This window comes from Barbus barbus, assembly GCF_936440315.1.
Source record: "Barbus barbus genome assembly, chromosome: 18".
NCBI lineage: Eukaryota > Metazoa > Chordata > Actinopteri > Cypriniformes > Cyprinidae > Barbus > Barbus barbus.
In genome coordinates, this window is record NC_136746.1 from 7,413,280 (window position 1) to 7,701,637 (window position 288,358).

Below are 288,358 nucleotides of genomic sequence, written 5' to 3' on the forward strand. Positions count from 1 at the left end.
TTGTATTTATACAGTACATTTATTTTTGTACAAATGCATTACATGTAAAGTAGTGTGAAGTGAGTGCTCTCTGTTACAGTAGTATTACCTGATGTAAACCATGCCAACAGTTTGGATGACAGTTATTGTACTGAAATGCAGAAGGCTGCACTTCTTATGTATGTCATATTTCCTTTCAAAAGTACAAATTTACACATTACTGTATATGGGATATTGATTGAAAAAGACTGTTTCAAAATGTTTGAATTATTGAGGATATAGTCCATCTCCCAATTTTTAGCTGCACCCTTCAGCCATTGTAATGCCATGATTGACAATATTATTTCATCTGATATGCACCTCTGTCCTTGGCCTCTTCTTCCTCTTCCTCTGTTTTGCCTCTGTACACTTCCATGCATCCTTACTCCTCTTCTTCCTCTCGGCTGTTGACCCTGATCATTTTCTGGATGTTCATCCATCGTCAGAATTTGTAACTTTTGTGTTGTCCTCTGTCTATATATGCTTTCCAATTGAAGGGTCATGAAATGCACCTTTGGGCTATTTCAGAGAATTGGTTCATAATTGGTTGATCTATATTCTCTTCATTAGTGAAAGTTAAGATTCACCTGCACAATCCATGGCAAATGTACAAAAAGACTAATAGAAATGTGTAGAAAATATGCTTGACAGTTTATGACAGTTCATTAATGACTTATAAGATGAACTAATGACTGGATGTTTTGAGGGGTAAGACTAGTGAAGTGAAGTGAAGTGACATTCAGCCAAGTATGGTGACCCATACTCGGAATTCGTGCTCTGCATTTAACCCATCCAACGTGCACACACACAGCAGTGAACACACACACACCGTGAACACACACCCGGAGCAGTGGGCAGCCATTTATGCTGCGGCACCCGGGGAGCAGTTGGGGGTTCGGTGCCTTGCTCAAGGGCACCTCAGTCGTGGTATTGAGGGTGGAGAGAGCGCTGGACATTCACTCCCCCCACCTACAATCCCTGCCGGCCCGAGACTCGAACCCGCAACCTTTGGATCACGAGTCCAACTCTCTAACCATTAGGCCATGACTATTGCATAGAGAACTATATAAGACATATTGAGTAACATGACATTAGCAACAGATAATGTAGGAAACCGCAGACAAATGTACATAATCAGCTGCATGAATGTACCAAAGCAATTGCAACTTGTTCAAAAGAATGAAAAACTGCTTTTATCATGTTCACAAGTGAATAGATGATGTGGAGGTTAAACAAGTAGTTTTGAGAATTTAATTTCTGATCTGAGAAATGCACCCAAGCGACTGAGAAAAACTGTAAGTGTTTATTTGTTAATTAAAATTAATAAATGCTGCAGAATATTGTTCATTCTTAGTTCATGTTAACTACACTAGTTAACTGATGTTAACTGATGAACCTTATTTTGAAGTGTTACCATTTATATAAATGTATCTGTATACAATAAAGCCACAATAGGAGGTTTCCTACTGATATAAACTCATTTAGCCTATGTCACAATGTAAGGTAAATCCGGCCCTGTACATGAAACTGATTTTTGTTGCCAAATTGGTTTGGAACAGTTGTTGAATAAACAATTAAACTGAATTATTATGTCTATCTATCTGCTTGACTGACAATTTTATTGATCTCTGTGAGAACATTGACTTGGTATGATGTTGGTTCAATATCATTTTTTTTTTTTTTTTAAATAGCTTGGATGTAGTAAACTACTTTTGCCATGTTGCTGTAGCTTAGCATTTGTGCATTTGTGTAATGTAGCTACATTTCCCAGGGCTGTAGCTTTAGTGTAGTGAAGCTTCATTTAATGAGGAGTAATTGTTAGCTTATCTCACTACATTTTCAAAGTAGCTTGCCCAACACTGGCTATTATATATTTGTGCAGCAGCAGTATGTCTTAAATACTCACAACAGCATGCCGGCATATGTACTGGCACTAGCAAGTTTCTGTAATTTCTTTGTAGCAGCAGCAAAATAACAGCAATAAACAACAGCAGCAGCAAACAGCAGGAGCAGCGTAGCAGTTCTATTCTGCCAAGACCATGATAGGTATTGTCATGATAGAAATTACTTAAAACGTTTCATAAAAGTGGCTAAGTTTAGGTTTGGGTGTAGGGTTAAGGGGTCTAAAATCGATCTATAAAATGGTCAAAATGTAACTGCAAAACAAGTTTATCAGTTGTAATATTTTGCATTTCTTTACCTGTAAATACATAATAATGTTTGTTTTAGATGTCAATATGTTCACATTGTATGTTTAAATATATATCCAAATGTACAAAAAATGTGTAAATGTTATGTAATAACACTAACATATAAAAATAAGACCAGAATGGCAGCTAAAGATTCAAAGTGATTCAAACAGCAATGATGGCCTTGTCCCAAATGCCACACTTCATGTGTTCTTGTGCTCTTGCACACTTACAATGGCTGCCGTATGCATGTCCACGTGATTGCAGGGTGTCCCATTTGTCCTTTTAGCTTTCAGTAGTGTGCTCGTGAGCACCCCCTTTGTGGCTGCCTTGTGCCCTTGATGCACACTTCAGTCAAATCAGCATTACACCTTGAAAGTGTGGACTCAGAGGAAGACTGCGAGGGTTCAGGGTGTCATTTCGAACATTTTTTCCTGCCTTAAACACAGCAAACCAATACAAAGGATTTTGAGCATCTGATTCACCATATAAGATGTTGGTTTGAGCATACGATTCATTCAAAGTGTTAGTTTGAGCATCTGATTCATCACTTCAGTTGTCATCATCAGGCTTCTGTCTATAATGCCTACTTGTGTATTGAACAAAATATATATTGTATGTATGTTTCTATACTGAAACTATCTATACTGAACTGTGCATCTTCTCACACACATTCAAAACAAAAACAAAGAATTGCATAAAAACACAAAGTTGACTCCTCAAATAATAGCATCTCCGTCCTCCTTCTGTCAGTGGCTATTATTAGGACTGAAATTCTGATCTCGGCGCAAGTGGCTGTCAGAGTGAGTTGTTCGTGCCAGTGTGAGGGCTCAGCGATCGATCAACACCAATCTGTGAAGAATTTGAGCACGGGGAAACATGCATAAACTCTTCCTCTCGGGCTGCCGCGTGGACGTGAATGAGAAGACGTGGACAGACAGGGTAAATGGGGATGAATGGATGGTGTGTGGCTGCTGTGGGCCTCTGCGGACATTACAGTTAAGTGTGCCACCGGTGACAGCGTCTCTGAGATAGAATGAGCTCAGGAAAAAAGTTACCTCATTCAGGACAGTCATTAAGCGCTGTCATAGAGATATATGAGGTAGGTGGAGAAAGGGAATGAAGAAGGGAAGCGATGGAGGGGAGGGGGAGGTTTGGAGGATGTTGACCGGGATACTAACAGCACCTCGATAAGCATTCTGTGTTCAGTCAAACTGTCTGAAATATAAAGTATTAAGCTTTACTTATTACTGCTTTTCTTGATTTGGAGTCAATAGAGTACATTAGTGTCCACCCAATTTTTCATTAGTCCTGGAAGTATTTTCTTCCATTAATTTTTCCCATAGGGATTTAAAAAAGATTTTCAAGTAAGATTTTCTGTAAGCCTTTAACCAAGCCAACTAGCTATGAGGAGAATCACAACATTACAAACTTATAATTTTTTGCTTATTTGAAGCAAAAAAGTAAATGAAAATCAAACAAACTGATTTGATTGACTTTTTGTACAGCATCGAGGGTATTGTAATTTTTCACCATGAATTCCACTATTAAACATGATTTGTTTAAAAAATAATAATAAGTTGGATTGATGTGAACATATGGATTCAACAAAAGCATAATCATGGCCAAAACGTTCGGCACCCTTGGCAAATATGATCAAAGGAGGCTGTGAAAATGAATCTGCATTGTTAATCCTTTTGATCTTTTATTTAAAAAATTCACAAAAATGTAACCTTTCATTGGATTATAAGAATTAAAAATGGGGAAATATCATTATGAAATAAATGTTTTTTCTCAAATACACGTTGGGCACAATTATTGGCACCCCTAGTAATTCTTATGAGTCAAATATCTCTGAAGTATATTCCCATTCATATTCACAATTTTGAGCACTCCAGGGTGATTATGAACATGAAATTATCCAGCCATGGCTTCCTTTTTCACAGAAAAAAAGCCCAAATTCCCTTAATCATCCATCACAATGAGACAAACCAAAGAATATATTTCTGATGTGCAGCAAACTATAATTGAGCTTCACAAATTAGTGAAGTGGCTTTAAGAAAAGAGCTAGAGCAGTGAAAATTCCCATTTCCACCATCAGGGCAACAATTAAGAATTTCCAATCAACAGAAAATGTTACGAAACTGCCTGGAAGAGGATGTGTGTCTATATCGTCCTAATGCACGGTGAGAAGGAGAGTTTGAGTGGCTAAAGACTCTCCAAGGACCACAGCTGGAGAATTGCAGAAAATAGTTGAGTCTTCTTTCACAAAGCCTTCTTTGATCATATTTACCAAGGGTGCTGATATTTTTGTCCATGACTGTATATAATTGATCAACAACCTTGGCACTCACAACAGGTCTTTCTTTAAAAGTTTATGAGTTTTTGTTAAAAGAGTTTTTGTTTCCCTATGGAGAAAATTCATGGACATTTTACTTCCGAAGCCTGACTGCAGTGTTCGTCTAATTGCACTTTGGCTGTTGTTCAAAGCAAACTTTTTATGTAGTGTGCTACTTCCATGCTTCTCTTCACAGTCACTTCATTTCACAGCCTTTTCATTCTCAGTATCATATTAGCAATCGTGCTGCTGGTCGAAATAGCAATAATGCTGTTATTGTACATTATATTATATTATTGTATTGTACATGCAAACAATGTTGAAGTATGAATGCAATTTGTGTTTATACAGATTAATACACAATTAGTTAAGTAACTTAGATTTTAGACACACTATTGCTAGTTGATCCTACAATGAAAATTATTTCATACAGTCAAAGAAAAATCAACCGTCTCCAAGCAACACACAGAAGTGTTTGGATCCTGAGAGAATCAGTGTTGATTAAACAAATGTTTAACAAATGAAACAAATGATTTACCCCTAAAGTCACTTACAGTGACCAATGCCACCTACTGGTGTAACAATGTAAATAACTTGTAGAAATACTCACTAAAAAATCACCATCAAATGGACTCTTCACAGACTGTGATGATGCATTGCATTTCAACAGATTTTTAACATTTTTACTGGCTTATGCTGTTGTGTAAGTGTTTTAATTCAACAGCTGAGCCCAGAGGAAACATCTATTGTTCAGTGGTTGCTCTTCCTAACCTCAGGAGACTCTGGGTCTCACATTTGTCTCCTCTAAACTCTGAATTTATGGATTTTTTTAAATTTTTTATTTAGTTTGAAATACTTGACTTGGTTCACAGTTTGTAAAATTGTTGAGATCCCTTATAAACTTGAGAAGAGACAAATGTGAGAGATCCATAGTCTCTAGATGTTATTGAGATCTTGTTTGAAACTTTGGAGAAGACAAATATGAGACCCCCTGAGTCTTTAGTTTAGTAAAAATCTGAACACAGTGTGTGATGTTGTTGAGATCTCTTCAAAACTTGAGAAGACAAATGTGAGAGATGCAGAGTTTGTAGCTGAGGAGAAAAGTGTGAGCACAGTGTATGGCAATTATGAGATATCTTCTAAACTTTAAATGAGACCATTGTAAAAGTGTAAGAGTTTTTGTCTCAGGAGACAAGTGGGAGAAGCATGAGACTCAAGCAAAAGTCTCCATTTGATGTTAAAGTAACCTCATTTCTGTCTAGGATAAATATTTGAGATGTTATAGAGATCTCATCTTTGATTTTTCTTTCCTCTGGGAGGGAGTGACTGTAAATTTGATGTTTCTCTTATCTGACCAATGTGATCAATCGCTCAATATTTTTTTTATCTTTTGGAATGGTATAAATTCACTATTATTACCCAGCTATGAAGACTTCCCTTCTGAGCACCCCTGAAATGTGAAAGGGTCCATGCACAAAATAATCCACAGTGGACCCTTTTCACGTTGCAGCACATTTCCACAGCAATTAATGTTGTAAATTTTATTTTATTTTATATTTTGATACTTTTATACAAGGACACATGCTTTACAAAATTAGAACATGCACAGATAAATAATTTATAATAAACAACATCCCATTAAAAAAATAAAATAAAAAAATGACTTGCTGTTGTATCAACTTGCTGTTCTAGCTTAAAATTTCTGTGAATGTAAAAGGCCAACTGTGTATTTAAGGGTTTCTCCAATTGTAATGACCTGCTTTCCCCCATTTTTTGTTTTCACTACAGTAGTTCACTTAAATGGTCCTGTGGTGTGACAAATGAAGTACAAAAATTTCATAGTCTCAATTAACATGAGCTCATATGCATAATCATTATAACAGAATTCAGTATTGAATGTAAAGTAAGAAGGACCCCCTTAATTGACACTCATACTGAATTCTGTTAGAATTATTTGTATTGTTCACTCCTTACCGATGGTAAAATCACAGTAATGCACAACCTTTTATTAACAAATGATTATTAATAAGAAACTATTAATAAGATCAAATTTACTCACGATAAATTGATTGTGTCCAATCATATTTTAGAAGCAAAACTATTTGTTACAAAACAATACATTGTATCCAAATGTCAAGAAAAAGCTTTCATACTTTGCAATTCTGAGCTTTGAAATCATTCAAAGACTCTGTGGATGCAAATGAGACTGTGCTTGGAATGGCATTTTCAGGATTAATCATAATACCCATTTATTAAGCTTATGCTTAAATACCTGCAACAATGTCTAGACAATAACAGTCAAGTCGAACATTAGGAAAGCTACAGGTCATTAGCGAGACTCCAAATTAATGAGGGGAAATCTCATTTCACTCTTATCCTAATCAAAGAGCCTGCCATGGGAACATACTAACCACACGCTCCATGTCTGCCTCTGAGGGCATTAGCATTACCCTCCACCGCTATGTCTCTCTCTCTTTTTATTTGCACTCATCCTTTTCCCCTTGCTTTCCTTCTCCCTTGTTCCAGCACAGCTCCCCAGTTCTAATTTAAGTAGTTAATTAACTGAAAAACACATTAACACCTTTCCAGGCCATTAGGAGATGTGAAAGAGTGTGTGTGAGGGAGCGTGCCGAAACATTCGCCCGAAGAGCATAATTTTCCGCTCCCTCTCTCTCTTCTGCTGTCTCATCCTCTCGCTGTCACCGTGGAGACCGTTGAAGGGATGGGGGGCGGCCACAGGTGTGCAGGTGTGAAGCTGAACTCAGTCACTCAGACGCTGTTAATTTGTTTTTGTCTCATCAATGCGGCTCAGAGTCTTGGGAGGACAGAAAAATACTTATTGTCCACAATAAAAAGAAGCATAATTTGAAATGTGTTTATGTGGCATTTAATGGCAGCCTTTGCAAAAATACAGATGTGGAATATATAATTTATCTCAGGAAATGATGGTACTAATACATCTCTGAGAGAATAAACAGCAACTGACTAAGCTAAAGAAATTTGGTGTTCGAAATCAAGAATTGGTTATCATCTATACAGTGTATGTGCACCCTGTGTTAGAGTACGCAGTTCCAGTTTGGCACAGTTCATTGACTACTGATCAAATTAATAGGTTGGAAAGTCTGCAGAAACGGGTCTGTAAAATCATACTGGGACAAAGGTATCAAGGATATTCCAACGCCCTCTCCCTTCTTGGATTGTGCACACTAGCAGAGAGACGAGTACCTGTACGTTTTTGGGTACCTGTAACAATGCTGAAAAGTCACTAAATTAATAAATATAAATATACATTTATATACATTCCCAACAAATGCTATTGAAAAAAACATGCCTTTACTTATTTCCAAAATGTAGATATACATATAATTCACTGCAGTTTTTAGTTAAAATAAACAGTGCTATTAAAACCTCAAATACCTTTATTCCTTTTCACACAAATTATGATTACATAGGCAGGTAATTGATTTGTAAAGGCTTATTTTCATGTAGTATCTTACACAATACCTCAATATGACCTAAAAATATTTTTACTTTAATACATGATTTGTAAACAAATATATTTTGATATTTACATTATATAACTAGCAAAACTTAGAAAACTAACTAACTTAGAAAACTTGCTCAGTAGCTCACCTGGTACAGCACTGCACTTACAATGTGGAGTGCTCAGATATGATTCCTGTGAAAGACAAGTCAACACAATAGATAAAAGAACTACAATTTGGCATCCTGGCCAAATTTCCCCATTGGCCTAATCATCCCCATACACTGATTGGCTTCATCACTCTGTCTCCTCTCCACCTGTAAGCTGGTGGGTGGTGGGCATTCTGGTGCAATATGGGTGCCGTCGCATCATCCAGGTGGATGCTGCACACTGGTGGTGGTTGAGGAGATTCCCCCCTTCTATGTAAAGCGCTTTGAGTACCCAGAAAAGCGCTATATAAATGTAACAAATTATTATTATTAATTAAAATCTGGTAGATTTAAGCTGAAATGACACTTTTGCTTTTGGTTACACTATCGATTAGGTTTAGCATAGAGTGTAGTGTTGGTGGGTAAGTTATTTTCAAATGCGATAGAGCATCAACCTTTTTACACCACTCACCAGATATTTCATTTCTGAACTGCCGCAATATGTACAACAACCAAAGTAGTAAAACATCACCAGATTTACCTGTTTCTGAGAAAATTTAACTTGTACTGCAAAACGAAGCAATGTATTATCATTTTGGAGAAATGTCGCTACAGGCACCTTTTTTACAAGGAATCTGAGTTGAACTTTCTCTTGATGAATTGTTTCTCTTTAGATAGCAGTTATTTCTCAGATATGTCTCTTCTAGAGCAAGAAGAGTCTTGAACTGTGTTCAGCTCAGTAAAGATCCCATAGTCTGCAAACAAAAGATCTCAGGATGATCACAAACATTTGGAAGTCTGTTTCCGCCACAGAAAAAAAAAAATTGCATAATTGCGACTTTTTCTCACGATTCAGATTTGTTCTCAGAATTTCATAACATAAACTCACAATTCTGACTTTTTTTTCTCTGAACTGCAAGATATAAATTTGCAGTTGCGAGTTATAAATCAGAATTGACCCTTCGCATGGAGTTTGATTGACAGGTGATTGGACTAATCATAACGCAGAATCTGCCATTTTTGTCCGACAAACAAACTAGACAGAAGAGTAAATTAACTTCGGTCGACTTGAACTTGAAAAATGGTGTGTATCTTTCCACATTGAAACAAGATACCTTCTGATGTTCATTCATGTTTATTTCATGTTTTAACTAGTAAAGAGAAAGAGATGTTCGGTTCATGTGCCACTTGAACTGAGGTGCTACATCGATCTGTCACGACGACACATTAAGAGCCACAAAACAGTATTTTATTGTTGGAATTTACTAAAAAATGACAAAATTTTAAAGCTGAGATTTTGTTTCTCTGTTTTGTCTGTCGGCGCGTTGTCAGTTGAAAGGTCAATTGCAAGATATAAGCTTGCAATTCTGAAAAAAAAAAAAAAAACAGAATTGTAAGTTAACTAGTCACCTCATAAATAAATAAATAAGCAATGGGCCTACCCAATATAAATATAACCCCACATATTTATTCGCTATGTCCTTTCTTTCATGGGATACAAGATGCAGAACATTCATGCTGCTTTTTTTTTAAAAAAAGAAAGAAACTGAATGGTGACCAGGCTGTCAAGCTCCTCATATGACAAACAGCACCATACAATTATCATAAAAATAGACTGTATTACTCATGCACTACATAGCTTTGTGTGAGGAGCAGACTGAGATTTAAGTCATTATTCACTGGTAATCTTCCCTTCACCACATATCTTAAATCTTATTCATGTTTCTGTATATTCATACAACCCAGGATTAATGTCAATGTTTGCTTCTCACGTCTCATAACCAGTCATGATGCACCATATACGAATATGCACATATTTAAATTGCACAAATGAAACTTTCTGTGAATACTTACATGTCTTTCCATGTCTCTGACTTCAAAAGACTTGTAATATAATGCATGAGTCATGTACACTACTATTATGGTTCTATTATGGTGTTTTTTTTAAGAGTTTGACAGCCTCTGGTTACCTTCCACCTTCACTATATGTAAAAGAGCTGTTTGAAACTCCTGCCAAACATGCTTGTGTTTTGAAGCAATAAAAATCATACAGCTTTGTAGTAACATAAAGGTGAATAAATGACAACAATAATTTTCATTTTTGGTCAACTAACTACTTAAAGCTTCGGTAGAATTAAATCGCAAACAAAATGTTCCTCTGGGAAGACCAGTGAGCCCTGCAGCTGCATGAAAGGAGGTAGGATCTTGACAGAGATAGAGACAGTTGCTGGTTGTCAGGATAGATAGAGGAAGCACACACACACACACACACACACATTCAGACCAAGAACTGTCAGCTACTGTTAATGGCAGAGATAAAGAAACAGATTCTCATCAGCCCGGCATCCATAAACGACTCTGTTGGACCGGGGCAGAGAGCACGGTAGCATTAGAATGCACTGCTTGTTTGGTGCACAGCCCAGTACCAGCTCACCAGTGGAACCGATGGGCAGTGACATCCTCACATCCACACACAGTCATTCACTTATCAACCCCCACCTCGTCCTCCCCTCAGCCTCGGCTTAAACAGACCAGCCTTTCTCACAACCTTCACACAATGGTCTGAGTGTACCAAACCCAGCGGAGAGACTCAGAGTGTGTGTGAAACAGAAAGACATAAATGCAGATTTGGGTGTGCGTCTTGCAAACAAAACAAAGAAAGGCCTTTCACTTCATTCCTGGCCTCTTTGAAATGCCTGGCATGATTCGGATGAGTCTTTTCTCATTTTAAGTGGCCAAATTCATATTGTAAACCTTTGCTCCTCCTTGTCGTGGGGGTATTCCGATAAGAATAATCAATAATAAGAATCATTTTCTCCTACACAGTAATGAGATTGAACTGAGAGCAACTGGAGACTCATTCTTCTCCACTTTTTTTTTTTTTTTTTAGAACCCAGTATAATTTCACGTTTCCCCAAGAATGGATCTCATTAAAGTAATATCACTAATTTTTGCCTGGATCCCAAAATTGTATCTGAAATACCCTATGTGGCAAAAAATACAAAATAAAAAATATAAATATATTATGAAATACATTTTAAATATATTTCAAAAATGCTAAAATCTTTTAAAATACATTTATGTAAATATTTCCAACAAAATATATTTGTACATTAAATAAATAAACACGGCTGGAAAAGAATTAACTAATGATTACATTTAACAAGGACAGGAAACAAACCAAATATGGACACAACAGGCAGGAACACATGACACACACGACAGAGGACTGACACATACATTTCAGTCCAAGAAAATATATTAACGTCACATTAGAATAATTTTTTTTTTTTTTGGCTATAGTTTGTATGAACATTTTAAGAAACAAATAATGAATAAAGCCTAAATGTAGGCTTACTATAAGCTTGCGTGTATTTTCTTGCTCCTGAAACACATTTTGAAAAATATTATGAAGGTAAAAAGTAAGTATATATTTAAATATATATTTTGGCCTAGAAATCCACATTCATTTTATGTTTATATAGTCATACTTTGTCAGCTGCCTGATTTGATTCTTTTTTATTTCTTCCAAAGATTTTAAGCAGAAACATCATTAAATGAAATATATACATTAAATATAACTGAGAACTCTAATAAGTTTTATAAAATAGCAGCCTCGGAGCAAAAGTTGTTTTTTTTCTTTCTGTCAGCTACAATATTAGAGCTCCTATTTCTCACATTTATTCTGAGATAAAAAAGTAATCTTAGGTATATCTCATGTAGCGTTTTATGAGAGATTTCAGCAATGTCTCAGACTTGCTTAGATTTGCTAGCCTTTGAATTAAAGGTAAGAGATTTCATACTCAAAGATATCTCATCAAATTATCCTTCCAAAAAAAAAAAAGAAGCTAATATCTGAGACTAAGCTGATACTTCTATTAATGGTACCTTTAGATGGACAGAATGATATCAGCTTTTTCAAAACAATTTGATTTACCGCTTTCTATGTCAGTCAACCAATTAGTCAGACCTTTACTTACTAAGTAGGCAGTTCTTTGCCACAATAGGCAACAAAGTGGACCAGACTGCATGCCGATAGTCAAAATTCACCTACCACATTCTTTAATACAATTTGAGCAAGTGTCCTCCCAGCAGGCACTTTGAGGGGTCAACATAGTCCTATCTATGTGAGGGGGACGGGGCACTAATGCAATGGTATCACCCACTACAGCGAGCACATGACTTTTATGCCGTGGGTCTCGTTGAGAGGGGTGGTCATTGTTCTCTTATTCATCGAACAATAGCGAATTTGCAGATTCCATACGTTCCCAAAGGAAGAGATCAGAACAGAGCTCGGACTGTGCTGCTGAATAAGCTGAGCAAGCTCATGAGACTAAACAATGTCGTAACAAAGAGCAGAGTGCTTCCTACCTCTTTTCCTCTTTTGTCTCCTGCTTTGTATTCCTCCCTTCCACTTCTGCATTCCAAAATCTGGATCAAAATGTGGATTTCCACAAGCCAGTTCCATAATGAGAATGATCTGTTTAATTTAGAGTCGTCCTATTTCATCTCCAGTTTCTCTCTCTCTGACATGATCGAACCCCCCCCCTCCTCAATTTTTCACTTTTAGGAGTCTAATCCCTCAGACACACAGCATGTGTAGCATCCCGATCGTTACACAAACCTTTAAAACGGTTACTCTGTGTTTTGCACAGCCGGGGCTTCAGGCCCATTTAAAGAAAACAGGGAAATCAATATTTCTTATTAGGATTCCCTGCTGATGTGCCTGAGGCGCTCTGTTCTGTCAACTTTTCCTTTCTATTTTCTATTCTCTTGCTCACATTATTTTCCCCAATGCTATTTTTCTCGTGTCAGTGATAGAAATATTTATGTATCTTTGCATAATTTCTATTTTAATGCTTCCCAAATATTGACATGGAAGTAGTTGTTCATGGATTCCAGTGTTATATTTGTGTGTGCCGACGCTATGGATATAGTGCCGTCAGTCTGTATTTGAAGCAATGTCACGTGGTTGAATACAAATCTTGCATTTAAATAAAAATCTGACTTGCTTTTCAGGTCTTCCTCATTTTGATTTCCATCATGTTAAGTGTGCATAATTAAGTCCTGAAAGCCGTAAGTCGGCCTGGATGGAATCTATAGTCTATTGTTCTTCATATCTTTAAATAAAATAAAATAAAATAAAATAAAATAAAAAGCCTGTCAAGCCAATTAAATATTTTAGAGCTGAGCAAAGCCAGATTTACAAACATTTTCATTTTCATGTTTTACAACATTTTTCTAGGCATGAAAATAACATCTTAAAAATCCTGATGTTTTGCTTGAACACAGCTACTTTATGAAAACAGGCCTGTTCATACCAAAGAATTCAAATTTAACAGTAACTATAACTATAAAATTTTAGTTATAATTGTAATTCCATGACAATTAAAAGTTCACACCATGGCTAAGGAAATCACTTCTCAGCTGATGAACAATAAAAACATTAACATTCAGCCAATTTGAATCCACATGACATTAAAAGCGTTTTTAAAGTGATAAAAGACAAATCTATACCACATACTTATAATAAACAGAACATTATTGTCTTTTGATGTGACCCTAATAAAGTCATCTTCACAGTTATACTTCTTGGTGCAAATAGGCTTTAAAGTTTTAATAATTTTTTGAAATTCAATGAGAATAAGTCCATGATACAGCTATAACGGTAATGACACATCAATGATATTGTTGCATTCACTTTTTTCCCCCAGTTGATAAAAAAATAAACACATTGACAGCCAATCAGAATAAAAAGTTCAAGCATACAAAATGTAATAAACAGAGTGTTACCATCAGTTGGTGTGGATGCTAATATAGTTATTGTTATATATTTTTTTATGTATTGTTGTGAATAGGACTTACAATAACAAGTCTTCTTATTCTCCTGTCATTATACTTGCACAGATTCAGTGATGGCCTGCATAAGCATTGACTTGTTAAATGTGAGCTCAGTGTGTTCTCAATAATGTTTGTCCTTGTTTTTCCATAATTTTATTGTATCTGTCTATTGCAACTGTCACATCTGACCTCAATGAGAAGCGGACATGACAATACCACAGTGGAGGCGCAGTGGGAAATCAAAGCCACAGGCACTCCAGCAGGAAGAATGGCTGTATTCACATTAAGTACCTTTAAAGGGGAAGCAGTTGTGACAGAGGCAGTGTCCATGCCAGTGATAATTGGCCTGTTTCTTTATTTCCCCACAGGTCTCTCTCTGTCCCTCCCTCTCTCTCTATGTACTTAGTAAAAGAAAACTGTTTACTGGCGACAGTGGAGGGGGCCAGTGGAAGACAATTTGGGGGGGTTCATTGTGATTGATTGAGAGGGCCATGGGAAAGGGCCATTGGGGTAATATGCAAGTTTCACGGCCATCCGTTTCAGTGCCTGCTTTTAAGGCCGAACTGATATAAAGGCTAGCCAGGAGTGGCCAGGCAAAGCCACTCAGGGCTACTACTTTGACAGAAGATGAAGCAATCACACATGATGAAAAAACGTCCATTGATCAACACCGTTATTGTATTATTTCAATTGCATATTATGCCCAGAATGTAACTGAAACCTGTGAAAGCTTTTAGTCTTCATAGGAACGTTTAATTAAAAATAAAATGTTTGAACCTTATTTACTCATTCCACACCATATTACTTTCTTTACTTCTCCATTAGGAGTAACACATTCAATTTCAGCCTGTTTTACTTCAAAAGACTAGGAATACTGAGCAGGAGCCATATGGACAGAATTTATTGCACTTTTCTGTCATTTATTGAAGTCGTCAGTATAAATTTCCACCTGCTTTCACTGTATGAAAAAAGAGCAGTGTTGACATTCTGCGTAATAACCCTTTTTGTGTTAAAGAGAGGGAGGAAAACAATGCAAGAGTATGTACAATATGAGAGTAAGTAATGCCTAAATTGTCATTTAATCCTATAATTTATTCCTTTAATCAAAAATATGCACTACTGTTCAATAATTTTGAGTCATTAAAATGTGTTCATATTATTGAGTCTCTTATGCATATCAAGGCTGCATTTAATTGATCAAAAATACAGTAAAAACAAAAATATTGTGAAATATTATTACAATTAAAAATAAAATAAAATAATAATTTTATTTAAAAAATTTAAAAAAACATATTTAAATAATAAAAAAAATATATTTTTTATTTAAAATAATTTTAAAATAACTGTTTACTATTTGAAAATATTTTAAAATATAATTTTTTCCTGTGATTTGAAGCAGAATTCTCAGCATCATTACTCCAGTCTTCAGTGTCACATGATTCTTCAGAAACCAACATAATATGCCAATCTGCTACTTAAGAAACAGTTATTATTGTTATCAATATTCAAAACAGTTGCGCTGCTTTTTTGTACATTTTTGTTTAGGTTTCTTTGATGAATATAAGGTTAAAAATAACCACATTTATTTGAAATGGAAATTTCACATTTGTAACATTATAAATATTATAAACTGTCACTTTTGATCAAATTTATCCTTGCTAAATAAAATGTAAAATAATAATAATAATAATAATAAAAACAATAATAATAAACTCTTTCGAATGGTAGTATGAACATGTCAAAATATGGACATTCTATGTTAAAAATTAAACATTACCATAAAGTTGTCTGTAGTATTCAAACATTATAAAAAAATAAAACCTGGTAAAATGTGAAAACTATTGTAATAGATTGGCATTAAAATCCCCGCCACCCCTGAGTTCTACACTGAGTGTAATACAAGATGGTAATTACTGATAGGCTCCCAGACCCCTGGGACAGAAGACACCTCATAAGATCAGTCACCAGCCCATCTTATCCTTCAGCTTCACTTCTCCACCTAATCCTTTCTTTCCTATCTCTACTCACCTCTCCTAAAGCAATTCTTTTCAATCTTCTCTTCATCTTTTAATCAATACGCTCATTTGCCGTTTCATATTTAACATGTTCAGAAGACTGAAGTATAACACACAAGTCATATGGTTAGTTTTATGAAACTTTGTCCAAGTCACGTTCATGAGTTTTATTTTAAAAGAATTATCCCTTTTGATCACATATTAGCGTCTTTAAATGAGATGTTGTTCCTTCAGAATCAACAATCAAGTCCTTCACCCTATTGATGGTACAATTCCACAGCATAAGAGATTGACAGGTCAAGGATGATTGATTATTGATCAGCAGTCAGGAAGATAGGCAGATCAATGAACCTATTGCTCTGAAGACAAGGTCATTAGGGATAAAAAGAAGAGGGGGTTTACGTGTGAATCAAAAGGATCTGATCTCTGTTATCATTCCCGCCGCTTGCACCTCAAGAGTGGCATCTGATTGTTGTGAATCCCCAGGATTTGAGAGGCTTTGAATGAGCTTCACCCACATCAAGCTGTACCTGCTGCAGGAAAAGACCTGGACCTTCTACTGAATTCACAGCTCTGCCACTCAAGCTGAGAGGAAAGCTTGCATGGGCTTGATTTAAAGGTCAGTCATTTTTTCCTCGTTAAAAAGTTTTACACATACAGAAATGAACCGAACTTCAGTAGCCTAAAATAAACTGTTTTATTCTGACTTTAAGAATTTGTTAAATTCTTCAACTTACTTGGAAAAAGTGCAACTGAACAAAACTTGAAGATGTAGGACTTGGAAACCCATGGGGCAATCTCTAGAACTATGGCTGTGTTGCAATGCTAGCATTGCATTTATACCATGCAGTTAGTTTGCTAGAAGTTTTATTTGTTGACACCTGAATGCACAGCTTTGTTTCCTGTTATATCAAGATCTGAATTTTGCATATTCTGATTTCAGATGCCATACATTTGTATTTTAGCTTATCGAAACACTTCACTGAGATCCATTCGTAACAAAACATTCATTTGTATCGGCACATATACCCATGTTAAGGTAATTGTGGGAGATTTTACATAATACTGCAAGAGTTTCATGAATTGAACGCATTTAATAGGCTTGGGAAATGTTTAGAGAACACTTTGACAAACTGACCTTCATATAATAAAGACATACTGTACTAAAAGCTTCAAAAGCTAAACCCATCAGCTAAGGAAGAAATGTTTTTCACAAGTCTTTAATGTAGTCAAATGCACCGTGATTGAATTGTTGGGGCATTCTGCAGCATAAATACCAAGAATGAAATATTACTGTCAGAACATTTTTTTTCCGCTCTCGATAAGCCACTCTGGTGCAGGCAGCCAGAGGCAATGTGATTGTTCAAAGGCAGAAAAGACGACTCGGAGGCCTCAGCCTGTCTCTAGAGAGAAGCATGACACAAAACCAGACGAGGTTTAACCGATAGATAGACAAATCATAATGCGAATCCATTTCAATTGCAGGTCACAGAAGATCAAAGTCAGGCCTGCTTCATTCAGCGTCTCTTTGAAAAATACAACAACAACACAAATGCATAGGGGTCGCCGAGTTTCGGCCCAATCAAAACGATGCTGGGCATGTGTGTGTGCATGCCTATTTTTCAGAAAGCACTGTGCTGCTGATGGAAAGGGCTATTAACTAGCCCTGGGGAAACATGTTTACCTGCTGTCAGTGCTGCGGTATACATAGATCATTGTCATTTAAATGAGAAGCAACAACAATCAAACAGAAAAGGTAATTACATTTTACCTTTCCGAGAGACAGAATTGATTCGGTTAGCCAGGGAACATCAGACGGAATCAGAGCGCCTGCTCAAGATTTGATGATGAAGATCGCTTTTAATGCGCTCTGAAAGCCGAAAGAATTGGGAGCCGTGCAATATGGCTGCAGCCTAAACGGAGACGGAAAACAAAAGTAAAAGGCCAAAACTTTTTAATCACAGTCGAGCTGATGACCTATACGCAATGACAAAAATGGCTCTTCATGCTGACAGCAGAACTGGAGAAGAATACCCAATATGAGCCCTGGAGACAGCGACGGCCGACGGATGCCAGATATTCTGTAGGTATGCTGCGCTTCTGCTGAAACTGTGCCAGGAAAATAGAGCAGCTGTGTGTAACATCGTAATCAATGCTTTGTGTTTAATAAGTGTTGTCTAGTAGTCCTTGGTTCTCATCTGGTTTTGCATTAAAAATCTGATTTTACAATGGACGTGAAGTGGCGACCCATCGCAGTACTAAAATTGTTAAAAAAAAAATCCTCAATACGAAAAAGTTCCTATTTAAATGACATATGTTGATAAGGAAATCTGACAATTTTGGGCCCTACTTACTGTGAAGGGCACTTGTATTTAGCGCTCTGAAGGGTGCAGGTTATTAGGGTGCATTTATTGAATCAGACATACAGTAAAAAAGTACTATTGTTAAATATTATTTCAATTTAAAAATAACTGATTTCTGTTTTAATATATTTTAAAATGCAATTAATTCTTGTGAAGTAAAGCTGGATTTTCAGCATCATTACTCCAGTTTTCAGTGTCACATGATTCTTTAAAAATCATTATTATATGCTGATTGGCTGCTTTAAGAAACATTTCTTATTATTATCAATGTTGAAAACAGTTGTGCTTCTTAATATTTTTGTGAAAACTGTGACACATTATTTTAAGATTCTATAAAGAATATGAAGTTGAAAACAACAGCACTTATTTCAAATAGATACATTTTTGGAACAACTTAAGATTCTTGCATCAAATATAGCCTATTTATGTCTTTTTTTTATTATAAGCGATTTTATTTGAATGAATTATTTTAACTTTTGCAGTCTCTCTGTGTGAATATTGGTAAATGCAAAAAACAAACAAACATAAAAATATTATATTTTCCGCTGACACTATTTTTTGGCTGTTCAGGAGAAACTGACGGTTTTATAATCCTACATAAGATCTCATTAGATTTTATTTTAGATTTCAATATAAACAGCAAGCATGGCCTTTGTGAAGGTCTCACTTTCGGTAGAAACTAGAAGCTTACTTTGAGTTTTTGTTTTTTAATCGATATTTAAGGAAAGAAAAATGCCATTTGGATTCAGCCCTTGTAAATTCAACACCAAAAGAAGTGTGGTTTATCCATAAACCCCTATTTTGGGTACTATTTTCCTTTACCTTGTGTTTTGTTTATTGTTTTTGTGGATGAGGGCATGTTACACAACCTGTCCATGCCAGCATCTTCCATTTGGCTTCTGCCAAGAGACTTTTGTAGTTTTGATTGGATGCATGACTTTTGACAGCAACAACAAAATATGGTAATAATTTCTTCTTTTCTCATAAAAGTCGACATGTTTATATTTATTTTGCTGTCCAAATGTACAGTTGTGTGGTGTGCTGCACTGATCTCAAAACAACCAATGTTTCACCAATGCAACCACTAATTTCAAATTGTGACCAATCCATAATATTGATCATGTGTAAATATGAAGTGATGCAAATGGGATAATTCTCTAGGAGTGGTTGAATTATGGCTGATCATTTTACATATATTTCCAGAGAAACAAAAGACTAGTTATTGTATCATTCTGGGGCATTACAGTCCTGAGCATTCATATACACAGGCTTCTTATGAGCAGCCAATTGTGCAGTGGACTTCTAAATGAGGCCGGTACTAAACTCAGCAAGCGAACCACACATTGGCATCCACCTCACGTAGAATGAAGGAACATTCAGGCTGGGCCAATCGGCAGCGGCTCTGAGTTTGGATGTTGGCCTTTCTTTCTTTGGTCTTTCTTTTCATGCATCCATCCGTCCATCCGTCCCCTTTTTTCGGACTGCCTCACACCCAGATGTGCTTTATGTTCAGGCCAAGGTCTTTGGGTTCATCCTGCCTGGGATAAGCACACAGAGAGCACTAGGGTGTGATGGGTTCTTTTACAAGGGCTTAGTTCCTTATAACAAAATCAAAAGAAAATAACAGGGGCGTGAGAGAAGCTTCAAATTATTACAAGTTAAGCCCCGTTTAACATAATCTTCGGCAATGGTAACGTGTTAAGGAGAAAATATATTGTCAACAGAGAATACTTGGCTTCAACATGCTGTGATATGTGAAGCAGTGCTAAAGCAGAGACGACTTTAAAAGTTACTTACTCAGTCATTTTTTCCTCATTAAAAAGTTTTACCCCTAAATAATTGGATATTACTTTTTAAAAAGACTTCATTCATATCAGTAGCCTAATGAAAAGAGTTTTATTTCACAAGGATTAGATTGTCTCAGGCCCTTCAGGTTGAGATCACATGACCAGTTGAATACTATTTCAGTAGCTCAACCATGGCTGACTGTGAATAGGGCATTTCTACAATGGCATCAATAAGTGAAATTTGCTCTTGCATGATGCTGCATTTATGTAACGACAATGAGCCAATATGATGTCACTGACGTGTAAACAAGGTTCAAGATTAATATCTGCCAAACTTACCTATGATGAGTGATTATTAATTAAATATGCCCTCTTACTGGTCATGATATAAGATAATATATAAGAATATATATTTAATAAGATTTAATGTTTTTGAAAGAATCTCTTATTCTCACCAAGTCTGCATTTATTCCAATTATTATTAGAATTTAAAATAAAAATGTTTAGTTCCACTTTATATTAAGTGGCCCTCATACCTGTGTACTTACATAGTAACTAGATGTGTATGTAGTATGTAACCACAGTGTAATTATGTATTGATACATAGTATCTACAGCTGTAATATTTCTGTAACTAAACACACGTAACAATCCTCAGAATGGTATATGTAAGGACAAATATGTAACAGGACATTGGTAACAACACTTTTGGTTCACTTCACTAAGTACTCGTGTAACAGGAATTATAGAACAACATATTGTAACAACAATTTGTATAAAAGTAATTGGAACGATTTGATCCAGGGGGTGGAGATGGGTAGGTTTAGGGGTGGAAATGGGATCCAGGGGGTGGAAATGGGTAGGTTTAGGGGTGGAAATGGGATCCAGGGGGTGGAAATGGGTAGGTTTAGGGATATATAAAGTGGGAGGAGTTGGATCTCGAGTTGGTGCACCACCGTAATACTAGTGTACTTACATGGTAACTCCTCAGGAACTGTCCACTTAATATAAAATGTTACGGTAACACTTTATTTTAAGGTGTCCATAATACAAATGACCTAGTTAAGTACTTAGTAGTAGCCATTGTACTTACATGAAACAAAATGTACTTACCATGTAACTAGGTTATAGAACAGCCTGTACTTACAGTTTGTATTTATGTAGATGTAATAGGCAGCTACTGTTACACATATGTAAAAAGACTGTTACACATATGTAACAGACCGAGCCTGTTACACAACTACTTATGTAACCAAAATATTGCTACATATGTGTTGCAGACTTTATACAACATAATTATAAATGTAAGTACACAGGCGTAAGCTACTTAAAATAAAGTGTATCAAGATTATACTTAAGTGTACCTCATGTGTATCTATATTGTACACCTTATCCAGCTGCACCTTAGTTTGATTTAACCCACCAGTACACAGCTTAAATACATGTAATACCTTTCTAATTACATTACAATTACAGAATATTACACAGGCATAAGCTACTTAAAAGAAAGTGTATCAAGATTGTACTTAAGTGTACAAGTAGCTGTGTAACAGACTCTGCCTGTTACACATGTGTAACAGTAGCTGCCTATTACATCTACATAGTTACAAACTGTAATTACAGGCTGTTCCATAACTTAGTTACATGGTAAGTACATTTTGTTTCATGTAACTACATACGGCTACTACTAAGCACTTAATTAAGTAATAACTCTGTATTATGACACCTTAAAATAAAGTGTTACCCACTTTCTTTACCAATAAGTGCTGTTAGTCCTGTTACACATTTGTACTTACACATACTATTCAGTGGGTTGTTACATATGGGTAGTTACACAAACATTAGAGCTGTAGATACTATGTACCAATGTATACTTACACTGTGGTTACATACTACATAAACATCTAGTTACTATGCAAGTACACCGGTATTAGGGCCACAATATAAAGTGGGACCCATTTGTTTTCTGTTTATTTAATGTAATTTACTCCTGTGATGGCAAAACTGAATTATCAGCATCATTACTCCAGTCTTCAGTGCCACATGATCATTCAGAAATCATTCTAAAGTTAAAAATATATTATTTAAAATACATTATAAAAATTCACTAATATATATATATATATATATATATGTGAACACTTGTACCTGCCAAGTGTTCATTACTCTGCATTTAAATGTAATTTTGTATTCATTTGTCTGAAATTAAAAAGCTACAGATTTCAGTACAAGCTGTTTGTGCAACTAAGTTTCAATAGATGCTCGTTTTGGATCAGGGCGGAAATTTTGAGTTCTGAAAGTAACACTATGTTTTCCTAATACAATGAACTCTTTTATCTCAAAAGATCAAGCAAAATGAGATTTTTCATAACATGACCCTTGTAAACATCGCTGTTTCACACAAGCTCCATTCTGTCCTCTGTTAGGCCAACGCTGAGAAGCCACAAACCCACATAGGAAGCCCACAAAAATGTGAATTCATAGAAATCACACACAAGCAGACATCTCTTGTAGGCCGGTCACATCACTCAATATTTCACTCTCTCTCCCCCAACACCATCTCACTATCTCTCTCTCTAGCCTCTGGGCTCAGCTGATTCCATACAGGCTGAGCCGATAGCATCTCCCGTGCGTGTTTTGACTGGCTGTGTGTGTTGTCTCTGTCTATTCTCTCCTTATCTCTGATGGCTTTCTGCGTACGGTGGCGAGGCCTGTGGAGAGACAGAGAGCTGTCGCAGTGCTGTCATTTACAGATGCAGCACCTGCATGTCAGACCTATTGCAATCTCCCCACGTGCTGACGGCATGCCAGCAGTAAAATCTACATTAGCTGATGGAAAAAGAGAAAAGGGTACGAGGGCATTAGAGGGAGAGGTGAAAAAAAAGAAATGGGCAGGGCTTTAGAAAGACAACCAGTTTTGCCGGTTTAAAGGAAAAGCAGCGTATTTGGACACAGATGGGAAGCTTCTTTAGGCATGTCAGACTTTCTCTCAGAGTTTATCAAGTCATTGGATGAAAAGGCTTTAATCCGCTCAGTATCTTATGTGAATGTTCAAAGATTTGCTTCAGTGATGCTGTTCTGTACTTCGCCCAATAACTTTTCTTATTTGTGAAACCTGACATGAGCCCTCTGGACCTAGTTTTTGCCATTTCATCAGTAGAAACTGCCATTTGTTTGATACTTGCTATAAAAACATGCACAGACAAAAAAATTTAATAAAAATTTTAATTGAAATTTTAGGTAATGCAAAGATTGTTGCAGTTTTACAAGAAAATTATATTTCTAGTCTTTCTACTTCAAAATTTAATGTTAAATTCAATGTCTTACTTTGCTTTTACGTTGCTTTGCATATTAATTTTTTTTTTTTTTTTACATTTACTAGCTATTTCTGAGTGAAAATCGAGTGCGAAAAAAAAGAAAATACCCTCTATATAAATTTTACCCTCTGCTTGAGCTCACAAATCTCGGCACCTGAATGGCATCTTTGCACCATTATATATATATATATATATATATATATATATATATATATACATATTATATTATTTATTTATTTTTATTTTTCTATTGATGTCAAGCACCATTGGTTCTCAAAATGTCACGAATTGTTTAAAAACAGTGCAAATGACTGCTATTTTGATCAAATGGCTTCAGATGACTTATAATATACTGTAGAGGCTTGATGTTTTTGTAGAGTTTTGCATAATTTTCATTAAAAAAAAACAACAACACAAAAACTCAGACGTTTTCCCCAAGATATCCATATGTTTCCTACAGAAATAAATGATTCCTACATAAAATGATGACAGAATGATCATTTTCATGTTAACTATTCCTTTAAAGTTTGCACGCATCTCCATATTTTTTCTTACTTTGAAAAAGGGAGCACGCGACATACCTCATCATCTGCACACATCACCATCGCTGCTGAAATACGTCATCCGTCTGCAAAATTGTGATCCCATCGCCACCATCTCTCATGCTGAGACAGCCGGGTTTGAGCTGAGAGGTTTTGTGTGGAGAGGAATGCAGAATGGCACGGTTCACAGGATGTGATAACGCAAAAAGGCACAGGATGGAGAATGCAAACACTGAGTCCTGGGGCGACTTTGACCTGCCTTCATGAATCAAGAGAGCAACACAGTGTTTAAAATTTATTTGAATGTGATCTTATTTTAAATGGTTTCCAGTCAAGAACTGTTCCACTCAGTGTCTTCAACATTAGTCAATTACTGAATAAAAAGCAACTGTTTTTAATGCACATTTTTGGTCTTATTGTGAACAGTTCATGGCACACAATACTCCATAGAAGAAAAAAAAACTAGCATAATCTTAAATCAAAAAAGAATACAAAATATAAAATTTGCTCTGCCTCTGAAACAACAACTGCCAGCTTATTTGAGCTGACATCATCATTACAGTGTGGGTGGGGTCCATTCTGGTATGTCACATTAGCGCAAGTTTGGCAGTTTCATACATATCAATCATCAATAGCACAGCGATATATGAAACACAGCTCACACAGAAGCCACCTGAAACACTTGAACATGAATGAAATCTGTGTTGGGAATATTTTCACCCTCATGCAAAACCCCAGACTGCACAGATTATGGGACGACCGATAGTGGATTTTACCGATATTCTTAGCTAGGTTGGACCAAGCTTGCCAATACCGATTAATCAACCGATAAAATGGATACTGAACGAAAAGTAAAATAGTACTTTACTACTTAAAAAACAGGACTAAACCTTTACTTTGCAAATAATACTTTACTTCAAGAATGAGCAAAGTGGCATAGATGACTTTGAAGTTTGGTGTTTAAAAAACAGCAAATGGCACAATCCATATTATAGCTCTCTAAATGCATCATACTTTATCAGAGCCACAGAAAGACAAACGTTTCGCAGAAAAATGCATAATACACTAGGGGTGTAACGGTACACAAACATGACAGTTCGGTACGTACCTCGGTTTTGACGTCACAGTTTGGTATGTTTCGGTATAGCAGGAAGAAAAACACTAAACATGTATATTTTTTAAATTAAACAATGGTTTACTGAACAAATAGTTTTTCTTTAATTAAATTAAATTACAATTAAAATTTTCTTTGGGATAAAAATCTACCTCAGCTTCCCATCTAAACTATAGGAAGCCCTTTTACATTACTATAAGGTTACAATTAACAACAGAGCCTAAACTTAAATTCAATTCAACTATATAATAATCAACACTCAAATAAAAATTTGTATGCAAACATGTAAATTAGACATAATGTTTTTAAATGAACTTCTAAATTATTTTATTATTATGTTTCTTGTTAAACTATAATAATTTACAGAGTTGCTGTCATAAAAGATTTATTTAAACATTAAATAATTAAGACCACTAACAGGTAAAGTAAAATATGAGTATATAATGTAATATTTCTAAAAATGCTCTTCTCTAGACTTAATTTCTCTTGCAAATAATGAGCTGTAGACACTGATAACTTTCCTGAATGATATTTTATTTACAAGGTGTTTAAATTACGTATTTCTGCAATTGAAACACTGATTGAGTGATTACAAGAGGCATGATTTGTTCATTCATGTTTATTTCGCATTAAAACTAGTAGTAAAGAAGAAGGGATAATCACACTCACCTGCACTCCGCACTGCCATTACAACTGAGGCGATCTGTCGCAGCACATTAAAGACCGCCAAAACAGCATTTATTGTTTGAAGTTCCTGAAAAAATGGAACGATTTGTTCGGTACACATGCGTACTGAACCAAAAGAGCCATACCGAACATTTTTGGTACAAATACATGTGCCATTACACCCCTATAATACACTATTTCGCAGCCTTGTGTGAAGTCAATATGTGATTTGGGAAAAATATAATGTAATTTAATGGAAAACAATTTGAATGGCTCTGTGATTTCTGTGAATTCTACCTCTAGAGGCCACTTTCGCACTGTATAATGACAGCGGACCCTTCTCAGCCGCTCCAGCAATGGACGCAACCCGGAAAAACTATCGGTATGGATTTTTGCCGACAGCAATAGTTCCAGCAATCAACTATCGGTGCCAATCAATCAGTCAGCAAAATCGATCGGTCGACCTCTAGCACCGATTGCTATAGAAATGACTGGATTTGGCCAAGCAACAGTAAATGTGCTGCACTCTAATGCTAGGTTCATACTGCACGATTTTAGCCCTGATTTTCACTCGCCGACAGTTATCTGGAAATTGCTGACAAATGAGGCAAATCGGTGCTCGTTCACATGTGTGACAATCGCGTTGTGTGTTATCAAATACACAATCTGAGAGAAGCACAGATGCGTCACCGATGCCCGTGAGTTTCTGGCATGCCAAATATCTGGACCAAGTGACAACCTTCCGGTCTCTCTCTTGATTCCAACATGGAAGTGACTTAAAGGGTTACTCCACCCCAAAATGAAAATTTTGTCATTAATCACTTTCCCCCATGCCATTCCAAACCCGTAAAAGCTTTGTTTGTCTTTGGAACACAATTTAAGATATTGACTGTCTATCTGCCACTGATGGCAGATAGACAATTTTGGCAATGTCTTTCATACTTTTCTGGGCCTTGACAGTGGTATTTATTTAGCAGTCAATGGGACAGTCACAATAGCACTCCCATTTTCGATTATCCGGGAGTGACGCACTGCCAAGATGGTAACGACTGGCTTTGCCCACTTTGGGCTTCTAAAATGCTTTCCAGAAACCTACGTGTGATGTCATGGACACTACATCCATGTTTTATACAGTCTATTATCTGGACCTGTCGGCGATTCACAGTCCTGCAATATGAAATGTGTTTTGACTGTAAATGACATTGGAAATGACCTACAGCCAATGAGAGAGCATGATACAGGGCAGGGTAAAGTTCAGTGGGAGGAGTCATAATAGATCTGCAATAGAACATCAGCAAGCAACCATTCTCTCCTTCATATTTTTCTTTCTTTACTCATTTATTTATTTTTCACTGTAAGTCAGTGTACAGACAACTTGAATTGTAAGCTTTTTGCAGGCTACTGTTTTTGACAGGAATATATCATTCTCATGCGAGAACGCCTGTCTCTTTTGTGATCTTATTTCCCGTATCAATTCTCGCGTATATTTGGTTGTGAAATGTAGTTTGTAGACAAGGTGATTTGTTGGTGATTCTTCCTACTGAAAAGTTGTGTAATGTGTAAAATTATAAAAAAGAAAATAAATCTGGCAGTGGCTGGCAAAAAAAGCTGGCAGGGAAAGCACTCGCTACCAGTTATGGGATAAAACAATCCTATGCTACATTTTTTTCTAGTTGAATATCCTGTTTCACTCACACATAAGTCGCATTACAAAAGTAACATAGCAAATGTATCCATTACAGTCAAAGAGACTATTTGTTTGCAGAGATACACCTGTAGATTGAAAAAGTGTCCCGTCAGGTCCTAAAGTCAGCCGTCAATCCATAAAATGTCTTCATGTAATAGAGACACTTTTGTATCATTGCTGTGTTCCACTTCAGAGGATAGACATAAAAGAAAAGGGGAAAAAAATTAATTGCTAGAGCTTCACTCAAGGCCAGGACGACTCTATGCTGGAGGAGGGACCTACTGTCCCCATTCCTGACCTTCTAGTTGGCACATATACGTCTATCCTCATGTGCCCTTTCATAGTTATTTCATAGACATTAGAGTAGAGAAGTGTAAACAGGGATTATTTTCAGTGGCTGATAGCCACCGACATAGCATATGCCTATTATAGCTTCACACCTCTATTTTTAATGTAACACAACAAATGATGTCTGCCAAACTACTGCTGCTACAGCCACATAATGTTCTTACATTATAACACTCATTTCCAACGTGTGACAGCTGAAAAACTATAATGCAGGACCCTCAATACCTTAGAGAAAAGAGAAATAATTCAAATGTGGCGTGGCTAAATATTTCCTCTGTGCTTTGTTCTACACTCTAAAGTCTCTTTTGGTCTTTTTTGAGTGAGTTATTTCATATATTTGACCAGGCTTGGCTCTATAGGGGGCCCGGGATGGGTCTAGCCTACCCGATCATGAACTCAGCAACCCTGGGCCCAACTAGAAGATGAGGAAATGCAAAATAATTTTGTTTTGTTCTAAACTGATATTTTTGTTTTTGTAAAAATCAGTAAAATAAATGAAGGAAAAATATGATACACCAGGCTCGTTTTTCATCTTTCAGTCATTGTATTGCATTGCATTGCATGTTTTACCCCACAATAAAAAAGAAAAACAACAACAAAAAAAGCCACAGAGATTTGATCATAAAACTAAGCATTTAAATATTATTTTTCTAAGACATATTATTGGGAGATATAGTGTGACAAAGGATATTTATATGGATTTTATGTAAGTAGTCCGCTATACAGTTATAAAGAGCTCATTGAGTTACAAGCTAACAAGCTATCAGAATTTCCTCTTTCTTGTTGGTCCTATAAATATCAGCAACAGCAAATGTCAGATTTTATGCTCAGTTTAGGCCTCTGTATAAAATTGAGGTGTTTTCCTCCTTGAGCATGAGCTCCATATTCTCCTATATATATATATATATATATATAGGAGAATATGGAGGTCATGCTTACGGAGGAAAACACCTCAATTGTATATATATTTTACTATATAAAGTCATACAAGAATGTATCAAATTAAATATGATACTCATCAATAACACATATGCAACTTTTTATGTATAGTATGAAAGACAAAAAAAAACAAACAATCTAATTGCTAACAAATCAGAGGCTGAAAATATTAAGAAAAACATTTTCTCCTCTGTACAGTAATGGCTCATTTATTACACCTGTAAATAATTTATAATTTCATATTAATTACTGTAAAAAATCTCATTACTTACATTTTGGGGAAGTCGTGGCCTAATGGTTAGAAAGTCGGACTTGTAATCTAAAGGTTGCAGGTTCGAGTCTCGGGCCGGCAGGGATTGTAGGTGGGGGGAGTGAATGTCCAGCGCTCTCTCCACCCTCAATACCACGACTGAGGTGCCCTTGAGCAAGGCACCGAACCCCCAACTGCTCCCCGGGCGCCGCAGCATAAATGGCTGCCCACTGCTCCGGGTGTGTGTTCACGGTGTGTGTGTGTTCACTGCTGTGTGTGTGCACGTTGGATGGGTTAAATGCAGAGCACGAATTCCGAGTATGGGTCACCATACTTGGCTGAATGTCACTTCACTTCACTTCACTTTACATCCAATGACAAATATTGTATTAATTAAAATGATTGTGTTCAATTTTTCCGTCGTGCTGTGTTTGATTGACAAGCGTGTGCACACTTTAAATGTGTGAAATGTATCAACAAATAAATCCAGGAACGGGCTGTTTTGCCAAACACTACTGATCATATTATAAAAACAGGGTAGACTGTAAAGTTTTTGCTGTACAGCACAAGTACTGACCAAAATAAACATGGGATTTTTTCTCATGAAATGACTTTATCTATCGATATACTGTGTGTGTGTGTGTGTGTGTGTGTATATATATATATAATAGATATATTACTTATGTAACCACACCTTTTCAGAAGATGAAAAACATACACCCCACAAAAGATTTTCCTCAGTTATGTGTATGTGGTAAATACAGTTCAAACTTGCATGAGAAGAGAAATATTCACCATATATACAGTGTGTGTGTGTGTGTGTATATATATATATATATATAATTTTTAGATAATACTTTGCTCTAATTTTATCATCTGCATACATTGTCTCATTTTCAGTGCAGTCAGCATGGGACCAAATATTATAACACAGTGTTACAACTGTCTCTTGCTAACCACCATGGCACTTCTCGTAAAGAGTAGGGGTGTAACCCCGGTGTCCTGGCCAAATTCCCTCCAATGGCCCTTGTCTATCATGGCCTCCTAGTAATCCCCATCCACTTGATTGGCTCTATCACACTCTCCTCTCCACCTGTAGCTGGTGTGTGGTGAGCGCACTGGCGCCGTTGTACTGTGGCTGCCGTCGCATCATCCAAGTGGATGCTGCACACTGGTGGTGGTTGAGGAGAGACCCCACATGATTGTAAAGCGCTTTGGATGTATGGCAATACACAATAAATGCGCTATATAAATGCATCATTCATTCATTCATTCACCTTGGATGTGTGCCTGAGTTTCTCAGTGACCCAAGCATTCTAGCATGTCCCAAAAATGTTCAAATCAATAATTACAACTGGCACAGTTTAATTTCAAATCAATAATTGCAACCAGCACAATTGGTTTTCCTGATCAGAGAGGAATAACAATCTAACCACAGGAAAAGAAGAGTAAAACTGCACATATTTATTGTTGTTCTGTGAAGATTAAATTTGTTTAGTTTTTCAGTAAAATTTGGTAATTTCAATCGGAATCCCCACTATAAGGGCGAAAAATTTTCCACATAGATTGCTAATGTGAATGTGCACACATGATAACTTCCATGAGAGGAAAAATATTCACCCTGTTACTAATTACTTTTAAAGTCTACTGCCTAAATATAAAATATGAGGGTAGGGGTGTGTCTCCTGATCAACAACTTAACTAGCTGCTTAACTACCATAGATGGAGCATTGGAGAAATTAATTAGGTAGTCTTTACCGTTTTCTGAATAATGTAGTAACATGGACTGCTGTTGCTGCGGCATATAGAGTAAGTGGCGATGTAATAACTTCTTCTAGTTAATCAATTCATGTTTGCAATTAATGTTAGAGAATTACAGCTCATTTACAAGAAACACTAGAAAGCCGTTCATTTTTTAATCAAGTTAACATGCGGTATGTAATTGTTGTACACTTTTATCCCGTAGGCTATAAATGCGGTTCATTCAGTCAGCAGCTTTCTCCAAATCCAAGTTTTTCTGAAATGCTGCTGTAACAAACATCTGAGGACTGCTTTACCTCTCCTCAATTTACCTCAATCCCCTTCGACTCCCTCTTATCGTTGACCTCTAGAAGATTTACCAAGTTGGGCACCAAGTTAAATGACTTGCCTTAAAGGAGACCTTGACATGCCTTGCTGAATTCAAGTCACATATAACAACAATGAAACATACTATGTAGTTTGTAACATTTGTTCTTTCATACACTTTTCACAGCAGACCCTATACAGAATATACTGTGCAGCAGTGCCCTATACACAAAGTACGCAAGTTGTGTAGGGCCACCGAAACACTGGCGGACCTCCTTGCTCTAAAAAAATGTTTTAATGATCGGCACCATTAGCTTCGCAGCACAACTGCACTCATGGCGACCCAAGTTTGAATCCAGTTTTGTGGTCCTTTGCCGATCCCGCTCCCCTCTCTCCACCCAATGCTTTCCTGTCTGATCTACACTGTTCTGTCTGAATAAATGCAATTGAATGCGATTTAATTAATAGTGAAAATGTGTTCCCTATTCTAAAGTGTACCCTAAAGTATTGCATAGGGCCCCCAGCAGTCTAGGACCGGCATTGCCCTGCAGTATATAGTCAGCAGTATGCCAACTAAATCATTCCAAAAGTGTAACTTTAGCTTAATCGAAACACATTTCCTAGATTACTTGAATAGAATTTGTCTCCTCCTATCTGTCACTTGTCTGACAAAAGCGAACACAACATTTTCCGACTCAGAGTGATTGAGACTCCTATTGTATGAAAGTCGTACGCCTCTTGAAAACATGAAATTGGACAGGATCTCGTTTGATGTCCTGTCTGTTATTGAATAGCTGACCCTGTGAAAGTGAAGGTGCCAACTTCCAAGGAATGTAGCAGGATGCCGTGTTTATTCAGATGAGGAGGCAGCTGTAATGAAAACTCTCCGCCGAGGATTGAAATAATTTGCGAGTGCTGAAAAGGTTTGACCTTCAAGCTTTCCCCTCCTGGGCCAGACGTGATTTACGAAGCGGACGGCTGCCCACCGCACCACGGTAACATGTCTTCTGCCAGGGATTCCCCGGTGTATCAGCAGGGATGCTTGGCTCGGAGGAAACTTCTGAAGGATTCCAGGTAATCTGATCTCCATCAGTGGAGACGTGACCCTGGGGAAGGTTGGGTCACTAGGACAGGAGGAATCGTTCAGGTTCGATGCGGGTAGAGACCCCCCTACGCGTCTGCATGTTTGTACACGCACACTGACTGTGTGAAACAGAGAAAATATACACTCACATGCTTATGATAACACACACACACATATTCACCTCAGGTGCTCGAGTGTCATCATCTGAAAGAAAATGTTTTGAAAAATTGATGTACGGCCATAGTTTCAGCATCAGACCCTTGACCTCCCATCATCATTGTTATTTTGAAGCTAGCAAGCATGCGCGCGACATGTCATTTTTTCCTGTCCTTGAAGCATCTTCACATTATATCTCGGCTGCAACATCAGAAGAAAATGAAGTGCACACCTGTACGTTCCTGCATTTGACATTGCACATGAAAGGTTTGTTATACAGTATTGATGCAATCGTGAGTCCCATTCCATGGAGAAGGCCTGTCTCACCTACAAAAGTTTGTTTGGTGTGGAAAGTTGCTGTTTCAGAGCTCTGGAGACTATACGGCGTTCTTAGTCAGAGTATCAAATTCTCAGATACTCCTCACAGAATTCAGTAAGAGACGTAAAATGGAAACAAATGAAACACCGACATACAGAAAGCGTCTAGAGATGTAAAATAAATATGCATAGCACAGCTCAGATGAGACATTTTTGACACTTTTGATTAAATAAAAAATAAATAATTCTCGATAGCAATAATTTATATACTAAACTGTTGGAGATGCTATGACAGACTCCTTGTGAGCCTGGGACAAGCAGCTTGGATGGAATTTATGTATTATCACAATCATAAGAATATTTAAAAACATGTATGTTTATACACATTCAGGACCCACTTTTTATTAGGTGGCCTTAACTACTGTGTACTTACATTTAAATGAATAATTTGATACAATGCACTTAGATGTACTTATATTTTAAAAAATGCCTGCATGCAATTACATCTGTAATGAATTTCTGTAATTACATTTAGAATTACACTGTTGACCCATCCCTTACACCTTAATATTTTAACAATATTAACATAACTGTTCTATAATACTTTTACAATATAAAATAACTGTTTTCTATTGTAATATATTTTAAAATGTAATTTATTCTTGTGTTTTCTATAGTTTTCACAAATATTTTTATATTTCCTATTTTATATGTTTGGTAAAACTTTAGTCTAGGGACCAATTCTCACTATTAACTAGTTGCTTATTAGCATGCCTATTATTAACATATTGGCTGTTTATTAGTACTTATAAAGCACATATTCTGCATGACCATATTCTACATCCCTAATCCTAAACTTAACAACTACCTTACTAACTATTAATAAGCAGAAAATTAGGAGTTTATTGAAGCAAAAGAAGTTTATTGAAGTTGTTAATGCAGAGAATTGGACATTAAAAAAGTGACCATTTTTTTTTATATAAAGTTTTAATATCTCTATATAGTTTTTATTAAGATTTATTTCAGTTTTAGTTATTTTAGTACATCAAGTTCAACTAAATAAAAATGAGAAATGTTGCTTTATTTTATTTCAGTTAACATAAATATTTTATTTCAAGTAATCACATTTGATTTATTTTTTATAGTTTTGCTTTAGTACTATAGACATTACCCCAATCTTCAGTGCCATATGATTCTTCAGGAATTATTCTAATATGCTGATTTGCGTGATGTCTTTACTGTCACCTTTGATCAATTTAATGCATCCTAGCTGAATGAAAGTATTAATTTCCTTCAAAAATATAAAACCAAAGCAATTAACCCAAACAGTAGTGTATTTTTTGTCAAATGAGTGTTTTCACTAACACTAATTCATGTGAAAGATTAAAGCACAAAACGTAAAATGACTGTTTACTGCTTTCTGTATCAGCTGTCACGGGTTACTATTGTCTGTCCTGAAAATTTCATATCGGTCTTTTTTTTTTTTTCTCTGTAATTTGCATTTTTTCCTTTGCAAAAGGCCATGCCATTCTAGCCTCTGTTCTCTTAGCGCTTGTGGATCTTAGTGGATCACAGCATGCTGGAGGCAGCAAAAGGAGACTTCACGCATGGACAACTACCGGATTGAGATGCTTTTCTCACAGGAGTGCATTCGTCATTGTAATTAGCCTTAATCATGGGTGGTGTGCTGCTTTCTGAAAGGGAGGGGAAAGGGGGGCGTGTGAGACTCCCAATGTGTCAACAGTCGATTCACTGGCCGCTTCCATTTGAATATGAATCAGTCACCAACCGAAAAACAAAGACTTCAGCGTTAAGATTCTGCTCGCTCATTCACTCCCCACCACGCCGCTGCAGAAGACTTGAATCCTCGTCCCCTGAATGACACATGGGAAACTTGGGGGCTCCATGTGGCACTGCCAAAAAGAAGGAGGCCTCCAATCTCTGCCTTTCTGGCTTACAAACATGCACAGTCCCCTACACCCAGAGGGGAACCTCTCACATTGAGCATCCACTCACAAAGAGCAATTCTACATGTTTTGTCTTCAAATGACAAGTTGATGACACGTTCGGAAGGAAAGCCTGTCACATGTGTGAGGATTCATCCATGCGCGCATCTTAAAATGCTGTTCTTCATTGTCTGGAGAGTATTCAACAGGTCCACTGGGCCTGTACAGGATATCGCTGCCGCTACACTGATCTCCGCTCTCACTGAGCGATTTGCCGGTGCGCATTCCGAATGATAATTATTCACTGTTGAAATGATTAGAGTGTCTTGACAGACTCTAGTTCAAGCCAACGGTGATTAATGGGAGAACCCTGGGAGCCCTTATTTTAATAATTAATAGGATAACGTGATGATTGCAGCAAACTTCTTAATGTTATTACACTTGCAAATGAGATTTTTGACGTGAAAGAAACCAAAGCCGTCATCGGTGTTTCTGTCCAAGTAAATCATGTTTTAAACGGTTATTGCATAATTCATAAAATCTGCGGAGAGAACACCTATGAATAATGGAAATTTTGCATATTAAAATTAGCATTTTTAAAGTAGAATTTTCCATCCCTTGGAGTGTCTTTTTTGGTTTCAAATTCTGGATTTTAGTGGCCCAAAATGACTTTAACCACAAAACATCAAATCTAATCTGAAGCTTTTGTGTAAAACATTACACATTAGATATACTGTTATAATAGATATACTGTTCGAAATGAAGGCAAAATTACTGGGACTCTTTCTGGAGGTCAAACACTGAATCCTTTTGACAGTTCAGGTGTGAACTTCACACATCCAGCTAAAATAATCACCAGCTGATTAAAAGTCAGGATAAAAATGTCTCAGAAAAGCGTAGTTAGTAAAAAAGCTAGAAGAAAAGATGTCAGTTAGATTAATATTTTGCATCTAATGCAGAGACTTCTATTTATAGTCCATCTTAAGTGTCTAAATACAGTTTACATGATCAAACATTGAATACACTCAATAACAAAGATATGCATTTAAAGTATTTGACTATTTAAATGACCACCACGACTCAGGCCACATGTTAGTGACCCCTTGGCAGCACCAGACTTAGGTCGCCATCTACTGGAGGGAGTGCTTTTGCACCCCAGTGGCCTGATTACTATCCCTGAGGCAAACCTCCTAAATGCTACGATTCCAAAAGTGGATACAAGACCATCAAGATAACCTTGTGACAGAGCTGCTGGTATATGTGAGATTTTCTTTGAAATAAAATGCTCGGTTCTCACAAAGAGCACAATATTTTAGTGAGAATCACTGTTATTTGGTGGTTAAAATTACATACTGCAAGACTATAGAAAAAAAAGCATGTGCTCTTTGAATGTTTATCATAATTGTGCCATTTGGGGCATCAGGAGAAAAAGAAAGACCGAAATGTGAAACCCACATTTGAAAATGCCTCTACAAAGAAGCAAAGAAACAATGATGATTGCAGATATCCAGTATATACTGTTTCAGACGGACACTATCAAAAACCTTTGAATAAAAATGAGTTTGTCACCTGAAAATGGTACTTTGATCATAATATGATATGATTTAACCAGGCCTAGATGAAATCATGGATTGTAACACAATAAATTGTGTTAAACTAAGCTAAGAACAATACGCGATAATTGGTAGCAGAAAGAATAATTTAATTAAAATTATCGCACCCAATTTATGTTAAGTGTCTTTAACTACAATGCACTAACAAGTAAATTAATAATTTTGTTGAACTTATGTGTAAATACATGTTTTTATATTATTATACTTAAGTACTGAGTAATATTAATTAACTACATGTACTTACTCTACGGTTAGGGTTTGGCTTAGGGTGACTTATAATTATGCATAATTTATTGTTATTATAATAGTAAGTACATGTAATCTATAACAAGGACACCTTAAAATAAAGTGCTACCTAAAATACCTGCATGTAAATACATAAGTACCTAACCATAAACATGATATCTGTCTCTAACCGTACCATATTTTGCAACACATTGTACTTATTATTTGTGTAGTTACAGATATCTAATATAAAATGGGACAAAATAGTTTAATAAATATGTATACATGTATATGAATAAAAATATAAGTAAATCTTGTGTTTTATATGTTAATCATAATAGCATGTGGGTGAAATCCTTGCATAACCCTGTTTGAGGCCAAAGGATTAGTGGAATAAAAATGCATAGTGTCATTTTAAAAGCTCATGCATTACTTTTATCAATAAAAACCTCACGCCTGTAAAAAATAAAGTCTATGTTATCTTCCTCCAGAATGTGGGAATTATACCGTATCCCAGAGAGCCTCGCATGCTCTATCTGTCTGTCTCTCTTTCCCTGAGATTATTCCCCTTTGGTATTATGATTTCACCTTTGCGCTGCCATTCAGCGATTATTGATGATGTCTCTGGCTATGCTGCGCATCCGGCCTTTGACCAGAGGACACATCTTGATTCATGCAGACAAATAAAAGCATCAAAGGCAACATATCGATTTTGTAGAGAGAGCCACCAGAACGGACACACCGGCAAGGCATTTATGCTTGTTTCCTTTTGCTTTTTCATGGACAAAAATAACAAATAGATGTCACCGAAACCAAGAAGAAGCATCTTGTTTTCATAGGAAAGAAAGCATGGCAAAGAAATGATTTATTAAATTATTAATTGGGCTGAAGTGAGATGTGATGGCTAGCCGGGCTGAATGAATCAATGTCTGGCTTCATGGTGACGTGTGGCATTTAGGTTTTGAGCAAGAGGCAGAATGATGATTCTGTGAGTGAATGCTGCATGTCCTCTCACACGCTTAAAGGTTAGTAAACATCGCCAGGATGATTCACACTTATTTAGGGTTTATATTAAAGGAACAGATCACCCAAAAATTTAAATTTCCTTTGAATTTACTCACCCTCAGACCATCCAAGACGTAGATGAGTTTGTTTCTTTATGAGAACAGATTTGTACTAATTTAGCATTGCATCACATGCTCACCAATGGATCCTCTGCAGTGAATGGGTGCCGTCAGAATGAGAGTCCAAACAGCTGATAAAAACATTAAGGCGTTTTGACTTTAAAACATGGGTTCTGGCCAATACAAGCCTCGATTCCTCCAGTAAAACAGACCACCCCCTGTTGCCCTCTCACATCAAAATCCACCAACATTTTTGTTTAGAACTGTTTTGGACAGTTTTTGCTTGTAACCGGTGCTTGATCTGTGCATATTTCTCTCCTGATTCAGACATGATGTCTTTTTCAATGGAGCAAGCAATATTATGAATAGAGGACTCGATTGAAGTTAAAAATGCCTAAATGATGGATATATTTATTACAAATATGCAACTTATATTTGGAGCTTTTACTAAATTGTTTGGGCTCTCATTCCGATGGCACCCATTCACTACCGTGGATCCGTTGAGCAAGTGGAATCTCCAAAATTTCTCCAAATCTGTTCCAAAGAAGAATCAAGGTCATCTACATCTTAAATTCTCTGCAAATTTTCAAATTTAATTGAACGATTTCTTTAGGGCAGGATCTACAAGACATACAAATTGACATGGCATGTTGAGTTAAAGGAGTAATTTCACCCAAAAGTGGAATTCAAACCCAAATGAAGTTTCTTTTCCCATGGAACACAAAATAAGTTATTTAGCTGCTTACAGCAGGTGCTTTCCATACAGTAAAAGTAAATAGTAACAGGGGCTGTCCAACTCCAAATAAAGTGCCATAAATATTGTTCATGACTCAAACACTCTATTCCAAGTCACTGAGGGGTCCTTCTTAATAATAATAAAAAAAAAAGAATACTGCAGAAAACTGCACTCTGTTTCATGTACCCTCTAGCATTATATTATCAACATAATTAATTTTATCTGTTGCAATGGTTCACTGCAGATGATCAATGCATATTGATAGAGACTTCAATTCAGTCTCATAGTTACAGTCAGTGCTGTGTCATACTCTATATTGGGCTTTTGGTTTACTGTGATAGGAAATGATCCCATTACATTTATTCAACTTATTTCACTTGTACCATCAAACGTTTGGGTTGATATACTCAATAAGGCTATATTTATTTGACCAAACTTACAGTAAAAACTGTAATAGTGTGAAATATTATTACCATATGACAGTTTAGTGCACAAGTCATCTCTTTAATTTTGACGCCATATATTGAGATTGAATGTACTGTGGCATTTGTGGCATGTAATCATGTCATCGTTTAAATTTTTGGATGAAGTATTCCTTTGAGTCTGTTTCAGAGAACAAATAAGAGGATCATCAGGTGAGATTTTGATAACCAGCAGGATGAAGTGGGTTAAAATGGTGCTTGTCTTTTAATTAAAACAGATAGTAAACAAAGAAAAACAGAAGAGAGGAAAGCTGAAGCTGGATACATGAGGCTCATGTGCTTCTGTGGATTAAGGTTGTGCTGATGGAGAAAGATGAGGTAAATGGTGAGTAAGGAACCCCTGCAGACAGAATTGCACTACAGCTTGAGTCAATCTCAGTCTGTTCACCAGGAATTATTTGAGCTTGAATGAAAGATCAACTCCCTCCAATACATACAATTTGCCTCAGAGAGATGGAAAAGCTATTACACGCTATAAAACACCATGAAACTTCACATTTTGAAACTCCAAAAAATAAAGTTCAGTTCATATTTACAAGTGATGCTGTATACTCTGAATATTTCAATGTTTGAATTTTAATCAACAATTCTCATGTTGCATTCTGTAGCAAAAGTAACAGCCTACGGGTTTGGAACAACATGGGAGTGAGGAAATTATGACAGAACTTCCATTAGATAAAAGAGCACTGATAAAAGAACTGGTCAGCATATCATCCATTTAAACAGACAACAGTTGATTGCAGCCTGGATGCTGAATTGGCAAATTACATTTTGCCGTCTTCTGCTGAACAGAGGAATGTTTCTTAATGCCAGCTTTAATCATCTGACATGTTACGACTACTTAAAGATGCAATTCAACATCAAATGTTTTATTGCTGACCTTCAAGATCTTTAATGCATTAATGAGAGTCAAAATGAAAAGATATGAAAATTTTATTTATAGAGTTTACACTGGAATAACATTTACATCACAGCTGCTCGGCAGTGAATACCAGGCTGCACTTGTAATATTTCTCTTCTGTTCTTTTCCCTTATTCCCTTGAGACCAGGTGAAAACATAGTCATCAAAATGCATCAGAAAGGCATTTTGACTTTGTGAGGTCACAGTCATCCCAGGCTCAGCTGACAGGAAATTACAGGACGAATGTTCAGTCAAGCAGAGAGATGCTTTAAAAAATGTGAATGTATATACTCCTCAACTCTCAGATGGTGGTTGACGGTAGGAAATTTGTTTTTCAGTTTCTTTTTGTTTGATGAATCATTATGCTTACATTGCATTTACATTACATGAATTGCATACATTGCATTGCATTACATTACATGCATTATTGCGTGTTGAAACACGTTTGAAATTAATGTACCAAAATAATGAGCATGTACAACCGAATTCCGGAAATGTTGGGACGTTTTTTTTAAATTTGAATAAAATGAAAACTATTAGCCAATATCTTATTCACAATAGAACATAAAAAAAAAATTTTAAACTGCGAAATTTTACAATTTTATGCACAAATTGAGCTCATTTCAAATGTTTGTTTACCATGGTGTAGCATCTCCTCTTCTTTTCAAAACAGTTTGAAGATGTCTGGGCATCAAGGTTATGAGTTTCTGGAGTTTTGGTGATGGAATTTGGTCCCATTCTTGCCTGATATAGGTTTCCAGTTGCTGAAGAGTTCGTGGTCATCTTTGACATATTTTTAGTTTAATGATGCACCAAATGTTCTCTATAGGTGAAAGACCTGGACTGCAGGCAGGCCAATTCAGCACCCGGACTCTTCTATTATGAAGCCATGCTGTTGTAATAGCTGCAGTATGTGGTTTTGCATTGTCCTACTGAAATACATAGGGCCTTCCCGGAAATAGACGTAGTCTGGAGGGGAGCATATGTTGCTCTAAAACCTTTATTTACCTTTCTGCATTCATAGTACCTTCCAAAACATGCAAGCTGCCCATACCGTATGCACTTATGCACCCCCATACCATTAGAGCCACTGACTTTTGAACTGAACGCTGATAAAATGCTGGAAGGACTCCCTCCTCTTTAGTCTGGAGAACATGGCGTCCGTGATTTCCAACAATAATGTCAAATTTGGACTCGTCTGACCATAGAACACTTTTCCACTTTGAAACAGTCCATTTTAAATGAGCCTTGGCCCACAGGACACGACGGCGCTTCTGGACCATGTTCACATATGGCTTCCTTTTTGCATGATAGAGCTTTAGTTGGCATCTGCAGATGGCACAGCGGATTGTGTTTCGCGACAGTGGTTTCTGGAAGTATTCCTGGGCCCATTTAGTAATGTCAAGGAAAGAATCATGCCGATGAGTGATGCAGTGTCGTCTGAGGCCCCGAAGACCACGGCATCCAACAAAGGTCTTCGGCCTTGTCCCTTACGCACAGAGATTTCTCCAGTTTCTCTGAATCTTTTGATGATGTTATGCACTGTAGATGATGAGATTTGCAAAGCCTTTGCAATTTGACGTTGAGGAACGTTGTTTTTAAAGTATTCCACAATCTTTTTCCACAATCTTTCACAGGTTGGAGAGCCTTGCTCATCTTTACTTCTGAGAGACTCTGCCTCTCTAAGACATCCCTTTTATAGCTAATCATGTTACAGACCTGATGTCAACTACATTTACATGTTGTTTCATCTTTGACATTGGCCTGGAAATTGTTTAAAAGCTTTGTGAAATGTTTGAAGGTCGAAACCCTTGTGGCCAGTGCTCCAATACATGGCAAGACTGCTCTTCGACCCGAGTTCTCCTCTCTGTGTCCCACTCTGCTTCTGGTCAACTCTCTCCTGTCTCTAGAGACGGACGGACGGACGGACGGACGGACGGACGGACGGACGGACGGACGGACGGACGGACGGACGGACGGACGGACAGACAGATAGACAGATAGACAGATAGATAGATAGATAGATAGATAGATAGATAGATAGATAGATAGATAGATAGATAGATGAGGTCTCTTTCAGTTCCGCTGAAAGCTAAGACTCAATCGATTCTCCATTCCTCTGTGTCACCTTGATTCAGATTGAGAGAGTGTAACAGTCAAGTTCTCTGCTCAACAGAAAATGAACAGTCAATGGCAACCTGCAAAACCAGTAACTAGATTTCTGTAATGCTAGCCTGTGAAAATCTTACTGCCACAATGATAGCATGTTCAAAATGTTTTGTATTTAATTGCTAATGTATTCTGCATGGTTGCTGGTAGTTGTTTACTGACCAAGTAAAAACAGCCAGTATCTTGGATACAGCCAAGATAGTGGCTGTATCCAAAAGATGAAAAATGATGCCTTTGCAGGCAGAGCTAGGAAGACAATAATGCATGTGCAAATCCAATGAACACAATGATCACATACTGTATCTTGTTTGCGGAGATACCATTATTTTTGAAGGCAACATATATGTAATCTTCGCTGCCTATGATATCCCACAATCCTGTGTGTTCGATTAAAAAAAATAAAGAGTTCTGTTTTATTGTAGATCATTAAACTATTATACTGCCTCAGAAGTACTCACAACACAAACACAAAAATGCACTGCAAGTAGCACAGGCCACAACGGGGGACCCGCACAATGCTTCTGAAAATGTAATCATGGTTTTGTTATAGTAAAAGTGTAGTAACCATGTATTGATGACCATTTGTACAACCAGAGTTGTACTAAACTATGTTTAGTTTGGTTAATTTACCATGGTTTAACTATAGTAAATAATTTATTTGTATTTATTTTTTCATATAATAATAAAAATACATATAATATATAGGCTATTTATTTATTTATTTATTTTAATAGTAAAACCTTGGTTAATTGTTTACATACATGTACATTTAGTCATTTAGCAGACACTTTTAGCCAAAGCGACTCACAAATGAGGACGATGGAAGCAATCAAAATCAATAAAAGAGCAATGATATGCAAGTGCTATAACAAGTCTCAGTTAGCTTAACGCAGTACACATAACATGGTTTGTTTGTTGTTAATTATATAATAAATAAAAAGTCAAAGTAAAAAAGTCAAAGTCGTGACGTATTGTCAAGTATGGTGACCCATACTCGAAATTGGTGCTCTGCGTTTAACCCATCCAACGTGCACACACACAGCAGTGAACACACACACACCGTGAACACACACCCGGAGCAGTGGGCAGCCATGCTGCGGCGCCCGGGGAGCAATTGGGGGTTCGGTGCCTTGCTCAAGGGCACCTCAGTCGTGGTATTGAGGGTGGAGAGAGCGCTGTACATTCACTCCCCCCACCTACAATCCCTGCCGGCCGGGGACTCGAACCCGCAACCTTTCGATTACGAGTCCGACTCTCTAACCATTAGGCCACGACTTTTTTTTCTTTTGCTAATTGTATAATAAATAAAAGAAAACAAATAGATAAAATACAAAAAGATTAGAAAAGCTAGTGCTAGGTTTTTTTTTTATTTTTATTTTTTTTAAATAGAATTAGAATAGAGAGAGCTAGAGTTAGAGGGTCAAATACAGATGGAAGAGATGTGTTTTTAGACGATTCTTGAATTCCTTGAATCCGATTCTAAGGTCATTCCACCAGGAGGAAACATTTAATTTAAAAGTCCCTGAAAGTTTAAGTTGTAAAATTAGCCAGCTTACATAACGTTTCAGTTACAGTAATAGAATTTTGTCAGCTTATTTAGGCTAATAATATAATTTTTTTTAAAAACCTAGAGAATCATATGATCAGGATGTTAAAAATAAACAAAATCGAGAGAAGAAATAAATATGCATGTCCCAGCCAGGTCCGTCACTTGTTGTGGTTCCCATAAACATTTCCGATGTAGTCTGTGCGTACTTGCAATACGTATCTATTTTTAGTTGTGTTGTGAGTATTTGCAGAACATGTGCTGTCAAACAAATGAAGATGTTTTCTTAATTTGCAGGTGTTTTTTTTTTTTCTATTTTGCATGTTGTTGTTGTTGTTTTTTTCATTTGCAGCGCGTTGAGCTCTCTCGGCCACCGTAGATAAAGCAGCAAGCAAGTCTAAGTGAGGCAACAACACTCCCTAAGCATTCAGACACCATTATCTCCAATCTGTCTGGAAGTTTAAATTAATCCTGAAAACCTTCATTAGCTGATTCAGATGTGTTCAATTAGAGTTGGACAAAAACTCTGCAGGCAGATGTCTCATGTTTCCCAAAAGTACAAGCATGTTACCAGCACTTATAATTTCAAGTAAGAACCCTACACACTATTGTTCTCGATTTCTTTCATAAGAGTCGAGTCAAGTTACCGCATATGCACATTACCACATGATTTTGCCAGTGTCAATTTTTTTTATATATTACTGAAGGATAATTGCTTTCATAGATGAACTTCACCTCTCTTATGACAAAAGACAACCACAGGAACAAATATGCTTCAGGGAGAAAGGAAACTGTCTTGCTTGATTTTGTCATGAAGTAGATGTAAGTGGAGTCTCATTTTCCACCTACAATGTATTCCTGAGGGCACATTACACAGGGGGCTGTAAGACCCTCAGGGAGTCAGGATTAATGTTCCACTTTAGAGAAAAGAAAAGGGGTACGGTGCTGGGTAATGGGACCCCTACTAGAGACTCCCTGCAATCTCACAGAAATCAATGGAGAAATATCACATTTCTCCCTTCAGGTGTGTATACAAGCAGCAACAAGCACAACTACGGTTAGTGGGTTTAGTGCAGATTATATTCAACAGTATATGTGCCTTGCCTTCAATGATGCTGTCACAACCATTACACTTGATGATAGGGATGATCGTACCTCTGTGTTTAGATTTAGCTTTTGCTGAAAAGAGCACTTTGCTTTCAGGTCAAAGAGTGCACGTTTAGTCTCATATTTTTCAGGTTTTTCTACAAGGCTTCCAACAGCAAATATGACTTAATGTTGGCCTTTCTCAGAAATGCTGTCCTTTTCAAAAGAAGAAGAATTTGAAAGTGCTTGAAAGATTGTCGATGTCTGGACACCTTCCATTTTAGCCAAAGAGCGTTTGGTGGTAAGTACAGAGACTTGCTACTGCCAATACATCCACAGACATGCTGCGGTTATCATGTAGGAAATATTGCTACTATTGCTCATATGGGTGCATCTCAAAAAATTTGAATATTGTAAAAAAGTTATTTTTTTGTAACTTATTTAAAAAAGTGAAACTTTCATATATTCTAGATTAATTACATGTAAAGTAAAACATTTCGGTAGCACTTTAGAATAGGGAACACTTATTCACTATTAACTATGGCTTTTTCCTCAAATTCCTAATTTGCTGCTTATTAATAGTGAGTAAGGTAGTTGTTAAATTTAGGTATTGGGTAGGATTAGGGATGTAGAATAAGGTCATGTAGAATAAGGCATTAATATGTGCTTAATTAAAACTAATAAATGGCTAATAAGCAACTAGTTAAGAGACCCTAAAATAAAGTGTTACCAACATTAAAAAAAATATTTTGTTTTAATTTTTTTATGATTAGAGCTTACAGCTCATGAAAGTCAAAAATCCAGTATCTAAAAATATTAGAATATTTACATTTGAGTTTCATTAAATGACCATCCCTACAGTATAAATTCTGGGTATCTCACCACAATAATGGGGAAGACTGCTGACATGGCAGTGGTCCAGAAGACAATCATTGACACCCTCCACAAAGAGGGAAAGTCACAGAAGGTCATTACTGAAAGCAGTGGCTGTTCACAGAGTGCTGTATCAAAGCATATTAAATGCAAAGTTGACTGGAAGGAAGAAATTGGTTAGAAAAAGGTGCACAAGCAACAGGGATGACAGCAAGTTTGAGAATACTGTCAAGCAAAGCTGATTCAAACACTTGGGAGAGATTCACAATGAGTGGACTGAAGCTGGAGTCGGTGCCTGATTTGGGGTGTGTGACGTCTGATGGTGTTGGTCCATTGTGTTTTATCAAGTCCAAAGTCAGTGCAGCACTTTATTCTTCCATCTGCTGACAAGCTTTATAGAGATTATGATTTCCTTTTCCAGCAGGACTTTAGCACCTGCCCACAGGGCCAAAACCACTTCCAAGTGGTTTGCTGACCATGATATTACTGCACTTGATTGGCCAGCCAAAATTCCTGACCTGAACCCCATATGCAATCTATGGGATATTTTCAAGAGAAAGATGAAAAACAGTCAATTCTACAATACAGTACATATGAGCTAAAGGCTCAATAGTGCCTCAGCAGTGCTACAGGCTGATCACTTCCACTTTTGAAAAGTTTTACTTTACATGTAAAATCTCTCTCTCTCTCTCTCTCTCAAATTCAAATTAGCTTTATTGGCATGACTTGCACAGTATTGCCAAAGCATTGTCCATTACATGAATAAGGAACAAACGATTATATAATGCATAAAACAAGAATAGATATGTGAAATAATTAAGTAAATAAGTACATGCATTCTTTCTTTTTTTTCCCCACAAACAAGAAAAATATTTAAGACATTGTTAAAACAAAAAAAAAACCTTTGTACAACATGCAAGAAAGGATCTTGCTTCAGTTTTGTCCACTGGCTGACCGTCTTAGTTTGTGGCAGGCTGATATATATCTTGCTGCTATTGTGATCATTTTTAAATTTTCCCCTAAAATGTGACTTAATTTTTCTGCATTATAAATTTTTCATAAAATTTGGTTTAATTTGTTGGAATTTGGGGAAATATGCAGCTCTAATGTTGTGATAGTAATCTCAGTGCAGTAAGAAATCTTCTTCTGTTTCCACCTCTTTCTGCGAGCACAGTGAACACAGTCTCTGTTCTCGTGGCTGCCATCTTTGTCTGTGCCGTCCTCTGTCTATAGCCAGACTCTCTCTCTCTCTCTTAAGTAGGATAGATTGATAAGACACAAGTGGATTCATTATGAATCTAGAAATGTTACAAAATAATAACTTTTTCACAATATTCAATTTTTTTTAGATGCCCCTGTATGTATAAAATAACCCTCATATATAACATACATGATATTAGCATTTAGCAGATCTATACAGGTGGAGCTGGGGAAGGTGGAGGATGCTGCAACTGCTACAGCAAACACTAGCCAAATATTTGAATGTTAAGCAGAAAGCTCATTGGCTGCTGCTGTGAAAATAATCCGCTGTGCCATGTAAGTAATGATGTGATTATTATTATCAGCCTGCACCATCTGAATTGTCATGAAATAACTTTGCATTTACGATTATGTCATGATATTTGGGGGTCTGTAGCATCAAAACATTTGAAAACCCCTGCTCTGATGGCTAATAGTTGCTCAGATTGTTAGAAGAATATTCTATAGCAATAATGGTTACATGGGTTTATTTTCTCTTACTCCATCTCAAGATTCCACCCAAGAAGACAAAAGTTGCTCTTTCAAGCTCAGGAGTTTCATTTAAGTATAAACTTGGAGTTAGATTTTTCGCTTAAACTTCCTTAAGTGAAAGACAAATGTTGACATGCATTATCAAACCTGAACACAGTTTGTTAGGTGAGGAGGAACCTCTTGAGGAAACACTTGTGAGTGTACGGTCTTAAAAGTAGGAGGCATCTTGTGGCAAAAGTCTCAGTTGTGGAAAAAGTCTCAATTACTGTATAAAAATCTCTCTCTCTTTCACTCTCTCTCTCTCTTTAGTATAGATAAGACACGAGTGGATTCATGTTGAACACAGAACTTGTTAACATAGTCAGTGTGTTCTGTCAAGATGACACAATTCCTAAAAATAGCTAGAGGAAGACAGCTAGCATTCCTCATGGATGTATTACTTATTAATTTCTTTAGTGCATTTAGGTAGGAATGTTGCTTTATTATTTACCACCATTCTGTACATTACAAATCTCCCACATCCCCTCAGCAAACATGTTTGTCCTGACAATCACCAAGAGGAAAAAAACCCTCAAAAAATGCAAGCTCCCCAGACCCCAGCACACACACATATGCAACAAAATAACTTTGAAATATAACCAGTCCCTCTTCTCTGATGCGCACAGTATATTTGTCAGTTGCAACTGCCCTGCTACAGTTTCCTGGATCTAAGGCGGATCTCTGACAGCTTGGAGTTGATCCTGGTACCAATCTGGCCCTTCCGTGCCAACGGGAAACAGGCCAGCATGGCATCTGCAGAGGGGGAAAGCGACATTACGACAACAGTTGGAGGCTCATGAGTGAGATAGAGAGACGGAGAGATTGACACAGAAGTTCCACAGCATTGCCAGAGCTGTCAGACCATTAAAAAGCCAAATGATGATGAATGAGAGAGATCAGCCTGTCGGAAAAAGCCCCCCTGGCTGTCATCATCCAGCTACCCCACTCTCAATCCTCATTCCACTTTTGAAGGGTTTTTCCTCTCAAATCATTCACATCCCAATGCATTCTGATTCCCGACACACCTCTGAGATACACGCTGATCGTGTTGATGATTTGGTGTCAGAAATTGAATTATTGCATATGGTGATAACAGTTACAGAAAAGAGTATTTCCGTGCCTCTATCTATAGGGACGTAAAATAGCAGAAAAGATACTGAATGAATAGAGTGGGCTTATGAAAGTAGATGGGAACTGTAAATCAAAGACAGTAAATGGATAAGAGCATCCACCTACGAGTGGAACTTCACAGCGGCAGGAGTCTAAGAGCAAGCTGAGAGTAAGTCATGATGAAAAGCTAAGAGAATTTGTTTAGCTGTTTTGAGTGGTGCCAAATCTAGCAGAGATATTTACTGTACATAACTCTGAGTTTGAAGGGATTCAGGGGAGCAAACTGGATGTGTTCCAAAACTTAGCAGCCTGCTTCACTGATTAAACAGGCAGCTGCCTTCAACAGTCACGAAAAGTCAGGAATGATTGATTTGAAGTGCATTACACAGGCACCAACTCCACAAGGGAGACTTGACTTGCAATGTTTTTAAGAGTATAACATTAGCATGTTGCTAAGCTAACAATGTAAAAACAAGCATACGACAATGATTTTATCTCATTTAAATTTATTGGATTGTGGAAACTCAGCTGATTAAATTGGTCATGTGCTGGTCCTGAGCAGGAGCTAGTTGCTAAGGTCCAGTTTAGGACTAGCTCATGACCAGCTAAGGACCAGCTCAAACCAGCACCTATGCTACAAAACACACCTAAACAGCATATACTGTTTTTTTTCAACAGGGATAAACTATCGACAAAAAGTGTTTTAAAGTGTTTGAAAAAAGTAAAAATACCCAAGCCAATTAGGTTTTTTTTATTTGAAAGGTGGGACATCCTTTCATATAGCCACAATGTCAAGCATTTCATTGCAATTTCAACCTGAAGCCTGTCTCTTACACGTCTCTGCTTTGATGCTCTGGCCTCCAGGCAAGAGCGCTCTGCACAGTAAACACCTGAGCCTAGATGTACCCCCACTTGATGAATTTAATAAATAATACAACACTACAAAACAGAATTGTTGAGTGACAAAGCATGGGAAAGTACCCACAGAAAGGGAACCAATACATGAAGAAAAGAAAGGAAGAAACACGTTGAGAAAACAAAACATTTGGAAAAGGTCAGGATCAGATAAGTGCAGTATAAAAGATACCAACGACGGAAAGGCCGAATGTGAGCCAGATGCTGGAAACACACAGGCAGTCATGGTGAGACAACCCCGACTGTGAGTGAGAGTTGCTTCGCCTGTGGAGACATCGATCCACATATTGACCGAATCCCCTCGCACCTGCCTTTATCTTACTACAGCTCAGCGAGGCTCCCAGAGGAAGAGTGACCGGCGAGAGGACAAAGAGCGTACGGCGGGAAGAACGGGTCTCTAGTTATTCATCACCTATCACAGGAGAACACAGACGATCCTGTTGACATTTAGTCTTTGACTCTACAAATAGATGACACCCGCTGCAAAAGATTATTCCTTTGTCATTTTCAGGTGAACAAATATGACTTTTGCGGTTTGAGCAGCATTATGCAAGATCTTTTTGCAGGTTTTCAATAGATTAAGCCAAACAGAGACGGCAATTCTAAAGGCTCTTTCACATGCCTCCTATCAGGGCTTTTGCTTTGACCTCCACAAGAAAAGCATTGCCGGTAGTATCATGGGTGGGCAATTTTATGAGTTTACTAATAGATAATAAACAGGGATTGTACACCATAAAAACTGTGTTTGAACTGGACATAGCTTTGATACACTGCAGAGAGAAAATTGAACATGAGTTGATGAAACGTTACTGACTCTGGATGCTCTTGGTGAATTTCAATTAGAACTCTGACACTGCTCTAAAACAGTGGTTGTCAACTGGACCCAGGACCTAGATTTTACATTGGACATTACTGTGAAAATAAATTGTTGACAACTTGTTGAGAAGGTAAAGAATCACCCATGAAAGGGTAATAATTCCGTTTCTATCGTTCTCTGAAGAGACCGAAGAACCTCATGTGAGCTTATGTCCTGTAGAAGTTCTAATCATTCTTTTCAGAGCTCAATCACAGATCAACACTTAATCTGGGTCAAACACATTTCCATTTCTTTCTCTATAGGCCTGGTGATATCACATTTCCATTGGGGCAGGTGCCAGAGCCAATGCCCATCCAGAGCTGGGGCTGCACTTTTCAACCACGAAAAAACCCTGGACCAGTGCCCAAATCTTGGTTCCGAACTAGTCCCCAAAACATTGGTCTGAGCTGGTCTTGCTGGAGGAACCTGTGACATTGGTGGGCAGAACTGAAATTACTCCTTGACCGATTGGGAAAAAGAGTCCAGGCTGCATCCAAAATCGCATACTTTCCTATTATAGAGTAGAGTTCAATTCACATGGGATTAGTATTATATGGGGACCTCGTGTGATCTAGAAATTACCCCCACATCTGAATTTTGTGTGACGCATTCGCACGGGATAAGCAAAGCCTGTGATTTTACTCAAATTTACTGACTTATCTCCCGCATAGAATGTCAAGGCTTTATGCAACATTATACTGTATATCATAAACACAAGATTGTTCCTTACTGCATGCTACTATACGTTATACTAAGCATTCTTTTTGTTTTCGCTCTTCTGATGGTTTTCAGATTTATCTCCCTGCAAATTGTATTGCTGTATGGTTAATAGCAAAAGATGGATAAAAAGGTGCACAGGAAACAAAAACCTTTAAAAAATTATATACGACCCCGCCAAATCACAAAGATGCCGATTCGCACAGGACTAATATTATGACAGGACCTCAGTTGTCAGCAAAATATGGCTTTTGCGGGGCAATTTTTACTGTACAAATTACAGACATGGCTGATTTGCACACAATTAAGATCACAGACAACCTCTACAATTATTACAAGTGACTACAGGTCACCAGGTAATAATGATCCCATGTGAATAGGGCTTAGGTAAAAAACAGCATGTGAAGAAGTACTACGTCCACTGAAAAACATGCAGCATGTGAAAAATAGTTATGTATGTCCAAGGTTTCAGTATTCATAAAACAGTAGGCAAAAAGTACCTGGATGACCTATGACTTCCAGCGAGAAGTCCACATCTGATACAACACAACTGACACTGGTAAGTCACATAAAAATAATAATTTAGCGAATATACTACACCTGGGTTAAACTAATACTACACACATTCACAATATATAGAACATACTTTTTGAACGATCACAAAGTAATTACTTATTCAAAAAAATAAACTGTTCAACCCAGATCTTGTTTTTTGACGTTGTAATTGCAGAGAATGACTAAAGAAAATTGTTACCCTGCTGCCAAAGTATGCCACAAAGTTGAGAAGAATTTGGTGTTCTTAGGTTTGCTAACAATGGAAAATAACTGATAGGGAATTTACAGGTTCCTCTTTGGATCCTTCACCAAAGGAGCAACTGTCATTGAGAAGAACCAGAATGCTCCTGGGTTTTTTCTCTAGGTATTATAAACTTCCTTGGTAAAAAGCATTAATAACAAACTGCAATCAGCAGATTACAATTTACGTCACTTTGGTCACTCAAATTATAATTCCTTACTGTAATTCCTTACATCACAAATGTGACTTTGAGCCATTGATTTTCTGCATCCTTCTCTCTTGTCAGTGCCTGAAACTGAAATATAAGGAACTGAAGCTGGTAGTGCTGTTAAATGAAAGCTTTGGCTTTATGGTCAGGTCCAGTCTCTAAAAGACACATGCAATAAGGAACATTTGATAGAATTCTCAAAAACCTACAATTCCTACCATAGATGCTTGGCTGCCACCCATCGGTGGGCTCCGGTGAATTGAGATCTTTCAAATCCTTGGTCAGGCATCTTACTGTATTCCTCAAGTCAGGTGAGAGTAGAAGTTTCTCCTAGATCATCTCATTTGGTCTCACTGAAAGAGGGGGCTCTATGTGAAAGTGCCATTACATTGTAAGTGAATCTTGATTAAAGGTCTTCCAGCACATGCTAGTGTGTATGTGGTGTGTAGTAGTGGTTCAATCCCTACAACGAGTGAGCCATGAGCCATCACCATTGTGCCCTTGAGAAAGGCACTTAACCCCAGGTTGCTCCGGGGGAATTGTCCCTGTAATAAGTTCATGTGCTGTTCTATGGTGACATTGCGTGAAAGTCACGGAAAACAAATTCTGCGGGCTCAAGCCGTGAAGCAATAAATAAAGATTCTAATCTGTTTTATATAGTAGTGTCACAGTGAAAACTGGAGCTAAACAAGCTGCTGGCACTTGTGAGAAATCATGAGTAAAGGAGCTACAAAAGAGAGCAATAAAGCAAATATATATATATAAATAAATAAATAAAAATCATCAGTTTAAAAACATGCACTTAAATGTTTCCGGCATTTTTACGTTGTATTCTTTCCTTACCGTAACTATGTAATTTTACAAATATTTGACATTTGACAATGCAAAACTACATCCTGCAGTCCTCATTTTGCAAATTTATGTTACCTTTTAAGTTGACAGACAGCTCTGAGAAGGGTGCTTTGTTCCCAGCAAAGCCAACATTTAGAAGAAAATGCCTCATATTTAAAAAAGGCTTAGTTAACACAGGAAACTGGAAAAATACTGCCTTCAATTTTTTTTCTGGGACGTTTCCTGGGAAGTTGCGGGTTCAGAAATCTCAATTATGTAGTGCTGTGCATTTCTCCGAAAAACAATTGATGGGCATTTTTCACTTTTTAAGCACTTTTTTTAAGCACTAGTAAAAAATGATTTAGGTGGGTAGTTTATTACCTCATTTAGTTGGGTAATTGATGCTATATCAATGCATTTTATAATTTTCTGTGCCAAACTTTATGAGAAACGTAGTTTAGTTGAGCAAACCTTACAAATCTCAGAAATTAGTTATATTTCCTTATAAGCTTTATTGTAAATAAAATTTGTACGCTAACATTTATAAACACAATTAATCGAACATGACTTCCCATACGATAGGCTACAAGCTGAAAAGATGCATGATTGTTTCCGTAGTACCTCTGAAATGCTACTGTTATCTCACATGGGACTTAAATGTTTACCTGATGAACACAAGATCAAATTAACTTCTATTGTTCTTTAAGTTATCTGTTTTTTCTTTAAAGCAATCCGCTATTCCTAGAAAAAGAAACATCTAAAAAGGAGTCTGTCCCTTGAGGGAAAAGGCAAAATATTATAATCTGTCATCTAGCTCATTAATATGCAAATTGAATCCTGTTTAGTCAGTCGTTTTACCATGCGAGTTAGGCTGTTATATGCCACATCATATTTGTAGGGATGTAGAAAACATAACATTAATGCCTTTTCAATTTGAATATTAATGAGGTTTAAATCATTTGCTGCTCTTCCAGATTTAACAGGTTCTTGCTGTTATTAAAGTGTACACAACAAACATCTCCGTAAGATAGATCTTCAAACAAGGCAAACAATTCTGAGTCAGATCAAATCCTATTTGGAAGAGTTAAATGGCTCTGTCTTTGAATGGAATAATGCATTGACAGCGCACATCAAAATATGCGCTGAACTTTAGAGTTCAAAGTCAAGTAAATGAAAGCCCACTCTAATGCTGATGATACACGGGGAAACTTTTTGAGCAATTTTTCCAGGCAACTTTTTTTGAGCAATGTTTTTTGGGCACTTTCACACTGAGAATGGGTAACACATTTCTATCTGGTTATTTTAGATCAGTTGTGGGTCCTATTTCTCACCTGGTTGCCCACTGATGACAATATTGCTCAAAAAGTTGCCCAGTGCATTATCAGTCTTAGAAGTTCAACAAAGACACAGCAATGTTACAATATGAGAAACTCAAAAGGCCAATACATAAATTCACAATTTTCATGAGAAACCCACTAATTGTTTTTTTTTTTTTTTTTGGTTTTGGTCCAAATAGGAGCTGTGTGTTGTAGGAGTTGTAGGAATGAAATATTCTCAACAACTTGTGATGGTGCAACAATTTGGCAGGGTTTTGCACCTAATTCAACATATACTGGCTTTATAATCTTACGTAAATTGTAAATGTCTCAAAAGTAATGCTACAAGATAACATGAAACTAGTGCATGGGAATGTTCTTCATAATTCAGTTAGCCATTAAAGCTATTCTGACCTACAAGCCTTTTTCACTGACTTTTAAGACTTAATTTATATAAAAAAATTGAGTACAGGTTAAAGGTGAACCCCCCCCAACAACAACAACAAACCAAAAACAGGATTACTTCCAGCGGCCTGTTTCATAAAACAAGTTTACCAAATAAGACAAGCTTATTTCAGTTAGTCTGACTTATTTTTAACTAAATCAACTGACAATAAGTCAGACTAACTGAAATAAGCCTGACTTATTTGGTAAACTTGTGTTATGAAACAGGCCCCTAGTCAGTCAAAGAACACACAGAAAAAGAACAGAAAAAAAAAAGAAAAAAAAAAACCTAGACCAGAAAAGCAAATTAGTTTTGAACATCCACGATCCATTACCATATCAGCTGTAGCCAACAATTAAAATCCTACAACAGAGTCATTCATCTGGTGAAATTATATTCAATTCAATACAGTAGTAGTAATAATAATAATAATAAATCCATGCTGCTTCATTATTAGCTTATTTTCTCTGACATTCTGCCTGCAACTCTTGCATGTTTTCCCCCATAAAAACAACAACAAAAAACTAATTTGTGTACCTTTTTCGATGGTAGTGGCTACTGCTCAGTGACTGACATTATAATTTAATAAAACAACATTGTTTACCTGACTTTATATGCACCTGATCTGATCATCAACATCAAACTGTGACCTCAGGAATAACCCGAATATCTTCATAAGGATTTCGCTGACACGTGATAATAATCCACGTGCAATTCCCCTCACCACAATAACTTCCTCTGACGTTTATCCAACCAGGAAATATAGTTTTTCTTCCCTCGCCTCTTTAGCACTGTTACCTATAAGTCTCATTTAAATTTTAACCATTCATGTTGTAGCTGAATTATTAAATTCAGATAAATTCAGAGAGCCTGTTATTTGTCATCTCCTAAATTAATTATTTTCGTACGCTGATGAAGAGTAGGTGCTGCTGAACTCCATTTCCCATGACCCCGTGCGGTTTTGGCGCACGCGACATGTCAACAAACACCAGTCATACAGGAGTGAATCCGAGCCTTAGCAGAAATCACAGTATGATCGGTAAGAAGTTATTATTAGCGACTGCCTAAGCTATACTACCCATGTCTTTATTTCCCGTTGGAGCTGATTTCATGCCGGTGATTTAGCGTCATTTGACATTGTGCCTTCACATCACAGCTGACTGCGGCTAGTCTTACAATGATAGCGTTATTGTGAGGCATGACCATATAAACATACAGTACAATGCATCTGAACAGCTGTCAACAAAAACGGAGCTCCAGGTTAAGATAAATTACGCGAATTGAAATATAAAGAGCGTGTTGACAAATAGTCTAGCATTTGAAACTTTTCACTCTTAGGTTTAATAATAATAATAATAATGAGGATAGTTGTCAGACTCTTTTATTCAGGTGGGTTTATATTTAAAAGTAATTTTATTTACAGAGAAAACAGAGTTATGAAACAAACAACAATTTATGAAACGGCAAAAAAATGTATATAATAATAGTAATAATAATAATAATAATAATAATAATAATAATAATAAAGGGGACTTGTTCAGAAATACTGTGAATAATTAATTGTATAAATGTATTTAAACATATAAAACAAATGCCCCTAAAAAAAGTGACAACTTATCTGATATTTTTATTGTCTTCACTTTCTTACCTAACTGCTACTAAAAATGATAAAAAATATTAATAAAAACAATAAAATATATATATATATATATATATATATATTTTGAATAATATTTACATAATGATGATTTAAGATATGATATAAAGACATGAAATTGCTTATATGAATGAATACAATAATACTCATTTTGAGGAAATCATATTTTTGCTGCATCTTCAGATAAAAGACCATCAGTCTCACCATTTGCTTGTTCCAGATTCATGTGATTGTTTTTCATTTATGCTTTTATGTTTTTTAGCAAACTTTATTATTTCACTTATTTAACATCATATTTTATCAATACTCTTTAATGCTAGATTAATAAAAAAATAAATTGTAAGCCACTATAAATAATCATATGGAGTATTGTACCATAGTTTCTGGCAAAACTTTCTCCCGTCTTTCAGCAGCATTTTCCCAAAGAATTTTTTTTTTTTTTTTCTTTTTTTTTTTTTTTTTTAGGTGTCTGGCATAATTTTCTGACCTGCCATATTCCACTTACTCATGCCTGCCTAGATTATCTGTGAAAAATTATATCAATATTGAATCTGAAATAAATCGTTAGAGCTTCTCAGCCTGAGTGTGCCTTTGGACTGCTGGGCTCTGAAGAAGACGTATTGATTGTGTCTTTTTGAGTGTCTCCAGCGCGTCAGAACGGGGCTCGCTGATCCCCGCGAGACAGGGATTTGGTTTGAGTGAACTGACTGGCGCTTGTCTGGCAGAATGAGTATGAATCAAGCAGCACGCCTCCACCCTCAGGCACAGCATCTCCTGCTATTGGAACAATATCTGTGCCAATAGTCATGTCACGTAAGCTTGTTTTTATATTGACTGAGCTGTGAGGAGAACTGACTCTTGTCTCACCAGGCTAGAGCATGTTCAGCCCCACAAAATCTGTCTCGCTTGCATGAATGAATCTGGATAGGTTTTATTTTATTTTGAAAAGATATAAAATGGCTTGAATTGGATGCAACAAGGTTACACTGAGCATTAAATATCATGCCGTGTGAGTGAGATGTCATTTTTAACGTTAAAATCTTGCATTCCATACCCATTTCTTCAATTCAGAATACAGAAAAGAACATCTATATGTTCTTCTGATCATCTGCAACATTATTAATTGCTAATTTGATGTTTTAGTTGATGCTTTTTTACTCAAGCAGTTCCTATAGTGCTAGGGTGTCTTTCTCAAAAGCACAGAGTTTATAGTTCATGGCTTCTCTTGATCATAAAGTTACTAAAGTTCATCCAAAAATGAAAACATTGCAATCATTAACTTAACACTGCTTCGTGACCGGAAGCCCTTTGGCGCGGTTACCGAAGCTAACAATGAGCTGTTCCGTGCGCCTGAAGGAGGCGGAACGCTCAAAGTAGATCCGTAGGGCTCTAACAGGGCATAACAAAATTAACTCCCGGTCCACCTCGGAGGGAGGAAGCGCGGAGAGTGTGATGACCTGAGCTCTGAACGGAGTGGAAAGTACCTTAGGTAGGCTGGTGAAAAATATTTTAGGTGGGGCAGTTTGTGCGGGGGGTCTGGGGGCTCCTCCCCCAGAAAAATTTTAATTTCATAGATGTGATTTCCTGCATTCTGGTGCATTTTAGGCCACCCATGTCCCTTGCTTATACCAATAAAATAACTCAAACCAGTCAATACCAATGGTCTAAAAAGACAATATTATTTGAACTGCCATGTAGAAATCAACAGTTTCACAGGTAATGATAATGAACAAGTTGCATGTTTATTATGCTCTGTGTCCAGATAGAAAAAGTGCAAACGCATAACGATAAATTATTATAGGAAATACAACAATCTAGTTCTTTAATCAATCCCCAGCTGTAGACTACATATCTTTAAAGTTCACTGTAGACAAATTGGATAATGGATAACAGTCTGTGTTGATACTAGAGAAAGAGAGAAGGCTCTCAAAGAAAGGGTGGGACAACATTCTTGAATAACACCAAGTATGAGAAGAAAAATTATTTTAACATTTTAACTAGTATGAAACACAGTAATCCAGCTCAGAACTTCGAAACAAGAAAGCAAAGCAAACAGTTACATTCCTATTGAGATCACTATTTTAATGGCAAATGTGTGTGAAACGTGGTGTGTGACTGTGAGTGAGAGAGAGAGACTGAGTGAGTAAGAGAATGACAGCATAAAAATGAATACGCTATATTCACTCAAAATAGTGGCAACAGATTACAAGCAATATTATTAAATACATTTAACAAATTAGAATTTAGTAATAATTAATCTAATTAATTCCTTAAAAGTTAACCATTTAAAATGAGTAAAATTTACAAAAAATGTTTTTAAACAAAAATATCTGAAATAAGAATTCTTTCTTTTTTTTATTTACATTAATGTTACTCGACGTCGCCGGCGCTGCCATACTGCACTCGCACTCCTCTGAGGTAAATGTCCAGCGCAGCAGGTTCACTGCTCTAATCTTGGTACTACGGGCGATATTTTCAGAGCCCCCAAACCATAAAATTCGACGACGATTATTGGCAAAATATTAACTTTTTTGCGTAGCAACAGGGGAACCATTGGCTTAAATTCCAGCACTGTAGGGCTGAGCGAACTGGAGCCCAGGGAAGACAGCCTATTGGCTACTACTACACCAACATGAAGTGAATGCAAATATAATTCTGCAGAGTTCTAAACACATTCTAAAGTAAAACCATTAATAGCATGTCATTAACACAGATAATTTTTCAAAATGAGAGATTATTAAAAACTTCTTATTATTAAATAAAAAAATAAATAAAAATAAAAAACTGGCAGGGAGGTTGGCGCCCCAGCGCCCTCTATGGGCGAGCCGCTGCTGTTAGGTACGTATCCATGCCTTGGTTTTAGGACGACCTTGGAGTCGTTTGGCCCAAATTCCAGGCAGGCAGGGCTCACAGAGAGCGCCTGCAGGTCTCCTACTCGCTTGAGTGACGCTAGTGCTAGTAGCAGAGCAGTCTTCAGCGACAGCGACCGAAGGTTCGTGGACTGGAGCGACTCAAAAGGAGGGCCCCTCAGGGCCCTCAGCACAGTGGGTAAGTCCCACGTAGGGACAGTAAGGGGCCGAGGCGGATTCAGCCTCTTGGCACCCCTCAGAAAGCGGGCGACAGCATTGTCCCTGCCCACTGATTGGCCCGCAATAGGGGCGTATATAGCTATAGCCGATACGAACACCCTGAGTGTGGAGGGAGAGCGTCCTTTATCCAGCAGTTCCTGCAGGAAGGACAGAATCACCGCCAACTCAGAAGCAGGGGGGTCCTCACCGCGGTTTAGACACCATTCGGAGAAAACTGCCCATTTAAGGGCATAGACGCATCTCGTAGACGGGGCTCTAGCCTCAGAAATGGTATTTAGCACTCGCTCTGGGAGGCTGGTAGGCTCCCGTTGAGCGGCCAGAGGTGAAGCGCCCACAGTTCGGGACGAGGGTGCCACAATAAACCGTTCGCCTGAGAGAGGAGGCCTCGTCTCAGGGGCACGGGCCAGGGGGCTGCAGTTAGCAGCTGGGTCAGCTCTGACATCCAAGGCTGGTTCTCCCACAGGGGGGCCACCAACAAGACCTTGTGTCGTTGATCCCTGATTCGCCTGATGACCTGAGGAATCAGAGCGATCGGAGGGAATGCATAAAGTAGGAGGTTGGGCCAGTCGTGGGCCAACGCGTCCTTGACCTTCGAATAATAGGCTGGGCAGTGAGAGTTGTCTTTGGAGGCGAAAAGGTCTACTTCGGCCTTGCCAAAGATTCTCCAGATCATTCGAACCGTCTGCGGATGGAGCATCCACTCTTCTGAGGGGACGTTGCTCCGTGATAACATATCCGCTCCTTGGTTCAATCTGCCCGGCAAATGTGCTGCTCTCAGCGAGCGCAAGTTGAGTTGAGCCCACTCCAGAAGTCGCTCTACCATAAGGAAGAGGCGCTTCGAGGAGAGACCTCCCTGGTGATTTACGTAGGACACCACTGACATGTTGTCTGAGCGGATCAGCACGTGTCGTTCCTTTAGCTCTGGCAGGAAAAACTGGCAGGCTCGACACACTGCTAGCATTTCTAAGCAGTTGATGTGGAGGTTCCGCTCCGCCTTCGACCAAAGGCCAAAGGTCGGTTTGCCTTCGCACAGCGCCCCCAACCCATGTTGGAGGCGTCTGTCGTGACAACTTTCCTGCTGCAGACCATCCCTATGGTCACACCCTTTCTGAACCATCGTGGGTTCTTCCAGGGGGCCAGGGCCGTTACACAGGCCTGGCTCACCCAGATGTGTAGGCGACCGTGTCGCCATGCGTGGGGCGGAACCCGTGGTTTCAAGCAGCGCTGAAGGGGCTGCATGCGAAGCAGGCCCAACTGTAGCACCGGCGATGCTGCTGCCATGAGGCCCAGCATCCTCTGAAACGCTTTGACGGGGCGAGCGGTGCCGCTCTGGAAGGAGGCTGCGAGCTTTTGAATGGCCAGAGCGCGTTCCGGCGCTAGCACAGCTCTCATCTGAGCTGAGTCCAAAACTGTTCCCAGAAACGACACCCGACGGCTGGGAAACAGCGCGCTCTTGGCAAAATTGACCCTGAGCCCCAGGCATTCTTGGTGGCTGAGGAGGAGGGCTCTGTGTGAGAGTAGTTCTACCTCTGACTGGGCCAGAATGTGCCAGTCGTCGAGGTAATTGAGAATGCGGATTCCCATCTGCCTGAGAGGGGAAAGAGCCGCGTCCATGCACTTCGTAAAAGTGCGTGGGGCCAGGGACAGTCCAAAAGGAAGGACCGTGTACTGATAAGCCACTCCCTCGAAGGCGAATCTCAAGAATCGCCTGTGATGGGGGGCTATCTGGACGTGAAAGTATGCGTCTTTCAGGTCCAAGGAACAGAACCAGTCCTCTGAGCGAATTTGCGCGAGGATCTGCTTCAGTGTGATCATCCTGAACGACCTCCTCATGAGGGCGCGATTCAGGCATCTGAGATCGAGAATGGGCCGGAGGCCGCCATCCTTCTTGGGAACGAGGAAGTAATGGCTGTAAAAGCCTGATTCGCTCTGAGCTGGAGGAACCATTTCTATGGCTCCTTTTTCCAGCAGCGTCATCACTTCTGAACGTAGAACGTGAGCGTTCTCTCAATGTAATGAGAGGCGTTAATCCAAATGCGCTGGCAGATCAAGCGCTGTATGCAGAGTGAAACACACGGGGCTATGCCGGCGCGAAAAATCACTCAAACCTGATTGCTCAGGCTCGCGAGCTGCTGTTCCTGTCTCCGAGGTGACTGGGAGAAGAGAAGCGGGGGAGGCGGGGCCTGCTACATAGAGGACCGCGAGCAAATCAGGGCAAAGCCCGGCTTTCGGTGAAAGCAGGCTGCCTGTGTGAGCGCCGTCTCAGTGACGCACACACATAGCTTTCCACTCCGGTCCGCCAAAGAGAATAGAGCCGCTCAATGAAGGACGAGCTCTGATTCTCACGTGTGAATACCGGCGGATCAGAGCGCTGCAGGAAGCTCCGTGGCTCTGATGTTTCATTTTCCGAGCTTTGCTGAGAGAGGAGAAACGGGAGAGCGGAGTTGCCTCCACAGAGGCGGACAGCGAGCGGGAGAGCGAGACTCATACTCGAACGAGCATTCCGTCTCGGTAAGCGCGCAGTCAGTGCGTGGGCGAGACCCAGACAGGCGGTGCGCGCTCATTGCTCTTCTGCATCGTGCAGGATTCCCTGCACGAGCCATACTCGCTGTTGCGGCATTTGCAACAACGCCGAAAATATGCATTTTTATAGCACTCACCGGATGGCGGCAGCGAACAGACCGGGGCTTCTGTGGGGCTGGAGCGCGGTGAAAGCGGCGTCTCAGCTGGCAGGAGGTCTCTGGCTCAGCTGCGAGGCGTGTCAACGGCGAGGCGGCTTCTTGGGATCAGCGAAGGCGAGATGTCGTCGCTGAAGGAGAAGAAATCTGAGGATCCTATGGCGAGACGGCCGATTATATAGCCAGATAACCCCGCCCATTCTGGCGGGATCTGGCGGGCTCCGTCGCCATAGGCTCGTGCAGCTCCGCTGCCGACACATTGGTTCGTTTTTAACACACTGCACGAACCAATGATCGTGCAGTTTCACTGCGTGATTGAATAAGGCTTCAGTAAAGGAGAAAAAAGGCTTTTTCCCATAGCGTCTTTAGCAAGACGCAGTACGAGTGGAGTATCGATAGGGAACTGATGGCATTTTGGCAGTGGCTTTTGTGGTGCCTTGGCTGTACAAATGTGTTTATGTGTCCTTATTGGTTCTTGGCAGCACAAACTAACCACATCTTATGTTGTGGTTCACAGAATAAAGTAAATATTATGTGGAAAAAGAAAGGTCATATGACGATTCTGATGGAGTAGAATTGTTAGCTTTTAAAATGGCATAGATTTTCTGAAACAGAATGATTTTGTATAACTGTATTTTGTTTATGGAAAACAACAACAACAAACAAACACAAATTTATATTATTAAACAAGACATAATAATAGAATTGGAATTACACTATAGAATTTTCATGACATGTTTTTCCCTACAAAATTCATTCTTAAATGCACCCCATATGTGAAAATAACATGGCTGTCTTAGTCCTGAGCGGTCAGAGAGCTTTGTGTAAGAATACTTTGTGCTTGCTCAGGATTCAGCAATGAAGTCCCTGAAGTGAAACAGTGACTTGTGTCAGAGCAGAGTCTTCTGTCAGGTCCTCTTCTGCTGTCCCTGAGAACAGAACAGGTGTTACAAGAAGTTAAAGGAGTCACATTGCCTGTGGTCTTATTCAAAATTCAGCCATATTTGAGACATTTCTCCACTAGCTGTCATTTTTAAAGCATGCGCATGTATAACACTTCCTTCTACAGATGTATAGTCATTTTGTCCTCTCTTGTCTTTCTGCTGTCCGCTTGACGTCAGTGTTGGAAGCTGAGAGACACTTTCTGGCCTGATTTGGCATAGCATCCTATGCTGCGGTAGAACGTTGTATTGCTATTTCTCTCCACATAGATGAAAGAACAGCTTTCATGTCTGAAATCTTTCATGTTTGTCACTCTGACAAAAAAAGGAAAATATAAAATGAAAAACTAGGTTTTAACATTTTCTGAAGGAATGTGAGTGGTGCTTGACCATTCAGAACTCACTGCCACAAAGCTGGAGCTATCATGAGTTGTTGCTGTGCAGCTGATTGGACTGTTGGACTGTAGGTGGTTACTTGGGTGTTGTTAGGGGATTTTGGGTGGTTCCTGGCTGAAATCAAAAGTCTTTGGATTGCCAATAACGATGTTACCTATCACTTGTGAAGGATAAACAATATTATGTAGCACTTGCATTTGTTTTGCAGATTTAAAATTATCTACTGAAAGCTTTTTAACACCTGGTGTGAAATGTGTAATGTAGGAATATATGCATTTATTTATGTTGCTTGATAAACTGGGTGCCGCGTGTTGTCATGCTGCATAATCTCAGTTGGCTTTGATTTCAAGTGTGCACTTTTTCTTGTAGGAATTTGAAAATTCAGATTTTCCGAGTTGAATGGAATGTGGTGAAGCTGATTGCCTTGCATTAGCAAATCCCACCAGTGATAGCGTGCTGCAGGTTTGATTCCTATAAAATGTAAAATGTGTTAGCATCATTCTGAAACCAATGGGTTTTTTGAATGGGTTATTGGTCAAATGCCTTAAATAAGATGGAGCCCTATGAAATCTTATTTGAAGTTTTATTTTTGTTTTTTCCCATTTTAATTTTTTTAATACGATGTTTTGAAGGTTTTAATTAAAATTAGTAATCAAAAAGCCTGACTAATGAATTATAATCATGAAATTTAATGGTCAACTACCGCTGTAGTACGGTGTAGTAACTGCTGCTCCATCTGAAAGCAGGTGATGGAGATTTACTACTAATCACAGAACCGGCTTTACTGACAAGATGTGCATGACCATCGCATTCAATCAACCGTGCAGCCCTATTTCCAAGTCTTCATTTGTCTTAAAAAATATTGCAATGATATTGTATCGTGGACTTCATATCGATATATTATTGTATCATAAGATTTTGATATCGTTACATCCCTAGTAGTAGTTGTAGTACTATCATTACATTAAGTATTATATTATATTGACCTACTTTTGATCCAAAATTTGTCAAATCTTGCATTATACAGTATATTCCATTTTTATTACTGGATTCCACGATTCTGTCCACGTTTTCCATATCGCAGAAATCATAGTACCCTAAGGTCTGTAGTTACACAAGTTCAAGATATTTTTACATTTTATACTATTACATATTAAAATACATCTTTAATATCACACTTGCGATTTTTTTCAAGTGGCTATAGGAGTACCTTTTTAATTACCTCGTATAATTTATTCAGAGATCACCATGAAAATAGCCTTGAAGCTGGCATGGCGTTAAAAGTGAATAAATAAAATAAATAAATGTAGATTTTAAAGGGATAATTCACCCAAAAATGAAAATTCTGTCATCATTTACTCACTCTGAAGTAGTTCCAAACCTGTATGCCTTTGTATGGAAGATATTCTGAAGAATGTGGGGAAACAGAGCAGTTCTGGGGCACCATTGACTTCCATAGTATTTTTTAGTCAGTGGTGCCCAAAAAACAGCCTGGTTACAAACTTTCTTCAAAATATCTTCCTTTGTGTTCGGCAGAACAAAGACATTCATACAGGTTTGGAACTACTTGAGGGTGAGTAAATGATGACAGAATTTTTCATTTTTGGGTGAACTATCCCTTTAATAAAGATTGAAAGAGTTGCTAGGAATAGTTGAAGTCATGCAACCACGTTGTAGTTTGTTTATGGCCTATGTTTAGCTTTTTCTTCTGGCAATTGTGTTTAGGCTTCAACATTAATAAAAGTGGTGTTCATTTTCTTAATTAAGAAAACATGTATGAATCAAACTATAGTTTGCCTATTTTCAGCATTAATCCAAGAGCCAGTGAAAAAATCAATTAGATTTTTGTCGATGGAACCATGGAGATGCTAACCTCCTGGGTTGACTTACAAAAATACTTCATCACTACAAATATGCAGAATATTTACAGTGAAGCTTGCCTTTGGTTGTGTGTTGATATCACCATTCATTTTCATTGCTTTTAGTGTTTTGAAAATTGTGATGGGATTTGGGGCTTAATTTAACTGAAAGATGGCCATTTATTAATTTCAGATTAATTTCAAAATTTTCTTTATTAAGTAAGTTATTTTGCTTACTTCAGTAATTTTTCTAATTTCTGCTCTCAGGTAGAGAGCGTTTTTAAATGTTTTGTGATGAAGGTGTGGGCTGCTCTCCTACTCTTCTTTGCTATTTACAGGGTCTAGGACTGTAATGGAGACCAACCACCACCTATTTCAATGATATCTGTGCAATATTCTAGCAAATATTGCTTGCTGCATTTTTAAAATGGGATAATACTGGGATAGTACTTCTCATAACAGTCATATTTCATTGTACAGTAAAAGCCATTTCAGCTTTGTAGTACCTTTCCCACAGCAGATTTTATCAGGGGAAAATCAACCCGACCCTGAGCAGAAAAATAGGTAAAGTAAATGTCGGATCAGGGTGGTCCATCAGATCCAAAACAAGGGGCATTTATATTGGGCTCTGTGCTAATGTTTTTCCTGTGCTGTCCTCTGGTGGAGACGGATAGAGCCAGATTGACAGTGGATATCTGCCCAAAGTGGAAGTGATCAGGGGGTCAGGAAGGTCTGCTTATAAACACAGTCAGAGAGAGAGAGAGAAATTTAGTGTCAAGGGGGAGAGGATGGAGAGAGAGAGAGAGAGAGAGAGAGAGCAAGAACGCCGTGTTGGTCCTCTCGGGACGGCAGTGCAAGGGGACAGGATTATTTACTCGCTGTGTTTGGAGTCCAAGGAGAGAATAAATTGCTATTGATTTTTGCAGTTAAGTGTCTTTCCTGCCTCCAGACTGACTGTGGGCAAAGAATAATTTGCTTTAATATGTATCCACATTCGTCTTACCTCTTTTTCTCTATGTCCAAAAGCGGAAGGTATCTTTGACGCAGCATTTTTGACACATTCTCGCTGTCAGCACTGTGTGTGTGTGTGTGTGTGTGAGGTGGATGAAAACTGGTTTTAAAGGATCCTGAATGCAGAACATGGGAATGAAGTCCAATGGACGAATGCTGCAGGCGTGAAATCATATACATTACATTACACTCAGATCTGTTGAGGCTGGTGCTCATTACTGAATTTGAATTTTAAATGTTAAAGTAGGCTTATATTAGGAACGCTATTTTAGGAAGTGAGGGCCACAGAACAGCAGAGGACTCCAGCTGCATGCGTCTTGATTTGCATGCTTTTATGTTATGCAAACTTTCAATGGTGAGTTGAAAGTACATGCATTGGAATATGTAGCAAGATATTACTGTGCCAGTAATAGAGTGGTGGTACAGTTTGTTTAGTTATACAGCATATGCTGTATATACACTGAATAGTTTATTGTTATTGTTAATAGTTAATGACTTGCAAGAGAGTCAAAAAATTAGGGGCACAGGGGAATTTGGGGTCGATAAGAAATTAATACTTGTACGTATTCAGCAAGAATGTATTAAATTGATCAAAATTAACATTAAAAACATTTATAATGTTACAAAAAAATCTGTTTTTAAAGTTGGATAACAATCAGAAATATTTCTTGAACAGCAAATCATATTGAATGATTTCTGAAATAATCATGCTGAAAATTCAGTTTTGCATCACAATAATAAATTATATTTTAAAATATAAGTCAATGTTTATAAATATAATGCTTATTTTAAATTCTGATAGCATTTCATCTTGAATAAATAAATGCAGGCCTGTTGAGCATCAAAGACTTTCATAAAAAAAAAAAAAAATACAGAAATATATAATATTGACAAACAGACACTTTTGCTGATAAATACTTTTTCAAGTTGAATATTTGCAGCTCTAAAGGATAAAATATAAGCTTCCTTTATACGAAAATACAGTATATTATTAATAAAATATTTTATAATAACATGAATTTATATATATATATATATATATATATATATATGTGTATATATATATATCAAGTAGTATATATCAAAATATTTTAATAATTTTTTGTGATCTTCATATCTAACTTTTTTCTATTTATTTTTTAATTTATTCTATTAAGTATTAAATAATGTATTTTTTAATGTACTATGAGGTGAACATAAACTACCTCACACATTTTTTAAATATATCTGTATGCTGGAATTTACAATTCCTGCTAAGGTGTCTGCTTTGCTCATGAATATTAATGACGTTACTTGACATTAAGTATCTTATTGGCTGACAGGGAGACATTGTTCACTAATCAGTTGTTGAATTAAGGAACCTGGTGAAATTGTGGCTCATTCATTTTTAATTATGTTATTTGACTGGACATGTCTGTTAGTTTCTGAGCATCTGCATGACCCAAGTTAAATGAATAGAAAGTTCCACTTGTCATAAAGCATAATTTGTCTAAGGTTAGCTGAATTAGAGAGTTTTTATTTTAAGGCTGTTATCTGAGGTAATTATGATGTTATTTTTAAGTCTTGTCAGGTGTCGAGCTCTGTAATATATTCTGAATGTTTTTAGATCACACAGCTTCGGCCTGTTGCGTTTATAATCACTAGTCCCACTGCTTTAATTAGAAGCCTCAAGTAATCAGGCTGGACTTTACACAAAATGATCACTGCGCTAATTAGCAACAGTTGCTAATGCAGAATCTAATCATTTATATCAATGCCACGGACCTCCTAGCCACATTCTGTTTCAATTTGCATTTAGCATCTAGCTTAATCCATGAGCATAAAATTCATTTACTATTCATTTTTAAAAACTACTTTGGCAGCAGCTGAAAAAAGTCACAAGATGACGGTCACAAGCTCCTCAGTTGTGCAAGGCGCTGTTGGCAGTATTAACCGTGATTAGCCAGCGTGTGTGCTTTGAAAACCCATTTATATCACGGACACAGTAATTCTAATCTCACGCACTGTGTAGAACTGATAGTATGTGCATCAGGAGAGAGTGTAATTGTCATGCGAGGTTTTGGGTTAAAGGTTAAAATCCAAGTATGATAGACTATCTTCATTTTCAAACGTGAGCTATTTCTCTCTGGAGCTGAACTCTTAATATTCCTTTCATAGAAAATCGGTTCATTTCCCGCCGAACATGGAAACGACTAATTTTCCATTTACATCTTTCAACGTTTCAGAGCTTTTTATAACCCGGTGACCTTTAAAAAGAACACATTTGAGATCTAAGGCCTATTTACTGCTTTTAAGGCTGCTAAGAAGGAATTCAAATAGCGTATTTTAATCACATATTAACATTCAGTAGCTCTTTTAGCGCTTTATCTGAAGCCTGATATGTCTTTTCAGTCATATTTCCGCTTATTGGTTCCACCCGAGGCTCAGAAAAAGAAGAGATTTCGAGAAATCGTAGCTTTGGCGTGTGCTGGCAGAAAGGAAATTGGTGTGTCAATCATAGGTTTTCATATCTCCAAGCGAGCTGTCATGAGAATCAGAGAAATGGATGGAGACGCTGAAAGCAAAGTGTGGCAATAAATAGCATAGTTTGGAGAAAGTGAGTAAAGCGTTAGATACCACAACAGCAGAGTGTAAGTGCTGCTATCTAATTACCCCCGCACGATCCAGAGCCTTTGGTGAAATTGAACAGGATAATGACTGTACTGCTGTCAATCAATACTAGCGGCGGGTCAGTGGATTTGCACAGAAATGTTTGTCGTGCGAGCTTCAAGTCTATCATTAGGCCACTTTTAAGGGTCTACAAGGTCGTTTATGTCCCGAATGCTGTCATTCTGTGCAGCGGTTTTCAGATAATGGAATATGTGCGTCATGACTGAATGTCTGCGGTAAATAACACCATAACCCCGAGAGGTTACAGTTTAAACACTTAAGCTGGAACAATATTGTTTTCCAGAAATTAATAGTTTTTTTATTAGAGAGAATTTTTTCTTCCTTGTAATATCAGAATAGTGTCACCCTGACCTGTTTGACTTCATGCACCCCCCAAAAATTGTATTGTTAATTAATGTAATTATATCAAATGTAATTATTTTTATACATTTAAAATAAATTCTATATTATAAATGAATAAATAAATAGCATCTACTGAACTTTTTTCTTTTTTGTGAAACCCAAAAGGTTTTAGGAAAGATCCTGAAATGAATGTGAATGAGGACAATTGGAAATGGAAAGCATGAAAGAGTAAGTCTCCATTCATTTAAATACGTAATTGCATGGAAAAGAGCAACCAGGACAGTCTTTAAAATATCTAATTGTATGTTCCACAGAAGAAAGAAAGTCAAACAGGTTTGGAATGACATGAGAGTTGAGTAAATGATGATCAGGTGACTATCCTAACACTGATGTGTCAAAATACATATTTGTGTGAGTTATTTTTTCCACCACAACATTTTAAAAAAGTAATTAGCATTGCAAGATATGCAATCTATGTTTTTCCACCAAGCATAAAACCTTCATTCTTCGGCAGTGTCTCTAAAATACCTAATATTCGTGGATATAGTCTTGCAGCAGGTCTAATGCGTTATTTCCCCCTCTTGCTCTTAGGACCCCAATCCCATTCTTGAACACCTCACTTTGATCCATTTTCCCTGAATTAATGTTTTATTGTTTAGCCAATGATTAGACCTAAGAATAATTTCATGGTTCAGTTGTGCCGGTGAGTGAATAGCCACCTGAAACACGCCGGGCTCCTTCTCTGAACGCCTCACTTTATAATTAAAACTTGAGGATAGGGTCTGGAAAACAAATTCTGCCTGAAATTGGAATTGGTTACACAGGCTCTCATGCAAATGTGAGGCGGCGGCGGCGCCAGCAGCCCCAGGCCTAACGTGAAGGATGCAGGTGAAAAATTTCTCACTGGAAAAATCACAGTGCGTTGTAAAGATGAGAAATACATATATGCATGCATATACACTGCCCTCCAAAAGTTTGGAAACGCCCTATAAAAGTGGGGTTTTGGACAATATCGGCATGAATCCTTTTTAATTTGTGATAATTTTGCACTGATAAGGGACAACACAAACTACGAAAACATATTTTATTACATATACAGTTTATACATAGAAAAAGATTAATTTTTATATTTATCAAAATATCCACCATTGGCAGCTATTACAGTCAGTTTATTCAAACATTGATTCTGAATTGGCAATCAATTGTTGAAGCTACAGTATTAAGGTGTGCTGACCCAAAAATATTTTAAAAACCTGGGCCAAGTTTAAACCAGTCACCAGACATCACAGCCTGTTATGTATATATTGCCATTATTATGTTTTATTGCTGGTCTTCAATGATAATGTCAAGTTACTTTAATGTATTTGCACCAAAATATGATAAGGATATTTGCTGATATCGTCCAAAACCACACTTTGCCAGGGATGTTTCCAAACTTTTGGAGGGCAGTGTATAATATATAGAGCATGAGACAGAGCCAGTTGGCAACCTTGATATATATATATTAGGGCTAATGTCAACGTTAACGCATGTGATTAATCAACATTTTTTAATGCGTTAATATTTTTTAACGCAAATTAATCGTTTGATAAGGTTTGACCCCAACTTTTTGCCGTCATCGCAGCGCGAAGGTAATATTGCCTGCGTCCCAATGTGAACACTATCCATCCTAAATTCTATGTTATATTAGTAATTTTCAATACTATTTAGGGCAGATAGGGTTGATAGTATGCACATTGGGACGCAGGGATTGTGTGATTATGAGGCGCCGGGCTAAACAAAAGTGAAGCGAACGCGGAGAGAGAGAGCGAGTCTGTCCGAGAGAGAGAGAGAGAGAGAGAGAGAGAGAGAGAGGGAGAGAGTGCGAGTGTGTCCGAGAGAGAGAGAAAGAGCGACACTGCGCCAGAGATATGTATAATCATATGTGATAAGGGTACAGTGAACCAGTGTTGCCAGGGTCGTGGTTTTCCCGCACAAAAGGGCTATTTTGAAAATACAGTCACGGGAAAAATTACAGAGTCGTGGATTGTGGTTTTATGGGCTACTTTTATAATGTACCGCGGACACCCAAAGTGTAGCCTTTATATACACATGTGATCGCAAAAGGAAGTTACAAACACTCGATGGTGGTGTAAAGTGAGTTCTGAGTAAAAGTGTACTAATAATGTCATAAATTGTCTTATGTAGCATGATGCTAATGTTAGCTCTAATGCATCTGCAGAACAGGTCCAATTCTTCTTCATAATACATTTTATCATAATAAAGTAAGGTCTCAAGAAAATGTTTTGTTGTATTTATTTAGAAATACTTTTGATAATAGTTGGGTAAATGTGTACTGGGATTGAAGCGATGTGGCTTGGTAAACGTTTTATTGTCAGTATAAAGGCTGATAATGGCTGAATTAAAACAAAAGAATAATAAGGATTATGTCTCATTCCTGGCGGAGATGTGAAAGGTTCTGTTTCCTTAAAATAGTTTGTCACGCATTCCTTTATTTCAACACATTTACGGGTAAGTCCTAGTATTTTAAATTTGCGATTATTCGTGATTAATCACAGTCCAGGACTGTGATTAACGCGTAAAATTTTTTAATCGATTGACTGCACTAGTTTTAATACTAAATTCTAACAATAAATTTAAGTGTGGTTTGGCGCACTTAATGTGGCATAAATGTAGCACTTCAGTTAAAGCCAGAGCTATTGAAAAACAGTTGCACCAAGCTTTGATCTCGCCGGCGTCACTGCCACGCGGTCACATGATTCATAGAGCTCTCCAAACAAACCAGGGTTTAAATAATACTCGCATAATTACACACAATGAATGCAAGCAAATAGCCTACTGAATTTAAACCAAGTTTAAAATGGTGCTAAAAAGGCATTCAACGAAAGAGTTTTATCCCCTTATTTTTACAGTGTATATATACACATGAATTGATATCGAATTGAGATCGAACCCCCCTTCCCCTCAAAAAATAAATAAAAATCTCACTCCAAGCTGAACTTAAAAGTTGGCAACCCTGTGTGTGTGTATAGAGAGAGAGGGAGGGAGATAGATTAGATTTCTTAGATTTCATTTGACTTTTTTTAAAATGTTTTTATTGACTGTTTTATTGGGAGACGTAGGTTGGTTGTGTAGACGAGCACTTGTGCAGTGCTTTTACCTCTTAGACCTCTTGGATTCAGGCAAACAGAACACTTACTGTAAAGAGACTGCAGCTTAATGCTAAATAAACAATACATTTTTCATGTAGAGCTCTTGAGCTAAATCTAGCATTTTCAAAATTTCATCCTAGCTTTTCCTTTTTTTTATGTTGTCTCATTCTTTCTGTTTTAAGTGCTTCATCGTTTTGCATCTATCAGCTGGTTTCTAAGTGGCTGGTGGGTTGAAGTCATTTTCGTGCGCAAATGTCTCTCGGTGGCCCCTCAGGTGCACTGGCCCCGGTGCCACAGGCACAGGCCGAGTCTCACTACTTAATTACAATTGTTAATGATGTGTCTTTCTGCTCAACCTGTGCCTCTGTGATGGGCCGTGACAGACAGACAGTCATGCTCTTGTGTCCAAAATCATCAACACCATTTGGTCCGGCTGTCAGTTTATTGCCTCCAAGAGCAGTATATGAATTTATCTTCACAGAGATGATGTCAGCGGATGTCAAGGTGAATCAGTGATGTTCATAATCTGATTTGAGGGATCAGCCAGGGACACAGATCTCAGCCGAATGGCCTGTGACATCATTTTGGACTTTTTCACACTTGCTCCTATGACTTGGTCTAAACCAATGTTTGATTTAACCCTTGTTTCGCCACAAAGGTCTCTCCCCTGGTACTTCTAAGATTAAACCAACTTGGATCTGTGGACCCACAGAAGATGCTATAAGGGGGTATGCGGAAAAACTAGTATAAAAATGTCAAGATAAATAAATTAGGGCTTCATGATGTATTGAAAAAAAACCTTAGTGGGATTGTCACATTGTGCAGGCTGCAGTTTAGCAAAATAAATATTTGATTTAAGACTGGATCATGGCATTTACATGCATGTAGTTCATGAATGATACAGTGATTCTGCATCAGTGCATCTAAGAACAGCTCGACTCATTTACTGTGAATCAAGCTGTTCCGAGACTGATATCATGGCAAGACTCAACCATATGGCAACAGCTAGCTTGAAACACGTTCAGGACAGCTGACTGAGCTAGTGCTGCAGTGTCACAAATGTTTATCACTTCACACACAAATCCTGTCAATTAAAACATTCAAATGATTTTAATGGTTAATTGCATAGTTTTCTGTGCGCACCCAAAGCTCGCACACAGACGTGTGTTTCTGACAAATTCTCTTTCGCTTCTGCTTGCACTTAAAATACACTCAAAATTATGTTAAAATACCTGTCTTGGCAAGTATTCTTGTTTGGTTATGTCTTAAGTGAATGTGAACGATTGAGAAAGAAATCGGATATGCATCAGTACGTTGGATCTGCGCATTAAAGATCCCGCAGCCTATACTGTAACTGTACTTGATTTTGTTCATTTTCTTATTGTGGCAGGGCTAGTAAAAGTTTTGGCATGCACCACAATTTAATTTTTATTTATTTTTTAAAATTATTTTTAATGTTCTATGTAGATACACTTCTCCACAAAATCACCCTTCAATCAAAGTCTAAAATGATTTATTCTTTACAAAAAAAGCTGTTCAAGTCTTGAAAATTCTTGTATTTTTCAGATTGCAATGTATCGGAATGTCAGATTTGTGCAGATTTGTGAAGTTACAATTCACCAAATTTGAAATTGTTACTTATTACTACATTATTACTGTTTAATGGTGCTATCTAAAGACTGGTTGGAATTATAGGGCAAGATTTTCTAAACAGGGCAAATTAGCATGAGAGCGCAATCCCATTAAAGCACTGATGGAATTGGGAAGTTTTGCGGGTGATCTACCGACAATGTGCAAATTAAAAACACAGACACAGCCAGATTATTTCTCTAATGACAAATGCAATCTACCAAGAACAGTTAAATCACCTTAGGGTCGCAAACAAGCAGAGTGATCATAATCACAGTCAGGTGATCTACTAACAACACAGGTGCAAAATGGGTGTGATAAGTGTAAAGGCCCGTTCACACCAAGAAAGATATCTATATTAACATCCACACCAATGGATGAAAACATTGTTATATTATAAGTTCATGTCTGTTGCTTTAAATGTTTGAGTTCTTTTATGTTTGGATTGGATGTCAGTGTTTTTATCATTCATCAGGTGGGGAAAAAATAAATAAAAATCATTCATTAAGTGATTCCAGTGCTATTGTTCTTCTGTGTCATTATTGTTATAGTGGTGGTATTATGTCAAATCAGTTTTACATTTTCTGTTCTGCTGCTGTTTTTAAGCTGTAGATTTCTATGCACCTTTCTGAGATGATTTACTGCATGTTTCCATTAGCACTTTCCAGAGAAAAAAATAAATCCTCCTCCATGGTGTTAATGGGAGAGGACGGATGGAGGAGGGAATATTTCCTAGTGTTAGTGGGCGCCTGATGAACGGTGCTCGACGGAATCAATTTGGCCATTGGTCTGCGGATAACTCTCCTCTAGACAGAGCCGTGGGCCTCTCAGCTTTTGCTCCTTTACTCTCTCCTTTTCCTTATTCCCCCTCCACTCTCCTCCACCCCCTCCTTTCCTCTGTTTGGATGGATGGATAGCACCATAGGTAGTTCTGGATCATGACCACTGAGTTGTGGCTCAAACAACGCTGTCTATTTTTGTCCTTCCAGTCATATCACTAAAAGCGAGAGGCAGGGAATGAAAAAGCCTTACAGTAGTATTTGTTCTCTTAATTGCTCAAACAGAGTTCTGGAATGGAAGAATCAATCTTCTTTATTGTTATGGTAGGGGGAAATTAAAGGCAATGGAGTTGGCAGTATTTTATGGTGCTTTTGTCAGCGCTGTAGCAGTGCTTTATTGCTAATCAATGGCAAGTAGACTGACCCGAGCCCAGGGAAAGTGGCCTGCAATGGCAGCTGCTTTTCCAAAGGTGTTCTTACAGTAATAACCTTCTTATTTCCATGAGCGTAATAGGGATGTGCAAAATAACATATTTTCAAAATCAACTAGGCAGTGGGTTAGTCGATTAAGTAGTCAATTAGTTGGTTTTAAGGAAATCTTGTTCATTTGGGTCCATCAGACCCCGATTAAAAACGTTTAACCGTCTTTAATCAAGGAAATACTGAGAATAATCACAACAGGAGCTTGAGCAACACACGTAGCAAACAAGTAGACCTGACAAACATGGACTGAACAGACTGGGGCTTAAAAACTCAGGATAACGAGGGACAGACAGGTGCGGGGAATCAACTAATGATCAAACTAAACAAGGACAGGAAGGTGAACAAATAAGGCAAAACAGGAAATTAAACACATGACAAAATGGGTCCAATCCTGACATATAGGGGCTGTTTACACCTGGTCATTTCATGCATTTTTTTCTGATCGGATAGCTATCCGATCCTGAAAAGACCAGGTGTAAATGCCCTCTGAAACGCTTTCGAGACGGATATAAATCCAATCGCTCAAACCACTTCAGGAGGTGGTCTGGGCCGCATTCCAGACGAAACTGGACAAGTGTAAATGGATCTGGCTGTTGAAACCACATATGTTCATTTTACTCCTCCAATAATAAATAAACGTGTGAGAGCATTTTATAGGCTATATGACATGTTATAGTCAGATATGACAGAGCTAATGCTACAAGCGTCACCACGGATGAGTAACTGAGTATCTCTTCAGCAAGCCGACCTGCAAACTGCCGCAAATGAAACTGAAAGTAAGACGAAGACGCTCAACGCACAATCATCTTCATTAAAAGTAGTGAGACTAAACTATCTTACAGTGCTCATGTCGTGCTCTCTCCTGTTGTGGTCTCTGATATTGAAATTAGCTGATAATGAATAAAATGCAGCGCCTATGTATTGCTTTCATTGAAATGAACGCCGTTAAATTTGCATATAGCGCGGGAATTAAAGAACGGATTTATATCCGTTTTGCGAAGACACATTTATGTGGCCAAGTGTAAATGGAAATGTTTTAACAAATCAGATAGGTATCCGATCATAGAAAACGCGTGAAGTGACCACGTGTAAACAGGCCCATATATGATGTTTGATATTTACAATTCTCATGAAATATTAATTCATAACAAATGGAAAAACAAATTGTTTTGGAAAGTCAAGACCTTGGTATAAAAAAGACATAGTATGGGCTGTATTTGTAATTTATTTCTGAATAAATTAATAGATCTGAACAATAATGACTGCCGTGTCAAATATAATAGGGCTAAATATAATTTAAAAGGCTAAATATTTCATTTTTAATGCACAATCATTCAAAAAATTTGAAGACCTTCAAATGTTGCATAATAACAGGAACATTGCTAATAGCAGGCGTTTTAAAGTCTAACAGTTGATGTCTAGACATTTATTGTTGAAGGTAGTGGATCAGTTACAAAACTTATACTTGCAGCTGTGCTTTAAAGTGGATGAATTTAAAGATGCAACATCTAAGAGAGTTTTACAGTTCTGACAGCACTGGGAGACTGTTCACAAACTGAACGTTCAGCATGCTGTCAGCTTGCTAAAACCATGTCCAAGACGTCGTTGTGCTTCTTAATTTATCCTTTAGTACACTGCTGCTGAAGTAGGTAAATTGCAAGCAAACAAAAAATGCTGTTTTTGGTGCCTTCAGCCAATACGCTTTGTCATGACATAATTTTGTCTTGATTTTTTGATTGGCTAAAAAACTTAAGTCTATAAAACCTAATGTTGGCATTCTTGCACCAGCCAAGTGTTAAGATGGAAATGCCACTCTAAAAAAGTGCTGGGTTAAATACAACCCAGTGCTGGGTAAATATTGGACAGAACACATGCTGGGTTGTTTTCAACCAACATTTGGGTTAAATGTTTACCCCAACTGCTGGGTAATAACAACCCAATCTCTGGGTTCGTCCATATTTTACCCAGCGCTGGGTTGTATTTAACAGAGCATTTTTTAATGGATAGCTGTCCTAAAGAATTAGTTCAACCAAATATTTTCTCATAATTTACTCACCCTTATGTTGTTTCAAAGATAAGACTTCCATTCATCTTCAAACACAAATTAAAATGTTTTTAATGAAATTTTAGAGATTTACCTCCCTCCATTGAAAGTCAATGAGGTTTGTTCTCGTGCATCACAAGAACATGTACGTTTACCATATTTAATGTGCTTTTACATTGTCTTTACAAACATAATGAAGTGTCAGTGGAATGGACAGAAATTTCTCAAACTTTCATTAAAAATATCTTCATTTGTGTTTAGAAGATGAACAAAAGTATAATAAGAGTGAGTAATTGATGTAGAATTAAAATTTTTGGGCTAACTTTAAGATTGTAGACCTCCTTCTGATAAACCAATCAGATGTTGAATGACTAATCAACTAGATGACCTTCCTGAACAATCCTTGGAACATAAGAAGCCAATTGTGTCAACTCCAAACTTTCAAGTCTTCTTCATTCTCTTTGGTTTCTTGTCTACATCTTTCACTTCGTAAAACAGTCTTCTGACCCTGCCTCCTTTCTGTCTCCTTCCTCCTTCTCCTCCTTCGCTCTGTCTGGCTCCAGCGCTAAAGAGTCCCCAGACTCTATTTCTCTCAGAAGCTGCAGTACAGAATTAAGCCAATCTGTCTTCATATTACTGCCTGTGTGCGGCCTAGATTGATCTGGCCGCCTGCCACTCCAGGCGGACACAAATCATTGGCTTGTCATGAAACCCTGGTCACCCCTCTTTTGATTGACAGCGCTCTGCCTCGTCTATCTTGCACTCTTTTATTCTCTCTGCTTTCTCGGAATTACAGTCTCGGCATGTTATCTGTAAATAACACACATTTCATTATAAGATGGCTGGCAGGTACATTTTCTTCTTCCTGATCTGCTTAGTAGAGTCGTTTTCTCTAGTCATTCAGGGAATGCATTCGGCGTTGGTTGTAGATTTGCTCATATATGTTGTGACCACATACACAGATAATCAGACATGCACTAAAGAAAAGACGCAGTTTCATGCAAATGTGAGTTTGGTGCCATCAAATAATAAGATCTTTCTGCTTTCATGACAATATTAGTAGGTTGGCATGGCATGCTAGCATAAAAAACATTTGGCAAAGTGATTTAGTACTGAGTACATGTTCCTGGTTCAGTAGCCTATGTTGTTGAAGCCTATAACCAGTGCTATAGTCAAGACCGTCTCATTCAAATCCAAGACTTGAGTAGGCTCACTCAAAGTCAAGCCTGACACTGTGTCTACACTACACACAAGTAGCGCAGCGTGACAAAATAATATAGAAGCCATTATAATCAGTGATGCTGTCTTCACTGGATGCGGCGCAACATGACAAATCCCTGAGATTAAACTGATGCGTGGTTCCATTTACGTACTGGCACAATAATATAGAACCATTTTTAATGGTCGCTTTGTCGTGTCCAGTGTAGACAGATTTTACCTGTTGCGGCACGGCACGGTGTGAGATTAGAAGGTTCAAGTCTGAGTCAAGACAGAGACTGAACGATTAACGACTAAAGAGGGTCTGAACGATTTATCCTGGTTTTGCATCAGTGTCACACAAGCTACAGAGTGTGCACCTGTCTAGAGACATGGTAATACAAAACCCAACCGAACCTGTCCACGGGAGTCTTTGAGTTAAAAGCTGGGACACACCAAGCCGACTTCGAAGAGCTAGCAACGACAAAAGCCGACGGTGTTGTTGCCTCTCATCAGCAGCCCCTTGACCAAAAAGCTGTGCTTGAACACACCACACAGACTACAGCCGACTGCAAACTAACACATGCGTTGTCCATGTTTTACTTGCCCTAAAGGCATCCTAGGTGTATATGACTTTTTTCTTTTAGACAAATCCAATTGGAGTTATATTAAATATTTTCCTTGCTCCTCCAAGCTTTATAATGGCAGTGGGCAGGTGTTTTTGTTCAATAGTCCAAAAGTAGTCAAATAAAGAGCATCCATCCATATTAAAAAGTGCCTCACATGGATGACTTAAGACACATGCGTAGTGTAAGCGCGGGTGATCATCCACCAGAAAGGTCTCACGTGAATGTGCGTATGACATATAGTGGAAGTTACACAAAACTGTTTATATAATTTTAAATATGGATATTATTATTTTTTTTTTACAAAAACACATTGATTTACTACAGGAGGCCATTTTTTTACCCCCTGGAGCCGTGTGAGGCACGTTTTAATATGGATGGATGCACTTTATTTCATTCGACTTTATTCATGTCCCCCAAGGAGCAATTAGTTTTGCAGCAAGACATACAAAAAACATAAAAAGTACAAAAACAATACAATAACACAACCCTAATAATACAATTTACAACCTTACTCACCCCCCCCCAAAAAACCTGACTACTTTTGGACTGTTGAACTGTCCAGCCCACTGCCATTATAAAGCTTGGAAGAACAAGGACAATTTTTAATATAACTCTGATTGGATTCGTCTGAAAGAAGAACGTCATATACACCTAGGATGCCTTGAGGGAGAGTGGGCTAATTTTGGGCTAATTTAAATTTTTGGGTGAACTAACCCTTCAAAACCCAGAATAAGCCCTAATCCAAGAGTGTCCAAACCTGTTCCTGGAGGGTCAATGTCCTGCAGATTTTAAATCCAACCTTTAAGGGGATAGTTCACCCAAAAATTTATATTAATTACTCGCCTTACTCAAGTCTCTTTTTTTTGGCGCACAAAAAGTATTCGTGTAGCTTCATAAAATGAACCACTAATGTCACATGGACTATTTTAAGGATGTCCTTACTACGTTTTTGGACCTTGAATGTGGTAATTTCGTTTTTGTCTATGCAGGGTCAGAAAGCTCTTGGATTTCATCAAGAATTTCTTAATTTGTGTTCTGAAGATGAATGAAGGTCTTATGGGTTTGGATTAATGACAGAATTTTCATTTTTTGGATGAACCATCCTTGAAGCAGGTAATCAGACTTACTAGAAACTTTGCGGCAAGTGTGTTGGATGTTTGGCCCTCCAGGAGCAGGATTGGACACTCCTGCCCTAGTCCATGACAAGACCAAAAACATGATAATATGGTCTAGAATTCGGACTTGAGTCCTGTCTCAAGTACTACATCACTTCTTGTAACCCATGGGGTTGCACCTCTGGCACTCGAGATCCAATTTCAACCCTCTTTAGTCCTACTGCTAGGGACCAACTGTCCTGCAGAGTTCAATTCCAATGGTGTGGCCGGATTCAAGGCTTGTTGCAAATGATTTTTTTGTCCAAACATCCTCTATTGTGTGGTGTCGTTGTGATTATTTAACTGCTCCCGATCGAGACTGAGTGTTTGATATTTACAACTTTTGATCAGGCTGCCTCTGACGTGATACCCGCGATAGCCAATGAAAGCTAGCAAGCGTCACCTACCGGATATTGCGTGCTTTTATAGTGGAAACTTGGCAGCCACAAACATGCCACGAAAGTAGAGTACTGAGAAAGAACATCAGTCATATTCTTTTTTCGGTGTTGTTTTTACTGTACAACAGAACGTGCTCCAGGACAGCCAGCTGACAGTGTTGGTTTTCCTCCATGTGTTTTTCTTTTCTAGTCACGTTTGATCTCGCGAGGCTTCATGAGATCATGTGTCACTGTAAAATCGTTCCTACAATCAACAAGTGTGTGGTCTCGCAGTCTGGTCGAATCATCTAGTGTGCATGTTCAGAGGATTATAAGGCTAAAAATCAGTCGAAACTCTCTTCATGTCTGTAATCTCCTATGGATTTAAAATTAGTTAAGATTTGAAACTCATCTAGTGTGTCCCAGGCCTAAACCAGAGATCTTCAACACGGGACCTGCTGTCCTACAATGTTTATTTCCTCTTTTCCTGTTTAGTTGCTTCAGGTTTGTTTGGTTAAACTTTGCAGGACAGTTGGTCTTTTTGAAGTGTCTTCCATTTAGTCAAGTGGACAAGTGGCCCTTAACCCTTTTTGACAAAGGGAGCGAGCAGTCAGAAAAAATATTAAATTTGTGAAAATATAATTGGAAAGGCAATGATCAAAGAGGCAGCATATTAAGTTGAAACTCTAGGTGAGACTGAATGCAAGCTTGAAAACTACCAACAGTTTGTTGTGAAATTTAAAAATGAGCAAGTCAAAAAGGTTGAGAACTGCTGCTCTAAAGGCCACTTCACACCAAGATTCATAACTAGCATGCATTACTGTCACCTTTCACTTCATGCTAAATTCTGGGTGTTTTTAAAGCACACAGGCAAAAAGCCAACAATTTTTGTAAATCGACTGGAAATTACAATCTTCTGCATCTACACCTTTGTGTCGTTTGCCTCGTTTGAGCACGTCACATCGGTCCTTTTCTTAAATATGAAAGGATGACATTTCACAGTAAACCCGAATGAATTGAGGGTTTATATTCGGTAAATAAGTGTTTGACCAGTCCACTCAAGAAACTGAAGCCAAACATCTTAAAGATTCAATTTCCAGTGAGATCCTTTTAAAACCACAGGAACACATTTCTGTAAGATTCAATAAGACTCTCCATCACCTGCACATTTCGTTCAGGTAGACACATTCTATATGCGTCTCTCTCAATCGCTTCACTTATTTATTTATTTTTTTCACTTTACCCTGTGCTCGGTTTACTCTTAACACAAATTTATTTTAGATGGTTCAGGCATTTTCCACTGTCATGGTCCAATGAAACCTAGACATGAGGTCTCAGATAGCAGACGTAATGGGAGCTGCAGACCTGGAGGTTAATGTTCTTGTTAGTTGCATTTAGCTTGTTGGGACCAACAGCACCAAGGTCATGGCATGAGTTTGATTTCCAGCCAGCTCTAACCAGTTTTTCCATCTTACAGTGTGAATATTTGGACGCTGTTCTCAGTAGGCGTGAGTCATTCGAGCAGATTTGTCACTATACCCGTGCAAACATAGCTATAATATGCATGTTAAAGCAGGCTGCCTTTTTGTCTTTTTTGTGACTTAGTTTAAATCATATTCAGTTTTATGACCAGATCTCCACATTTCGTCAAACATTGCGTCAGCTTTCCAAATGAACGCATCTGTCCTGGAGGATGAAATTTTATTGCTGCAGTCTGGCATTCAGATGAAGGCAGAGCTTCAGCTGGACATTTTGGAACTTCGATGAGAGAAAATATTCCAGCATCAGAAGATGTGCACTGAACCTTGACAGCCTTGTTTGGCTTAACATACTTCTGTGAGACAGCATTTTCCCATATGAAGATAACCGAATCCAAATACCGCTCAACCTGAACTGATGATCACCTGGATGCCTGTTTAAAACTCACCTCAGCAGCTACTCTGCTGATTGCATTGGCCTGGATGATTCATTTGAGTCCACGTCATCTGAATTTTTTAGTTTCTTTGAATGAAAAGTGCTCGCATCATTTTATTTGAATAAAGAAATCAGAATTTCTTAATTTGAATTTACATTGTCCAATGGAGGCCAAAAGTGAGGGACCACATTATAAATCTGGGATTCCAAAAATGGAATTTAATCTTGAAAACAAGCAGAATTTTGTATTTTGAAAAATGTCAAATAAAGAACTTTGACCTAAAATGAAGATCAAATAATGATTAGGCTACTTAAGGCACTAATCCAAAAAAGCATAGTTCTGACATTGATCATGTGACACTTTTTACAGATGGTCAGTTCTTGCAGAAGTATTGTGACATATTTTCAACAGAAATGGAATATTGAATACAGGGCGTTTTAATTTAGTGCTCCTACTCTCCATCTTTTGCTCGTAGCAAACTAGAGGTTGGAGGGGTGTGATTAAGGATACTCTGTCCAAGCCGTCAAACTGATATCATCAGAGAAGGAATGCTATTCCAGAGCACAATTCAGATTTTGATTAAAGATTACCAAGAATTTTTTTTTTTTTTCAGAGGATTAACTTGCACAATAAATTGCTTATCTCAAGACTAGTACTATACTTTGTATAGTAGATCTGTAAAATGCTTTATTACCCCGGGTCCATATATATATATATATATATTATATATATATAAACACTCAAACACTCACTACAGTTTTCAGGTGCACAGCAACCCACACACCAATATTTTAACGATTCATAAAAAATGAATCACTGACATTTCGCTATGGAGATAAAGGTTAGGTTTATGATTTTTTTGGTTGCTTTTAGGATCTGAGCTGAGTGTTTGGACCTAGAAACAGTGGTACATAACCCTCCTGCTTCATAACACTGTAACCAGAGTCAATCTGTAGTTTAAAAACAATTGAATGTAGTATTCTATAGTTTGGCCCCAGAGCGTGGTAATGATTGCTTTCTGTCTCACTCACTGACTGACGAAAAACTCTGACAGTCCATGCACGTCGAGATGCGCTCGCAAAACTGACTCCTGCTGTGATGAAACATGACAAAGGGGGAATTTACTCATTTGTTATCCTCCTGGAAGGCAGACAAAACAATGAGAGACATTATGGAAATCAGCACGACAGCACACGTCACCTCCGACCTGACTGTGGCGCTCAGTATGGGCTTATCTTTGTCTCAACTGTCCGCGCAGTCATTGCTATTCTTAGCGTAATCAGTAGAAATATTCTGAATGGAAATAGACCAGTTGACCGGACATTAAAGCCTGCTTGGTGATACAATGCAAAGCAATATAACACTGATATGTGTAAGAAAGAAGGAAGAGGCATATTTTACAAAGACTATGAAATGTATTGTAACATTAAAGGGATAGTTCACCCAAAAATATAAATTCTGTCATCTTTTACTCACCTTTGTGTCGTTCCAAACATATATAATTTATATATGCATGCCTCTTTAGAAATAAAACAAGATAATAGGTCCTCCTAAACAACATTGGATTCCAGAAATATAGCTGCAATTTCTGTGCTTCCCAAAACCATAATTTAAACCATAACCACCAAGTAGTGCGGTTTTGTTAATTTAATCTTGTACTGATTAATTAACAGAAGTTATTACTCCACTTCCTGCTCTACGCATTAAAAACGGTTTCATATTGTTAAAATAGCGTAGTTCAAACGATGGATATCACTGCTGCGTTTTCAGGAAACAGTTGTGACTATATAGCTGTATGGGAAATGCGTCCCAGGTTTGGCATGACACGAGGATGAGTAAATGACAACTTTTTTTTATTTTTGGGTGAACTTATCATACTGTCCACATCTAAAACTGCTTGTATTTGGTCCTTCAAACCATCCCAGTGCAGGTTTTATTCTCTGTCCTTGTCTGGTCTCTCTGATATGATTTGTTGTATTTTTAGCGTGCTGTTGGCTCAAGTGTCATTTGTCTTCAAATGTGGTCAACAGAATGCCTTTATTAGAGAATGTCACGCTTTAACAACAAGCAATCACTCAAACCCCTCTTAAAGACCCTCAGCTTTTGTCGTTTAGTAGCAATCAGTGCAAGCGTTGCCCCCTCTGTGCTTAAGTCAACAATATCACCAGATGCAGTTTCCAGGAAGAGGTATGGGTGAGTGATATTGAGTCTGCATGACCAAAATCCCTCTCTCTCACACTTTCTTTTTTGAGTATGTTTGTGTTTCTGGGGGGGAAAAAAAACTAAATGGCTGTTTATACAGAAGCATAATATGGTTGTCGGTCTTGTTTTAAAGCTAAATATATTTCTGTTCACACACAGTTCAGATATAAACAAGATTATATAACCAAACTGACTTTTAATTCCGAACTGCTTGATTTGTGATGATGTGCATCAACATGTTCCAATATACTCAAATCCAATTAGAACAAATATTTAATTGGAGCTAATTACATATGAGTGTGGAGAACAAACTCCTCCATGCCCTTCTTCTCACCCTTTCCATTTTTTTCCGTAATGTGCAATTTTAGTTTGGATTTTTTTTTCTTTAATATCAGTCATTTTTCCATTTCTGAGTTTATCTCTACGCCTCTGGGGGCTCTGAAAAGGTTGACTCATTTCAATTAAAATAATAAGCCTATATGATAACAAGAAAAAGTCCTTCTGCACCAAATCGCAGTCATCTTAATGAAGGGTTTGTTTTTTTTAGGAGATGGATGGCACAGACTGAATGTTAACATGGGTCTCTTTTGTGTCGCTGTCGGTCACCTGTTTTGTCCTATTTGACTCCTGTCTTTAGTCTTTTCTGTTTGTCCGTTACTTTAACACATTGCCTTTATGCTGTCTACTGCATTTTTGTGTTGTTTCACTGTTTTATCTCAATCGTTTTGCTTTCTGTCTGGGTTTTTATAGCCTGTTCTGTACCTGTTTTATGTAGCCTATTTTTGTACTATTTTAAATATCCTATATATCTACATTGTATCCTGTTGATACACCTAATACAGTATTCACCCATTAGTCTGTTTGGCTCGTTCACTGAAGTCTGTGAAGCTTAATTGAGACTTGCTCAGGGACAATTTTATGCAAAATTGAAATGCAAGTGACCTTGTAATATTTACAAATAAGGAATAAGTGACAGGTCTCAAATGCATTAAATAGCACAAATATCTATGAGTTTGAAACACTTAATGTAAAGTATGTCTCATGTTTAGGACAACGTGGATCATACTACACCTCATACTATATCCAGGTAAAAAAAATATAATGTATACCATTTTCTATACCATTTACCTTTATAAAAAATATTGTATAACCTTTACCTATTCTTTACCCCAGAGGTTCTCAAACTGTGGTACATGTATCATTGGTGGTACACAGAGGTCCCCCAAGTGGTACATGGCATTAAAAGAAAATTAAATGAAACAAAAAAAAAATCTGTAAAATTACGGGAAATAAAATGGCAGCTGTGGTTGCCAGAATTTTGACATAAAAAATATGGTAGCAACATTTTAGGGTTTACGGATTTAACGTAAATTTGCAATTAAAACCCGTATTTCTTTAACTGATGTAATGTTAATATACCATTTACATTTAGTCATTTGGCAGATGCTTTTATCCAAAGCGACTTACAATTGGGGAATACAAAAAGCGATTCATCTTGAAGAGGCAATCAGACAGAGGAAGTGCTCTTAACACCAAGTCTCAGTCATTGTTCAAATAAGTACAAGCTAGTAAGGGAGGGAGAGAAAGATCGAGGGAAAGAGTGAGTTTTTTTTTTTTTTTTGAGTTTAGGATGAAGTCAAATACTGCCGAAAGAGATGAGTTTTCGGTTGTTGCTTGAAGATTGACAGGGATCCAGCGTTCCGGATAGGGGTGGGAAGATTATTCCACCAGCCAGGAATGGTGAACGAGAATGTTCTGGAGAGTGATTTTGAGCCTCTCTGTGATGGTACCACAAGGCGTCGCTCACTAGCAGATCTCAGACTTCTCGATTCAAGATTCAAGATTTTTATTCGTCACATACACAATTATACAGAGTATAACCAGCAGTGAAATGTAGGTCAGGTCCACTCCAAGGACAGTGCAATTGTATAGACAAATATGAAGAAAAAGAAAAGTACAAAAAAAATATAATTGTGCAGGTCAGTATGTTGTTGACATAAATAGTAATATAACAGGAATGTGCAAAAAAGTTGTACAGGGTATTTAAATAGCAGCATGTGAGGTAGAAAAAATTATGAATAGCTTATTGATATAGTGATGTTAACATGGAGTCAAGTGATGTTATGACACAGAGTTAGAGTTTAGGAGCCTGATGGCCTGGGGGAAGAAGCTCCTCCTAAGTCTCTCAGTTTTTGCCATCAGGCTACGGAAGCGCTTACCAGATGGAAGCAAAGTGAATAGTCGGCTACCAGGGCGATTTGAGTCCTTGATAATTTTGACAGCTCTACTTTTGCAGCGTTTGAGGTAGATGTCCTGCAGAGAGGGGAGAGCAGACCCTGAGATGCGCTCAGCTAAGCGCATAACTCTCTGTAGTGCTTTGCAGTCCTGTTTGGAGCTGTTTCCATACCACACTGAGATGCACTGAGTCAATACACTTTCTATGGTCCCTGAATAGAAAGTTTTCAGGATTGCTGGTGAGACCCTGAATTTCCTTAGCTGTCGCAGATGGTACAGTCTTTGCCTGGCTTTCTTAACCTGGGCTTTCTTAACTTCTGGAGGGGATGTAGGTTCGTAATAGTGAGTGGAAGTAGGAGGGTGCTGAGCCTGTGGTAGTTCTGTATGCAAGCATCAGTGTCTTGAACTTGATGCGAGCTGCCACTGGTAGCCAGTGCAAGGAGATGTAGAGAGGTGTAACATGCGCTCTTTTGGGCTCGTTGAAGATCAGTCGTGCCGCTGCATTCTGAATCATTTGTAGAGGTTTGATTGTGTTTGATGGCAGACCAGCCAGAAGAGCATTGCAGTACAGTCTAGAAACAACAAGGGCCTGGACAAGAAGTTGTGCAGCATGCTTTGTCAGAAAGGGCCTGATCTTTCTGATATTGTGTAGTGCAAACCTGCAGGATCGAGCAGTCTTTGCAATGTGCTCTTTAAAGGTCAGCTGGTCATCAAAGATTACACCAAGATTTCTGACCGAAGTTGATGGGGTAATCATTGATGAGCCTAACTGAATCGTGAAGTCATGCTGTAGAGTCGGAGTGGCAGGGAAGACAAGAAGTTCCGTCTTTGCCAGGTTGAGCTGTAGGTGATGTTCTTTCATCCATGCCGAGATGTCCGCCAGGCAGCCTGAGATCCGTGCAGCTACCGTTGGGTCATCTGGTTGAAAAGAGAGATAGAGCTGCGGGTCATCGGCGTAGCAGTGATAGGAGAAGCCATGTGCATGTATGATGGGACCCAGCGATGTAGTGTATGTGGAGAAGAGGAGGGGTCCAAGAACCGATCCCTGAGGAACTCCAGTGACCAGTTGATGTGGTTTGGATACCTCCCCTCCCCAGGCCACCCTGAAAGATCTACCGGTGAGATAGGATTCAAACCAGCGGTGGAATCCCAGTGATGCCCAGTGATGAGAGGGTAGACAGGAGAATCTGATGATTGACAGTGTCAAAAGCAGCAGAAAGATCCAGCAGAATGAGGATACCAACCTATTGAAGTTCTGAAATCTGTTTTGTACCTACACTGATTCCTATCAAAATCAGGTGGTGATGAGGAAGTCACCTGATGAACCAAAGCTCACCACAAGCAGCTTTTCCACATGCTGAGAAGGCCAATACTAATATATAGAAGGCGCACAATGTCATTCACACAAACACTAAACACAATCATGGTGACACACATGAAACTGAAATATGGAATAAACATTAATTTAACAACATCAGATGTAACATACAACCCTAATAAACATAACCGATAAGAAAAAAACTAAGAAGAAACATAGTTATTTCAAAGAAAAAACATTAAATTTGAAATGCAATGCAGGGAATTCTGGGAACGTCCATTTACGTTTTTTCCCTGTAAATTATACATTCTTTTTCCACTTCCAAAAATGATATTTTACCATAAAATTGTCAGAAATGTCTATTACAGTTTTTCACCGTATATAGTAGGGGAACTTACCGTTAACCATTTAACAGGTTTTTACTGTATCATCTTCACAGTCTTTTACCGTTAAAATCACAGTAATTTTTTACAGTGTATGTAAAAAAAATACTTATTTTGGATGCGATGAATCATTTGACAGCACTAATATATATATATATACTGCTATATATATATATATATATATATATATATACACACACACACACACACACATATACACACACATATATATATACAGTGGTGTGAAAAAGTGCTGGCCCCCTTCCTGATTTTTTATTTTTTTCATGTTTGTCACACTTTAATGTTTCAGATCATCAAACAAATTTAAATATTAATCAAAGATAACACAAGTAAACACAACATGCAGTTTTTGAATGAAGTTTTTTATTATGAAGGGAAAACAAAATCCAAACCCACATGGCCCTGTGTGAAAAAGTGCTTGTCCCTAAACCTAATAACTGGTTGGGCCACCCTTAGCAGCAACAACTGCAATCAAGCGTTTGCAATAACTTGCAATGAGTCTGTTACAGCGATGTGGAGGAATTTTGGCCCACTCATCTTGGCAGAATTGTTTTAATTCAGCCACATTGGAGGGTTTTCGAGCATGAACCTCCTTTTTAAGGTCATGCCACAGCATCTCAATAGGATTCAGGTCAGGACTTTGACTAGGCCACTCCAAAGTCTTCATTTTGTTTTTCTTCAGTCATTCAGAGGTGGATTTGCTGGTGTGTTTTGGATCAGTGTCCTGCTGCAGAACCCAAGTTCTCTTCAGCTTGAGGTCACGAACAGATGGCCGGACATTGTCCTTCAGGATTTTTTGGTAGACAGCTGAATTCATGGTTCCATTTATCACAGCAAGTCTTCCAGGTCCTGAAGCAGCAAAACAGCCCCAGACCATCAAACTACCACCACCATATTTTACTGTTGGTATGATGTTCTTTTTCTGAAATGCTGTGTTACATTTACGCCAGATGTAATGGGACACACACCTTCCAAAAAGTTAAACTTTTGTCTTGTCAGTCCGCAGAGTATTTTCCCAAAAGTCTTGGGGATCATCAAGATGTTTTCTGGCAAAACTGAGACGAGCATTTATGTTCTTTTTGCTCAGCAGCGGTTTTCGTCTTGGAACTCTGCCATGCAGGCCATGGGAAGCACTTTTTCACACAAGGCCATGTGGGTTTGGATTTTGTTTTCTCTTCATAAAAAAAAAAACCCTTCATTTAAAAACTGCATGTTGTGTTTACTTGTGTTATCTTTGATTAATATTTAAATTTGTTTGATGATCTGAAACATTAAAGTGTCACAAACATGCAAAAAAATAAAAAATCAGGAAGGGGGCCAACACTTTTTCACACCACTGTATGTATATATATATATATATATATATATATATATAATGAAGAGTTTGGTTTCAAAACACCATAAATCCATTTTGATTAATTTGAGTAAAAATGTGTTTTCTTTACCAAGAAAGTGGCAAGATGAAAACCTTTATTTTCTGTTTTAAACTTTCACATACCATCTTTAGGTTATAATAACATTAAAAATTCTAATCCAGATCTTGATTTTCAAAGATTTATTATAAAAATTCACCCCCCCCCCCCCCCCCACCAAAAAAATGCAATAAATCCATGACATGTTTTGTCAAGTTTATTTTCCTTCAAAATGCACTAAATCCATTGAATCAATATAAAAGTTATTTTTTGATATTGAAAATACACAACAAAGTAAGTTTATCCACATGTGCCTCTGAACTTGGTCAATACTGATCTTATATGCAGGCACTGGACTAAAAATACATTCAATCAGTCTTTGCCATGTTATATTCATTTAGTTGACTAGTGCTATACACTGTAGGCTATATAACAAAAACATTAATGGCATTAATAAAAACACTCACACTGACAAGCTACGCGATATCGCGTTCATAATCGAATGCGATTCATCTACGATTATGAACGCGATATTGCTGTGATCTACGGCTCTGTGTATTAAATGCCGCTCCATCTGAAAGCACGTGATGGAGATCACAGAACTGGCTTTACTGACGAGATGCGCATGACAATCACATGCGATTTATCGTGCAGCCCTAATTTTTGTTTGTTTGTTGATCACAAAGTAGATGAGGAAAACTAGGATGCCAGTTGTATTCAAAGCGCTGGTACTATTTATCTACAGTGAGTAGAATGTTGCGCTGTGATTGGCTGAGCGGATTTATCGCATTCTACAGAGAAAGGAGACTGGCGTTTGTCACGGTTTGGAAAAAAAGGGAGAAGACATGACAGAATAACACGACAAATATTGCATTTTGCATCACATTAAAAATAAACTTTTCAATACTCACCAGATACAATACTGAATTTGGTGGAGAAAAAAAAAGGTGTTTATCGCGTTTTGTAACCAAACTCTTCACATATATATATATATATATATATATACACAAACTCTTCACATATAATATATAATTTCTAATTTGTGATTTATTCACAGGCTTGATACAGCTTTGTTCTTCTAAGGCTCTATTGCATACTCCACATTATTGTGGGATGTCAAGCTGCGCACTGGTGTTTATCTACTGATAAGGACCACTTACATCAGAGTATACACACCATAATTTTAATCCACATGCAAAAAAAGAGCGGTGAAAATTGAGTCGGTCGATATCAAAGGCAAGATATTAATCTATTTGACCTCAAGGCTGGTTTCATAAAGACAAAATTTAAGAGTGGTCTGCTTTTGACTCCAAAACTTTTCTTTACTCTATATACTGTTTATATATAGCCTATTGACTGTCGTGGGAATAAACCTGTTGTCGGTCTTTGAAAACGATCAGGATTTGACAAGATCTCCGATGGTCTCTCCTGTTCTCTTAGTATATATGCGGTTTACCTCCAGCCGTGGATTCCCGGTGGAACTGGAACAGGGTGCGAGTGTAGCTGAGCTGAAAGAGACGGTAGGACGTTTACAGGGAGTACAGCCTGATCGACTGCGGGTCATCTTTGCTGGACGAGAGCTCTGCAATGAATCCACACTTCAGGTGAAAAGAGTACTTATTATACTTTAAAATAATACAAGTTTGAAATAAATGTTTTCATGCACTTGCATGATAGTTGTAATTAAAAGTATTATTGTTAAAAATTATATTAAATGCAATGACTTGAACATATGAGTGCTTTTTTACGCACTTAAGTAGGTCTTAAGTGCATCTTTATGTAAATTACTGCTATCACATTTGGAACATGGTTGAAGTTTACTGCCAAATGTCAAGCATTTATGTTAAACTAAAATATACATCAGTGTCATTTCTATTCTATATTCTATTAACTTTAAATGTAATATTGAATAACACAAGACTACAGTTCAAATTATAATCATGTGCTTTAGTGTGTTAGTCAACACATCAAAGTATAGGCAACACAACAAAAGCTTATTAAATAATGATTAAAAATTAAATTTGACATTATTACAAGCTGCACTTTAGTGTACTTAAGTGTTTTCTAAAAAATATAGTCACTTACACTTAAGTGACCTTGTATTTAATTGTTATATTATCTGAAAGTACACATTTTAAGCACTTAAGTAAACTCCAAGTGCATATTCAGTATATTTAAGCTTGCTTCTTTTTCACAAGGGTTTGGTTTAACTTTCTCACTCTCTTTGAAATTGTGTTTGGATAATTATTTTGCTCTTTGCTAGTAAGAGAATATCTCTTAAAGTATGTGAAGTATGTAAAGTACACATACTTTACACATAAAGTAAAGTATTGTAAAGTATAAACCCTGTATTAGACAGAGCAGGCAACTTGTTATTATAAAGCTTTCCATTTCTCAGTTTCCTCTATTTCTCATTCTTTCGCTTAGTCTGTCTCTTTTTCTCCCTCATTCTTTCTCAGCGTTGTAAATAAGGAGGTCTCTGTGGGGGCTTTGTCAGAGTAAACAGAGCCAAATTATCGCCTGAACTTTAGTTCGCAGTGCTTCATTAACCCTGACCCTCTTAATTATGCATTAAACCAGACACACAAGCTGCAGCATTTAGAGGCACTTTTTGTTGTCCACACACATTCATGCTAAAGAGGACTACAATACCTGGAGAAAGCGATCCGTTAGCATTGCCATGCATCTCAATGGCCGTTGCTTGGCTGACACATATTCCTCCAACGCCAAATATTTGAATGATAGTGTGTGTATGTATGTGAATACAGCAGTATATTGACATACATATAAGCTGTGTAAGCAGTTCAGACTTTGAAATGTGTCTACTAACAAGTTTGGCAGGGAAATATTTACATTTTCAATCTCCCTGCAGTATATATATAAGAAGATTTCTGACAGTCGGTCTTCTGCTCTTCTGTGTATGTGTCAAAGTCAAGGTTTGTCTCGTTTTTTCCTCTAGAGTCTGAACAAAGCACAGTGCATTCTTGTGATTCACGGTACCTCATTTTCACTGATGAAACTCCTGCTGTGTGTGAGAGCTGTAGCAGATGCTATGTGGCGCTCAGCTCCCCACCTCATAGCTCCACTGAAAATAATCCACTCATCATTTGTGGTACTTACAGTAATATTTCAATCACGCTAGAGCTCATAAATCAGCGGAGAAACACGGAAAAGTACACACTTGGATAGTTTAGTCTTACTCAAGCTTTTGATTGACATAACTGACATTTAGAGTTGTGGGTTTCTCAACAGATGTTATCCTGCTTTATGTGATTACCAGGAAGTTCCTGCTTATGAGTTTGAAGTCTAATTACAGTGCGATGACCATTCAAGTCACTTAGAATAAAATGAACATTTTCATGTTTCTTTCTCCCTGTTTCACTTCCTATTTAGTATCCCTGCAACAAAACAATTTGATGCCTTATCTGTGCTTGTGCTGCCACTGAGAATGATGGGAAATGTAGTTTTGTTAAACGTACCTAGCCTGTCGCCTCATAAAGTGGCATAAGTTTGCAAAATACTGTAATTGTCAGCATTGATGTAATTATGATCAATACCTATTTGCTTCTTTTGTGATTCTTTAATTGATGACGATCCTCTAAATGCCCCCAACTCACAAGGTTTGTGCACAAAAATAAAATGTCTAACTGGTAATTATGCCATTGTGGTGCCATGACTCTCATCTCATAAATACGATCAGTTTGATGTGACTTGATTGCATTACACTTCACCATTGTTGTTCTCTGCTTTTATGTTGGTCAGAGTGATGGTGAAAGACCTCTTTAGTAAATCTGGAAAGTAGTTTTTTTTTACATCAAAAGAGAGTTTGCATTGGCGCAAGTTGTTAGTAAATCCGGCCCTATAAGGTTATTGGTGGCCAATTATTTTCGGTAAATTGCTTGAGAATCCTTGTGTTTTCCCTCTGCTCTATTCTCGAGTGGCTCTTGACACCAGCAGCAGGTTGTCACCTTGCTCTGTGGAATCAATATGCTGTATATTTACTCAATTTGTTTTAATAAGCTCTCATCCTCTCTCAAAATTAATTTACATGTCTCTCATCCATATTTCCCAATGCTTCATTGTGCAGTGAATTTACTGGAGCACAGATAAAACTCGCACTAATTAAAAAGAGTTGGCCTTGTGTGTGTGTGTAATGTACTGAGTGTTTCTGGAGAATGAAACCGGGTAATAAGTTATTTGCACAGCTCATAGCTCCTGGGTCTCACGTTATATATGTTTCTCACAGTCACAGTCTGTGATGCTGTAATCAACTCATCTTTAATTTCACCTGCTCTGTGCCAGTCATACGTTTTACACATATGAACAGTCTGCTTAGCACAATTAAATACTACAGAGTTTTATTTTACTCAAGTTATTTTCTTTTTAAATTGCTGATAGTGTTCTTAGTGAAAGAACATTTTTAGCCTTAACAGTTTGTTTTGACATCTAGGTTAAACAACACTAATCACGGAGCTTTGCTTGAGTAAAATGACAGCTTGTATCTCTCTGATTTCCGCACATAACAATGAAACACATTTCAACCATACACTACTTGCCAAGTCCAGTTTTTACTCTCATTTTCAGTATTAATTTGGGAGCTTGTGGTCAGCTCATGCTGTCTTGTGATGATGCTAATTTAAATGAAATAAGTTTTAGTTGAAGTACTAAAATTATTATAACTAAAAATTTAAATTAAGTAACAAAAAAAGAAAAAGAACATTACTAAAACTTCAACTAAAATGAAAATATACTGTAAATATAAAAAAATAAAAGCATATTCAAAATATTAATAAATAATATAACATTATATAAATAACAGTCACAGTACAGTATGTCAGATTCTTAAAAAAATGTTAGATGAGAAACTTAAACTGAAATAACTTTAAAATAAAAAGTTTTAGTTGAAGCAGAAGTAGTCCTACTAAAATTACTAAAACTAAAAATAAATCAATTAAAGCCAAATAGAAATATTTTAATAAAACTAATAAAAATGGCAAAAGTAACAACATGACTTACATTTAAATTAAAAAGGTAAATATAAAAAGCTAATTCAAATGATTAATAAAGTCACAGTAAAGCATGTCAAATTGTGGTAGTCTGCTGCATCTGCCACATTAGCACTCTGCTAAACTATGCACATTGTATTCGGCACAGATTTTATTGGCTTGTTTGTGCTTTCACCTTATATGCATAATTCTTTTGATGAATCAAACAATGTAAACAGCATGCGCAAATAAACAACACTACCAGTGTCTGCAGTTCATTTTTAGTGAATTCCCTCAAGAGAGTTCATGTTGCTGTCAGTGTTTTGTCTGTGCTCCTTCCTTGACTGTCTAGTTGATTTTGCTTCCTGTATGCATGCATTGCTCTATTCTGTTGTTTTTGTATGTCTTTTCTGTTTTTTTCTCTCACTCTTTTGTATTTCTCTCTGACCCATTGGCTTGTTCACTGTTATTACCTCTATTTTCCAAAGTGTTCATTTCACCCATTTCTCTCTCTGTCTTGTCCCCCTCCTTTCACACTCTCTGAAGGAGCAATACTGATAAACGCCAGTGCTCTGAAGGTTACAACATGCATTCAGCTTCAAGGACTCTTCCTGTCTGAGAGTCATCTTCGCCCTTGCCTCCTGCCTCACCAAGGAGCCAATCACCATCTTATTTCAGCTTTGTGCCACGTGTTTGCTCGGGCCAAAAATATACTCAACGCAAGTATGCAAACGTGAATGCTTGGTCAATGCATCGCAAGGACGGAGTCCCCTTGTAAATACTTAATGTGGTTCTGTGGCGGGATGTTGGTTTCCGGCATGTGATGTTGCTGTGCTGATGTCGTCCTAGACTTCTTAAGTAGCTTAACCAGCAGGACGCCCTTGATTTACAATTTACACCACTGAAAACCAGCAATAACTAGCCTGGAAATTCAGTCTGCTGTCGATCCTCCCCACTTTTGCAAAATGACGTGCTGAGGTAGTTGAAACTCCCGGCTCATATTAGTCACGGTGTCCTCTCAGGCCCTGTGTCTTCAAGCCCAGCTCTCCACACCATCTGTCTACATAGGGAAGTGTCTCAGCAGAGCCCGATTCACATTGTCAGTGTTCTCCAAAGATGCTTAGTCATCTCTGATAGAACTAACGGAGTGGATTTTAACTGGCTCCCTAGTGGTGCTTTAATAGGGGATTTTATAAAATGCTAATTTGAAAGTGGGCTTTTATTATATTATATTAAATTCTATTATATGGTATTACAATGTACGTTTTTCATGGTCATATTCAGTTTTAACAGACATGCCAGCAAATTCATTGCTTGAAGGAGTAAAAATGAGAACATTAATGTTACTGTAAACCTGTATTTCTTTTGTGGGACACGACGTTGATCCGGGTGATGGATTATAAAAGTAGTGTTTTGCACTGTTTTAAGCTGTAAGTCTTTTGAGGCTATTTTATTTACTGAACACTTGGCTCTTAAATTTCATTTGCACTTTACCAAATTCAGACTCAAAGATGCCTAGCACTAAAATTTGAGCTTATTTGAGTCTAGGTTGAAACCTTAGTAGGCTGAATCTGAGTGAAAACAGAAACCTGATAAGAGTTGAGACCAAATCTTGACCAAGTCTAAATGCTCCTGAGTCCACTACAAGACCCAGACTCAAGACTGCCATGGGCGTGATGCACCAAGTTTGAATGTGCGGAAGTACAAATGGGATATGAGAGCTACAAGGAGGTTTTTCTGTAAATAATGGTTTAACTTAATGTATTTTTCTCACACAAAGCTTTTATAAAACTTAAAATATAGTGCAATGAATGTGTGGACACTTTTTTGTGCACTTCTGTCCTATCTGGAGCTTGAGAGCTCATTACACACTTTCATTGTGATTAAAGTAGGAATGTTGTAATTGAAACCAGTTCATTTGTGTTTGTGTGAGTCCAAGCCAAGATTTGAGTAAGTTGAGTCCTGAAGAGGGTCAGAGTCCAAATGCTCCAGAGTCCGTGATAAGACCATACAAATGTGGTCTCTGACTTTAAATGAACTCAAGTGCTACAACACTGTCATAGGGTGTTGTATGATGCAACAAGTTTGATTTTTTGGAAGTGCAAATGGGATCTGAGAGCTACAAGACTAGGCTTTTAAGTAAATAATGGTTTAACTGTATGCATTTTCATCACGCAATGCTATCATAATACTTAAAATGTAGTGCACAAAATGTTTGGAACTTGAAAACCCCTCGTAATTACTTTTGTGAAGTGAAGTGACATACAGCCAAGTATGGTGACCCATACTCGGAATTCGTGCTCTGCATTTAACCCATCCAACGTGCACACACACAGCAGTGAACACACACACACCGTGAACACACACCCGGAGCAGTGGGCAGCCATTTATGCTGCGGCACCTGGGGAGCAGTTGGGGGTTCGGTGCCTTGGTCAAGGGCACCTCAGTCAGGGTCAGTCAGGATGGAGAGAGCGCTGGACATTCACTCCCCCCACCTACAATCCCTGCCGGCCTGAGACTCGAACCTGTATTTAAAGTAGGAGTATTGTAGTCGAAACCAGCTCACTCAAATACTTGTCTGGGCCAAGATCTTAAAGGGGTCATGAACTGAGAAACCAAATGTCCCTTTATCTTTTGACATGTAAGAGGTCTTTGTACTATAAATACATCCAGTAACTTTCAGAAGTCAAAACTGTGTCGTTAGCCTAAAAACAGCTACATTCACACTGTCCATTTTTGGGACTGACAACCGCATTTTATTTACAGGTGTGAGTCTCAAAATGTCCCGTTCACACAGCAGATTACATTTGTGTTTAGAATACTATCTGTATGAACGTGCAACGGGAGTCAAGTCCGTATTCCTTGCCAGTAACCATAGCGACAGTGACCAAAGTAAAATAAAAGATGGCGACGTCCATAAAACTGAATGTCTTATCACTTTCTGACACGTCAAGAGTCCAAACGAGCTATTTTGTCAAATCTTCATTAACCGACAGCAGCTTTTAAATTTGGGTGGAGAGCGGAGCATTTGAATCGCATACAGAACACAAAACTAACGGGAACAGCTCTGGTGGAAAACTGACGGGATCTAAAACTTTCAGAAGACACACAGGTCATTTCTCCGTCACTGTAAGTTACCGAAAACACACATGAAAACACGTAACACACGGTAGAAGCGCATTTGTGCAGCAGAGCGGCTCTCTCGCGCTGTATGGGTTGTCCAGTCCTGTTCCGTTCACACAGCGCGTGTGTCCCGAGAATGCGGTTGTGAGTCCGGAAAATGTACAGGTGTGAGTTCGGTTACAGAATCCGGTTGTCACCCCCATAAATAACCAAACTGTGTGTGAACGTAACCGTATTAAGGACTCAAATACAGGACTGACAACTGTATTCTGCTGCTGTGTGAACATGGCCATATTGAAGGCAGTCTGCCAAAACGACAGCTTTTGGAATGTTCTACTCTGTGATGTAATAGTGTGGATAAGCACCGCCTCCGCATAAGAAGATCAATGTCTGCTCCTGTTTAGCCCTGTCCACTGATTCGCGCAAGTAGTGTTTACGAGAGAGGCGAATGCGCAGGTCTGCGCAGAAACCAAACAATAAAGATGGCCTTGAAGACAACAAGACGCTGTGCAGTGCCAAGTTGTGGATGAGTCTTTGCGTTACCTTCCTTCTGATCCCAACGTTAGGAAAGAGTGGATGGACTTTATTTTTTAACGAAGATTCAGACCGCGTCAGTAAGAACTCGGTCCTTTGTTCACTTCATTTTACCGTGGATTTGTTTGCGAACAAGGCACAATTCGACGCAGGATTTTTGAAAAGATTGAAACTAAAAGACGATGCTGTGCCGGCTATATTGGATCCGATATTAATGTCGCACCACACAAGTATGAGTAACTGATTTCATTACGTGGTCACTATTGCTTTGAATTTTCTTACAGGTTGTTTGATATGGCTAATTATGCGTTTTTAACCTAAATCACAGCAGCGTCTATCTATAAGGAATGTACGCTGTCAAACATACACAACTATTAGCCAATCATAGCAGTGGGCGTTTACTTCCGAGTCTACAATGTGCCATGCCTATTTAAACAGAGCGTTCTGATGAGTTAAAAACAAGACAGAAAATAGCCTATTACTTCTAAATTACGGTGTTTTTTTTAGGTAAAAATCTTGATAACATTATAGTGTACCTCAGAGAATAGTACAAAGTAATAAACAAAGGCAGTTCATGACCCCTTTAATGGTTTGAATCAGAATCAAAACGGAGACCTGTAGAATGTCAAGTCCACGTCTAGACTGAGTCAGAATGCTCCAGAGTCCATGACAAGACTCTGACTCCAGATGGACTCAAATGCTACAAGAATGCAAATGGGATTTGAGAGCTACAAAGATCAGGTTTTTCAGTAAATGATGGTTTAACTTAATGTATTTGCTTCAGACAAAGCTTTTAGAAAACCAAGTCTAAATGCTCCAGAGTCCATGACAAGACCAAGACCATGAAAATATGGTCTCAGACTCGAGATGGACTCAAGTACTATTGTAGGTTCTTAAGTGGCGCACCGAGTTTGGATATGCGGAGTACAAATGGGATTTGAAAGCTACAAGACCAGGTTTTTCAGTAAATAGTAGTTTAAACCTGTGTGGTTTCCTCACACAAAGCTATCAGAAGACTTAAAATATAGTGCTCTTGGTGTAAAGACCACAATTATGGAGCTTGCACGTTCTTTAGAATTTCTCTCTTTGTATTAAATATGCTTACAAGAAAAATAAAATTCTTGAAAATAACACTGAAATTGTCACTTCTACAATATCACCAAGTTTTGTGGCACATCTATTTTTCAACTTTCAATTTTAATTCTAAGACAAACTGTCTACTAATCATGCAGAATTGGTATTCAGCTCACAGCCAAAGCTAATCCAGAGTCACTTTAACATAAAATATAGATGAATATGTTGTGTCCCAATGCCAGCTATATGACCATAAATGACCTTGAGAAAGTGTCCAGACTCTCTGGGGCTGCTTATGATTCTGAATGAAAGACAAATTGAATGTCTCCGTGCTTACAGCATTGAAATTCAGCCACTGTGTATCTTTAAAGAGCCATTGCTAATGCACAGTGTCCCTGTCTTTAAAAGACTGACTTGTTGATCAGGCTCCCCCAAGAGAAGGTCTCAATTGAAAAAGGTCACACGTGTATAAAATGAAGGCACTTTGTGCTCATCAGGAATACAAGCCCCACTCTGTCCCCAAAGTAACTGGATTTGAAACTGTAAAAAAAAAAAAATGCATAAATAAATGTTGGCGTCAAGGCGGCTGACAACATCAAATGCACTTGCAGAGGAGACTTTGTTCTTAGGTTATGGCCGATTTTCCCGTCTCTTAGTTTTGTGCTCAGTTTTCATATTGTGTGTGTGTTTTGTTTGGATCAATGCTTTTTCTAAATGTCATAAGTTCACGTCCTGGAAATTGCTTTTTATCTCAGAGTGCATTTACAGCGTTATTTTTGCCCAAAGCGTTACCCTTTCCTCTGAGAACAGGAGTTATCAGGAAAACTGCCGGCTCCATTAATGTGAATTAGAGGTTATCGCGTGTATAGACTGTAGACGTAACGTTCGAATCAGAAGGGTCATCTCGCTGTTGCGCTGTTGTTTAATATTTTTGTCATGAAATACAAATGCAAAGTCAAAAACACACTGCCGTGCAACTAAATTGATATTGACCAGCATATTTTATGTCACAGCGGTCTATAAAGCATCCATCATGTAACTAATGATCAATGCTAATTTCCATTCCTGCATTTCTCGATAAGGATCTAGCATTGTGTTGCTATGGCCGCTTTGTTTCCCAGCATGCGGCCAATCTTTGTTAAAGCCTTTATTAGAAGTCTCCTTTATGGCAGGAAAGTGTGATAAGGCTTAGCTGGTGGTTCACTCACCTGGAGCGAGAGGATCTTTCTTTAATTTATGCTGTGCCATTGAAAAATCAACCCTCAGTGACTGCTGGGGAAAATGGACAAGATGAGATTCACATCTTTCATTTTGTCTGTCTATGTTGTTTTTGCTAACACCAAGAAATAAATATTTGATTGAGGACGGTTTTGGACAAAATAACCATTTTCCCTGTCAAAGAGGTTTTCTCTTAAAGGAATGTTTTTGTCTGATTTGTGTCAAACATTCTGCTGTTTTCCATCTAGAAATGGGTCTCTCAACAAATGAGGAAAAAGCCAAATGGTTAGAGCATTACAGTTTAACAATTGGTGTGTGAATCAACATGATCTTAAGACAATTGGATAAAATAGTATGAATTAAACAGTATTGCAAACTGAAGGGTAAAAAAGCAAAATATGTCTCTGGATGTTTTTAAAAAGAAATGTTATTATTTGCATATTGGCAGATGGGGTCACTATGAACTGTCATTGTATAAAAAATGGTATATTGCATACAGTTTTAAATTTTTGGGTGAACTATTACTTTCAGTACCACTAAAAGATGAAAAAGCATTGCAGTTTTAATGATTGGAGTGTGAATTAGAATGATCTAAATAATGAATATCATTTTATGAATTAAAAAAAAATATGAATTTCCTCATGCTTGAGACAGAAATGAAAGACAACAGGATGAAAAGATCCTCTCATAATGCGCTTTTGAGACTACAGCACCATTACTATTCATATCACTGTCGCTGTGGCTGGTCTCAGAAAAACAGGTTTTGAGCACTTTTTGTTCTGATACGGGGTTCTACATTTAGTTTTTCCATTAATAATCACCATAAATTTTTAATTGGTTATTATAAGAGAACTAGTGAGAACTATTTCAAACTTGATCATCATAAAACCTAATTTACAGGAGGACATCGACCACCTCTTTGTCTAAATTATAATTAATCTACTCAGAATGGAACCCAAACCTCAAAGTGTAGATGTTTCTATAGAACATGAGAAGTGTATAGCAGATATAGTGGTGCATAACGGGTCACAAACCAAAAGCATTTGAGAATCCCAGAGGTATAGTGGTATTAAACATGGATGAGGCTGTTGTGAAGAGTGTTACTATACTGCTTGTACTATCTGCTTGTCCTCTTCTGTGACAGGGCGGCGATCTCCCTGAGCAGAGCACGGTGCATGTGGTTCTGCCCCCGTCCACCTCGAGTGGGCTGGTCCAACGGCACAGGCCGGGCGACGGGATGGAAAGCTTGACCCGACTCGACCTCAGTGGCTCCCGTCTGACCAGTGTATCTGAATGCCTGGCTGTCATTCTGGAGACAGATGCGTTCAGACAGGGGAACTCCATTGGGCGCACAGGTACAGGGCGTAGGTCTTTGTTTGTGTTGTTGTTTATTTTTGTGCGTATGTTTGAGTCAGTGAAGATAAAATGTATTTTATCCAGTGGGAGCTGATGCTTTATCATGGTGAAGAAACACCAATGTTGCTTCTTAATGGAAGAATGTGTAGCATTTTTTTTTATCATTTGGTGTCTAATTGCTTTTAAAGATGAAGTAATCAACAGGCTCATTGAAAACAATGTGCTTCTATCTACTATAAAAAATATAATATGTATATATAAAAATATAGTATGTATATATGAAAAAAAAAAACTATACATAGAACTCACTGCAGTTTCCAACAGAACAATAGAAAGGTTATCAGTTAATAAAGACTTATTTTTGCACGGTTCCTTGCACAAGACTAAGGGCCAGTTTTACTAAACAGCGCAAATTAGAGCCAGAGAGCAATTCCAAATCAGCACCGATGGGCGTGGAAATTTCTGTGGGTGATTTACTGACAACGCACAAATTAAAAAACACAGACAAAACATCTCATTTCCATAATGACCAACGCAATCTACCAAGCACAGTGCAAATTAGCATAAGGATATTTTCGGATTTGGATATTGTGTTCTTCTGGCATTCCAAATAAATTAATGCGTGTAGAAAAAATCCTCTCCCTTCTACCACACGCTCTCTGTTCTCCTAGCAACAACAAATGCAGCCATTTAAAGCACAAAATAGTTTCAGAAATGCTTTTTTGGGGCGTTAAATAATGGCAAAAATACCAGTAATTTGACGAGCGCAAACATTAGTAAATTGCGTTGCGCGATTCATTTTAATACTCTCCTCCCATAAATTTTGCGTCTGAAAGGGAAACTCCTAGAAATGCATATTCAGTGAGGTAACATGCAAAAATAACTCTGTCCACGCCTTTTCTGTGCTAATTCTTCACTGCACATATTTGGTAAATCCTGACAGTACTATTTTAACGCCAAAAGATGGTTTGTGCTGGCGCAAGCTGCTAGTAATTCTGGCCCTAAATTATGACTTGAAAACATTTTTACCATAGTGTAAGATTGATAATCCAATGCATTTTGACATTTGCATCACATAATCAGCTTTACATGTATGGCTTTTCTCAGATGGTAAACTTACTTGGTAGCACACCTTGGTAGCAGCATTGAATTGTGATGCAGAGCGCTCGAGTATGACTCCTGAAAATGTGGCACAAGATGCAAGAATCAACAGGCATTCACAATATTGAATTGTATACACAATATATTCACAATTTATTGAATTATTGAATACATAATATATTCACAATTTTTGAGCACTCCAGGGTGATTATGAACATGAAATAATCCAGCCATGGCTTGCTGTTTCACAGAAATATAAATAGGAGGGAAAACAAAGCCCAAATTCCCTTAATCATCCATCAAATGAGAAAAACCAAATAATATTTGTCTGGTATACAGCAAAAGATAATTGAGCTTCACAAATTAGTGAAGTAGCTTTATGAAGTGAAGTGAAGTGAAGTGAAGTGAAGTGACATACGGCCAAGTATGGTGACCCATACTCGGAATTCGTGCTCTGCATTTAACCCATCCAACGTGCACACACACAGCAGTGAACACACACACCGTGAACACACACCCGGAGCAGTGAAAAGAGTGAAAAGAGCAGTGAAAAGAGCTAGATCAGTGAAAATTCCCATATCCACCATCAGGGCAATAATTAAGAATTTCCAATCAATATAAAATGTTAAGAAACTGCCTATGATCCCTGATGGTCGTTGGGACTTTATGTCTTAAGAGACCCTTTTAGCCTTTTGACATTTGCATATAATTCACAGACCTGGCCCCACATTCTACTTTTATATGGGTGCTAAATTGCCAATAGTTGCCCCCCCCCCCCCCCCCCCCCACTACTGTCAAAAAGATGATAAACAGATCGATTCTCTGTTTTCTCCATTGCACTTCAAACACATTCCAAAGAGAACTAAATGACCCTCGGTACCAGGCACCAATGGCTTGGCTGACCAGTGGACTACCTCCAGGATTACAACACACATAACACACACACACAGAGACATTTTCTTTATTTAGACCATAATTAATCAGTTACAAATGCATCTGGTATATGCATGTTGTTTGTATGTTTCCTTATTATATTAGCCTAGTTACCACTCGTTATTCGTATTAGTAAGCTCTAAATACTCATATTCAGGTGTATGAATGTATCTCTGGTTTAATATCTTCTAGGTGCTTCTTACTTGGTATCAAAATGGTCTGCTGTTTATTCCTCAAACAATGATGTACACTGTGATGGTGAAATGCATCATACTATTTTTACTGTACTGTGGAAAAACTACACTGATTCTTCAGAACAGTCATAAAACATGCAAATGAGGTGTCAAGTGGGACAAAGAAACATTTTCCCGCTGAAACTATGCGTCTTGTTATTGGTCAAACTAACCAAAATGGGTGTTACAGGGAAACCAGATAAAACTTCTCCCACACCCAAAAGGCGATGTCTTCTCTTTACCTTCGGTGCCCCGGAGACATACTTATCACCTTGGAAATCTCGTGACTCCCCGAAATCTCGGGAGTCCGAGCTTCTGGCAGTTTTAAGTCCAGTAATTTTGTCGATTCACTTCGGACCAATTAACCCATGGCTGGAATGACGAAGCTTTCTCTCTTAAAGGAATTCATCAGGAATCTACGCATTATACATGCAACAGGTCACTTTACTCAGCACCAACAAAACCAATGCAAGTAACCACTTGTTAACTATTTAGCTGCGCTTCTAGGCTTCGACTCTTTTTTAATTAAGGTGATGTGATTCACTGATGGTTCTTAACAGGTTGTGGTTAGCTGATGTGTAAATCCTGCCATTACACTCTTCTCTCTTGCTCATAGTCTGTACCTCGTCATTTGTCTTCTTAATTTACAGTCTTTCACTGTACTCAGATATTCTGCAGTTGTGTAATCTCTATTTAGGGCCAAATAACATTCAAGTTTACTTTGTTTTTCTGTTGTTTCTTTCCAATATGTTAGATAATTTTCTTTTTGTGCTTTTGTAATTTGGTTGGGCCAAATTTTGTGGATGGATGTTTCAGTGTCCTGATGCTGGATGTTGTTAGTCATGTTAGTTTGTGTTTGCAGCTTCAGGACCATCTGAATCAGGGGACTTTTTTCAGGGTTCACTTCATGGTTTTTAAGGGCTTTAAAATGATAAGAGTTGGGGTCGCTCATTTTTAAGTGTTTCCAAAATTTGATGGCTCATTTCTCAGTGTGCATTAGTAGAGGGTATTGGCCTAATTTTGCCCTGCATGCGTTGTTCGTTGTGTTCCTCTGTACTCGGATGATGCTCTTACAGTACTCAGCATACAGGGCTTCAATGGGATTTTTGTCCCATTTTTCAAATTTGTGATTTTGTGAAAATTGACACTTCACTGCCATATAATGCAATAGGTTCTATGACTGATTGGAATATTTTGAGTATTTTGGTTAATATATTTGTCTATCAGGGTGTGTAGGGTGAAGATGTGGTATGTTGTTCTATAATTTGGTAAGAATCCAATTGGACTTTTGCTGAGGACATTGTACTCTGTAAGGAAGTGTACAAGTCTTGTGTTGATGATATTGCAGAACAGCTTCCCCGGATTACTGCTCTCACAGATGCCTCTGCAATTGTTTGGGTCTGATTTGTCTCCACTCTTGAATATGGGCGTTATGGGTCCTCGGTTCCAGGCTTCAGGGATATGACCAACACTCAGAACTAAGTTGAACAGTTTTAGTAGGGCCAATCTTAATTTGTGCTCTGTGTTCTTGAGCATTTCGTTGAGGATGCCATCTGGTCCACTTGCTTTTTTGCTTTTAGGGCCTGGATTTAATCAACCAGTTCTTTTTCTGTAATGGGGTAGTCTAATGGGCTTTGATATATACCAATTTTATGTTCCATATATCATTGAACTGAATTACCGGTGTTGTGAATTGTGCTAAAAAAAAGTATCTTCATCTTCTCTGACAAGCGTTGCGCACCAGCAACTAACATAAAACACACTTTCACTAAAAGAAAAAGATTTAACCTTAATAATAATAATAATATTTAGCCTTAATAATCCACAGTAGCCTCAGGTTAGTTATATGACAATGTGTAGTTAAAATCATTTACTTTAGACTGGGTGAGGTGAAACCAGCCACAAAGCAATTTGTTAGCCAGCTGCTGATTTTATTCAGATGTATGGTAGAAAATTAGACTACTAGTTAAATATAAACTTTTTAATGCTACTTTTAAATTCTTTTTCAATATTGATATAATTATAATTGTGAGGTCTAGCAAAGAAGGATCCTATCTTACACAAATTATGAAAGCCAGTTTTATTATATTCCCTGACAGTGGCTGTTTTTTTTTCTTTAATGAATAAATATAATTAAACATCACAAACTGCTTCTTTGCATTTATTTGAGTTATGGTCAGTATTGGGTTCGCAGATCACGTGGGGAGGGTACTTTTTACTGTGTGTGTGGATGACCGTCAGCCACCACCGATGAGCTTTTTTGACCTAGGAAAAACCCTGAGTGGTTTGGGTAAGGTGCTTGTTGATTTTGAGCCACATGTGATTCTTCTTTTTTAATTGGTTGGATGTATTTGTCAATTTCTTGTTTGTGCCAGATTATGATGCCCCCTGAATCTCTTCCACGTGTGATGTTTTCTAGAGGATAGAAATATTTCATAGTATCCTGGGGGACAAAGAGTGACTTAATCAATTTTGCACCATGTTTCCTGTAGTATTATTATGTCCATATCTGATATGTTTTTTTCTGAAATCTGAGGTTTGGGTTTTGTTACCAAAACTGGATGAGTTAATACCTTGTATGTTACACATTGTAATAATTAATGATTTCATTTTGTCAACAAATGTAAAAATTCAACAATCTTAATATTGCTCTAGAGCAGTGGTTTTCAAACCTGTCCGGCAAGCACCCCTGCCCTGCACATTTTGTATGTCTCCATTGTCAGACGCACCTAATTCAGGTCTTGCAGTCTCTACTAACGAGCTGATGAGTTGAATCAGGTGTGTAAATTAAGGAGACATGTAAAATGTGCAGAGCTGTGGGACCCCAGGAACAAGTTTGAAAACCACTGCTCTAGAGCAATACAAACCCAAGTTCAACAAAGTATCAAGGATCAAAGAGTGCATGTGTAAACGGATCTACGTTTTTTTTTTTTTTTTTTTTTGTATATACATATATTGTATGTCTTTTAGTCACTACTACTGTTCCAGTCGTGTGCATATAAATCTGAGCAGGTCCTTAATCTGTGCTAGGTTGGTGTGGTTTGGCCTTTTTTAGGGCTATGGCATAACTCCTCTGCTCCTGCTGCTCGGGCCGGTGGGGTTGTGGATGTGGACCAGGCTGCTGCTCTGCTGAGATGCTGTTGGTCCTCGCTGGAACTGCTCTATGTATTTTGTGGTTGTGCTGATGTTAGTCCCAGGAGAGAGGGCCCTGTGGTGCAGGGTGTTGCTGCTGGGGTCTCAGCTGCTGCGATGTAGGCTGATGGTAGTAAAGAGCAGGCTGTGGAGTTTTGAGGTCGAAGTACAGGTCCAGGGTGGTGGGGTGGGTGCATAGTGGCTTGGCCATAGGGTGCAGGCCTGTGGGTAGGGTTTGTATAGTACTGCTCAGCCGAGCCTGGAGAGGTGGTGTTTTCTCTCTATCTCTCTCTCTCTCTCTCTCTCTCTCTCTCTATGCCTTCCTTGCGTTGGCTTCTATGTTTAATGTGTGTATGTTTGTGTCTAGTTCGATGTTGCATGTTCCCCTGTAGTGTAGTTTAATAAACATCCATATGTATTCACGCTTGGTTGTCTGTGTCTGCTGCTCACAGAACAAGGTCACTTTAACGTTCCGGTTTTGTTACATGCTCTGTGAGCATTGTATCAGTAAGGAAATTATTTTTCGTGGCCAGATAAATAATTTTCCTTAGAGTCAATAGACTATTAGAACAAATAATTTTATTGTACTATTAATGCTACAGTTAATTCCTGAAGATGAATATATAATTGATAACAACCTGTTATGATTAATTATGTTCATCTCACTTTGAGCTAATTTGCGACAAGGACGTGTGTCTATATCGTCCTAATGCACGGTGAGAAGGAGAGTTTGAGTGGTTAAAGAATCTCCAAGGACCACAGCTGGAGAATTGCAGAAAATAGTTGAGTCTCAGGGTCAGAAAACCTTTAAAAAAAATAGTCTACATCACCACATGTTGTTTGGGAGGGTTTTAAGAAAAATTATCCTCGCTCATCCAAAAACAAACTCCAGCATATTCAGTTATCAGACACGACTGGAATTTCAAATGGGACTGGCTTCTATGGTCAGATGAAACAAAAAAATTAGCTTTTTAGCAGCAAACACTCAAGATGGGTTTGGTGAACACAGGGATAAAAAGTACCCCATGTGTACAATGAAATATACTGCTGTATTTGTAATGTTGTTTGCCTATATTTCTGCTGGAGGTCCTGGGCATCTTGTTTAGACACATGGCATCATGGATTCTATCAAATACCAACAGATAAAAAATCAATAAGTGTCTGACTCTGTTAGAAATCTTATAATGGGCCATGTTTGGATCTTCCAACCGTACAATAATCCAAACACAAACCTCAAAAACAACACAAAAATGGGTCACTGAGCACAAAACCAAGCTTCTGCTGGCCATTCCAGTCCTCTGACCTGAACCCTGTAGAAAATGAATGAGGTGAACTGAAGAGAAGCACCAACATGGAGCTGTGAATCTGAAGGATCTGGAGTGATTCTGGATAAAGGAACGGTCCCTGATCTCTTGTCAGGTCTTCTCTAACCTCATCAGGCATTATAGGAGAACATTTAGAGCTGTTAAACTGGCAAATGGAGGTTTCAAAAAGTATTGAATAAAAGGGTGCCGTTAATTGTGGCCAATGTGTATTTGAGAAAAACATCTATTTCATAATGATATTTCCCCCAATTTTAAATTCTTATTATCCAATGAAAGGTTAGATTTTTGTGATTATTTTTTTTTAAAATAAAAGATCAAAAGGATTAACAACGCAGATTAATTTTCACAGCCTTCTTTGATCATACACTGAACAAAATTATAAACGCATCACTTTTGTTTTTGCCCCCATTTTTCATGAGCTGAACTCAAAGGTCTAAGACTTTTTCTATGTACACAAAAGGCCTATTTCTCTCAAATTCTGTTCACAAATATGTCTAAATCTGTGTTAGTGAGCACTTCTCCTTAGTCAAGATAATCCATCCACCTCACAGGTGTGGCATATCAAGATGCTGATTAGACAGCATGATTATTGCACAGGCGTGCTTTAGGCTGGCCACAATAAAAGGCCACTCTAAAATGTACAGTTTGTAAATGTGCAACGCAAAAAACAAAAGTGTTGCGTTCATAAATTTGTTCAGTGTATTTACCAAGGGTGCCGATATTTTTGGCCATGACTGTATATGGATGCTTCTTGTGCCATCTTAAAGCAATTGCCACAGACTCTCTTCCTATATGATGCTTTCAGTCCCACCAAGCTAGAATTCTTTTGTAGTGTATATCCTTTCATTTACATTAGTTTGTGCACCACTAAGGCTTTGGTGACCTCCTTTTCAGCAGTAATATGCAGCTCTCAGAGAGAGTGTTTCTAAGCGCACAGGTTGGTGAAGTGGATGCTGTCATTTCCCACAATGGCAGCACTTTTACAAGCTGTCCTCTGCCCGCCCTTCCCTTTTCAGCCTCTCTCTGGCTAGCGGCCCACTTGGCTACTTAGTCCAATCACGCCACCTCTTTTATCCAGCCCTTCTTCCTGTAAAAGCATTAGCATAATGGAGGAATCCTGCAGAAATCATAAATAATAGGGTGCCTGTCTTATAAAACCCACTCCGCTCGATTTATTGTCAGGCGTGTCAAGGTATCGTGTGCCTCCTCGGTGCCCCATGCTTTTAGCTCTAATGAGAATGCTGCTCCCGGGTGTGTGCATGTGTGTGCATGAGTGATTTAAACTGGGATGGGACAGACTGATAGGACAAGTCCTCTCTAAACTAAATCATATGCCAGGAAGATGTCTGGATCGTCTTTTCTGGCTAATTGGATCGTGGGCTTTTTTGTCCTGGGACCGTGGTGGCTTGCTGAAGCACTGCTGTACCTTGTTCTTATCCTCTACTCAGCACTCTAACCAACCCACTTGCGTCCCATTCAAAACACTCCACAGCTGTAAACTGAAAGAGGACAAGAATCAAGGAAAACGAAACAAAAGCAAACAAACGCCAGCTGAAGTTCAGTTCCTCAGTTGGTCCCATTCATGCATTCTTAAATAAAGGAATACACTGGATATACTGAAGTGTCATTTTTGACACCAAACAGAATAAAAAAAGGGTGTTTTTCTAAACTGGTTTCCCAAACAATCCTATTGTCTACCATGGTTAGTACAAACAGGTGATCTCGCAATCTTTTTTCGCAAATAATTTTTCAATGGTGGGTCAGTTAAGGAAATTGACCAGCCATAAATACTTCTGAGTATTTATGGCTGAGCAAGAAACTGTGTTATGCATTATTTATATTAAAATGTATATTTGTGCCTGTGCATATTTTCTAGCATATTAATGACAAATAGTGCAGGTCGTGTGTCACTCACAGATGAGACAGTCTCCATTTCTCCATAAAACGCCACCTGTTATAAAATATGAAAGTACATAGCGATTTTGACCACTTATATTTTAATTTTTGGTAGCTTAATGTGAGGAATATTTCACGTTACCACACTTATCACTGAAGTAAAAAATAGAACATTCAGACATTAGTTCATGTCAGTACACAGTATTTGATTTAAATAGCTCACATTGCTCACTCTATTTCAAGGGTAAGCATGTAAACCATGTGATATGTTGCAGATCTTAATAAAGTTGCTGACCAGCTGATAATAATGTGAGTTTTTACATGCTCAATGACGCCATCCAACAAATGACTTGCTGTGTACTGGGATAGGAGTAACTGTGATGGGACAGCGTTTGAACACTAAAAATAAAAAATAAATCACACTTAGGCCCGGTTTCACAGACAGGGCTTAGACTAAGTCAGGATTAGACCATAGTTCAATTAGGACATTTAAGTAATTTTTATAAACATGCTTAGGAAAAATACATTACTGGTGTGCATCTTGAGAAAAAACAAAGACACTGATATATTTAAAGATCAGTCATTGCAAGTTTCTCACAGTTGAAACAGCTCAGACTTACATTTTCGTCTAGGACTAGGCTTAAGCATGCGCTGATTTGTGACTGCGTGTTTTGAGTTTGAGCTCCATCAAGTTGATTCTTTATCGTCTATTTTCTATCTTAAAAACAATTTTATACACTATTATTTTCGTTTCTATAACGTGTGAATATATCCCCTATAGCATTCTAAAACAAAACCAATCAGAGCCCCTTGTTATCACTAGTTTTATTTTTATTTCTCGAGTCTGCTATTAGCTTATAGCCCGTTAGCATCGGCAGCGTGGCTGCCGCTAATACTCTATTCACACACATTACCATTGTTTCACTGTTACTTGCTTAAATGGCGGATTTGTGTCTACCTTTGAGTGCAGGTGAGGACACATTCGAGCTGCATTCGGTGCAGCTGGAGCTGGAGGCCGTGGAGAAGCAGGCCCAGCTGAGAGAGCGGAGAGCTGGAAACATCCCGGGCTGACGCTCACAAGTCCGGGGTAAGTATACAGCAAGCTGCTAACACTCCCACCACCTCTACTCCGTGTGTTTCTCTGCACAGACCCTGTACAACATACAGGAAAAAAGTAATAACGTGAGATATTAACGGAATTTAAAATAACAGTTTTTTAATTATATTTTAAAATGTAATTTATTCCTGTGATGCAAAGCATCACAACTTCAAATTTTCAGCATCATTACTCCAGTCTTCAGTGTCACATGAAATGCCTTCAGAAATCATATGCTAATATTCTGCTCAAGAAACATTTCTTATTATTATTATCAATGTTGCTTAATATTTTTGTAGTCACTGTGATAGATTTACATTAAAAAGTAAGGGGTAAGATTTAAATAATAATAAATGTAAAAAATAATAATTATTTTTATATTTCTATTAATCAAAGAATTTAGAAGAATTTTGATGTACTCTGCCTGCCTGAAACCTGGCTTAAACCAAATGAATATTTTGGTCTAAATGAGTCTACTCCACCAAGCTACTGTTATAAACATGAGCCCCGTCAGACTGGTCGTGGTGGCGGTGTGGCAACAATATATAGTGATATTCTCAGTGTTACTCAGAAAACAGGATACAGGAGGTTTAAGTCATTCGAAATACTTCTGCTTAATGTTACACTGTTAGATAGGCAAAAGAAATCTCTCCTATCTCTTGCTCTGGCTACTGTGTATAGACCGCCAGGGCCATATACAGATTTCCTAAAAGAATTTGCAGATTTCCTCTCAGATATATTAGTTAATGTTGATAAAGTGCTAATTGTGGGAGATTTTAACATTCACGTTGATAATACAAATGATGCGTTAGGACTTGCGTTTACTGTCCAAATAAACTCTTTTGGAGCCAAGCAAAATGTCACCGGGCCCACTCATCGTTTTAATCATACGCTAGATTTAATTATATCGCATGGAATTGATCTTACCGATATAGATATCGTACCTCAAAGTGATGATGTTACTGATCATTTCCTTGTATCGTGCATGCTACGTATTACTGATATTAATTATATGGCTCCACGTTATCGTCCGGGCAGAACTATTGTTCCAGCCACCAAAGACAGATTCACAAATAACCTGCCTGATTTATCTCAACTGCTCTGTGCACCCATAAATACACATGAACTAGACGAAATGACTAGCAACATGGGCACTATCTTCTCTAATACATTAGAAGCTGTTGCCCCCCTAAAATTGAAAAAGGTTTGAGAAAAAAGTACAGCGCCATGGTACAACAGTTATACCCATTCTCTCAAGAAAGAAACTGGTAATCTTGAGTGCAAATGGAGAAAAACTAACATGGAAGTTTTTAGAATTGCGTGGAAAAACAGTATGTCCAGCTATAGACAGGCTCTAAAAGCTGCCAGGGCAGAGCATATCTGCAAACTCATAGATAATAACCAAAACAATCCAAGGTTTTTATTTAGCACAGTGGCTAGATTAACAAATAAACAGACGCCACCCGATCTAAATATTCCCTCACAGTTTAATAGTAATGACTTTATGAATTTCTTTACTGATAAAATAAATAACATCAGAAATACAATATCAAATGTAGATTCTCTCTAGTATTTCAGCTTCATTCATTGCACCCAAAGAAAAACTGCAGTGCTTTACAACTATAGGACAGGAAGAGCTAAATAAACTTATCAGTGCATCTAAACCAACAACATGTTTATTAGATCCTGTACCCACTAAACTACTGAAAGAGTTGTTACCTGTAGCAGAAGAACCGCTTCTCAATATTATTAACTTATCGTTATCTTTAGGTCACGTCCCAAAACCATTCAAGCTGGCGGTTATTAAGCCTCTTATTAAGAAACCACAACTAGATTCTAATGAACTGGCAAATTACAGACCCATTTCAAATCTTCCGTTTATGTCAAAAAGTTTTGAAAAATTTGTGTCTGCTCAATTGTGCTCCTTCTTGCAAAAACATGATCTCTATGAATAATTTCAGTCAGGTTTCAGGCCTCACAAAAATCTGGGTGTTATATTAGACAGCAACTTCCATCTTAACTGAAACTTACTACTTAATGCAAATATGCCAATTTACTCTGTCTTTTTTGTTTGGCATACAGAACACATTTAGATAACATTAATATACAGAAGTTGATATCACTTTTATTCTCACCTTTATTTAAACTCTTAAAAATAGTTTTGGCTTATGTGGTTCCATGAAGAACCTTTAACACCCATTGAAACTTTTTTTATTTCACAAAAAAGTTATTTAGAGGAAAAAGGTTCTTTAGATTATTAAAGCGATCCTTACAGTGAGAAAATAATGTTCTTTTGAGGTTCTTTGGGGAACTTTGCTGTGAAAAACTCCTTTGTGTGTATAGAACTGGCTTTAAAGGGATAGTTCACCTAAAAATTAAAATTAAAAATTAAAATTAATTTTTTAAATTATTATTATTATTATATATTTTAGAAAATATTATTCTATTCTATATTACTATATTAGGACAATATATATTATAAAAATCCAAAATAACTTCCCCTTTCTTTATTATTATGGATAATTGTACCAGAATACAATTTAGATCCTTGCAACTCTGGTTAAATCGGTCATATTAAACAAGCTGTGGTGGGTTATTCTAATGCAGCCTCATATTCCAGCCACAGAAACTGCATCACTGAATGATGACTGTAGGGGAAAAGCCTGCTTATTATTGCTGTGCTTTAGTCCACATTCATAAGCTCTTTGAGACAAAAAAACTAAACCCTAACCAGAAACATTTGCTCTGTTGCCCCAAGTCTCATAACTAACTAACAGTGACACTTCTTAGACTAAAGTATGAATACAGAACAGCACAAACCCACGTCTCGCTGCCCCCACACGGCTGTCATAAACCCCATCCCTCCGTAGTTCCGCCCATGGCCTGTTTTATCTTTCTGTCCCAGCGCGTGGGCAGCATTCCCACCTCTCCGCATTCTGCCGCTGTTTGGGAAGGCTGACTGACACGTCGCTAAGCTGCACCTGCCTTTTCTTTCCGCTCGCGGTGGTCTTCGGCGCTGAGAATCTGTTTGTCCACTGTCTCGGTGCCAGTGCTGCCCTGTTCCTTTGCCAATCTTGTGATGCGTCTGGCTCTTAACATCCTTGGGCCTGAAACGGGTTCCAGCTCTTCTCATCTAATTCTCTCCAGAGAACTTTCTCCAAATATGCTGAGGAGAAGAAGACGGCAAAGTTTACGCACTCGCTGTCAGAGCACTTCATTTGGACCTGTGGAGATATTGGACTTGGCAGCACTTTCAATCAAACACATTCATCTCCATCAGCAGCTCCTAGCTTAAACATCCAGCTTTGGCTTTTAACAGATTTGCGTGCATGATGTAGACACTTTTACACCAGGATCTTCAAAACCTACATCACTGAATTAGGCCTTTAGGGGGAAAACCTGCTTATTATTGCTGTTACGAGTTTCTTTGCGCTTTGAACATTAATAGAAAATAACCTTGGCTTACATCTCTCCAGAACACAATTATGAGAAATACAGTTTTGACTACATTGCTGGCATTATAAATATCTCAATGTGCCCTAAGGCTTTAATTAGAAGTTTTAATTATAATGTTCAGGATGTTCCCATTGTAATGAAACCCCCAGCCCCATAGATATTACATTACAGGCTTAGCATTTCAGATTTAATATTTGTCGTACATTGTGTATAAAGTTCGCCTAAAAATGTATTAAATCCATTTATTCACCTCATATTGTTATACATTTTTGTGTTGTATTTTTTCTGTGCACACAAAAGAAGACTTTTTGAAGAAAGTGCACCGTCTTTCTTTTAGATGACATCTGTTGGCAAGATCCAAAAAGGACTATCAACACCCGAAAGGCAATCAAAGTATCTATACGACTTGACACAAGTGTGATGAGCAGGTTGAAATATAAAAATTAGGGATGTTAGTTAAACGCGTTATCTTAATTAATTAGTTATGAAAAAATGATGCGATTAAAATATTTTAATGCAGTTAACGCACTGGGCCCGCCCCCAAACCTGTATGTCATCTTACATTTCATACAGTTGACTGTTGACAAATATGATGCAGGACAGCAACTCCATAAATGCAGTTATGCCCTAAAATTCAAGATATTGGAGCAAAAAAATGCTCCTGTATGAGTTTTTGTCTCATATTTATATCACATGATTGCTGATTGTGTACGGAATATAACGAGTGCAAATGTGATTTTATACAGCAGTTCAGTAAATATGAAGTTAATATTGTTATATTTTAAACACAACATTGTCTGTTTTTGCATAAAGCCATACCTATAAAGCCATAGCAGAATTGTTGTGCGTTTCCGAGCAACAAGGTGTTTAGTTTCTGAATATATCTGTGTTTTGAATGAATCTTACAAAAGGGAAGAAAAAAAAAACTTTAAAGGGATAGTTCACCCCCCCAAAAAATAATTATGTCATCATTTAGGCTCCTTAAACCTGAATGACTTACTTTCTTTTGTGGAACATAAAAGAAGGTATTTTGAAGACAGCTGTGTTGGTTACCAATGACTTCTATTGCATGAACGGGAAAAAAAAAAACTGAGATGTTTCTCAAATTGTCGTCGCATCATGTAATTAATTAGATAAAAAAAATTTAATCGACTGACAGCCCTAATAAATTCCATTATTCACCGAGAAGCACAAAAACAAAGGAAAAGGTGTGTTATTCAAAGTCAAAAGCAATAGTGAAGTCAACAGAATATGTGGAGCCAATGGTAGACAGTAACAAAGTATTTTACTGTACGCTTTTCAATTATCTGTACTCTATCAGAGTAAAGTGAAGTGACATACTGCCAAGTATGGTGACCCATACTCGGAATTCGTGCTCTGCATTTAACCCATCCAACACACACACACACAGTAGTGAACACACACACACCGTGAACACATATTATTCTGTAGGCTACATAAATATAAAAATGCCTACATGTCACAGTGGATAGCGAATCCGCCATGGAGCGAGCACAACTGGCTCTTAAAGGGAATGGGAGATGAGACTCTGATTGGTTTATTTCAGGTTATGCCCAAAACACACCCATTACTCGTTAAGAGAATAGGGACAACCCTTTTAGATTAGACTATTAGACCGTTTTTCCCGTCATTAAACCAGCAAAAGTGGATTCGGACATGCCCTAAGTGCACCTGCGCCTTGCGCTTTAGACCATGCGCTTAGATTGTTAAAATAGGGTCCTATTTCTTAAAAACATGTCATTCATCATCATCATCCTCTCCAAGATGTGATGACGGTGTCCATTTCATGAACGAGCTGATTTTTTTCAATGAACCTGTTAAATCGGTTCACAAATCCCACCGAATGATTCATATGTGAATTGGACTGAGCGGATTGCAGCTTTTCTCGAGTTAACAACTCACTTATTCAAAAGATCCGGTCAGAGCGAGTCTCCAGTTAACAATTCAGTGAATTTACAAGTCAAAATTAGCCAAGAATTGCCAATAACTAATGCTGAATTTTAATATTTATTATTGTAAATGAAAATAATGCAACTTTAAAATAATGAAAATGAATGCCAATGCATCTTCCCAGCTGCGGAAGCTATTTCAAACTAGTATGTTTGCATAGCGTTCTTCTTAAAATATATAAAAAAAATGTTTGCCCTATGTGACATCTGTTTTTTTCCAGTATATTGTTTGTCACCACACATTTAGGTTTTCTTAAACCTTTTTTTTTTTTATTTGTTTGCTCGATGTAAATTGATATCTTAATATATTTATTGTTTTGATAGTGTATGACAAGCACCCCTCCCTCAAGTATTTTGAGCAGTAGGATTACATTATATATTTATATTATATTGTATATAAATATAAGTATATATTACAAAATAAACGTTAATTGGTCAGTACTTTTTACTCATAATACTTGAGTACATTAAAAATCAAATAAAGCCTATAGAAATGGCAGAAGACAAACAGAATTTGTTGAATGTTTTTTTCTCCTCTCTGAATGTCAGAATATGAAACTGTGTCTCTCTTCCATTTTGTTTAGATTTTTTTCAGTGGCACAGCCCACATAATGATACCTTGTGTGAATTATCTGGTAATCATTGGCTGCGCTTCGAAGGGTCAGCGGCAAACAGGGTCAGCTTTGAGCATTGCATTACAACGCTTCACCTGCTTGCAACACGGTGCCAGGGGTAATGCTGTGGCTTCATGCTTCGCTTCACACAGTTCAATACACTGCGAAACATTGACACAAATCACGTTAAAAGGCCTTTAGAGTTGGGATCAATGGCTATTTATTACTTGGATGTTAGTAGTATTTTGTATTTTGAGAAGTAATAACATTTTCTATTGGGTTTGGGTCTTTTTCATAGTTTGGGACATGTGTAAACAGTGTGAAAAATCTAAATATTGAGAAAATCGCCTTTAAAGTTGTCTAAATGAAGTTCTTACCAATGCATATTACTAATCAAATATTAAGTTTTGATATATTTACAGTAGGAAATTGACAAAATATCTCAATGGAACATGATCTTTACTTAATATCCTAATGCTTTTTGGCATACAAGAAAAAATTATCATTTTGACCCATACAGTGTATTTTTGGCTATTGCAACAATTATACCTTATGGCTGGTTTCAGGGTCACATATATATATATATATATACTAATATAGTTTATCAGACCTCTCTTGCAACAAAAATGTTGGATGTTTCCCATATGATATAAATACTTTGAAAGTGTATTGTATTAATAGTTGATATTTTCACCATAGATGGTTTCTTATCTAAGCAGAGATTGATGTCACTGTGATTACTACTTTGTTCAAACACAGAGTATTTGCTGTGTGTGCTTCAACCCTGTTTTCTCTGGATGTGTGCCATGTTTGTGTTTTCATTGACTTCAAACATCTATAATTGAGTGCGGTGAACGCGAGCGCAGTCGACCAATCAGGCGCTTTGAGTTGGGTCTGTGTGTATCAGATGGGTCTCTGCTGGATACAGGAAGTAGAATCCTCACAGCTGGCTCACAGACACAGCCCTGTTTGTTAAACAATAATGTAATTAAGGCTTTGTGGGACTGCGATGTTGATTCTCCTCCATGGAAAAAAAAGTAACATCCTGAGAGGGTGGGGAGGTGAGACTGATGTGAACAATGCAGGTGTGTTGTTGAATAATTCATCACCGTTTTTCTCATTAATCATTTACACTCGTAGCAGCGTGTGTGTGCGTTTGTTTTGAGCCGACACGCCGGGGGTCTGTGTGACCTTTCCTTGCTGTCTCTAAGCAGGTGTCTTCGTGTAATCTCCGGGCTCCTCCACCATGGCACGGCGGTTTCATCCCTCCGCCCTCCCTTCCCTTCACCCCCTCCTGCTCCCCCTGTGGGCGAGTAATGGTTTTCTTAACCTTTTCTCTTGCTTATTAAGGGCCCTGTCAGAATGTTTAAATGCTTATGCTAATCAGGCACGGTCGGAGTCAGGCAGAGGGGGGTGGGGGGGTGGTTGCGTTGTCCCAAAACAATTATGGATGGAGAGAGTGTCTTAATCTGGCAGAAGGACAAGGAAGAGTGTGTGATGGAGGTGGCAGGTGGAGAAAGAGGACTGTGTGATGCTGGTGATTTTTAAAGGGATAGTCCACTCTAAAATGAAAAACTATCATTATTTACTCCTCTTTCATGTCGTTTCAAACCTGCGTTGATGTTTTTCAGTAGATTTTTATGAAAATAAAACTCTTTACGCAAATCTTTGCACATTATGACTAAGATTCTTCAGAATGTCTGTGTTTCAGTGAAAAAAAAAAAAAAAAAAAAAAAAAAACGTTTTGAGAAACATGAGAGTAAGTAAATAATAAATGTCTTTTTTTTTTAAGACCATACAATTTGGTTTGGGAAATCAGAGTTAACATTGGAATTAGTGTTAGTATTTCAAGGTATTGGGTTCTCAACCCAGACTCATTGGAAAATCACTCCTGTGGCGACATTTTTGAAAAATAAAATTTCAAAGGGAAATGTCCAGTGAGTGGCTATAAATGTTCTGTTTTATTTGAAACAGAGGGACAGGAATCTAGTTGTTTGATTGTTGCATGTGTCGCAGCAGTTTGGAAATGAAATATACGGTGAGTGGGTCTAAAATATTAATGCTCAATTGCAATAAAAAATAACGTGGCATTAAACCTAACAAAAGCAAACATAAGATTTAAAACGCATTTCTAAAGCAGCCATGCCATTTTATCTGGCTTCTACAAATTTTCAGCTCTTTTATCAAGTTTTCTGTTTCACGGTATTGTACCCGGCACTTCGAAATTTCAAGTGCAGTGCTGCACCAGGTGAGCTGCTGAGCAAGTTTACTATGTCAGAATAGCCATGCATATGGAGCGGGTTATGTGATACAGCCATCAAAATTTATTAGTGTAATTGTGCACTATGTAAAAAGTGTTTTGAGGTCATAACATAATATTGTGCAAGGAACCATGCAAAAATAAGTAATAAAATATAAGGAAATAAAGTTGTTGGCGTTTAACTTCCACTAATTTTCAATTCAGCTGGAAACAACAGTGAATTGTATGTATAGGTATATTTTTCATGTCGATTTAAAGGCATGTTTTACCAGTGTTGTGGGGTTTTGATCTATTTCGCTTTACACTTTCGAGTTAAACTATCCTTCTTTCTTTTGACCCTTCTCTCATCACATTCCTGTCTTTTACTTGTCGTCCAATTACTATAGTTCTCATCATCTTCCTGTGACTGACATCTATCATCTCTGTGATATTCTGTGTGTTGTCTGTAGGGGCTGTGCTGCTGGGATGATGTCCTTCTCCCTAACAGGATTCATGGAGTATGTCAGTCACTGTGATAGTACAGTTGCGGTGAGTCTGCAACAATTTTATCGTATTATGTTAATTATAATGTAAATTATAATTATAATATAAATGCAGAGCACGAATTCCGAGTATGGGTCACCATACTTGGCTGAATGTCACTTCACTTCACTTATTATTATGCCACTTTCCTGAATGAAAAAGCACCAGCAAAAGATGGTTAGTTGAGACTGGACAAGCTTGTTAGGCTGTTTTGGTGGTTTTAAAGGACATTTGGGTACTTATAAGTTGGTCAGGCTGGGAGACGAGCTGACTCACTACACAGCTAACCCAGCTGAACATCAGGTTGGCTGGATGGAAGAAGCTGTTTTTAATTATAGATATAGCAGAAGAGGACAGGAAACTGTGGTGAAAGACATTGGAAATAGACCTGCAACACGACACTGGGTTCAAACCTAAATTTCAAGGTCACACTTTTTATTACATAGTCACTTACATTTTACCAAAGCTGTCAACATACAACATTCAACCAGAATTTATTCATTTTTACAAAGCCACATTTTCAGTCCAGACACCATTTTTATTGTGCCTTTTTGTCCATCTAGCGCTGTTTTGCTGGGCAGACAAAAAGGACCGTCCACTGGTTGGATTAAAGTGGTAGCTTTATCCCAGCTGGGTCCAATATTACCACCCTCATGCTTCAAATCCATAAAAACCACTGCAGCTGGGCTGCAGGGCATGATTACATCTCATTTGTGCTTCTTGCAGGAGTTCTACCTGAAATGTGCTGCCCACCCCACCTGTGATAATGACACTTCAGCAGCGCTGGACTTGATAATGCCCAACATACGCAGAGTGCCCTGCATTGCCTGCACTGACATCATGTGAGTAGCTCTTGGTTTTTCCCATGTGTCTGTAGCTAAACCCATTATAGAGGTCGAAATGAGGCTGCACAACAAAGAGGCAATCAGAGAGTTCATTACAACATTAATCTCACCACGTCCTAAACAAGCCTGATGCGATAAATCAACAAAAGATAAAAGCTTTTGTCCTAACCAGCCATGATTACAAACAATGCTATTGGTTGCTTGGTTTCTATTAGGGCTGTAAATTAATTAAAACCTATAAAAACCCGCAGCTACAAATATATATACACATTAAATCCTCAAATTAACATGCACTGGAAAAAAATGTTAGCACTGGAGAAAAAATAAAATAAATAAAAGATTATTAGACTACAAGAAAAATTGTACAAGAACAAATTTACAAGAAAATAGTATTTCAGTATTTCTATATTTGTGAAATTTACTAACAGTTATACATTTTACTATCAATTTGAAAATTGTTTCTACCTTTTTCAGTGTAAAGATTTACTTTGAAACAATTTTCACAAATTTCACAATTACAAGCAAGTAGCATATTTGTTCAATTAAAAAAAAAATATATGTATATATATATATATATATATATATATATATATATATATATATATATATATATATATTACATTTTAAAATTATTTAAATAAATATTTGTTTATTGGGATGAAAAAATAATATACTTATTTGCAAAGTGAATGTGATGTTTTTGGACACTTCAATGTTAATTCCAATTATATGAAATGTATTATATTTTAAATTTATATTAGTAATTTGGGACGTGACCTAAAGATAACGATGAGTTAATAATATTGAGAAGCGGTTCTTCTGCTACAGGTAACAACTCTTTCAGTAGTTTAGTGGGTATAGGATCTAATTAACATGTTGTTGGTTTAGATGCACTGATAAGTTTATAAGTTTATTGTGCGATGAATGAGGCTGAAATACTAGACTCAGTAGAATCTACATTTGTTATTGTATTTCTGATGTTCTCTTTACATTTCTTTATTTTATCAGTAAATCAATTCATAAAGTCCTCACTATTAAACTGTGAGGGAATTTTTAATCTAGCCACTGTGCTAAATAAAAACCTTGGATTGTTTTGGTTATTATCTATGAGTTTGCAGATATGCTCTGCCCTGGCAGCTTTTAGAGCCTGTCTATAGCTGGACATACTGTTTTCCACGCAATTCTAAAAACTTCTAATTTAGTTTTTCTCCATTTGCGCTCAAGATTACGAGTTTCTTTCTTGAGAGAATGGGTATAACTGTTGTACCATGGCGCAGTACGCGTTTCTCTAACCTTTTTCAATTTGAGGGGGGGCAACAGTTTCTAATGTATTAGAGAAGATAGTGCCCATGTTGCTAGTCATTTCGTCTAGTTCATGTGTATTTATGGGTGCACAGAGCAGTTGAGAGAAATCAGGCAGGTTATTTGTGAATCTGTCTTTGGTGGCTGGAACAATAGTTCTGCCCGGACGATAACGCGGAGCTATATAATTAATATCAATAATACGCAGCATGCACGATACAAGGAAATGATCAGTAACATCATCACTTTGAGGTATGATATCTATATTAGTAAGATCAATTCCATGCGATATAATTAAATCTAGCGTATGATTAAAACGATGAGTGGGCCCGGTGACATTTTGCTTGGCTCCAAAAGAGTTTATTTGGTCAGTAAACGCAAGTCCTAACGCATCATTTGTATTATCAACGTGAATGTTAAAATCTCCCACAATTAGCACTTTATCAACATTAACTAATAGATCTGAGAGGAAATCTGCAAATTCTTTTAGGAAATCTGTATATGGCCCTGGCGGTCTATACACAGTAGCCAGAGCAAGAGACAGGAGAGATTTATTTTGCATATCTAACAGTGTAACATTAAGCAGAAGTAGTTTGAATGAGTTAAACCTCCTGTATCCTGTTTTCTGAGTAACATTGAGAATATCACTATATACAGGTGCTGGTCATAAAATTAGAATATCAAGAAAAAGTTGATTTATTTCAGTAATACCATTCAAAAAGTGAAACTTGTATATTCGATTAATTCATTACACACAGACTGATATATTTCAAATGTTTATTTCCTTTAATTTTGATGATTATAACTGACAACTAATGAAAGTCCCAAATTAGAATATCAATTAAGACCAATGCAAAAAAAATGATCTTTAGAAATGTTGGCCAACTGAAAAGTATGAACATGAAAAGTATGAGCATGTACAGCACTCAATATTTAGTTGGGGCTCCTTTGGCCTGGATTACTGCAGCAATGCGGCGTGGCATGGAGTCGATCAGTCTGTGGCACTGCTCAGGTGTTATGAGAGCCCATGTTGCTCTGATAGTGGCCTTCAGCTCTTCTGAATTGTTGGGTCTGGCGTATTGCATCTTCCTCTTCACAATACCCCATAGGTTTTCTATGGGGTTAAGGTCAGGCGAGTTTGCTGGCCAATCAAGAACAGGGATACCATGGTCCTTAAACCAGGTACTGGTAGCTTTGGCAGCGTGTGCAGGTGCCAAGTCCTGTTGGAAAATGAAATCTGCATCTCCATAAAGTTGGTCAGCAGCAGGAAGCATGAAGTGCTCTAAAACTTCCTGGTAGACGGCTGCGTTGACCTTGGACCTCAGAAAACACAATGGACCAACACCAGCAGATGACATGGCACCCCAAACCATCAATGACTGTGGAAACGTTTCACTGGACCTCAAGCAACGTGGATTATGTGCCTCTCCTCTCTTCCTCCAGACTCTGGGACCTTGATTTCCAAAGGAAATGCAAAATTTACTTTCAACAAAGAACATAACTTTGGACCACTCAGCAGCAGTCCAGTCAAGACGCTTCTGACGCCGTCTCTTGTTCAAGAGTGGCTTGACACAAGGAATGTGACAGCTGAAACCCATGTCTTGCATATGTCTGTGTGTGGTGGTTCTTGAAGCACTGACTCCAGCTGCAGTCCACTCTTTGTGAATCTCCCCCACATTTTTGAATGGGTTTTGTTTCACAATCCTCTCCAGAGTGCGGTTATCCCTATTGCTTGTACACTTTTTTCTACCACATCTTGTCCTTCCCTTCGCCTCTCTATTAATGTGCTTGGACACAGAGCTCAGTGAACAGCCAGCCTCTTTAGCAATGACCTTTTGTGTGTTGCCCTCCTTGTGCAAGGTGTCAATGGTCGTCTTTTGGACAACTGTTAAGTCAGCAGTCTTCCCCATGATTGTGTAGCCTACAGAACTAGACTGAGAGACCATTTAAAGGCTTTTGCAGGTGTTTTGAGTTAATTAGCTGATTAGAGTGTGGCACCAGGGGTCTTCAATATTGAACATTTTCTCAATATTCTAATTTTCTAATTTGGGACTTTCATTAGTTGTCAGTTATAATCATCAAAATTAAAGGAAATAAACATTTGAAATATATCAGTCTGTGTGTAATGAATGAATCTAATATACAATTATTATACAGTTTCACTTTTTGAATGGTATTACTGAAATAAATCAACTTTTTCATGATATTCTAATTTTATGACCAGCACCTGTATTGTTGCCACACCGCCGCCACGACCAGTCTGACGGGGCTCATGTTTATAACAGTAGCTTGGTGGAGTAGACTCATTTAGACCAAAATATTCATTTGGTTTAAGCCAGATTTCAGTCAGGCAGAGTACATCAAAATTATTATCTGTGATAATTTCATTTACAATAAGTGCTTTGGGTGCAAGTGATCTAATATTTAGGAGCCCAAGCTTTAAAAATTGTTTTTGTTCATTTATTTAGCGTTTTTCTGGTTTAATCACGATCAGATTTTTTCTAGATCCTGCATTAAATTTATATTTTGACCTCGCTATTCGGGGAACAGACACAGTCTGTATAGATTGGACAATGCAAGCACTTCTATCTTTTAAGTGGGTAGAACAAAAGTAATCATAGCAGTTATTTGAGAATTGGCTTACTAGTCATATGGAGCGTAGCGTCCTGGAGATGTTGTCCGACAGGAGTTCCGCTCCGTCTCTGCTGGGGTGCAGACCATCAGCACGGAAAAGCCTAGGACGCTCCCAGAAAAGGTTCCAGTTATTAACAAAGAGCAGTTTCTGTTCTTTACACCATGACAATAACCATTCGTTTAAAGCAAACAGTCTACTGAAACTTTCGTGTCCTCGTCGATACGTGGGAAGCGGTCCTGACACGATGATCGTCGTCGCGGGCGATGTGCTGCGTACCGTCTCGATCAGGCTCCTGAAGTCCCTCTTCAGTGTCTCCGTCTGCCGCAGCTTGGTGTCGTTAACCCCCGCGTGCAGCACGACAGCGGTTCCGGGTGGAGATCTCGAAGACCGGAGGTGGGCGGAGGGGGAGAGGTCGTCGCCCGGGGCCTGGCTCGTGTCTTCCTCTGCTGGTGCACCCATGGTCCGTGGCGTCCCGGCGCCGGTATGAAGGACATCTGGGAAGATCGCGTCCTGGGTGCACAGGGTCTGTGCAGAGAAACACACGGAGTAGAGGTGGTGGAAGTGTTAGCAGCATGCTGTATACCTACCCCGGACTTGTGAGCTTCAGCCCGGGATGTTTCCAGCGTGGCTCTCCGCTCTCTCAGCTGGGCCTGCTTCTCCACCAGGTTGCAGATCTGCTTCTCCACGGCCTCAAGCTCCAGCTGGACCGAATGCAGCTCGAATGTCTCCTCACCTGCACTCAAAGATAGACACAAATCCCCATTTAAGCAAGTAACAGTGAAACAATGGTAATGTGTGTGAATAGAGTATTAGCGGCAGCCACGCTGCCGATGCTAACGGGTATAAGCTAATAGCAGACTCGAGAAATCAAAATAAAACTAGTGATAACAAGGCACTCTGATTGGTTTTGTTTTAGAATGCTATAGGGGATATATTCACACGTTATAGAAACGAAAATGATAGTGTATAAGATTATTTTTAAGATAGAAAATAGATGATAAAGAATCAACTTGATGGAGCTCAAACTCAAAACACGCAGTTAACATATATTAACTTTAAAATCAATAATTTTTATGTGCATTTTGGAATATCGCATGAAAAAAAATCTGGATGGAAACACCAAGGTGTGCATTAATTCTAAAAATGTACATAAAAAAACTTGAGTATAAACCTTTTGAGTAGGATAAACATTTTATCCGATAAGAAAAAATGCGCATAAACTACGATGGAAAAACATTTACCGAATAAATTCCACCAAGTGCATCAAAAAAGTCATGTGACTTTGCACGATGGGACTGGATAACTTACTGGACTAACCAGCAGACATATCTCGTTGCACAGCATCTGAAATGTTGTTTTGATTATTCTGAAATGCCTGAACAAAGTCTGTCACCAAAGTATTTCTGTATAATTGTCTTATACGAATGCATTCTCAAACAGCAGGCATCCACCTCCAAATACAATGACTGCATTTATTGTGTTTCGTCTGCTCACTCTTAGGTGCAAGTAATTCATATATGAAATGATTATATTCAGTGGCTTCTCCTACTTTTCTTAGTTATATTTAGTGCTTATCAGGAAGTGACAATTTTGTTATTTTTGACTAGTTGGATGGAAACGGTGCTTTATTCGCAAATGTTTTATGCAATATTCCAGTTTTGTTCAATTTCGAAGTTAAATTTGCATCTTTGGATGGAAACAAAGTTCAAAACAAGTGTGACAGAGCAGTTTGGAGACTTTCTGATTGATCCATCAGAAAGAAAAGATGAAACACCTGCAACACATTGTACAAGTAAACTAAAGATTGATACAAACATTCTGAAAGACAGGCTGCTCGTGCTCCTGAACCTACATACGCCTCCTGCTGTGCGGCCCTTCAATCAACAGTGGCCATTTTTGCAGAAAGAGCGGGCGCTAAGTGTGTCCTGCCAATGAAGGTCAGTTATTAGCAGTGTGGTCCTGCGGAAACGCTCCTACCTGCTGCTCTTGCACGGAACGTCGGGCGGGCGGGCGGGCGGGCGGGCGTCAAGCGCCTGGAGAAACCAGACAATGGAGCCCAATCACCAACAACCACCATTCAAATCAAGGACTGATTGAAGTAGCGCTGCAATTACCTTCCTGAGTAGAGCTTTGTTTTTCCAACGTCCTCCACTCCACTCTTCTTCCTCCTCAGAGATCTCCTCCATTTGTTTAGAATGGCACTGACAAGGACGCGGCCAGTCTCTTACAATAGAAGCAGGGGAGAGGGGTCAGAGAGGTGGAACACCATGTTAGCAAGTTGACTTCCAGTCAAGTGAGCCTGCATTTGAGAGTAAAGGACTTCTGGAGAAACGGAAAGAAAATTGTCATGAGATTTCAGACGGCTGTTTCTTTGCTTACTACACTAAAGTATCAAGGGTCTTTGAGATCATTTGAAGTTTTCTGAAGGTATCGAACAAGCGACATATCTAAACAAGCTCTCTATCCGCCCCCGTTTTCCCTGAAGCCCTCTCCTCATCAGAATGTTATGATAACTCTCCAGATCATATTTCACCCCAGAATCAAAATCGGAAAGAATATAAAACTCTTATTTTGGACCATTTCATTTTATTACATTGTGCCATTATTTTCATGACTGTTTAGCATGTTCCCTTCAAAAAGTCTCCTTGCCATAAGGCAAAATAAATAAATAAATTGTTAAATAATTACATTGTGAATTGTGCTAGGGTTTTTTTTTTTTTTTTTAGGTAGTTGACTTTTTTTATTGGTAGATTTTTAGTTAAAACGGTTAGGAATGTTTAAGAAGTGTATTCATCATTTTTGCTTTGTTGCTATTACCAGGTCATTATGGTCTTGCAGTGTGATTAAAGATTTTTTTTTGGTACGAGTATTCCCTGTCATTGTGCCCATATTCTCAGTGTTTTTTTATTTTTATTTTTATTTTGTGGTAAAATGTGACCTGGACATTTTTTTTTGTGGCAACTTTTAATATGACAAGTGTTGCATGCCGTCAGAGAGTGAATCTGCATTTTCATTCAGCCTGTCTGGTGTTTTTATTCAGACCAGTGTGAAACTAATCCAATATTTTTTATGCATCAAAGCAACATTCATGTTAATCAGGCTTTTATTGCTCATATAGTGTGATATGAAGCTCATACTCTCATACTCAAGCAGGAAAAGAAACCTCAGTTTTATTCAGAGGCCCAAACTGTGCAAATATATGCAATTAGGTGGAGACGCTGATATTTATATGGCCAAAAAGTAAGATGAAGTAGCATGTATGATTGAGATATTTATAACAGTATAACAGACTTGCATAAAATGCATATAAATATCAGTTGTCAATCTCTCCCATTATTATGTCTTAGAAAGATGATATTTAAGTGTATGCTCAACAGATATGTTCTATTGGCTGTGATTGTATAACATCACAGCGTTGTTGCTTTCAGTGTGGACAGACATTAAACACTTTTATAATATGATGAGGAGTTGTGTAACTATAGATTGTAAGTGTGACTCAGGCTTCACCATGTCTTCCAGGACTCCAGTGCTGGCGTTTCAGTGTGCCGAGCGTCATGTAATCTGCCTGGATTGCTTCCACCTGTACTGTGTGACCAGACTCAATGAGTGACAGTTTATCCAGGAGCCGCTGGTGGGCTACTCTCTGCCTTGCGCAGGTAAACATACCTTAAGTGTTCACCGATGTGAATGGCTATTAGTGTGTGTGTGTGTGCGTCTGTATTTGGTGTGTTTTTGTGCACAGGCTGCTGTGTTTGGCAGTGATTGATGATGGTTTGTTGGTGGCTGCAGTGAAGAGGAGATACTATCAAATTGTTCTCCTTCACTCTCTCACATACACAGTCACTCACACACAGACTCTCTCCAGGCCCTCGCCGTGCCCCCGTTGGCCCACCACATCCGTTAATGCCACCCAGTAATGGGGCTCCGGGGAGAAGCATTGACCCCCTATCAGGCAGAACACCCCACCAATCTCTCACGCGCTGTATCTCTCTGTATCTACCGCTGTCTTGCCCTTGCACTCCTTCATTTGTTTCGCTGCCATTCTCCTCCTTTCGTTTTCTGTTTCACTGATATTTTTTGTCTCATTTTGTGCTATTGGTCCTTACAGTTTTGCTTTGGCTGCAGCCGGTAAAGACAGTCATACAAAACCGAATGTGCACAGCTCACTCGGTAGAAATAGGAGTTATAGAGAATTTAATAATTCTGATTCCAAATCCACCTAATAATTCCAGTTACTTGTGATTTAACATTTTTTATAGAATAATTAATTCCGGTGTTATAATTCTGCTATTATACTAAGCAAAAATACTACGTATACTTTTTTTTTTATTATTTAGAATTTTTGGAAATGGAAAAATGAGTTGCATTCATACAAAGTTCTACTGGAGCTCAAACATACTCTGTGCATTGGATTACTAAGCATTTAAAGCCATTGTTGGTCATTTAAAATATCTGATGGATGAACTTATGCCTCAGTTGAATTCATTCAATGCTGGCAACTGTGATAAAACTTCCCAGTGTTATGGATGCTGCCATCTTTGAGCTTGCCAGTATCAGTATGATTACCTGAGTTAGAATAAGGTTGTGACTTCAGCTCTTTATTCATAGAGATTTGTATTCAAGCAGCTACTTTCATCTTTGAGCATTTCCCAAACAGTGACTGTAAATGCAGCCATCATGAACGTGTATTATGGATATTTGTAATACCTTTTCATTCTTGGCACTTTATTTTATATTGGAATGTTCTTATTTGTGAATGAAGTATTCTAATGAGAAAATGTTTTTGTAAAATATTGAAAGAATAATGGCAGAAGTTCCTTTTTATTTATTGGTAATTTAAAACTGCTAGATCATTCGTTCATTCGTTCGTTCATTCATTCATTCATTCATTCATTCATTCATTCATTCATTCATTCATAAATAAATAAATAAATATTCATAGGTTAAATGACTAATGGAAGAAATAACAAATCGATCAATTCTCAAATAAATAAATAAATAAACAACAACAACAATACTACTACTACTACTACTAATAATAATAATAATGTTTCTTGATCTTTAGTGAGTGTTTGTCTGAGTGTGTGTGTGTGTGTGTGTACTTGTGTTATTCTTGTGACGGCGTGTTTTTGTGGCCATCTATCACTGTGTGTGTGGCTGCAGACTGGAGATTGTGTAGAAAGGTCAGACATCAGCCTCAAATGCCATTTCCACTTTTAAACAACTTTCAACAGTCCAGCCAAAACACGTTTGTCCAAAAGGCACAGATGAAAGAGGCCAGTCACATCCACGAAATGTGAGGGAATGATCGTCTGCCTCCGATAAACACAATTGTGTGAGCTCAAGAAGCGTTTTCTCTGAAAATCCAGCGGAAGCCAGCGCACCCTTAACCTTCTTTTGAAATGAGCTTTAACATAACACCATATTACAAGCTGACCTCAAAGGCACAAAATCTCCACTTAACATTTAGTCACACACCTTCAGTGGAGGAGAGCGCACGGCATCCTGTGCAGGGCGTGAGATCTCCTCCTCTTCTGTTGGTCTGTGTGAATCATTAGCATTAAGAACAAGTTGAATTTTACTGATGCAAATGTGCTGAAAATTACAGCAGTAATTTGGGCAGTAATGTACCTGCGCTTGCTGCTACACTGAATCATGCCATTATTTTGAATGGGTCACACTGTAGCATGACAAATCAAATTTTCTGTGATCTTTTGAAACAAGAGTTAGTTATACTATGTAAACATGCTCTACTGAAATATACAGAACTCAAAACTTCCTCCACAGTCCAAAAAAAAAAAAAAAGCTGCAAAAATGTTCTTTCTCAGTTATATTTTTCAAAAGGTCCCCAGTTGTTTCTCAGTTATATTTTTCAAAAGGTCCCCAGCCTGATCTTAACTATTTAAGTGGCCGAACATCACAAGCACGAGTCAGAAATGTAATGCCCCTTACCATAATTGCGAGCTTCAGCTTTCAAAATAAATGTAAAGACAGTTAATAATGTCCTTAGTTTTACCATCAGTTCAAGCCCGAGAAGGGAACAGAGTCACGTGATAGACACAGTGATGATGCTCGTATGTGTTTGCAGTACACAAGCCGCGGTTATGTGACGTGTCTCCCTCTCTCACACACGCGAGCGCACACACACACACACACACACACACACACACACACACACACACAAGCTCCAGTCAGAATTACCTCCTCTCCTAGGGTCACGAAACGGTCGTCCATAAAATGTGTTGTGATAACATCTGGGTTATGCTGTTCTGTTGTAAGTAATCTTAATGATTCCTAAATGCATCTAATTTCAGAAGGCCAAATAAAGTGCTTTTGCTTTCGCATAGAAACACACAGTGTCTCCCTGTCATGGCTGCATCAACACTACTGCGGTTACTGAAACCATGCCTTCTTTCTTTGTGTGAACATTTGGGTGGCGTTACATAAATATTTCCACATCCTGACGTAGACATGTGGGTGCGTGTTTGAATGAGCCGTTTTAGGGGGGCGTGGCAGTCTTAACTTTGATAAAGAATATCTCTTTGGGTTTGAGACTTTAGTCTTTGCAACTTCAGGGATCTTATCTTTGTACAATCAGCTTGTAACACTCCAAAGAGAAAGAAAAACTTGAAAACGCATCATATGACCCCTTTAATAACTGATGTATTTTCAGTACCACTGTAAAAAAGCATCAATTAATATAATATAATATATAACCACATTTTTCACTTTTGTGTTCCCTTCCAGGAACTTCGAGCTACGTCCGAAGACGCTATGGGAACGCCATCAGCGTAACCGGCGCTCTGAATATTTTATACAACAGTCTAATGGATGGGCGAGGCGTCACGGGCGGGGTGACGTCACGACCAGGAAGTTATATAAGCACGTGCGGCGGAGCCGGCATCAGCTTTCTGTCATTCAGCAAGCGCTCTGTGTGTTGTCAGTCTGATTTTGTGTCTTGTGAGTCTTATTTAGTGTTGTCTGTCCTAAAAAGATGCCTAAAGCAAAGGCCAAGACAATGGGCGATCCCAGATCGCGTTTCAGGTTGTGTGTCAGTCCCTGCCCTCGCTACATCACGAGTGGGGACACACACAACCTGTGCGTGGTCTGCCTGGGTGCGGAGCATGCGGCGTCGGCTCTCGAGGGAGCCGATTGCCCGCACTGTGAGCGGCTCTCGCTGCGCACACTCCGCACCCGGAGGGCTCTCTTCGAGGAGGGAGCCTTCGTGAGCGTCCCGCGCGGTGCTGGTCCCGCTGCTGCCGAGGCAGAGCGGCGGCTGCACTCGTGGGGCTCACAGGCTGATCTGGCTGGCGAGAGTGAGACGGGCATGTCCCTATCTCCTCCCGTATCCGCCAGATCTGGCGTCCCGTCTCTCGGGGAAGCAGTTCCTTCCCCCCGAGATGAGGACTCAGCGCTTCGTCTCTCTTCCTCCGAGGAGGTTGACGCGACGAGCGTTGACGAGGTTTCGCCGCCTCTCTCGCCCCAATATGAGGAGTTACTAGAGGTGGTGACTCGGGCAGTGGCCAAGCTCGACATCAGTTGGCCCCCCGAGAAAACAGCTGTGCCGCAGTCCAGCTTGCTGGACGAGCGCTTCCTGCGCTCGCGGCCACCACCTCTACGCAGGAGCCTTCCGTTTTTCCCCGATCTCCACACCGAGGTGTCGAGATCGTGGGTTAAACCTTATTCATCCCGCCCTTTCGTTCCCGCTTCTGATTACTACGGTAATGTGCGGGAGCTGGATGGGCGTGGATACAGGGCGATGCCCCGGATCGAACAGACGCTTGCGAGCTATCTGTCTCCGTCCGCGGCGTCGTCCTTGAAGGCTCCCACTCTGCCCACTAAGCCTCTGCGCACCACATCTTCGTTAGTGGGCAGGGGGTATGCGGCAGCAGGACAGGCTGGTGCGTGTCTGCACACTATGGCAGTGCTGCAGGCGTACCAGGCTGAACTGCTGAAGGAGCTGACGATATTTTAGAGCTCAGGAGGACCGCCGATTTGGCTCTCCGCGCCACCAAGGAGTCGGCCCGCGCTATCGGCCGCTCCATGTCAGCTTTGGTGGCAGCGGAGAGACATCTGTGGCTGACCCTGTCCGATATCAAAGAGAAGGACAGGGCCTGCCTCTTGGACGCCCCGCTGCAGCCTTCTGGCCTGTTCGGCGACGCTGTGAGCACCGTCGTCGACAGGTTTCAGGAGGCTCGTAAGCAAGCGGAGGCGTTCCGGCGGTTCCTCCCCCATCGCTCTCTAACTCTGGGGGCTGCTGGGCGGGAGCAGCCTCCTCCGCATACCAGCTCCTCACATAGGGCTGCGCAGAAAGAGAGCGTCGCCTCTCGTGCTCCCCCGAGGCGGGGCCGAGGGCAGCGGCGCTCCGCGCCGGGGACTTCGAGGCCAAGGGCAGACCTGAGGGATGTCTTGTCGGCCAAGAGGTCCTCGGCGAAAAAGTCCTGATGGGCGAGCCCCAGGACTTCGGAGGACGGCCCCTACTGGGGTGGAGCGGCTTACACCGCGGCACACGGTGACCGTCTCCCCTCGGTGCCCTCCGGGGATTTGTCTGTCAACCCTGCAGTTCCAGGGCACAGCAGGTCCCAGCGAGTGGTACTCTCAGGTTCTTCCGCCTGTGATTTCAGCGGGCCTGAGAAACTCGCCTCAGCCGCCAGATCATGCGTCTCCTGCCGGTGCGCCGCAGCGAGGCAGCGGTCTGGCCGCTTCTCTGACACTAGAGGTCAGTCTCGAGAGACTGATTCCCTTAGTAGATCGTTTGGCAGCTTGGCAGCGGCTGCCGAATGTGTCTCCTTGGGTCCTGCAGACGGTAGAGGCTGGTTATTCCATCCAGTTCGATGGGCCACCTCTGCTGTTCAACGGGGTCTGTGTGACTACGGTCCGCCCCGAGCAGGCTCTGGTCCTGGAACAGGAAGTCAACACTTTGCTGAAAAAGGAAGCCATAGAGTTGGTTCCACCTCACGAAGTGTACACCGGCTTCTACAGCCGATACTTCATTGTTCCGAAGAGGGACGGAGGGCTGAGGCCCATACTGGACTTGCGTCTCTTGAACCTCTCAGTCAGACCGCTGAAGTTCAAGATGCTCACGGTCAAGCAGATTGTATCTCAAATCAGGTCCGAGGACTGGTTTGTTACGATAGACCTCAAAGACGCCTATTTCCATGTGTCCATCCTTCCCTCTCACAGGAAGTTCCTGAGGTTCGCTTTCGGGGGCAAAGCGTACCAATATCGGGTCCTTCCCTTCGGCCTAGCACTCTCACCCCGCACTTTCACCAAGTGTGTAGATGCGGTCCTGGTCCCGTTGCGACTGCAAGGCATCCGCATACTAAACTACATCGACGATTGGTTGATCCTTGCTCAATCAGAGCAGTTGGCAGCTCGGCATCGAGATGTCGTTCTTGCCCACATGAAAGATTTGGGGTTAAGACTAAACGCCAAAAAGAGTGTGCTTTCTCCAGCTCAGAGAACCACTTATCTAGGCGTGGTGTGGGATTCGACCACGATGCAGGCTCGTTTGACCCCTGCTCGGATCGAGTCGATCCTCACGGCAGTCAGGAGAGTGCGAGAAGGCCAGCCATTCACTGTCAAGCAGTTTCAGAGGCTGCTTGGGCTCATGGCAGCTGCGTCCAGCGTGATTCCTTCTGGCCTGCTGTACATGAGGCCCCTACAGTGGTGGCTCAAGACCAGGGGGGTCTCCCTGAGGGGAAACTCGCTCCGCGCTGTCAAGGTATCACGGCGCTGCATCCATGCCTTAGACATGTGGAGGAATCCTTGGTTCTTGTCCCAGGGCCCGGTGTTGGGAGCTCCTTGTCGCCGCGTCTCGCTAGCGACGGACGCTTCCCTCACCGGTTGGGGTGCGGTCATGAGTGGCCACCCTGCCCGCGGTCTGTGGAGTGGTCGCCACCTGACGTGGCATATCAACTGGCTAGAGATCCTAGCTGTGTTCCGTGCTCTCAAGCACTTCCTCCCAGACCTGAGAGATCGCCACGTGCTGGTCCGCACCGACAGCACGGCAGTGGTCTCTTACATCAACCACCAAGGAGGTCTGCGATCGCGCCCCTTGTACAAGCTGGCACACCAGATCCTTGTGTGGTCCCAGGGCAAGCTCCTATCATTGAGAGCTGTGCACATTCCTGGGTATCTCAACATCGGAGCAGACGTCCTGTCGAGACAGGGGCCGAGGCCGGGGAATGGATGCTTCACCCCCAGGTGGTGAAGCAGATTTGGAAGGTTTTTGGCCAAGCACAGGTGGACCTCTTTGCGACTCGAGAGTCGGCGCAATGTCCCCTTTGGTTCTCTCTAGCTCCTCCAGCGCCTCTGGGACTGGACGCTATGGTACAGACCTGGCCGAGGCTTCGTCTGTACGCCTTCCCCCCGATCGCTCTGCTCCCGGGAGTTTTGGCGAGAGTGCGCCGGGACGCGGTAAGCCTACTGTTAGTAGCGCCGTTCTGGCCGGGCCGAGTATGGTTCTCGGATCTGATTTCCATCCTCGACGGCACCCCGTGGCCGGTACCGATCAGGAGCGATCTCCTCTCACAGGCCGGGGGCACCCTTGTGCACCCCCGCCCGGAGTGCTGGAGGCTGTGGGTGTGGCCCCTGAGGGGGCACAACTCATAGCTTCCGGTCTGGCAACCGAGGTTGTCGAGACTATCCTCCAATCCAGAGCTCCCTCTACGAGGAAACTGTACGCCTTGAAGTGGAAACTCTTCACTTCATGGTGCGGAGACCGCCAGCTCGACCCAGTCAACTGCCCGATCCGCGCAGTTCTGGAGTTCCTGCAGGCCCGCTTTTCCGCAGGGTTAACCCACTCCACTATTAAGGTCTACGTGGCAGCTATCTCGTCGTACCACGCCCTTATCAGTGGCCAGTCAGTGGGCAGACACCCCCTGGTTACACGTTTCCTCCGCGGTGCGCTGAGGCTGAGGCCGCCTGTACGACCCCGTGTCCCCACGTGGGACCTGGCCGTGGTACTAGAGGCTCTGGGCAGAGCACCCTTCGAGCCTCTCGGGGAGATAACTGATAGACTCCTCACGATTAAGACCGTCTTTCTGCTGGCTATCACCTCTCTGAGGAGGGTGAGTGACCTTCAGGCCCTATCTGTGGCCCCTTCGCATATCGACTTTGCGCCCGGTTCGGCGAAAGTCTTCCTCTACCCCCGTGCGGGGTACATACCGAAGGTTCTGACGGTCGTACCACAGCCGGTCGTACTCCAGGCCTTCTGTCCTCCTCCCTTCAGGGAGCCCGACCAGGAAAGGCACAACTGTGTGTGTCCAGTGCGAGCACTGGACGCATACATCCACAGAGCTGCCCTGTGGAGAAAAACGGACCAATTGCTCGTGTGCTTTGGTCCGCCTAAGAGGGGTCTTCCAGCTTCGAAGCCCACTCTTAGCAGGTGGATAGTGGATGCCATCAATCTGGCGTACGAGACCTCTGACCTTCCCCCGCCGTTGGGAGTCAGAGCACACTCGACCCGAGGTGTGGCGGCCTCCAAGGCCTTCTGGGCAGGTGTCCCCATGCAAGACATCTGCAACGCTGCTGGGTGGTCCACGCCCCTGACATTCGCCAGGTTTTACAACCTCGACATCAGAGCCACTCCAGGCTCCTCCGTCCTTTCAGCCTGACACCAGGCAGGGACTTGTCAGTCTGGCGGCGTTGGTATTGCGTTCCCATAGCGTCTTCGGACGTAGCTCGAAGTTCCTGGAAGGGAACGTACCAGGTTACGTATGTAACCCAGGTTCCCTGAAGGGAACGAGAGCTACGTCCCGAGCCACACTTCCGGCATCCCTGCCAGCGCTTGCTTCATGACTTGAAGCTGATGCCGGCTCCGCCGCATGTGCTTATATAACTTCCTGGTCGTGACGTCACCCCGCCCGTGACGCCTCGCCCATCCATTAGACTGTTGTATAAAATATTCAGAGCGCCGGTTACGCTGATGGCGTTCCCATAGCGTCTTCGGACGTAGCTCTCGTTCCCTTCAGGGAACCTGGGTTACATACGTAACCTGGTACGTTCTGTCACATTTAGGTTTTAGAAACAGTCTATCAGCTTTATTCTGTCATCATTTTTAGTAAAGTTGCTTATTTGGCTAATTATACATGACATAAAATAAAGAATTGTCAGTGTCATTCTAGCTCCCGTTTCAAGAATTAGTTGACCCTCAACTGGATGACATTGGAGAAGGTAAGCTTTTTTGGGGGCATTACAAGTTGATTGAAAGTACATAAACAAGACTTCCACCTCACTCTGTCGCCCGTTCTCCATTCCAGTGCTATTTTGCTCTGTTTATTAAAAGTTAAAAGTATATATATATATATACAGTGCCCTCCAAAAGTAAAGACAAAATTGCAAATATGATTAAAAGATGAATATGAGACAAAACAACAGAATGTCACATTTTATTATTGGATGATTCAACACATAGATGTTTTACCAGCTAAGAAGTTCAGCACTTTTAGAGTTTCATCCCTCTATCTGATGTGAGCATAAGTATTGGAGCAGTTGCCTCACAGGTCTTTCTAAGTGATCAGCTGTGTCCTGTTGCATTAATTCTTCAGATATTAAAAGCATGGAATGTGTCGTATCAGTTATATCCATTACTTCTGTATTCTGAATCTTGCATTCGATGATGACACACAAACCAGGATGAAGATGAGGGAGCTGACTTTGAGAGAAAAGCAAGCAATTTGGATGCTAAAAGAAAAGAGGAAGTCAATTAGAGCTCTAGCAAAAACAAAGGGCATGGAGAAATCAAGAGTTTGGAAACCACCAGCGACACCAGCAAACCAACAACGACCTGATCAGCTGAGAAAACAACAGTAGTTGATGACAGACAGATCATAAAAGCTGTGAAAATGAACCCTAAAAGACGTGTCTGTAAAATCACCAACAACTTCCAGAAAGCTGGGGTGATGCTCTGACAATCTACTGTCCTCAGGAGACTTTGACACAGAATTACAGATGCTACACAGCAAGATGCAAACCTCTGACCAGCACCAAAAATAGAAAGGCAAGATTAGAGTTTGCAAAAAAGCACAAAGGTGAGCCAGAAGAGTTTTGGAACTGTGTTTATGGACCGATGAGACAAAGATGAACCTTTATCTAAGTGATGGGAAAGCAAAAATGTGGAGAAAAAAGGGAACTGCAAATGATCCTAAGCATACAGCCTCATTTGTAAAGCATGGTGGAGGTGTTGTCGTGGCATGGGCATGCATGGCTGTCTCTGGAACAGGCCCTCTCAACTTTACAGATGACTTAATGTATGATGACAGTAGCAGAATGAATTTGGAAGGGTACAAAACCATCTTGCCTACCAATATTCAAGAAAATGCCACCAGATTCATTGGGAAGTGCTTCATATTGCATCAGGACAATGACCCAAAACACCCTGCCAGTTCAGTCAAGGAATTTATAAGAGCAAAGAAATGGAAAGTCTTAGATTGTCCAAGTCAATCTCCAGATTTAAATCTGATTGAACATGAATTTCACCAGCTGGAGAGGAGAGTAAAGGCAGAAACTCCCCAAAACAAGCAACAATTGGGATTGGCTTGCATTAAAGGCTGGGAAAAGTATTTCAAAGGATGAGACGAAGAGTCTGGTGATGTCTATGGGTCACAGACTCACTGCTGTGATTGTGTGCAAGGGATCTGCAACTAAATAATAGCTTTTAATCTTTTATATCTGCCTTTTGTTCAACTGTCCCAATACTTATGCTCACATCAATGAGTGGGATGGACTCTAAAAGTGCTGTTCTTTTTATTTGGTAAAACATGTATGTGTTGAAATGGCTAATAATAAAATGTGACATTTTGTAGTTTTGTCTCATATTTATCTTTTAATCATATTTGTAAATGTCTTGTCTCCACAGAAAACAGAGCAATTTTGTCATTACTGTTCCAATACCTTTGGAGGGCACTGTATATATATTAAAAAAGTAGTCCAGAAATTGGCTCTCAAACTCAAAAATAACCCTCAAAAAAAAAAAAAACATCTGTATGAAATGACAAAGTAGTATTATAAAAGTAGTTCACAAATTGGCTCTTAAACTTAAAAATCACCCAAAAAAACAACAAACAAACCTATAAAATGACAAAAAAAAAAGCATTATAAAATATTGGCTCTCAAACTCAAAAACGACAACAACAACAACAATAAAAAATATGTATAAAATAGTATAAAGTAAAAAAGTATAAAATTAGTGTTATAAAATAATTATAAAAGTAGATTTTAAGTCTTCTGAAGTCATAAAATCATTTTGTGTGCGGAAAAGACCAAAATATAAGTTCCAATAAGTTTCTATTTGTGAACAATTAATTTACTTGAGATGGATCTTCTTAATGTTTTGTTCACAAATCAGATGGATCCAGTTCACTTCCTTTGTGTTGTATGGAAAGGAAAATGCCAAATGCCTTTGGAACAACATGACATTAACTTTTGGATGAACTGTTCTTTAATGTGGTATGGCAATATAAATGTATCTATTTTTTAAATGCGATTCATCTATGTATACCTACATTTTGCTAATTCAGTCGAAACCTTAAACTGAAGATATGTGCCCGCTACACTGTATGAAAATTTCTCTCATTTTAGATGAAATGACAGTTTTTATGTCTTTTACAGCTACATACATTATTATGCCTGTCATTATTTCAGGTATGGGTAGAAGGCCACCTCCCACGAAAAAAAAATCACAGGGATGCCCTCTGCCACCTTCGGGTCCAGATTTCAGAGTTAAAAATCTGATCATCCTACATCTAAAAAAACTCTCTCTCTCACTCTCTCTCACACACACACACACACACACACTCTCTTACCAATTCCCAATTTGAGTAAATGTGTCTCAGTGAAGGGTTGGCTGCATGTCTCTGTGTGGGCACACTTATCAGACAGTGATATGAGCAGAGTTGCATGTTAACTGGGCTCAGCCGCCGATGGCTGGTGCGACGCTAGATAAGGTGGAATTGCTGCAACACCTGTTGGAGGCAACCTTGACATTTTATCAGCTCAGAAAAATATCCTTAAATACCACGGACTGCCTGCAGCCACTCCTAACACCAGTCAGAGTCAACTTGGGAAAAAATCCAACTGAAACTTCTTTGTTGCTTCGCTTGGATCACTTTAGCTTATGCTAGTGCAGATCTGGGGACGATTGATGGTCCTTTAGGGATATATATATATATATATATATATATATATATATATATATATATATATATATGCTGTATTTTATGTCATTAGTGAAGAGTTTGGGACTGTTATTTGTTTTAGCTGTGCCAGGTTTAGTTTAGTTGTGTTTTGTTATTGGTTTGTTTTGTAGATGTTTTATCAGTGCCAGATATTTTAGTTTTATGTTATGTTTAGTTTTGTTGTATTTGTCAGTTGAAGTGGAACTGTGTATTCTTGTGGTGCCTTCAGTGAATCCACATCATGGTACCATTTTCCTGCAGTTCCAGACTGATTAGTGATTAGATGAATGTGTATGGTAATGGATAGTAATCTAAAGTCGACATATTCACCAACTCTGCAGGACAGTGGCATTCTATGATCAGGTTTGGACACCCCTGTTCTAGAGAGAAGCACATTTTATTCTGGCCGAGGACTGTGTACAGTATGTAGACAAAAATAGAAGTGAAGCAGCCAGACACAGTCCATTTGGTTTCAACTGGACGTTTAGGGCCTGGTTAATTTGTTTAATATAGTACTGCATTTATTTTAGTACTGTAAATATGATACTACGGTAACATACATTGTATGCACGGTTCTGATGTTAATTAGTCTGTAGTCCTCCTTCTTTGCTAAGGACACCTTTATGTGTTGCTATAACTTGAACAACAGAGCATGGCACTAACAACATATTTAAATTGAGGAGAGTCTGTTAGGGTCCCGGACCCACCAAAACTCTCTAAAAAATAATATGGGAGAAACTAGAATGCTATAAACATAAAACTACATGTTTAATTTACCTAATATAACACAATGAGATGTTATTGGTTATTTGTCCCAGTTTTATATGGAATGCTACTTCTGAAAATCATTCAATTGCACAGACATTCTAAAATTGAAAAAAAACTCATAATAAAATCAATCAGTCTGTCAGTCATTCTTACTTTAAGTTAACATGGAGGCTCAAAATCATTGACACACTTTGAACATTGACACCAAGGTCATGGGTTTGATTCCTATGTTTTATTTAATATTATTTTCTCCACCAAAACTTGAATCATGTGTGCAATAGCATACAATACTTGACAAAACAATATAAGGACTGCATAATTTCAGTGACTTTCAACACGTTTATGTTCCAGTTTTGTGTACAGTTTAGTATTCAGACAGCTGAGTAGCACAAGACAGGAAAGAACCGATTTCATACTGGAAATATCAAGAGTAGATGGAGTGGAAAATTGCTGACTTAAATTAGTCATATCTTTCTTCTACGATGATTCTCTTGCTCTCACTCTCTTTCTCAGTAGGGCTAGCTGTCAAAAGAAAGATCTTCTTGATTTGAACATTCACTGTATATGTTTTCACAGTGCACAGTATGGATTTTGATATAAACAAACCATTGCAGCAGTGCTTAGGTACACCCCTGTTGGCTGAAGGCAAAAGGTTACAGTTCGGCATTGAATAATAAACTTTCTCCCTTTAGACGAATGAATAACGGTGCTCCGGCGAGGCTTTTCAGCTGTCTTACTCTCAGTTATACACACACACCCACATGGCTCTGTAGGTCGACTGGCTTTGAACTTGTGAAGCTCAAAGCCTGGCCTCTGTGGCAGTGGGTGCTTGTTCTTTGTGTTTTATGTATAATGTGATAAAGCGAGCAGGGTTTTGAGGGGCAAACCCAACCACTGAATAATAGAATACAAAAAATTCTTAGACTTCCCCAAAATCCATGCCAGTAAAAGGTGAATGAGAGAAAAGCAGCTCTTTTATTTGATACCTTGGCTCACTGACTAGCAGCCAGTCATCCAGCTCATGCTGGGTTTATACAGTTATCGAGGTGACAATGTGACACACTAATATAAGTGAAACACATGCTCATGCAGGGCTGTGATATTATCATGATATGCTCCAATATGGCCTATTTGAAGAAGTAAAAATGGATGCAGATTTTTGAACAATGTAATGTAATTGTGCATAGGAGTGACAATGATAATATCAACATAGACTTGTTTTGCCCCTGTGAATAAGGAAATGCCCTTTATACCTGGTTGGACAACATTTACTGTAGCAGCAAGAACTGCAACCAAACACCACCTAGAGTTTGATTTGATTGGCGTATCACTGAATTCACACATGCTTTGATGACAAGTCAGTCAGGTCAATGGCAGCAAGGCATCCTCATATACTCACTGACCACCTGTTTAACTGCTTGTTAACGCAAATATCTAATCAGCCAATCACAGGGCAGCAACTAAATGCATTTAGGTATGTAGACATGGCCAAGACAATATATCGAACCAAGTGGCTTTTATTCAAAATAAATGAATTATAATTTTTAAATAAAAACAACTTTTTTTCCTGGTCGTTAAATACACCAAAGATGAATTCTGTACCCACATAATTGTCTATATTATATATTGTGTTTTTGCTGTTTTGTACATTGCCTATTTGGATATTTGTATTATTCTTTATTATCTGTGTCCTGTCCTGTTGCTGTCTCTCTGTTTCACTGTGGAGCTTCTGTCACTAAAACAAATTCCTCGTATGTGTGAACATACTTGGCCAATAAAGCTCATTCTGATTCTGATGCTATACCTGCTTGACCTTTTAAATTTCCAACTATAACAATATTCCATTGACTGCCACATAGTAGGTATCTTATAATTAGAGTAAATCGCTGTTAGCTTTCCAGGTGTCAACAAACGGAAGATAGATGATGCTATGCGAAACCAGCATTTGGTCTGCAGGTGTATGATTATCAACAGAGATGCTAATTTATCTTTTTACACACGCCTGCTGCTTCAGATGTCTTCTAATTAGGTTTATTGTCAATCTAAAGCTGAAACTTTGAGTGATTTGATGTTTTTTATCTGCGTCTTAATTATCGTTATCTATCTGCATCTCCCCGGGTGCAAACATGTTTGCTTGGCGTCATACATCCACATCATGGAGTTTAGAGGTTCCACAGTTAGAAAAAGACAACTTTTTCACTGGAGAAAGCGATATAGAGGTCTCGTTTTCTTAGCCAGAAGCAATGGTTTGAAGTTAAAAGCATCTTAATGATGAATTTGTTTCTTACAAACACGCAGCTTTTCACTTTACAAAACATTAATTGATAGACACGTGGATTACTTGTGGATTATTGTGATGTTTTTATCAGCTGTTTGGACTCTCATTCTGACGGCACCCATTCGCTGCAGAGGATCCATTGGTGAGCAAGTGATGCAGTGCTAAATTTCTCCAAATCTGTTACAGTGAAGAAGCAAACTATATCTTGGATGGCCTGAGGGTGAGTACATTTTCAGAAAATGTTCATTTTTGGGTGTATTTTGGGGCCACTTTGCACTGACAAACACAAACATATCAGGGAAGGAACCAATCCAGAACCCTTCCACCAGCAACCAAAGTGACAATAGGGTTTTCAGTACAGTCTCTTAAACACCAACTCAGTGCCCAATTACTGACAAAAACGAAGCTGACTCACTGACAGCAGGGCACTATGGGCCAGCTAATACTAGAGCTGTTGATGTGGAGCTTGCGGCTGACACTGAAAACCTGATACTCTAATGTGTAGCACTTGCAGAAACCCGACACATTATGCAGAAACACTGCTGCTAATGTGCTTCTTGTGACACGAGGGATTTTGAAAGCCTATTTTCAAAAATAATGTTGAAATAGTTTTGTTAAAAGGCAGGACTGAACTAAAACAAAGCCTTTTTTTTATATAAACTCTTGATACCTTTGGAATTGGTCCAGGAGCTTTGATTATTTGTATCCTGGACAATAATCGGTTTTCAACCTTTTGGTAATAGTCAGTGTGTATCTTATGTATTGGGTCTGAAATGTTTTTTTTATTATCATTTTTTAATTATGTTTTTGTTTCAGTCAGAGGAACATAATTTCAACCAAGCAACCAGTTTGTTCAAAAACATTTTTTTTTCAGTAAGCAATATACAGCTCAAATCTATTTCAAATACTTGTTTTCATGCTTTTTTCACTAAATAAAAACAATAAAATATGATCGATGATCATTTATATGCACCAATATAACAATCTAAGATACAAAAATGGCATATTTACTTAAACATAGAGGGTTTTTATTGTTTTAAGTCTCTTATGCTCACAGAGGCTGCAATTATTTGAGCATAAATACAGTAAAAACGGTAATTTTGTGAAATATTACTACAATTTAAAAATGTAATTTATTCCTGTGATGACGAAGCTGAATTTTCAGCATCATTACTCGTCTTCAGTGGCACATGATCCTCCAGAAATCATTCGACTATACTGATTTGTTGCTCAAGAAGCATTTCTTACTAGTATCGGTGTAGAAAACAATATTATTTTTTTTTGTGGAAATTGTTACAAAAAAAATTCAGGATTGTTTGAAGAATAGAAAGCTCAAAAGAACAGCATTTATTTGAAATCAAAATCTTGCACGAAATGCATCCTTGCTGAATAAAAGTATTAATTCATTAAGAACATTGCTAGATACGTCCATTAAATTATTTGAATTTACTCATTCTGATTATTACAATTTATATATTTAAAAAATGTAATTTATTCCTTTTTGGGCAGCCATTATTCCAGTCTTCAGTGTCACATGACCAGTAACAATCAGTTGTTACTGACTTTTAAATCACATATGATATTACAACAGTCACAGATCTTAAAATTAATCTTACTTGAATAATGCATTATTCAAAATATTGCTATATATTGGAATATAATTAATTTTGTAAGATACAAGCAAAAAGATACAAGCAAGATTATATGTTTCCCATATCTGCGAAGATAAATTAGTTTGATTCTGTAATTTTATGCTTTTAATTATCTTAAATCTGAATGTGTACAAACGTAATTCACAGTGGCATCATTAGCCCCTTTCACACAGTAATACCAGTAAATTGCCGTAAAATTACCGGAACAACTTTACCGATAAATTCAAAAATGCGCTGTTCACACAGACAACGACATTCCGTCTTTTTTCCAGAAAAGCACCATTCACACATCCATTCAAAATACTGGTAAATTCTGTGACATCATTAACCTCCAATGGCTGCGCTTGTATTTGTAAACATGGAGGGGTATATGCGGTCAGTCTTTTTGTTGGTTTCATTTTTGTTTCAAACTTTTGCATTCATGCAGCTGCTTTTGTCCCAGAGACATTGTAATAGACGACTACAAACCAGTGCTTAATTTAAAAATTTCGAGGTCCCGGAACAAAGCGGGGTGATGGATCCGGCATGTGATTAGAGGAGGGAGAGGTAACGCAGCATTCAGCCGATCACATTGGTGGGCAGCTTAAGTGATTAACAGCGTGCATTAGTTGCTTTTATTAAATTTTGAAAACAGCAATTTCCAGGCCTGGGGGAAAAAAATACTAAAAAATAATGAAATTTTATTTCTAATTTTAGTTATAATTAATCATGTCCAGAATTGTGTGTATATTACATAGTTTTACTCATCCCTGCAGCTTTCAAGTTTATAATGAGGGAAATTCCTGCAAACATTTATTCAAGATAGCAAGTAGGTTATATGAGTAAATAAATCCACACAAACTAGCAGATTAAATCAGTCATTTGAAAACAGTGTGAGTGATTCAGCTGGAGCGCGTCTTCTCTCTTTCACTCTCTCAAAGCGGCTTCACATCAGCGCATCTCGTCTGCAACGAGATCCAAGACTTTCAAGACAATCCAAGACTTTCGGTCGCATTTCGGGACAGTTGACAAAATTATAACTTGCTTAATTGGGTCATTGTTGCATCGTCACAAAAATGTATAATTTCACATCTTTTTAAGCCAATCGGTACTCGTGCTCTCCAGAGGCTGTTTCAAGGCTGAGCGCTCACAGTCACATCCAAAGCCGCCTATAACGAGTATCATATTGAGTTATTTTACGTAGTTTATTTGTTGTACTTAAGTGGCCAAATACACATAAAATTACGCAAAAATGGCTGGCAAGTATCCAGGTTTTTTCTTAAGTAAATGTGAACAGTTGAAAAAAAAAAAACAGTTATGTTACACAAATGCAGAGGTCTGTGCAACGGACATGGGCGGATACATGGGAAAGTGTGGAGTGAATGCATCATCTGTGTCAGAAGGTTATGATTGGCCTGGAGTAGAGTCTTATGTCAGCGCGTTCTGAACTCGTACGTGCTCATACCGGTAATTTTCCTTCTGCGTTCACACACAGCAGAATTCCGGCAATTTACTGGTAATGTTACAACTTCTCATACTGGTAAATTGCCGGAACGAATTTACCGGTATTTTTGAAAAGGTCCTGTTCACACATGATCTCTTTACGGTAATTTGCCGGTAATTTTCCGGAAAAGTCTGTATGTGTGAAAAGGCTTATTGTTACATCAGTCAGTGGAACAACAGCTCCATTAATCCTCATCACAGTGACTTGTCACATTTACACGCACTCTCTCTCTCTCCTTAATCAAAGAGATAATTAGGAGATAATTAGTGGGTTGGAAATTTGGGCAAGGAATAGAAAAAAGACACAAATTTAGCTTCCTTCATCAGATCCCAGATTGAGGCACAATCTGTCTGGGAGTCAGTCTCCACCCGTCAGGGGAATTGGGAAGGTTTGGAGGTATATATGTGCGTGATCACCTCCTCACGACTGGGAAAACAACCTGTCTCTCATCACAATGAAGGGACGAGAAAAAAAAAAGAGCATAAACAATGTGTTAAAGTAGCTTCAGCTATTTAAAAATGAAACCGAATGCGATTGGTCACTTGACATGTCAGTCAAACATGTTGCTTCTCTCTGAGTGGGTATAGTTCTTGACTAGAAAAAGCAAGTTGATCAAAATCTGGTTATACTAAACTGAATTCATGCTAACTATCACAAGTGTAGCGACAGCGAGATATAATTGTCAGAAACCGTGGAAGAGGATTCATAAATGCAGTCTATTGAATCATAATTTAGTCCATTAGTGCAAAATGTTGTATATTAAATCATAATTTAGTCCATTTGAAGAAGGAGTAGCTCACATTAGATTGTTGTTATCTCTAATGGAGAGCATATTTTTACGTTCTTTAAAGCCACGCACCCCTTCGTATCGGACGACATTTCCGTTTCTCATTATTCTCATGTTGAATGCAACCACTCGGCCCTTTTGTCTGGTCAGTTGCCCTTCATGCTGGAGAAGGACATTAAAAATGAGATTTGGAAGCCCCTTTTCACTGCTGAAAGGCACGCTGGAGGCACGGCCAGCAAGGAGGCCCGGTGAAATATAGCGTGTCTATCTGCTGAGGAGACACTAACCACGCTTTTATATGGGTATTGATTCACTGGCCCCTCTCTTTATGAAAAAGCCACTTTTTTGTTATCTGTTTCAGCAAGTTATTAAAGAGGAAATTGAGTTATAATTCTGATTGATTTTTGTAGCATGTTTGGACCCATTTTGCACTTTTTTCCTCATTTCTGTCTCTCTTTCTCTCTGTCTCACATCCATTCCTTTGCGTGTCTTTATTCACAGTTATTCTGCACATGTCATGTGGTTAAGTAATGCAAGCGTTTTAATTAATAGGCAATTTTTACATCTCAATTCACATATTAAATTTGATAGACAATATGCAAGCTAAATAATTTATAGATTTATTACTCTATATAGTGGTGCCCAAAATTATTAGAACACTTGTATATTCACCAGCCAAAAAAAGGCCTCATCATGATCCAGTCTGTCTGGAATCACATGAAGAAACAGAACACACCCGAGACAAGACTCAATCCAGAAGAACTGTGGCAACGTCTCCAAGATGCTTCAAGAGACCTACCTGCAAAGCTCCCTGAAAAACTATGCGCAAGTGCACCGAGGGCAAAAGCTGCTTTAAATGCAAAGGATGCTCACACAAAATGTTGATTTATTTATGACATTATTTTTGACAGCATCCTCATTTTACAGCATTTTTAGACAAGTGCCTAAAACTTTTAGCAGTACTTTAGCTTCGCAGGTAGGTTTCTATAGCCTACTCTGTTGTGGGCATGTCTACTTTCAAGCATTTCAATGGACTTAAACAGCTTGCACTTTTACAGCAAATTTAGTTCACAAATCACAGTCAGTCATGACCTAAATATAAGTAAGGGATCATTCGTGGCTAGCTGTGCTTTAAATTATTTTAATGCATGACATGGAGGCAAAGAACCACCCGACACCTGCCAGCCAATCAGAATCGAGACAGACCATGATATTATTTTCAATAATCAAAACTAAAATAGTAACTTTTCCATGAGTCGCACACACACTCAAAATCCAACAATCTCCCATTGAGACAGCTGATTTCCAGGGACGTATATTACATTTAACCATTTAATTCAATCAATCAGTCAGAATACTATATACTGATACTGTACCAATAAACTACTTGTAGCAGCATTAACAAACCAGCAATTAATTACAGGGCAGAACTGCAATATAATGACAAATAATTGATTTTGATTATTGCTGTTGATTGTAATGGTGATGGTTTATTGCTTATTATGCATAAAAAAAAAACAAGATTTTATTTTGTGCATCTTAGTAAAAGAAGAAAACAGTTATTCAAACTGGGAATAAATTATATATAGAAAAGCAAGCAAAGAACATTCCCCATCACTGAAACTGTCAATGACTGACTGAAGCTGTCAAGTTCACCAAATTCTGCAATGTTATAAACACTGCAGCTGTCAACACTACCAAATGAATCTCTTACTTGCGTCCTATCTGCACTTTGTTGTTCATGCTTGGAGAATTTCAGAATGAGTGCAGAATTCAGTCAGTTCAGACATGCAGTGAACAAAAGTGAGCATTTTTTGCCCCCTTATCTTGAATGTGGGGGGCATTTTTGCCCCAAGTCTCCACAGGCGAACAAGTATGTACAACAGGACTGTGCGCTTGCAATGTGTTGACCAAGCATTTGCGTGAAGTATTTTTCTGGCCTTATGTTACCTCAAGCCGTTTACCAGAGTTTCAATAAGACACAGTTCTTGTTATAGTTGTGGTTAGTGTCATGATGAGCAGAGTTTAACTCACCTACAAAGATATCAAGGAGAGAGAGTGTATCCTGTCAGCACAAGGTAAAGTCTGCGCTGGCTTTGTGTTTGGCCTGATGAGCTGGGCGTTTTCTGCACAGGAAGCGGCCGTGAAAGTAATGCTTGGTAAAGGGTTTTGCCATCAGGAAAGGAGATAAGGTGTTCTCTCACTTTCTGTATTTCTCTCTCTCGGGCTGCAGCTCTTTTAAGTGGTTCAGCCTTTGAAGTGGAGGCAATTGGTTCTTGCTGCATGTATTGCCATGGAAACGATTTGACTCTGCCATCCACAAAGAGCCCCCTGTAATATGAGAGCATCTTTGGAAGCCAGTCGGGGTCCGTCCTGTAAGTTTGAGAGGTATGCGAGTCTCCTTACCTGTCGTACAAGTCTTTGTGTTTCGTGAAAGACTGAAAGCCATCCATCTCTATTTCTTTGCTGTCTGTTTTTTGTCATAAACACATCCCTCATAAATCTGAGGACGTTTTCCAACAAGCTCAAATCAACTCATAACATCATATTATTCCCTCTCAAAGGTGCTTCTGACTTTTTTTTCCTGTGTATCTCTGGTCTTGAAAGCCAAGTTTGTTCTGCACCTATTTCCTCCAGAAATAATCTCATTTTGGAGCTGGCTGGTTTTTGGAAGTCTCTACTCTCTCATCCCAGGAGCCTCTCACTCTTCGCTGTCTTTGATTTGATAAAACCACCGCAGAAACATCCTCCCTGCTCGCTTGTTTACCTCCACTGACTCGGTCGCTGCTTCAAAGCCGGTGTAGACAACATTGGGAACTGGGGAACTAGTGTGTGTGATCTCGTCCTGTCAGTGTTTCTGTTCGCCACCGTTTGTGTGTGTTAGAGATTAACTGATGGCCGTGGATGGGTGTTCTGAAGCTCCGCTGGTCTTAGTTTGAGTCAGGAGGGAGATGTGGGTGTAACTGAGGTCGTTTGTCAAAGTCTTGACCTTGTCTAGACTGGCCGCTGTCTGTTGAACAAAACATAATGTTGTTTTTTTTATATATAGAAAAGGTGGAATTGATGTTTACCAGGCCAGAGTCCCATGTAAGAGGTTTTTAAATAAACCTCTCATATAGAGTTCCTGTAATGCAACTTTCAGAACATACAAACCCCCTTCTGAATTGTAATTATTGAAGATAGATGCTTCCCATAAAGGTTCCGGTATATTCACAGCAAGTTGTTTTTCGTTCTTCGCTTTCAATACCAAAATAAACAGTGAGAAAATAGCAGTTAAGAAAGCATCTGATCATAGCAACGGGGATATGTTTGCACCAGCTCTGCAATTTGGCACTCCAGTCGAGTCACATCAACTCAATTTTATTTATATAGCACTTTATACAATAGACTGATATTCAAAAAAAATATATTTTGACCCTCTAACACTTTCTAACTGCTTTTTTTCTTTAAAAGGCCTCTAACACTAGCTTGCTCTATTCTTTTTCTATTCTATCTACTTGATTTCTTTTTATTTATTATATAAATAACAACAACAAAAACCTTCATTAGGCTAACTGAGACTTGTCATAGCACTTGCATATTATTGCTCTTTTGTTGATTTTGATTGCTTCTATTGTCCTCATTTGTAAGTCGCTTTGGATAAAAGTGTCTGCTAAATGACTAAATGTAAAAGTAAAAGCAAGCAGCTTTACAGTATTAAACATGAAAAACAGTGTCAGTGTCACTTTTGATTGGAATTACAACTTCAGATTCTACTGTGAAGCATCTTGCACACCTATTACATAATCGCCATAGACCAGTGGTAGCCAGTAACAGTGCATAGGAATATTGATAGGAATAGGAATATTGAAACAGGAAGTTGGAGCAGATATATTGAAGGGTTTTCTGTTTTTAAGTAGCATATTTTAGTGGCCAAAAAGAGGCACATCACACCCATGATTTACTATGGTAGTCAAACTTATAATTTAGTGGGTGGGGGCATTTTCATTTTAGATAGCATTTTATTGGTGATAGATGAGTGGTTATGGTCAACTTTTAGTAGTAATACACTAGAATAGATGGGGTCAAAGCTAGTAGACATGGACTGAAAGCCACAAAACCTATTGATTTTATGGGGTCCATAAAGGTTAAAACCCCACATGGGACAATCTTTCAATTGATAGCGATCACAGTTGTGCCCTTGAGGAAGACACTTAAACTCAGGTTCCTCCAGGGGGAATGTCCTTGAGACTAAACATCCTCCAGTCGCCTAGAGTCTTTTGTGTGTCTTTATGTATGAGTATATAGATTTCAGTCCATTGTCTTCTTATACAGTATAAAGTACTTTTCATGTCCTTGTCAAAAGAGTTCTAATGTGTTGGATAAAACATGAAATATATATATATATATTTTTTTTTTTGAAGGAAGTATCTAATATTCCCCAATCCTCCATTTATTTGCTTAAAAATACAGTAAAACATTTGAAATGTTATTGCAATTTAAATAACTGGTTTCTGTTTGCATATATTTTAACATTTCATTTATTTATTATTTACATTTCACTTAACATTATTTCATACTTTCTGACAATATCAAAAGTAAATAGTTAAGATTATTATTTTTTATTCACATCTTGTCTATTTGCTTATAGTGTAAGTAATTAATAAAGTTGTTCAAATTGACCAGAGCATATTTCTGAAAGTCTGCTGTAGCCTTTTTATGGAAAACCTGCTTTAAAGCACATGGAAGTATATATATATATTTTTAAAAGTTACAGAGTTCAAACGGTTCTGCAGAACATGAATGAGCCATGTGTTATCTGTGGGAACTGATTAGTCTTGTCTCTTTATTTCCGCTCATGCAGTCTGGTTTACACAAGTCTTCTCTGCCTGAATGCGTATTAACGGGTCTATTGGGTCATTACTGATCCGCTGGAACATGCTTTCTCTTTATCTTGCTCATATTCCCTTTTCATAATTCTTTTTAAGCCACCGGCAGAGCTCTGCAGTACTGCAGCTGTATCATCAGGTTTACCTGAGTGTGAGTGTGAGAGACACTGTTAGCTTGAGGCGACTATACCCTTCCTCTTAAACTTCTCTGTGGTGTCTTTCTTTGCTATCACAAAAGAACAGCATGCAGGGCAGCGTCCCAGTGATCAGATACACATCAGGTTTGGGTATCGACAGCTAAACACCTGTCATGCTAATCAGACGTCTTATGCCTAAATAAACCTTAGAGAGTCATTTGAAGGGTAACATCACCCCAGAGAAGCTTTATATCTCTGATATATATATACACTATAACATAAATGCTTTTTATTCAGAAAGGATGCATTAAATTGATCAAATGTGACAGTAAAGGCTATTTCTATTTCAAACAAGTGCTGTTCTTTTGAACTTTCTATTCATCAAAGAATCTTGCAGAAAAATATCACAGCTCCCACAAGAAGCAGCACAACTGTTTTCAACAATAAGAAATGTTTCTTGAGCAGCAAATCAGCATATTAGAATGATTTCTGAAGGATCATGTGACACTAAAGACTGGAGGAATGATGCTGAAAATTCAGCTTTGCATCACAGGAATAAATTATATTTTAAAATATATTCAAATAGAAAAACTTTTAATACTATTTCACAATATTACTCTTTTTGCTGCATTTTTGATCAAATAAATGCAGCCTTTGTGAGCATTAAAGACTTCTTTCAAGAACATTTATATATTTATCAAAAATATCTAAAAGACTAAAATGTCTTTATTTTAATATTTTTTATTTATTTATAATTTCTTTTTTTTTTTTGGAGTGACAGTGTGTTTAGCTGCAGTGTTTACGTGGACTGAGTGTTTTCTACTGAGCCAATAGCCCTGGGTACCTGCATACTGAATTTGTTAGCAGTCTCTGCCTGATTTGTTAATTTTTTTTGGCCATCAGTAAGCGGTGACTGTGGGGCATGTTTGATTGGAGAGCAGGAGAAGAAGGCTGGCATGTCTGTCAATTCTTATGCATGCTCTTTATTGTAAATGTCATGGGTTCACAGGGCGGTGGGGGAGGTTTGGGGGGTATTGATTATCTACATAATTAAGCATTCTTTAAGTACTTGGCTTTTGACTGGGCTTTCAAATGCTAATTCTGACCGCTTGTCTCAGAGACTGGCACAATCGGAGCTTGATTTGTTGGGATAAAGTTGATGTTAATAGAGTACGGCAGAATTGCAGGGGTGACCTCTTGCATTTTAGCCAGTTTCCAAAAATTAGAGAGAGACAGGAGGGTAATGCAACAAAGGCCTGTCAGATGTGAGGTGTCAGACACAGACCCTGCTACATCAATGACCTTGGCCCCTGTGCCAGGCTATCAAAGGTTATGAGGCTGTAGGCCAGAGATGATAGAGACTAGTTTATGAGCCTTTGTCAGGGGTCTCAGCTTTCTCTCCTGAGTGTAAAATCTGAGAAAGAGCTCAACGGCCCACATTTTGATAGGTGAAGAGAAGGGTTGCAAATACCTGGGGAGGGATTCAAATATGATTTTCTGTTTACTGCCATTAAATTTGCTATAGTCTATATATACTTGTCCCATTTGTCATTGGATTTTTGTAGAATGTGTAAAAAACATTTGATAGAATTTATTCTCTTAAAGTTTCATTAATGTAGAATACAAAAAAATATAATTTTTCTTATGAATTGAAATAATATTGATTGTTTAAAATATATATATATATTTGTGGAATTATTAAATAGTAAAGAAACCTTCCTTTAATTATATTTTTGGCTACCAAATAATTATTATTATTCCCTTACAATAATTACAACCTTCACTAATCACTCATGCCAGTGTAAGTAAATTAAACATATATTCAAGCAAAAATGATCCAGATAATGTCTTAATGTTCTAATGTTAAGTTGTAAATCATTTGAAATCATTAAAAAATATTACAGAGAAGACAAAATGCTTCAGATTATTAGCAATGCACAAGTTTGCTTGCATATAATCATTCAACACACTCTCATGGCAGTTTGTAACTATTTTACATTTTGACGAATTATTCATATAAATTTGTGCAATCTCATTCATATCATATCTTTGTATGATCTACATGCGCTCCAGTGACGCTAATGTTTAGGGGTGGATCTTCTTTCTTGCTTTTTTCTAAAAATTATACAATTCACATCATACGAATTCATACAACGTCAACTTATAAAATAGCTCAATTTTCCTGTGAGATAAGGTTGTAATTATCATTAGTAAAAAAGGTTGTATAAATTATATTCATGAAATTAATAGTCAGTCATGGTTGTGTCATTGCATCACACACAGCCCACCTACAGTGAAGATCAAAATATATAGAGCAACCTATAATTTCCTATAATTATAAAGTCACTTCTAAGTCCTATTTGAAGTTATCCTAACAGGAGCAGAAGGGCAGTTTTTAAGCATATTTCATATATTGATTGTATTCTGAAACACTATAAAAAAAAAATTAAATGATATTTTTGAAAACAACCTCTTAGAGATTACTTACAGATAGCTCCAAGTTATTGGTTTTAATCTGGCACCTGGTGCAAATTTCCTTAATTATTTGACAAACCCTATTTAACTGGCAGCATTCCTCTAATTTTCACTTAAACCCTGAAACCCTGCAAAAGGGATGACCCTTTCAGCCACTACAAGAGAAGATGGTCTTTCCAAATCTGTGATCGTATATTGCAGGTCTGCAATGACACTAATTCAAAGTCCCCCAAAAAGAATGGTCGTCCACGTAAGACAAATGCATGAGAGGACAGGATAATGCAGAGAATCTCAATGGGGAAATCGGTTCAACACTGCAGCTGGAATTGCTTGACAGTTCAGCTCTGAACAGGGTAAGGCTCTGTCTCGGCATGTTTAAGAGAAGGAAGACTGAAAGTGCACTCTGCAGTGACTAGGACTCTCATCAGCAGAAAGAATTACGAGGCTAAGCTCACTTTTGCGGAGAAGCATGTTTTGTGGACAGAGTAGAACTGGTCCAAAGTTCACTTTAGTTATGAGAAAAAGTTTAATTTATTTGAGTCAGGTGGAAAACATTTTATTCGGTGTCAGACTGAGGAAAGACTGAACCCCAAGGGTGTAAAGAAGTCTAGTAAGGTGGAGGAGGACGTGTCATGTTTGAGGGATGTTTTCTGAAGCAGGATTTGGGCCTTTTATATACAGCTACATGGCAGGGTGAATGCAAATGTTTATCAGAACCTCCTTCAGCAAAATGCAGTTCCTTCCAAGCCAAGCATCTCCCAATCAGCCTGCAATTTTCATGCATGACAATGCCCCCGCCACACAGCAAAGCAGGTAAAGCAGTTCCTTGAAGCTTAGAACATTGAAATAATAAAATGGCTGGGCCAGAGTCCTGATCTAAACCCAGTTGAAAATCCTTGGTGGCAAAGTAATGGCTAAGAAACCCACTACAGTCATCGAACTGTGGAACTGACTATAAGACGAGTGGACCAAGATCACACCTGCACAGTGTGAGAGACTAGTGATGTCCTGTGGCAGCAGATGTGCTGCAGTCATTCAAAGCAAGGGCCTCTACACTTCCTACCAATTTCTGACTGCTGTAACCTTCAGAAATGTTAGTTGTAATCTTTCTTTGTGGTACAGTCATTGCTGTTCTCTAATTTTGATCACTTTGTGGTATAGCCACAACTAAAATTCCTTCACTTTTTGAACAATAATATTAAGTTATTTCTGGGAAAAAAATGACGAGTTCATAAATTGTTCTCTAATTTTGATCTCCACAGTACATTTGCATCTATTTGCTAGCATATCTGTAAATGTGTATTTTGCAAACCAGACATGAAAAACACTTCTTATAGCTCTGTTAAAAAAAACACAGCTTTTGCCGTTATTTGAACGATCAAAACAAATAGAACAAAGCCAGTTTCATCATCTAAGGTAATATTATTTTTGACTGAATTCCCCAAGGCAAGCACAACCAAGAAAATCTTCTTACAGCTCAAAGAGAAACAGTAGATTGCATTTAAGATCAAGATCACACAGGGAATAATGCAACTCAGAATGTGTCCATGTCTCCCTGAAATGAAAATGTCTGTGTGCCTGTGAGCTTCTGGTCATTTCTGCTCAGCTCTAGCCAATTTCACTCCAAGACAGACTCAAGGGTCAAGACAAATTATCATGCATTCATAAAATCTCACATAATAATGATTCATGCAAGCGAATTCACACTTTATTTGACATATATACTGTACACCTATATGTCATTTCCATCCCTAATGACTTTCTCTCTTTAAACACAAAAGGAGATGTTTTGAAGAATATTCAAGCTGCTCTTTTACATACAATGAAAGCATACATTGACTAAGGACTCCAAAAAAACTCCATAAGATAGCTTTTTGTGGTAGACTTGTTCCATCCGTCATTTGATTTTTAAGGAATGTTAAAAAATATCAGATAAAGTGTTATTTTAAATGACTAAATGGCATATTCATATTCATTATTGCAGTGTTCCCTAATCACTCATACCAGTGTAAGGAAATTGAGCATATATTTATGTAAAAAGCTGTCATATAATGTTGTTAACCCAAAAAGTGAAACTACTGTCATCATTTATTCATCCCTGTGCTGTTCCAAACCTGCATGACTTGTTTTCTTCTACAAAACATAAAGACATTTTGAGAAAAAAAAAAAAAAAATGTATTCATTCCTTCATTAATACAGTAGAAGTCAATGAGCTCCAGTGTTATCCCAGCATTCTTTAAAATATAATACATTTTAAATAATGCAAAAGAAAGGTCAGTCATATAGATTTGGAATGATTTTAGGTTGCACTTTCCCTTATACTATCCCAGAGCATGTTTTTGATTTTAGTTAAACATTTATAAAGACAAATTATTGTTTTTCAGACCTGAAACATGCATTAAAACAAGTAAATATGGCCAGTTTAGATTTCATTTAGGCTTTAAGTCATTCTAAAAATCTCTCACTCCATTATATCTCGCAAGTCTCATTTACATATTCACATTTATAAAAATGTAAACTATATTATTGCGCAGCTCTTTATATAAAGATGTAATTATATATATTATTATTATCTATTATCTGTTATAATTATGTAATTATATCAACTTTTTCAGCATACATACACGTAGTTCTAATCTGCTGTAAAAATACATTTTCAAACTTATAAATAGGATATGCAATTTTAGGAAATGATTAATTTCTTTATTTCTTAATTCATTATTTGCGACTAGCGCTTGGTATATTGTATTGGTCGATATGTAAATTATATGTTGCACCTGTGTTCTTTAATTTGCAGAAATTACCACACCCCTCTGCGCTGATTTGGAATTGTGCTAATTTTCCCTTTTTAGTAAACCTGGCCCTAATATATTATAAACATTAACATCTTGAAATGAAAATCACTATACAAATAAAATTAGCTTGACTGGCGGCAAGTTTGACTTCAAAAACCAAAAAAAGCCAAAAATGACTTAGCAATTTGAAGATGCATCTTGACCATTCTTCACGTTTTATTTTTTTGTGTTTCACAGAAGAAAAAAGTCATACATGTTTAATATGAGATAATGAGTAAATAATTGTACTCGTTTTTAATTAAAATTTTGCCTGAACTAGCCTTTTAATATGAAAAGGCAAAAGAAGGTAAACCAATGGTCAAGTTTGAAACATTCATTGGCTCATTATCTCCTGTGGAGGGAACTGCTATTGTATTTGTAACACAAGCTTTTTATCTGGATTGCAGTGTGCTGGAACCATAAGATCCACATTAAGTAGCTAAATAACCCCTGCGGTTGGATTAAATTTAGAGTTGCCGTGGACCCGCTGGTTTCATTTCCTAAAACATTTCTCGAGCGTGACTCAAACAGCTGCGTCAGTCAGCAGGAGGCACTATACATTAAGCCGCCTCCCTGCCGGCAAACTGCGAATAGTAATTAAGCTATGGAAGTAGCTAAATGAGGCTTTAACAATCGTGCCAGGCATATGATGGCGTCTTTGTAACTCTGTGTGAGCGAGCTTTTGGCACGCTGAGGTCTTTTGGTACAGATCAAAAAGAAAGGTGGGAGTTAAACTTTGATCGTCCTCTTCTTCCTTGCGTCTTTTGATCCCTCCCTAACGGCCCGTACACAGGAGAATCTCTTTGAGCTCTGAGGATTTGAAGTGCTCTATACTTCGACTTCATCAATTGTCATGACACCACACGTTTACACGCCAAACAAAAGATGTCTGTTTTGAGGCAAAGGCGGTCATTAGCGGGTGTCTGTATTGATTTCATTATGTTGTAATACATTTTCTTTTGTAAGTAAAATTGAATTGTACAACACAGCACAACTGATCAATTTAATTGCACAGGAGGCTAAACAGATATTGACCAGCCAAGCATGAGATGTACAGGCTTTTTTGCTGTTTCTTTGGCAGACGTTTTATCATATTGTGCCTGGCAGATGGTGGATCCTCCAGCATGACAAAATAAAATCAATCGAAGTTTCTTTGTCTCCCTGTGTGACTTTTCCCCTCATTGCGGTATATCACTTCAACTTTCATTTGCTGTTTCGGGTCTTACTGTGCTGCATGATTCTGAGCTGACCGTGTCAAATGAATGGTACTGTATAACATTAACATAACTGATTTTGCCAGGTGCCTGCAGCATTAGATCAGTACTTCACTACATCCTAGAGCATCCCTTTTTCCTATACGCTAACTTTTCTTGCAGGACTATCAGAAACATTTTTATGCAGTGGCAGTTCTGGCTGACTGGCAGATTTTTTTGATGCCGTGAATCCTCAGATATAATAATCCTCTTGCAAGGAACCCTCCATGCTGACTGCAGGAATGTCCACCAGAGCTGTTGCCCGTGAATTGAATTTTCATTTCTCTACCATAAGCCGTCTCCAAAGGCGTTTCAGAGAATTTGGCAGTACATCCAACCGGCCTCACAACCGTAGACCACGTGTAACCACACCAGTCCAGGACCTCCACATCCCGCATCTTCACCTCCAAGATCGTCTGAGACCAGCCACCCGGACAGCTGCTGCAAAACTGTCAGAAACCGTCTCAGGGAAGCTCATCTGTATGCTCGTCATCCTCATCGGGGTCTCGACCTGACTGCAGTTCGTCGTCATAACCGACTTGAGTGGGCAAATACTCACATTCGATGGCGTCTGGCACTTTGGAGAGGTGTTCTTTTCACGGATGAATCCCGGTTTGTACAGGGCAGATGGCAGACAGCGTGTGTGGCGTCCTGTGGGTGAGCGGTTTGCTGATGTCAACGTCGTGGATCGAGTGGCCCATGGTGGCGGTGGGGTTATGGTATGGGCAGGCGTATGTTATGGATAATGAACACAGGTGCATGTTATTGATGGCATTTTGAATGCACAGAGATATCGTGACGAGATCCTGAGGCCCATTGTTGTGCCATTCATCCACGACCATCACCTCATGTTGCAGCATGATAATGCACAGCCCCGTGTTGCAAGGATCTGTACACAATTCCTGGAAGCTGAAAACATCCCAGCTCTTGCATGGCCAGCATACTCACCGGACATGTCATCCATTGAGCATGTTTGGGATGCTCTGGATCGGCGTATACGACAGCTTGTTCCAGTTCCTGCCAAAATCCAGCAACTTCGCACAGCCATTGAAGAGGAGTGGACAACCTGATCAACTCTATGCGAAGGAGATGTGTTGCACTGCGTGAGGAAAATGGTGGTCACACCAGATACTGACTGGTTTTCAGGACCCCCCCCCCCCCCCCAATAAAGTAAAACCGCACATTTTAGAGTGGCCTTTTATTGTGGCCAGCCTAAGGCACACCTGTGCAATAATCATGCTGTCTAATCAGCATCTTGATATGCCACACCTGTGAGGTGGATGGATTATCTCGGCAAAGGAGAAGTGCTCACTAACACAGATTTAGACAGATTTGTGAACAATATTTGAGAGAAATAGGCCTTTTTTGTACATAGAAAAAGTATTGAAAAATGTGGGCAAAACACAAGTGTTGCATTTATAATTTTGCTCAGTGTACTTTACTTAGTGTTGCTTTTGTTATTTTATTTCCCGTTATAGACACCTCTTTTTTTAATAAACCAAGCAAAATTGCTACAGAACTTTACATCTAGTGATTATCATGCATTTTCACTACCAGAAAGTTTTAAAGTTTGAGGTCATTAAGATCACCAAGGAAGCATTTATTTGATCAAGTATATACAGTATCTCACAAAAGTGAGTACACCACTCACATTTCGGCAATAAATTTAGTATATCTTTTCAAGGGACAATACTATAGAAATGAAACTTGGATATATTTTAGAGTAGTCAGTGTGTAACTTAGCAGTAAAGATTTACTGTCCTCTGAAAATATCTCAACATACAGCCATTATTGTCAAAAACGCTGGCAACAAAACTGAGTACACCCTAAGTGATAACGGCTATACATCGTTTAACCATGCAAAGCCACATGTCCTATTCATCATGTTCATGTTTTTGTCTGCTCGACAGGACCATACAAATTTGTGTATCTTGTTTTAGAGTAGTTCAAATTTGGTTCGAGTACAATTCTCTCATATTGACCACTGGATGTTCAACATGGCACCTCATGGCTAAGAACTCTCTGAGGATTTGAGATTTAGAATTGTTCCTCTCCACAAAGATGACCTAGGCTATAAGAAGTTCGGTAACAGCCTGGAATTGAGTTACTGTACAGTGGCCAGGGTCATATAGAGGTTTTCCAAGACGGGTTTCACTCAGAACAGGCCTTGCAAGGGTCGATCAAAGATGTTGAGTCTTTGTGCTGTGCGTCAGATGCAGAAGCTGGGTTCAAAAAACAGACGCATGAGTGCTGCCATTATTGCTTTAGAGGTTGCATGACTACTGCTGGTACTGGGGAGCTGCGGTTCATTGAGGGAAACATGGATTCCAACAACTGTGACATTCTGAAGCAGAAGATGATGCCCTCCCTTCAGAAACTGTTTTCCAACATAACCACCACCCAAAACACACCGCCAAGATGACAACTGCCTTGCTGCTGAAGGCGAAGGTGATGGAGTATCCAAGTATGTCTCCAGGCCTGAACCCTATTGAGCACATGTGGGGCATCCTCAAGCGGAAGGTGGAGAATAATGGTTATAATAATGGTTATAAGTTGAGTTATATTTAGAGGACAGTACATTTTTATTTCTATACAACCACATTGCCTTCTATAAAATATATCCGAGTTTCATTTGTGCAGTATTGTCCCTTTAGAAATTATAATTTTTTTTGGCTGAAATGTGAGGGGTGTACTCACTTTTGTGAGATACTATATATATATATATATATATATATATATATATATATATATATAGTAGCAATAGCCAAAAATACATTGTATGGGTCAAAATTATTGATTTTTCTTTTATGCCAAAAATCATTAGGACATTAAGTAAAGATAATTGTCCTTGAAGATATTTTGTAAATTTCTTACTGTAAATTAATAAAGACTTAATTTTTGATATGTAATATGCATTGCTAAGAACTTAATTTGGACAACTTTAAAGGCAATTTTCTCAACATTAAGATTTTGTTTTGCACCCTCAGATTCCAGATTTCATATATATATATATATACACTCACCTAAAGGATTATTAGGAATACCTGTTCAATTTCTCATTAATGCAATTATCTAATCAACCAATCACATGGCAGTTGCTTCAATGCATTTAGGGGTGTGGTCCTGGTCAAGACAATCTCCTGAACTCCAAACTGAATGTCAGAATGGGAAAGAAAGGTGATTTAAGCAATTTTGAGTGTGGCATGGTTGTTGGTGCCAGACGGGCCGGTCTGAGTATTTCACAATCTGCTCAGTTACTGGGATTTTCACGCACAACCATTTCTAGGGTTTACAAAGAATGGTGTGAAAAGGGAAAAACATCCAGTATGCGGCAGTCCTGTGGGCGAAAATGCCTTGTTGATGCTAGAGGTCAGAGGAGAATGGGCCGACTGATTCAAGCTGATAGAAGAGCAACTTTGACTGAAATAACCTCTTGTTACAACCGAGGTTTGCAGCAAAGCATTTGTGAAGCCACAACACGCACAACCTTGAGGCGGATGGGCTACAACAGTAGAAGACCCCACCGGGTACCACTCATCTCCACTACAAATAGGAAAAAGAGGCTACAATTTGCACGAGCTCACCAAAATTGGACGGTTGAAGACTGCAAAAATGTTGCCTGGTCTGATGAGTCTCGATTTCTGTTGAGACATTCAGATGGTAGACTCAGAATTTGGCGTAAACAGAATGAGAACATGGATCCATCATGCCTTGTTACCACTGTGCAGGCTGGTGGTGGTGATGTAATGGTGTGGGGGATGTTTTCTTGGCACACTTTAGGCCCCTTAGTGCCAATTGGGCATCGTTTAAATGCCACGGCCTACCTGAGCATTGTTTCTGACCATGTCCATCCCTTTATGACCACCATGTACCCATCCTCTGATGGCTACTTCCAGCAGGATAATGCACCATGTCACAAAGCTCGAATCATTTCAAATTGGTTTCTTGAACATGACAATGAGTTCACTGTACTAAAATGGCCCCCACAGTCACCAGATCTCAACCCAATAGAGCATCTTTGGGATGTGGTGGAATGGGAGCTTTGTGCCCTCAAATCTCCATCAACTGCAAGATGCTATCCTATCAATATGGGCCAACATTTCTAAAGAATGCTTTCAGCACCTTGTTGAATCAATGCCACGTAGAATTAAGGCAGTTCTGAAGGCGAAAGGGGGTCAAACACAGTATTAGTATGGTGTTCCTAATAATCCTTTAGGTGAGTGTGTGTATATATATATATATATATATATATATATATATATATATATATATATATATACAGTGCCCTCCATAAGTACTGGAACGGTAAAGACAAAATTGCTCTGTTGGCTGTGGAGTCAATACATTTGCAAATATGATTAAAAGATGAATATGAAACAAAACTACAGAATGTCACATTTTATTATTAGCCGTTTCAACACATGTTTTACCAAATAAAATGAACAGCACTTTTAGAGTCCATCCCACTCATTGATGTGAGCATAAGTATTGGGACAGTTGAACATAAGGCAGATATAAAAGATTAAAAGCTATTATTTAGTTGCAGATCCCTTGCACACAATCACAGCAGTGAGTCTGTGACCCATAGACATCACCAGACTCTTGGTCTCATCCTTTGAAATACTTTTCCCAGCCTTTAATGCAGCCAATCCCAATTGTTGCTTGTTTTGGGGAGTTTCTGCCTTTACTCTCCTCTCCAGCTGGTGAAATTCATGTTCAATCGGATTTAAATCTGGAGATTGACTTGGGCAATCTAAGACTTTCCATTTCTTTGCCCTTATAAATTCCTTGAATGGACTGGCAGGGTGTTTTGTGTCATTGTCCTGATGCAATATGAAGCACTTCCCAATTAATCTAGTGGCATTTTCTTGAATATTGGTAGGCAAGATGGTTTTGTACCCTTCCAAATTCATTCTGCTACTGTCATCATACATTAAGTCATAATTAAAGTTGAGAGGGCCTGTTCCAGAGCCCATGCCATGACACCACCTCCACCATGCTTTACAGATGAGGCTGTATGCTTGGGATCATTTGCAGTTCCCTTTTTTTCTCCACATTTTTTCTTTCCCATCACTTAGATAAAGGTTCATCTTTGTCTCATCGGCCCATAAACTCTAATTGACTTCCTCTTTTCTTTTAGCATCCAAATTGCTGGCTCTTCTCTCAAAGTCAGCTCCCTCATCTTCATCCTGGTTTGTGTGTCATCATCGAATGCAAGATTCAGAATGCAGAAGTAATGGATATAACTGATACGACACATTCCTTGCTTTTAATATCTGAAGAATTAATGCAACAGGACACAGTTGATCACTTAGAAAGTGCTGAACTTCTTAGCTGGTAAAACATCTGTGTTGAATCACCCAATAATAAAATGTGACATTCTGTAGTTTTGTCTCATATTCATCTTTTAATCATATTTCTAAATGTCTTGACTCCACAGCCAACTGTTTACTGTTCCAATACTTTTGGAGGGCACTGTATAGATCCACAAACTTCTGAATGAACTTTGCGGACGCGTATATATATTCGAAAATCCAGACTCAACTATGAAAATCCTTAGTTCGGGGACACCCCTAATATATATATATATAAATATATATTGTGGCGGGAGGAGCAAACGACAGACACAGTGGACGTGGCGTCAGGCCTCGGAGAGGTTTTTATTAATGATCAAAAAAGTGTCCAAAATAAACAGGGGATCTGGTGTCCTCACCGTGCTACTGGGTTCGTGAAGGAGGGCAGTGTTCGGAAAGGAAGGGTCCAGGGAAGGGGCGGAGTCCGGTGGCCGCACGCGCTCAGCCTCTCGGGTCCGGGAGCGAGTGGCGGCGGCTTCTTCCAGCGGCTTCGTCCTACTCCTTGTCCCCCGGAGCTTCTGGGGGATTAAACGGCCCGGCATCCTTGCCCGTCAGCCGTAACGGGTGCGGCAGTCTCCCTTCTCGACGCTCCCTTCCTGGACCCGCGAGGACACCAGCGTGCATTCACGGGGAAGAGACCGGTCTCCGGAGGAGAGGCGCGCTCGGCATTTAAACAGCAGCGGTGATGAGGCTCTATTCGCATCAGGTGCACCTGGCTGTTTCAGCCCTGGCTGGCTGTTTCAGCGCCCCTCCTCTCTCACACACCCACTCCCGTCGGGAACCTGGTGAAGGGCGATGAATTTTGGATGAGCTAGGATAATTTTTCTTAAAACCCTCCCAAACAACATGTGGTGATGTAGGTGCTGTTTGACAATTTTTTTAAAGGTTTTCTGACCCTGAGACTCAACTATTTTCTGCAATTCTCCAGCTGTGGTCCTTGGAGAGTCTTTAGCCACTCAAACTCTCCTTCTCACCGTGCATTAGGACGATATAGACACACATCCTCTTCCAGGCAGTTTCGTAACATTTTCTGTTGATTGGAAATTCTTAATTATTGCCCTGATGGTGGATATGGGAATTTTCACTGCTCTAGCTCTTTTCTTAAAGCCACTTCAATAATTTGTGAAGTTCAAATATCTTACGCTGTACATCAGAAATATATTCTTTGTTTTTTTTCATTGTGATGGATGATTAAGGGAATTTGGGCTTCGCGTTCCCTCCTATTTATATTTCTGTGAAACAGGAAGCCATGGCTGGATAATTTCATGTTCATAATCACCCTGGAGTGCTCAAAATTGTGAATATGAATGGGAATATACTTCAGAAATGGGGAAGTCGTGGCCTAATGGTTAGAGAGTCGGACTTGTAATCCGAAGGTTGCGGGTTCGAGTCTCGGGCCGGCAGGGATTGTAGGTGGGGGAAGTGAATGTCCAGCGCTCAATACCACGACTGAGGTGTCCTTGAGCAAGGCACCGAACCCCCAACTGCTCCCCGAGCGCTGCAGCATAAAATGGCTGCCCACTGCTCCGGGTGTATGTTCACGGTGTGTGTGTGTTCACTGCTGTGTGTGTGCACGTTGGATGGGTTAAATGCAGAGCACGAATTCCGAGTATGGGTCACCATACTTGGCTGAATGTCACTTCAGAGATATTTTACTCATAAAAATTTCTAGGGGTGCCAATAATTCTGTACAACGTGTATTTGAGAAAAACATTTCATAATGAAATTTCCCCCATTTTAAATTCTGATTATCCAATGAAATGTTAGATTTTTGTTAATTTTTTTAAATAAAAGATCAAAAGGATTAACAATGCAGATAAATTTTCACAGCCTTCTTTGATCATATTTACCAAGGGTGCCGATATTTTTGGCCATGACTGTATATATATATATATATATATATATATATATATATGTGTGTGTGTGTGTGTATATATATATATATATATATATATATATATATATATATATATATATATATATATATATATATATATATTCACTCACTCACTCATTCATTTGTTTATTTATTTAATGCCAAAAAATGTGTAATTTTAAAAATTACTTTTCTATTTTAGTGTATTTTAAAATGTGATGTCTTCCTGCATTCAAAGCTAAATTTCAGTATCACTACTCCAATGTCATAGCCTATGATCCTTCAGAAATCATTCTGTGATGATAATTTCAAATTTTCTGGTCGAGAAATATGTCTTGTTATCAATGTTGAGAACAGTTGTGCTGCTCAGTATTTTTGTGATCCTTTTTTATGGATTCTAGGCAGAATAGCAAATTCCAAAGAAAAATTTATGTGAAATATATTGTAATATTATATATTTTTTTTATCTGTCACTTTTGATCATTTTAATGCATCCTTATTGTAAAAAAGTTGAAAAAAAACTCACCTCTTCATTGTATAGATAAAGTGGGTTTAGGATGAAAATAGTACACATTGTAGGCTGGATTCAAACTTGTATCACTTGTGTGATCAGCGTATCTCCAGCATACTAACAGCTATGCCACAGCTCTGACCCTAGGTAACTCCACAGGAGCTATAACTAATCTATTTCTATATGTCTCTCTGTGTGTGTGTCCTGAAAAGTTCACCTCTCAGTAAGCTACACTCCTTCATTGCCATGGTAACAACATGTCATCCCTCTGTAGTCTTTATCTTTAATTATTTTTAGACAAATGTGAGCCTTTTTTCCCCACTACAATTCTAATATTTGCTGGCAGCCTGCGAGTCCCCAGGCAGGTGCAGTGCGATTAGTGCGCCTGCCGCCATTTGCATAAGAAAAGTGAGGTGGCGTTTGCGCTAGCAGCCTCCGAGGAGGATTAGGCAACATTAGCACTCTGCAGGACGATGTGTGCGCTGGAGACTTCAGCTGCTACAGGTTGCCGATATATATTTATATATCGACCTTTACAACTTTCATACAACAATGTTGAAATATTTTCAGTCTAACACATTAGAATTAAGGTATAAATGCAGTATGGCCTCAGGCCATCCAAGATATACTGTAGATGAGTTTGTTTCTTCATCTGAACAGATCTGGAGAAATGTCCATTACATCACTTGCTCATCAATGGATCCTTTGCAGTGAATGGGTGCCGTCAGAATAACAGTTAATAAAAACATAACAATAAACAAATCCAGTGTCCATAATTCATAAAATCGCTTCCTCCGAAGAAAAAGTCCATCTCATGTTGTCCTCTCATATCGATATCCACCAATTTATTTGTTTAGAACTGTTTTGGCTTGTAAACGGAGTTTGATCTGTACATATTGTTCTCCTGATTCAGACAAGATTACTTTTTTCACTGGAGAAAGTGATATTAGAGGACTCCATCAAGCTAAATTGTCTTGATTTGTTTCTTACAAACATGCAGTTTTTCACTTCAAAAGACGATAATAGATGAACTGGAGTCATGTGGATTACTTGTGGATTATTGTGATGTTTTTATCAGCTTTGTTTTGACGGCACCCATTTACTGCATAGGATACATTAGTGAGCAAGTGATGTACTGCTAAATTTCTCCAAGTCTATTGTAATGAAAAAATAATCTACATTTTGAATGACCTGAGGATGAGTACATTTTCTGCTAATTCTTGCACATCAAGTAAGCATGTTTGTGCTTCCAATTACCGTACCGGGGGAAGTCGTGGCCTAATGGTTAGAGAGTCGGACTCGTAATCGAAAGGTTGCGAGTTCGAGCCCCCGGCTGGCAGGAATTGTAGGTGGGGGGAGGGAATATCCAGCGCTCTCTCCACCCTCAATACCACGACTGAGGTGCCCTTGAGCAAGGCACCGAACCCCCAACTGCTCCCCGGGCGCTGCAGCATGGCTGCCCACTGCTCCGGGTGTGTGTTCACGGTGTGTGTGTGTGTGTGTGTGTGTGCGCATTTGTTCACTACTCACTGCTGTGTGTGTGCACTTGGATGGGTTAAACGCAGAGCACCATTTTCGAGTATGGGTAACCATACTTGACAATACGTCACGACTTTACTTTACTTTACTTTACTTTATTTGATGTGCTCGATTTATGTGCATTGATCAATTGTTTATACGTGAAAATAAGCCTAAATTAAATCTGTCCAAAGTGATTGTGTCTCTTCAGGAGACTTGGGATAAGTCACTTAATTCACATGGATAACATTTACAATGTCTTTATGCACTTTTTGACAATTTTGGACCTTCAATGGAGCTACAGAAATCTCCCAAAGTTCATAAAAAAATAACTTAATTTGTGTTTTGAATGCGAATGAAGGTCTTATTAGTTTGAAATGACTTAAGGGGAGAAATTTAAAAGTAAACTCGCCCTTTAGGGTTTAAAGCTTTTATATATAATAACATAATTAACATCTATAGAATAGAAATGGTTAGATTATAAGATAAACTGATATTAAGATTACATTAAGATTAAAATGGATGTTCAGGGTTAAATTTACTGTCTTTTGTGGCTGTAAAGATGTTACTTAATGGTCTCAAATGAACCCCGACAGCTGGCATATTTTCTCTATCTATTCGCACAAAAGCGAATCGGCAGGGAGCAGAACGTCTGTGATGTGAAATTTCTTCTCTCTGATTTGATAAGCTTGTTTTGTACTATATGCACTCAGCCTCTATCAGCCTTTATATCTACATTCATCTTTAGAGATCACTCCATTTCATTTTTTGTGATTTAAAGTTCCACTCCACTTAGGTGTACGAAGAGGTCCAAGGATGTGTTCGCGTGTGTGTGTGTGTGAGTGCTATCACATGCAGATTTAAGCAGTCATTAGTCTCCTAAGGGATAATTGGTGTGTTGGTCCAAAGCAAAACGTTTCCCCACAAAAGGGACCACATCATTACACCACGCTTGTTAGAGGAGAGGATTGGCCTGCCACTTCGGGGTCGGGCCCCTGCCTAAGCTCACACACATTCATCTTTACTCATTAGCCGTTCATAATTATCCTGTGTGGATTTAACAGTGAGTTGTTTCTGCGGAGCGGAAATACGAGGGACCTGTTTAGCTCTGTTCCCTATTAAGGTGCTTCTCCTCTCCTCCTGTAGATTAGGCGGCTCAAATGAAAGGCCTCTCCTCTCAGAGCGTGACCCTGAGGTGGCTTTTGGGTGCGTATCGGCATCGTAAGTGGTGGGCCTCCCCGTAAGAGCAGCGCTCATTAGCGTTTGTGTACGCCCGAGTACGGGACATGGGGCGTAATGTATGATAATATATTCGCTTGTCGTTTCCTGTTGCAATTTGATGAGGAATGCCCAGCTGAAATGACCAGCGTATGTTGTGTTGTGGGATGTTGGCAAAGGGTTGCCAGGTCTGCAAAACAAAACTGGCCCAATCACAATTTTCCCATGGTTTTCCCCTCCATCGAAATAAGATGACCAATACTTGCTTGGTCAACTAGCGAGACTAGAAAGGTCAGGACAACAAATTTCACCAGTTATGTTTTGAAGTGGTACTCTGGGTCAGCAAAAAGGAACAATTTCAATTCAGTGATTATAAAAACACAATTTAATAACATATTTACACCTTGAATACATGTGAGTTAGTTTATACATCTAAATTATTGTTTTTAGTGTGTGTGTGTCTATATACAGTCCACTCCAAAAGTATTGGAACAGTAAAGACAAAATTGCTCTGTTGGCTGTGGAGTCAAGACATTTACAAATATGATTAAAAGATGAGTATGAGACAAAACTACAGAATGTCACATTTTATTATTGGGTGATTCAACACATACATGTTTTACCAAATAAAACATGTATGTGTTCATCCCACTCATTGATGTGAGCATAAGTATTGGGACAGTTGAACATAAGGCAGATATAAAAGATTAAAAGCTATTATTTAGTTGCAGATCCCTTGCACACAATCACAGCAGTGAGTCTGTGACCCATAGACATCACCAGACTCTTGGTCTCATCCTTTGAAATACTTTTCCCAGCCTTTAATGCAGCCAATCCCAATTGTTTTTGCTATAGCGCTAATTGACTTCCTCTTTTCTTTTAGCATCCAAATTACTTGCTTTTCTCTCAAAGTCAGCTCCCTCGTCTTCATCCTGGTTTGTGTATGTCATCATCGAATGCAAGATTCAGAATGCAGAAGTAATGGATATAACTGATACGACACATTCCCTGCTTTTAATATCTGAAGTATTAATGCAACAGGACACAAGATCACTTAGAAAGATCTGTGAGGCAACTGTTCAATACTTATGCTCACATCAGATAGAGGGATGAAACTCTAAAAGTGCTGTTCTTTTTATTTGGTAAAACATCTATGTGTTGAATCATCCAATAATAAAATGTGACATTCTGTAGTTTTGTCTCATATTCATCTTTTAATCATATTTGTAAATGTCTTGACTCCACAGCCAACAGAGCAATTTTGTCTTTACTGTTCCAATATATATATATAATGCACACTAATTGACCTAGATACATAGTCATGGCGGGTCTGCAGTAGTCTATATTATTTCCTGTTGTATGTTTTATTTTCCTCCCCGCATGTTTCTGACTTTGATTGCACATTTGACATTAGCAAAACTGCTACATTGATTTTTTTTCTAATTAATAATAATAAAAGATCATGCCAAACTGCCTAATAAGATTTTATTTTGAGAATGTTAATGGCTTAAGAGGCTTTATTCTTCATTATGATATTATGACATTTACATAACCCTGACATTTTTGACTTCATGCCCACAACAATTAATAAATGAAAATGAATTTCAATTCAGAAATTATAAATGCCAAGTGGTGTGTTTATGTCATTGTCAATTGCCTTTTTGGTGTATTTTTGAAGAAATTAATCAATTTAGACCAAAAAAAAGACGAGTGTCATGTCATTGACCTGAATAACAAAGATGTATTCCTTGGATTTCACCAGTTTGACAAAACCAACACTAATTTACAATTTAACACTGAGCAGGATGAGATTTCACACTGCTTTCACACCGAAAGTAAAGATTCCTTGCAAACATGATTCTTAATGCAAACATTGCGTTCCTATAGATCTATTTAATCGGGAACAGAAATTAATCTAGTTTTTCTGGGTTTTACATCATTAGGTTTAAAAAAAAAACAACAACCTTACAAACCATGTGATTTGAAAAGATATGTTGCATTGGGATTTTCTTTGAACTCCAAAGTAATTTGAATGCTGTTCCAAACCTGCATGACTTTGTTTCTTACTCATCTCTTTGTCCATGCAATGAAAGTCAATGGGGTCCAATGTTATGTGAACCCCAAAATTCTTCATAATATTTTCTTTTATGTTCCATGGAAGAAAGAAAGCCAAGAGGTTTGGAATAAGTTCCGGGTGAACTATCTGCTTTTAACAGCTGTTTCAGCCCATTCTAACTCTATGCTTCTGACTGTATGCTTTTTTTCTTTTTTCTTTCTCTGTCTCCAGCCGGCTGTCCTGATTCGCTCATTAAAGAGGTCCATCATTTCCGAGTCCCGGGAGATGCGCAGGTAGGTTTGCACTCTGAGATCCGCAGGTTTCACTTACACACATGTACACTTCTAAGCAACCTTCCCTGTCCTGATCACGACTCATGAGAAATCCAAGTTCATCCTGATTGTACGATCGTCACATGCGAGATGCTCTTAATTTGCCCATCTGCGGTTCCCCCATGCCATTCACTGAACCCTCCAATCACAACAAAACCTCAGCTCCGTACCATCACACCAGCCATCCTTGCAGTGAGGAAACGGGTTCCTTTCGGCGTGTTTCTACATCCTTCCTCTTCACCAAGTTTTTGTCTTGGTACCAATTTTCACACCAATTGAAGCTGTTATGAGACACCTTTGCAAAGCACCATTAAGGATGTTTCTGTCGATATGCTTCCAAACATGTTGTTTTGTCAAGTGGCCTCTCCTGATATCTGTGTGCATCTTGTTCGTCTCACTCTCTCCTGTCCTGTTGGGACAGTGAGCTTGTGGGCCAGATGTCAAAACCAAATTTAAACTGAATGCATACTAGGTTATACTTATTTTTTTTAATGAAATATTCAGTAATTTTAATAAAGTAAACTTAAAAATACCTTTTATATTGTTAGTAATATTTCAAGATGAACACTTAGGGGACTGAAGTTACATTAATTGATTATTCATACATCATATTTTAGAAAAATCTGGCTTTTGAGGAACGTTTATTGCATTGCATTATATGTTTGCCCCACAGTAAAAACTACAGAGATTTGAATAAACAAAATTGATTACAAAAGCATTTAAATATCATTTTATAAAGGCATATTAGTGGAAGATATAGAGTGACAGCTGATATTTACTGTACTGCACTCTAAAAAACTTTTTTTATACACATACAAAATAATGCAACAAGTTTGAAATATGTACATTTTTGAAGAAAAGAGAGTCCTGGTTTACACATATATATATATATATATATATATATATATATATATATATATATATATATATATATATATATATATATACTGTAGCCCTGTAATTAGGTAACTTTTTCGCCTACGGTCTTAGGCCTACATTAGTTCTTCACTTTATTTGGAAAATCTAGTCTTTTTAGCATTAATAGTGAGTGAGTGAGTGAAATTACTGAAAATTAATAATACACAACCACTTGCAAACTAAGTTGTACACTCTGAAGTACTGCAGTATCTTTCACTTTTTCACTGTCAACAGCATACTAACATTTTTGTAAGTCCTTCAGGATTTAAAAAACAATAGAAACTACAACTAGACTTGGAAGAGGCTAAGAAATAGAGAATATTGACTTACAGTGACAGGAAGTAGTGTAAATCTGTGAATGAATGTTGCGTGTAGAGACACTGTGTAGGGACCATGTCAGTCAGAGCAGAGTTCGTTCATGGAGCTCTTTTCTGACGAGCTCAGAGAATATCCTCTGTGCTATATTTGGACACAAAATTTGTCCGATAGCATTTTATCAGTGCTATCCTTTCTTTGAGGAGCTCTACGTTTGGTCTAAACTTCTCTGTTTCCTCCTTCATTACACGCAGATGTTCCCTGATGCTTTGTTAATTTTCTTCCGCATCAACCTATTGGGGTAGTTAAATTGTTAAAAATGGGGACTGTCAATAAAATGTAAACCCCCCCCCCCCCCCCCCCCCCAAAAAAAAAAAAAAAAAAAACAATATAACAAAACTTGGAGTATAATGAAGAAAAGAAAGTGAAGTGTCATGTGGCCAAGTATGGTGACCCATACTTGGAATTCGTGCTCTGCATTTAACCCATCCAATGTGCACACACAGCAGTGAACACACACCCGGAGCAGTGGGCAGCCATTTATGCTGCGGCGCCCAGGGAGCATTTGGGGGTTCGGTGCCTTGCTCAAAGGTCTGACCTCAATCGGTTTGAAGGTGGAGAAAGCGCTGGACATTCACTCCCCCCACCTACAATTCCTGCCGGAGCTGAGACTCGAACCCGCGACCTTCGGGTTACAAGTCGACTCTCTATCCATTAGGCCATGACTTTAGGCCCCCAGTAGTGAAGTGAGGTGTGGACAAGTATGATAACCCATACTTGGAATTTGTGTTCTGCATTAATCCCATCCATTTGCAAACACAGTTAAAAAACTTAATGCCAGGCTTAATGACTTCTTTATGTACGACACTGGTGCTATATAGCACCTTAACCACCCCAAAGAGCCGCTGAAGAACCATACAGGGGCTTAACAGGTTCTTTATACGGTAGCGGTGCTATAAAGCACCTCAACCTCCCCAAAGAACCGCTGAAGAACCTTTTTTTTTAGAGTGTGTATATGCAGTTAATGTAAGTAGTCTGTTATACAGTTACAAAGATCTCATTGATTTACATTACAAGCAGAATTTCATCTTTTTGACCATGTAAATATCAGCAACCACACCAAATTGCATATTTTGGGCCTCTGAAGTTGAGTTGTTTTTCCTTCTCAAAGGATGACCTCTACTATATGAGTCATAAAAGACTGATGTTTCAAATATAATACTCAACCAAAGAAAACACACAAGTAAACTTTTTCTTTTTGCTCTAAGCTGTTACATTTACAGTTTTCCTCAATTGCTTTGGCACATTTTTCGAAAACTGTTTGCTCAAACATCACAACTCTATTGCATGTCTGCAAAATGTAGTAACTCACCCAAAATATTTCATTCATTCTTCAAAACCTAGTAATTGTGTCAGTGACCAAAATAAAGAGTTTTTTTTTAGCAATTTCATATTTGTTGTATGCAAAGTATTTCTACCTTTTTGTTAACAGACTGGTTTCTATACTACGCAAGAATGTCAGTTTTGCAAGCATATTATTTGATGTTTTCCTTTTGCTTAAAAGATTATGTGAGACATGATACATTTCAGTAAGCTATAAGCTTTTGAACCCGCGTTATTATTGCTTTAACCTGGACAGTCCTAAATTAATTGGCCGATGCATTGGAGCATCCCTACTTACTTTATTTAAAAGTATATCATTATACAGTGTTTGAACTTGGGTTTGACTTTGTTTGTGAAAATCTTTAACACACTTAAAGGGGTAGTTAGACCGAAAATAAAAATTGTTATCATTTGCTCACCCTCATGCCATTCCAAAATGGTATGGCATTCTTTCTTCTGTAGATCGTAAAAGAAGATATTTAGACAAATGTCTCAAGTGTTTTTTTTTTTTTTTATCCATTGCAGTGGAATATTTCTATATTTCCACAAGAGGAAGAAAGTCATACAGGATTGGAATGACATGAATGTGAGCAATTGTTGGGTCAGCTATCCTGTTTTAACATTACGAGGTTGTTTTTAGACTCAGTCCATCTCTGTTTTCCAGTATGAGCACTACCAGCGATACGCAGCGGAGGAGTGTGTTCTTCAGAAGGGTGGAGTTCTGTGTCCCGCTCCAGGATGTGGTGCTGGGCTACTTCCTGTGGATGATGGCAGGAGAGTCTTCTGTGAGTTGGGGAATGGACTCGGCTGTGGGGTAAGTCCTTCTCCACTCACCTCACAACAGCTTGCACTGTAATATGCAGAGACTGCTATCAGTAAGCCATTTGTAGATCAATTTCCCCAAACAGCATAAACACTGTTATGCTCTGTGGCACTATTAAAACACTGAAACTGAAAACTGTTTGTTTGTGAATCCCCACCAGCCTCAACAGTCATTATTTCTGCTATTACTCTATTCTGTGACACTAGTGGTGTAGAAATTACACACTTCAGCTTTAATATGTGTTGGGTTGAGTTTTGTATAGAGAGTTTTGTAACAGTCTGCATTTTTACAAACCTTTGACCAAGTATATCCCAGTTTGGGATGGCATTCATGTGTGAGAGGACTGTTTTTTTTTTCTTCCCTGCCCTCTATCGCTTGCATACTCCACTCATCCAATCACGGCACGATTAAGATGTAATTACCACACAATTTGCATGATGTTTTCTAATTAGCTAGTCGATTAAAGATTAGGGTGCAGTTCATCTGCCATTAGCGCTGACTGATTGCATGTTTGCAAACACAAACATCATTCCAGTGGGACGAAACCCTATATCTGTGCTTCTGTCTGTCTCTGTCAAAGGTGCAGCCTGCATCACAGAGTGCTGCCTGAAAGCCTTTTGTTGTCATGGACAGTGCTTTTGAGCTGTAGACAGGCATTAGACCTATATGTATTTGATTTATTACATTGGTTTTTGTATGTTTCACACAAAGCAGGGTTTTGGGACACAATTTTGGAAACTAGATTTCAAACAAAACAAAGCAAAAGCACGTTCACACTCATACGATTTTGTAAAACAAAAAAGCAGACTTTGCAGACTTGTAAGACTTTCAAAATAAAATATAAATAATTAACAAAACTACACTTTATGTGCAAATACCTATGAATGCTAATGAGATCTCAGGTAACCACATTGGTATAGTTTTAGCGTTAGATCGGTATAGTTTTAAGCAGTAACATAGTATAGGGATCATTGTATATTAGTCTAGGGACCAATTTTCACTATTAACTAGATGCTTATTAGCATGCCTATTATTATACACACTGGCTGTTTATTAGTACTTATAAAACACATATTCTGCATGACCATATTCTACATCCCTAACTTTACTAACTATTAATAAGCAGCAAATTTGGAGTTTATTGAGGCAAAAGTCATAGTTAATGATTTGTTAATAGTGAGAATTGGATCTTAAAATAAAGTGTGACCTTTTGAGCTGTATGTAGATGGGCATTAGACAGAGGTGTATTTGACTGAGCATCAATTCAGTTAATTATGTTGATATTGTATAAGTATTGATCTAAAGAAATAAAAATGAAAAACAGTTTTGGTAACAGAATTGCAAAACAAAAATTAATTAATTTTGCTGTTGAAAAACATTAGGCCACGACTGGGGGAAGTCGTGGCCTAATGGTTAAAGAGTCGGACTCGTAATCCAAAGGTTGTGGGTTCGAGTCTCGGGCCGGCAGGGATTGTAGGTGGGGGGAGTGAATGTCCAGCGCTCTCTCCACCCTCAATACCACGACTGAGGTGCCCTTGAGCAAGGCACCGAACCCCCAACTGCCCCCCGGGCGCCGCAGCATAAATGGCTGCCCACTGCTCCGGGTGTGTGTTCACGGTGTGTGTGTGTTCACTGCTGTGTGTGTGCACGTTGGATGGGTTAAATGCAGAGCACGAATTCCGAGTATGGGTCACCATACTTGGCAGTATGTCACTTCACTTCAAAACAAAACATACTGTAGTGGGCAAACTGTGTTTTGTTGTTGTTGCCGTTTTTTTTTTCCTAACGTGGTTTTGCACAATACTTTTTTAAAGAGTTTTTTATTATCATTTATTATTATTATTATTTTCAAAATAAAATACATTTGGCAACAAGATTTAAAAAAAAAAGAGGTGGGCAATTTTGTTTGATACATTTTTCAAAATAAAATAAATTAGGTAACAGGATTTCAAAGCATAACATGGTGGCCAAATTTTATTATCTTTCTTTCTTTTTTGTTGTTTTGTTTAGTGCTGCCAAATGATTAATCGCATCCAAAATAAAAGTTTTTATTTCCATAATATGTGTTTGTATACTCTGTATACTTATTCTGTATATATAAATGCACACACATGCATGTATATATTTAAGAAAAAAAATATGTTTATATAATAAATATATTTATATATATAATATAAAATATATAAGTATAAATATATATACATGTAAAAAAAATCTAAATATATACTGTATGCATGTGTATTTATATATACGTAATATATATTAACAGTACACAGACATATATTATGTAAACAAAAACTTTTATTTTGGATGCGATTAATCACAATTAATCGTTTGACAGCACTAGTTCTGATAAATTTGATCAGATTTTGAGACTTGTCAAAATAAAATAAATTTTGTAACTGGATTCCAAAATAAAATGCGTGGCCAAAAAATATTTTCTTTTTTTTTTTAATCTCGCTTTTGCGAAATACTTTAAGCTTTTCAAAATAAGCTACATTTGATAACAGGATCTCAGCACAAAACATGTGGTGTGATTCATAGATACATATATACATAGATGCCTCGTTAGCGGCTGTTTGTATGTGCTGCTATACGTATCCATCGACCATATTGGATTCTTCATGTGATTCCAGACAGACTGGAAGATGATGAGATCCGATCTCTGAGGAGCACTGGCTGTTGTTAGACTCCTTGTGCAAACAAAAATCTCACTGGATTATTACAAATAATGGCAAAATGAATGTTTGGAAATGTAAACAGATTTTTCCTACTGACACACTACAGCAAAAGATCGAAATAACTGACTTTAAGCCATTTTTGCTGGTGAAAATACTAATGGCCTAAGACTTTTGCACATTATAATTTCTTCTAATGCATTTTTGATAATAAGATCACATTGGCTAATGGTTATGCACTGGTGTACTTTCAGCTTTGATTTCATAATCCTTCTCTCTTGTTGGTGGATTGGAGTGTATTTTTGTGTTTGTTCATAAGTTGGGAATTTGGAGAGCTCGTCCCTTATCTTCTAACCATACCTGCTTTTACAGAATCAGTGTGAGAGGAAAAATGTGTGTCCGGTTTCTGACAGTGACGGCGCGGTCAGCGCCGCGTCTGTGAGCCGCAGATAAAGGCTTTATTGGAGTTGGCGTTAATGAACCATTGGCACCAGCACACACACATATACCAACGATGGCACATAAAAACACTGACACAAAAAGCAGGCAGTTTTTACACGCTCTGGACCTGAGGGACACCTCACAAACCTACCTGTCCTACTTCGCTTACAGAAAAATCAATATATCCCCTCTCTATATCTCCTCTGCCATTTTATACAGCCTTCGTCTCTTTTGTTTGGGGGTTTAGGGGCCCTGTATCAGCACTGTGTGTTGAATACTAGAGTTGATCTCGTTGTAAGCTGCTGGCAATAGAGCAATTTCTGGTTTTAGCGTGTATGACTTCAGGAGGGTTTGTTGCTGTGGTTTGTGTGTACAATAAGTGTGAACTATCAGCTTTCAGCATCATGAGAAGCAAGATTAGCTCACCGGTCTCAAGTGATAGAGAAAAATCTGGCAACCTTGGCGAAGGAAGTGCCGTGCTGTACTAATTGAGTTACTGAAACAAGAGCTAAAATAAAAAAACATGGAAATAAAACAGATTATGGGAGTATGATTTACAGTAAAATACAATTTTAGTTTTTCTACTTTAAAATTTCACATTTAATTAAATGTGTTACTTGCTTTTTCTTTGTCTTTTGTGTGTGTTTTTTTTTTTTTGAGTAAAAATTATTTCAAAGTAAATTCTACAATAGATTTGTTTCTATGTATATTAATCCACTGCATATTAACAATGATGAATTGAAATGTTTTTCTTTTTATATGCTGTACAAATGATAACAGATAAAATATGTTTCTTTATATCGAGTCTTTATATGGATCGCAGAACGAACCCAAAGAAGAGGGGGGGGGGCTTCGATTCTGAAAACAAAACATTATACAACCAAACAAAATATGTAGGCTAATTTGAGTTTCTGACTAAATGTTTTATTTAATGTTATAAAGGGGTCTATTTAAAAATATTAATTTAAATGAAATTATGCCATGTGCGCTGCTCTCTCTGGATCAAGGGTTTAAATATTCCGATGTGATTTCAAAGGTTTAACTGACAAAGCGGAATCATCATTTAGGAATAAGATTGTGTGTTTGAATCGCGATCGCAATCTTTTAATGATTTCTCGTGCATATATATGAGCCTATATAGCCTATGTATTTTTGTGGTCTGTCATATTTGTAACAGACCTCAAAAGTAACCCGGGCGCCCACCCCACACCCCCTCCCGCTTCCACTTCTGCGACCCATGCATCTTTATACCTTAATTCATGCTAAATCGACCCTGTTACTTATACGGAAGAGTAGGGCCAAGCAATAAAAAAAAAATAATAAAACCATCTTGAGATTAAAGTTGTTAAATTTTGAGAAAAAAGTCGTTACACTTTGAGAAAAATGTCAAAATAAAATGCTGAGAATAAACTTGTTAAATTACGAGAAAAGTCGTTACATTTCAAGGAAATGTCATAAAATTTCGAGAAAAAAAGTCGTTACATTTCGAGAAAATTTTGACAATAAACTCGTTAAATTTTACGATTAAAAACTCCAACTAAAAAAAGAAAAAGTCGAATAAAAATGCGGAGAATAAACACACTTGTGTCAGGTTCATTTCATCTTATTGGAGAGCATCAAACAGCGGCTGGAGAGTAATGAACATGGGTGTAGCATATGATGTGATCGACCATGGATCGAATCCGTCTTTTGCCGAACTCGCTTTTCTGATCACATTGGAAAAGTGGAAATCAAGCGCAGCACTGCTTCATCTGCCTTTAAACTAGTTTAAATCACCACAGAATCTGTGGTTTGTATCGGAGAGCTCTGCTCCAAACTCCAGTGCTTCTCACAGCGCTGTTTAGTGGTCGTCTGATCGAGACCTGCGAGTAAACGCATTTGTTCTGAGCAGGGGTGGACTGGGACAAAATTTCAGGCCGGGAAATCTGACACTCATCTAGGCCATCCCATACACCCACAACAAATTTTGAAACCGTGGACAACAATATTTTTTTGTATGGCCATCATCATCACATAAAAAAAGTTTCAATTCCTAGGCTGGGGCCACGCAAAATAATTAAGTTATCTCTTGAACTTCCATTTCCCTTTTTAGTCTTTTCATTTTCCCTCTCTTATGTGTGGGTTCACCTTTTCACTGATTTTCTTGTAGCCTACCTGCCACTTTTTCAACACGTCTCCACCTTTTTGCAAAACAACCACCTCATTGTAATTTGTTTGCACATAGTATAGACCTACATTTGTTTTAGAAAAACTGAAGTATTACATTAGGACCGTGTTCTTGTTTTATCATGCCTAAATGTCAAAATTAGTAGAATAATAGCTAAATCTTTAATATATCTTCATAGGAAAACCTTAAAACATGTTTTTGCATTATCATGGGTCATGTTTTGTCCTAAGGAAAATTAACCATGGTATTATTAAGCCTATGGTAAAAGTATAGTACCCATGTTTTTTGGCATATTGATTACCATTTGTATAACCAGAGTTTTACAACAAATACTATGGAGAAACTATATAGTGTAGCAACCCCATTGTTAATTTGTGGTATATTTGCAACCCCATTTTCCTGAAATACACTGAAAAAAATGGTGTAGAAGTTGCTAGTGCATTTCACAAATTATTACAAGGAAACAGCAAGTAACACTAACTTTTGCTGATATATAAACATTTTATTTTATATTTTATTTCATTTTTAAACATTTTTTACTACACACCACATTTTGTAGTAGACTAAAAATGTAAATAAAAAATACATTAAAGTAAAATTAAACAAAATAAAACTTAAATTGTACCTAAATCTAAGATGGACAATATTCTCTGGAGGTTTAGCATCTTCTTTTCACTCCTCTTTTCAATTTTTTCCAAAACCTTGACTTCATGTTTCAAAGTTCCAAGCCCTATTTTGTGCCCTAATTGTGGGAAATGTCAGGTAACTAGATGAAGCGTGTTTTTTAAAAATGGCATGTTTTTGGGTGGTTGCGGAGTGAGAAGCTGTTCGGTACAATCTGTCTGTTCTCTCATTGTGTCTCTGGCTCTGTTCTTTCTCTCGCGCTGTGTTTAGAGCGGCTCTGAGTGCTGGGGACAGTGAGCCAGGTGTCAGAAAGATGCTATTATTGCCTTGAAGCCGTACATTTGGGTCAGGGCTGTGAGCGTGTGTTTGTGAGAGAGAGATCAGTCTGGCAGATGATCAGAGAAGTCTCTCTCTCTAAGAGCTCTTTCAGCGTTTCACTCTGACGTTCTTATTTAACACACATCAGACTGCCACTGTCAGATCCTGTCTAAGTCTACACACACACACACACACGCACGCAAACAGAGTTGACTGCATTTATAAATGCTGGAGCATAGATCATAGCATCCTATAGCACAGTCCCCACAATGCTTTGTTCGTGTGCAGAATGTAAAACTGACAACATCCATTACAAAATGTTCTCTATAAATCAGTTATGTTGTAAACTTTTTGCATTAGGTTTTTCTACATTTCTGTACACTAATCAACTTTCAAAATTCAGCACTTTCTGCTGATAATAAGGAAAATAAAATAAAGCAATAACATAAAATGACACTATCAGTAATTAATCCCACCAAGGCTGCATTTATTTGATAAATAAATACAGTAAGATTGTGAAATATTATTACAATTTCCAATAATTATTTTCTATTGTAATATTTTTGTACATTTATAACCTATCTATCTATCTATCTATCTATCTATCTATCTATCTATCTATCTATCTATCTATCTATCTATCTATCTATCTATCTATCTATCTATCTATCTATCTATCTATCTCTATACGTGTGTGTGTGTATATATATATATATATATATATACACAAACACACACACATTATACATTCATACATACACATATATATATATATATATATATATATATATATATATATATATATATATATATATATATATATATATATATATATGTGTGTATGTATAATATGTGTGTGCATGTGTGCGTGTGTGTGTGTGTGTGTGTGTAGGTATATTAATGTATATAATTTATTTCACAAAGAAACCAGGGGGAAAAAAAACATTAATTAAAAAAAAACAACAACATATATATATACAGTATATATATATATATATATATATATATATATATATATATATATATATATATATATATATATATATTATATAATATTTCTTTAATGCAACAAATCAGCATTTTGAATGATTTCCAAAGGATCATGTGAAGTTTTAAAATAAAATTCTTAATAATAATAATAATAAAAAAATCACTATATACTAATACTGTGTAGCAATTACTTCTGATGTAAACTAAATAAAAAATAATAACAAATAAATTAACAACACTATCAGTGCAAATGTACAGATGACAGTGTTTTCCCCTGGTAATCTACCATTATTTAATGAATTAATTAAAATAATAAATCCTAAGAAAATATGTAAACATTCTTAAAAATGTCTAAAATTAAATAGTGAATTTCCCTAGTTTAAGAAATATTTAATCACCTAGAAATTGCTTTTTTTTTTTTTTTTTTTTAAATCCCTATTCAGTTGATGACGATTGGTTGAAAAAGTTATGGAAATTCATAAACCAAAAGGTTTACGGTCCTATACTTAGCCCATAAGACAAACACATACTGGAGGAGTGATTGACGCTGAGCTTTGTGAACGGCATGCGTTCTGATTCTTCACATATTCCCATGTTGAAATACATATTAGAGATGAGACCTGACTTAACAATTCAAATATCACATTGCTCAAAAAGTAAAGACAGCGCAACACTTTGTTCAGGACTGCAAAGGGGCATTAATTTCACACTAAGAAGGGTTTCACACTGTTCCACGCTCTGCATCAAACACATCCTTCCTGTCTCTCACGCCGCAGAAAATGACAGCGCTGGAGAAGGACACCAACCATGTGGGTAATAAACATGAATGGTGGCACATCTGAGAGAGGACAAATGAGAACAGGGCTGAAAAAAGTAGAAAGAAGTGGCTGTCAAAAGAACTCTGTTTTCTCATCATTACTGAGGATGGGGAAAACAAAGAAGCATCTGTCTCTAGACCTTGAGAGGAGGATCTGTCATGAGCAGCAGAAATATTAAAGCAAAAAAATGATGTGATGCTTCCCTACTTCGCAGTCTGGATCTCTGAAGAAATACTAAAGCAGTGGAGCTTCAAAAGAGCTGTAGAGGAAGAGTATGCTAAACCACTGAGTAATACTTCCTCATTTAAAACGCTCGCCGACAGGAATGGAGAAAGGCTGCCCCCTTGTGTGTGTTTTGGATGCTGCATGAATATGCATTTGTGCTACTTGCATCATAAAATGTATCAAGCAGTGTCAGACCACTCGAAAACACCACAGAGCCGAAGTGTGAACAGTTTTTACGAATTTCAACCTTTGATAAGTGGCTTACTTATAGTCAGTGTGTTGTACTGCTCCGGGTGTGTGTTCACGGTGTGTGTGTGTTCACTGCTGTGTGTGTGCATGGTGTGTGTGTGTTCACTGCTGTGTGTGTGCACATTGGATGGATTAAATGCAGAGCACGAATTCCGAGTATGGGTCACCATACTTGGCCGTATGTCACTTCACTCACTCACTTAACTAAAACTACAACTATTAAACCATTTATATACATACATACATACATCTCTTTAGCTATCAATCTTTTAATATTTGACCAGACTGCTAAAGGTAAAAGTGCACATAATTAATGAAAAGTAGCCATTAAGACAACACTTCACTTTAAGCCTTTATATATAAAGCAATATAAAAGAATTTGAATGCATTAATTTATATATTGTATTAGCATGAGCTTAGTTATAATACGTATATATTCAGTATTACACCTTTAGAAAGTGCAATGCATGAAAACACACGGCTAACATCTCATTTCAGATGTAACATGGACTCTGCAAATAGATTTAAGAACTATTTATGAAAAGATGTAATGCCTTTCAGCATACATTATGGATATCTATATAGTGCATTATACATAAAGGCTTCACATTTAAGTGTTACCATAATTATAAAATGCTAAATAACATACACTTTACTATTAACAAGCTGTGGCTTGTAGCGGCCAGTAGTAAGTGGTTTGCTGTTTATGTCAGTTTGTGTTTTGCAGGGACTGTAAGGCAGAGTATCACAAGGGCCCCTGCAGACAGAGGACAGACACAGTAACAGGAAGTGCCCTACAGGTGAGGACTTCACACTTTTAATATTAGTTCATCTCATATGCATGGACACGATTCAATTTATGTTGGCTAGATATCATCAGTCATCCCACAAGGTGAAAATCTGCTTAAATATTCTCGAGCGACCCAGACATTCTAGTCGTAATGGTGCCAGTGCAGGACAATGCCTACAAGCCATTCACAAATCACCTGATTCATAAAAGAATCATATAAGAGAGGAATTTTAAAGCTCTTTAAGATCAAATCTGGTCTTTCTCACTGTGCTGCGTTTGATCCCTGCTGTGTGTGTGCGTGTGTGCGTGTGTGTGTGTGTGTTTCAGGGTTATATTGTAGATGAAGAGGCAGCTCTTCGTGCACGCTGGGAACAGGCCTCACAGGAGACTATAGACGAAACCACTCACCCCTGCCCCAAATGCCAAATTCCTGTGGAAAAAAAATGGTTTGAATGTTTTTCTACCTTTATCTAGTTTGTCAAGTACTATTAGTAAAGGGCTTTAATTAGACTAGATTAGATTTTAAAATAGTCTAATTTTTTTATTACATGATTGCATAATATTGACACAATGGCGGTCAATTATTCATAAATACAAAGTTCTTGCATGAAACTCTAGATGGCACAGTCCGATAGGTCTAACTCAATCTGACATAATGACATCATTATTACATGGCACAGCTGATTGGTTCTCTCCTGTATCGGTAGTCAGTGAGCTCGCTGCTCAACATTCAAATATATGACTAGTGCTTGCTTTAGCAGTTTGCAGCATGCTTCAGAAACCCTCCACCTTCCCCAGCTCCACCTGTATAGATCGGCTACAAGGTGATCATGTATGCTATATATGTGCAGCAGCAGTATTTCTTACATGCTCATAGCAGCATGTCTGTGGATGTATTGGCAGTAGCAAGTCTCGGTACTTGCTGTACCACAGCATCAGTTTAGCAGATCTATTCCGCCAAGACCAAGCACATTAACAGTGTCATGTACATTACCATGCAAATCACTCCGAGAGTTGTCATAAAGGCCCCGATATACTTCAAACGAAATCGTAGAACAAACTGATATAACGTCATTTCGAACAAAATCAGGCTGAAACAAAGTTAATTTTGAGTTCGTTTCAGCAGTTCGAAACAGCTCACCAAAGCAAACTTTTTGGGGGAGTTCGTTTTGGGTCCTAAACACCTTTGAGCTACCATTGGTCCGTGGTGATTACGCAATCGCACAAAAAAAAAAAAAAATCGCACAATTCTTTTTTCCCCCGGTTCATTTCTCATTCAACGGAGGTCAGGCTGGAGAACAACATCTCCAAGTCACTAGCAACATAAATACACTGTCGAATAGCTGAGCTGCCACAAATATATCCGCACCTGTACGATTGCTCGCGGACAGACAAAGATTCAGAGAAATCATTTAATTCCTAGAAAGAAATTGCAATGAATCTTGGTGTCGACGACCCGGAGTTATGCAAAAAGCAACGTAGAGAAACATCAGATGCAAGTTTTTCAAAGCCATGAAGCAAGTACCAAATACATGTCTTTCTCTTTTTACACATTTAACGTCGGCACTGATCACCTATAAAAAAGAAACACTTTTGGACATTGGAAACCGCTACACTAACCTGTTCCAGGACACATAATCCACGAATCCATCATGGCCACTGGAGATTCTTCGGAACGTGGAGATAAACAATAACCCCCCGAGGCGAAGGATCAAGAAACACCGCGGGAAGCTCGCTGGCATTCGAGACAGACTCAGGAAAAGGGCTCATAATCCTCCTCTTCCGAGCATTCTGCTCACAAATGTCCAATCCTTGGAGAATAAGATGTTCTTACTTACTGCTGGTTATACTCTGTATAATTGTGTATGTGACAAATAAAAATCTTGAATCTTGAAACAATAAATGAAATGTCAAAAGAACATACAATAATAAACCTTAGTTTTTATCAAAGTATGACAACACCTAAAATACAAAAGCGTGTAATAATTTATCCAGTTTAATAAAAGTCCTAGATACACCTTCATTGCATCGTTGTTGTCTTTAGGGCATTCGCGCGAGCGTCGCGACACGTTTATGTTAATCTACACCCCGCCTCCAGCAGCGCGGGGGTGTTGGAATGTTTGAAGACAGTATACCGTCGCTCAGCCTTTTCAAACTTCTTTTTGCCCCCAAACGAAGAATGTATATGTGGAATACGTAGAATATGTGTTTGAATCAGTCTTCCTGATTTATGGAATTTAAAAACGCATTTGCATGTTCACGGTCAATTAATGGTCACATGACATGCAGGTAAATATTTCATCTATTTCCTCTATTTCGATTTATTTTATTATTTTTTTTTTTTTAATCTTACATTTTTGTGATTTAAAGTGACAGTTGAACACAAAAGAAGATATCAGCCAAACAGTTGACTGTATTCATTGACGTCCATATTATTTATATATTTTATTTTTCCCCCATACTATGGAAGTCAATGGCTACTGTCCACTGGTTACCAACAATCTTCAAAATATCTTCTTTTGTGTTCAACAGAAAAAAGAAACTCATACAGGTTTGGATCAACATGAGGATGAGTAAATGATGATAATTTTTGGGTGAACTGTCCCTTTAAATGAGTGTTAGCATTTTATCAACATACGTACCCCTGCAGTTCCTTCATGAACTTGGGAAACCCTGACAAAATGTCATGTTTAATGCAATTCATGTTGTTGATGACAAAGAATATAATATAAAAATATAATTTCTTTAATCTTTGTATGTTTATATCATATATATAAATACCACTATATTCTGGAATATTTTATTCATCTAAGAGTTAAATATTAATATTATTTTACTTTAATATTTTGTCATATAATTAACATTTTAATAATATTTAATATTTTATTATAATTCTATATTATATGTTTACATTTTTATTTAAAATGAATCAATCTATTTATGTTTTATATTTAACCATTTACATTTCTGACAATAACAAAACACAATTTGCTTAATTAATCATGCATAACGAGAAAAGGTTCTTCGGTCTTTAAAATAAAGATTCCAAAAGTTGTTTTTCTCAATAATGTCATAGAAGAACCATTTTTGGTTCCCAAAAGACAGTTCTTAAAAAAAAATCTTAATGTGAAGAAAATATTAATAATCTTAAAAAAAAAATTATAATAATAAAATCTTTGCCACAATAAATAACCTTTTACTATAAAAAGCTTGCATAGATGTTAAATGGAACCATCAATTCCAATTAAGAAGCTTTATTTTTAAGAGTGTTTTGGGAATCCAAAAAGGTTTTCAGGGCATCACTGTGTGTGTGTACACTGAATGCGTGAATATATCTCACAGACCGCTCAGTCATTGATAAGTTATCTTTGTTTTTATCTTTTACCTTGAAAAGTACACTTTAAAGATCCAGTGTCTTGTCTTGTCTCTGTTATCTTGCTCATGTGGCTGTATGCACATGGTGTGTCCGCGTCCGCAGTGTAAGTTTGAATGGTGCTGGCTCAGTCGTATGGAGTGGAACAGAGAATGCATGGGCAACCACTGGTTCGGATGAGCCTAATACGCTCTCACCATGAGCTAAACTCAGGGAATGAAGCCAAATGGAAACCTTGCAGGACTCTATGCAATCATTAGCAAGTTGAATCCTTAGCACTGTTGTGAGGTACAAATCATGAAATGCTGCTGACATTCAAAAGTATCTGTGGTAACCACAAATAATTTAGGTGTGATGGAATAAAATTCTAGTGTTATTAAAATGTTTTAATGAAATACTCATGTTCTCCAACATATTGATTTGCTAATGGGAGTATTACTGACTGCACTTAATAATCACAATGAAAGTGTTTTAGGTCTTTCTCACCCTAATCTAGCTGTTTTATTTTATTTTGAAAATGTAATTTATTTCTGTGATGGTAAAGCTGAAATTTCAGCATCATTACTGCAGTCTTCAGTGTCACATGATCCTTCAGAAATCATTCTAATATGTTGATTTGCTGCTCAAGAAACACTTATTATTACAAACATGTTTAAAACTGTTGTGCTGCTTAATATTTTTGTGGAAACTGAGATAGAAAGTCCAAAATTAACAGCATTTATTTGAATTGGAAATCTTTTAAAATGATAAATGTGACCCTGGACCACAAAACCAGTCTTAAGTTGCTGGGGTATATTTGTAGCAATACCCAAAATTATTGATTTTTATTTTATGCCAAAAATCATTAGGATATTAAGTAAAAATCATGTTCCATGAAGATATTTTGTAAGTTTCCTACTGTAAATATATCAAAACTTAATTTTTGATTAGTTATATGCATTTCTAAGAACTTCATTTAGACAACTTTAAAGGCGATTTTCTCAATATTTTGATTTTTTTTGCACCCTCAGATTCCAGATTTTCAAATAGTTGTATCTCTGCAAAATATTGTCCTATCATAACAAACCATAAATCAATGGAAAGCTTATTTATTCAGAAAAATTGACCCTTATGACCGGTTTTGTAGTCAGGGTTGCAAATGTCTTTATAATGTTACTATAAATGTCTTTACTGTCACTTTAATGCATCCTTACTGAATTGAAGTTCTAATTTGGGGGGGGGGGGGCTGCAATCACTACAGGCAATCCATTTGAATTAATGGGACATTTTACATTCTCAGGCTTAAGAACTGTATGTAGAAAGAAATGAACATGTTCTCGGTGTATGTTTGTTATGATTTTATTTTCCATAAATGTCAGCTTGTCTGATTGTGGTGCTTTCCATTGCTGATGTAATTTGACATCTGTCAATGCATGATGCCATTGCATTCCTGTCATGTCAATCATTTACTGCTGCAGTCTCTCACTGTTGCCTGCTCATCAGTATCACCAGGGCTGGATTATGAAGTGTCCCGAGAAAATGAACACCAAGGCCTTCAAATCCAGTCCAAGGCTAAAAGAAGTGATAATAACTAGTTTAAGATACTTAAATAGACTGTTTACCCAATATTCATCTGTGTTGATAGCAACATGCAGGTAATGTAGAGCATAATAAATCTGTCACTGGTGATTCTCGTTATGATGCTGCTTTTGAGGACAGTTCGCTTTGTTTCAGACCAAGTCCACACAAGCCTCTCTGTGCGTTTTCTGGTTTATATGATGATTTGATGGCCCTTGATGGTCATTATCTGTTAAAACAGGAGACTCAGCACGGGTGCCATAAACGGACCCTAAACATAATCATCTGCTGTTGCCCTGTGACCTAGTTAAACATTATGAGATACATGTTAGTTCATTTTGATTTATTACAGGGAGGGTGTAACTGGATGTCTAACACACATGTGCTTAAAGAGTAACTGAGAAACAAATCATCTGACGACAAACACAGCCCGTTATTAAAGATGTTAAGAGCTCTATATGCAGGCTATACTGATGTGAAGCTGCTGATTTTCTACTCTACTGGCTCCATTGCACTTCTGCTTAGTTTATGTTTTGGGCTGTAAGTTCACTCTTCTAGCATCTTAAGAAGGAAGAGGAGATCTTCAAGTGCTCTCAGCTGAATACCACAGAAGAATGAAGAGATTCGGTGGAGTTGGACCTGCCAGGTCTGATAACCTTGAGCTTGAACTGACTGATGGAGTCTCTAGTCAGGTGAGGAAACAGCTGTCTGTCTTTCCTTGAATCTGCTATATTTTTTTTCCTGAACTGTTCAGTGTTGGAAAAAAGAATCTGTAAAATTTATAATAAAACACCAATAACTGTGCCTGACAGTTCTTTATTGATTGTTCATACATTTCATGAATTGATATAATGTTCATATAACAATAACTATTGTAATAAAATTAATAAATATTTAAAAAACATTTTAATAAAAAAATACAAAAAAATAAAAACACTGGTGCCTGGTGGTAAGGAGAGAGCCACATGTAGAATCAAAGCTAACGTGCCTTGCGAAAGTATTCATATCCCTTCTTTTTTTGTCACGTTTTATGTTGCTGCCTTATGTTAACTGCTTTATTTTTTTTCTACATCAGTCTACACTCCATACGCCATATTGACAAAGCAAAAACAGAATTGTCACAACTTTGTAAATTAATTACAAATAAAAAACCTGAAATTACTAATTAAATTAATTAAGTACATTGCATAAGTATTCATACCCTTAACTAAATATTTAGCTGAAGCAGCCTCAATTCTTTTTTGTTTAATGCGACATGCTTTGCTCATCAGCATTTGGCAATTATCACCTTTTCACCTCTCAAGCTCTGTTAGGTTAGATAGGGGCAGACGCACATTTTCAGGTTTCTCCAGAAATATTTGATTGGGTTCAAGCTCAGGCTCTGGCTGGCCACTCAAGGACATTCACAGAGTTGTCTATAAGCCATTCTTGCTGTGTGTTTAGGTCCATTGTCCTGTTGGAAGATAAACCTTCTGCCCGTCTGAGGTTCTGAATACTGGGTTTTCATTAAGGCTATCTCTATATTTTGGTGCATTGAGCTTTTCTTCTACTCTGACGAGTCCCTCAGTCCCTGCCGCTGAAATACAGCCCCACAGCATGAGGCTGCTATCAGCACACTTTACTTTTGGGATGGTACTCTGCATGTGATGAGCAGTGCCTGCTTTCCTTCAAACATGATGGTTGGAATTGAGGTTCATCAGACCAGAGAATCTTGTTTCTCACAGTCTGAGGGTCCTTTAGGTGCTTTTTTGCAAATTATAAGGGTGTTTTCATGTGTCTACACTGAAGAGAGGATTGAGTCTTGTCACACTGCCATAAAGCTCAGATCGGTGGAGTGTTGCAGGGGTGTTTGCCCTTCTGTAGATTTCTCCTGTCTGCATATACGATGATGGAGCTCAACTAGAGTGACCATCAGGTTCTTGGTCACCCCTCTAACCAAAGCCCTTCTCCATCAATTGCTCAGTTTGGCTAGGAGGCCAGCTCTAAGAAGAATCCTGGTTGTTCCAAACTTCTTCAATTAAGGGTAACAGAGACTACATGCTTCTGTGACCCTTCAATGAAGCAGAATTTTTTTCTGAACTCTTCCCCAGATGTGTGGCTTGACGCAAACCTGTTTCTGAGCTCTACAGACTGTTCTTTTGACTCCAGGGCTTGGTTTATGCTCTGATATGCATTATCAGCTGTTGGACCACTCACTCAAAGTCTAGTAACACCTACAAGCAATATGAATGCTCCTGAGCTAAATTCCAACTGTCCCAGATAAGGGTATGAGTACTTATGCAATGGAATCTTTTTTTTTCTTTACCATTATAGTGTATGGAGTGTAGATTGATGTGGAAAAAAAAGTAATTTAAAGCAGTTTAACATAAGGCAGCAACATAAAACGTGAAAAAAATGAAGCAATATGAATACTTTTGCTAGGCACTGTAAATACTGATATATTGGTAACTGACACAAAAATAATGGACATTAATTTAACAACTTAAGATGTAATATAAAACCCTAATGTTACTGATAACAATAAATAAATATAAAAAAATTATTACATAAAAAAAAAATCATCAATGTGAGCTGTCACACAGGGAATTCTGGAAATGTCAATTTATGGTTTTTCATTGTAATTTACAAAATGATTACAAGATTTTTTTTTTTTTTTTTTTTACTTCCAAAAACTATTAACCACTTACTGTTAATAAGTTACCTTTTTATTATTTTATATATATACAGTATTTTGCCTTTAAAAATACAGAAATGTTTTTTTTTTTTTTTTGGTACATATCTGACATTTTGAACTATTGTGTCATTTGATGATGCTTTTACACTTTTGTATGTATGTCTTTTGTATGTATGCTGTAGTCAGTGCAGCCAGTCATTGCTTCTCCAGTGTCTGTGGCATCAGTTAAAGATGTGGGGCGGTCAGTCGCTTACCTGGCATCCTATGCAAGAGGCCGCTGGAAACATGCTGCCCGCAAGCCTGTCAGGAAGAAACCCACAGGTATTTAAAATAAATGTATGTTACGTGCCCTTCAAAATGCCATGGCAATAAACTCTTTACCTGCTTTGTAAAAGATGGTTTTGATAAAATAGCCTACTATTTGATTACCCTTAGTAAAAGGTATTGTATTGATACACGAACACAGATGGTATCAGAGGGCAATACTTCGGTAAGCCTAATTTGAAATAATATACCATTTACTGAAAGATATGTACCAGAGAAAGTATGAACTTTCTACTGACCAATAAATACACAGACACGCTGATACAATTCACAGGTTCACTTTATTGTCATTTCTCAGATTATTTACATACACACACAGAAACAAAATACCGTTCCTCACCAGAATACTGTACTGCATTAAGAAAAAAAACAAAACAACAACAACACACTGCTGCTGTTTGAATAGGCATACATAACATTCTGTCGCAGATCTAGACAGGTGGAGCTGGTGGAGGTGGAGGGTTTCAGAGGAACACTGATAGCGCTGCAGGACCAGCTTATCCACCTTATTTTGCAACACGGATGTAAGGTATTTTCCTGTGAATGTGCAAGACTCATTCATTAGCCACGATTGGTAAATAACTATAAGAATAACAAAGCACGGTAAATGGGAAAACTATTTGCACTACAAACCGGTGTGTTCATAATTACAATAATAAATTAAAATAACATAACGAACACCAGTTTGCATTATTATCTTTACATAATATTCTAATGATTTTTGGCATAAAAGAAAAAACGATAATTTTGACACATACAATGTTTTTTGGCTATTGCTTCAAATATACCCCAGCGACTTAAGACTGGTTTTGTTGTCCAGGGTCACATATTACTCAACTTGGAATATACAACTGTTGCATGTAAAATATCTGACAATTGCTTAGGCTTCAGGGGGGTTCAAACCTCAGTGAGTTTTGCCTGTGGATGGCTCAGAACTGAACCCATCAGAGTGAAGCCTGCCGCCAAATATAAAGTTCAGGACCTCCAGAATATTCTGACTCGAACAGAGTGGTCCTGACTGAACTGAAGTTATTATATACTTGTTGTGAGTGTAATATCAATCCTAACGCTAAACCGTTGTCTTTGTAGAGGAATATGTAGGCAGAAAATACAAGGGTCTTGCAACGGATGAAGACACTGTAGATGGACAGAAGAGGAAGAAGATCCAGCTGAATAAAAGGCTTCTGGATCACTTTCGAGCCCTGGCGGCCAGCAATAAAGACACAGATGAGGTAACGTGTGAAACATGATGTGGCTCCACTTTGGTGAACTTTGGGAGAACATGATGTTGTATTTGTCAGTGTCACACAATGATATTGATTTTTTCTTCTTTCAGGTGGACCTGCAGTTTCTGAATGATGTCCTCACGAATGGAGCTGACCCAAACTCAGCAGATAAATATGGGCAAACGGCCCTGCATGAGGTTAATGTTTGACTTCTTATGTAAGACACATATGCCATAAAATGTCATTCCGGGATTTAAATGTTCAGCTGATGCTTACATTGACATATTGAGAATATAGGTGACATTGTAAATCATTCACAGATGTTTGTGTTTATTGGTAGATATCTCGGGTATGGAATGTGGACGTGATGCATTTTTTCCTGGAAAGAGGGGGAGATTTTCAGAGGGCCGATGCTTTTGGAGTGACGCCTCTTCATGTAGCCGCAGCTCTGGATTATGAGGAGATGCTGCAGTTCCTGTTAGAAAGAGGAGGTGCGTTTGTGTGTGTTTATCAGTGTTCAGAAAAATTCTGAACTGTCTGTACAATCTCAGAAATAAAGAGTACAAAAGCTGTCACTAAGGCAGTACCTTTTCAAAAGGTAATAATATGTACCTTTAAGGCACTAATATGCATCTTTAGGCCTAAATAAGGTACTAAAGTATACCTTTTGAAAAGGTACCACCCCAGTGACAACTTTTGCATGCTTTTTCTGAGAGTACTGTACATTCATGAGTGTCATTTTGAATTCAATTGGCCATAACACAGAGAATGTTGAAAGGAAATGTTATTCAGTGAGTTGCAATTCAAACAATATCACAGAAGAAAGACAATCAATATATTCCATTCACAAGTCTGTTTTTTTGAAAGACGTGAATATCTTCATTCAGCAAGACAGCATTCAACTGATCAAAAGTGACAGTAAACTTTTACATTCAAATGAGTCAAATAAGTTTAAATTAATGCTGTGCTTTTGAACTTTCTATTAATCATAGAACCCTAAAAAATGTATAAGGGTTTTCTCAAAAATATTAAGCAGCACAACTTTTTTCATCATTGATAATAGCAATAAATATCTCTTGAGCAGGAAGTCAGCATATTAGAATGATTTCTAATGGTGCTGAAAATTCAGTTTTGCCATCACAGGAATGAATAAAATTTCAAAATCTATTAAAATACAAAAAAGTTATTTAAATAGTAATAATGCATCATAATATTTCACAATATGACTGTTTTTACTGTGTTTTTGATCAAAATAAATGTGACTTCTAAGAGTAGTGCCCTCCAAAAGTATTGGAACAGTAAAGACAAAATTGCTCTGTTGGCTGTGGAGTCAAGACATTTACAAATATGATTAAAAGATGAATATGAGACAAAACTACAGAATGTCACATTTTATTATTGGGTGATTCAACTCATAGATGTTTTACCAGCTAAGAAGTTCAGCACTTTTAGAGTTTCATCCCTCTATCTGATGTGAGCATAAGTATTGGCACAGTTGCCTCACAGGTCTTTCTAAGTGATCTTGTGTCCTGTTGCATTAATTCTTCAGATATTAAAAGCAGGGAATGTGTCGTATCAGTTATATCCATTACTTCTGCATTCTGAATCTTGCATTCGATGATGACACACAAACCAGAATGAAGATGAGGGATCTGACTTTCAGAGAAAAGCAAGCAATTTGGATGCTAAAAGAGGAAGTCAATTAGAGCTATAGCAAAAACAAAGGGCATGGAGAAATCAAGAGTTTGGAAACCACCAGCGACACCAGCAAACCAACAACTACCTGGTCGGCTGAGAAAACAGCAGTAGTTGATGACAGACAAATCATAAAAGCTGTGAAAATGAACCCTAAAAGACGTGTCTGTAAAATCACCAACAACTTCCAGAAAGCTGGGGTGATGCTCTGACAATCTACTGTCCTCAGGAGACTTTGACACAGAATTACAGATGCTACACAGCAAGATGCAAACCTCTGACCAGCACCAAACATAGAAAGGCAAGATTAGAGTTTGCAAAAAAGCACAAAGGTGAGCCAGAAGAGTTTTGGAACTGTGTTTATGGACCGATGAGACAAAGATGAACCTTTATCTAAGTGATGGGAAAGCAAAAATGTGGAGAAAAAAAAAAGGGAACTGCAAATGATCCCAAGCATACAGCCTCATCTGTAAAGCATGGTAGAGGTGGTGTCATGGCATGGGCATGCATGACTGTCTCTGGAACAGGCCCTCTCAACTTTACTGATGACTTAATGTATGATGACAGTAGCAGAATGAATTTGGCTTGCCTACCAACATTCAAGAAAATGCCACCAGATTCATTGGGAAGTGCTTCATATTGCATCAGGACAATGACCCAAAACACCCTGCCAGTTCAGTCAAGGAATTTATAAGGGCAAAGAAATGGAAAGTCTTAGATTGCCCAAGTCAATCTCCAGATTTAAATCTGATTGAACATGAATTTCACCAGCTGAAGAGGAGAGTAAAGGCAGAAACTCCCCAAAACAAGCAACAATTGGAATTGGCTGCATTAAAGGCTGAGAAAAGTATTTCAAAGGATGAGACCAAGAGTCTGGTGATGTCTATGGGTCACAGACTCACTGCTGTGATTGTGTGCAAGGGATCTGCAACTAAATAATAGCTTTTAATCTTTTATATCTGCCTTATGTTCAACTGTCCCAATACTTATGCTCACATCAATGAGTGGGATGAACTCTAAAAGTGCTAAAAAGAACTCTAAATTCTCTGATGTTTATTTTAATGACAGCTGACATTGAAGCTCGCACTTATAAAGACAAGCAGACCCCGCTGCACTTTGCTGCAAAGAATGATGCTGTCTGGGCAGTGAGGATGTTACTGCAGAACGGGGCGGACATCGCTGTACGAGACTATAAAGAGAGAACGCCTCTCCAGCTGGCTGCTAACTTCGGTAAGGCTTTTATAACTCTGTAAAGTCAGACCTAGGGCCAGTTGCATAAACTTAGCCAGCATGTTAAGACTGTGTCTTAAAGGAACACTCCACTTTTTTTGGAAATAGGCTCATTTTCCAACATCCCTAGAGTAATACAGATGTGTTTTACCGTTTTTGAATCCATTCAGCCGATCGCGGGGTCTGGCGGTCCCAAAATTAGCATAGCTTAGCATAAATCATTGAATCCGATTAGACCATTAGCATCTCATTATAAAATGACTAAAGAGTTTCGATATTTTTTCTATTTAAAACTCGACTCTTCTGTAGTTGCATCGTGTACTAAGACTGGCGGAAAATGCAAAGTTGTGATTTTCTAGGCTGATATGTCTAGGAACTATACTGTCATTCCGGCGTAATAATCAAGGAATTTTGCTGCCGTACCATGGGTGCAGCAGGCGCAATGATATTACGCAGCGCCTGCTAATAGTATAACGTGACCACCTGTTTGCACAGGGAGCTTGCCTTGCAACCATGGAGACATTAGTAAGAGACGATTTAGAAAACATTTCATTTGGTACAGAACCTGAACCATATCTGTTTGAACCTGAATACACAGAAGACGAACTTTTACATACATTTTGGCAAAAGGCTGCTTGTAAAGCTGATTGTGAAACCACGGACAGAGCACTTTCAATGATTCAAATGCCACTCCCCCCTTCTACAGTAAATCAATATAGCATAGTAGGCCTACAGTCTTGAGCAGTGCTAATTTGTTACTCTGAAAAAAAAAATCGGATCAGTTTTGGTGATAGGGCTGTATTTTGTACCACAGAAAATTCCGATAAGCAATACTGACAATTACACACGTTTCTTTTAATCAAACTATGCACTACCTCTCTAGAACTGTACAACAGAACTAATATATACTGTATAAGACAAATGGTCGAGCAAATCTGATAGTAGGGCTGTGCAATTAATCGAATTCGATTAATTGCACAGCCCTATCTGATAGCATTACACAGGCAGCTAATGACAACAGCAGTGCTTTTTCAATGTGGTCAAAAGTGATAATAATGTTACACTTACAGCCATGGGTGATGATCCACTTGGTCCTGTCTGTACTCTGAAGATTGTTGGGATAGCCGTATTCTTTAGATGCCGTACCATAGTATGGGTAACACTTTCCATGTTTTCCAAATAGTCATCTGGTCCAAAATGATCGGAGCAAACACGCTATTTCTTGATTGATTCTACCGGTGTTTTCAAATCTATGTTCAGAGCAGCTAGCCATTGATTCTTTTGTTGCTTGTGTTACGGTCAAAGTTACTTTGTCCTTATTTTTGTGTTTTCCTTTGTATAAATCTGGTTATTTTCTGTCATCTCGAGGTTGAGCTCCGCCCTGTTACACCTGTGGCCTGTTTAGTGAGCGCTGAATTGGATATGAGGGGGAATCGAGATTGTGTTGGCGTCTCCCTGTTTCCAGCGCATGGCCAGGACAGTGATTTCCTGGCTTGGTTGAGAGCAAGACTCGCACTCGTTTGGAAGCTCTTTGTTCCCGCGGATCAGCCACCTTTTACGAAGCGCTGTCTCCAGCGAGCTTCGTGCCCGTCTTAATGCAAGTCAGCCTCGGATGAGCGGTGTGTTTGTTGTTTGTGTTTTCTGGTTGAGCTGTTAATTGGTTTGTTTTTGCTATGGTTGTTTCGTGTTGTGTTTATTTGAATTAATGATTTAATGCACGTTAATTGTTGCCGAAAGTGGCACGTGAGCCGTCTAGATCTGTTAATAAAAAGTTTGATCGATATCTGTGGTCTCACGTGTCCTTGTTATGTTGCTTAACCCCTTCCCTATGAGCACTTTAAAACGGGGTACGTAACATAAATGGGGGCTCGTCTGGGATTACAATAACTTTATTGTAATGTTTAGTTATTGTTGTTTCCCGAGAATTCGTTGTAATTTATTTGTTACGTTGTAAGCAAATTTGGGATGGCCAACGCATTCTCCGGTTAGTTAGAGTAAGCCGGCAGGGCTGTGCTTAGCGCCAGCTCTGACTACGGTTTGCTGTTTATTGTTTTCGTTTATTATTTTAGTTTGTTGTGTTTGGAGGTATTCCGGGGGAGAGAGTAATCTCTCAATCGGTACCCTCTGAAGACTAGCTAGATGTAGTTAGTTTTCTGGGTAGGTAGGTAGGACCGGAGTGTGTGTGGATCTTTTTCGTTTTTTATTTACTCCTTGTTTTGTTTTATTATGGCAACATTTGATTTAAATCAGTTTATAGATCAACCTAGTGTTGAGGGGTTAGAGGTATGTCGGAAAAATGATTTAGTTCTGATTGCTCAACACTATGAAATTTCGATTTCTAAAACACAACGTAAAGCCGAGATAAAGGTTTGTTTAATGTCTGCTTTGATTGATAAAGGAGTATTTTCTGCTATGGATGCTGTTTCTACGCCGGCAGCTGAACTAGCTGTTGACTTTGCGGGAAGTTCACCTTCACGAGGATCTGTCGGTGATCAAGTTACTCCAGTTACTGTCCCTGGTGGGGAGGTAGGTCCACCTTTTTCTATGCCTAAGTTTGAGCCTGTTTCACTTTCTTCGGAGGCATCGCCTGAGCTCCGTACCGATTGGCGTTTAAAGCTCCGGTTAGCTCGGTTACAATTAGAGACTCAAGACCGTGCTCAAGCAAGACAAGACGAGTTGAAACACCAGATCGAAAAATACCGAATTGATGCTGAAACAAAAGTGCGATTGAGGCAGTTGGAGTTACAAACTGCTCGTGATCCACCTGAACAATTGATTTCTAAAACCTCTGTTAATTTGAATGGTGGCTCCGAGACCGCTGCTGCACCGTCAAATTCGACTATTGTTTCTAGTAATTCTGTGTCGGCTGGTAATGAGACCGAGTCTGTAGTGGTGCCGTTAACTCATTTTGATGTGGCCAAAAATATCGCTCTTGTTCCAGTTTTCCATGAAAAAGAAATTGAAGCGTATTTTCAAGCTTTTGAACGTATTGCGAGCGCTTTGAAGTGGCCAAATGAGGTTTGGGCTTTAATGTTGCAATGTAAACTGACAGGTAAGGCACAAGAAGTATGTGCGTCTCTTTCGCTGGAAGAGAGCGTTCAATATGAGGCAGTGAAAATTGCCATTTTACGGGCGTATGAATTAGTTCCTGAGCATTACCGGCAACGTTTTCGTAACACGAAGAAGTTAGTATCTCAAACCTACGTCGAGTTTGCTCGTGAGAAGGGCATATTGTTTGATCGCTGGATAAAAGCGTGTAAGGTTACGGACTTTAATTCATTGAGAGAGCTTATGTTGATTGAAGAATTTAAAAACTGTGTCACTGAACGTACTGCGTTGTACCTAAACGAACAAAAAGTCAATATGGTGCAACAAGCTGCTGTGTTAGCAGATGAGTATATGTTGTTGCACAAGACTGTGTTTAAGCGTGTGAGTGACAATGTACCGTTAGACAATGAGAGTTTCTCCGATTGTAAAACCAAATGGGTTCCTTCCACTCTAAAATCGCGTAAGGAGTGTTCCTATTGTCATAAAATTGGGCATGTGGTGGCAGAATGTCGTTGTCTGAAACGAAAACAAGAGCGACAAGAATCATTGTCTGTTCAGGCTCGAGGTTCCGTTTTAGTACAAACATTACCTTCGCCTTTTACTCTCTCTGCACCTGATTCGTGTTTTCAGCCTTTTGTGTTCAATGGATGTGTTTCATTGACTAATGGAAATAATGGTAGAAAACCTGTTCGAATTTTACGTGACACTGGAGGCTCGCAGTCTTTTATTTTAGCGAGCACTTTGGATTTTTGTGGGGACTCTGCGTGCGAAACCAGCACTATTGTGCAGGGTATTGAAATGGGGTACATAACCGTTCCTCTTCATCGGGTATGGGTAACTTCCGAATTGGTATCTGGATGTTTTGAGGTTGCAGTTCGTCCATCTTTACCTGTGAAGGGAGTAGATTTCATCATGGGGAATGATATTGCCGGCGGTAAAGTCTTGCCTGCTGTACAAGTGACGAACCTTCCTGTTGCTGAAATGCAGCCTGATGCACTTGTTGAAACTTTGCCAGATGTGTTCTCAAGTAGTGCCGTTACAACCCGAGCTCGAGCAAAACGTGATTCCCAAGAACATTGTCTTAACGATTCCATTTTTTCAGATATTTTAGAAAATGAATCTTTTCCAGAATCTGTGGATGCGGCTACATCGAATCCTCATCCTTCTGTTAATTTTAATCTTGTCACTAACATGTCAATCTCACGCAAAGCCTTGATTGATGCGCAGAAAAATGACCCGACTTTGGAGAAATATCGTGTGAGTGCTGAAAAAAGTTCACTGACGCCGCGTAATTACAATTTTTATTGGCAAGACTCCATGTTAATGCGCAAATGGGGTAGAACCTTGAGCCCCGAGCAGGCAGATGAGTGGGATGTGGTACATCAAATTGTGGTTCCTTCAAAATTCCGACAGTCTGTATTAAACTTGGCTCATGATCATCCTTGGTCTGGACACCTGGGGATTAATAAAACCTATAATCGGGTGCTCCAGCACTTCTTTTGGCCAGGGTTAAGAACCGATGTTGCCAAGTATTGTAAGACCTGTCACGTCTGTCAGATGGGAGGAAAGCCAAATCAGGTGGTGCCACCTGCCCCTCTCTGTCCGATACCTGCTGTGGGAGAACCCTTTGAACGTGTTTTGGTGGATTGCGTAGGACCACTCCCTCGTGCTAAGTCTGGGTGTCAATATTTGTTGACGATTATGTGTGTGTCCACTCGTTTTCCAGAAGCGATTCCTTTAAGGAATATAACTGCTAAGTCTGTCACGAAAGCTCTCACGAAATTCTTCACAACCTTTGGATTACCAAGAACTGTTCAAACAGATCGGGGTTCAAATTTTATGTCTCGAGTATTTCGCAGTTCTTTAAAAGCGCTAGGAGTTTCTCACGTTGTGTCCAGTGCACATCATCCAGAATCCCAAGGGGCACTGGAACGCTGGCATCAAACTTTGAAATCTGTACTCCGTAAATACTGCATCGAGACCGAGAACGAATGGGACGATGGGGTTCCTTTTGTGTTATTTGCTGTGCGTGAGGCACGACAGGACTCGCTGGGGTTTAGCCCTTCAGAATTGGTCTTTGGCCATAATGTTCGGGGTCCTTTGAAAATGTTAAAAGAAGAACTTCTTTGTACAAGCCTTTCCAAGAAGACTAATGTAATTGATCTAGTCTCTCGTATTCGCGAACGGTTGCGTAAAGCTTGCACTTTTGCTAAAGAAGCTCTTTCTCTTTCTCAAACGAAAATGAAACGTTGTTATGATCAGAAAGCAGTTGGGCGTAACTTTCTGCCAGGAGAGAAAGTTCTGGTATTAATTCCTGCTCCTGGGTCTGCATTCACTGCGCGATTTTCCGGTCCCTACGTGATTCAAAGTAAAGTAGGTGAGACTGGTTATATAATCCATACTCCAGAACGGCGAAGAAAAACTCGCTTATGTCACATAAACATGCTAAAACGGTATGCATCTCGTGATGTTATGGATGAGGGGGAGACTACTAATGTTTCCATATGTGACTCAGCAATTGAAGCAAGAGAGCACGTTTCATTGCTTACTCATCTTTTGCCTATGCAGGACATCGATGATGGATTAAATGTGTCGATGGAAATCTTAAGTGGCGGTTGTTTGAAAAACTCTGAGGCTTTATTAACACTCTCCTCACAACTTTCTTATTTGTCCACTGAACAGCAGCAGGACATACAGAAATTGTTGAAGAGTTTTCCTAACCTGTTCAACGACGTTCCTTCCGGTACTTCTGTTATCACGCATGATATTAATGTCGGTAGCACATTGCCTATTAAACAACATGCCTACCGTTGTCCAGTAAATAAAAGGGAAGCAATGAAGCATGAAGTGACGTATCTTCTGGAAAATGGTTTTGCGGTTCCCAGCAGTAGTGCTTGGAGTTCCCCCTGCGTTTTAGTGCCAAAGGCCGATGGGTCTTTTCGTTTCTGCACTGATTTCAGAAAGGTTAATTCCGTCACCGTACCAGATGCTTTCCCTCTGCCGCGTATCGACGATTGTATTGATAGTCTTGGTACCGCAAAGTATATTACGAAATTGGACCTTTTAAAAGGCTATTGGCAAGTGCCGTTAACCGAGCGTGCGTCGGAGATATCCGCGTTTGTTACACCAGATTCATTTCTTCAATATACGTGTATGGCATTCGGTTTACGGAACGCACCCGCGACATTTCAGCGCTTGATGTCTTTAGTTCTAGGTGATGTTCCGAATTGTAACATTTATTTAGATGATGTAGTCATCTTTTCGTCCACTTGGGATGAGCATTTGCTGTCTTTATATGAAGTGTTCCGTCGTTTATCCGCTGCGTCCCTTACATTAAATCTTAAAAAGTGCGAATTTGCTAAAGCTTCGGTTACTTACCTGGGGAAACAGGTGGGGAACGGCCAAGTAAGACTGTTGGACGGAAAGATCGCCGCTGTACTCGAATATCCAATCCCTACAACGAGGCGAGAGCTACGTAGGTTCCTTGGTATGGTGGGATACTACCGTTGTTTTTGCAAAAATTTCTCCAGTGTCGTTGCACCATTGACAAGACTGTGTAGTCCGAAAGTTGATTTTAATTGGACTAATGACTGTCACCAGGCATTTTTTTCTGCCAAATCTCTTCTCTGTAGTGCTCCTGTTCTCTCTGCTCCAGAGGTGTCCCGTGCGTTTCACTTGGAGGTTGACGCTAGTGCCGTTGGAGGGGGAGCTGTCCTTCTACAGGAGGGTGCTGACGGGTTACTCCATCCAGTTTCCTATTTCTCTGCTAAGTTTAACCGTTCTCAGTTAAACTATTCGACCATTGAGAAAGAAACTTTATCACTTTTATTGGCATTAAGGCACTTTGATGTGTATGTAGGGGGCAGTATGTTTCCTGTTACGGTCTATACTGACCATAACCCGTTAGTTTTTTTGGGCAAAATGTACAATCACAACCAACGCTTGATGCGATGGGCACTAATGGTGCAGCCATACAATTTAGAAATTCGGCACAAAAAGGGATCTGAAAATGTGGTGGCGGATGCTTTATCACGGTGTTAATTTTGTTTTTCTCAGAACCAGTTTCTCAAACTTTTTAAAAGGTTGAAGGGGAAAATAACAAAAACTGCTTCTGTCTTTAGGGGGGAGGTGTTACGGTCAAAGTTACTTTGTCCTTATTTTTGTGTTTTCCTTTGTATAAATCTGGTTATTTTCTGTCATCTCGAGGTTGAGCTCCGCCCTGTTACACCTGTGGCCTGTTTAGTGAGCGCTGAATTGGATATGAGGGGGAATCGAGATTGTGTTGGCGTCTCCCTGTTTCCAGCGCATGGCCAGGACAGTGATTTCCTGGCTTGGTTGAGAGCAAGACTCGCACTCGTTTGGAAGCTCTTTGTTCCCGCGGATCAGCCACCTTTTACGAAGCGCTGTCTCCAGCGAGCTTCGTGCCCGTCTTAATGCAAGTCAGCCTCGGATGAGCGGTGTGTTTGTTGTTTGTGTTTTCTGGTTGAGCTGTTAATTGGTTTGTTTTTGCTATGGTTGTTTCGTGTTGTGTTTATTTGAATTAATGATTTAATGCACGTTAATTGTTGCCGAAAGTGGCACGTGAGCCGTCTAGATCTGTTAATAAAAAGTTTGATCGATATCTGTGGTCTCACGTGTCCTTGTTATGTTGCTTAACCCCTTCCCTATGAGCACTTTAAAACGGGGTACGTAACACTTGTTTTTCGTTGGAATTCTATGAAACATGACGGTGGAATACACCTTCGACTTACTATTACAGCCCTTTACAACGCACATAACCATGGCTAATCGCACACAGGTAAATCCAGCCACTAAACTCACAGGCTGTAACTCAGCAACTACACAAACATAGTGCCGGTCACTTTGGAAGTTACCTAGATGGGGACTTCTTTCAGGCGCTGCGTAATATCATTGCGCCTGCTGCACCCATGGTACGGCAGCAAAATTCCTTGATTATTACGCCGGAATGAGAGCATAGTTCCTAGCCATATCAGCCTAGAAAATCACAACTTTTCATTTTCCGCCAGTCTTAGTACACGATGCAACTACAGAAGAGTCAAGTTTTAAATAGGAAAAATATCGAAACTCTTTAGTCATTTTATAATGAGATGCTAATGGTCTAATCAGATTCAATGATTTATGCTAAGCTATGCTAATTTTGGGACCGCCAGACCCCGCGATCGGCTGAATTGATTCAAAAACGGTAAAACACATCTGTATTACTCTAGGGATGTTGGAAAATGAGCCTATTTCCAAAAAAAGTGGAGTGTTCCTTTAAGAACTAGTTTGACCAACTAGCAGTTGCCAAGGGCTAATCAGTGTTACTTTTCCAATACGAATAAGACCAATCTACCTGTTCATAATCGAAATTTAAAAAGTTATAACCAGTTTTGAAGAAAAAAAAATTATGACCAACTTTTTAAGACTAAACGGTTTATGCAACCGGCCCCTGATCTGTGCATGTCCTCCAGCTCTAACAGTGGACAACTTGACTGCTGTCAAAGTCGTCACTACTGTTTTGACTTCTCGGTGTTATGTACAGATCGGAGTGAGACAGCGCGTTTGCTGCTGGGGTTTGGAGCAGATGCTGGGGTGCAGGACTCTGATGGACAGCTCTGCATTACTGCCATGATTACTAAAATGACCCCTGTGGTGAGGATTCAAGGATTGTAATTGGTTCAGTACAAGTTAATCAGCAGCATTTATGGCCCAACATGTATTCATTGAGCAGATGTTTCCAACATGACTTTAAAATATGCCTACTAGCAAATCCCATTAATCCAAGACAACCACAATACAAGTATTGCTACTTAATTTTTGGAAATATCAAAGCAATTCTAGACTTGCGAGTGCAAAAAGGTTTAGTTTTTTTGTTCTGTCTTTGCACGGTTTATCTGGAGTTTGCAGTTCTGTTACGTAATGTAGACTAGTGAAAATAATGTGTAAATCATGTAAGAATAAATAAAGTTTTTATTTTTTATAACTGATATACATTTGCATAACTGAATTTGTATTATTTTATTTTATATACCTCATGTGAGTGCTTAAAAAGCTTCACTTTTTTGCTTTTAAATTCTAAACTATTATATTGGCACTTCATCTGTGGTATTTATCATCAGGCTTTAAAGGTGATAATCTCAATATTTTATTTTTTTTTGAACATTAGTGTACATGCAGTGGATTTTTTTTAATAATCCTCATCTTTGTGTTGACAGGCTGATCTGGCATTGAATCAGTTTCATACGAAAGACCAAATAGCCCGACAGCAGTTCTACTACCTTCATCTCATGGAGCCAAAACCTGCTGACAGGACAAACCCAAAAGGTTCTGATCCATCATCACCGGTACACATCTTTAAGCATATTTCCCTTACGTTTCTGTGCAGTGTTGCTGCATTAGATTATGAGATTTGTCTCTGTCCACAGCTGGAGTTTATTGTCAATCAGGGTAAACTGGATCTCATCATGCACCCTGTAGTGCTCAAACTCATCACTGTCAAATGGAACTTATATGGCAGGTAAGCCAACCAACATCAAAGTCCAAAACTGATTCATGGAGAATCATCAGTAGAGATTAACATCACATTAAATGTTGCCCTACAGATCGGGCGCCTGGATACTTCTGTTTCTCAACTTCCTATTTATCGTGTCCTGGACAACAGTAGCCATATCTGTGTCGGTACGTCCAGATGGAGATCGGTACAATCTTCCTCAGGTAAGACTAACTATAGTCTATAGTCTTAATAGATAAGAATTTTTGATACTTAGAGTTTTCGGTCCCACTTTTTATTAGGTGGCCTAAGGGTTAGTTCACCCAAAAATTCAAATTAGCCTGTGTTTTATTCGCCTTTGAGGCATCCTAGGTGTATATGACTTTCATCTTTCAGACGAATCCAGTCAGAGTTATATTAAAAATTGTCCTAAGCTCTATCATTGCAGTGGGTGGGTGTTTCTGTTCAACAGTCCAAAAGACGTGAAATAAAGTGCGCGCATCCATAATAAAATGTGCATCACACGGCTCCGGGGGGAGAATAAAGGCTTCCTGTACTGAATCCATGCATTTCTGTAAGAAAAATATCCATATTTAATTTGTTCAATAAACACTTCTTTCTCACTTCATCTAACTCTCATAAGTGGAAGCCATTCCGGCAGATGAAAGTGAAAGTGACGTGACATGTATGGTGACCCATTCTCGGAATTTGTGCTCTGCATTTATCCCATCCAACGTGCACACACACAGCAGTGAACACTCACTTGACTCTCTAACCACTAAGGCTACCTGATATAAAGTGGGACCCAGTTTTCTTTCCCATGTTGACGATCCTGGACATACAGAAGGGCTCGCCCTTATTTTTTCTAACATTATTGGGAATGCACAATGCAAACAAATCTAGATTATTTTTTTTTGCTTATAATCATACATATGTTTACATTACATACACTTCTCTTGGTAGGACTGGTGGCGTGTGTTGCTGGTGGTTTCGGCTCTAGTTCTGACCGTGACCGAGGTGTACAGGGAAGTGATGGAGATTGTGAGATCTAAGAGGAAACTGAAGCACTGGCAGAGCTGGACTGTGCAGAAAATCAATGAGGACTTGAGCTGCTCTCACCCTATGTGGCCTGAGGTAACACACCAAACCCGTTCACACTCACTTACACTAGGTCTTATTCATGAAAAGATGGAGGATAGTAGGCTTATAGACTGCACTTACAATCTATTGATTTTTAAATGGATCCAGTGTTTCTGACTTTTGTATTTTAAAGGGTTAGTTCACCCAAGCTTTTGTTTACCATATTTGATGTGCTCTATGTATATGCGTTAATCAGTGTGTATATGAAAATGAAGTCACACTATTAAATTAAATTAAATCTGTTCATCATATATAGGCTATAAAGCATTTGTGTCTCCACAGAAAACTTGGATTAAACTGCTTGATTCATGGATTACTTTTATGATGTTTTCATGACCTTTTGTGGAAAGGACTTTTAATGGAGGGACAAAAAATTTTCTTCACTTGTGTTTTGAAGATGATCAAAAGTCGTAGAGTAATTTATGATGGAATTTTCTTTTTTGGGTGAACTATTCCTTTAAAAGATGTTTTATCATACTAAAGAATGCAGTGCATATAAAGGAAATGTGTCATTGTCTTGATTACCAGAGAAAATTATTTTCAGTCAGCCCTCAAAATAGTTTATACTGACACACTTGGTTGTCACTGGTTGTCTGTGGTTGAATAGTTATGCTTTCAAACCTTCTGAACTACTTTGGCATTAGACTTCCATTTACTGTAAATGCATAATTTATGTTTGCCATATCGAGTCAAAAATCATAATGTGACACTGAAGACTGAAGTAATGATGCTAAAATTTTTTGCATCACAGAAATAAATTACATTAAAGTACATTCAAATAGAAAACGTTATTGTAAACCGTAACGGTATTTCACAATATTACTATTTTACTGTATTCTTGATTAAATAAATGCAGCCTTGGTGAGCATAAGAGACTTTTTCAAAAACATTAACAAATCCTGATTATTCTAAACTTTTGACCTGTAGTGTAAATACACAGGAATAAAATACACAGTTGTAAGGACACAACTCACAATTTATTTATTTTAATAAAACAGGAACGCAATTACTTGGAAGGCCAAATAAAGTATATTCGAAACCTGAAAGGAACCTACTCTCAAGACCCCTGGTAATATATTCATAACAAGCTAATATACAGTAGAATGTGAAAGAGTGTGCATAATGAATCTTTATCTGTATGACTAAGCTTGCTGATATGTCTGCTGCAGGAATATCTTTGATTGGCTGGTCTATTCGCTGCTGCTGGCAGTTCTGGGCATCCACTTGGCAGATATATTCCTAGTGTCTGACTCACTTCGACAGAACAGTCTTCGCCTCTTTGCAGTGTCCATTATTTTCCTGTGGTTAAGGCTGATGAAGCATGTCCGAGCCTTTAGGTAATGCATCTTTTTGTAAGTAACCTTACAAAAAGAAAAACGGAAAATTAAGATGAATGCATGCAATTTGAAATCTTCATAATAACGTCCACGAAAGCAGGATAAAGCAAGTGTATGTGTTTGCTTGAGATTTCATTTTCAAAAATCATAAATTCTGATCAACTGTTCTAGAATTATGTTCTAGGATGTGTGTGTAAAATAACCAGTTTTTTAATAGGGGTCATAAAGCTTATGACTTTTGGTAAAATGTCGGGAACCTTGGCTCTAGGAACACCTGGTCAGTGGCAGTTACCATAGATACTCAGATATAATGTCAACACCTTTTTGGTCTCCTGACTGCTGTGACACACAGAGCGCCTGCAGCCGAATGCTGCCACCTGTCCAGTTGCCCAAATAACACTGCTTCCATATCTCAGGTTTCACTGAGACGCCACAGGTGGCCTCTTCTTTGTGGGCTAGGTAACCATGGGAACATATGGTCAGTGTTACAGTAATCCTAGAAACATAAGGACGTGGGGGTTTGCTCATCCTGTGCTCAGTCACTTCTGGATGCTACTACAATATTTCAGCATATGCAGGGTTATCATTTCACTCATCAAGCAGAGCCAACAACAATTTGGCTACTTCTTCCTGCTCTGACATGAATCACAACATTGCAAACTTTGATTTAAAGGAAAAAAACCTACAATACTAGTATACACTACCATTAAAAAAATTGATTTACAATTAATTATTTCAAACCTTTATTCAGCAAGGATGTGCAATAATGATCAAAATTAAATTAATTTAAAATAAATGCTGTTTTTTTTACTTTCTATTCATTGAAGGATTCTGAAAAAAGTATCACAGTTTCAACAAAAAATGGTGAAAATGAAAGGAATAGTTCACAGAAAAGTGCTAATTGTGTTGTTCCAAACCTGCATAAATTACTTTATTCTGCAGAACACAAAGATATTTTAAAGAGCAACATCCAAAAAAACCAAAAACACGACACATGATTATACTCAAGGTAATGGCTGATTTTATTCTAGGGTGATGGGGCCCTTCATTGTCATGCTGGGGAAGATTGCAGGAGACGTGCTGCGTTTCCTTTTTCTCTATATAGAGATCTTCATTCCATATGCCTGTGCTTTCTGGATCATGTTTGGAGGTACTGTCACAAAGACTCATAGTATGTACAGTAAGTGTATATATAAAGATGCATGAGATATGAACGTTGTGTCTGCTGCTCTCAGGTTTAGCTGAGGTGCCAAGTATGGAGACGGTTCCTGAGCTGCTGTACAGCCTGTACCGTATCACCCTGGTGGACGAGTATGAGTTTGATGCCATGCTGGATGTGGATCCAGTGATGGCCTACCTGCTCTGTGGAACATTTCTGGCCCTCTCTGCTATTCTCTGTGTTAATTTACTGATTGCTCTGCTTTCTGACACCTTCCAAAGGTATTAATTACTCATATAAACGGTTTATAAGGGGTGTAACAATAAATGGATATGGACTGATGCATCGATCAAAAGACTAATGAAATGATGGCGATCAATGCAATGCATATGTTGTAATATTGTAATAATATTGTAATATTGATATAGTGATTGCAGGCCCCTGAATCTAATCATATCATAATTGTATTGCAGCATGGTTTGAGGTATCGGCAAATATTTCATCGCTGGCTAAAGGTGTGGTTACATTAGTGATATTTTGGTGAGATTTTGTCAATAACGTGGCAATATTTAAAGCACAGCTCACGCAAAAATCACTTCCAAACCAAGCATCTCTCTAGAATTCGCCTGACCAACTTGAACATGAGCGAAATCTGCACTTTTTTGCCCTCATGCGAAACTTCAGATTGTGTGGATTCCCATTAAAATGCTTGGATTTCACCTGTTAAAGATGACATATCATGAAAATCTGACTTTTTCCGTGTTTAAGTGCCATAATCGGGTCCCCGGTGCATCTACCAACCCAGAAAACGTGAAAAAGAACAACCCAGTAAATTTTCTTTGGCAAGCTTATGAAAAAGCGAGACACTCAGATTTTGTTTCCTCAGTTACATAACAAGGGGATCTTATTATAATATTACTGGCCCTTAATATGCACGCTTCCACCCACGGCGCTGACATTGTGGTTTTTACAAGCAACAACGGTGCACCAGTTCTGACGGCATGGCGAAAGTTCGAGCAAAGCATGCTAACTGTTCTGTCTTTGGCTGCACTGATGAGCACAGAACACTATCTAGAGTCCCAGCCTCAGAGGAGACAAGAAAGCAGTGGATTTATTGATATATTTACTGTATATTACACTGCAGCCACGCAGATTTAATATAAACATTTGATTTCTTTCCCAGCTGTTTACCTTCACAAACATAACTGACTGTTTTTTGTAACTAGCGTGTTTTTACCATAAACTTGTGTGTATTTGACAGTTTAAGTGCAATAAGACTTGAAAGAGAACTTAGTTTAGTACTCACATGCCCTGTGACAGCCACTTTCTGTGCGCGTGCTTCCGATGTGTGCTCAGAAAATCGTACATTAGTGATGGGCGCCTCCAAAGCACTGCTTCATGAAGCTTTGAAACTTTTGAGAATCGTTTGTTTCAAAACAGTGGTTCGGAGCACGTATCAAACTGCCAAAGTCACGTGATTTCAGTAAACGAGGCTTCATTACGTCGAAACGTTTCGAAATTTCAATGGTTTGCTGTTTGGGGGGGTAAATGGTAAATGTGACTGCACCTTAAAGGGCCAGTTCACCCAAAAATGAAAGTTCTGTCATCATTTAATATGCCTCAACTTGTTCCAAACCTGTATGAGTTTCTTTCTTCTGTTGAACATAAAAGAAGATATTTTGAGGAATGTTGGTAAAGACATAGTGGACTGTAGCCATTGTCAGCTGTTTGGATGAGCTATCGCCTCAATGTAGTCCAATTTACACCCATGGCGTTTATAGTGCTTTTTATCCTTTTGGGCATGATACTGTAAATGTGTTCACTGTGAATTTTCATTGTACTGAAACCACCTGGGTATAGAATTGTCATTTTTGTGTGAACTATTCCTTTAACTCTGACGTTCGTTAAACGTTTGCGTTTACAGGGTCTATGACAATGCACTGGCCAATGCGGTGATGCAACAAGCTGCTATCATTCTGCAAATAGAGGAATCCATGCCTTGTCTGAGACGTTGCTATGACAACGATTACATCCACCAGCATTGTGCCCCGCTTGGAGAATCCTATGATGATGATGTCCCCACTAACCCAGAACAACATGCGGAGATGAAGAAGCTCACAGAACAGATCAAGGTGTCTACATTAACAACAACTGCATGTTGTAGTATTTTTCATGTCTTTTTTTTTAAATCTCAGAATAACTTATAGTTTGTATGTTCTGCAGGATACTTTAGATAAATATCTGAACATCCAAAGAGAGACACTCTCACCTCATTTGGCCTATGCAGGTGCCGGAGAAGAAGATACCACAAGGTTGGTTGATAAACATCTTGGTCTTAGATTGTTACCATTTATAACATGTATATTTTGACAAGTGTATAATTTGACAAGCCTGCCTAACAATTGCTTTTTACAAAAGGAGAAGCGCTGCACTTCCAGAGAAACAAGAACATCTCAAGACTCTTCACAGACTTGTGAAAGACCAGCAAAAGCACAGTCAGGACCTGAGTGAGCTGAAGGCTGAAGTGAAGGAACTCCACAGTTTGCTGATCAATCTGATACAGTCCAAGACATGTAAGAGTCCCCTGCACACTTATAATAAACATCTGTGAAAACATGTGCAAACATACATGGGTTCATTGTAAATTATTTTCAGTTCAATTTTTGTTTATTGACACTGCCATTGATATTAAATGACTGTCTATGGTGTTTCTGCAGCTACTGATGATGACAAGAAACCCTCAGTGGACAGTAAAAACTCTGAAACTAATGAATGAAGTACAGAAATCAAATCCACGACTTGGAAAGGACTTCATAATTTTGCAACCTACACTTATTGTTATGCATTGCACCAAGTTACTGTAACACTATTTGCATCTTTGTATATTAGAGTGGCTTTATTTTAATTATTAAAATTTTCATTATAAAATGTGAAACAGGATCTTTAAGTCTCTTGTATTCACTCATTTATAATTGGAAATGTTTCTCGAGCAGCAAATCGGCATATTAGAGTGATTTCTGAAGGATCATGTGACACTGAAGACTGGAGTAATGATGCTGAAAATTCAGCTTTTCATCACAGTAAGAAATTAAATTTTAAAACACATTCAAATACAAAATACTTATTTGAAATAGTAATAATATTTCAAAAAGCAGCCTTATAAGAGACCTCATTCAAAAACAACGGTTTCAAATGTTTGACTTATATTTTGTGAAAAATAAAAAGTAGTCATTACTTAGTTGTGAGTCATCTATAGTAGGATAACTACAGATAGATTAGGCTATTAATTATTTATCAGTTTACAGACCAATACTCTTCACCTTCTATAAAGCTCTGAAATCTCATTTGTGTTCAGATTCAAAAAATGCATGTCATGCCAAGATTGATAGATCACTAAGAACTATTGTGGAATGAAAAATAGCTGCATTAAAGGGATACTTCACCCAAAAATGAAAATTGGGTCATCATTTACTCACCCTATAGTAGATCCAAACCTGTATGTTTGTCTTTGTTCTGCTGAACAGAAAGGAAGATATTCTGAAGAAAGTTTGTAACCTGGCTGTTTTGGGGCACCAATGACTTCCATAGTAGGAAAAAATACTATAGAAGTCAATGGTGCCCCAGAACTGCTCTGTTTCCCACATTCTTCAGAATATCTTCCTTTCTGTTCAGCAGAACAAAGACATTCATACAGGGTTGGATCTACTTGAGGGTGAGTAAATGGTGACCCAATTTTCATTTTTGGGTGAAGTATCCCTTTAAAATGCTTCAAAGCCTTCACACCTTAAAATCCAGCCTATGTAGGGCGCTACAGGGTTAAGAGGGACAATTTCATTATTACGTGAGTAATTTCTTTAAAACACTTTGAGAGGGAGTGGCTATTATTGTGGCTTGTGACCAGGGCAACAGCAGGGATACTTTTCCATTGCCATTAGTCAGCTGAAAAGTTTCCCAGCTCTTTGACGGAAGCAGCCCGCGCGGCTGATTTCCGCTTCCCTCTCTCTGCTGCTGGACACTGAAGGAAAGATGGCGGCGGCCGAGACCGATCGTGATGCACCGTCCGCTCTGTGTAGCGAATTCCTCAATTTCTCCGCAAAGGACACCGCTGCGGTAGGCGACAGTTCCATAAAGACTCTGTAAAATGTCTCTTCTGATGAACTGTATGTGTTTGTTTGCAGTAATCGATGCGTCGGCGATGAATTTTCAGTTTTTCTCGCTCCTCATCTCGGGTTGTTTTGCTCAGTGTCGTTCTGCTAACGCGCTAACAGCTAGCTTAGCCTGTGAGATTCTCACACCTCAAGCTCCAAAACACACACACACACACACACACTTGACACTCCGTTTACGCGAATATTTATATAATATAGCCGCAAGTAAAGCATTATTTCGTGTCTCGCGTTTTGGGTTTAACCTGTGGCTTTGCTGACAGTTTAAAGAGATCTGTCAAGAGTTGGATAAAAACAACTGGCTGCTTTGTTCATCGTTTTTACCTCACCATGTAGTTTATGGTGTACAAACAGCTCTTTTAACAGTGTTACGACTGATTTAGGCAAGCAAAGAGCAAACACAGCTTGGGAATATGTGTAGTTTTTCTGCGTTTTTGTAAAAACATTAGTATTTCTGGTTTCTTTGTATAGCAGGTGTTGAGGAATGTTCTGGTTTACAAACTAAACATTCATTTTATAGCCCAGTTACATGTTTTTCATTTTGTAAAGTGGCTAACCCGCTACATTTACATGCCACATCGATCTCAAAAACATTGTTTGTTTTTACAAAGTAGCTCAGATGGTGGCTGTATGACACCACATGCAAGACCTCACTTTGCTGCGGTTTGTGTTGTCAGCACTGCGCATTATCCTGGGTATTTAGACTGTATATTAGACACCATGTGCATGAAAAGCACAGGTCACTTTGCACTTTAGGTCAGTGCTGATCTAACTCTTGCATGGGTGAATTGTCTGAAAACAGATGCTGGATTGTTTGGCAATACACCCCAGCACTAAATCCAGGTTAGTAGGTCGATGTAGACAGTCACAAAGACTGCCAAGTTCTACTTACTGTACATACGTAATCCCTATGTTTCCTTCTAGCATGCGATTGTGGCACGCACATGCTGTTGGACATCATCTAGGTTGTTACAGTAGGCCTATTTCCTTTCGGAAACATGCTGTCAGAGTTGTACACTGTAGTTACAAAACCCTTTGAGCTTCCTAGGAGAAAGAAAAAAAAGGTTGATGCTGTCTGAGTTCATTCTGGGATTGTATTGTCAATTAAAAATATTTGATGCGGTCATAAAATTTGTCTTGAAATGTATTATTATTCTTAATTTATGTATTTAATTCACCGTAATCAGAGGCCATGTTTTCTTTGTCATGGTTATTAAATAATTAAGCACTTTTAGAACAAAAGCTATTTTTCCATAATATAATAATAAAGTTTGTGGTAAGATTATTTATAGCAGCAACAAGTCTATTATGCTCACCAAGGCTACATTTGGTCAAAAAATACAATAAGAACAGTAATATTGCAATTATTACAATTTTAAAAGCTGGTAATCCAGTCTTCATTTTCCTTCAGAAATCATTCTAATATGCTGATTTGCTGCCTGAGAAACATTCCTTCTTATTATATTTATTGAAAACATTGTATGTTTATTATTTGGAGTTCTTTGATGAATAGAACAATTCTCAAAAGAACACAAAAGAAGACTTTTTTTGTAACGTTTTAAGTCCTTACTTTCACTTTTGACTGATTTAACGCATTCTTGCTAAATAAATGTATTCAAACTTTTAAATGGTCATTTATATTTATATACACATACATATGAGATTGCATAAAGTTGCGAGGTCTTGGCAGCTGTTAACAACTAAACTTCACTTGCCTTGATTTAAAAAAAAATAAAAAAGTGTCTAATTTAAGGGATAAATGATGAGAAGGTTGATGCCTGAACTTCGTCTGACGTGTAAATTTTGAAAAGGAGGAAAAAAATAATTAAAAGTGGTGAATTTGTATCTCATTCGCACTTAATTCTCTGGTAATAATTAGTAACACAAAGTTATGTAACTAATGTGTTAATATTATTTTTCCAACCTTTTTTTGTTTACCCACAAAAATAGTGTTAATGTGAAGTAAGGTTTTGGTCATACCACACACCTCTAGAATTATCTTTATGTAATTGTTCAGCTTCTTGCAAGAAAATGAACTTGTGTGGGAAATGTTTTAGATAATGACCATGTTCCAGGCCATGCAAATATAAAGAAAGCAGTGCAATCAAAGACTGGCTACCTGACCACTAGTGTTCTTTTTCAAGCCTGACCTTTGTTCACCTGACCTGTTTACTTTGCCAATTACGGGTTTAGTTTAATTTTTGGACTTTCTGTGTCTGCTTTTGCTCTGTAGCACAAATAAATAATATTTTACATTTTTTGTATGTCTAATATTTTGCCCATTTGTCCATAGAAATGGCTGCAGGTGAGCAACCTACCCAAAGAGGTGTACCAGCACTTGGCCTGCTACGTCCCCAAGATCTACTGCCTGGGCCCCAACCTGAACCCTCAGAATGAGGACCTGCTGGCTCAGCTGCTGCTTCAGAGCCCGCTGGAGTGGTACCTGTGCGGGGAAGAGCCGTCCGTGGGATTGGCCAAGCTGGAACAGAACAACCAGCCCTCACAGCTCTGTGGCCATGTGTTTAAAGTGGGAGAGCCAACTTACTCCTGCAGGTACAATGTCAATACTTCATCCTCTCTTTCCGATCCACCCGAAGAGAGGTGTTGATTCTCATCTAGACTGCATTCACAATGATTCCATATTCATTTGATTTCAGAAGACACTAAAGACAAGACATCGTGGCTCTGTTCCAAAACTTAGTGAGCTGCTTGCTGTTAGATGATTTAGTACGTTTTGGAAGTTTGGAATCTTTTTTTTTTTCCCTCTCTCATGCTCACTAAGGCTGCATTTATTTGATCAAAAATACAGAAATGTTATTACATTTGAAATAACTGTTTTCCAATATAATATACGGTATTTTAAAACTGAACTATAATTTTCAGCATCATTACTCTAGTCTTCAGTGTCACCTTCAGAAATGCTGTTATATTATACTTTATATTCATCCAAAAATGTTTATGTATAATGTTTTGCACAAAAATATTAATCGGTAAAAGCTAATATTAAGAACCATTGTTAATAATGAGCATCAAAATTAAATAACAATAATTGAGCAGCAAATCAGCATAATAAAAAGATTTCTGAAGGGTTATGTGACACTGAAGAGTAAATTCAGCTTTGGAACACAGGTATAAATAGCATTTAACTGGTTTCTATTTGAATTTATAGTATTTGAAATTGTAATAATATTTCACAATAATTTCTGTTTTACTGTGTTTTTTATTAAATAAAATGCAGCTTTGGTGAGCATAAGAGACATGAAATTTTTTTTTTTTTTTTTTTTTTTCAAACTTCACTGGTAGTGTATGTCACAGTTGAATTTATTAAATTGTTTTACATTTTTTACATCTCCATACAAGTCCTAAGCCATGCGTGTATGCTGTTGAAGTTGTTGTAGCTGTCTGACCTGGGATACTGTGGGTCAGTGTGTTCCCACAGACATGGAAGTCTTGGCTGAATTAGGTCAGGTTGCTGTGAGGTTAAGTCCTTTAGGCAAGATCACTGTAAGCCGGCTAAGAGGCCAGAGGTGACTGGAGTATGTACTGTTCTGCTCTGTTTCTTCGAGAAACAAATAAAAGGGCTCACACATATCCCGAATACTTTATCATGCTGGTATTATCAGATTAGAATCTGATTTGGCTGATGTGAATCGTGTGTGAAATATATCTTGCGTCCTAAGAATTTGTGCAGGTGTTCATTTTCAATCCTGTCATGTAATGTGGCACTGGCTCTGATCCATACCCTAGCTCTCCTAGTTTTTTTTTGGTATTTGCTCTGAGATGGCTTTATTTATTTATTTATTTTAATTGGAGGTATAATTTGCTCTCATTCACTAAACATGTACGCCTGAGTGAAATCTGTCTACCAATTTTAAGCAACAGTTATTGATGAAACAAAGCATGATTCACGTGTAACTTTCTTGCTATTTTATTTTATTTTTTTCTAAATTTGCAAACCACGCGCAACAATTATGAAAAGGCTGTGTGGAAAGCCCTTGTATGGAAATAAACTTTAGCTGTGTTTTTCACTAAGTGAACACGAATAACTTTTACCAGTAACAAACAATATAAACCATAATATTTAGGAATCTTTTTTTTTTTACCAGAACTTTTAAACAGTTTTTTAAAGGTCATGCTGAAATTTATGTGAACTTTTTCACCAAAAAATGTATAAATGGAGAATTTCTTCTTATGTTTTAGCATAATGCATTTAAAAGTGAATGGACAAATGTATCTTTATAAAATTTCACAATGTTATTGCAGTTTAAATAAATAAAAGATTTGCATCAGGTTACATATTGATTATTAATCATTCAAACCCCTTTACATAAATGACCACCAATCTTGTATTCAAAGCATAGTGGGTTATGGCCAATATTAGCCCTTAGAATGTTCACGGATCTGCACTTTGACATTCCAGCGGAAATAATAAACCGTCCGGGTACCTTTAAGATACTAATTTCAACACAATACAATTTGGGACATACTAATTTTAATTTCAAATACTATTTAAGACTGATAGTACGTGAATTGGGACACTGCAATAGAGTTATTCACTTGAAGTGAATAGTTGGATTGCTTTATGTGAATGCATGCCATGCTGCCTTAGAGTTGGGCCAAAATGAGGTATCAAAAAGACAGCATTATGGAGCAGCATTCATCTGTGAGTGTCCCTGTGCTACCTAAAAATGGTTTAATTTTAGGCAGCTCACCGAGTTTATTTTAAAGCTGCAGTTCTACTCTGTAAAGTAATTCACATTTGATATTTTTCCTTTTCAGGGAGTGTGCGGCTGATACAACCTGCGTGCTGTGTATGCAGTGCTTCTTAGGCAGCATTCACAAAGAGCATCGCTACAGGGTAAGAGGAAACCAAGACACACACAGTAGTCACTTTACCGCTCATAAACATCTCACTCAGGTATGTGACAGCTGCAGAGAAAGTGTCAAATACCAAAAATCACTTTCACGGACTTTTACATTAAATGTTCCCTCCTGGTGGAATGACCAGTCCTTAGCCATCTTCAAGAACCGGCTAACACATCTCTTCCATCTTTTTTGACCCTCTAACTCTAGCACTCTCTATTCTTTTTTTTTATATATATATATATATATAAAAAGCCCCTTTTAGACTTGCACTCTATTCATTTACTAGCTTCTCCATTCTTTTTGTATTCTATCTGTTTTCTTTTTATTTATTATATAATAAAAACAAAACACAACACACGTGTACTGCGTTAGGCTAACTGAGACTTGTCTTAGCACTTGCATACCATTGCTCTTTTGTTGATTTTGATTGCTTCCATTGTTCTCATTTGAAAGTTGCTTTGGATAAAAGTGCCTGCTAAATGACTAAATGTAAGTGTACTAAGTGTTGCGTCAGTCCCATTTGGAGCAGTAGAAACTGGCTGCACTAGTGCCACGTGGACCCTGACTTCTCCCTAACAAAAAAATTCTGTTTACATTTGTCCAACCAAACTAAGTCCGAGAAGTCATTATGGCTCAGCCAAAGTGATAGTTCATACATTTTCAACTGTGACTCATGGTGCACATCTTTGTAAAGGTTACAGAATGAACAGTCTGCTTTCTAATTTAAGTGCACTTTTACCTCTGACTCAGATTTTTGTAACTGCTTTGTTTGAAACGTTGTTGACTTCATACAAAAAAATTATAAAAAATGTTTGAAAATCATAAAGGTTGTTGCAAAAATGGCTGGAGAAGTTAGTTCTGAGTTTTTTTTTTTTTGTGGCTTTATTGCCTCATAAAGTGTGATCAAGATGGAAAAAAACCACCTCAGATCTACCAAACTGAGGAAAAATGCAAATTGGTGCAGTTGCTAATATTTATATAGCCAAAAAGTAAGATGTAACTTTGATAGATGTAGGGCAGTGAGATTTGTATAACAGTATAGCAGACTACTGACAAAAAAAAAAATGCAGAGTTATAATAATCTCTCAATAATGTCTTACTAAGATGATACATTTTCTGATCTAGGCTCTGTAGTTTTTTATTGTGGTGGCAAAACATATAATGCAGCGCAATACTATAATAAGAGATGAACAAATAAACATTCCTCAAAAGCCTGATCATATTTCATGCTCACAATTTAACATGATTTTTCTAAAAATTATATGGATAATCAAGTAAGTTGCTTCAGTCCTGTAAGTGTCCATATATTATTAACAATATACAAATTATTTTTACCTTTACTCTACAAAAATCAGATCATTAAGAGTCCCTAGATATTTGTGTGTAAAATGTCAGGCAATAATGTTTGGCTTCTTAGGGTTAAGTGTATAATGTGTCCCAAAATTTGTGGTGTCTCTGATTTAACCCTCATAGCATGTGCAAGAAAGTGTGTTCGTTTTAAGGAACACTAGATCAGACAAGTCATGTGTCTCTTGACTAATGACTTCATGGCAATGACAGCTCTATTATTTCTAAGATATAAGAGACTTGAGGTCAACTCTGAGCCGTCATGTGCTGCTGTCTTTGTGAGTAAGTGGCTCTTTGTGCTCTCTGTAGATGACCACCTCAGGAGGAGGAGGCTTCTGCGACTGCGGCGACACAGAGGCCTGGAAGAAGGGTCCTTACTGTCAGAAACATGAGCCCAATATCAGTGACTCTTCCCAGAAGGTGAGACACCTCTAATACCGAATCAACAAGAGGAATGGGAATTGAGGAATTTACTGATTCTGGTTTTAATGCAGCTGATTCTAAATACTACTTAATTCTCAAGCTTACTTGGCAGTACCACACAAATACTTCAGCATGATGTAATATTCATAGGCACAACATTACAGCTTATTAACTAGATCTTGAGGATTATTAGAGCAGTATATGGGTTATATTGGAAACAAATCCTTGTGTTCCCTGTTTTGTTTGGCAGGAGCCGTTGGCTAATCTGTCCGATGAGATGATTGCTCGCACATATAATGTTTTCTCCATCATCCTCAAATATGCTGTGGACATGCTCACCTGGGAAAAAGAGGATGAGCTACCTGAAGGCCTTGAGCCCCCGTAAGACCCATTAGCACTCATACCACGACTCTTTAGCGTTTCGAAGAAGAGTCATATATTAGCTGTTCTTGGTCATTTTTGACCAGGAACAGCAAGTGTAAATGTATTTATTTTTATTTTTTTAATGAAATGAGACAAAACCGATTTCTCTGAAGTATTAACATTGTTCATCAAATTACTTCTGTTGGGATTTTAGGTCATGTAGTTCTTTAGATTTTGTGTACAGCAAATGCACACATTTTTGGAACTAAAATGTACACTTTTCTGTTGAAACAATGAAAATTTATGAACTTATCATTTATTTTGCCCAAATTGATGCCATCTGGCTAAAAAATAAATGACACTAACAGCCAGTAGATGGTTTTCTATGCATCCAAATGCTGCACAAGAATTCTAGATGTTATGAACATTTCTATCTAACTATCACTTGTCTGAGTTAATTTTGAAGTGTAATTTTTGCAATAATGCTTAGTCATAGACACATTCATTTCGCTCTCTCTCTGTGTGTGCATGGTTGGGTGTGAATCTTTTATAGTCTCACCCCTTTCATATTTGTGTTTTTGTTCAACATTGTAGCTGATATATAGATTTTAATCTATAAAAATTGCTCTTTTTCCATTCATTTCCTATGGTCAGTCAGTTTTGTCAGCCAATGTGCCACTTTTTATAAGGCCGTTTAGACTCATCGAAGTCTTTTTTTTTTTTCAGATTGCATATCTAAAAAGGTCACCAAGTTTTGCAACACTCAGATTGAGAAAACCTTTTTTTTTTTCTTTTTTTTTAAACAACAAAACAGAATCAGTCAAAAATGTCTGAGTAGCTTATTGGTGTTAAATCCCTAATATCCCTAATCAGAAGAACAATTTTTCTTTTGTACATTTTATGATTGCTTTTGATTAATGCATGTTAGTATATTGGGAGGAATGTAACTTGCTTATTTTGTTCTCAAGGGCGCGTGGAGACACTTACTACTGCATGCTGTTCAATGATGAGGTCCACACGTACGAGCAGGTCATCTATACACTACAGAAAGCTGTGAACTGCACTCAGAAAGAGGCTGTCAGTTTCGCCACCACCGTGGACAGAGATGTAAGTTCACCTGCTGTTAGTTCCACAGTGCCACGATTCAGGCTTAAGGGTAAGCACAGCTAGTTCTTGCTTTTGTTCATGGATTACTTCTGTTCACTGTATTCAGGGCAGGAAGTCTGTTCGCTTTGGGGACTTCCAGTTTTGTGAGCAGGCCAAATCTGTTATTGTGGTGAGTCCTGAACAATCGCAAATCCCATCCGTTTGCCTCAGATATGTAAAGCAACTGGGTTTTTTGCTCTTTACTGAAAGGCCTGATTAACTAGGACATTCATTTAAGTTTTATGGAGAAATGCTTCCCAATTTGCATATAGCAGTATCAGCATCAGGTAATGATGCATAGTTCACAAATAAGATTGTTAGTTGTGTTTGGTTAAACAAACATCACTATTATCATAAATATCAAACCTTAGTTTCTTGCATGTCCTCGCATTGTTATGCTGCATACATGTGACTTAAAGTCTCTAAGCAGTCAGTCCTATAGACTGACATTGAAGGGAGGACATTATAACACCCCTTGGCAACTATCCAAAACATTTTAGCATTGTGGTGGCGACTTTTCAGAGATTAAAGCATCATTAAAATGTTTGTGTAAATGGAGTTTGTTGTTTTTCAGAGGAACACGAGTCGGCAGACGAAACCCCTGCGGGTTCAAGTCATGCACTCCTCTGTAGTGGCTCATCAGTGTTTTGCTCTCAAAGCTCTCACCTGGCTCGGCCAAATCATCAGATACTCAGGTCAGTTTCTGCATCTTTCTCTCACTTTTTTTTTTCCTCCCCTTCTCCTTTGAATTCTTTCATTTCAAGATCTTTTGGAAAAGCCAATGTTCTGCAAAGCCAAATTCTTTTCCATTTAGCAGTTACAGTAAATTAGGCTTTTATGGTTGTTAATTTTGTTATTTTTGCAATGGATCCAGTAATTGAGTTTACCAAATACTACCACCAGTTTTAGGTGTTTAACTGGGTGTTGACATGGGTTTTTTTTATTACCATTTTAATGTGTATCCTGAAGTTTACTTATGTTAACTTTTTTAACCAAATAAAACTGCCATTTAGAGACAAAGCGTTGTGAAATCATTTGCGAGGACATTTTAATCTATGAAACTTGCAGGATGATTTAATGGTACAAAGTCCTCTTATGTTGAAAGATCAAGGCAAATTTGATTTCTTATGCCATGACCTCTTTAATTTAGCAGTGTGCTTTGTGTCAGTGTTTGTGAAGAATCAGTGCCTGAGTTTATTGCTGTTCCTATCAGATGCTCTGAGGAGGATCCTGTGTCAGGTGGGTCTGCAGCGAGGACCGGAGGGAGAGAACTCTTCTCTGGTGGACACACTCATGCTCTGTGACTCCAAGATGTGGAAAGGTGAATGAAAGAGTTTGCTGACATCAGTACTGCAGCAATGGAGAAACACACAGTGAATGCCATGGAAGCTTGTTCAGATCACACTTTACCCCAAAATCAAAAGAAAAACAGATTAAGATGTTTAGCATTCTAGGAACATTAAGTATATTTTAGGACAAGTGAAATTTATTTGCATTTCATGACAAGACTGATTTCCCTTCCAAGTCTCATTACTGTCGTGTCTGTACATTTTACCTTTTTATTCCCATTTTTAGTTGAGTGTCTTTCCATTCTCAGTGTTCTTGTTAGACATTACATATACTTACTACTGTATAGTAAATTATGTAATTAAAGCAACTAACCCTATAGAAAGTACATGTTGTTAATATTGCTCAATACTGTATTATATACTTTAAAATGAAGTGTAACCATAATTTCTTGTTTGATTCTGGAACATGTTCTTAATGGGTTTTGTGAGATTCACCCAGTTAAGTTCTAAGTATCTAATCTTGTGTTTCCTGCAGGAGCGAGAAATGTTTACCACCAGCTGTTTATGAGCAGCCTACTCATGGATACAAAGTACAAGAAACTTTTTGCAATCCAGTTTGCAAAGGTAAGACTTAATATTGACAGTAAACCCCATGAAGCCCCAAAAAGTGAAAAAGAGAAAATTTGCACTCATACTGATTGAGTGTAAATACTGATTATTTTCTGTGGTAATCAACAGGATGTTGTAGATTAAACTTGCTGCACGGTCATATGAATTGGTTAGATTGTGCCAAGTTTGACACTTGAATATCCAGTTCACTTTCACTTCACACTGTTTGATTCAGCTGATCTGGGAGGATGGGAGAGTTTGAGCAGCCATTCCCTGTTCAGTGAGGGGTATCGTCTCAGAGAGAGAGCATGTGTAATAGAGAGAGATGCTATGACTTAGCGGAGCTGCTCTTGCTGTCTTTGATTCGCTGCCAGCTGCAGTCCTCCGACTGACCGAGTCATGCCGTGACCGCAGGAAATCTTTCTCTTAGAGTGCACTCTGAAGTAGGGCCCTGTGAAATGTTTTATTATAATTAATTTTTTCTCAAATTTGTCAATTTGAATATTTCTGTATTTTTTTTCCTACTTAACAGTTTAATAATTTATTACAAATAATTAATAATTTTATTTAATCATAATTAAACACATTTATTAAATTAATAAAAAAAATATATATATAAATAAATAACAATTTGGTCCTAAAACACGTTTTATTAATTTTTTCAGAAGTTCTGTGTTGTTGGTGTTTATTTATTTAATTATGATTTACACTTTTAATGAAAAATGCCTGTAATAAAATGAAGGCATAAAATATAGACAGTTTAATGTTTTGAAATGTAATCAAATTAAAATCGAACACTTGCTTTTATTTTTTCGGAAACAAAGTGCTGCAAAGTGGAGTTTTACTGAAAACTTGCAGGAAAAATGGTCTGATTCTTTAAAAATAAAGCTTTATTATTTTGATAAGTATATTCTACTGTACAATAGTGATATATTTCTCTCATTTTTTTTTTTTTTGAGGTGGGTTGTCGTGAAGACCTTTTGGGCTTTTGTGAGTGTGTGTATAAGTTTTATCAAATGAAATGGTGAAATGCTGGTGAAGTGACTCTCAGAGCAGCTCTGGAGATGAAATTAATTTCCTCATATAATGAGACTGCGGATGCTGAAAACACCACAAGCATTACACATGATTAAGAATGTGCAGTAAATGAAACTCAATCATTGTCCATATTGCGATTATGATTTTAAGTGTACAACCCTGCTTTTGATTTATTTCAAATTTTGCATAATTCAGTGATACTCCACATTGTTTTTTTTTTTTTTATGACTCCATTGCGCAATTCTGTTTGCGTTTTCCACATTGCAGAAACCATAGGGCCCTAACTCAGTTAGCTTAATCAACTCTAGAAAGTCAGTGTGTAAAGTTTAGCTTTAGCTCCAGTCCCCCGGCTCCACATGTGCCCCAGTGCCGCGGTGAAACTTCAAGCCGTATGTGCCAGACACCGAACCGAGTCGGGGGACATAACTGAAGATGCCCCTGACCTCTGACCCGGAAGGTGAATCTGCCCCCTTCCCTTAGAATTACCGGCGCCTCCAGACAGATTTTATGGAGGATGATCATGAGCGTGTAGTGTCAGTGACTTCTCTGTCAGTGCAGCTCTTCACCGCCCCCACTGTGGTGAGTACCGCCAATCCCACACACCTCTCCTTTCTCTTCTGCCTCTTTCTCCTCTCCTCTGCCTCCTTCACCACTGCCTGCAGAACTATGAGCGCTTGCAGAGCGACTACGTGAAGGACGACCATGACAGGGAGTTCTCCGTCACTGATCTTTCTGTGCAAATGTTCACCGTGCCTTCTCTGGTAAGTATGTGCAGGGAGAGACGGCTTGCCATGAGGAAGAGGCTTGTCATTTCCCATTTTTGGTCTCTTGATCAGTTTCCTTCCACGCTTTCTCTTCCCTTTCCATTTTTCACGTTTCTTTCCTTACTCTTGGTTCCTTCCTCTTTACTGTGATGCACTGAAATTAGTTTTATTATTATTATTTTTTTTTATCAAAACTGAAATTTAAGTTTTCAGTTAGCCAAATACAATATAGTATTATCAATTAATAATCAGATAGTAATCAACACTCAAATAAAAGCTGAATTGTATGCAAATATAAAGTTGCACATAGCTTGTGTAAAATTTGTAATGATATATAATTATGTAATGCTATAATTATGTTGTAGTTGAAATCCAAATATTTAAATTTACTGTAATAACTTGTTTTCATGACAAATGTACTCAAACTTACAATAAACAAGACATCACTAACAGGTAAAGAATATATTGAATTTGTAATAGTGCATATATTTAGCAAAATACTCCTAGAATTGTTTTTTTTTGTAGCTGACGAATGAGACGTGGACATTGAATGGCTTTCTTGAGGTACATGTAAAGTTACTTGACATAGTTTATAAGTTCTTTTGTTGTTGTTTTTTTTTTTTTTTTATTCAAGTTATCTTAGAATTTGATAGGTTTTAGACTTTCATATCTTATTGAGATTATTGGATGGCATGCATGCATGTTTTAGAGTAGTTTTGTTCGCACATCAAACCGAAATTGTAGATCAGTTAAAATCAGTATATCAGTATTGTCCTTACAGCTGGCAGGTGTCTGTCGTAGCTTGACATAGTCATAATGCATCATTGGAGAAGTACTAATAAAACAACAGTAAATCATTTAGTTTTGCCAAAACCAAAAAAAATGTTTCTGGCCTAATATTTTTGGTTGCTTCACTACTCTTGTTTTCATCCTCTTCGCTCTTCCACTTCCCTCCCCCTCTTTAATTTTTCTCTGCACTTCCACATTTGCTTTCTCTTTCCTCCTTCCTTTGCCTTGGCTTTGTTTTTGTGTTCTCTTCTATCTCATCTTCTCCTCTCAATAAATGTGAATTTCGCATTTAGAAAAACAGCTTACCACCCAAACCTCCAGCGGTCTGTCAGATGTAGCAGTGGTGTGTGATATTTTCCAGGCGCGAATGTTGATCACAGAAGAGAACCTGATGACCACCATCATCCGCACCTTCATGGACCACCTCAGACACCGAGACCTGCAGGGCCGCTTTCAGTTTGAACGCTACACCGCACAACAGGCCTTCAAATTCCGCCGAGTCCAGAGCCTTATAGGAGACCTCAAGTAAGATCCTGAACATGTCCGCCCATTTACACAGGAAGGACTTCATATACTGTTATCTTTTTGTGTCTAAAATTCCCATTTCTCGAGATGCGTGTCATGATGGATTTCTCTTGGATGCAGGTATGTCCTGATAAGCCGTCCAACAGAGTGGACCGACCAGCTCAGGGACAAGTATCTGGAAGGTTTCGATGCCTTCTTGGAGTTGCTAAAATGCATGCAGGTGACTACCAATCTGATTTTAAGATTGTTTGTCAGTGATATTTGAAATCGGGCACTAAAACAGCTCTGTGTGTGTCCTCTTTGCAGGGAATGGACCCAGTAGTGCGTCAGGTGGGGCAGCACATAGAGATGGAGCCAGAATGGGAGGCAGCGTTCACCTTACAGATGAAGCTCACACATATCATCTCTATGATGCAGGAATGGTGTGCCAGTGATGTAAGTGCATGTTAGACACCGAGTCACTTTAGTACCCATAATGCACAATGGGGCCTTGATTTAAGCCTATTATTTGTCGCATGTACAGGAGCGAGTGCTGATTGAAGCCTATAAGAAGTGCCTGAGTGCGCTGACTCACTGCCACAGTGGTTTCACAGATGGGGAGCAGCCCATAACCCTTAGCATGTGCGGCCACTCCGTCGACACCATCCGCTACTGCGTATCTCAGGAGAAAGTCAGCATACACCTGCCTGTGTCCCGGCTTTTAGCAGGTCAGTCCAACATGGTTTCACACAGTGCAGCAAGGCTGTATACATTCTACAAATTTTGAGAATAAATCTGGTAGAGTTCTTTGAATTATCATTGTGTGTGTATGGAATATAAGAGTTCACTTTTGAAATTGCAGTGGTTGATGGAAGTAACCACACCACATATTAACTGAGCCGGAACTCTCTCTCTTCCTGTTAGGTTTACATGCTCTGCTGAGCAAAATTGAGGTTGCCTATCGATTCCCCGAGCAGCTGCCACTGGTAAGTTTGTGGGTTTTGGTTCATGAGAATTTTTGCAAAAGAGTTGGTGATTTCTGAGGACTCTTTGTTTTTCACAGAGTGAACTGAGTCCACCCATGTTGATCGAGCATCCACTTCGCTGCCTTGTACTCTGTGCCCAGGTGCATGCTGGGATGTGGAGAAGAAATGGCTTCTCTTTGGTCAATCAGGTAAGAAGCTTATAAATGTGTTTTATTTTTGTAGTCAAGACATTTAGCAGTGTGATTGCTAGTGTTGATGCCTTTTCCTAAAATATACTGTGCTTTTTCTTGGATTGTTTTTGCAGATATATTATTATCACAATGTGAAGTGTAGAGTGGAGATGTTCGATAAAGACCTCAGCATGCTTCAGGTCAGTAGTGTGAAGATATTTCATTCCAAAATGATTAACCAAAAAGTATTTAAGTCCAAAGTGAAAACAAAAGTATTTATAATTTTACAGAAAGAAATTATTTTAGAAAAAAAAAAAGTGGATTGCATTCAGTTTAGTTAATGAAGATATTTATGCTTCAATGTAATGTGCTAAAAATGTTGCAATACAAAAGATATATTTTTAAAAGCTCCTAAAGTTGTAATTCATTTATCACAATTTTCTGTATCAATATTCGTATTACTGTTATGTGGAAAATAGTCCACAGTTATGGAAAATCTGATTTTTTTCCCTTCTGCCTTAAGCTATAGAAATGTCTGTAGTCAATATGCATTTTTCCTAGTTAATATGGCAGTCAAATACAAAAGGAGCCTTCAGGACACGTTCGATCCTGTTATATTTGAAAATATTGCAATATCAGAGTTGAATTGCTTTATACAGTTTTTAAAATAAGAATGTTAATGCTTATACGCACAATGATAATTTGACTGATAGATCTCCCCAAACTATGTCATCAGTTAACTGTGGAAATGTCATTGAAATTCATTGGTTAAAGTGCTGAAACACTGATATTATTAAAATTGTAGCAATTGTAGAGAATCAAGAATCTATGGAGAATATTAGGCATCTGGGTGCATTGCAGTAATGACAGCTTGGCAGGAAAATGCGCTTGCTTATTTTGAAAGCAAAGTACAAGAATCCTTTTAGCACAATTTGATTAATTTTCTCTATGCTAAGGATAAGTTCTTATTCATGCTGTTTTTGGATCTAGGCTGGCGCTTCCATGATGGATCCAAACCATTTCCTGATGATCATGTTGAGCCGTTTTGAGCTCTATCATATCTTCAGCTCAGCAGACTGCAGGAAGAGATACAGCAGAGAGAATGCTAACAAGGTCTGCTTGCCTCCAAACCACTTTTTGTCCCCATTTCTTTTCTCTTTTCTTGATTTCTCTCTGCTTGCACTCATTTATATTGCCAGTAACTTGTTTCTCTCTCTGTCTCTCAGGACGTGGTTCAGCAGAATAATACACTAATTGAGGAGATGCTGCATCTGGTCATTATGATCGTGGGTGAGTGAATATTTCTCAACGCACGTCCTTTAAATGTTTTTATACGGGTGTATTAAGCTTATTTGACACCATAGAAAGTTTAAAAAAAAGTCTTTCATGCTTCGTTTCTTCCCTGCAGGGGAGCGATACACAGCAGGTGTTGGTCAGGTGGAGTGCTCTGATGAGATAAGGCGAGAGATCATTCACCAGCTATGCATTCGACCCATGGCCCACAGCGAGCTGGTCAAAGCCCTGCCTGAGAATGTAAGTCAACCCTCACAGTCTCACCTTTGCCCAAGATCATAAGCAAATATGAAATCTGATGGGGAAAAAAACATTATGCAAATATAGGAGATAAGCAAGATGCAGTCATTTTAAAAATGTGAACAGTATTAGCCTTCTTATTCCAATAATTGTATAAAGCAGTTAATTTCTGCCATTAGGGAACCATCATTAAATTCTGTACAATTCCCATCCCTAATCATGGTCTGTATTAAACAGAGAATAGCTTTATAAATGATCTCTGGGCTGTTATAGCAACTTACAAATGCACATGATAGTCAGAAGATTAAATTTAATAAGGAGTGATCTTGTCGTAAACTTTCTGTTGATCTAAAGCGGGACAGATTAGCAGAACAGTTTTTATTTTTATTTTTTGACTGCCACCTACTGGTAGTTTGTGCTAATGCATTTTACACACCCTTCTACACACAGGAGAATAAGGAAACCGGCATGGAGAGGGTCATCGACAATGTGGCTTTGTTTAAGTGAGTGTCCTGAATAAAAGAGTGTTGTCCAAAGAGTTGCATTGGTCTGTGTGTAAGCCTGTGTGAATTGTCGTACAGGAAGCCTGGTGTAACTGGTAGAGGACTTTATAAACTCAGGCCAGAGTGTGCCAAGATGTTCAACCTTTACTTCCACCATTACTCCAGAGCTGACCAGTCTAAGGTAACACTGCATTATTGAAATTGAAACTCGCAAAGAACAACTGTTAAAAATGGTTAAAAACCATTTTATTTATTTATTATTTTGTCCTTCAGGCTGAAGAGGCCCAGAGAAAAATAAAGAGGCAAAATGGGGAAGATTCAGGTACTAAATTAACACACACACACACACACACACAGACCCAACCATCCATTAAGTGAGGGCAAACAATTCGAATGTTTCAATCAGAAAAGCACATTGCGTAATTAAAGTGTCTTGTTTCATTTTTTAAATGTATTTTATTTTTTTCAAATCTATAGTTCTGAATCACTTTTTATTGACAAATTTTGAGAATATGGTGATCTAAATTGGGCAGCAAAGAAAACATTCATAGCGTTATGTTGGACTGCAAAATGTGAGGAAAAAATATAATGATGAATATCTCTCTCTCAAAAAAAAAAGATTTTAATTTGAAAAGAAAAATAAATCCTTGTTTGCTTTGCTTGTTTTTAAGACTTCAGTTTAATAATAATAGTAATAATTCATTTTAAATAATTTAATGATTTATTGATAATCGTATTGTTGGTGTAGTTGTTACTTCTACTTCTAGTATAACCAAATAAATTACTAAATACAAAAAATGTATATTACTAATATTTATATTGTAATACTTCACTGTGAAATAAAATTAAATATTTAAGAAAAATAATATAATTTTATTTTACATTACAACTGTATCAAACTTTTGTTTTGACGGAAGTCCGCGGGGGGCCTTTAAAGTTACTCTTTTGCTGATAAGTGCATTCCTTACAAGTACGGGAAGATGGTTGGCGCATGTTATAAGCGTTATAATGCAGGTTAGACCTCCATTTACTGCAAACCGAGAGGTTACAAACACCAGTGGACAATGAGCTGCTCACATATGTATTGTAAATTGCAGTCTTTACTAATTGATAACGTGTTTTGGTTTATTCTGATTAATTGTGCAGCCCTGCTGTTATGTGATGGCCGTGCCAGTGTTAAAACAGATTTTCATGTGTGTTTGATTTAGTTTTGCCTCCACCTGTTCTGCCTCGGTTCTGTCCGCTGTTTGCCAGCCTGGTGAACATACTTCAGTGTGACGTGCTGCTGGGGATTCTGGGAGCTGTGCTGCAGTGGGCGATGGAGCCCAGCGGGGGACACTGGTCTGAGTCCATGCTTCAGAGGGTACGTCTGTGTGTGAGGGACAGCGAGAACCTCCACAAACTGGACCTCTCTCTCATATAAGAGCATAATAGATTTTTAATAATTAGCATTAATACTTGTCCAATTAGGGGTGACCCCGAATAGTCGACGATTCGATGCTTCGATAGGAGGAGCCTGATTCGACTCCCAATCTCACAGTTGAATATTCGCGGGGTGTTATGATCATGCCATTTTGGCTACATGGGGGTGCTCAAATGTCTGGTTTCACATGGTTTTCTCCCAATAAGTTAATACAGCCTATTAAGATAATGCTGTAAATAAGAATCTGAAAAGAAATAAGCTTTAGATTAATACTGTAATGAGTGAAAGGGCAGAGTGAAAGACCCTGTCTGTGTCGAAAGATTTTTTCGATCAGGTAGGGTACAAGTTATTTCAAAACATTTCAGCCGGTTTATATATATTGTGTATATAGTATTATTTATCTCGTATAAGATGCATTTGATTGAGTTGTGGTAAAGCGCTTCATTGTAGTACATCTCGTCAGCGCGCAGCGCGAGCAATGCAAACTTACTTATATTAATATTAATAACTGTCATATACATAACATTATAATGAGGGCACTATTGTAAAACAATATTGTGAATTCTTAGGGTTTCGCTGACATTTAATGTTAACTATCTTTCAATCAAAACATAAAACATTATTTTTGTATCTAAGAGGCATCTATGACACATTTTCCCTGTGTTAACATCAGTAATTATGACTGGCTAATGTCAGACTCGACTCTTGCATTTCCCCCCCGCCCCCAAACATATGATTTGACTATCAGTCGACTATCGGCAAAATTAGAAAATTCTGATTCTACTATGGAAATCCTTAATCGGGGACACCCCTATGCCCAATGTATGCTTTTCGAGTACTGTTCACTTGGAAAGTGTTTAAATCTCTGGATTATTAACAATAGGCGCTATTTTGTGGCCTTTTAATATTTAAATGATTGTCAATGAATTTCCAGCAAAAGTAACTTTATCATGAACGCTATCTTGACATAAATTTGCTTTTACCACCTGCAGGTACTGCATCTCATAGGCATGGGCCTGGTGGAAGAACAGCAGCATCTCATCAGCAGCGCAGAAGATAATGATACCAACTTCAACTTCACTCTCAAAATCTCCAGTATGTCTTTCTTCTGTCTCATACATATATACACACACACACACCTCTCTGAGTCGAGCTGATTGAATCTCTTCATTGTAGGACCAGGTGAGGCTCCTGCTAACACTGCCAGTATCTTGGCTCTATTGGAAACCCTGCAGAATGCTCCTCATCTGGAGGTGCACAAGGACATGATCCGCTGGATCCTCAAGGTAAAGCTGATCCAAATCTCATTGCAAAGCCACCTGTCAGTAGAACAAATGTGTAAATGTCTCAGCTATACAAAAGGGGAAAGCAAAAAAAAAAGGCATTTGTTTGTTTTATTAGTTTATTTTATTGGTTAATTTATTACTATTTAATTATTTATTATATTTTTGTTTATTTGAACTTTAGTATTTACAAATTTTCCTTTTTTTCTTAGATTTATTTAGAAATTATTTTAGTAGTTTATTTTTTTTGTTTTGGTATAATATTTGTTTTTAATTAATTATAAAAATATATATTTATATATATTACATTATATTAATGCATTTGTGTAAGATTATGATGTTAATTTATTTTAGTGTTTTTATTTTAGCTTATTTTTTAGTTTGTTTCTATTAGTTGTTTTATTAATTGAATTTCTTGCTATATTTTTCTCTATTTTAAGTCTAAACATTGAAAAAGGTGTTCATATTTCATATTACTGGTGTATCTGCAGACTGTGGCCAACATCAAAACCACGCGGGAGTGCACGGCCAGTGCGCCCCCCAGTGACAGCTCAGGGCACAGTCAAGAGGAGGTGAGCATAGGAAGCATAACACGCTTGTATCATGATCCGTTAAAGTATCATTGTTGTCTGACTGGATGTATGTCTATGTGCAGATGGTGCGGGATAAAGATAAGGCAGAGCGGAAGAGGAAAGCAGAGATGGCGCGGCTCCGGAGGGAGAAGATCATGGCTCAGATGTCAGAGATGCAAAGACACTTCATCAACGAGAACAAAGAGTTGTTCCAGCAGAGCCTGGAGGAGCTCGACCCCTCCACCTCCTCCACTCTGGAGCACAGGTACACACGCATACCGCCGGAAAATAACACAATCAAACATGAGTTTCCTCTAATTTCTCTCTCTTTATAGCCCCAGTTCGTGTGATACTACACTGGTCTGTGTGGGTCCGCGGCGGTGGCATGCAGGCGGCAGTGAGAGGAGGCAGGTGGTGACGTGTATCCTATGTCAGGAGGAGCAGGAAATCAGGACTGACGGCAAAGCCATGGTGCTCGCTGCTTTTGTCCAGCGCTCCACAGTCATGTCCAAAAACCGCAAGAGACCTCCACACAACCCAGGCATGTCTTTATATGTGTGTATTTGGGTCATCATAGCATTTAAGTGCACGTTAGCTTTAATGAATGCATTGTGTTTGTGTTGCAGATAAGTATGACCCTCTCTTCATGCACCCTGACCTGTCGTTCGGCACACACACAGGCAGCTGCGGACACATCATGCACTCGCACTGCTGGCAGAGGTAAGAATCATCATGAAAAATGAGAAACACATGCTTCCATATGCCGAAAAATGTTCTCTTCCTATCAGAGCAAAATTATTTGAACTGTATGAACTCATTTATTCAATTGTTTCCACCTGTTGTAAGATTTAAACCATCTAGTGCTTAAAAGAATTATGACAAAGATTTAACCCGTTAAGAGCATTATGTCTTGAAGAGTGCTGTAACATTTTAGAGTTTAGCGGCGACATAAGTGGTAGTATAAAACATGCAGTAAACTCTTAAAACCCCTCTGTTAATATTTATCTAATCATATAGATGCATTAGTTATAACTCCACAAGCACAGTAGTTTACAAAGGCCTGTCTAACTCGCATCCCAGAGTTCCCACCTTCTGTTATTTTGAGTTTTTTTTCCAAAATTAAATCAGTATACTGTTTCAGTAGCAGTCATATAGTCTATTCTCTAGAAGTGTGACATACCATATCAGAAGTGTCAAATTAAATTATTGTAAAATATAAGTCATTTCATTGTAAACTGTTTAGAATATTTAATTTGGGAATGTAACATGCATCAGCAGTGCCCACCATTTCAGTAGTTTTAGACATTTTAAAAAATGTTTGAAAATGAATTTGTTCAAACCCTCGGTTAGCACAAAAGTCTTCAAAGTAATTTTTTCCTGTTTATAAAGGTTTTTTTTTTTTTTGCACAAATGCACACCCCTGCAAAATGACCACAGTGTCAGGTTTGTCATGTATTTATTTTAGCATTCTTTTGTTTGGTAACTGTATCTAATGTCTCCCCCTGCAGGTATTTTGAAGCAGTGCAGGCTAAAGAGCAGCGCAGGCAGCAGAGGCTACGTGTGCACACCAGTTACGACGTGGAGAACGGAGAGTTCTTGTGTCCACTCTGTGAATGTCTGAGTAACACAGTCATTCCTCTGCTGCCTCTTACAAAGACCAGCTGCAGGTACTGCAACAAACACACACTTGACTTTCACCTTCAGCTTCTACTTTTTTTATAGGCCAACCCAGAATTGAGCATCACCACGATTCCCTTGACAAAACCCAATAGGATTTTTCTCTTGGCTTTTGGATTATTGCAGAAAATAAGATCTCTGACCAACAAAAGTTTGTGATTATTACACATTAAACCGGAAGTGCTGAAATGCTAACTCTCTTTCGTGTTATAGCCTATAAAAAGTCATGCCTGCAGCACTCTTGGTATAGTACATGTAATATATGAAGCTCTCACAGTGCAAGTAATAGATAATTAGTGTGACCTCTCAGATTAACACTCCACATACACGTGAATGAGTAAATGAATGGAGAGGATTGTCTGATTATGGACCGTGTTAGTGTAATACTCTCATCTGTAATAAATCGGGCATCCCCTTTGATCCTTTTGTGTGATAAGGAGACTGAAAGCCCCACTCATATAAGCTCAGCGCTGCTATTATTACACACTGCCACAGCCTGAGCACCCAGTGCACTTTATACGACAGTGTAGATGGTAAAAGATGTTATGAAGGTTTTTCAAAACCTCTATGCACTTAACCCTAATTTGTCATTGCACTGTAAGTCATTTGGATAAAAGCATCTGCTAAATAACTGTTTAGTAAATCCATAATAATTAGTAATCAGTAAGTTAGGCATGCTCAAATCTGCAGCATTTTTGTGGCACATCTGCTTTAAAGTGCAGTCATTAAGAACACATTTTTGTGTAAATCGTTCGTAAAGCTGACGTAAATTTTCAGATTCATGAAAATGTTCATATTTTCAAAACGTTAATTGGTACGAAATAAATTTACACCTGCTCCTTACCACGTGTAAATGGTGCATAAAACGTTCTGTGTTACTATGTTACTTTGCATGCTGTTTTAGTCATGTTTTCCTGGCAGTTGGGATTCAAAACGTGAAGGTGCAGAGAGAATTCTGGAAGAGGTTTGATCCTCTGCCTCAGTCATGGTTTTGCTTTCTCGCTCCTGCTTTAAACGTATATGACGTCATCAAATGCAGCGTCACTGCGCTTACATACACTTTGATGTCATGCGCTGACTGTCTGCATGGTGCTGCTCCAAGTCGAACACACCTCGCCCTCTGTTGGAATTACAAAGCGCTAACTTCTCCCCACCACCTCTTAGGAGAAAAAAAAATGAAATAAATTGAGGTAAACCAATAGATTTTTAAATTGTTTTAAAAAGAATCACAATAATTAGGTGAATCTTTTTTCTTTCTTTTTTTCTCCCACCCCTAATATTTACGAAAGTTTCATGAATGAGGCCCATTGTGCAAATTTCCCCCCAGATTTTGCAACGGGCTCAAGTTGAATTCAAGTTGTCACTTGAAATCGTTACGTTGATCAGCAGAAAGCTGCTTTGTATGGAAGTGACTTTTGTTAAGATGTGCTTCAAACATTCATTTCACAGCTTCGTTTATGACAATGGACCTTTTTGGCCAATGTTCATCTGTTGCATGATTTTTGTTTTTCTATTAAAATATGGGGCATTGGATGGATTTGATCGAGTGTTTGTGTTTGTTGCAGCTCTGAACAGCCTGATCTGAGCCAGTGGTTGAACATCACATCTCTGCAGATGAAAGCCCTGCTCTCTGCTCACAGGAAGGCCAAGGCTACAGATGCTGATGGTGTTGATATGGATGGTGTTAATGACTGTCCTCCACCTGATGGCTTCAAACTGGACTACACTCCAAAGTAAAACTACATACAAAACTACCAGTCATTTGTAGTTCCACTACACTAAAGCATCCTTGTTAAAAATCATCTTTAATAAAACACTTTACTTTCTGTCAGGAACCCGTACTCAAGCACCATAAAGGAGATGTTGACCACGTTTGGGACAGCTACATATAAAGTGGGTCTTAAAGTGCACCCAAACGAGCAGGACCCCCGCGTGCCAATAATGTGCTGGGGCAGCTGTGCCTACACCATTCAGTCCATAGGTCAGTCCAAGAAAGTGTTGAATTAAAATCCATAATACTGGTCAGAAAATCAGTGCCAAAACTTTTGAAACCATTTCCAGGAAAACCTGGAATTATCATAGAGCTTTTAAAATTGTGATTCTTACCTTCATTATATATGCAGGTCTATTTTGATCTGGATACATATTTTTGAAAAAATATATAGTTTTTAATACAGGAACCAAACTTTGCAAATGAGAGAAAAACTTAAACTCAAAAGGGTCACCTAATGCATTATGCAGATTTTTTTTTTTTTTTTTTTTTTTTTTTTTTTTTTTTTAATGCATATACATGCGGTAGATTTATCTAAAAAAATGTATTTAGCATCTTTCTCATGTCTCTCAAACTTTTGAGACTGACTTTTTTATAAACAGGAATATGCATGCATATTGATGAACCATTGTAGCTTAAATTCATCAGCTTTTTCATCAAAAAGTTCAAATTTATACAACTAAAATGAATAAACAAAAATCAAAAGTAGTATTTATGTTTTGAGACAGGAATATTTAATCATTTCAAAGGAATGTAATTGGGTCCATTTGTTTCAGTCCTAATAATAGTAACTTTCAAATGTTATGTTCTTATGTACATGAGATTATTTAATGTAATGATATGCAAATATGGATAAATATTAAAAAATATTTTTCTTGCTTTACAGCAGTGATTTTTTTTTCATGCAAAATTTGAAATTTCAAAATTGTATAATTGGTAAAATGTAGTAATAACTTGGTAACATTAAAAACTTTGAAATTTCTGCCCATTCAATCATTAAAGAGTTATTGTTCAGTTTTAGTTAAAATTAAGTTACATTTATATTCCACTGAGTCCAAATGGACCCAGGGATGCGCAACAACAACAAAAAAGAATGTAAATATTGAATGCATTGCAATATTTCAATTCAAACAGAGAGATTGCTGGTGGATGAAGAGAAGCCTCTGTTTGGAAGTTTACCATGCAGACAGGTAATCAAACACATTATTGAATATTTAATTGAATTTCTAATGGAAATCAATGAATAGCTGGCCTCTTAATTCTTTAAATCTTTACTCCTTGAGTTTGATTTGTTTGATAACCCAAATGTTTTGTGCATGCAGGATGACTGTTTGAGTTCTCTGACTCGGTTTGGCTCGGCCTGCTGGACCGTCTCCTCTTATGCCACTGTACAGAATCACTTTATTAGGCTCTTAGCAGGTAACAATATGTGCTACAGACTCTTACCACAAGTATTTGTTCGGGCATGAATCAATTATTATGAGAAATTAATCACAACTCCCACCTCATTCATATGAACATCTGTGTTGATTCAGCTCTTGTTCCTGATCCTCGGGTGGAGAATACACCGTGTATTCTGGATATAGACATGTTTCACTTGCTGGTAGGTAAAAATTGAATAACTCAGTTTAAGTTGAAAAATTGGCAGCATTTCTTTAACCTATCTTGTTCTAACCTAACTGCATGTGTAAAAGTGCCTACTCAGCCCATTGTTTGGGAATGACCTCTGACCTCAGTTAACGTGTGTGACAGGTGAGCTTGGTGCTGTCCCATCCAGCGGTTTTCTCTCTGGATTCCTCAGGGCTGAGCGCAGACACTGCACAACTGCACTTTCTGCATCTCGTCACAGTTGCTCACATAATCCAGATCCTCCTAACCTCCGTACCAGGTGAGAGCCTCATCCTTCCCCTTCACAAGCAGCTACATGACCATAGAGACTTTATAAATGATTTTGTTGACTCCTGTGCGCCATCAGAGGAAGTGCAGATGGAGCAGGAGAGTGGAGGAGCAGAGAGGGAAGAAGAGGAGAAAGTGTGTATGCTCTACAACACACTCAGGACGCATCTGGGAAGGTGAAAGCACACACACATCTGCCAGCCACAGTGTGACTCACTTTATAATTTATATAGTTATATCATTTCATGACAAAATCAAATGAAACGCATACTAAATGAATCCCATTTTACAAACATTTCTTCTTCCATTTCTTCTATTAATATGTTGAAGGGATGCGCTTATTGTCCATATCACAAAGAATTTGGTGTAAAATGGTCTCTGAACATGATTCGAAACCAGTCACTATTCTGGGGTCATAGTTTAATTTCAGTTCTGTAAGGAGATCAAAAGTACAAAAAAATTATATTTGAAATAAATGCTGTTATTTTGAAAAATATTTCTGTTTCATCAAAAATATTAAGCGGCACATCTGTTTTTGACATTGATATTAAGCAATATTTCTAGAGAAGCATATCAGAATGATTTCTGAATGATCATGTGTCACTCAGGTCTGGAGCAATGATGCTGAAAATTCAGCTTTGCATCACAGGAATAAATTACATTTTTAAATATAATAAAATAGAAAAGTTATTTTAAAATTACATAATATTTTACACAATTTTTACAGATGTTTTTAAATATTTTCAATAAATGTAAATGTAGCTACTTTACAACCAACAAATAAATGTAACCTCTTTGAGCATAAGAGACTTCTTTCGAAATCTGCCAAATCTGTATGATGATGATGATGTTGATAATGACTATATAAATATCGTCACTGTCAGAGAGCTTTGATTTCAAAATGAAGAATGAAATTTAGTTTTTAAGGAAGCTGTTTCACCTCTTCTAGTTTTGTATGACCCTAATCTGAAAGCTGTGTGTTTCAGCGGTCTGCATGAGGTGAACTCAGGCTGGCATTTGTGGCACAGTGTGAAAGCTGGAATCCTGCCTTATCTGAGGGCAGCCGCTCTGTTCTTCCACTATCTCAACGGAGCTCCAGCACCACCCGAGTTACATGGTAAATGACTCAAACATTACACACGTTTTACTGGCTCACTCTCATTATTTGACGATGAACAGTCAGAAAAGAAGCCCAGAATTAGCTACAGAGCTAAATTTCATCTCCCGTTCACTGTATCATTTCTAATGCTGACTATGTGTGTTCAGCTCTAGGTGTGGGTGAATGGGAGGCTCTGTGTGGATACCTGTGTCTGCCCTCCAACCTGCTCCAGCTCTTCTACAACAACCGGGAGCTCATGGAACCTCTGCTGCACGGGTAACCGTCACTATCTAGCAAAGCATCTCTGAAAACTGTGACACAATGATCAGATGTTAGTTGAATGAATTGTGGTGCTCTGCAGGTGGTGCTCTCATCCAGGTGTGCTGCAGGGTCTTCAGAGCAGCGTGGCGCTCATCAGGTCTGTCCTGCTCCTCAACACTCAAAGGTTCACTGCAGCCGATGCTCAAGTGTTCACCGTTCTTCCATTTCCTATTTTAGGTTTCCTAGAGAGTCCAATCATCTCATTGAGCTGCCGGGCGACTACAGCGCCCTGATTAACCAGGCCTCCAGCTTCACGTGAGTCACCTTTGTCTTGTAAATCAAATGCGATTAATAGCGAAGACCTGTCAGCTCTCTACTGAGTCATACACTCCTAGTTCTGTGAATCAAATGATCTATTGATCCTGGTGGCATCTAGGTGTCCTAAATCTGGAGGGGATAAGTCTCGCGCTCCTACTCTTTGTCTGGTGTGCGGTGCTATGCTGTGCTCTCAGAGCTACTGCTGTCAGACTGAGCTGGAAGGAGAGGATGTGGGCGCATGCACCGCACACACTTTCGCCTGCGGAGCCGGAGTCGGCATCTTCCTCAGGTTTGTGCATGTGTTGATTTAAAATAAAATTAATATAACAGGCAAATTATGTAAGGGATAAGGTACCGTTTTCATTGGGTTATCCTTTTGTGTCTGGGTCCTGATGTTTATTTTGTGATTTAAAAATGCATTCATCCCACATTACACGGCTACTGTGCAAATTAATAAATGATGATAATTGATTTGAGTTCAGATTATTTAATGTGGAAAGAAAGTGCTAGGAGACACATTCCTAGCTAGAGTAGGGAAAGCCTTATTTGACAACATATGCAAGAAGTTTACAGTATGCTAAAATCTTTAACAGGTGGGGTTGATGTCAAAATGGATTAAAAAACAACTTCAACCGTGGTCAAATCACTGTATCTCAAACTTGTGGATTTTTGCGTTGTTGTCAGTAGGGTTTCATTTGTAAATGTTTCTGTCAGGGTGCGGGAAAGTCAGGTCCTGTTCCTGGCTGGCAAAACTAAGGGCTGTTTTTATGCTCCCCCATACCTGGACGACTATGGAGAAACAGACCAAGGGCTAAGGTACGCCTCTATCTCTGATATTTCACAAACATGATTATTTCTGACAGTCGTGTGAGATCAAGTGTTGTGTTTTGTCCTTTTTTTTTTAGACGGGGAAACCCATTACACTTGTGCCAAGAGCGCTACAGGAAGATCCAGAAGCTGTGGCGCCAGCACAGCATCACAGAGGAGATCGGCCACGCTCAGGAGGCCAATCAGACTTTGGTGGGCATCGACTGGCAGCACCTGTGAAGTCACGTGATGCTTTCTCACATCTTCGCCCCACCCTTAACGCATAAGGGGACCCGCACAGCAGAGCTAGAGGTTGCCAGGTGTCACCAAGGCCTCTTGCTCTTCCTCCACCCCTTTCTCCATCTGTCTGACAGTGGATGAATGCATGACTTTTTCTTTTCCCCATTTTTCTATTCCGTTTTCTTTTAAATATGATATAAATACATATTTAAAAAGACATATAGCCAAGGTACTGAACCCCAACAATATGGGTTCCTTCGCAACACAGATATTCTTCATAGGAATGCTATTTAATTTCTTCTCCAAGTAATATTAAATTATTTTCAAGGTATTTTGCTTAAATCTATAGATTTCGCAAGACCAGTTCTCTTATTGCTTGGGAATTGACCGGTGGTGCTGCCCTTCGAGTAAGCAAAATGTCCCTCAACGCCCATGCGGGGATAACGCCACACCTGTAGGATACACAGCATCCTCTCTGCCCCCATCATCTCGAATGCTCCAATACATTGGTTAAGGCCACCTAATTAACGTTCTCATGTTCATACAATACAAGCCGACGCGGGGAAGATCCGGGAGCACATGAATATGTCCTTGAATGCCTGGTTTCTGTTTGTCTGGGTTGTGTATGTGTTTACGCGAGTGAGTTTTTACGTACAGGTGTTTAGTTGGTATGTTTCTAATATGATTGATTTCTAAGGTGGTCCATTTTTATGACTGTTTGTTTCTCGTTCTTTTGTGACGCGTATTATGTGTTTCTTGCGGCTGTGTGTTGTATGCGACCTTGATCTATGGAGTCATGCTTTCCACGAACTGAACATGAATTCCACTCTTACACGTGATTTTGACGTGTGTGTTGTGATTTTGGACATTTTGTTTCTTGATGCTGCTGCACATTTGCTCAGCAGTATTGGATGCAGAGTTGCATATCCTTAATTCAGTTTTGACTTTGGTCTGCTTTAGACTGTTGGTTTTTCTTTTATAGTGGCCTTGGCTTGGGGCTTTAGTCCAAATCAAAAATTTATTTGTCAGTGACGCATTAAAACGCACCATTTTCATGTCTTGCGCAATTCAGATGAAAAGCCTGTTTCTAATGCGGTGAGCGCATTTCCTGAGACACTTCCAGTGGCCGCAGCAGTGTATTAAATCACAAACTGACTTGTTAATATGTGAATTCTTGTATAAATGGGTACATTGTACTATATTGTAAAACATTAATGAAATAAAAAAAATAAAAAAGACTTTGTTGTGTTTTGCATAAAATGTATTGATGAATGAGCTGAATACCTATCAGTGTTTTTTATGCTGTAACATAACTGTTGTGTTCCAGAACATGTAGGCTAATGTGTGACCTATTTTTCTGGCTACAATTCTTCTTAACTGTGCTCCAGTTCTGTCCAAATCTCTTGTTCATCCAGGAACGCTGCAACAAAGAGGATTAGATCCAGAGTTCAAGCCACTCTCCAGCTCACTGACTAGTCTTAGACCAGGTTTTGACTAAGTCAGTTCCTCAAAAGTAATTGTGTTCGAACCTAAAAATATAAATTGTGAACTACTGAATTATTATTTGTTGGTATAATTCTGGTTATTGCAATTGTCTGTCTATTTGGGTTGGTTCACATAAAGAACAATAGCTGTATAATCAGGGTTGCCAGACCTAATTTACAAAACTAGGCCAAATATCAACTCTAATATGCCACTTTCATAACTGAAATGCATTTTACAGTAACTTATGCATAACGCTATTTAACTTGAAAACCAATGTAATAATCTTACCTCCACTTCCTCACAAAACGTAACATCTAGTATCGGTAGAATGTGAATTGGGTAACATTTCAGTCAAATATAATGTATGCTATATGCCAAACCTGCGGCAACAGTATAAATGTTGCCCAATTACGTGGAAAACATTGGACTTGGCTACTAATGTTACATGATTCGCTTCCACACTTTCAGTGTAGTCAGATTTTGCTTTACAGCCTACAGTTAATCAGCTGGGGGAAAATCGTTCATGATATCGTTCATCTGTGTTGTTATCGTTTGTTGTGTTGTGAACTCTATTCTCATAAAATTAGAGCATTTCATCTAATCTCATCTTTAACAAAATTTACTAACAAAATGTTCGCCATTCAAAGTCTACCGATGACCACGACGCCACTGTAGCATGCACAATGTGTGTTTTGACTTCCATATTTGAATAGTGGGATAGAAAATGAAATGCTGGTTATGGCTGTCAAAGGTACATTTTATTTATGCAGATTATATTATAACTTCAGATTCTGAAGCTTACCTAAAATTTACATGGTTCCTTTGGTACCCATCAAACACTGTCATTTAGTTGGTTGCGTTTGTGGGTCACCTTTGGTGTTAATCTTGGGAAGTTCAAGAACAACTTCCTGTACAGTAGATTGGGGTTATGCTCCAGTGGTGCTTGTTTTCTGCTCCTGTGTGAGTCGCACCTGTCCCAGAGCTTCACCTGAGAAGGTAAGCTGCTCCACAAAGCTGATTAACTGCACTTATCCAGCCAGTCACTGTTTATGTGCTTCAGGGCTGGAGAAAATACCAGATGACGCGTCCTGTTAGCGCTCACTGTACCCAAAGTTAGGCGTTTTCACCCTTATTCATTTTCATTTTTCTTAACTTTAATATTAAGTTAGTATTAATTGATATTAAATTAAGTCCATTTCTCCTGGATGGATGATTGATCTTACTCTATTGAGTATTTGTGCGGTATTATGACAAAGTCTCAATGCAATAAATAAATAATCTAAAACTAAATAAATAAAACTAGGCATATTAAGTTTTTGATTATGGTGCGTTCTTGGCAGGTTTCATGACATTTACCCAAACATATAGAGTGCAACCGTCGGTTTCCCAAAGTAAAACCTCTACTCAATTTATTTTTTATTTATTTTTTAGATCCAAAGGTATTCTGAAGATGGGTATTCAGCTGTTCTGAGCAGGACAAAAGCCTCATTTAGAGAAATCCATTTCCTTCTCTTCATCCAATCCGGTAAAGCTGTGTCCCGCTGGGCCTCTGCTGTCCAAACATCTTTCACTCTATAGCCACTTATTACCTTACCCCACTTTCACCCCTCATATTTAAGTCTTTTAAATAATCTTTTAATAAAGACTAAAGTAAAAACCAGTAGAATAGAAACAAATAGTCTCATCTGTTTAGAGGTAGGTGTGTGTTAGGAATAGTGAGTATCTTAAAATAACACAGACTTAACACTGAATCTAATTAAACATCTTTATCTCACAAATAGAGTTTCCTACATGATCCACTCAGTCCACAAAAACTGACATTACTTCAAAGTCAAGGTCAAATATACAGAAAGAGGTGCATGTGAAAATTAAAAATTCACACAAATGATATGAAAAAAAAAAATAATAATAATACAACTGCTTGGGTTGTCTGACTTAGATTAACAAATCACACACAACTGACTAAAATCTTTTACATGTTAATTGTCCCACAACTGTATGCCCAACAGAGCACAAAGCCTGTTTGTGAGGCAGATATTTAACCCGAGAACTACACACATTAATGGTGAACATGTTGAGTACAATATTCTGTTGTTACAGAATAGATTCCCCATTGAGTTCTGCTCTCCAGTTGATCACCATCAACATGCGTTTGAAAGTCAGACAACCTAAGGCCTGTTAAAGGCAGCGTTGTGTAAAAAGCAAGTTGTGCCACTGTTTCCATCCTTTTAAGGTCTGGAAGGTGACCGAACGCTTACAAAAACACATTTTCCTCAGCTGCCGGTTAAAAGCTGCCGTGTGACCCCTTCAAGAAAAATTATTTCTGACTGAAAAGTGATTTAATAGTGCCTGCTGGCTTTATGGTGAAATGTGTTATTGTATGTGTGAGGCAGTCGGGTTAAACATCCGCTCAACCAATAAACTGGAAATATAAGGATCAAACCTTTATCCTACAGACGGACGTGGACAGTGAGGCTTATTTGGTTGGAATATCAGATGTGGTTAGATGATAATATCAGAACATTTACAGATATATTTATTTCTTAAAATATTAAAAAATAAACTTACATTTCATTCGTATTTACATTGTAGCGTGTACTTTCACATCAATTGGAATCTCATTAAAATGTGGGTGTACTGATCTCATATGTATGCATATACACCTATATTTTTAAGAGAGAACATTTTAATCAACCTTTCATGCATTCCTTCTCCCAAAGGTTGGAGTTGCCTCAGACATGATGGAGTGGCATGACTCTCTCAGCTTTATGTGGGAGCCGCTTCTGCATCTCCCTCCTGTACCTGGTTGCCTTTAAACAGAGATGTGATCTTCGTCATGATGTCAGAAAGTGTCTCCTTCACACTCTTTTCCAGCAGCCATCCCTCACTTTCGCTTTCAGGATTCTCTGGGTCTGCCAGGGTTTCCAGTGAGGTGCTCAGGTACTGCAAACCAACAGTCACGACAGCCTGTGACAAAAAAAAAATGATGAACAAATTAATTTCACAGTACATGCTTCACAAATATATGTTTCCATCTGGAAGTGACTACATCTTTGGATTATATATATGGCCACAAAGGGGTTTTCTTAGGTTAATGAATGTTTAGAAATTCCACACATGCTCAATACAGCATCATTGTTTTGTGCTTCTGATATTTTGACCCTCATGAGTTCCTGGAAATATCCAGTTTGGCAACAAGATCTTGGGACTTACACCTTTGGTTCAAGCTAAGGCTAACCCTCTTGAACTACTTGTTTTTTGCACATTTGGTGTCGTGTCACATTATGCAATCAATAACAGTTCAGATTGAAGGTTGCTGTGCCCATCTACTAAACTGTGTATGCATGATTGTACAGTTTCAGTGTATTTGATGGTACTAGTAATGCGGACAAGACAAGGAAACTGTAAATATGCTAAGCGCATGTTATTTGTCAACTTCCCACATGCTAAATGCTCGTCACCTATATCTTGTCATTCCATCAACACAAAGTGTTAATCAAATCAATTAAGCAGATAATTAATCTGATTCTTTCAGACCTATTTATATTACTCTTTACGCACCAACTGACCTTATAATCTAGCAGCTCACTTTATAATCTAGCAACACACTCTTTACCCACCAAAAGTGTAATCTAGTGACAAAGTCAAATGCCATGAGTCTGCTGTGTTCAATTTAGTATTCCATTCCTTTTCCCACACCCACCTGCATAATAATGAACAGCAGCACAAAAGCACCAATACTGTTCATCATGCCCCCATAGTAGGACACCAGGGCCTCACGGCAGCCTCTGTTCCAGATGTTTAGGTCCTCAGTGTGGTGGTCGTAGCTGTAGTGAGCGGAGTTGTTGGTCAGGTGATGTTGGATACAAGGGCGAGGAGAGCCAGGGTTGCAACAGCTGAAGGGAACGCTTTCCATCAAGTATTTGCCTTCCACGTTGCTCTGGACACGGCTAAGAAATTGCAAAGATTGAACGGTCAGGTTGATATTTTAATTATATTGACTGGGACATATTCTTGGTTGTGGCATTTAAGATTTCAGAAGTGGCAGGCTTAGAAACATAACTCAACGAATTTGTATATCCATATTAACTTTGAGATTACTGGACAAAGCTGAAGACTCCAGTCTGATTATAAAAAGAACACCTCTTTTAAATTAGATGGGAGGTAAACATTGGGGCCAACTCCATGGGAGGTAATAGATTGCACAATGTTACGATTGGTGTGAAAGGTAAGATTTAAAGGATTTGGGAATAGGATCCTGACAGATTATCTAATCCATGGACTCATGTGCCCCCTTTAACCCATTCCCTCTTTATAAAACCCACCAGTCAATTATCTACTTAGGAATCTCTCAAAACAAACTCTGAAATTTGATTCCACTTGCATTCAACATAACAGTTTTCAGGGGTCTGTTTTGAGACTTTGAAAAAATTGTTTCATTAGAACATTTGTGTTATTTTATTGTCTCGGTTATCATAAAATTATTGCATAATAAAGTGTATTTTGGGCTACACTTCCTGAAGAGCAGAGTAAAATATACATCAGATGATCTCTATCCGTTCAGGTGCCTTACTTTCTTAAAGAAGCTTTAACGTCCTCAAAACCCAGTGAATATCAGGCTTCATTACTTCATCCTAATAATGTTCAATGACTAATACCTTGTGAAATTGACTACATTTGTGGTAACAGTAAATATTTTACACATTTTGCTATGATAATGGATCACTGAAATTCAGATATGTCACAAGCCAACAGATGAAAGGGAAAGTGTATATAAATTATCCAGAATCTCTTCCACTTAGATCCCACCACTAATACACATTTCCACTAGTACTCAGTACTAAAATCAGTACTCACTCTTTAACCTCATCATTGCTAAAGTCCAGGTAGCGGTTGCTAATCCACTGGATCTCAAACCAATCCTTGTAGTTGTTGTTGCCACAGCAGCGGAACTCAATCTGGGTCATATCTAGGGTTCTCTTCATAAAGCATCGTCCTGGCGTGTCTGTATCTTTGTAGTACTTCATTCCATTCTTCAAGCCTTCAGCCAGGGCGAAATGGAGAGAGATTTGCATCAAGAAACACAGCAGAGCCGTGACAAAAAGGGTGAAGCAGAAAACCACACATCCGCTCATGTATGTCTTCAACACTGGTTTCCACTTGGTGAACTTGATTGTGTCAAGGGAGTCATGGCACACTTTGCCCCCAAAAGCGTTGAAAACACAGGCCACAAGTCCCACCAGAATGAGCAGGTTGGGCACAAAATGGCTCTCGTTGTTATCCATCATCTCGCTTCTTTTGCGCAGCTCGATCTTGAAGAAAATCCCCATGCTGAAGATGAGGATCCCAGCCATGACAGAGAGCCAGTACAGGAGCCACAGTCCTTGGGCCAGCTTGACCCGCTTGGCCAAGTCAAATTTTATAGGCATCAAAGCCATGTTTTTGTTCTTGGTGATTAATGAGTCAAAACAATATATTCAGAGTTATACTTCTTTAGTATGATTACCTTTGTTTCAAAGGTATGATTAAAGTTGTCCTACAATTCAACTTGTCTTTCCCTTGTTGAAATTCTTGAAGACCTTGCAGAAACGTTGTAGTCCAGAAGCTTAGTTTAGTAATCCATCATCAAGCGTGGAACGTGCAGTAGCAAGAATTCCCCTTTCCATATCCATTCTGACCACCCCCAATTCAAGAAAGTCCATGCTCTTGGCAACTAGAGGCCTCTTCCTCTGGGATTTCACATAAATCCACCCAAAATGGACCGGCTGGGGGGCTACGTGGCTTTTCCTGATGGCTCCCTTCCCTGCAAAAGGGGGTGGCCGGCTGAGGAGCTGTGTGATTGTAGAATCAAGTTCCTCTACGTCATCCTAAAACCCACTAATCAGCGCTGATCCCATTTGCAGATGAGCTGAGGACCCTAATCCTTTATCTTACTTTGTAATTGGTTAGTTACTTTAGCATCAGTTTCCTCTTTTACTTGCTGGCATTGCCTGGCTCTGGGGAATCTCTGGGTAGTCTTCAGACCAAACCATTGTTGTCTTTTCACAAGGATTGGAAGTTACATCATTCGTTGGTGGTCTGTGTATATTATATTATTAGTATGCTCATTTCTCAAATAACACATTTAGACATGTCTACATGGGTAATTTCTGCCACTGTATTTTAGAAGAACTTTTTAAACTTATAATAATTATACATTTAATCATCAAATGCACCTTTTTTAATCCACTTTGCTGAAAAACTACAGGGGGCACATTTAATGGGCATGATACTGTACTTCTGCTAAATGTAAGCTAACCAAATCTATAGGAAGGGTAGTAGAGATCAGGGTAAAAGATTGTATCAAAGAATTTACCTGGCCCTCAGACAGGCCAGGTAAACCTGACTGATGTGTTTATCCTATTGTTTATCCTAACTCCACACAAAGTTGTATAGGTCTCCTAAGATTTTTATCACCCAGACTTGTTATTGAACAATCTTTATCCTTGGTCAAGCCTTACCTAGAAACTATAAAGCTATGGACACAAGCATTCCTTCTTCACTTAGAGGTGATTTTTACATGATGAACGATGATCAAGCCACCTTATTGATGTCAATAGTTTGCTCATTTTTTCCTCAACAATTCATGGGAAGACAGATGCTTCCAGTTGTAAAACCCATCCAGACAGATTCTGCCCCCAAGTCAATCTGATGCACTTTATCAAAGAGCAATCAGCTCATTTTACAGTTGCCATGAAGAGGAAATCAATGTTCTGTGCTTGTAACCAACCCTATTTGAAGCAATCACAAGCTCTTATAATTAGTAGTGAACTTTAAGTCCTTTGCCACTTTGCGTAAGCCTAATCAAATACCTAAACATTCTGGCTCAAAGGCAGTAAGTGACGATTAAGACTTTTGGTGGATTGACCCCAAGTGTCTTGTAGGGTCTCTTGTAAGAGCAGTTGACCTGACTTTAGGCAAAGTGCTAATTTGTTGAGTTGTAGAGTTGCTTTGCAGCTGTGTTTATAAGAGAACCCAAAGGGTGGGCATCACCACTGTAATTAGCATGCATTGGTCACATGTGACAAGATTAGATGTACCGATAGGATTTGAGTGACTTACTGTCCGATCCATTTAGAGGGACACGCAGGCACTGGATGAATAGCACGCGATGATTCTATCTCGGCAACTGAAATGTTGGAGAAGCTTGTTACATTGAGGCTAAAGTGTACATGTGCATTCCTGTTTGTAGGTGAGCTGGGGAGACTCTTTTGGTTGGCTGTTATTAATCTGGGGCATTCTGAACTCAGCATATATGCCAATGAACAGCATAGCCTGTTTTTCTCTTTGTGATGACCTCTTGTATAGTGGGCAAATTCCATTTGGAAGTGAGCATCCTTATGCCCTACTCCAGTGGTGCCCAACCATGTTCCTGGAAATCTATCTACCTGCAGAGTTCAGTTCCAACCCTGCTTCAGCAAGTGCTCCTTAAGATCTTAATTAGCTGGTTAAGCAATGTTTGATCAGGGTTGGAGCTGAACTTTGCAGAAAGGTAGGTCTCCAGGAACAGGGTTGGGCACCACTGCCCTACTCACTCTGAAGGGCAGAACCTATGAAGTGGGCACCTTGGAGGAAGCAGGACACTTGCATGTTAGTATACCTATTTGGATCGCACTTGGCAAAGGAATCAATGAAAGATAATTCCCTCATTATCTTCACCTGAAATGTTACTATTAGTGTTGTCACAGTACCAAAATGTCAGTATTCGGTACCAATACCAGTGAAAACCCACGGTTCTCTTTACCAATTTTGGTACCAAAGCAAAACACAAAAACATGCTAATTGAACAACATTATTTTTTATTAATAACGTAAAAAAATAAAAGTAAATTAAATCTACAAAACCTATGCCATTCTTTATACTTATTTAAAATTGTTTCAATTTAAAATTGACCCGTAAAATTTTCGTTTGTCTTCGGAACACAAATTAAGATATTTTTGATGAAATCCGAGAGCTTTCTGACCCTCCAGAGATAGCAATGCAACTACCACGTTCAAGACCCAGAAACATAGTAAGAACATTGTTAAAATAGTCCATGTGACATCAGGGGTTCAACCGTAATTTTATGAAGCTACGAGAATACTTTTTTGTGTGAAAAGAAAACAACATTTTTATTCATTCCTGCATGTGTCATGGTACTCTCCTGAATGTGCATTGAAGACTGACACGGAAGAGAAGAATTGTTGAATAAAGTTATTTTAATGATATCCTTACTACCTTTCTGGGCCTTGAATGTGGTAGTTGCACTGCTGTCTATGCACGGTCAGAAAGCTCTCGGATTTCATCAGAAATATCTTAACTTGTGTTCCAAAGATGAACAAAGATCTTACAGGTTTGGAACAACATGTGGGTGAGTAAGTAATGTGTGTGTGTTTCGTCCTTATAAAACGTACCATCTCTTCTTTGCACACTGCAGGTATAGTCACATTCATCTAATGCATCTACTATGAAACACATTTCTTAACTATGAAATTTGCATAATTATAATGTCTGTAATATATCACAGCAAAACAAAACAACTTGGATTATACTGTTTATAAATCAACTCACCATAAAATGAATTGCAAGGATTCACAATGGTTAAAAAATGGACAATAAATGATACATTTTCTTCCTTAAAGTGACCATGAAGCCGCTTACAGACTTCTAGAAGAGCACTTTGTGAAGGGATTCAGTTGTTCACTTTTTGTTTGGAATGCCGTATACAAATGGTGTCCCCTTCCCAAAGTGCCCTTCAAATGTGTAAAAACATGATTTGGATTTCACCTTCCTTTTTAAATTATACATTGCTGTAAGTTCTTCTCAATTACACAGAGAGCACGACAGCTAGTTGTGATGACTGCAGCAGATGAGAGGTTCATGTTCAAAGCTCTTACTATTTCTACACATCCTGCATAGTGAACTTTACTTACACCTTGTGGCAAGCTGTGAAATAGTTTCTCTCACAATAGATCACGACAGTGCCAACCCACTTTTATCCCCATTCATTGTTTCCACAGGGGTTTTAATAAAGCAGCATTTTGATTGTAATGATTGTAATTAGCCCTTTTTTTGGCCCTCAATTTTCCAAAAAGTGTCATTTAGATGCTTAGTTTCATGACAATTATGACTGATGTTTTAATGCTTAAATAATGCTTTAATAAAATCTCAGATTTCAGTAGCAAAATGCATGTAAATTCAGTTTACTTACAGAATGTGAATCAGTTCAAACTGTCAATTTCTGTAAACCGATTCAAAACTCTGTTATACAATTTGTCATCACAAATTGAACACTGAAGGCTCTTCGTGGCATTATTCGTATTAAAAAAGGTTTTAGAAATCATGAAACGTAAAATATGAAGACGTTTTTTTTTTTTTTTATCTGTATCACCCAACCCTTGCCTCAATTAAGCCTTTTATAATGAAGAAATACCAGTTTGGGCAGTTGTATTTGTCTAATTGTTAAATTTCTTAGGCTGCTCGATTAATACAAATTTTAATAATATACAATACATTTTTTAAAAGTTTGTATCTGAGTAGTTTTGAGCTGTGCTATACGGCCTCTCCCTGAGAGAGGAGCACAAGCCTCTTCCTCGCAGGACACCGTTCTTTCTCAGATAAATAAACAGGGCCTTTCAGTTTGTCTGTGGATAATAAGCTGCAGAGTTCAGATTGACGCTCACTTCAAAGAGCAGCAGCTTCATTTTTCCTGCTATTGTGTTTCATTTAGATATTTTTTTTCTTAACAAGGGCCACATGTTGCTCTGGCTTGCTGTCCAGGAGATCATTCTGAGAGCTAAGAACAGACTGCAGAATCTGTTTACCCATAATCTTATTGCATTGAGAGCCCTTTTTATGTACGAAGGCAACACCGCTTGCTTTCATGAGCTTTTAAATATTTTTCTGTCAGCCCACACTGCCTATTATTTGTACACGATCGATAGATAGATAGATAGATAGATAGATAGATAGATAGATAGATAGATAGATAGATAGATAGATAGATAGATAGATAGATAGATAGATAGATAGATAGTCTGTATCAGTAACTTGATGACAGAGAGTGGGAGGTAATGATGAACAGACAGAGGAAGCTGAAGAGGAGGATTGGTGACACATGCACATTGTGCCCTGGACGTGGAGGAAGGAGGGGGGCATTACAAGAATTTCATAACAAGCACAAGGGCATTAATATGTCAGGGGTTCATTGGAAGCAGATGTGTGATTTATTTTTACAGGCTGGTAGTTTGGATCGTTGCAACAGGCATGGGATCTTTTCTTGCAGCCCCTTCCCTCCCTCACCTCCTCTTCCTCTGCTATAAACCCACACCCTATCGCTGTATCATGATTGTTTTTTCTCTCATACTGAAATCTGCTACTGTGTTTGCATGGCTACACATACGTGTGAGAAAGAGCTGTCCTGTTTTGTAAGAATTTGAAATAAGAATATTTATGAAATATATTTAGTACATATACACAATAACTTCTTATAATGTTTCACATTTTAGAATAATAGTAAATTCATAAAAACTATGAAAACACAATGGATTATGGAAATAATTGACTATGTATATATTGAGAAAAAAGTTTCTGCATCTATTTTTTTTTTTTGCGTACAGTGGATTACATTTTTCATGCCCACTAGATGGCGACTGTGACACTGCATTTATGTGCGTTTTTGACATTTTAACCTCCCAGACTCTTTTAACCTCCCAGAAAATCAACTTCCATTGAATGTTTACAATAGATTATTTGATAGATATTACATTGAAGGAGAAATACATAAGGAGTTAAAAAGGCATCTGTGTTCTAGATTGACATCCAGCCCTCAGTCCTGTGAAAGACTGGAGCATTTAGAGTGACAGCCTGATGGGAGGAAACGGCCCATTATTTAATCAATAGAATTGCATCAATTTGGGGAAAATTTGTGTCCAGTGAAAATAAACGAACAGTCAGTCCAGAAAAGAGGCAGATTTTTCTTTTACGTGACTCAGAGCGTACATGAGAGAAGGCCGTCTCAGGGTGTGTATCTGTGCCTGTGAATATCTTTGCAGTGATGCCCATGTGTCCAAACATGGCTGCCTCTCGGGTACAAATTGAATCGTCACTCTGGCCTGTCAATCTGTTTCAAGGTCTACCTGCTCATTCCTCTCGTGACCCCTGCTTGTAAATCCCTAGCGGGGTCGATGAGTTGATGTCAGCGTGAGTGACATTAAGTTAACCCTAGAAGGTTAAGAGGTTGTGTGGGGGGATGGACATCACCAATTGTGACTAATAATGTGACTTCTGTAGAAAGTTTCTTTTTTTTTTTTTTTTGCTATAGGATGGATATATTACGGTGGCACAGTAGTGCACAGCGTAACAAAATCTCCACAACACAACAGAAACAAGCTGAGACGCAACAAAATCTCCACAACACAACAGAAACAAGCTGAGACGCAACAAAATCTCCACAACACAATGGAAACAAGTCACAACACAACAAAATTAGCACAACACAAAGGAAAACAGCCGCAACACAAAAAAATCTCCACAACACATCAGAATTACGGAAACAAGCCGCAACAACAAAATCTCCTCAACACAACGTAAATAAGTAGCAACACAATGGAAATAAGCCACAACACAGTGAAATTAGCACAACAGAAACAATCTGCAAAACAACAAAATTACCACAACACAACGGAAACAAGTCATAACACAGCGGAAACAAGCTGCAACCCAACGAAATGAGCACAACACAACCGAGAAAAGTCGCAACACAATGGAAACAAACCACAACGGAATTAGTCCTATTTGTTGCGTTGTATTACGTTGTGGCGATTTTGTTGTGTACTATTGGGCCACCATAATATATCCATGGTTTGGGAAAATTTGACACCTAGACTTTAGAAAAAAAAAAAATTATATATATATATATATATATTTTTTTTTTTTTTTTGGCAGTGATGGTTCCATAAAGAACCTTTAACATTCATGGAACCTTTCCATTCCGCAAAAGGATCATTGAAATGTTCTTTTAAGAGTGTTTATTTTAAGAACTGCTCACTGAAAGGTTCTTTTTGGAACCCAAAATGGTTCTTCTATTACATAACTGCAAAAAAAGAGCTCTTTTGGAACCTTTATTTTTCAGTTTGCCTTTTAAAGCTAATTTAAACAATTGTAGAACATTGAAAAAGCAAAACTCTGAAATGTCATAAGTTTTGATGCACACAGATTTGAAAAATGCCTCTGGGAGCCAGTGAACAAAGATGAGCCAAGAATAAGTTGATTCAAGGAAAGGGAGAAGACATGTTATGGAGGAGAACACCTCTCGCCTTGTTTCTGACAATGAACTGCTCAGATAGGCGGCCAAAAGTGCTGTGTGAAGCCGGGCCCTGTCAGGCAGTTTTATGTCAGGCTAAAAGGTGGTGGAATAAAGTTGTTAATGGGGCCTGCACTTTACGGTCTATCACTCTCGACTCGAGGCTTTTGGGGGCCTGCCACAGCAAACATTCTCCACATACATACACACCTCATAGATACTAGGATATGGTCACATAAATCTAGTGAAACTTGTGAAAACTCTCTCCTATAAATTCACATTCCAAGAATTAAGGATGCACAGATACAAGAGAATCAGTTTATATGATGAAACAGCTCCTTGTAAAATGGATTAAATGCTTCTACACAAGGTTGGAGCACATTCCTCCTTGCCTTCCTGATCAGAGACAGAGTGACTCACTGCAGCCTCCTGCTATTCCCATACAGCTGCAACAACATGTATAACAGATTTTAATACCATCCATGACACTCACAAACCCGTCTTTGTAGGATCACTCAGTGGATTGTTGGCTGTCTATAAAGAGTGCAGAAAGCATGAATGAAGAGCAGAAGACAGACGCTTGTATGGAATCTCGAGAAATCTACAGGTAATTTCTTTTGCATAAAGAAAATTAAGCCATTTTACGATCATTGTGATTTTGTGTTTGAGTTTGTTTGTGACTCCTATTATTCTTTTAGCAAAACTTTAAAAAGGCAGTACAAAATGCTACCATGATACTTATACTTAAAGGGATAGTTCACGCAAAAATGAAAATTCTATCATTAATTACTCACCCTCATGTTGCTCCAAACCCGTAAGACCTAAATTAAGGTATTTTTGATGAAATCCGAGAACTTTCTGACCCTCCATAGACAGCAAGGTACTCATTAACGGCAGACAACTGTCCTGGAAGAGAAGAAATTGTTGAATAAAGTCATTATTTTTGTTTTCTTTGTGCACAAAAAGTATTCTTGTAGCTTTATAAAATTACGGTTGAATTACTGATGTCACATGGACTATTTTAACAATGTCCTTACTACCTTTCTGTGCCTTGACCATGGTAGTTCCCTTGCTGTCTATGGAGGGTCAGAGGGCTCTCGGACTTCATCAAAAATGTCTTAATTTGTGTTCCGAAGATGAACGAAGGTCTTACGGGTTTGGAACGACATGAGGGTGATTAAAGACATAATTTTCAGTGTTGAGTGAACCCTTACATTGTCATGAAAAAAACTGTCGCAGTGCTTAAACTATTAATGTTCATGTGCTTTTTATTTTGATTTTGATGGGAAATGTGACCTGGACAACTTCACTGATTTCCTGAGACTAACAATATCAAAGCAAGTAACATTTATTGAAATAAAATAAATTTTAAAGAAATAAAACCTTCAGTTTTTAAACAAAACATTTGAACAAAAAACGCTTGTTCTCTATAGTCACATGAATGCTGTAGTCTATACCAAAACAGTAATGTTTGTTTCAAAATGAAAAAAAGTATATGTTTCTAGTTATTGTGATAAACTACTCACTGTTATTCTGCAATGTAAACTTAAAGAGAACTGACTTCATACAATCCTTAAAAATCAACTTAAAAGCTTTTGCTTAAAAGTCATGTCAAAGTGGCTGAGAAAGTTCATTCTAACAAAAGATCTAGCATTATATCTAGTCACTCAGTTTGGTATTTTGTTATCCATATGATATGATTGCTATAGCGATGCAGTCTGTGGTAGAAGGTCCAACACGTTCTGCAAGACTGGCTGGGAAAAGGCTTGAACGAAAATGGAGAATAACAGAAGAAGACACCAGTCCTAATATATTAGAGAAAAAAAAACATGGAGAGAAGTCTGTTTTAGCTTCCAGACTCCTTATCTTGAGCTGAAAGGAGACCTCTTTGTTGCACTTGAGTGCCTTCCAAGAGATTTGTTACATTCTGAGTTACACTCCAGCTTCGAGAATATAACCTCTCAATTGCCAGAAGGGGCCTTGGTAGGGGAGCCACCTTTGGGCCTCAGATTATATTTTTTGTCTCCATTCCAAGATTCTGTGCTGTCAAACGAGACTTGAAGGAGACGCAGAGGAGCAGAGATGAGACAAGCATGACTGAAATGATAAGAGCAGGCACTGAAAACTTCCCTCAAGAGAAACCAAGTGAGAGATAGCACTCTACAGCTGAACGTTTGGCCTCGAGCGAAGGTGAAAATGAGCAGCAATAAATCCGACAGACTTTATCTGAGAAGAGACCTAAACATGTTGTGCGTGCTTTGGCCTGGTTTTACTTGGGCAGGAAACAACATGGCCACTCTTGATCTTTGGCTTTGCACCTTTGACCCCAATGAATCACAAAGCTAAAAATGGACTCTCTACTACAAGCAGGGGGTTGAATTGCGTGGAATAACGGAGCATGATATATTCATAAAATTGTGCTCACAGTATGTTTTTTTCCTCCTGTTTTAATCAAATAAAGATGTATGGTGTATGAAGCCAAGTTCTGATCTGCATATTTGAATAAATCATTCCCACCAAAGCATCCTACCCTATTGTCTCCCCTGACTGATCCTAATGGTTCACACACACACTCGGATTGTGGAACGCTACAGACCTGCTCAGCCAACTCGATGTGTATGTGAGGATTCAGCACAGTGGTTAATAAAGAGAAAAAAGGCTTCATTGTGACAGCTGGAGCACAGGGGCGCTTTCTGATGATGTGTTCACTCCCCCAGGCTGACCTCTGCTCTTTATTAAACTCTAATGAGCTGCAGGGCTGAGAGGTCTTATCTCAGACCTGTCACACTTGCACAAGGCAGTGTTAGGTGAATTACTAACTGAAAGAAGCGATCCCAACCTAACTGTTTTTCAGTTGTGTGACAGTAGCTCAGGTCCGCTATGTTGCACAATAGATTTAGTCTGGGGTTGAGATATGCATATTTACATATGCACTGGCAAATTCAGTTCTAGGTTATCCAGGTATTCCATGTATACAGACATTTTAGCATGTGTTGCATAGTACACATACTACATACTTAAGTAAGACGGCCCTGGGTGAATAGGCTAAAAACTGATCCCTAGTTGCACACATTTTTGTTGTATTTTTTGTGTGTGTGTGTGTTCACTTAAAATTAGTTTAAATATGCAAATTATCGAATTAAATATGCACTAATTTGCATGCATTTCCAGAACAGAAATCTCATCGTTGGACAAAGCCAGGTTCAAAATTATTTTAACAAAATAATTTTTTTTTTTATTTTGTTGACATTTTTGATTCAAAGGTTAGATGGGAATAAAACGGTAAAGTATAAGTGCTACTAACATGGAGATTTCTGACTTATTTAAGAAAATCACTTTTGAAGATGTGTACTGTAACTGAAATCTACATACACAAATAATTAAAATAAATATATGTCTTTAAAATTTGGCCAGATCAGGTTGTCAGTTAAAATCAAATTCAGAGATTCATATGTTTGTTCTTCTTTTGGAAAGACACAGAACAATCATTTAAGACTAATCCGATCACATTTTCATAATAGTTTAAGTACAGGAAAAACAGCAGGCCTCCGTCCAAGACAGCTTTTTGCTTCTTTTCTTGAAATACATCTTAATTGAAAAATCTGTCAAATTGGGGTCAGAAGATATTACCCAGAAAGAAGTATTCCAAGCATTCCAAGCATAATGTCTTATCACAAGAGGCATTATTAGGCTGTCAATCAAACACTCAGCTGATACGGTGTACTGCTGTAGAGCCGATCTTTATCTCAGTGCATGTCAGTCATACTGTATATCTCCTTTGTATATAAGGACTGATTCAATTAGACTGATTTTGTGGACCATATCATCTGATTCATTGCAAAGATTCAAGTGTGATTTGCTCACAAACCAGAAAAGCTGCTTCTCTTTTAAATATGGCAATTAGAGATAGTATGGATGTTCATTTAATGACTGCTTAAATTTTAGACTGTGCTTCTCTAAGCTATTAGATGGCTTCAGAAGACTTGATAAACAGAGCTCAAGCCATATAGACGTCTTTTATCATATTTCTATATGGTGATTTTACATGCAAAATGTTTTGAACTTGTTTGAAAATGTTTCCTTTGTATTTTTAGAAAGCCAGTAAGTCATACAGTTTAAAACAACATTAAGGTAAGTGAATAGGCTAATTAGAATTTTTATTTTTGGCTATTCAGTAATTTGTATTTAGTTGAAGGTGCAGTATGTAATATTGACAGCATGCTTTTGAAATAGGTACTGTAGTCCAAATTCTAAAGATTGGACAGAGTTGTTTCTCCCACCCTGCCTCAGATTCACCGCTCACATGGGTTGCCAGATTGAGGACACTTAACAGCCTTAAAGGGGACATACGATGCCTATTTTCCACAAGTTGGTATGATTCTTTAGGGTCTTTGTGAAAAGTCTATAACATACTTTGGTTAAAATTTCTTAATGGTAGTAAAACAACACCTTTTTTACCTTGTCAAAATCAGCTCTGTTCATTGCGGCTAGTTTCGGTGCATGTTCCTTTAAATGGTAATGAGCTCTGCTCTGCTCATACCGACCCTCTCTTCCATGGGGTGATGAGCAGTTCTCTGAAAGACTGTAAACTTTAGATGCATTCAACGCGGAACTTGCTAACTAGCACATTATTAGCAAAGGTGATTTGGAAAGATTCATAAAAAAAACTTAAACTCACTTCTTCTGTAGGTGAAGCTGGATTCATGCGAACATAGACACATTTAGGTAGATCGGAGGATTTATTTCCTTCAAAAACAAAAGTAATCCACTGCGTCTTCAGCAGCTCAGATGTTGGGTGTAAATGATGACTGCTATGTTCATTATTACATCCAACAACAAAACACCTCAATCGCTTGGGAGACATTCTTGTCTACACCTGCTCCGCCGTCGAAACGGTAGCGGACTGTTCACAGCTCAATTAGGGCGGGTCTGTGATAAAACAGCAGTGTTCGTCAATAGTTGTGGGAGGGGCCTTGGCCTGTGTGGTGTCACTCTGCCAAGAATCTGTGAATGGCTTGATCTGAGAAAGTGCTCATGAGTTTTGGTTATTTAAAAAAAAAAAAGCATTGGGTGGATTTTTTTTTAATCATTATAGTGTGGTCGTGTACACACACTGCCAACACATATTTATGTTTAAACACTATGTAAAAGTAAATTTTGCATCTGATGTGTTGTGATGAGTTTATTTATCCGCTTTTTAATATGCCTGAGGTCTAAAGATTTTTAGATGGATGCTTTTTAATTCGGTAGAATCTGTCATATCTGACCCAGTTCAGTTTCTGGCTTCTATGGCTGCAATATGCTGTTTTTTCCACCAATTGGCAACCCGGGGTGGCAAAATACTATTGGCTAAATTGTCAGTGAGCAGAATCACAAGGACACTCCGACACGGAAAGCACATTTCAAAATAGAATAAATGTCTGTAGCATTGTTTTTCGGAACAAGTATATGAACATAGCATGTTTCCTAAATATCTGCAAACATGGTATTTTTTATGCTTTAATACAGTCAAACAGTTACATACGAAAGAGTTCTGAATGTTGCACATCCCTGGACCTCAGTAGTAACTTGCTCTCCTGGCAAATTTTTTTATTTTATTATTTTTTTATCATAGACGGACAGAAATAGTTATCAGTCAGACTGAACAGAGATCAGCAGGGCAGTAAGACCCTCCATCGGTGTCCTCCTGTCTCTCCTCCAACTCTGGGCTCTTTAATAAGGGATAATGGTTCATCGGGCACCGTTTCCTACAGGCAGGCTTAAAAGCCATTTTCTCCTTATTACATGCATGATTTTAACTGATCCCAGAAAAGCAAACAACTTTGGTCCCAGCGGAGTGCTCCCAATTGAACTGCACTGGGACCAGCCGGAGGGGGTTGAGTGGGGGGACTACAGGATACACAATGCTGCCCTGTGTTGTGGGAGGTGAGCGAAAACAAGTCTTATGGGTATACACACACCATTTAGCAATGCATCCAATTTTTTGTTTAACACAGATGATATATGAACATCTAAACTGAGATGCTTCATTTGTGCTGGGTAATACTGCATCGAAGGCAGTATACGGCACATAAACGTGTTTCTTTGCACTAGATCTCTTGACTTAGTGGAAAATGCATCTCTGGATCCCACATCCAACTCACATCATCAGCAATATTTAGAGAGCAATGAAAATGACTGAAGTGAGGTTTTAAAGGCCAGGCAGGCTGTCTGTCTTGAAACGAATGAGGAGAAAAGACATTCGGCGTGAGCACTTCTGCTTTTATTCTGTTGAATTTGGACCTGAGCGGCTGCATTAGATCATCAGCAGATGTCAAAGTCTCCTGTCATCTGCCAAGAAAAATGCGAACAGAAAAATTAAGTGAGAGAAAGAGAGAGATGAAAATAGAAAGAGAGAAAGCTGGAAGGTCAGGTCTGGAGAGGAAGTGGAGATAATGGCGAGACTCGTAGGAAAGATGAACACTAGAATATCCTGGAGTAATATGCGTGGTTATTTCCGTGATAGCCTCAAGAATTTTGAATCATAGCATGAAGTCAAGAAAGTCTATTTAGAAAGGTGGAGTCCATCTCACCATCATTCCACTAACCTTTGATGCCTAGACTGTTCTTTTTTTATCAGCCCCTTTCCCAGATAATAAAAAAAATACAGTCAATTTACCTGTATAAGAAGTTGTAACATAACCAGTAAATTACTGTAATGATGCTATGTGTGAACAAAGGGTAAGATTACCGGTATGAACACGTACAAGGTCAGGACATGCTGATGTAATGAACACTGCCCAATCATAAAGATGGAAAACTCCACTGCATAATTATTTATCTATATAAATATGCGCTAGACAGGTGTCTGCCCGTTATCACAGCTTTTTTCAGTGTCTCACTCTCAAGACTCGTTCGAGCCTTCTTTTCCATTCATCAGTGGAGTGGATCTGCAGTTCTATTTGTGTGCCGTCTTATTTTTAAAAGCAAATGTGTTCTGTGATCATCCCCTTGCATCTGTCACTCAGAAGTCAAAAAATGTGCACTTTTTCTTCATTAAGGTGGGTAAAAAAATGGCACAGTGTTTAAAGTTAATTTCTCATGATTGACATTACAGTTTACTGGTATTTTGTGTGTAAATGGTATCTTACCAGTTAAAAGACAGAACGCCATTGCTTTTGTGAACAGCATATTGTCAGCAGTGGGTTGCAAAAACTGAAATAAAATTGCTAGATTTATTTGCGAGCAGTATATATAGTAGTCAACATTTGAAGTGGATCAAATAAGTTAATCAAAGTTGTCCTAAGACAAGAATGCATTTTGGTATATTTTAATCAAAATAAACTCCAAATTACACTTCTTCAGGAGATCTAGGAAGAAAAAAAGTATAAAGGAGAACTGCAATGCAGACAAACACTTGGGACAAAACGAGACCATAAACATTCACAGGTGAAACATGAAGGCAAATCAAACACTATGGCATCCAGAGGTGTAAAGTATTGGAGTAAATGTAATTAATTACTGTACTTAAGTATCTTTTCGGATAATTTGTAGTTTTACTGAGAATCAAGGATATTAGCAACTTTTACTCTCTACTTCACTACATTTTTGAATGAGTATCTGTACTCTTTACTCCATTACATTTGAAATGAGTGTTGCAGTTACACATTATGTACATTTTGCATGGCACTAGCTTTTTCTGCAGCAGTTTATTTCTGCTAAAAAAAAGTGGTACTGACTACTACAGGGCACCGCATGTACTGTATATTATAAGATTAGCCCTTACTCGCCTAAACTTGTCAACAAGGCTACTTTACCTGAATGTGAGCTCCTTAGCAAGTAGTTGTGCATCACAGGTGTTTTATACATGAGATGAGGACATGACTGCAGCCAGCGATGAGGCCAAAACCAGCACATCCAGTGCAAGAAGGCTTTGACTTTTTAATTTGAATTAACATTAGTTTATCTATGCGTTATACTGAAGAGACCGTTTTGGTTGTTGTTGTTTTGTTATTTTGAGGTGTTCAGTTTTATTTTGGTTTTAGAAAATTAGAGTGATTACTCTCCTCACAAATCAACTCTTTCTTGTTTATGTTCCCTGTGCATTGTCTTGGACTTTTATGTCACTTCCTGTCTCCCGTGGTGTTTGTAGTCCTTTTGTTCATTTGTTCCCCTTGATTAGTCTCTCCAGGTGTGTCTTGTTATCTTGTTAGCCACCAGTATGTATAGCCTTAGTGTTTCTTTCGCTCTTTGTGAATTATTGGGCCTGTTTACACCTGGTCATTTCATGCGGTTTCTCTGGTCAGATATCTATCTGATTTGTTAAAATGTTTCCATTTACTCTTGGCCACATAAATGTGTCATCGCAAAATGGATTTAATTCCGATCTTAAATTCAACAAAATCAAAAGAGAAGCGCTGCATTTGATTAATTATCAGCTCATTTCAAGATCGAAGACCGCAGTAGGAGAGTGCGCGGCATCAGCACTGGAAAGATAAGTTTGTCTTACTACTTTTAATGAAGATGATTGTGTGTTGACCGTCTGCGTCATTCAAGGCAGTTTGCAGGTCGGCTTGCTGAATCAGAGATATTCAGCTACTCATCCGCAGTGACGCTTGTTGCATTAGCACTGTCATATCTGACTATAATGTCATATAGCCTATAACACGCTTTCACATTTTTATTATTTTAACATTTTGGGAGGAGTAAAATTTACATATGTGGTTTCAACAACCAGATGCATTTACACTTGTCCAGTTTCATCTGGAATGCAGCCCAGACCACCTCCTGAAGTGGTTTGAGCGATCGGATTTATATCCGTCTCTGGTCTTTTCATGATTGGATTGCTATCCGATCAGACAAAACGCATAAAGTGGCCAGGTGTAAACGCCTCCATTGAATGTAATGGTTTTCTGTTTGCCCATCGTTCTACACTTTGTCCCCTGTGTTTGTTTTGTTTGTTTTTGTTGTAGTTTTACCATTAAATACCTGCACATAGATCCTTGCCTCTGCCTGTTTTCCCCAGCTTCTCCACAATGTTAATTTTTCACTGGCATGTCTCTTTGACTAGTGCATCTTTGAGCCTATATTTATTATAAGTAAACTACTTAAGAACTGTTAAAATCAGATAAGACTTTTACACAAGTTGTTTTGGAATTGGTGACTTGTTACGTCTATGGAGTAATTGTCACAGTACGTTATCTGTACTTTTCTAGTATGGTTTGCAGGTAGTCTTTACACCTCTAATGGCATCTGAACTGAACTAATATGAAACTGAACTGGGAACAGAACAAAATTAAACAAAGTCTAACTCCAGCTAAACCCAAATACAGAACAAACATGATACATGCTGTATGTATTTGCTGGAATAGTGTTTTTTTTTTTTTTTTTTTTTTTTTTTTTTTTTTTACAGTAATTTACCATAATGTGCAAATGTACCATTTAATGTGCAAATCATTTTCATATAAATGTTAAAAAGAAGCTTAATTCATATGGTTTTGAAATAAATTTTATATCTTATGTTTATGGTTTTTTATGTTCTCTGAAGAAAATGTGATTGATACTTGGTCATGCAAAACTCATTGCCTTGCACAGTGCTGTGTTGTGGGTGGTTGATAGGTTGTAGCTAGGTGGTTGCTATCATGTTCTGGGTGCTTGGTAAGTCAAAAGAGCCTATTCTTAAATCCATCCATCCGTTTTCCAAACTGCTTGTTCTGTGTAGGATCAGGGGGACGCAGGAGCTCACCTCAGCTTCTTGGGGCACAAGCAGAAAAAAAACACCCTGGATGGATGGCCAGTCCATCACAGGGCCATCCTTAAAGGTGTAATTTGCCCAAAAATGAAAATCGTTTTGGCAGGCACTAGTAAAATATGCATATTGATATAGCAAAAAAATAAATATTATTCTTTATTTCCCATACTAGCATCCCGAGATTGAAGTTCAAGGATATTAGAACAAGTGCCGGCCAAGTTCAACAGGCCATTACTCCGCAGTGGAGAGAAAGACATGAGTGTGCCACACAGGGATGCCAGGGAAACCCGTGCCAGCCTGACGAAATGTAATCCTAAAACCTCAAGCACCTTTCTTGTGCCAACCTCTGGGTGGGCACTCCTGGGTGGGTCTCGAGCACGTGTGTGTGTTTGTGTGTGTGTGTGTGTGTGTGTGTGTGGGAGTAAAACACACTTCAGTCACAAGATGATCCCTACAGGAGCGTGTAACACAAACCTCAGGCCCTTTTCCCCTCTCTGTTTATAGACATTACAACACTAACTACAGTGGTGAAGTCATTTTAGTCCAGCTACACCGCTGATCATGGATCAGATCCAAACTGACAAGAACTTAATCCACCAGTTTCACAAACAAGGCTTAAGGCTAGTCTCAGACTAAAATGCATGTTTTAGCAATCTCAACTGAAAATAATTTGCACTGACATATCTTAAATGATGTCAGTGCCATTATTTTGTCTCAAGATGCACACTAGTAATGTTCATTTCTGAGGCATTTTTATAAAAGCTGCTTAAATATCCTAATTTAACTAACACCTAGTCCTGGCTTAAACTAAGCTCTGTTTGTGAAACCGGGCCCATAAGTCATTCAAGTCATTCACCTAGATATGGGTTAAAATTGAGACTGTGACTTCCAGACTGTGATTATCAGCACACACAGTCAATGCAAATGTATGCTACTGTTTTGGTTAATTTGTCTATCTCTCTATCTATCTCATCTTAAGTGATTTATTTCAATCAGGACCACTTTTGTCGGACAGAGGGGGGAGAGCAGCAAGTCAAACCCCCTGGGGTACAGAACAGATCCAGTATATGCCTACACAATTACAATTTACATGAGTTGTAGAAAGTACAAATACATGGTAGAGAATACTTGCAATGTAGTGAACTGTATACTGAAAGAAACAAAAGTCAGATTAGATTACATGATAAATTGGGTGGAGTTTGGGTTGGAGGAGGGAGTTTGATTTGCGAGCAGCGACGCGATAGGAGAGATGCTGAAAGAATGGAATTAAATGGACCGCTGTGCTAAGTGTCAATACTGGATTGGTACATGTCAGGAACAGCTGATTATCAGCTGATGCAAGTTTGGCCTGCTTGAAATAATATGGTGCTTTTTTTTTTTTTTTTTTTTTTTTTTTTAATTTAAGATGTGACACACATGATCACAATCAAATGTTCATTTCTGCTTACTTTCCTTTACCTGGAAGTACTGTAGCGCTACCACTGTGCTTATTAGTAAGACATTGTACCATGGTATTCTTTGAAGGATACAGAAACATCATGTTGCCATATTACAAGTCCAAGAATCATGATACCATAATACCATACTGGTAACTTGTGTTTGTTTACATTCTGACATAGATGTGAGTAATTTTGTGACGCATTTTAAATAAATGCAATTATTTCCAAAAACTTTTTTTTTTTTTTTTTTTTTTTTTTTTTTCTAACTCACAACCCTATTAGTGATGGGAAGATTGGATAATTTTTCTGACTTTTTCATTTGCTCTCATTCATCAAAATGATTATTCAAGTTTATTTAAGTGGCATTTAATGTCTTGTTTTAAACCGCCAGATTCCCCGAACAGATCCACTGAGGCAATCTTGATCATATTCTAAATTAGGAAATCAATATAATGCAGCCAAAGATTATTTAGGAGAAACCTAGAAAACTTTACCTCCCAAGTCTTACTTTCGTTTGTCATGTGACAGACTCAATGAACAAATCTTTTATGAATGACAAATCACTTGATTGTATAGGACAGACAGTTTGGAGAATGGATGGATGGATGGATGTTTCACAAATGGCATTTACATGAATAGATTAATAATAATAGCTTGATGATATCAATAATATATCAATGTCAAAAACAAAGGGGAATTTTTAAAACGAGTAGTTACAACTCTCAGTTTGTATTGAATGAGCCTTGTTAGAGTAATTTTACCTTGGTTATTAGTATGTGTGTTTTCCTCAAAGCAGCTGAGTATAAACCCCACCTCACAGGCAATTCATTTTTCAAATAAAGCACACAATCACTTGTCAAGTAAAGTTCAGACTTCAGAAACCTAATGTATCTAATCGTGACAAACCGTAATGATATGTATCAGGATGTGTTACCAACACTATATTTGGGTTAAGATTAGGATATAAAGAGTATTTTATACACACATCAGACAGTCTGCTTCATTTTGTGCTTCAGAACAACCCTTATTCATGTTAAAATACACTGAATATCTCTTATTTCCTTGTGAATGTTGCTGGATTGTACATACAATCTAAATTACCGCTGTAGATGTGAAAGTGATGCTTAGTTTATGTAAAAACATAAATGCAAACCAAACAGAATCACTGCAGGAAATGTCAGACTAAAGTCTAGCGTAATAACTTGATCTCAACTGCTCCATGAATGAGGTTACAGTGAACATGAGCGTCTCTCTGACCAGCAGCTCTTTAGAGGAGGGTGTTTAAAATAAAAGACAGATCTCAGTCTGAATGATGAAAACATGACATAACAGTCACGCATGCATGCTGGCTCCGAGAGCACACTCCATAAAATCACACACACGCACAAACTGCAGACATACAAACGCCAACAAAATCAACATCTACACACTGCATTCTTTCTCCGGCAGTTAAAGTTGCAGATGTTATTTTACATCTGCATTACGATTACATATTCAGCGGATAAAGCCCTGTTCAAGAACACTGACACACAGAGATGTATCATACGGTTACAGTGTTCAATGCACTCATGTTAATGTCTCGGCCCATTTTGTGTTTAGGTTGCTGAAGTTTAGGCTGTTTGTGTTTGTGTGTACGTGTTTTTGTCATGCCCAGACAACCTGAAATGAGTGTTTGCAGACTGTGCTGCTGTGTGTTTTTGTGTATTGAGATGTGGATGGTGTGGTGAGTCTTGGCCACATTGGAATCTTAATTCTTCCCAAAAAACATAAATAGTACATAAATCCGCAGCCAGCATTGGCTCTTCAGGACATAATGAGCACTGTGTTTTCATATGGAGTGCTGGATAATGGTTTGCCTTTCACCATTTTCTCCCCTTCCCTCCTTTCTACACTCTAATAGCACCATTCCACTATATTGCTTTTAGTGGCATACGTTTCAACAGCAGTTTGGAATGACATGAAGTTGATTTAAACCATGACACAATTTTGGATGCACTATCCTTTTAAGAGCTTTAAAGGAGTAGTTCCCACAAACGCTTAAATTCTCGTGTCATTCCAAACTTGTGTTTCTTTCATGCTAATCAATACCATTTCATGCTTACAATGACAATACATTAAATCTGGAGTAGTATGGTATCCCAGTAGTGCACAACACAATCTCCACAACACAATCGCCACATCACAACGCAAAGGACTAATTTCATTGTGGTGTTCTAATTTTGTTGTGTTGCGGCTTGTTTCAACTGCGTTACTGCTTGTTTCCACTGTTGTGGCTTGTTTCTGCTGTGTTGTGGTTTGTTTCCGCTATCTTGCGGCGTGTTTTGCTAATTTTGTGTTGTATGTTGTTTCCGTTGTGTTGTGCTAATTTCATTTTTGCAGCTTGTGTTGTGCACTACTGGGCCACTGTAGTTAAGCACCAAAGTGGCATGAATGCATTTACACAGCAGGCATAATTGAATCTATCTTTTATGCAGCATGATATCTTTACCTAGAATTTTGAGCAGGCACAGAACAGCCTAAACTCTGCCATGTAAATATGCCTTTCATAATCCATGACTAAGAACCATGTTTCTGGCATTTTATGCATCCATGGTCATACCATTGGTTGTTTTAAGGCTTTTGTTAGTGGAATAAAATCTTTCTCTGTAAAATCCATTTTCAATGGTTTTTGGGGGAGATTTTGCATATTGCACAAGGCTTGGAAAACTTTGAAAGAAAACATACGCACACAATCGCATGGGTCATTTACAGCCACATCTATTTTTGTTGTGTGCGGGCAGTGTGTAGCACCTCTGGACACTTTGTTTGTATGAGGGTTTGACTTTTGTTTTTCTTGGCTTAACCATGTGCGAGTGTATATCAGTGTTCGTGTGCATACACTTCTTCTACACGGTGTAGACTCTATCATCACTCAGAGTTTATGTGAACAGCCGGCGCTGGCTTGGTCCACATCCTGGGAAAGTGACTGGGATCGGAAGCGGCTCAGACTAGGAACGTAAACACACACAAACACGCACTAGAAAACGCACAGCCAAGTTCCACAGAGCCCTCTCACTTAAATACATGTACGTAATACAATGCACACTCTAGCAGGCTGTCACATTTATATAAAAAAGCAGCTTTTAGACTTGAGCTTTATTGCTTGACAGTGCAGGGTGAAAGCAGCATTCACTTATGATATGTGCATATGGCCTGCACATGTAAGCGCAAAACAATCTCACATTCTCAGCCGCAAGCTATCAGACCCATATTCAATGCTACTGTTTTTACTGCTGCTTGCTTTAAAGTATATATTAATATTTCTCATATTTAGTCTTCGATTAGACGTTTTGACTAGAGATTAGATTACCATTTCATTTTAGATTACCATTCACATTTTCAATCGGTTTCATCTTTTTGTGGAGAAAGCTACTCTCTCAGAAAAAAAGGTACAATAGCTGTTACAGGGGTGGTATCCTTTCAAAAAACACCTTTGTACCATTAATCCTTAAATGGTACATATTAGCACCTTAAAGGGGTCATGAACTGCCTTTTTGTTTTTATTTTGTACTGTTCTCTGAGGTCTTCTCAGTGATATAGGCAGAATTGTATTTTTGGGCGGGCCTGGGCAAAAGTGAGCGGGCACTAGTAACTAATGGACTGAGTTGGACTCAATGTTTAGGTCATTTCAGTCTTCTTCCCCTTGATCCTATTGAAGAATAAACCGTAGAACACCGTGGAAGACACACATAGTAAAACTACCACATCTCTGTCACTGTCACGAACGTGCCCATTGTCAACATAACCTAAAATCATTCGCAATAGCCCCAATCCTTAAAGACTGTTGCAGATTGCAGCAGGTTAAAAAACTGAAACTGTGTAGATAGTATCTCTCACGCTAGGTCACTAATGCACATCTGCTAAACTAATACAAATACCAAACAGACATGAACTTGTAGTTGTCACTTAAGTCATAAACTACAACATCGACATGTCCACAAAAAAACCTGAGTAGCAGTTAGAACAAAATAATTTTTTGTATTTTTCCATTGTTGTTTTTAAAAGTATCTTTTTGATTCTTTTAAAAAGTGAAGTTCAAAAATATTTAATATTTTCTTTGGAAATTATGAAACTTTATGTAAAAAAAAAAGTGTCCTGCATTTTTCATGTCATTACCGAAACAATGTTTTAGTCCAGTGGCCAAGACTGATTTTAACTAAACCCATGAATTTATGATCCGAAACTATTCCTGTGTCTCCCCCCCCCCCCCCCTCTCCCCCCCCATAGCTACAAGGTGTAAGTAGATAGGTCTCATCATTTTGAGGTAAATGTGTTCAAAAGTATGAGAAATCTGTGTAACTTTAAGGAATGTCACTACCGAACACCTTTTTTTTTTTTCTGCAACTAAGCACACTTTTTTTGAGTTTGAATCAACATTTAGTTTTTATATGTATACCACTGTTCAGATCTGTGCTAGCTAACCATGTTCTGATTAGCATCTTTGAGTTAGATTCAAAAGTATCTAAAATTGTCACTACTGAAACATTTAGTGGAGTTTCGGTAGTGACATCTTTGTATTTCGTTTGGGTGTTATCCTGTAGAATTGTCACTACCGAAACAGCCACTACCGAAACATGTCGTCATTGTTTCGGCAGTGACAAGGGAACACATAATCCTCAATTTTGGGGGAAATAAACAATTTTAGTACACTTATGCAATTGTTTTGCATTTTAGTATGTTTTAGCATAGTGTTCTAGTATAGGAGTTAAAATTCTGTAATGTGATGTGGTTGCTACCAAAGCATTACTGTTTTGTCAAAATTATTATCAACTAAGATGTTATGATAGTTTTTGGTTCAAAGTATATTAACTAGTGAATCCTTAACTTTGAAATCAGTATGATCAACTTTTTTGCCTTTTACAAAGAAAATTAGATTCAAAATACAACAAATCTCATAAATTACACTTGAAATATTGTTGTGTAATTATTGATTTACATCTGAATTAAAATAAAATAAAATAGCAAATGCATATGAGAATTAACTGCACAATTACTAGAAATGTGTACCTTGGATATTATACAATTTGCATACATACAATTTTTTTTTTTAATTTGTTAATTCATTACTAAAATTAATAGACCTACATATTAGGAAACTGGTGCAGTTAGTCACCGGTGTCAGTCACAAAATTTATAAAAATAATGAAGGTTATAATGAAGACGAAGCTGGCAACCGCTGGTCTTAAATTCTTTAGACACCACACATTACATGACTGTAAATACAGACTGAAAACACTGCCTGAGCCCAAATGACATTGTGTTCCCGGCTTTACAGAATGAACACGATCGAGCTTGGAGCTGAAAAGTCTTACCGTTACTTGCGGACTGATGGATGGGTTTTCTCCTGTGTCAGTGCGAGTTTTTAAAAGTCATTTTTACAGAATTATGCATTGCTGCAAATTACAGGCTAACTGAATGGGTGAAAACAGGAATTAACAGGTGAAACATGCTCGAAACACCCTGGATATCACCTAATTGCCTAACACGGCTGTCAATCAAACTCATCAAGAATTATGAAAAAACACATTTTATTTATTTGAGATGTAATTGTGTTAAAATAGATTTAACAAACAATATATTTGTATAATAAACGTGGGGGGCCTGTTCATTAGAGTGGGTGGGCCTGTGCCCGTCAGGCCCGTCCGCTGCCTACGGAGGTGCTTTTCCACAATATTACATCATAGAGGAGAACATTCAAAATATGTCGTTTTGGCCTTCAATATAGGCTGTTATTAGACTAACCACAACGTTTTGAGTTCTGAAACTTACAGGATGTTTTCAATGACCTTTTATTCGTCAAAAGAGCAAGGGAATTTCAGTTTCTCATTTCATGACCCCTTTAAAGATACGTAGTAGTACCTAAGAAAATGTATACTTTTTTATCTGAGTGTATTCAAACTTATTTTATCATATTAGTGTGCAAGACTGATCACTTGTCTGTATGAAATATGCATACGATACAAGTACAAAAATCCCCACAAAGATCCATTGTAACCTGACAAGAGGGCTGTAGAAATGTTTTCATTCCAGCGCTCTCCACTGCCATGTCCAGATTTACAGCTGCTGTATTATAATTTGGCCTATTCGTGTAGAACACAATGATTTGTTTTAAGGATTTGCATGCAGATACAGAGAATTATGTGCAGATGTGAGTTTTATCACATTACAGAGAACTATATCTTACTGTATACCTTTAAAATCACTTGATGGACTAAATCACCCATTGTGGTTTTGTGAATGCTGACTTTACCTTCAGAATGTTCCATTCCTATGTCTCTACAACATTTCTCATAAATTACCTTTAATTTCATATTAATACTGGGAATAAATCATATCTATAATGGCATAATTACATAAGTTTTCCATCATGTCAACGTTCTATAACTGCTTTCCATTATTATTTTACTGTAAATGTCTGAGTGGAAAAATTCACAGTGAGATATAAGGTAGCCACTTATGTAGATATGTCACAACAAAGAGAAGGCAGACCACCCAAAACACTGATATGAAAGGCAATATAAACAAATAGGTAAATTGAATTAGAAACTTTGGCAATCGTAAACATCAGACTAATGAACTACTTCATGGGTGAACAATTGTTTGTGTATATGTGTATCGATTTATTAACTTTTTTTTTTATTTTTTTTATCGTATTGTAGTTTCTGCCATTGTATAAAACCTATAAGCCACTCCAAACTGTGTGCTAAAGTGATTTTACTCTGGTTAAGGGGGTTTTAGTGCCTCCACTTCTCAATATACCTAAAAAACACCCTTAACCTGTGCTAAAATCATTGAAGCACATGGCCTCCTGTGGCTTATGGTTTCATTCGAGATCTAAACCGGTTTGGATCGATATTAACAAAGGCAATTGAGTGGCTGTAGCTCTGTGTTTTCGCTTTTGCACATTTGATGGTGTCTAAGATCGTTTTAGAGAAGGTTTTGGCGAAAAGCCTGAGGTTATGAATCTAATTATACCATAAATTAGGTCTTTTGTGCTTTGTGCCTGTGTAGCGAGTTTTCTGCTGGGTAATAAGATTGTTTTTATAGTTTAGCAGAGAATAAATCATACAGCTATGGCTGACTCCCAGAACATGGAAGTGTAGCCACTGGGGAAATGACAAGACCTACACACATTCACAGAAATACCCTTAACTAACAGGCTTCTAACTTGGCTGAGATGGACTGCACAAAGGCAGTTAACGAGAGACACAACTAGATTTTTCAAACTAGGTTTACTTTGTCGAAGCATCTATTAACTCATCGGTGTTGTCCTTATTGTTTGGAGGACACCGAAAATCACTGAACAATTTTAATATTTTGCCATGTTTTCAGTATGTGATGCTAAGGAATACTGAGTCACTCAATACGGAGTCCTTAATTTACACTTTTTTTTTTTTTTTTTTTTTTTTTTTTTTTTTTTTTTTGAAAGGGAAGGTGAAGTATTTTTTGTTAGTATATTGGGATCTGCTGGAGCGTTTGGTAATTCGAGACTTCATGGGCCCTGTGGATTTTATTTTAAAGGTTAAATTAAATTTTAGTAATCAAAAAGCATGTCTAATTAATTGAAATCATGACCCTTATACAATTTGGCTACAATTTATTACGAATTTAACCAAAAATACTTTTTCTAGGGCCCTATGAAATATGTCATTCTCAAATTGTTTCATTTTACTCAAACTTTTTTTTTCTGTTTTAATGGTTTATATTAATTTAAATGATCAAAAGGCATGTCTAATCAATTGTATTTGAATTTGTTTTACTGTATAACTCAGTATGTCACAGAATTTGACAAATTTTGAATGAATAAATCAAAAGTAGGGTTGTGAATGTGTTCTGTGATTCAACCTACCAGTGGTTTACTTATAGTTGTCCCCGCATATTAAGCTGAGATTGAATAAAGTATGTAATGTAGAAAAAAATTACACACTTAACCTTTAACAGATAAAAGAGAATTCCACTTTGGCACACGTAATTACTGCAGGCCTACGGCTGGGCATTAAAACATCTGAATGAATTCTTCTGGGGACTCAACAATGGAGTTTTAATGGTCCTGGACGTCTAGGAGTCTTTTAGGTTCCTGAATCATAAGTCTAATGAATGCGTCTGTGGAGGAACCATTACTAGGGACCATCGTTATTTGTTACTTCTAAATCCTTCCCATAAATCTTGAGCCCCCAGTTCCCTTATTCCAGACTACTGCACATTTCGCTACCACACTCACCCCGTGTAACCTTACTCCACGTCCTCTGTGTAGTCGTCCACTAAATTAGACCGCTACTAAAGGTTTAGGTGAAGTAATTCGGCCCAGTTCAGTAGCACCAGTGAGGGATTCGGTGGCTGTGGGAACAGGATGAATTCCAGGGGATAACGTTTTAACCTGTGCGTGAAATCTAATAGTGGATAGAATTTTAAACATACTGTCGGCTTCTATAATGATGCAAAGCGAGCGTTTCTCGCTTTAAACAGACAGTCTATGGAGGTGAATCACGTGTGTTTATAGCTGACTGGAGGTATTCCCCCTTCTGTGTTTGTAGGCTGAAATAAAAAGCTAATAGGGAGCCACAAAATTCTCATTTGGCTTTAATTATAGGGCTGTGAATTAGGATGGTGGATTTACTGCTTTGCTGTGTTTGCTTCGTTCTTCTCTCTCTACTTCCTTCTCTCACCCCATGGATTGCCCTGTTCCTCATTACTATATTTTGGAGATTTTCCGTGCAAATTAAGGGGAGTTCTGTTTTTTAGCTTTTGTTTCTGTGGAAAACTCCAGCGTTTTACATACAGTTTGTGGGCCTTCTCTCCTCCCTTTCCTTAAATGTTTTGATATATCCTACTGCAAGAGAGATATTTGATTCGTATCCTGCAGGAAAGCTAATTCCGTACATGCAGGCTCTATAATCCGGGTTAATAGATGACAATTACGAGCAGTGTTCATGGGTTCAGCCTTCATAGGGTGAGCGGTTGAGGCAGAGGCGAGGCCAAAACACATCTGGATAGGGGTGTGTGCAGATGTTGGTGGGTGTTGATGGAGCCGGTGTCTCCGGTCTCCTTGTGCTGTGCTGCTATGTGTGTGCGCTGCCCATCCGCCCTCTCCCACAAGAGTAATCAGCTCCGCTGGTCCCCGTGGAGTTTTACTAGGGAGCCACAACCTCAGCGTACAGAGTTTAACACTGATTACTGAGCACTGCTGATATACTCCGTAGCAGATGACTGAAGCTGTTCACATACATCCATACATGTTCAAATAAACCATTACACACGGTTTTCTTTCAGACTAAACCCACCAATTCGTTATTGTGGCAAAGCAGTCAAACATTGCATTACTGTAGTGACAATGTTTTTCATGGATTCTCATATGAATGCGCTTCATTCCAGGAGAGAGTAGTTTAATGGATGCTTTTGATGTGAATTTCTAAAGCTCAATGGGCATTTTAATAAAGGATTTAGTAATATATAGAGGGCTGGAGCGCCAAAGTCAAGGAATAATTATCAGTTTAATATTTAAAAGATAAAATGTGAACTACTTTGTAAATTAACTGATAAATTGCATGTGTGACATTGTTTTTAAAATCATGTCTAAAATGTAAGGAAATATAACACAAAATAATATATTATGATATAATCATAGCGATAAAATATAGCAATGAAGTTAATAATTAAATAAAAATTTAATATTATAGAGTATTCATCAATTTGCTATTTTCAGTCAGTTTAACACCTGAGTTTTGTAATAATAATAATTAATAATTGGAATAATGATCACATGAAAGAAACAAACTAGAAATTATACACAAACTGCACTCTTAGTAAATTTTATAATTTAATTAAATTTTTTTTTTTTTTTTTTTGTCAATTTGTAAAATGCTTTATATTGTTATTTTAAAAATATTTATCAATTAATTCCTCCTTTTTTAAAACAACCCTTCTGGTCCTAATATAAATAATTCTGTGATTAACTCGCTCAGGGTTTGTGAGGAGAGAGGGGAAAAGGTCTTATTACACAAGTGTACCTCGACGAGGCCAAGACTCAAAATAAAACTGTCACATATTCCTCTTCTGCAGTCTGTAAAAATCTCCACTTGGCCGTCAGAGCTGCTGAACAGAAACACACAGACAATCACACATTTACACACAATCTCTGGATTTCTCTTTATTTGTCATCAGTGGCTTTTCAAATACCTATCCATTCACGGCTATGAAAGGAACAGTTTGTCCAAAAATAAACATTGGCAGCATTTCGTCACCCTCATGTCATTCAAATCAAATTAGAATTTCTTCTGTGTACAACAGAGCATTAATAATAATGTTGTGGCTGTGTTTATTTCAAAACATTCGGTCACATTTTAAGGCACTGAGTTTAAATATAAGAAAGTGCAAATGAGATTTAAGAGCTACAGTGGAGGGGAGGATTGTGAGTAAATAATTCAGTTTTAGTCTTGTCCTCCCAAAAATGGTATAGATTCAGAAATGCAAACGTCATAATGACTACTAGTGGCGCTTTTTTTTTTTTTTTTTTTTAACTTGTCAGTCCTTGGTCACGAGTATGGAAAAGAACACCCAGAATATTCTGCTAAACATTTTTCTGTTCCATGGAGGAAAGTAATTTGGGATTGTAATGAACGGAGTGAGTAAATGACAAATTTGTCATTTTTAAACATTAAATTTAAGTTATGTACTTTTTTGACTTACTAAAGCATATAAAAATACCACAGTGTAGGCTATTTGCAGATATAGGAAGCATGTTAAAGGGCAACTCCATCCAAAAATTAACATTTTGTCATTAATCACCAACCCCCGTGTCGTTCCAAATCCATAAAAGCTTTGCTCGTCTTCAGAACACAATTTAAGATATTTTGGATGAAAACTGGGAGGCTTGTGACTGTCCCATTGACTGCCAAGTAAATACCACTGTCAAGGCCCAGAAACGTATACATGAAAGACATTGTTGGATATGCTGTTTACGTTCAAATTAAAGCGTAAATTAACAAACGTATCCGTGTGGCGCAGCTTACACAGAACAGCATACGCAGTTTGCGTCCAGCAGATACTCTCCAAAATGGCGCTACGGTGATGCGCAGGAGAGGAATTGTTGAATAAAGTCGTTATTTTTATTTTCTTTGCATACAAAAAGTATTCTCATTGCTTCATAACATTCAGATTGAACCACTGATGGCAGATGGACTATTTTGGCGACGTCTTTCATACTTTTCTGGGCCTTGACAGTGTTATTTAATTGGCAGTCAATGGGACAGTCACAAGCCTCCCGGTTTTGATCCAAAATATCTTAAATTGTGTTCCGAAGACGAACAAAGCTTTTAAGGGTTTGGAACGACATGATAACAATTTTCATTTTGGGGTGGAGTAACCATTTAAGTTTACATACTTGAAATGTGGTTCCGTGTATGAATGTCTGTTTTTGTTTTGGTCTGTGATTCCACTCACAGCCAGTTTACTCAATAGTACAGGGGTGGCGAACGTCAGTCCTAGAGAGCCGCAGTCCTGCAGAATTTTGCTTCAACCCTAATCAAACACACCTGAACAGGCTAATCTAGGTCTGAATAGTTATTAGGAATCTACAGGCAGGTGAGTTTTAATTAAGGTTGGCTCTCCAGGACCAGAGTTCGCCACCCCTGCAATAGTATTTTGACATTTTGGGTTGCCAGTTGGTGAAAAACTGTGTATTGCAGCCATTAATCCAGGAAATGAACTGGGTCTGAGTTTGCAAATTCAACCCGATCTAAATTCAACAACACACACTGCTATTAAAATCTGTTTTGTACCTTTAACATACTGACAACCACCATAATAATGCAGTTGGTAAAAGAGAGAGCCACCTGAAGAATCAAAGCTCATCACAAGTAGCTTCGCCACAAGCAGAAGTATATACAAACATATATAGAAGGTGCACGGAGTCATTCATGCAAACACAAAACACCATCATGGTAACACACATGATACTTAAATAATGCAATAAACTTTCATTAAACAACAGAAGATGTAACATAAAGCCCAAATGTACATAACTGATAACAAAAACTATAAAAAAACATGATTATTTAAACAATGTCACGCAGGGAAATCTAGGAATGTCAGTTTAAAGTTTTTGACTAAATTTTTTAAATTTATTTCTAAAAACTATACAATTAACAGCATTTTACTGTAAAATTACATTAAATGTCTGGTTAGATATTTTACCGTTTTTCTCTGTATATAGTATGGGAACATACTGTTAACTTATTAACAGTTTTTTCAGTAGTATTTTTACTAAATTTTAGTTAAATTTACACACTTTTTTACAGTGTAGGCATACATTTAAAAAGTTCTATAAACAGAGGAATATTAAAATGCGGATAAATCAACTCATAAACTTAGTGTAAGGCTTGTTGCCTTCTATTGCCATTTGTACTCATGACTGTTGAGTGTCTTCAAACTGGCAACCCGTGTGAGTACAGAGTCTGAGGAGGAGGGGTGGGAGAAACAATATTTTGAATTTGGACCGCAATACCATTTCAACAGCTGGCCGTCAGTCACATAGTGCACCTTTTAAAATACAGTGTTTACAATCATCCATTTTCTTCTGATGGACCATCAGATAAGCCCGTTGCTGTTGTCAGATTGATCATAATGTCCACACACACACACACAAAATAAGCAATGTTTTGAAAGCACTACAGAAACAGTCTTTACACTGGGATAGGAGAAAATATTTTAACAATGAACAAATTAAACACTTCACCTTCAACCTTGGAAAAAAATGTTAAGCACTTTCTAAAAAAGATTGGAACGCAGTCTAAAAGGCCAGGCCTTGAGTTTTAACTGCTAATCTCCATTCAGATGTTTAATACTATGACCAAAAACTACAAACTATTAATTATATATTGCTTTGGTCCATGATGGAAACACACACACACACACACACACACACACACACACACACAGTCTCCTTGAGTGACACACATAGTTTGTCCCTTGGACGGGAAGGCAGCAGCATCTGTAAAACACATCTTGACTTAGTGGCTTGTCTTTTGTGGTTTGAGTGAGTCCTGGGATGCAGGCAGACCTGATGGGGTCAGCAGAGGTTCCCCTTCTGTATACTAACTCAGAAGCCTGTAGCCTTGGAGTTCCGCATCAGAAATCAGGATGTGACCTTAGGTGGGGGGTACCATGTCAACTCTGGGTCTGTCTCTCTGGGTGATACGGGAATGGTGAGTCAAAGGACAAAGTCATGTGGTAAGGTGAGAGCAAAATCGAACGTGTTAGGAGTTGAATGCCATTCTTTTTCTCTCACGCTTTATTTCCATCACATGCTCCTACCATGTCTCGTGTGTGTGTGTGTGTGTGTGTGTGTTTAATTTACATGCATTAAATGCACTAAATCAGTGGTTCTAAATAACTAAATACACATATTTCCGGTATATTAGAAAATATAAAAATTTCAGTTATAAATAAAAAATATTGCTTCCTACCTTTTTTAGTGAAATGGATGGGCCTGTATTTTTGCTCACAGATCATCCAAATTCGGTGCAATGGACGACAGTTTTACAGCGCAGAAAAGCCTGCCTCATATGTATGTGGTTGCAAAGGGCATCAACACTTTCAGTGCCTGCTTTGACAATCCTGGATACTCCACCATTGCTGAAGCCCAGAAATCCACGAGTGACATATTTTTAAAATGTATGTTGTGTCTCCCATCAGATGATAACTCTAGTAATTGTTCTTGCTCTTGAAATGAGAGATGTGGGATTGGAGGAGTGACATCAAAAGGATTCCGAATCCATGTCTGAGACTGGTCCATAGGAGGGAAGTAAGTCCGCAGATTTTGGCTGAGCTGCTTGAGATGTTTAATTATGAGTCCTTTGACGTAATTACTTAGTGCAGCTTCCTGGGATTGCAAAAATTCAGACAGCAGAGGAAAGCACTCGGTGGAGTTTGTATTTATCCAGTTAGCCCAGAAGACTAGCTTTTTAATAAGTGCTTCAACTTTGTCCTGAGTGTTAAAAATGGTAGTACTAAGGCCCTGCAGACTTAAATTAAGTTCATTAAGAGTAGAAAATATGCCAGCTTCTGAAGCCAGATGTCATCTTGCAAGAATGAAGACAAATGAAATGGGTTATGAACAAAAAATTCCTGCACTTCACATCTGAGCTCAAATTCTTGACAAGACCTTTCCACGTGATAACCAGCGCACTTCTGTGTGCAGAAGAAGTGTTTCATGCTCGCTGCCCATTTCGTTGCATATTGTGCAGAAAATACGTGAATTTAATGGACGAGCTTTTATGAAGTTGACGATTTTCACAACGTCGTTAAGTACAGACAAAAGTTAATCTGGCATGTTTTTGTCGCTAGAGCTTCTCGGTGGATACTGCAGAGTACCCAGGAAACTGATGGTGTAACTTTTCGGATGAAAGCCACTGCTGCTTTGTGCCTGCCTGTCATTGATTTCACCCCGTCTGTACAAATTCCAACGCAGTGCACCCAGTCAATTTCGTTTACTCTGAAAAAAACTATCCATCAAATTAAAAATATCTTCCCCTGTTGACTGAGTGGTAAGGGGATGGCAAAACAAAAAATCTTCATGCACCGTGTTCTCAAATAAATTTATTTCTTTAAAGAAATCATAAAAAAATTATTTCTTTAAAGTGTCAGTTTTTAACCAGGTGTCCATTTTGATGAATATAGTAAGTGGAAAAAAAAAAAGAATTTTAATATCACTTGGAGCCTAATGTGAAAGGGCGGGGCTATTGTGAAGCAGACGATTAACCACAAAATGAAATCGTGAATAATTTACAGGTTGTAAATTAAAACTTGTAATTTTTTTTTTTCTCTCTCAATAAAAATGTAACATGTGAAGTTTATCCAAGGTAAATACATAAAAATAATAGACAATTACAAACATTCTCTCACGCACCCCTGGTGGTCAGTCTGCACACCCCTAGGGGTGCACGCACCCCAGTTTGGGAACCGCTGCACTAAATGATTGTCATCTAACAGGCTCCAGATGCCCATGAGCTTACATTGCAACAATTAGTAAGAGCACTGGCCTGTGGTGGGGTCTTTTTGGTCCAAATCAAATGTTCCAGTTCCATTTGATGTTTCCATTTGGCATTTATCATCTGAATTAGTACGTAATTAAGTAATAAATATTTTGATTTGTCAAATTATTTCAAAGAAATAAGCTTGCAAAATTATTTATTTTGCCCATTTTAAGACAAAACCCAATGCAAATTACTGAATGCAAAGTGTAAGCTTAATGAAACAGATACACAAGGAAGCAAAACATTGAGAATGCACGTCAAATTATGCCTAAGAGGCACTACAAGTAAAAAATCAAATAATTTTAGTAGAAAAGCTGATATATCCTATCGCATAGATTTAGCAGCTTTTTGAAGAAGTTTTGGTAATTTTTACCAGTTTTCTAAACGTACTTATAATTACCACATCATTAACATTCCATTTATTGAACTCAAGCTTCAAAGTTGTATGTTTACGGATTTTATCGTGTTACTTTAATCTACATCAAGCTAATAGAGTAACAAATGTGTTGTTTACCCTTTATTTGTCAGGACTAGCTGTATTTTTGCATCATTAGTCAATAAATCCTTGGTAAACAACAGGTGTTTTGAGAGAAACACACTTATGAAAGGCAGACTTACAGCACTCTCTGCATTTAAACTGGGATTGGAAAAATATTTTAACATCGAACTGACACACACTACTGCTTTAGGTTTACTTTATAATGCAAGTTTGTATGTGAAAACATTTTGTCCCTTTAGGCAGGTGTTCCAGCTCATCGCTTCACCTCTTAACATTTGGAAGAGTGATTTTTCTTTCTTCCAACTTGTTTAATTTGTTCTTCCTGTGTTCCCAGCAAAAGAGCTCTTCCATCATCTTACTCCAATGAAAGATAACTGTCTTACTCCAAATCATGTGGAGAAAATGGACTCATTTCCATTCAGTGGACTGTTGTCAAACTGGAGCAACTGTTTTGTTCTGACCTATTGTTCCTTGAGATCCAGTTGGAAATGTTCCTGGACAAGCTGGCTTCGGCCAAGAACATAATCACAATAATTATTAAGAAGAAATCGTGTCTTTTTGTTGGCTTAGACTTCTGTAAAATCTAGAGTAATGATAGGACAAATCACTCTCCTCCCTCAAACTCAATTTCCACTGGTCCCTCCGGTCAACAAATCACAAGACTGTGGTGCTTTCCAGGAGGCAACTATTTATTCAATTGATGTGAAATAGCGATTGCAGTTTAAGTAGCGGCAAACAAATCAATGATCCATTCTAGTGTGTTAGAAATAAACACACTGATTGTGTGATTTAAAATCAGTAACAGTAGCTTCAGAAAACATTTATTGCAAAATGGATAGGTCAGATAATAGATTCTTGGATTAAATAGTTTATTCCAATTATAATTGTTAATGTAACTATTTACTGAACATTAATGTCTTCTAGTAGTGTACTGCTGTTGCTGCTTCATATTGGGTCTACAAACATCCATTGTGCATGGTAAAAAATTACTTTTTGTGTCACAGAATGTAGTTCTTTAGATTTCAAATATACAGTTTTTAAAAAAAGACAATGCCTAATTGAAAATTAGCTTCAGTGTTTTCAGAGATGTGAGCTCCAGGGCGTCAGTAGCCGTTCAGCGCTCACGAACCCACTGAGATCAGCATTACCTGGGCCAGAACTTCTGGAATTTGCCAATGGCTCTAATGTTTCTACAGTGGTTAAACGTGAGATATAATTAACTTGTTTTGAGTACATCTAACAGACAGTCTCTTTAATCTATTATTTGTTCCAGAGAAAATACATAGATTTGGCTGAGGGCAAAATTATATTACATTATATTATTAAATAATTATATACAAAACATTATATTTTATATAACGTTGTATATCAGAGCGCTGCCTTTGTACTTTTGACTGAATTGCTTAGCAACTGTTACACTTGTATGCTGATACAGAGCAATATCACATGGTTAAAATGTTTTTCACACTTAAATTGTTCTTCTATGGCATTACTGTGAAAGCCCCTTTTTGAAAATTTTAGTTTTAAGAATGTACAATTAAAAAAAAAAAAGGTTTGTACAGAAAAAAATGCCTATTTTTAACTACATTTCACTTCTTAATCATTGTTTAAATGTATGTTTGGTCAACATGATTGCTTCTCTGAACAAATCCTTTATAAAAAACCTTTCAGAGCAAATATTGAATATCAAAAGGCAGATTCTAGATAAAATCTCTGATGTTTTTAATGTGCTCTGCATCAAGATTTTTACAGCGACTCTGCGCCAGTGAATGCCACAACACCGTCCTAACCTCAAATTAGATTTCCAGACTATTAGCTTCCATTTTAGAGGTCAAACTGCTCTTAATTTGGAACCTAAAAATATAGCAAAGGCAGAACCCAAACCAGAAACTGACATTTGTGAAGTGTTATGTCATGTTTGCAGCTCAGGCTGCATGTTTGTAATATAGAGTCAGGCTGTCAGGACTTTGGCAGTAGAGGTGAGGCCATGTTGCTGACCCAAGGTCAAGAGTTCAGGGGTCATGAGACAGACTGGTGGGAAAAAGCCTCCGGTTTTCATTTAAACATGGCACAGCCTTAGTGACCGGCTGATCTCTGATCCCTGTCTGTGGTCGGATGATATCAGCAGAAGTTTGTGTGTGAAGCCATCTACACACTATGCACTTTTTTTTGTTTTTTTACAACAGATGTAAAGTGTCCACATATATTAAAAACATGTATAATCATAACTGTAACAATAAATACAACCCAGCGCTGGGTAAATGATGGACAAATCCAGCGATTGGGTTGTTTTGACCCAGCGGTTGGGTTACTGCCCAGAAAGTTGGGTTAAAGAGTAAAATCGAAAGCAGACAGACACAGCAGCAGCGGGCTATGAATTAAAGAACTTATTTTTGTCTCCAGTATCTATGTATTCTTAAAATTTTCCATAGTAAAATCAGCAGTGACACTTACGTGGGGCAAGTTGTGCCAGCGTATTTATATAAAAAAAAAAAAAAAACAATTTGCCGGCTACCACCACCATTTTTGATCATTTTCACAAAACTGTCATGGCCCCATAATATTTTATTATGTGAATATCTCAACATGCAGTATGTTGAAAGAAAGAACAGAACATCTTATTGTAGCTTCATACATTCTTTTTTTTAAACCAACACTTGAATGTGGGTAAGTTTAGTTAAAGCCACATTTTGAGCAAAAATCGGAGAAAGTCTACGTCCGGATCAAATTCAGATTAATGATCAAAACATAGATGGAGTAGTTCACTTCCATCCACTTTTCATTCAGTAACGTTAGCCATTTTGATTTATATGCTGTTTAACATTTGGTGATCTCGTTATGTTACATACCCATCTACTTATGTGATCGCTTGTTTTTGCTTCTTCTTCATTGTGTTTTGATCCAGATATTCCGTACTCTTTCAGACGATGCATAATAGCGCCTCCTACCGCTTATCAGTGAAAATGCTTTAACCCTCACTACACATACAGAACACCAGGGTTGCATTGTTTGTCCAGCTTGTGATGTGGAGATAGCAGGCAGGGTGTCAGCATAAAGCCAGACACTTTCTAATCAATAATGGTTTAATAAGAGGGATTTAAGACAGGAAGACTTGACTTGATGGAAGAAAGAATGCGTGAGTCACAAAAGTGAATCAACAAAGCCTTTTTTGGTTTGTCAGATGCATTAGCATACACATGGTGACTCATTTTACTTGACCAATGTATGTAGAGAGGCTGATGCCAGGTTGTCTGGTGCAGCTCATCTTCTGGCTGACTCTAAATAAGCCTCATGGATGGACTCGGCTGGATCCAATGAGCCCCAAATTGAATGTGAATGAGGGAAAAACAGAGCATCGGCTCATGATGAAAAATTCTCCATTCTTGGGCTTCACAGCTGAGGGAACATTTCTCTTCAGAGCTGTTGATCCCAAACGGCACCAGTGAAGCATCCATTTTGTTTCAAGGAAAATGTGAAAAATGGCTGATGACTATAACAGAGAGATGATGGATTTGTGGGTAAAGCTCACAGAATTAATGCCACATTGTTGCAGAATTCCAGCTCTGAAATGGAAATATCATCATAATCTCTGTCATGACAGCTTTTACAATTTAAAAAACAGCTTTTTACAGCTTTTTAAATTTACACAATGTACATATGTGATATGAAAAGTTTGCCGTAACGTCAATTTCTGTGTCCTGAAAACAAAATTTAAGTGTCACAATAACAGCCAATCAGAACATATTTGTCATGTTGAAACTAATTATATGCTAACTCTTACACACTAACAAAAATGAACTTTTAGTTCATATATTAAGCATCTTTAGCATTAGGCATCTTTAATTCCATTGGTTACTTGTTTTTATAAAAATTTAAAAACTTAACTTTAAAGAAAATGTCAAGATCTTGTAAGGCTGTATTTACATTGTTACATTTGTTGACTGTATCAGATTTTTCTCATGACCAGTTTACATCTTACACCCTTAAAAATAAAGGTGCTTCACGATGCCATAGGATAACATTTTTGTCTAAATGGTTCCATAAAGAACCTCTGAAGAAACTGTCTCATAAAAGGTTCTTTGTGGTGAAAAAAGGTTCTTCAGATTATAAAAAGGTAAGAAAGAGATGGTTCTTTAAAGAACCTTTGACTGAATGGTTCTTTGTGGAACCAAAAATGGTTCTTCTATGGCATCGCTGTGAAGAACCCTTTAAGCACCTTTATTTTAAAGAGTGCATTTTACAAGTGACCCATATCCATTATCTGAATTTTCACTGTATACTTGGCGAAACAGCCTAGTGTCTATGTACTGACAGGTTGCAAGGTCTGCAAAACAAAACCATCCAAATTGCTATTCAAAACTAGCCCATTCGTGTTGTTCCATGGTTTTCCCCCTCCGGTGGGGATCCCCCTCAATCGAAATAGCAGGAGAGAGAGATCGGTTTAACCTGCAGACTAAAAACAACCCACAGCAACAGTGTAAAAGAAAAACCGCAGACTTGGCAACACTGCGTACTGCCCCAGAAAGTGTCCACATGAGTTGATGTCATTTACCACCTTGCTGTTTTCAATGACCTACAACTCGCATTGACAGAGAATGTCCAGTCTGCCCACTTACATGATAGAATCTGATTCATATCTGATTTATTTTTGCCACATATGAATTAGACCTGAAAACTGATCCATGTGGTTTTTCAAAAAAGCTATCTCACGACCAATTCATGCGTATTTTACAAGGTGGCTAATTTGTACGAATTAGTACGACCTCACTTGTACGATTTTGTACAATTTGTCTAAACCTGGGTAGTTGACGGGTAGGTTTAGGGGCGGGGTTGGGTGTAGATCATTCGTACAAATTCATACAAATTGTACGAATTTGTAAACTCGTAAAATACGTACAATTTGGCAAACATCGTATGAAACTGTACGAGTGAGGTCGTACGAATTAGCCACCTCGTAAAATATGTACGAATTGCCGTGAGATCGGCCTGGCTTTTTTATCGCTTACACATTCATGGGTCATATCTGATCTGTGCCATAGAGTAAAAATAAGAATAAAGGTCACCATGTAATGTAAATGTGGCCTTAATTGCATAACTCGATTTCTAAGGTTTTTAATTCAGTTATGAGAAGTGGGATTTTGGACCAATGAGATTTTACAGTGGGCGGGGCTGCTGTCTGCGACACTGCAGAAATAAAATGCACTAAATTGACTAAATGTCTTGTTGCTCATCATTTACCTTGGTCACGACTACTCAGGACGAAATCTCTGTTTTACAGAAGAGAAATACAGTAGCTTTTATGTCATTATGGTGGGCAGTGCACCTGCGGGGCTCTTTAAAGCATGTTGGGTAGAGGGCAGTGGTGTTTTGCCATTTAGCATTCTGCCTCTCAGGGAGGTAGAAGAGGGTGAGTACAGACCCCCCTCATGAGAGATTAAATTTCCCCACAGAAGTTAAGCAGGAGAAAAGCGCTCTGTCTCTGAGCATTCACATGCCTGTGAGCTTTGAAGTGGAAAACAGGGGCAGCAGGGCCACATTCTCAGTGAATTGACACTGGACTATGCAGCATAGACATCATGATCAGGTGCAGGGCAGAGGACGAGTGCATTAGTGTGGCACTGAAATTGAACACTCAAAATCAAAGCTTTGTAGTCCATGTAAGTTAGCTTTGCAGATGTATGAGCATTCAGGGAATTGAAGTTTCAACTGAGCCATAAACACCATGTGACTAATAATTTTGAAACCACAGGAAAAATTGCATCATGACAAGAATGTGCATGCTTCCCTTCGCTGGTAACATGCCAAAATTTTCCCTGGCAAGTATTATTGTTTTCATGGTTTTTGACCCATGAATTTGAATAAATAAGGTTAAATGTCTG

At 38.2% G+C, this 288,358-nt stretch overlaps 3 protein-coding genes and 1 pseudogene across 5 annotated transcripts; 3 read left to right on the top strand and 1 right to left on the bottom strand.

Annotated features, from left to right (window-relative positions):
- The first annotated feature begins 54,086 nt into the window (after window positions 1-54,086).
- On the top strand, window positions 54,087-186,560 carry LOC306883846 (E3 ubiquitin-protein ligase parkin-like; annotated as a pseudogene). The gene is made up of 12 exons: window positions 54,087-55,375; window positions 91,350-91,513; window positions 101,988-102,198; window positions 107,522-107,700; window positions 120,665-120,743; window positions 121,464-121,579; window positions 129,039-129,175; window positions 171,998-172,059; window positions 175,379-175,528; window positions 184,761-184,847; window positions 185,165-185,283; window positions 186,423-186,560. The product of its transcript is annotated as an E3 ubiquitin-protein ligase parkin-like (transcript).
- A 3,821-nt stretch (window positions 186,561-190,381) lies between these two features.
- Window positions 190,382-212,866, top strand: LOC306883848 (uncharacterized protein; the record flags this gene model as incomplete). Its single annotated transcript, XM_079439337.1, has 19 exons — window positions 190,382-190,459; window positions 192,624-192,762; window positions 193,855-193,997; window positions 194,102-194,188; window positions 194,332-194,482; window positions 196,755-196,916; window positions 205,507-205,616; window positions 206,180-206,308; window positions 206,390-206,481; window positions 206,567-206,678; window positions 207,418-207,588; window positions 208,593-208,663; window positions 208,764-208,931; window positions 209,963-210,081; window positions 210,167-210,371; window positions 212,015-212,222; window positions 212,314-212,402; window positions 212,509-212,663; window positions 212,808-212,866. The coding sequence occupies 19 exons, from the start codon at window positions 190,382-190,384 to the stop codon at window positions 212,864-212,866; spliced, it is 2,448 nt and encodes an 815-aa protein (XP_079295463.1).
- Window positions 212,867-213,983: 1,117 nt separating this feature from the next.
- On the top strand, window positions 213,984-243,150 carry ubr2 (ubiquitin protein ligase E3 component n-recognin 2). Of its 2 annotated transcripts, none has more exons than XM_079440668.1 (46): window positions 213,984-214,200; window positions 216,550-216,809; window positions 219,036-219,114; window positions 220,779-220,889; window positions 221,143-221,273; window positions 222,224-222,362; window positions 222,469-222,531; window positions 222,976-223,096; window positions 223,615-223,722; window positions 224,226-224,314; window positions 225,818-225,916; window positions 227,252-227,415; window positions 227,536-227,635; window positions 227,722-227,850; window positions 227,939-228,122; window positions 228,319-228,380; window positions 228,458-228,568; window positions 228,685-228,750; window positions 229,541-229,663; window positions 229,777-229,840; window positions 229,959-230,083; window positions 230,534-230,586; window positions 230,665-230,767; window positions 230,860-230,908; window positions 231,795-231,949; window positions 233,002-233,104; window positions 233,186-233,295; window positions 233,784-233,864; window positions 233,948-234,129; window positions 234,200-234,405; window positions 234,491-234,584; window positions 235,373-235,531; window positions 237,107-237,274; window positions 237,374-237,522; window positions 238,447-238,502; window positions 238,635-238,731; window positions 238,848-238,915; window positions 239,065-239,200; window positions 239,288-239,384; window positions 240,195-240,325; window positions 240,475-240,583; window positions 240,669-240,725; window positions 240,806-240,883; window positions 241,005-241,175; window positions 241,601-241,702; window positions 241,792-243,150. In XM_079440668.1, the coding sequence occupies exons 1-46, from the start codon at window positions 214,117-214,119 to the stop codon at window positions 241,931-241,933; spliced, it is 5,268 nt and encodes a 1,755-aa protein (XP_079296794.1). In that variant the 5' UTR covers window positions 213,984-214,116; the 3' UTR covers window positions 241,934-243,150. The 2 variants fall into 2 exon arrangements, with proteins under 2 accessions (XP_079296794.1, XP_079296795.1); XM_079440669.1 differs by lacking the exon at window positions 225,818-225,916 and adding an exon at window positions 226,000-226,098 and having other exon boundaries at window positions 214,101-214,200.
- Window positions 243,151-244,848: 1,698 nt separating this feature from the next.
- prph2b (peripherin 2b (retinal degeneration, slow)) lies at window positions 244,849-249,259 on the bottom strand. The gene is made up of 3 exons (XM_079439747.1): window positions 248,276-249,259; window positions 247,122-247,368; window positions 244,849-246,385 (listed from the first exon to the last, which is right to left on the bottom strand). Exons 1-3 carry the CDS (start codon window positions 248,854-248,856, stop codon window positions 246,185-246,187), a joined length of 1,029 nt encoding a protein of 342 aa, XP_079295873.1. The 5' UTR covers window positions 248,857-249,259; the 3' UTR covers window positions 244,849-246,184.
- Between the last annotated feature and the right edge of the window lie 39,099 nt (window positions 249,260-288,358).

Excerpts from the sequence above, each read along its gene's own strand:
- ubr2 (XM_079440668.1), top strand. The coding sequence starts at position 214,117 with ATGGCGGCGGCCGAGACCGATCGTGATGCACCGTCCGCTCTGTGTAGC. Across the intron at positions 222,532-222,975 it reads AGGCCAAATCTGTTATTGTG|AGGAACACGAGTCGGCAGAC; the intron begins GTGAGTCCTGAA and ends GTTGTTTTTCAG. Across the intron at positions 233,865-233,947 it reads CAGGGCACAGTCAAGAGGAG|ATGGTGCGGGATAAAGATAA; the intron begins GTGAGCATAGGA and ends GTCTATGTGCAG.
- prph2b (XM_079439747.1), bottom strand. The coding sequence starts at position 248,856 with ATGGCTTTGATGCCTATAAAATTTGACTTGGCCAAGCGGGTCAAGCTG. Across the intron at positions 247,369-248,275 it reads AGCAATGATGAGGTTAAAGA|CCGTGTCCAGAGCAACGTGG; the intron begins GTGAGTACTGAT and ends GCAATTTCTTAG. Across the intron at positions 246,386-247,121 it reads TGCTGTTCATTATTATGCAG|GCTGTCGTGACTGTTGGTTT; the intron begins GTGGGTGTGGGA and ends TTTTTGTCACAG.